This window comes from Pinus tabuliformis, chromosome 6 (assembly GCF_031772625.1).
Source record: "Pinus tabuliformis cultivar Carrire ecotype Pingquan chromosome 6, CPIR1, whole genome shotgun sequence".
Lineage (NCBI taxonomy): Eukaryota > Viridiplantae > Streptophyta > Pinopsida > Pinales > Pinaceae > Pinus > Pinus tabuliformis.
Window position 1 is genome coordinate 1,090,966,366 of NC_142292.1, and position 256,856 is coordinate 1,091,223,221.

The 256,856-nt window shown below is 39.9% G+C and overlaps 1 protein-coding gene across 1 annotated transcript; it reads left to right on the top strand.

Moving 5' to 3' along the window:
• The first annotated feature begins 61,173 nt into the window (after positions 1-61,173).
• Positions 61,174-243,271, top strand: LOC149262709 (hydroxymethylglutaryl-CoA lyase, mitochondrial-like). Its single transcript, XM_089381551.1, has 5 exons — positions 61,174-61,449; positions 70,432-70,782; positions 159,010-159,211; positions 242,944-243,123; positions 243,248-243,271. Exons 2-5 carry the CDS (start codon positions 70,520-70,522, stop codon positions 243,269-243,271), a joined length of 669 nt encoding a protein of 222 aa, XP_089237677.1. The 5' UTR covers positions 61,174-61,449; positions 70,432-70,519.
• Positions 243,272-256,856: the final 13,585 nt, after the last annotated feature.

The window sequence follows — 256,856 nt, forward strand, 5'->3', positions numbered from 1 at the left end:
TAGAGCTTAATGTTTGTTTAGATACACTTGCATAAGTGAGAGTTCTAATGTCTACCTTTGTTACCCCTAGGCTAAGGGAACATCTTCCCTCACTATCTCTAATCATTGTTCCTCCCATGGATTATTAATTTGTTGTTTCACCATTTTTCCCTTGTATTTCTTCTCAATTTTTCCATTTTCACCTTTTTTATTTTTTGCACTTATCTTCTTCATGTCAATTTTCTAAGGATTTATTGTGGCTCATTTCCCACTCCTCACTCATATATTTATATTCCAATACATGAGAAATATATTTATATTCCATATGAGTAATATACATATTTCAGTCCTTGAGGGATTACTTGGAAAACAAGGCTCATAGTCATTACAAGAAATACTCATTATGAGTCCAACACATTGTCACATGTAGGATTTCTCCCTACCACTTACGCTAAACCTAATTGACTTTCCATGAGAAATATCTTTATATTCCATATAAGGAATATACTTGTTTTGGTTCTTGATGGATTGATTAGCAAGGCTTCAAGCCATTACAAGAAATACTCATTATGAACTTTGTTAGCCCTTTACAAAGCCTTTATTATTCAGTGAAATATTCACCAAGATCTTACAAGATTTTATAATCCAATGAAAGATTCTCCATGATTTTACAAGATAATATAATTTGGTGAGAGATTCGCCAAAAAAATTATATATACATATTATATTATTGATAAAATCACCTTCCATTTTTCCTATGTACCAAGGGGATTCGCCCATTTATTATATATATAAATTTAGGGGGGTTCCTAAAATTTTCCCTGCTAAGGGGGGAGGAATGATTCAAATGGATATTGGTGGCCACCTGCCTATTCCACTTGGACCCCCAACACTATCTCTTTCAGTTTTTCGATTTCCTTAATTGTAGCACAGTTTACTATTTTTGGCAATTTTTTGGGTCCTGGACTTCCGAAGCCGTTTTGAGGCCATAAACGGTGTTTTTAGGGGAAACGAAGGAACTGGAAACGTCCCAATTTAGCTTACAAATTTGTTTTATGCCTTCTCTTTGATATCTTTGAAACTAGGTATTATGATAGCCAAACGAAGATCATATGCCAAAGTTACGACCCCGCGAAGTTGATGTACCAATTTACCCAAACAGGGCCCACAATTTTGGTGCTTCATCTCCAAGGGTTAGGTTTTTGGATGTTTAGGGTTTTCCATTGTTTCTAAACAATAAATATGCCTTTGAGCCTCATTGTAACAGAGTTCAAAGGCATGTAGCCACCACATCTCTCCTCAGAGATAAGCTAACATCGCCCGAGCTATCTTATTTCCATTTTGTTTGTAAGCATAGTGCAGTATTTTTCCATTAATGAAATGAAGTGTTTTTCTGCTGCATCTCTATGTTTATGATTATATATGTAAGTTGTTGCGTTCCTATTTAAGTTCAGACTAGTGGTATCAAAGCAGTCTACTCTTTCTTCGTTTTTCTTTATATGTCCCCAATGAGGTCAGGATATAAGGAATAAGGGCTTAATCTGGTTGAACCATTGTAGGATCAACCTCACAAAACCCGACGACCTCCCATGGTGGAAGAAAGGAAAGACGAGGGGATAGGAGATCCTTTCAAAATGTTGCTCAAAGAAGCTCTTGAGTGAGAAAGGGACACGATGATGGATAACTTTGCCCAGATCCTTCGACGACTACTAACAGGCGGTGCATCTTCATGCAGCAGCCACTCTGGAGGTGCCACTCCTTTTAAGGTACAAGTTAACTTTGATATTCCCATATTCGAAGGCCCGATAGATGCAAACGTCATAGATAAATAGTTATATCTATTGGAAGGATATTTTTCAGTTCATGACTTTGCTAATTGGGAAAAGATTACGTTTTCACTTCTCAAAGATGCCCCACACGTCAAGGACTAGTGGGAAACCTACTGTGAACAAAAGGACGAGAGTGAACCCTCGTTGTTTTTAGCTGCACCCACTTGGAATTATTTCTGAGACGCCATCAAGGAACAGTATTACCCTGTCGGGAGCTATGAAGATAAATACATAAAGTGGACCACGCTACGGCAGGGAAGGGACCAAGATGTGTCGGAGTTCACAAATACTTTCCATACCCTTCGCATGAAGCTGGGTATCAAGGATACTGAGTGGAATTTGGTGCTCAAGTACCGCGGCTGTCTACACAAGTACATCCAGGACGAGATGGAGTTCCTGGACATTTCCTCGCTCGGCACGGCGTATCAGTACGCTGTAAAGATTGAGCAGAAGTTTAAACAGAAGAAGCGGGACTTTGGAGCTCCAAATCCAAATCAAGAAAAAGGTGCCTCCAAACCGCAAAACAAGGGACCAAGCCAAGGCAGGGATACCCACGACAACCCGCCGAAGTCACAAGCAAAGAAAAACACCACAAAGAAGAAGAAGGATACGGGAAAATGGTGTGAGTTCCATAAGAGCTCCACTCATAATACATGTGAGTGTCGAGCCAAGCAGTCACTGGTGGCCGAGTTGAAGGCTTCTGAATCAAATGCAGGTTTTGAATCTGAATTAGAACCTGATAAGGGGACTGAAAAAGGGAATCAAATCATTGATGTGGAGCCCAGTGCCACTGTGGCCACCACAAAGATCCAGAAAATTGAGCCTGAAGACCCAAAGCAGGGGGAACGCCTCTTCCACTCACAGATGTGCGTGAAGGGTTCTCCATTGCAATTCATTTTTGACAACGGGAGCCAAAAGAACCTCATTTCAGCAGAAGACGTGAAGCGGCTGGGCCTAAAGACTACAGCACCTCCATAGTCATACACCATTGGGTGGCTTCACCAAGGACGAGATCTTCGCGTCAGCTAGCAATGCCGGCTCCCCTATAGCATCAAGCCCTTCACGGATGAGGTATTGTGTGACATTGCTCCTCTTGAAGTTTCTGATGTATTGTTAGGACAACCATACTTGTGGAAGCGACATGTTGTATATGAGTCTAGACCTCACTCTGTGATTATTACTTTGGCTAATAAGTTGTATAGGATACCGGAGGTAGCCCTGCCTACCACCATCTCTTTGATCACTGCAAAGCAATGCAGTAAGATCATTTCCCAGACCAAGAAATTCGTTTTCCTTATGATTCGCCCCCAAGGCAAGAAGAAGGTTGTGGCCATGGCTTCTAGGCAAGGCTCCTCTACACAACAACAACAGATGGACAAGGTCATGGAGGAGTACAAGGACATTTTCGCCTCACCCACAAGGGTACCTCTGCATTGTCAAGTCAAGCACTCCATCGATCTGACCCTGGGCACGCTGCTACCCAATGGACCGATCTATCAACGCTCTGTTCTGGAGAACGATGAGATCAAGAGGCAGATTCAGGAACTACTGCAGAAAGGGAAACATCAGGCCAAGCTCATCACCTTGTGCAAGCCCGATTGTATTAGTACAAAAGAAGGGTGGGACCTGGAGACTCTGTATTGACTATCCGGTGCTGAACAAGATCACTGTCCGGAATAGGTACCCAATCCCGCAGTTTGATGACCTTCTGGACCAGCTCAAGGGGGCCAAATATTTTAGCAAGATTGACTTGAAGTCAGGTTATCACTAGGTGTTGATCGAACCCTCTGATGTGTGGAAGACTGCCTTCAAATCCAAAGAGGGCCTTTTCGAATGGATGGTCATGCCGATCAGATTGACGAATGCCCATGCAACATGCATGAGACTAATGGATGACATCTTGCAGTCCTTCACCAATGCGTTCGTGGTGGTGTAGATACATGACATCTTGATCTTCAGCCAGAGTTGTGAAAAACACCTCCACCATATTCGGCAGGTCCTTCAAACCCTTTGACAACACAAGCTCTGTGCTAACTTGGAGAAATGCACATTTGGCATGACCTGGGTTCAATATCTGGGGTACATCATTGATGAGGAGGGCGTACATGTGATCCCATCCAAGATACAAGTCATTCAAGATTGGCCAGCCCCAACAACTCTAACAGAGCTCCACAACTTTTTGGCCCTTGCCAATTTCTACAGCAGATTCGTGTTGGGGTTCTCTCATATCGATTTGCCTTTAAGTCAAATCACGAATGGCAGAGCAAAAGAAAAGTTCTTTTGGTCGAAAACCCAGCTGTGAGCATTCTCCGAGTTGAAGAATCGCCTATGTTCTTCACCAATGCTCACATTACCAGACCTGCAACAACCATTTGATATTGAGAAGGATGCCTCCGACTATGCTATTGGGGTAGTTCTTACTCAACATGGGAATCCAATGGCTTACCATAGTGAGACACTTTCAAACACAATCCAAAAGTACCCCACTTACGATAAAGAAATGTATTACATTGCGTAGGCTTGTCGTCAATGGAAGCACTACATTATGGGGAAGGAAACGATCATCCACACAGAGCACCGACCTCTACAGTTCATACAGATCTGCAACAATTCCATTTTAACATTAAGTATAAGAAGGGCAGCACCAATAATGTTGTCGATTGCCTCAACAAACCATTGGTCATGGCATTGATCACTATGCTCGACTCTTGTGCGCACGAGACGTTGGGGTGGCCGCATGTTTACAAGAGCGTTCCAGAATTTGGCAGCATATACCAGACACTCCTGGAAGGGAAGAAAGTTCCAAATTTTCACCTTCAGGATGCACTATTATGCCGCTTGGGACACATATGTGTTCTTTCAAGTGAGCGTGCCAAGATGATTTGGAAGGCGCACTATAGTATGGTCGCTAGACATTTTGGAGTAGAGAAAACAATGGCAGTATTGCAGAAGTATTTTTATTGGTCGAAACTTCCTCAATATGTTGGGAAGTATATTAGATCCTGCACCTCATGCGCCATTGCTAAAACAACCATCAAGAAGCAAGGCTTATATACTCCTCTACCTACTCCTAGCCGGCCTTAGGAATCTGTCTCCATGGATTATATGTCAGGCCTTCCTTCTACTAAGCACGACAACGATTGTGTTTTTGTGGTCGTCAACAAATTATTTAAGATGGCCATCACGGCAGCCTACAAGAAGAGTATCTCAGCAGAGGCCACTGCTAAGCTCTCTTTTTAGCAAGTGTGGGTACACTTTGGGATCCCACAATCCATTATCTCAGATCGGGATAGAAGATTCCTGAGTGCATTTTGGTCAAGTCTCTGGTCGATGCTGGATACAAAACTCACTAAGTCCACGACTTTCCATCCCCAAACTGATGGCCAAACAAAGGTTGTTAACAAAATGATCGTACACATTCTTCGCATGTACGACTCAAAGCATCCACACACATGGGATGACAGTCTCCCCTATGTCCAACACAGCTACAACAGAGCTCTCCACAGTTCAATAGGCCACGGCCCCTTTCAGGTAGGGCTGGGATTTCAACCATTATGCCCCATTGATGTGGCTATACCATTTAGAGCCACTCAGGTAGATTCGACTCACGTGCAGTCTGGAGCTGAAGGGGCTAACAACTTCACTGAGCGCATTCAACATATCTTCCAACAAGTCCATGATATATTGGATAGGTCCAATGCTAAGTACAAGCAGTGCCATGATCAACATCGAGTGTCGCACAAGTTCCAGGTGGGCGACAAAGTTTGGCTTCATTTGTAGAAAGAGCGCCTTGCTGGGCCCCATCGCAAGCTTCGCCCACTTTGATATGCGCCATACACCATCACCAAGGTCGTCGCTGACAATGCCTTTGAGCTCAGCATCCCATCGTTTCTTGTTTTGCACCCAATGTTCAATGTAGATCACCTTTGGCCATACTTCCCACCATTGTTGGACACATCTAACATTGCAGAACAACTCACACCAACAGAGCTAAACCCAGACTGCATGGAACAGGCCACCACTGATTGGATCATGGACACACAAATCAAGAGCACTCACTAGCAAAAGATCCAACTATATCGAGTTGTCAAAGCTGGCCAACTCCTTCACCAAGGCAAGTGGCTCACCAGGGACCAAGTTCAGCAGACGTTTCCCCATCTCATGGAGGCACTCAATGCAATGGGGACCATTGCTTCCTAAGGGGGAAGGAACGATCCAGGTGGATATTGGTGGCCACCTGCCTATTCAACTTGGAACCCCAACACTATCTCTTTCGATTTTTCGATTTCCTTAATTGTAGCACAGTTTACTATTTTTGGCAATTTTTCAGGTCCTAAACTTCGGGAGCCATTTTGAGGCCCTAAACAGCGTTTTTAGGGAAAACGAAGATATCGAAAAAATCCCAAATGAGTTTTTCGATTTGCATTCGACCTTCTTTTCAAAATATTGGAAACGAGGTATTATGATAGGCAAACAGATATCATATACCAAAGTTACGACCTCGGGAAGTTGATGTACCAATTTACCCAAACGAGGCCCACAATTTCGGCGCTTCATCTCCTAGGGTTAGGTTTTTGGATGTTTAGGGTTTTCCATTGTTTCTCAATAATAAATAGGCCTTTCAACCTCATTGTAACAGAGTTCAAAGGCATGTAGCCGCCATATATCTCCTCATAGATAAGCTAACATTGCCCGAGCTATATTATTTCCATTATGTTTGTAAGCATAGTTCAGTATTTTTCCATTAATGAAATGAAGTGTTTTTTTGCCGTATCTATGTGTTTATGATTATACCTATAAGTTGTTTCATTCTTGTTTAAGTTTAGATCGGTGGTATCAGAGCGATTTTCTCTTTCTTTGTTTTTCTTTGCATGTCCCCAACGAGGTTAGGGTATAACGAATTAGGGCTCGATCTGGTTGAACCATTGCAGGATCAGCCTCGCAAAATTCGACGACCTCCCATGGCGGAAAAAAATAAGGACGAGGGGCAGGAGATCCTTTCAAAATTTTGCTCGAAGAAGCCCTCGAGCGACAGAGGGACACGATGATGGATAACTTTGCCCAGATCCTTCGACGGCTACCCACAGGCGATGCATCTTCATCCAACAGCCACTCTGGAGGCGCCACTCCTTTTAAGGTACAAGTTAACTTTGATATTCCCATATTCAAAGGCCTGATAGATGCAGACGTTGTAGATAAATGGTTAAATCTATTGGAAGGATATTTTTCAGTTCATGACTTTTCCAATCGGGAAAAGATTACGTTTGCACTTCTCAAAGCCGCCCCACACATCAAGGACTGGTGGGAAACCTACTGTGAACAAAAGGACGAGAGTGAACCCTCGTTGTTTTCAGCTACACCCACTTGGAGTTCTTTCCGTGATACCATCAAGGAACAGTATTACCCTATTGAGAGCTATGAAGATAAATATATAAAGTGGACCATGTTATGGCAGGTAAGGGACCAAGATGTGTTGAAGTTCACAAATACTTTCCATACCCTTTGCATGAAGATGGGTATCAAGGATATTGAGTGGCATTTGGTGCTCAAGTACCGCAGTTGTCTACACAAGTACATCTAGGACGATATGGAGTTCCTAGACATTTCCTCGCTTGGCACGGCGTATTGCTATGCTGTAAAGATTGAGCAGAAGTTTAAACAGAAGAAGCGGGACTTTGGAGCTGTGAATCCAACGGAAGGAAAAGGCGCCCTCAAACCGCAGAACAAGGGACCAAGCCAAGGCGGGGATATGCAAGACAACCCGCCGAAGCCGCAAGCAAAGAACAACAACACAAAACTAAGAAGGACAAGGGAAAATGGGGTGATTTCCATAAGAGATCCACTCAAAATACAAGTGAGTGTCTAGCCAAGTAGTCGCTAGCGGTCGAGCTGAAGGCTTCCGAATCAAATGCAGGTTCCGACTCTGAATCAAAACTCGATAAGGGGACTGACAAAGGGAAGCAGATCATTGATGCAGAGCCCAGTGCCACCGTGGCCACCACAAAGATCCATAAAATTGAGCCTGAAGATCCAGAGGAGGGGGAATGCCTCTTCCACTCACAGATGTGGGTGAAGAGTTCTCTGCTGCAGTTCATTGTCAACAGCGAGAGCCAAAAGAAGCTCATTTCAGCAGAAGTCGTGAAGTGGCTAGGCCTAAAGACTACAACACATCCACAACCGTACACCATTGGGTGGCTTCATCAAGGACGAGATCTTCGCGTCAGCCAGCAGTGATGCCTTCCCTATAGCATCAAGCCCTTCACAGATGAGGTATGTGTGACGTTGCTCCTCTTGAAGTTTCTGATGTATTGTTAGGACAACCATACTTGTAGAAGCGACATGTTGTATATGAGTCTAGACCTCTCTCTATGATTATTACTTTGCCTAATAAGTTGTATAGGATACCGGAGGTAGCCCCGCCTACCGCCATCTTTTTTATCACTACAAAGCAATGCAGTAAGATCATTTCCGAGACCAGGAAATTTGTTTTCCTTATGATTCACCCCCAAGGCAAGAAGAAGGTTGTGGCCATGGCTTCCAGGTAGGGCTCCTCTGCACAATAGCAACAGATGGACAAGGTCATGGAGGAGTACAGGGACATTTTCGCCTCACCCACAGAGGTACCTTTGCAATGTCAAGTCAAGCACTCCATCGATCTGACCCCGGGCACGCCACTACCCAATGGACCGATCTATCGACGCTCTGTTCTAGAGAACGATGAGATCAAGAAGCATATTCAGGAACCACTACAGAAAGGGCACATCAAGCCAAGCCCATCACCCTGTGGAAGCTCGATTGTATTGGTACAGAAGAAGGATGGGACCTGGAGACTCTGTATTGACTATCGGGCGCTGAACAAGATCACTGTCCGGAATAGGTACCCAATCCCGCAGATTGATGACCTTCTGGACCAGCTCAAGGGGGCCAAATATTTCAGCAAGATTTACTTGAAGTCAGGTTATCACCAGGTGCCTATTGAACCCTCCGATGTGTGGAAGATTGCCTTCAAATCCAAGGAGGGTCTTTTTGAATAGTTGGTCATGCTGTTCGAATTGACAAATGCCCCTGCAACCTTCACAAGGCTAATGGACGACATATTGCAGCCCTTCACCAATGAATTCGTGGTGGTGTATCTAGATGACATCTTGATCTTCATCTAGAGTTGGGAAGAACACCTTCACCATATTTGGCAAGTCCTTCAAACCCTTCGACAACACAAGCTGTGTGCTAACTTGGAGAAATGCACCTTTGGCCTAACCCAAGTTCAATATCTGGGGTACATCATTGATGAGGATGGTGTACATGTGGACCCATCCAAGATACAAGTCATTTAATATTGGCCAGCCCCAACCACTCTAACAGAGCTCCGCAGCTTTTTGGGTCTTGCCAATTTCTACCGCAGGTTCGTGTTGGGGTTCTCTCATATCACTTGGCCTTTAAGTCAAGTCACCAAGGGCAGAGCGAAAGCAAAGTTCTTTTGGTCGGAAACCCAGCAGTGAGCGTTCTCCAAGTTGAAGAATCGCCTCTGTTTTGCACCAGTGCTCACATTACCAGACTTGCAACAACCATTTGATATTGAGACAGATGCCTCCGACTATGCTATTGGGGCAGTTCTTACTCAACATGGGCATCCAATGGCTTACCACAGTGAGACACTTTCAGACACAGTCCAAAAGTACCCCACTTACGACAAAGAAATGTATTCTTTTGTGCAGGCTTATCGTCAATGGAAGCATTACATTCTAAGGAAGGAAACAGTCATCCACACAAACCACTGACCTCTATAGTTCATACAGACACAAGGGAAGTTGCAGAACGATAGCCATCAGAAATGGTCCACCTATATGCAACAGTTCCATTTGAACATTAAGTATAATAAGGGCAGCACCAATAATGTCGTTGATGGCCTCAGAAGACCACCAGTCATGGCGTTGATCACTGTGCTCGACTCCTATGGGCACGAGACATCAAGGTGGTCACATGTTTACAAGAGCAATCCAGAATTTGGCAGCATATACCAAACACTCCTGGAAGGGAAGAAAGTTCCAAATTTTCACCTTTAGGATGTACTGTTATGCTGCTTGGGACACATATGTGTTCCTTCAAGTGAGCGTGCCAAGATGATTTGGGAGGCGCACTACAGTCGGGTCGCTGGAGATTTCGGAGTAGAGAAAACAGTGGCAGTATTGCAGAAGTATTTTTATTAGCCGAAACTTCATCAGGATGTTGGGAAGTACATTAGATCCTGCACCACCTGCGCCATTGCCATACAAACCATCAAGAAGCAAGGATTATATACTCCTATACCTACTCTTAGCTAGCCTTGGGAATCTGTCTCCATGGATTAGATGTCGGGCCTTCCTTCTACTAAGCACGACAACAATCTCGTTTTCGTGGTCGTTGACAAATTCTCTAAGATAGCCATCATGGTGGCCTGCAAGAAGAGTATCTCAGCAGAGGCATTTGTTAAGCTCTTCTTTGAGTGATTGTGGGTACACTTTGGGATCCCACAGTCCATTATCTCAGATCGGGACTGCAGATTCCTGAGTGCATTTTGGTCAAGTCTCTGGTTGATGGTGGATACAAAACTCACTAAGTCCACAACTTTCCATCCCCAAATTGATGGTCAAAAAGAGGTTTTCAACAGAATGATCGTAGACATTTTGCGCATGTACAACGTGAAGCATCCATGCACATGGGATGAAAGTCTCCCCTATGTCCAACACAGCTACAACAGAGATCTCTACAACTCAACATGCCACAACCCCTTTCAAGTAGGGTTGGGATTTCAGCCATTATGCCCCATTGATGTGGCCATACCATTTACAGCCACTCAGGTAGATTCGGCTCACGTGCAGTCTGAAGCTAAAAGGGCTAACAACTTCATTGAGCGCATTCAACACATCCGCCAACAAGTCCATGATATATTGGATAGGTCCAATGCTAAGTACAAGCAACGCCATGTTCAACATCAAGTGTCGCACAAGTTCCAGGTGGGCGATGAAGTTTGGCTTCATTTGCAGAAAGAGCACCTTACTAGGCCCCATCGCAAGCTTCGCCCGCTCCGATAAGGGTCATACACCATCACCAAGGTCATCGATGACAATGCCTTCGAGCTCAACATCCCACCATTTCTTGGTTTGCACCCAGTGTTCGATGTAGATCGCCTTCCGCCATACTTCCCACCATTGTTGGACACATTTGACATTGGAGAACAGTTCACACCAATAGAGCTAAACCCAGACTGCATGGAATAGGCCACCACTGATCGGATCATGGACACACATATCAAGAGCACTCACCAATAGAAGATCCAACTATATTAGGTTGTCAAAGTTGGCCAACTCCTTCACCAAGGCAAGTGGCTCACCAAGGACCAAGTTCAGCAGAAGTTTCCCCATCTCATGGAGGCACTCAACACAATGGGGACCATTGCTTCCTAAGGGGAGAGGAATGATCCAGGTGGATATTGGTGACCACCTGCCTATTCCACTTGGACCCCCAACACTATCTCTTTCATTTTTTTAGTTTCGTTAATTGTAGCACAATTTACTATTTTTGGTAGTTTTTCGAGTCCTATTTGGTCAATTTAGAGTGTCCTAAATTGCTATATTGATTGTCAATCCGGGAGTCATAAACTGTTGAAGTGTGGCGCACTATATGTGCAAGATAACCTATTTCTTACTTTTTGTCATTTTTGATTTTTTATTTTGTTTTGGGGGTTTTTATCTACGTTTATCTCCCAATGTGAAATGGAAATTCTATCCCTGAGTTTTAAGATTACTCTAAAAGACAAGTATGGATATAAATTTTCAAGGCAATTATGTCCTTTATAATGATTTCCAAAACTTCAAACTTCCAAGGGTCTTAGAACATACTAATGATGAAATTAAGTCCTAAAAGAAAATGAAAATGTGCCACTATTCTAATAAAAAAACAGTGAACTATTGATCATGAAACCATTATCCCTACTGCTGTCTAAATACAAAAGAAATGAATTAAACTACTACACTCAAAGAAATCCAAAAATTGCAAGTAAAGTAAAGCTAAAATCAAATTACATCAATTCATAGTCTGACCCCTCACCAGTTAGTCCAGCTATGGCTTTCGGAGGTAATCATCAACAACTTGAGCAATTTGATATTTAATTGCAGAAAAGTAAAACTAAAATCAAATCACATCAATTCATAGTCTGACCTCTCGCCAGTTAGTCCAGCTATGGCTTTCATAGGTAATCATCAACAACTTGAGCAATCTGATATCTAATTGCAGAAAAGTAAACTAAAATCAAATCACATCAATTCATAGTCTGACCCCTCGCCAGGTAGTCTAAGCTATGGCTTTCGGAGGTAATCATCAACAACTTGAGCAATCTGATATCTAAACTGTCTAATGAAGCAAATGAACTAAACTAAAATCAACAAAACAGAACTAGAATTAAAAGTAAGAAAAGCAAGTCAACAGAAAGACTGATTCCATGCCACTAGTTTTTGCAAAAGGAAATGTATGAAGATGACCGAGCCTACTGTAATCTGTAACATGCACACTGATCAGCGTTAATAGCAATGTGCAAAGCATGTAAAATTATGAACAAGAATGAAGCATTAGTACCATAGTAAATGAAATATACATAAGTGAATAACTATGGCATATTGGCAATAAACATAAAGAAACACAACCTGAAACTGTACAGCAATAAGAAACGAAACGTCGACGTGTGCAGGGGCCCTCTGCACAACCTCGGGCAACAGCTATCAATCAAGAATTACGCTTCACACAATCATGTAGAAACAGATTCTTCTCATATATTTCAAAACGTAGTCATAACAATGAAACTAGTGTCACGACACAATGGGCTTTTTATCAGCAAAATTATATTCAAAAGACTAACTCCTATGCGTATAGAAACGCATTATTTATAACAAAAGGTTACATAACTATTTTCCTGTAAACTACGCTGACAGAGGACATGTAAACAACAGCGTCCATGGATTTAGCATCATGGCTGTCGAGATTATGCAATCTATTGAAAACAGCTTGTTAGATTCACATCGTGGGCAGCCTACAGGTGTCAGTGTGCCTCCAGAGATCTAGAAACGGCCACGAAAATCTTTCACGTGCTTGGAAACGGAGTTCTGTTGCCGTAGGACTCTTCTGTTTGACCACCGCTTGACCACCGTTGACCATGGCCTCCCCTGATGAATCCGACTAAGCCAATAGGACTCGGTCCATGTCCAAGTCACTTCCAACTTGCCCATGTGGCTCACTTTTCCTGATGACACCTGTAATGTAGACTTTAACAAAAAAAGCTACGGAAAGTTGAAGCAGCTGCGGAAAGTGACAGGATTCCGCAGCTCAATGAGAAAAATCTAGTTCAAACAGCAGACACAAAACATAGTTAAAAAAAAAAAAAAACCACTTTAAATGCTCTTTTATGATTAATATGCAATGATGTTGATAGCTTAGGAGGTCCAGGTGAATGGAAAGAGTCTAGGAAAGTGTATAGGAAAGATGCAAGTTCAGGGCTCAACATACCCCCACTGTGAAGGTGTTGCATGTCCCCATGCAACCAAAATTTTGACCATCCTCTCTTCAATCCATATGCTCTGAGACCTCTGCCAGCACATCCAGCCCTCTTCTCCTCTTCCTTGGTACTGCTAACATCCTAGGCTTCCTCATCAAGCATCTGAATTTGAGGTTGATAAGTGCTTTACTCAACCTCCTGCACTTCTTCTTCAATTTCCTGTTCTTTTTCTGCCACAGCCCAAGATGTAACATGGTGTTGTCATGAATGATCTTGTCCAATCTGCTTTGTTCCCTTAATGTTTCATTTTCATTTTTAATGTGTCTATTTAAGACCTCCAATTCAAAAACTTCTTGTTTCAACGATTGGACTAGAGCTTCTTGTGCTGTGTGAGGCTGAGTGGAGGAAGTGCTTGGACCTGTGGCTGTCTTTTCCAAGGATTCTATATAATCATACATCTCTTGTTGATTCGAGTCTATCTCGGGTGTAGTTTTCCTTGGGCTGACCCCAAAATCCTGTTGAGAAGGACTGATCTCCAAATCTGGCCGAGAAGGACTGTCAAAATTTGGCTGAGAAATAAGAGGATGATGTGGGCCACGGCCAGGAGAGGTTGCTGGAGGCTGCTCCAGTGTTTCTCCTCCCAAGTCAATAAAGTGGGGCCCTTTGGTTTGCACTGTCCTTAATTTTCCCTTAAGCCTGGAGCTTCTCCTTACATGTTGTGGACTAGTGTCTTTTTCCTCCCTACTCTGTTTTTCTTTTCCTTTCTTCTTGGTTGCAGCTGATTGTTCCTGAAGATAAGCTAGTCTTTCAGACAGTGTTTGGTCTTCTTTTTGGGAAGGATCTGGGGCTTGATATACAGCTTCTATGTTTCTTTTCCCTTTTGGTTTTCTTTGCTCCTTATCCTTAGTTCTTTCCAGCCTCTCTTCTTGATTAATTTCTCTAGTTATGCTAGTAGGAGGGGCTTGCATTCTCACACTTGTCTTCTTCCTTCTGCTCTTCCTGGCTGAACTATTCTCTGGTGTTTCAGGGGGATCTTGGAAAAAATTTCTAACCAAAAATTGTTCCCAGGTGTCCTTCTTTTCCTTCAATTGTTTTTCTATCAGAATTTTCACAAGGCCGTGATGATACAAATGGGGTTCTACGTCCTCCAAATTCTTTTGGACGGTGGTGGACATTTTCTTCAGGCTATTTAACAAGAAGTAGGGCAAATTGAGGGTTTGGTTTTCTAAGAAATTCATCAACAACCGGGTGTGATACATATACATTGATCCAAAACGTCCCTCACAGGTAATGAACTTTTGAATAATCAACAATAGACTAGCCCACTTCTCTTCTAAAGCATGGACATGGATTCCTCGTTTAAAAATAGTTACATCCATACCTGGGTTTCGTAGGATAACCCTCCAAGCCTTCTCGTCAAAGCTCTTGTTCTTGAACCAGCATTCTCCCTCCTGCGGAAGTTCTGAAGCGGCTGCTATATATGCCTCGGTGAATGTAAACTTGAGGTCTCCAACTTCCACCCCCAGGCTGTTAAAAGACCTCACAAAAGTCTTTTTGATCTCCTTGTTGTAGCCCTTGAATTTTTTAATAAACCGTAGCCACCTTGCCTTCTTCAGTATGTTTTTCACTTACGGGTACCCTTCCATAAACTTGGGCCCTTTCGGTTCTGCCCTCAACAACAGACCCATCCTTTCTTCCGTCTTAAAATTCGTCTACTTGAATAAGGGTTTTAGCGGAGATGAGACAGCTGGGTTAACGGTGGTGAACAGGGTTTATGGATAAGAAAACAGTGACTGTAAATGGAAAACAGAGAACAGGTAGTGGGAGTGAATTCACGGAAATGGAGCGAAGGCTTATATGAACAAGGTGGAAATGCAACCGTGGCTTCAATAAAATAATAGGGAAGTAAAGTGAACCCGACAGAATTTTAAATTGAATGGCTGCGAAGTAGACGTAAACACGCTTATGAAATGGCTGCGGAATTTGTGCGGCGGAGAGGAGCCGTGATCAAATCGACCACGTCCTCATGATTACAGGTGGAGTGTCAAGGTACAGCCAACACAAGTTAAATCCAAGGGCTGATCATGAGGTCGTTTGAGAAATAAATGCATGGTTCGTGGAGGAATTGTAGGTCGTGGAACGGTTATGAGGCTATCAATGCCAATCATTGCATATAGTGGAGCTATGGTTTTATAACTATGTAAAAATGTGCTTTGAATGCTATTTGAAATAAATTTCTACTCATACCTTGGAATTCTTGCCACTTTTTGTCCATTAATCTTTGATCAGTTGCTCCTTGTTGATGCTTTTAAGTGCCTCATGTCTTCATAATATGTCCTCGGTCATACCTGCATTTGATTTTTATTATTTTTAACTATCAGCTGACTGCTAATGTTAAATGACAGGGTGCTAGCTGCGAAAACAACAACTAGTTGCGGAATCAGTTTGCAGCTGCGGAAACTGGATTTAGCTGCGGAAACTGGTACAATGGCCACATGACTGAATGGAAATGGATATATGAGAAAACTATTCATGAAAAGACTTTTATTGGTGAGATGAAATGAAATGAGATGAGATGAAATGGGTGGAGTAGAATGAAACGAAGTGAAGTGGAGTGAAATGAGGTGAAATGAAGTGAAGTGACATGGAATGAAACTATGGATAATGCGAGGAGGTTTTTTGGAAAATATAGGGCGTCAGGAGTTCCTGATTTTTGCCTTGTATTTTCTGTATAAGACTGCCAATCAGTGATTGGTTTTCAGGATTATACACTTTTTTTTTTTGGTAGAAACAGAAAAGAACAAAGGCTAGGCTGGTGGAGAAGAATAATTCTTCTTCACCAGCCTTATTGCAGAACTATCTTGAAAGATTTTGACAAATTCCTCCTTTCAGAGTGGCTTATGATAGATCTTTAGTCGGTGACTATTCACAATAAGAGGATTTTGAAATTCATCAATGGTTTTGATTCTTACCGCTCCATTGCTAAAGACTTTATCAATCTCATATGGCCCAAGCCAATAAACTTGGAATCAAATAGCAATGCCCAGTATCCTTCTTGAAACTTTTTCTCCTTGATGTATTTGTCATGCCACTTAGCTCTTTGATATTGAACTAGATTAGTTCTTAGCATTGCCTCTTGTCTGATTTCATCTAGCTCATTCAACTGCTCCATTCTATGCTTTTGGGCTTCTGATAGATCCATCCCCAACTGAACTGCCATCTTGAAATTTTTGACTTGGAACTCAATGGGGAGCATGACTTCTTTCCCATAAACGAGTTCATAGGGAGAATGTCCTGTTGTATTCCTCCATGTGGTTCTCTAGGCCCACAAGGCTTCAAGAAGCCTTTCTGCCCAATCTCTTCTGTGTAGATGAACAGTTTTGGTGATGATGCCTTCAATAACTTTGTTTGTAGACTCCACTTGACCATTTGCTTGCGGATGGTAAGGAGTAGATTTTCTATGCTTGATCTTGTATTCTTTCATCAGCTTCTCCACCAGGTTGGATGTGAATTGACTTCCCTGATCTGTCACAATTTCTCTTGGAACACCAAAGCGAGTAAAAATATCCTCATAAAGAAAACTAACAACTGAATTTTTAGTAGCAGAAAATAATGCTTTGGCTTCTACCCATTTAGTGACATAATCAGTACATACCAATATATACTTTTTTTGTTTAGATGGTGGGTTAATAGGTCGAATGAAATCTAAAGCCCATTTTTCAAAGGGTTCGATGAGTACGTATGGCTGCAATGGCATTTCATTTGAAAGGGTAGGTTTCCCTACTCTTTGGCAGCTGTCAAACCTTTTGACACACTGTTTTGCATCTTTGAAAAGGGATGGCCAATAATATCCCAAAGAGAGGATTTTATAGGTTGTCCTTTTGTCAGCAAAGTGTTTGCTGCATGGTTCATCATGACATGCTTTGAGGATATCATGCATTTCATCTTCCCTAACACATCTTCTGACCACAAGATCTGGCCCTGTTTTAAACAATTCGTTAGAAATCCATGAATATTTTGAACTCTCCTGAATAATCTTTCTTCTTTCACCAGGAAATAAATGTGGAGGCAGTTTCCCTGTAACCAAATAGTTAGCTATATCTGGATACCGAGGAGTCTTAGTAGTTACTGCAAATAAATATTCATCAGGAAACTTGTCCTCTACATGAGAACCTTCTTTAATATTTTGAATCCTAGACAAGAAATTAGCTACTGTATTTTGTTTTCCTGGTCTATCCAACACAATGATATTGAATTCCTGTAAAAGTAAGAGCCACCTTGTAACTCTGCCATAAGTAACAGGTTTGTTCTTTAGATATCTAATTACAGAATGATCAGTATGAATAAAAGTTTCATAGCCTGTTATATAATGTCTAAACTTATTGATTGCATGAACAACAGCTAAGAACTCTTTTTTAGTCACAGTATAGTTCAACTCAGTGGGAGTTAAATTTTTACTGGTATAGTAAATGGCATAAGGAACTAAATCTTTTTGACCCAACACAGCCCCTAGAGCTGTATCTGAAGCATTTGTAGAAATATGGAAAGGAAGTTTCCAATTTGGTCCTCTCAATATGGGTGCTTCAGATATTCTTGTTTTCAAAGTTTCGAATGCTGATTGGCAATCAAGATCCCATTTGAATTCACAGTCTTTTGTGAGCAATTTGAAGAGTGGAGATGTTATTTTAGTGAAGTTCTCTATAAATCTTCTATAGTACCCAGTAAATCCCAGAAAACTTCTAACATCTTTTTGACAACTTGGAATCGGCAACTTGGAGATGACTTCAACTTTTGATCTATCAACTTTAATCCCATCCCCTGAAATGTGATGTCCCAAAACAATACCTTCAGTAAACATCATAAAGCATTTTTCATGACTTAATGAAAGGTTTGTTTCTTTACATCTTATAAGGACTTTTTCCAAATTCTCTAATGCCTCTTCAAATGAATCACCATAAACTGTAAAATCATCCATATAAACCTCTACACAATCATGGATTAGAACAGAAAAAATTCCTAGTATTGCTCTTTGGAATGTTGCGGGTGCATTACATAATTCAAAAGGAAGCACTCGATAAGCAAAAGTTCCCCATGGACAAGTAAATGTGGTCTTATCTTGATCTTCAGGTGCTACCTGAATTTGATTATAGCCACTAAAACCATCCAGAAATGAAAAGTACTTTTTGCCTGCTAATGTATCTAATACTTGATCGATAAATGGCAAAGGAAAGTGATCCTTCAAAGTTGCTTTATTCAATTCCCTATAATCAATGCATACCCTCCATTTACCATTCTTTTTAGGTAGTATAACCAAAGGAGAAACCCATCGGCTATCTGAAATTGGATAAATGAAGTTTACATTGAGTAGTTTTTGGAGCTCTTCTTTCACTATCTCCCTAAGGTTTGGATTCATCCTTCTCTGAGGTTGTCTGATTGGTCTACTGTTTTCCTCGATGTAGATGTGATGAATGCAAGTCTTAGGGTCAATACCTTTCATATCAGTATACTCCCATGCAAATGCAGTAGAATGTTTTTGCAAGATTTTGGTTAGCTCTTCCTGTTGTGACTTTCCCAAATTTTTATTGATATTCAATGTTTTACCTGGAAAAATCTCAATGGTGGCACTACCGAACTCTTCCATAGAGTAAAGATACATTTGTCTTGATGATAAATACTCAATGTCATAATCTAACTGAAATTGTGTGTGGTCGTATTCTGAAGATGTTTCAAAGTTTTCTAATGTGTTCAAAATTTGACTATCTTCACTAATTTCACAAATGGTAAAGACAGGTTGTATAGTGTCCTCATCGTCGACCCACTCATTATATCCTACTTTTGTAATTGCTTTTGCTGGAGGATACAAATTGAACTTCTTTGTCGAATTACCATAAGAAATGTACATATCTTCATATCTACAACTAATGAAAGCATCAGGTGTGGCTAGCCAAGGTCTTCCTAAGATGAGTGGGTGATGTCCTAAATTATTCTTGGGAGTCAGAATCATGAAATCTATTGGATATTCCCAAGAATCTAAGGATACTGAAATATCTTTTAATACACCATCTGGTTTGATTATTGATCGATCTGCAAGTTACAGTAAGGTAGGTGTAAAAACAAGATTAGGAAGTTTAAGTTGTTCCATAGTCTGTCTACTCATAATGTTGATAGCAGCCCCTAAGTCAATCAAAGTGTTTGGAAATTCTATCACATTTATATGTGTCTTGACAATTGGACTACCGGGATCTACATACTTCTGCATGGTAATTTTTCCCATCCCGATATCTGCAATCTTTCCTACCAGGTGGATTCTTCTTGTATCTCTTGGTTTCCTTCCTGGTCTTTTGAGACTCAACTCCTTTATTGTTTTTGCTAGAATAGGAATCTCTCTAATGGCTTGTAGCAATGGAATCTTGATACAGACATTCTTTAATTCATCTAGAAAATCATAGTCTCGCAACAAGATTTGTTTTTCCACCCCTTTGTCAATTTGTAATCTTTCAGGGAAAGGAGGTGTGGATGAAGATGCAGGTTGCTCAACTATAGGAGTTGTGGGGGTTGACTCTTTTTCTTTTTCTTTTTGAGTGTTTTGGTTTTGAAGAGATGCTTCAAAACCTTTATTGACTTTAAGAGAATCTTCCTCAGAAGTACTTTGCTTTTGAGCATCTATAGAAGGTTTGTCTAAAACTCTTCCAGACCTGAGTTGTACATCATTAAGAGGAACAATCATATAGGTAGGGAATTGTTGTCCTTCTACCATGTAAGCATTTTGAGGATTTTTATTGTTAGGATTTGGCAATGGCTGGGCTGGTAGTTGATTTGTCTTTTGTTGAAATGGAAGCAAGAGTTGGGAATTTTGTTGAGGAAGTTGTTGTTGTTGTGGAAACGGCAATGAAAGTTGTGGGTTTTGATTTGAAAGTTGTGGAGCTTGTTGATTTTGAAAAGATGGAGGATATTGATAAAATTGAGCAAATCTCCCATAAGGATTTTGCATCCCTTGTGCCTATGATTGATATGGATTTTGAGGTTGGGGCCAAGGTTGTTGCCAAGAATTCCAATTTGGCAAGTGTTGAAAGTTCATAGGGTTATTAAACCCTTGATTTTGTTGCCCCTACCAAGGTTTCCTTGAAACAAAACAGAGAGACTCTACTGAATTTGGATCTTCTTGAAAGACAGCTTTAAGCCCAGGAATTGAAGGACAATCCTTGGTCTCATGGCTTTCCGAACAAATCATACATGTTTCCACAACTTTTGCGTCCAAGGGGCATTCCCTTAGAGCATGTTTCTTCCTACATTTTGGACAAAAGATGGCCAAGGCTTCAGCTTTTTCTTTCTGCTTGTTTTGTATTTTAAGTGTGTCTAGTTGTTCACTAAGGCTCCCTAGAATATCAATTTTGAACTCATCAAGCATATTGCCAATCTCTGCCCTACTTAATGATCCAGTTGCAGATTTGTTTGCTCTAATAAGAGAAGGATCTCTAGGCCCTTTTCCCGTTTTAGATTTTCCCCTCGAGAGATGGACACATAGTTCTGCTATGTCACGAAGTGGAAGTTGAGAAATATCTCCCTTCCCCATCATGTTTAAAATATCTATCCATTCATCTTTAATGGCTTTTAATAGAAGGGCTTTCAAGGTCTCCTCATCTAAGTTACTCATTTTTTCTCTTTTTAAGTTGTATTGAAATCTTTCATGTAAATCCTCCAAGTTTTCATCTTCTTTTTGCACTATTTTGAATACCTCATCCTTATGGTCGATGGGCATGAAATAGTCCAGGTATCTATCCAAAAATGTTTGTTTCATATCATTCCAAGTCCTAATAGATTGAGTGACTAATTCCATGAACCATTTCAAAGCAGCTCCCTTCAATGTTGAAGGAAACAATTTGAGTTTTTGAGAGTCTTCCATATAGTCATAAGTTCGGCACACAACTTCAAACTCAAATAGAAATGTTTCAGGATCCTCACTTCGCAACCCGTAAAAGTTTGGGAGGACAGATGGTGAGATGTTTTTCATTGTTGTATGAGTTTCCTCATCAACTATAGGGAATCCAAATGAGCTATCTCCTTCCCTATTTCCTCCATTATTTCCTCCACCTACACCATCATTGCCTCCATTATTTCCTCCTCCTCTACCCCTACCTCTAAATCCATTTACTACTTCCTCCATCATGGTAGTTTCCTCAGAGTCTTCTGGTTCTTCTATCAAGGGTGGATGAGAGAGAGTTTCTTCCTTCTCTTCTTCGGGTGATTCTACTTCTTTGATTACAATATGTTCCCCTGTAGAAGTAAAGAAAGATTCTTCTCCTAGATCAAATTTAGTAGATAGTGTGGGAGAACCCTCAAATTCAGCTGCTGCTCCTTGAATTCCAGGAATCCTAAGGCTGGGAGTAGATGGGGGTGAATCTTGTCTATGCCTTGAAGTAGCTAGAGTTGTAAAAATCGAACTCTTGGCCCTAGCTATAAACCTTCCCCTAGAATCTCTTGCTCTATGCATGTCATTTTTTATTTTATTTTTTTATCTTTCTCTTCAAGTCGGGCTAATAATTCTCTTTCTGATCTTCCAGATCACACTAGGTGCAAGAAGAGAGCATACTCAAGAAATTATTGAACCAATAACTCTCTTTTCTGATCCTCCAGATCACACTAGGTGCAAGAAGAGAGCATACTCAAGAAATTATTGAACCAATAACTCTCTTTTCTGATCCTCCAGATCACACTAGGTGCAAGAGGAGAGCATACTTCGAGAAGTTATCAATTTTTCCTTTCTTTGATTTTTTTTTTTTTTAAGAAATTGGCTACCTAGTTACACTTCCCCGGCAACAGCGCCAAAATATTTGGTCAATTTAGAGTGTCCTAAATTGCTATATTAATTGTCAATCTAGGAGTCGTAAACTGTTTAAGTGTGGCGCACTATATGTGCAAGATAACCTATTTCTTACTTTTTGTCGTTTTTTATTTTTTATTTTGTTTTGGGGGTTTTTATCTTCGTTTATCTCCCAATGTGAAATGGAAATTCTATCCCTGAGTTTTAAGATTACTCTAAAAGACAAGTATGGATATAAATTTTCAAGGCAATTATGTCCTTTATAATGATTTCCAAAACTTCAAACTTCCAAGGGTCTTAGAACATACTAATGATGAAATTAATTCCTAAAAGAAAATGAAAATGTGTCACTATTCTAATCAAACAAACAGTGAACTATTGATCATGAAACCATTATCCCTGCTGCTGTCTAAATACAAAAGAAATGAATTAAGCTAATGCACTCAAAGAAATCCAAAAATTGCAAGTAAAGTAAAGCTAAATTCAAATTACATCAATTCATAGTCTGACCCCTTGCCAGTTAGTCCAGCTATGGCTTTCAAAGGTAATCATCAACAACTTGAGCAATCTGATATTTAATTGCAGAAAAGTAAAACTAAAATCAAATCGCATCAATTCATAGTCTGACCCCTCGCCAGTTAGTCCAGCTATGGCTTTCGGAGGTAATTATCAACAACTTGAGCAATCTCATATCTAATTGCAGAAAAGTAAACTAAAACCAAATCACATCAATTCATAGTCTGACCCCTCGCCAGGTAGTCTAAGCTATGGCTTTCGGAGGTAATCATCAACAACTTGAGCAATCTGATATCTAAACTGTCTAACGAAGCAAATGAACTAAACTGAAATCAACAAAACAGAACTGGAATTAAAAGCTAAGAAAAGCAAGTCAGCAGAAAGACTGATTCCATGTCACTAGTTTTTGCAAAAGGAAATGTATGAAGATGCCCGGGCCTACTGTAATCTGGAACATGCACACTGATCAGCGTTAACAGCAATGTACAAAGCATGTAAAATTATGAACAAGAATGAAGCGTTAGTACCATAGTAAATGAAATATACATAAGTGAATAACTATGGCATATTTGCAATAAACATAAAGAAACACAACATGAAACTGTACAACAATAAGAAACGAAACCTCGGCGTGTGCAGGGGCCCTCTGCACAACCTCGGGCAACAGCTATCAATCAAGAATTACGCTTCACGCAATCATGTAGAAACAGAGTCTTCTCATATATTTCAAAACGCAGTCACAACAATGAAACTAGTGTCATGGCACAGTGGGCTTTTTATCAGCAAAATTATATTCAAAAGACTAACTCCTATGCGTATAGAAACGCATTATTTATAACAAAAGGTTACATAACTGTTTTCCTGTAAACTACACTAACAAAGGACATGTAAACAACAGCGTCCATGGATTTAGCATCATGGCTGCAGAGATTATGCAATCTATTGAAAACAGCTTGTTGGATTCACATCGTGGGCAGCCTACAGGTGTCAGTGTGCCTCCAGAGATCTAGAAACGGCCACGAAAATCTTTCACGTGCTTGGAAACGGAGTCCTGTTGCCGTAGGACTCTTCTGTTTGACCACCGCTTGACCACCGTTGACCATGGCCTCCCCTGATGAATCTGACTGAGCCAATAGGACTCGGTCCATGTCCAAGTCATTTCCAACTTGCCCATGTGGCTCGCTTTTCCTGATGACACCTGCAATGTAGACTTTAACAAAAAAAGCTACGGAAAGTTGAAGCAACTGCGGAAAGTGACAGGATTCCGCAGCTCAATGAGCAAAAATCTAGTTCAAACAGCAGACACAAAACATAGTTAAAAAAAAAAAAAAAAAAAAAAAAAAAAAAAAAAAAAAAACCACTTTAAATGCTCTTTTATGATTAATATGCAATGATGTTGATAGCTTAGGAGGTCCAGGTGAATGGAAAGAGTCTAGGAAAGTGTATAGGAAAGATGCAAGTTCAGGGTTCAACAAGTCCTGAAATTCCGGAGCCATTTTGAGGCTCTAAACGATATTTTTAGGGAAAACTGAGAGATTGAAAATGTCATAAATTGGCTTGCTAGTTTGTTTTTGGCCTTCTCTTTGAGATCTTTGAAATGAGGTATTATGATAGCCAAACGGAGATCGTATGCCAAAGTTACGACCCCGAGAAGTTGATGTACCAACTTACCCAAACGGGGCCCATAGTTTTGATGCTTCATCTCCTAGGGTTAGGTTTTTGGATGTTTAGGGTTTTCCATTGTTTCTCAATAATAAATAGGCCTTTGAGCCTCATTGTAACGGATTTGAGAGGTATGTAGCCACCACATCTCTCCTCAGAGATAAGATAACATCGCCCAAGCTATCTTATTTCCATTCTGTTTGTAAGCATAGTTCAGTGTTTTTCCATTAATGAAATGAAGTGTTTTTCTACCGCATCTCTGTGTTTATGATTATATCTGTAAGTTGTTGCGCTCTTTTTTAAGTTCGAATCACTAAACCTTGTGTTCTCTTTGTGCATTGTGATCTCTATTGTTCTTGTACATTTATGGTTGAAATTTTGAAGTGTAAATGCTTAATGTTAAACTAGAATTGCTAAAATAAGATCTACATCATTAGAAGTAATTATCAATATTTTAGAAATTAGTGTTTGTATCTATTACACTTAAAAAATCAACATGGTATCAGAGCTTTGGTAAAATAGGACATTAGGATCACTCTTGAGGAACTTTGGTAAAGGGAAGAGCATTGGATAAAACCTACATCTATTTGTTTATCTATGACTATGGGTTCCTCTATGAAGTGTGAGAACAAATTGGAAGGAGCTACAAATTTTAAGGCTTGGAAAACAAGGATTGATATCATCCTTACAAAGTATGATACCTTGGGTATTTTGAAAGCCAAGGTTATCGAACCCTCGGATAATGAAGGAAAAGTAAAATATGAAAAAGATGACATCATAACGAGAAGCATCATTGTGGACTCTATCATAGATCTCTTGATTCCTTATGTCACAAATCTTGAATCTTCGAAGTAGATGTATGATGCCTTAGTTGGATTATACACTATCAACAACATTGGCCAAGCATTGAGTTTGAAGGATTAGCTTTGTGATGTTAGAATGACATGGATTTCTCAATTAAGAGATCAACTTCAAGAAATTGACGAAATAATTTTTGAAAGCCAACTCGTGACTACAACACTTAATCGTTTACTAGACTCATGGGACTCATGTGCATCTAGTGTATGTGGCAGAAAGGAAACTCCAAAATTTGAAGAATTATGGACTGCATGTACTCAAGAAGAATTTATGCTTATATCAAAGGGAAAGATTCAAAGACCTAAAGAAGGTGATTCTCAATATTTTGCAACACATTTCAAGAAGGTTGGAGGAAGAAAGAAGTTTGGCTTCCAAAGAAGAAATGAAGGAAGAAGACCTGCATGAAGAAAATATGCTCCTCAAGGAAAGAGAGATATGTCGAAATTTCAATGCTATCATTGTCACAAATCTGGTCACTATAGACATGATTGTCCTAAAAGATCAAATAATAGAAGAAGAAAGGGAAAGCAACATGCCACTACAACAGACATCGATGAACTTCCAAAGAAACCTAAGAATGAAGATTTGGTAAGAAAGACTTCTTCTGTTTTTTTTCTCTTACAGGTTCTATTGCAAATGGCAATGATTTGTGTCTAGTAGATGGTGGTGCCTCAAGACACATGATGAGAGACTTTGACAACCTCAAATTTATAATGGAAATGAGACTATCTCAAAAGGTAGAACTTGGAGACAACAACAATTATGCAATAAAAGGCGTTGAGGAAGACTTTCATTGAGCTAGAATCAAGTGAAAACATTCATTTTTAGCAACAAACTATATGTAACATGTTTGAAAAATAATTTGGTTTCTATTTATTGTTTGGAAGATAATGGAGATTGAGTAGCATTTGTTGATGGTAAATTACTTGTGTGACCAAAGGGCTCAAGTATAGATTCTACTAGAGTAATTAGTGTTCGTGAAGGAAAGTTGTATAGACTCTTAAACAACATACTCAAGCATTAGTACATAATGGCATCAATTCATGTGAACTTTAGCATAGAAGATATGCTCACCTTCACTATAGAGCTTTGCTAGCTTTAAAACATATGGTCTTAGGTGTTCCAGAATTGCAAATGGAGCATGAAGGAGTATTTAAAGGTTGTGCACTTGGAAAGAATGCCAATAAGTCTTTTCCAAGTAGTGAAAGTAGATCCAAGGGAATTTTGGATCTAGTTCATTTTGATGTATGTGGTCCAATGCCAGTGAAAGCTCCTGTAGTATCCTTGTACTATGTAACCTTTATTGATGATTTCTCTCGTAAGACATGGATTTACTTCATGAAGACAAAGGATGAAACCTTCAACAAGTTTCTATAATTTAAGGCTAAAGTAGAAAACTTGAAGGGAAAGAAAATCAAGATTTTGAGATCAGATAATGGAGGAGAATATACTTCCAAGCAACTCGTTTCCTTTCGCAAAGAAGTTGGGATTAAGAGGGAATTGATAGTCCCTTACAATCCACAACAAAATGGAGTTGTTGAAAGAAAGAACATAATCATTGAAGAATCTATCAAGGCAATGTTGCATGATTAAGACTTGCCTATGTTTCTGTGGAGTGAAGCATTTATGACAACTATCTGTATTCAAAATAGAAGTCCTCGTCGAATTTTGGAAGACAAAACTCATGAAGAAGTGTTCACTAGACAAAAACCACAGGTTGGACATTTGAGAATATTTGGTTGTCCAATATATATCCATGTACCTAAAGATAAGATAAAGAATTTAAAGCCTTCAGGAAAGAAAGGAATATTTGTTAGATATAACGTCATCAAAGGCTTATATAATCTATGTTCCACAATGTTGAGAAATCTAGGGGAAGCTAGAGTAGATGATTTCTCTTACTTTGATAACTACTTGTGATGTATTTTTACTTAACTTGATTAACTTCCTTCTTTCACTTTATTATTATTAGCATTATCTTCATCAAACAACTACCAAACCATAAAGAACAATAAGACAAAGGACACCGGATATAGGTGATCAACTAGGGCCAAAACCTCTCCAACTAAGAAGAAAACCCACAAGAATTATTCTCTTCTTATATAACTTCAACTGACGAATTCCAAGACCTATGACCCTTAGTTAGTATTAAATAATATATTGTGACCTTATTAAAGAAGGTTCACTAGGGTCCACATGGGGTAGCTCAAGCGGCAAAGGCCGTGGAAATGAAGTCTCACCGAACCGGAAGTCTTGGGTTCAAATCTTGGGCTACCCTTCCCCCGTAGAGGGGTACATAATGGACGTGTAAATCGGAGAGTCCCACCCAGCTTACAAAAAAAAAAAAAAGGTTCACTAGGTAATAATGAGGTTCATTTGATTAGGGATTTCTTGTTAGTTATAAATAAGAATGGGTCCTCCTTATGAGAGGCATGAAGCTTTTAAGAGATTTGTCTTCTGGATCTATCACATAAATATTATAATTGTCCACGTGTTTCGAATAAGCCAATGTCGCTCATCATCAAGACGAATAAATGAATAAAATATGATCAAACAAAAATATAAAAAAAAAAGAAGGAAAAATTCCTAAGAACTAAAAAAATAGGTCAAAAGTCATAGAAAATAGTCATTAAGTAAAATAATAAATTTAATATAAATATAAGATTATAATAAGTTAGTAATCTCAATAAATAAATAGTAATAATATTAATAATTGTATTATAATAATTTAATAATATATATATCCTAAGTTAAAGGGATACAAATTTCTAAATCAAAAGAATATAAATAATACTAAGGATTAAATTTGAATAATTAAATATTAATAATAAATTATTATAAATATATTTGTTTGATAATTGTTGAATTGAGGTTTCTGTGATCCATATCAGGTTTATGAGAGATTTTTCAGCATAAATCACAAGATCTATTATTTGTCGACGCATTTCAAACCTTTTTTTTTTAATAATAAAAAAATAATAAAAAAAAATCATTCATTTAACATCCTCCTTAAACATTCTACATCATAATCTTAAATTAGTAATTGTTTACTTGGCACAATAAGTTGATAACATTAAACAAATTAAATTATTTCTAGGATTGATACATAATATTATAACAATAACACACCAAATCGATAAAAGTTTATTAATTAATTAAAAATTGATTAAATTAATCAATTAAATAAATTAATAAATAATTAAACATGAAGTAAAAATAATAATAATAATAATAATAATAGAATAAATTAATTAATTAATTATAAACATATTAACAAATAATAATTAATAAATTTAATTTAATCAAACAATTTAGATAATTAGTTAAAAATATTAATAAAAGTAATTAATCATATTATTAAAAAAATAATAATAAACTAACAATAAAATTAAATAATTAATCAAATAAACAAATTATTAATATAATAAATTAATAAACATATCAATAAAGAATAATTAGTAAAATTAATTAATTTATCAATATTCTTTTAATTAATTAATTAATTAATTAAATTAATTAATTAAATTAATTAATAAATCAATTAAATAAATAAATAAATAATAAAATAAAATAAAACATTAAAGAAAATTAATAAACATAATTAGGAATTATATAAATAATAAAATTAATTAAGTTATCCCTTTAACCTATTAATCAATTAATTTATTATAAAAAATAAAAATAAATAAATAAATAAAATAAAATAAAAATTAATTAATTAATAATGATAATAATAATTAAATTAATTAATTAAATAAATAAAGTAGAAATAATAGCCGACCTATTTTCTTTCATATTTTCTTTAATATCCTATATATATAACCTAAATCTAGCTCTTGGATACATCATTAAGCTCTGAAAATATCTATTGACGCATCTCCTGATGATGGACTCACTTAGGTGTCTGAAACGTTGATGGACTCACTTAGGTGTCCGAAACGTTGGGTTCACAAAACTCTATAACAGGTCATTCCTCTACTAAAAAACTATCCTCACCTGTATGGATTCATTATTTAACAAAAAAAAATATTATAAAATAATTTTAATATATATATCTTAAGTCAAATGGATATAAATTTCTAAGTCAAAGGAATATAAATAATATCAAGGGTTGAATGTGCGTAATTAAATATTAATAATAAAATGTTATTAATTAATAAAATTAATAATATTAAATTGATACAAATAAAAATAATAATAAAATATTATTAATTAATAAACTAAAAATATTAACAAGGTTATAATACTATATTAATTAAATTAAGGGTTATTTGTGTAATAATTAAAAATAATAATAATAAATTACTATAAATGTAATAAAATTAGTAATATTATGAATAATAACGAAAGATTAATAATATTATTAATTATTATTAAATTATTAAAATACAGATTAAAACTATCATATTATATTATTATTATTATCCAATTTTAAGGTCGCGGCCAAGCCAAACACCAAATTGGTGTATGAGACCCCCTTGTTTGGGGACAAGGGACCCACCTTTGTGGAGCGATTTAACTGCTAAGTTTACGAAGGCATACATACTCTACCCCCCTCTGGTTTTGAATCTGTGACCTCTTAGGAGGAAACACATGCTCTTAACCATTAGGCCCACTCAAGCTGCCAAATTAAAATAAAAATAATTTAATTAAAATAGAAACTAATTAAAAAATTTAGTACTAAATAAAAATATTAGTTAAAAAGAAAGAAAGGGGAGGGGTGAAATCTAGGAAACAAACCAAAAAATAAAGGAGGAAATCTAGGAAACAAACCAAAAAATAAAGGAGGAAAAACAAAGAACTAAGGAAGGGAAAAGAACCAATAATAAGGGGATGGAAATTAAGAAGAGGTACACCTAGAGGAGAGAGCATGAATCCAATTTCTACTGATTTTCCAGTCGTCATCCCTATTTATATTGTTCGCAATATGTTTCTCTATCTTGATGGCTTCCCTAAACTTCCTGTAATGATAATGATAAATCCTAGTGAGGACACAAGCATCCTCAATACAAATGTGATGCTTAGTCTTAGCATAATGCTCAACAAGAGCCGAAGATTGAGAGTGATTATGCCTAATGTCCGTAGCACGCTCTTGAATTCTATGCTTAATAGAATGACTAATCTCACCTATATAAGGCTCCCACAGGAGAAAGGGATCATGTAAATCCCTTTGGTATTGGAGGGGTCAAACTTGTCTTTGATATACCTAAGGGAAGAACGAATAGTGTTAAGTGGCTTGAAGGTCATAGAGATATTGTTCTTCCTAAGAATCCAAGCCAAATTATCAGAGGTTCCTAGAATGAAAGGAAGATGAACAATGGCAACATGATTGTTGGGATCAGTCTTAGGTCTAGGACCTTTAAATGCTTTATGGAAGGCTTTAAGACCTTGGTGCTTTTTATAACAATTGTTCTTGGAAACTTCTAAAAAATGAGATTTCTCATCATCAATGTGATTCTCATTAGAAATCCTAAGGGCACTTGTAGCGAGGGTGTTTAAAACACCAAACTTCTAAGGAGGGTGATGATGGGAATTGGCATGGAGATATTGCTCGATGTGAGTCTTCTTGGGGAAAACTTAATGGGAGATGGAGTCATCCTCCTTCTTGGTGACGAGGACGTCAAGAAAGGTAATGCTACCATTAACTTTAATTTCCATAGTGAATTTAATAAATTCATATTCATTATTAAGATGTTGCTTAAAGATTTCAAGGTTTTCACGACCATGGGGCCAAATGATACAATTATCGTCAACATACATTTTCCAAAGCTTAGGGTGGAAAGGATAAGAAGCAAGGGCTTTAGTCTCAAATCCTCCTTGAAAATATTAGCCATTATGGGGGAGAGAGGGGAGCCCAAAGCCTCTTCACAGGTTTGCTTGTAAATTTCATCTTGAAAGTTGAAGAAAGTAGATTTTAAGCAAATGCTGACCAATTTGGCTTATTAGGGTTAGCAATGTTATTAATGGTGTTAATAGCCTTGTTAATGGGAATCCTAATGAAAAGTGAGACAACATCAAAATTGACCAAAATATCATTAGGCTCTAGCTTGAATCCTTTAATTTCATTGATGAACGAGGAAGAGTCGTTGATGAGAGAGTCGATATTATCAACAAGAGGCTTCAACTTTTGGGCAACATGCTTAGTAAGGAAATAAGTACTTTATTATATTTGGAGCTTAGCTCCCTAAGAGGTCACATAACCTTAAGACACAAGTGAATAAAATTCATTTGTTCCATAAAATGGTCAATTGTAAGGTGTTCCTTTACTTTAAGGAAATTTGTATATAATAAAGTAAAGGAGATTTTATATCTTATTCTTGGATATCCTATATGTGAAAACATTTTTAGATCTAAAGTGTAACAACCCTGGGTCAAAGTTTCATGTAATAAAGGATATTAGAGGCAAAATAAGACCAAGGTCATGGGACACATATTCCAAGCTAAATGTTGGACAAACACTATACTAGGCATCACCTTTGGTTTATTTATGACTATGGAAATTGGCAAAGGCAAAGAGGCAATAATTGACATTTATTTATGAAAATAAAAGAAAATAGGAGAAAAGGAAGGTGAAGGGACGTAGATTTGCATGCTAAGGAAATTAGAGGAAAAATGAAGAAAAGGAGACATCAATGATTAAAAAGGCATCACTGAAACAATTCACAACTTTTTGTTAGTATTGGGTTGGATTAGTTTTGAGAGAGAGAGAACTCCAAGATGAGAAAGCAAGCAAGCATGTAAATACAAGTAAAGGGAAACAAAGGAAGGAAAATGACAAGCAAAGGAAAACAAGGATAAGGTTGGATCAGTAGCTTCAACAAGAGGATTTTCAGGTAACAGGTTGCATGTGTGATTTCCTAGCAGAGGTGTGAATGCATGGTACATGCATTTGTGTATTAGGTTCATTTGTTGTCATTGACATGGGTTTCGCCTAGTTTGACAGTGCTTTTAGCCTTGCATTGCCATTTCCTAGATAGCCATGGTGTGATGGGATTCATTCTTGGTTGAGCTTTGAATTACCATAAGGTTTTGGAACTAAGTGAGGTGATCTCAGGAAAATTCCCAAGGGTTGGGGGTGGAAATGGTTTTCTTGGGAAGCCCTCGATAGGTGGGTAGAGACAGGAAAATTCCTTAAGGTATGGTGAAGAAATTCTGAGGCATCCAAGCTTGGTTTGGTTTTGTGATCTCGGGACTAGTTGACGTGAGATCACAATAGCTTGAGGGTGGAGGTGGTTTAACCTCTAGATTCTATGGTTGATTATGTCTTAGTTTATCCCATGAGATCCCACATTTAGGCTTGGAATATGGCACAGGGGTGATTGGCTTAAAGAAATATTCGGTTCAACCCAATCTATGGTTGAGTGGTACGTGGAAGTCCCTGACTTGGTTAGCTTTTGCATAAAGTTAATAAGTGTTATTTTCCTATTGTTATCTATGAGCACTTGTACTTGTTATTATGTTGATTTGTCATGGTTAATGTTATGGTTATATGATGGTTATAAGCATGATTCTATGATGTGCTCTAGCTATGGCTCTTTTTCATGATTTGATAAGTATTTGAATGGTTAATGAATGCATGGGCTAACAAGTGTTGTTGCATGGTTTACCATATGTTTGACGAAATGTTTATGATGTTATAGACAGTCTAGGTCAAGTTCTAGCTTCAATTTTGAATGTTTGGTTATCATCATGTTAATAATGATTTTGGAAAGTTACGGGCAATTATGGGCAGTAGTATGGAGGCTAGCATGAAAAAGTGGCTCGGATATCGAAACCACAAGCACTGAACTAGAGGATTTAGGTCATAAGCACATGGAATCATGCTTGTGTGTGTGGTTGGGGCCTCATAACCACACTCTTGCCTTGTTGTTCATGCGGTTGGGGTGTTAGGTCAGTGAAAAAGGTTCCAACTCAAGGATTGATCACTTGGGGTGGTTTCTCAATTCCTAAGCAATCTGTAGTCCCTGTAGGATGTAAGTGAGTGTTCAGTTTGTAGGCCCCACTTCCTTAACTGGAACTTGGAGGTCGGGTCATGTCATAATAGCACTCAACTCACATTTACCTTGGATAGCTTGTGAAAGCGGGTAAATGCTAAGAGAGTTGTTTACAGGTTGGTATCAGAGCTTTCGTGTTCAAACACTTGGAATGGATGGGATAGATGTGATTGTTATGCACGCATGTCAATCATACACATGCATTTTAGTGGCATTGTTATGTATATAGTCAGTGTTACAGTTTGATTTATCATGCATGATGTCGATGGGTTGATATGTTGGTGTCATTAGATATATATATATATATATATATATATATATATATATATATATATATATAGATAGATATATATATATATATATCATGCTAATTTGGACGGATTTTGTGTAGACAAGATAGCCTCCCCTAAACTTCACTAAGGTATGATTTTGATCATGTTTATATTTGGTTTATCTAAAATGATATGTTTGTAGGAAGAAGAAGATCGGATATGATGAGAAAAATGGTGGATTACAACTCACGTGACTTTCCCTATAGATTAGCTGCGCAGCAAGGAGATGAGTACTCTCCTGACGTAGCAGATATCTTGAGAAGTCTGAAGGCAAAAATCAAAGTTGCAAGGCAGATGATGACAAGATAATTCAATCATAGGAAAGACTTGTCAGAGCTCAGGAAAAACAAGTTTAGGTTAATGCAATGGTCCTTTAGAGCTTATTAGATTTGCAAATACAAGGACATCTAAGGATTAGTTATGGACAAGAGGAGAGGACTAATGGGGCATATGGTAGTAGGTCTCGATCAGGATAAAGGTTGGACAGACTTGACATAGTTAGAAGTGGAAGATGGTTGCATACATCTAACATGAGAGGTAGTGCTTATGGGTTTTATTCTACTTCTAGTTCAAAGAGACATCATTGTCATCATCGCCATCATCCTTACAGGAGGAGTGAGAGGGGGTACTTGTCGAATGAGTTCAAGAAATCCAAGCCTCCTACATTTGATGGAGAGATGAAGAAACCAGAAGATGTGGAAGCACAGCTTGTTGGGATGAAGAATCTCTTCGAATTACATGATTATACAGAGAATATGAAGGCCAAGATAGTTATTTTCAGTCTCAAGGGAAAAACAATTATCTGGTGGGGAGACATGAAGCGTGACAGAGGCATCAAGGTAGAAAAGTTGAGTTGGCATGAGTTTAAAATACTCTTCATGAAGAAGTACTTTTCTGAGAGATATTGTGATGGAAGGGCTAAGGAGTTATATGAGCTTAAGATGGGATATATGACAGATGAAGAGTACATGACTAAGTTTTTGGAGTTTTTGAGGTATGTGCCTTACCTCAAGGATGAGAAGATGAAGGTTCAAAGGTTCATTAGTGGATTTCCATTAACATTCAAGGATCAAATTGAGTATGATGAGCCTCAGTCATTGGATAAAGTCATCAGGAAATTGAAGCATTGTTATGAGCAATCGAAACGTAAGTCTAAGCCTAAGTTTGATTGTAAAGGGAATGGGAAGGCTAAAGAAAAATGGCCCCAGAAGCGAGAAAAAGCTCGATATGCAGGTGGGAAGGAAAATGTGTCTCCTTACAAGAAGTTCAATGCAACTAAGAAGGGACATGGATCTCAACCTAGAGAGCGGAAAAATAAAGGCAGTGGCAGAGAACTGTTGTAGTGTCATATTTGTGGGAAATATCATTGTAAGAAGGATTTTCTTTTGTACCGGAGTGGAAAGCCTCAAATAGACAATGCTCATGAGGTGCAGATAGTTGGGGATGTTGGTCAGAGCATTCCTCATATTTATGTAGCACTTGATAATAGGCAAGTGGATCATCAAGCACCCATTATTGAGATGGAAGGTAAGCTTTGTGACCGAGTTGTTTCCATTTTGATTGATCTCGGATCCAATTATAGTTATCTTAGTCCCGACGTAGTGGATAAATGTGGCTTGAATAAACAATTGCATGCAAAGTCTTGGTTGAAGCAGTTGGCTACATGGACCAAGAAAAGAGTTCATCATTGGGTGAGAGCTTGTGCATTTGAGTTGAATGGTATGCCTACATCAACACATCTAAATGTGCTTCCTTTGGGTTCATATAGTATGCTTTTGGGTATGGATTGGTTGTTTACTCACAAGACCAAAGTAGATTGCTATGAGAAGGCTATTGAGTGCCTGAATAATGATGGAGAAAAGAGAATCTTGTAGGGAAAGAAGAAGCCTACATTAGTGAGAATGGTTACAACCAGCGAGCTAAGTGCAATTTCAGAAAAGGGTGTGTATTATTTGTAGTGCATGTTTCTAATGACAAGGGGAAGGATGTTGAGGATGATGAATTCTTGAAGAGGTATCTTGTTTTGCAGCAGTTTCAGGATGTATTTCCTGTAGAGATTTTAGAGTTACCGCCTCATAGGGAAGTGGATTTCTCTATTGAGTTGGTACCATGAACAACACCAGCATTAAAGGCACCTTACCTGATGAGCACTCCAGGGTTGGTAGAATTGAAGTTGCAGCTTAAGGAGATGATTAATAAAGGATACATAAGGCCAAGTGTGTCACCTTGGGGTGCACTAAGGTTGTTTGTGAATAAGAAGGATGGTACTCTTAGGTTGTACATTGATTACATGCAATTGAACAAGGTGGCCATCAAGAACATGTATCCATTTCTGCAGATTGATGATTTGTTTGATCAGTGGAAGGGAGCAACAATGTTCTCAAAGATTGATTTGAGATCATGATATCATCAGGTGCGCATCAAAGAAAAAAATATTTATGAGACCGCATCTTGTACCGGGTATGGGCCTTATGATTTTGTGGTTGTTCCTTTTGAACTTACTAATACTCCAACCACTTTTATGATGAATAGTGTGTTGCATCCTTATCTAGACAAGTTTGTGATAGAGTTCATTGATGATATATTGATATATTCTAAGAATGAGGAAGAGCATGTAGAGCACATGGAAGTAGTATTGAGATTGTTGAGAGAGCATCAATTGTATGCCAATCTCAATAAATGTAGTTTATTTCAGACGTAAGTTCTTTACTTAGGGCATGTTGTTTCCAAGGAAGGTATAGCAATGGACCCAAAAAATATTAGAGCTATCATGGGGAGGTCAACTCCTAGGAATGTGGACGAGGTCAGATCCTTCAAGGTACTAACAGGTTATTACAAGAGGTTCATCAAGAACTTCTCATGGATTTCCTATCCTATTACATCTTTGTAGAGAAAAGGATAGAAAATTGAATGAACTGAGGAGTGTGTAGCTAGTTTCGAGCAATTGAAGCATTTGTTTACAAATTTTCTAGTATTGAAGAATACAGATGTTAATAAGGAGTCTGGGGTATGTACATATGCTTGTAAGAGAGGACTTGGTGGAGTCCTGATCTAGGAAGGACATGTGGTACGCTATGAGTCAAGGAAGTTGAATGAGCATGAGCAGAACTATGTGACTCATGATCTTCAATTGGTAGCTATCATTCATGCCTTGAAGATGTGGAGGCATTATCTTCTTGGTAGGAGGTTTATTCTGATAAGTGATCACAATGGAATCAGGTACTTGTTTTACCAACCTAATATGAATTTCAAGCAAGCTAGATGGTTTGCTACCATCAGTGAGTTTGACTTTGAGATCAAGTGCATCAAGGGAAAGGAGAACAGAGTTGCAGACGCTCTCAGTAAAAAAGTGCAAGTGAATCACATTTTAGTTGTGAGATTTTATGGGATATATTTGCAGGAGCGAATCTTGCAAGCAGGGCAACATGATGATAGGTACCAACAGTTGAAGCACAGGTTGCAACAATAGGGTGAAGGTGATAAGTATGAGTAGTATCACCTCATGGAAAATGGTTTGGTCAGATTCAGGAACATGATTTATGTGTCGGATTCTAGTGATCTCAAGAAGCTTATCTTGAGGGAGTTTCATGTCAAGCCATATTCAGGTCACCCGGGATATCAGAAGATAATGAAAATAGTTAAGAAATTCTATCATTGGCCAAATTTGAAGAAAGAGGCAATTGAGTTCATTGCTAGATGTATGGTCTGTCAGCATGTAAAAACAAAGTGTAAGCATCCATCTGGTTTATTACAGTCGATTCCGATTCCATAGTGGAAATGGGAGGTCATTTCCATGGACTTCATTACACTTTTGTCGAGGACATCCAAACAACATGATTCAATCATGGTTGTGGTTGACATGTTAAGTAAGGTAGCTCACTTCATTTCAATTAAGTTTATTGATTTAGATAGTGAGGTAGCTTAAATCTTTATCAGGGAGATAGTGAGATTGCACAGTGTTCCTAAGAAGACCATATCAGATAGAGATGCTAGGTTCACTTCCAGGTTTTGGAAGGTGTTGTTTGCAGGCTTGGGGACAGAGTTGGCTTTTAGTACAACTTATCATCTGTAGACAGATGGATAGACAAAGAGGGTTAATAGGATTCTTGAGGATATATTGAGGATGTATGTCATACATCAATAGTGGAAGTGGAATGAGTATCTTCCACTAGTGGAGTTTGCATATAACAATGGGTATCAGGAATCCTTGAAGATGAGTCCATTTGAGGCTCTTTACAGGCGGAGTTGTAATGATCCTATCAGCTTGAGTGATATAGTGAACATGGTGTTGATTGGACCAGATATGTTGGCTAAGATGGAACAAGAAATGCAGGTTATTAAGAGGAATTTAAAGGCAACACAGAACAGATAGAGAACATGTACTCGTGCATCAATCCCAAGAGAATGTATTTAAGGATTGGATCATGTGCCAAGTTGGAACCTTGGTATTGCAGGCCTTTTAAGATCCTTAAGAGGATTGGACCAGTGGCCTACAGACTTGCACTACCGCCAACAGTGAAATTCCATGATGTTTTCCATGTTTCATTACTTAAGAGATATGTGCAAGATGTTGATCATCTTATTGATTGGTCTGTATTGCAGATGGAACCAAAGGGAGAGTTCTAGCCAAAACCTCAGTGCATATTGTAACAGAAACAACTCATGCTCCAGAACTGAGTAATAAAACAAGTTAAAGTGCAATGGAATCACTTTGGGCCGGATGAAGTTGCATGGGAGATGGTTGATTAGATACAGGCTTTATATACTTCATTATTTACTGGTTCAACCAATTGAGTTTTTGGTATATGTATATATATGCATGGTTGTAAATATTGCAATGAGTTGTGTTATAAATCTCCAATAACCGATATGTTTGTTTTGTTTTCCAGCAGTATGTCATTGTAAATACTGCATCGAGCTATGTTATAAAGCTCCATGGGCAGTGTTGTTTCCCAGAGATAGTTCTTGGCTATAAGGAACCAATGCTCGAGATATCTCAACATTGATGAAATTTGTTAAAATCTAGGGCTAGAGGGATAGACCATGATGATTTACGATGAATCTTCAAGTTATGAAATCTATCTTTACAACTAGATTGGTCAAGATAGATGAGGATTGCAAGGTTTTATATTGGAAAGCACATTGGAAGAAAGAAAAGGGGACAAAACTTTATGGCTCAGGAAATTAAGAATCTAGGCTTAAGCTCTGTAGAATGAACAATGAAAAGGGAAAGAATCATGGGTGAATTTACATGATGGTGGAGTGTCTTTTAAGGTTTCTATAATTAACATTCATAGGTACTCTTTGTTATTTACAAAGCATTAGTAAATCTTCTAATTAAAAGAATCCAACAACTTCATTACACTCATGTTGACAGAGGAAAAACACTAATGGATAATTGGAAATACAACAAAAGAACATTTATGCAATTACCAAAAAACTAGAATCAAAATAGTTTTCTATTATTCAATTATTTTCTTCATTACAAAATGATAATAACTCCATACTCCAAAACTCCAAACCCCTACAAAATATTTCTGCCTAACTTTTATTCCTTACCCCTGGTCCTAATTGTTTAACCGTCATAATCAGTTTCAAAAAACTCGTCCTACACACAATTATGAAAATTGTTTCTTCCTTCTTCTTTTTTTAATATTTACCAATAAATAAAAAATAAACATTATATATATAGTATTTATTTGCCTTTTATAAAACAGAACCCCCAGCCATTTTCAGATTTTCTAAACCCCATGTCCAATATATAACATATACAAATAAATTATTAATATTTGGATGCCGAAATTAAACAAAGTAGGTGCGAGTCTCATGTAAAACCACACATGGTTTTTGGAAATCATTAACCGCTTGTGGGAACACCTCTTGGCAGTTTCTAGGAACGAGGAGGGTGATGTCGGATTGAATCATGGCCGTAGATCCCATTGATGGTGGTTTGGAAAAAAACTGCCTCTCGACATCACATAAATCATTAACTTTCGTTGAGCTCTATGCCATTTGATGTCGTTGGATTCAGGGGTGAATGCTATGAACCATTGATTATTTTGCCACCTAAGTATAAATCCCATTCTATTCGTTGACTTTATCAATGCTTCATTGTATCGATTTGCCTTAGTGGTTTTGTTAGCTATCTCCTTTCTTAGAGTATCGATTTGCCTTAGTGGTTTTGTTAGCTATCTCCTTTCTTAGAATGCTTATCGATCACAGTTTTTCTACTATGATTTGAACAAGCTTGTAGCCTATATGAAGCACTTCATCATGGTTTCCCTCTGGCAACGCTGACAATCCAATTTAATTCCTTTGAACACACCTCGACATGTGTCAAATCCTATATAATATCAAGTATTTGTTGATGTGAAAATCCAGCCATATACAAACCAGATTTAGGCTGACACCCGATGATTTGATATATTAATCTTCTGCTGTTTAGATGGCATGTCAAACCGGTACTATGTGGATTTCCACTTTTAAGATTGCAAACACTAACCTAACCGTCGACAAGTTTGGCCTTTGTGGCGACAACATGTTCCAATGTATCTGACATTTAGTAGACTGCTGAACTTTTTTATTTTAAAGAAGCTCGTTGGTTGGTTTGAGCTTCATGGTTGGGCTTCGAATTTCAAAGCAATGAAGGAGCACCGATGCCTCCGAAGAACTAAGATTTGAAACTCCGTGGACCCATATTTTAGACAGCAAGGACAAAATTACTGTAAATCAGTGAAGAAGAATGGAAACGTATCACAGGGGCGGATTTTAGAACACGTAATCTCAGAAATTACATCAAAAACTGCTTCAAATCGAAACCCGTGCGAGAAGTTATGTCACAATGCAGCTCTATGTTAAGAACTCTGTGTGGTATAACCTCTACTCCCACCCATTTGAGTGATTGCCATGGAAATTTGACATGGGTTCAACGACTCATTTTGATTTCCCCTTAGTAAAAAAACACAAACTTTATATTATAAAATATAAGTGAGTTACATTATTCATGAGCCTTTGTACCAGATTATTTTGTTTTGAACATAGAAATTACAATCTCGTTTTTTATCTCTCTGAGTTTCTCCTTTTTACATAAGTATGTATATCTAACAAAATACCTTTTTAGTACATTGGCTTACATTAAAAAATTAAAAACAAAACAAAAAACAATACATTTTTTCCATCATTTTGAAAACATGTTATGTCTTCTAGTAATAATCTATGTTGCCAGCATTGGTGAGGATGTCCTACTCATAAACAACGAAGAAAATCTTACCTGGAACCATAGTGATGCCCCTTTTTGATAGGTTGTCTGCGATCGTATTTTGTTCTCTATAAATGTGCTGGAAAGAGATGTCCTAGAAGGTGCTTACCAGTGTCCTGATGCGTGACATCTAGTTTGACAGAATTGGAGGGTTAAAATCTGTATAATCCTTTACCCAGTCTATAATGGCCTTTGCGTCACCATAAATTTGTAGATGATCTAGATCCAACCATTTTGTCATTAAAAGGATGCCCCATAGTGCAATGATTTCTACCCTACTATTTGTTCCTCTACCCCCCTCCCACCAGTAGTGGTAGAAATGGCCAGTTTCAATTATGATGTATGCACCACAACCACATTTCCTCTGTTGGCAAGCCCCATCAAAAAAACACATGGGGAATTTTCTGTTAATATTTTTGTTTTTGGGCATTCTTTTCTGGGTGTTTTTTGTCCTAGATCCACATTCTTCGTAGTATGCCACTGATTGAAGAGTGGCTTCATGGACCATTGGCTCTTTTGACTAAAAAAATTTAGTGTTTCTGAAACTCCAGATAGTCCATATAATGAAGAATGGAAGGTAGTGATGTGTTGATTGTTTTTTAATCCAATGTCTCATACATTTTTCCAGTGTAATGTGTACCTTCAATGTGCCAATGTTTAGTGTGTCCAACACTCCATCCCATACTGCCCTTGCAAAAGGACATCTAATTAGTAGATGATTTGTGTCCTCCGCTTCCATTCTGCACATGTGACAAATATTGGGCCCGTTGAATCCCCTATGTTGTAGTTAATCCCATGTGAGGATACAGCCATGGATGGCCAACCACCCGAAACATATGATTTTCAAAGGTATTCCCTGCTTCCAAGCAATATTGAGCCATTTATAACTTGTGTGACTTTCGTTTGATTTTATAATATTCTGATATATCTCTTTTACCATTGGTTGTTTTTTCTTATACCTGCCATCCCATATCATCCTATCCTCCCTTTCTGTAATGCATATTCCTGCTGCTTGTAATTTGTTGGTATATGTTTCCCATTCGATTACTTGATTGCCCATGAAGCCCAAATCTGTCGCCCTGTACTAATTTTGTATGTAAGATAATTGATTTTGGTCCTTCTTGATCTGAGATATGTATTTGATATCCCTGTTATGGAGGGAAAGTATTATGTCTGTCGATAAAGTGTGGTTCCCCGTGATGCCCTTGATGGCATCCAAGCCAATCTCAATCATCTGACCGTTTCCTACTTTCCACTTCAGAAAACTCACCATCCAATTACAATTCTTTAACATGTTCTAGATATATGAAGTTCCCTTCTGTCCTTTGGCTCCTTCCTTGATCCATATGGTAAAATGTTGTCCATTCATATATTTGTCATTTATAATCCTGGACCATATGTTATCTTTTGACATCGCCCTCCACATGTTTTTGATGATCAGGGCCCTATTAAAATGATGAGTGTCCAGAATGTCCCATCCGCCCTGATCCATAGGCCTAGTAATCTTTTCCCATCTTACCAAATGAAACTTTTTCTCTTGGTAGAGGCCCGACCATAAAAATCTAGCCATGATAGAATCCACCTTCTGCACAATGGTTTTAGGTAACATGAACAAGTGCATCCAGTAAATGGATATGCTTTGTAGAACCGACCGGATGAGAGTCAGACGCCCTCCCATAGATAGCCATTTTAGAGTCCATCCTGAAAATTTATGTTCAAATCTTTCTATAAGCCAGTCCCATTCCTTTATTCCATATTTATTTGGTTTAAGTCTAAAGCCCAAGTATGTGAGGCCTTCATCAAGATGTGTGGAAGTTATTTCAAATAGGTTGCATATTTCCCTGCACATACTACCCTCCAGGTCTGCAGAAACCAATACTGATTTTGTCTTGCTCATTATCAGTCTCGTGGCCTCCCCAAATTCAACCATAATCTGATATATGTGCTTCCATTCTTGTCTGTTTGCACTTCCCCCGAATAACAAGTCGTCTACAAACATCAGATGTGTGATGTTGATGTTTCTAGATACTTATACACCCGAAAGTAAACCATGACTCCTCATGTGTCGAATCTGAAAACTCAACCCATCCATGATAAGAAGAAATAGGAGTGGGGATAATGAACAACCCTGTCTCAATCCCTTGAAAGCCCTGAAGAAAATAGTAGGGGTGCCATTTATGAGGACTGCATAATTTGTGGTGGTGATGCATGCCATTATCCATTTAATGCTAAAGGGGTCAATGCCAACCTTGTGTAACACCAACCTCATATATTCCCAGTCTACACAATCAAATGCTTTTACTAGATCAATCTTTAGCATGCATGCTTTTCTCTTACGAGTTTTAATGGTGTGCAAACATTCTTGTGCAATTTCTATGGCATCATGAATCTGCCTGCCATCCAGGAACCCAAACTATTCGGGTGTGATGTGTTTAGAAAGGGACCTTTTAATCCTAGAAGCTATCAATTTTGAGATCATCTTATATATCGTATTATAGAGTGAAATGGGTATGTAATCAACAAATGAAGAAGGAGTATCCTTTTTGGCTATTAGTGCAATGAAAGTGGCGTTCATGGCCCCCGAAATGTATCCCTTGGTCCTAGATTCTTTCGCCACTACGAGGAGATCGACAACATCAATTCCAGAAAATGTATGAAGAGTTCAACTCCCCATCCATTCGGACTAGGACTCTAGTGATCTTTGAAGTCATTTCCATAAACATATATCAAGTGTTTATCACTTGCAAAAGACATCGATATGAAACGAGCCACGTGGACTTGAGAATTTTTGTGGGGCTTCTCTTTATGCTGAGATTCAAATTCCTTTCCTTATTAGTTGACAAAATTGACAAATATTATAGAAGATTTTGTATAGCGAATTTCACTGCTTGAAGTACTGCCGAAATTCAATTTTTCATCATCATTTCATTGAATTTTTTTATTTTTATTTTCATCACGAAAAAAGCTGTATAGGTATTTTGTATTAATAAAAAAATAGAAACGTGTACATCATTATAGTTATGGCATCTGTACTGGTAGGAGAAAAATAAAACCTTAGACCTCATGGTGACCGATATGTGTATCCAGATCAAAAATCTGATACATAGAGTGTGAAATATAAACATCGGACCTATCTTCGAGTAGATTCAATGGGCCTATGTATAGTATAAAAAACCACATATGTGTGAGACATAAGTAGGGGGACAGAAATCTTATCTGATTGGCATCACAAAATAGTGAATTGTGTACCCATCATAGAGAAATCTTGGATCTGGCAGGCGTAGTTGTCCACAGTAATCTGCAGCCTCCATATGCCCTGCGGCGATGTAAGTCCCTGCTTAGACAGAATGTCTGCTCTTCGATTTTTTCCTTTGGGAATGTGGGAGATGGTGTAGTCCTTCCTGCTGCGCCACCAATCCTCAATCCTGTTTAACCAACCTGTAAGGTGAATATTTCTGATTCAACTTTTGGACAGAACATGATCGATGGTGACTTTGGAGTCTCCAAAAATGTGTAGGTTTTTGATGCCAAGAAAATCAGAGAAAGCAATGAGACCAGCCAAGGCCATAATTTCCGCTTTGTTGTTTGTAGCGGGACCTCCATTCCAATGGATTTCATAAGATTGTCCTTCTTCTGGAGTAAAGTGAATCCCACAAGCACATATGTTTAGTTGGGCAGCGCCATCAAAAAAGGCATAAGGATAATCATAGCAATCATTGGGCAGCAGGTTCCTTCGCTGTTTGACAGTGGGTAGATGTGGCCGAGCAATAGATTCAAATAGCGAAAGGATAGATTCGTAGACAAAAATCCTTTTCCAAGTCATCGTTTTGGACTAAAAGCTTCTCTTTGAGTTTTAATATCAATTTGAAGTGAATCTCGTCATTCTTGAGGAGCCTACCACCAATCATTTCATTCCATGTAACTACATTTTCATTGATTACCTTGGCTCACTAATTTGAGTCAAAAATTCAAATGCATGCCCAAGAAATCAAAAGATAATATTGGGTAGATTTTTCAATTTTGTTCAATCCCTTGTAAACACATGCTTTCATGAGGTAGGTCCCACACTATTCACATAATTAGTTTTTAAGAGTTTGTATTGATATGGGCCCGTCTCGCACATCACCGTGTATTGCAAAATTAATGGTCCCTGTGGGCTCCTTCCCTATGACCTCTGTATGCGTTGGCTTGTGAATTGAGCTAAAAAAATTAAATCGAAGAGTTTTTAATCATGACCAACCATCAATGCTTTAGGTGCTCCAAAACCCATAACGCCTTTCTTCTTTAGTGCAAGCCATATAATACGATAAGGGCCAAGATGCTTTGTTATGTAGATGATAGGATATATCCCAGATTTGTAGGATGACAATGTCTCACACCTTGTATATTACTTATTGTATATAACACCTTTCAACTTGTTGCCTAATATATGGGTCCTTATGGGCTCTTCCCTGGCACTTTGTATGAGTGGTGGCTTAGTAATCATTGGATTCTAATAATATATGCAACATTGTAAAACGGGGCTTCAATTTGTTGATCGTGGAATGTATGCACCAAAATGATTATAAAACATAATTTTTGGCTACTCAACTAATTATAACCATTGCATTGCTCTTGTTTTCATTATTGCCTCTACAAGGTTTTGGAAAAAAAAATTGTTACAAAGCTATAGTATTGCTTTTAACAACATCCTTATTATCTCTATGAAATTTAGAAGGTCCTCTTTTAATTTCGAAAGGATTCCAAGCATAATCTTTTCTTTGCAAATCTTGGATATGTGTTATAATTTATTTTAGAGATTCTTGATATTTAAGCAGTGCAAAGTTGAGCTATAAGCATAATGTTTTGTTTTCAACGGGTTGTTGGTCATAGGTGTCATAGAAAAACAAGGACGATGTTCCCCCAAAGGGGAGGGATTTATAACAACCTTGAGTTAAAATTTCTTGTAATAAAGGATATTAAACGCAAAATAAGACTACGATCATGAGACACATATTCCAAGTTGAATGTTGGGAAATTGGCAAAGAAAAAGAGGCAAAATTGACATTTATTTATGAAAATAAAAGAAAATAGGAGAAAATGAAGGTGAAGGGACACATATTTGCATGCTAAGGAAATTGGAGGAAAAATAAAGAAAAATGAAGAAAAAGAGACATCAATGATAAAAAGGCATAAGAGAAACAATTCACAACTTTTTGTTAATTTTGGCTTGGATCATTTTTGAGAGAGAGAGAGAGCTCCAAGAGGAGAAAACAAGCAAGCAAGAAAAGACAAGTAAAGGAAAGAAAAGGAAGGAAAAGGACAAGCAAAGGAAAGCAATGGAAGGAAAGGGAAAAGCAAAGGAAAGCAAGGAGAAGATTGGATTAACAACTTCAGTAGGAGGATTTTGCAGGTAAAAGGTTACACGTGCCATTTCCTAGCTGAGGTGTGAATGCATAGTACGTGCATTTGTTTATTTGGTTCATTTGATGTCATTAGCATGGGTTTTGCCTGGTTTAACAATGGTTTCAGCCTTGCCTTGCCATTTCTTAGATAGCCCTGGTGTGATGGGATTCATTCTGGGTTGAGCTTTGGATTGCCATAAGGTTTTGGAACTAGGTGAGGTGGTCTCTGGAAAATTCCCAAGGGTTGGGGGTGGAGTGATCCGAATTTAAATAGGAACGCACAAATTACAGAGATAACCATAAACACAGAGATGCAGCGGAAATAATACTTCATTTCATTAATGTAAAATACTGAAATATGCTTACAAACAGAAATGGAAATACACCAGCTAGGGCAATGGTAGCTTATCTCTGAGAAGAGATGTGGCGGCTACATGCCTCTGAACTGAACTGCAATGAGGCTCAAGGGCCTTTTTATTATTGAACAATAAGAGAAAACCTTAAACAACCAAAACCCTAACCCGAGGAGATGTAACACCAAGAGTTTATGGGCCCCGTTGGGGTGAGTTGGACAACCAACTTCCTGGGGTCGTGACTTGGTCATATTATCTTCGTTTGACGTGCATGATAGCCCGTTCGAAATATCTCTCCGAGGACTACGATGGAAAAGACGATTTTAGGCAGAAAATCTCTCTGGAAGTTTAGGACTCGAAAAACTGCTAAAAATAGTAAACTGTGCTACAATTAAGGAAACTAAAAAACTGAAAGAAGCAATGGTGGGGGTCCAAGTGGAATTGGCGGGTGGCCACCAATATCCACCTGGATCATTCCTCCCCCCTTAGGAAGCAATGGTCCCCATTGTGTTGCGTTCCTCCATGAGATGAGGAAACTTCTGCTGAACTTGGTCCCTGGTGAGCCACTTGCCCTAGTAAAGGAGTTGGCCTGCTTTGACAACTCGATACAGTTGGATATTCTACTGGCGAGTGTGCTTGATCTGTGTGTCCATGATCTAATCAGTTGCAACTTGTTCCATGCAATCTGGATTTAACTCTGTGGGCGTGAGTTGTTCTGCAATGTCAGATGTGTCTAGTAATGGTGGAAAGTGTGGTCGAAGGCGGTCCACATTGAACACTGGGTGCAGGCCAAGGAATGGGGGAATGCTGAGCTCAAATGCATTGTCTCCCACAGCCTTGGTAATGGTGTAAGGACCATATCGGAGTGGTCTGAATTTCTATTAGGCTCCAGTAAGGCGTTCCTTTTGCAAATGTAACCAGACTTTGTCGTCCACCTGAAACTTGTGTGTCACCCAATGTTGATCATGTCGCTGCTTGTACTTGGCATTTGATTTCTCCAGAATCTCATGGACCTGTTGGCGAATATGTTGGATGTGCTCAATGAAGCTGTTTGCCTTATTTGTTTTGGACTGGACATGATCTGAATCTGCGTGAGTAGCTGCAAATGGCATGGCCACATCAATGGGACATATTGGCTGGAATCCCAAGCCCACCTGAAAAGGGTTGTGGAGAGCCCGGTTGTAGCTGTGCTGAACATGGGGAGGCTTTCGTCCCATGTGCGTGGATGCTTTGAGTTGTACATGCACATAATGTGTACGATCATCCTATTGACAACCTCTGTCTGCCCATTAGTTTGAGGATGGAAGGCTGTGGACTTAGTGAGTTTGGTGTCCAGCATCAGCCAGAGAGACTGGACCAAAATGTATTGAGGAACCTGTTGTCCCGATCTGAGATGATAGACTGTGGAATCCCAAAGTGTACCCACACTCGTTCAAAGAAGAGTTTAGCAGTGGCTTCGGCTGTGATATTCTTCTTGCAGGCCGCCATAATGGCCATCTTCGAGAACCTGTCGACGACCACAAAAACACAGTCGTTTCCATGCTTAGTGGAAGGAAGGCCTGACATGTAATCCATGGAGAAGGATTCCCAAGGTCAACTAGGGGTAGGCATCGGGGTATAGAGTCCTTGCTTCTTGATGGTCAGTTTGGCAATGGCACAGGCAGTGCATGATTTGATGTACTTCCCAACATCCTGTCGAAGATTCGGCCAATAGAAATACTTCTGCAATACTGCCACTGTTTTCTCAACCCCGAAATGCCCAGCAACCCTACTGTAGTGTGCTTCCCAAATCATCTTGGCACGCTCGCTTGAAGGAACACAAAGGTGACCCAGGTGGCATAACAGGGCATCCTGGAGGTGAAAATCTGGAACATGCTGACCCTCCAAGAGTGTCTGATATGTGTGGTCGAATTATGGGTTGCTTTTGTAGAGAAGTGGCCAATCAGAAGTCTCGTGCCCACAAGAGTTGAGAACGGTGGTTAACGCCATGATCGGTGGTCAACTGAGGCAATTTGCAACATTATTGGTGCTACCCTTCTTATACTTGATATTCAAATGGAACTATTGCAGGTATGTGGACCACTTCTGATGGCGATCATTCTGCAATTTCCCTTGGGTCTGTATGAACTGCAGGGGTTGGTGGTCTGTGTGGATGACCGTTTCCTTCCCCAAAATGTAATGCTTCCATTGTCGGCAGGCTTGCACAATGGAATACATCTCTTTGTCATAAGTGGGATACTTTCGGACTGTGTCTGAAAGTGTCTCGCTGTGATATGCCACTCGATGCACGTGTTGAGTAAGGATTGCCCCAATAGCATAGTTAAAGGCATTTGTCTCGACCTCAAATGGTTGTTGCAAGTCTGGTAATGCGAGCACTAGTGTCGAGCAGAGACAATCTTTCAACTCTGTGAATGCCTTCTGTTGAGATTTAGACCAAAAGAATTTTGCTTTCGCTCCTCCCTTGGTGACTTGACTCAAGGGCCAAGTGATATGAGAAAATCCCAACACAAACTTGTGATAGAAGTTGGCAAGACCTAGAAAGTTGCGGAGCTCTGTAAGAGTGGTTGGAGATGGCCAATCCCGAATGACTTGGATCTTGGCTGGATCCACATGCACCACCTATTTATCAATAATGTATCCCAGATACTGAACTTGGGTCATGCCAAAAGTGCATTTCTCCAAATTGGCACATAACTTGTGTTGCTGCAGTGTTTAGAGAACCTGTCGGATGCGGTAGAGGTGCTCTTCCCGACTCTGGCTGAAGATTAGGATGTCATCCAAGTATACCACTACAAATGAGTTGGTGAATGGCCGCAAGAGGTCATCCATTAGCCTAATGAAGGTTGTAGGAGCATTCGTTAATCTGAAAGGCATAACCAACCATTCGAAAAGGCCCTCCTTGGCTTTGAAGGCAGTCTTCCACACATCGGAGGGTTCGATTGGTACCTGGTGATATCCTGACTTCAAATCGATCTTGCTGAGATATTTTTCCCCTTTCAGTTGGTCTAGGAGTTCATCAATCCGTGGGATCAGGTACCTATTACGGACAGTGATCCTGTTTAGCGTCTGATAGTCAATACAGAGTCTCCAAGTCCCATCCTTCTTCTGTACCAACATGATCGGGCTCCCACAAGGCAATGAACTCGGATGGATGTGACCTTTCTACAGTAGCTCCTGAATCTACCTCTTGATTTCATCGTTCTCCAAAACAGAGCGCCGATAGATTGGTCCATCGGGCAGCGGTGCACCTGGGGTCAGATCGATGGAGTGCTTGACCTGACAGTGTAGAGGAACCCCTGCGGGGGAGGTGAAGGTGTCCGCGTACTCCTCCACGACCTTGTCCATATGTAGTTGTTGTGCAGAGGGGCCCGGTCTGGAGGTCGTGGCCACCGTCTTCTTCTTTCCTTGAGGGCGTATCATCAGGAAAATAAATTTCCTGGTTTTGGAAATGAGCTTACTGAAACCAAAGAGATTGTGGTAGGGGGTGCTACCTCTGGTATCCTGTACAACTTATTTCCCAAAGTAACAATAACAACACAGGGCCTTGATTCATACATAGCATGTCGCTTCCACAAGTATGGTTGTCCTAATAATACATCACAAACTTCAAGGGGAGCAATGTCACACAATACCTCATCCGTGAAGGGCTTGATGTTGTATGGAAGGCGACATTGTTGGCTCACGCGAAGATCTCGTCCTTGGTGAAGCCACCCGATGGTGTACGATTGTGGATGTGCTGTGGTCGGTAAGCCTAGCTGCTTCATGACCTCTGCCGAAATGAGGTTCTTTTGGCTCCCACTTTCGACAATGAACTGTAACGGGGAGCCCTTTACCCACATTTGGGAGTGGAAGAGACGCTCCTCATCCTCTGGATCTTCGGGTTCCTCCTTCTGGATCTTCATGGTGGTAACGGTGGCATTGGGCTCCGCATCGATAATCTTCTTCCCTTTGTCATTCCCCTTGTTGGGTTCTGGCTCAGAGTCGGAACATGCATCTGATTCTGAAACTTTAGCTCAGCCACTAGTGACTGCTTGGCCCGAAACTCACTTGTGTTGTGAGTGGAGCTCTTATGGAACTCACACCACTTTCCCATGTCCTTTTTTGGCTTTGTGGCGTTGTTCTTTGCTTGCAGCTTTGGTGGGTTGCCTTGGGCCGCCCTGCCTTGGCTTTGTCCTTTGTTCTGCGGTTTGGGGGCACCTTTCCCTTGCTTTGGATTCGCAAATCCAAAGTCTCACTTCTTCTTTTTAAACTTTTGCTCGACCTTGACGGCATATCGGTATGCCGTGCTGAGCGAGGAGATGTTCAGGAATTCTATTTCTTCCTGGATGTACTTGTGCAGGCAGCTGCGGTATTTGAGTACCAAATGATGCTCTGAATCCTTGATACCCAAATTTGTGCGAAGGTTATGGAAAATATTGGTAAACTCTGGCACGTCTTGGTCCCTTCCCTGCCGCAGCGTGGTCCAATTTATGTATTGATCCTCATAGCTTCCGACAGGGTAATACTGCTCCTTGATGGCATCCCGGAATGAATTCCAAGTGGGTGCGGCTGAAAATAGTGAGCCTGTACTTTCATCCTTATGCTCGCAGTAGGTTTTCCACCAGTCCTTGACGTGGGGGGCTGCTTTGAGAAGAGGGAAAATCATCTTTTCCTGACTGGAAAAATCATGAACAGAAAAATAACCCTCTAGCAAATTTAACCATTTATCGACGACATCTGTGTCTATTTGACCCTTGAATATGGGGATTTCAAAATTAACCTGTACCTTAAACGGTGTGGCGTTTCAAGAGTAGCTGTTGGAAGCCAATGCGTTGCCCTTGGGTAGCCGCTGAAGGATCTAGGCAATGTTGTCCATCATCGTGTTCCTTTGTCGCTTCTTCGAGCAAGATTTTGATAGGATCTCCTGCCCCCTCGTCTTTCTTTTCATCTGCCATGGGAGGCCGTCGGGATTTGCGAGGCTGGTCTTGCAAAGGTTCGACCAGTTCAAGCCCTAACTCCTTATATCCCGACCTCGTTGGGGACATGCAAAGAAAAACAAAGAAAAGAAAGCAGACCGCTCTCATACCAATGATCTAGATTTAAACAGGAACGCACAAATTACAGAGATAACCATAAACACAGAGATGCAATGGAAATAATAATTCATTTTATTAATGTAAAATACTGAAATATGCTTACAAACAGAAATGGAAATACTCTAGCTAGGGCGATGGTAGCTTATCTCTAAGAAGAGATGTAGCGGTTACATGCCTCTATACTGAACTACAATGAGGCTCAAGGGATTTTTTTATTATTGAGCAATAAGAGCAAACCCTAAACAACTAAAACCATAACTCGAGGAGATGTAACACCAAGAGTTTATGGGCCCTGTTGGGGTTGTTGAAAATGCAACAAGATGATGGAGCTTAGTGGAAAGGAGTCGCCTTCACTAAGTGGGCCCGCAGGCAAATTATGGCGCAAAGTCTATTTTTAGACATATGGATCATGGTCTATGAGTTGCAGGATGCTGTTTATGGATGATTGGTCATGTTGGGAAAAATAGATGGACTTCTATTTTTGGATCACAGCAGGAGTGATCATAGTCTATTTTTAGACTGATAGTCAAAAATAGAAAAGTCAAATATTATTGTCTCATAATAATATTTATACTATAAACTTTATCTTATCCTCTTGGAGCACTTCAGTTTGAGCTACAGATGTGGCACATGCAGCTGTTAGAAGGAAATACGCTTTTCTTGTGAGTCAGTTGAGCTATTGCATGCAGGACATCAGTTAGAACTCATGCATGTGAGTTCTGTGGAGTTGGATGTGGAGTTGATGGAGTTGTGTTCAGTTTGACTTGGTTAAACTAGTTGTAATTAGTCTAACTACAAATAGACTAGTGATGAGTTATGTGAATTAATTATTAACTCATAATGCAACTTAAGAATACATCAGTTAACTCAGTGCATGTACAGTTCAGTGGAGATAGGTGTTAGAGGTTGAGATTGCTATCAGTTGTGACTATAGTTGTGCATGATATCTTGCACAAGCAATGTATTGAGATGCCCATGAGGATTGCACAACATATGCCCAGTAGAATAGCATGTGCTCACGTGATTTCCAGTGTGAGTGATTTTCAAAAGGTAAATAGGAGTTTGGATCAGCCATTCATCATTCATTCTCTTGCAGGGTTGTGCAGTGGAGGCAGGAAAAGCAGTGGAGGAGATTTGAGCAGTGATTGATCAGATCTGAGCTAGTTTTGTGTGTAACAGGTGGAGATAGTGCTAGATACTTGTGAGGAGTATTGTACTATGTAAAGTTACATGTTCTCAATCATTAATATACAGATAGTATGGGGTTTTCAGCTGTAAGCTTTCCCCGGGTTACATACTGTGTTAATGTGTGCATGCTATTGATGTTTCATTGTTTTTGATGTTGCTAAATTGATGATCAATGTAGAGGAGCTTATGTATTGTGCATGTATTCCACAATAGTGCATGATCAGGATAATCTCTGTTGAATAAGTGTTTATTATTCAAAATTTCTACATGGTATCAGAGCTGTTGATCATCAGATCTATTATTTAGAAAGTGTTTACATCTTATTTCTTCAGGCAAAGTCTGTAATCGGGCCAGGTAGCCTCTGGATTCATCCTTCTTTTGGAAGGCGAGATATCCGGTAAAAGCCCATATAGTCAATCTTTGTACAAGAAATACCTTGTTCTCACGAATTCTAGATCAGAGGCGGTTGAGTTTGGAGCTGGTGGAATTCAAATTTGCAGCAGTGTTTTCTTGGTGTCAATGTTGCAATGTCTTTCAACGGATTGCGATTGGAGTATGCTCTTGAGGGCAGCTCAAACTATATTGCATGGAAGGACAGGATGGAGGCGGTATTAGATGACAATGGGCTAAATGAGTTCATAGAGGCTGAGGTCCCAAAGCCTACTAATGCTGCTGAAGCTGTGGTTTGGCAAAAGAAGACAACAAAGTGTCGAAGGATTCTGTTGGAGGGCGTGAAGGATCACATTGTGTCCAGCCTGCATGGAAAGGCTTCTCCATACTTGATGTGGAAAGCGTTGACAGATCTATTCCAAAGCAAGAGCGACCAGAGGAAGTTGGCGCTCAAGGATAAACTCAGAAACATTGAGTGTGAGAATGGAGACAGTATGCCCAGGTATCTCACGAAGTTCACCCAGTGCCGGGATGAGCTGGGAAGTGTGGGGGTGACTGTCAATGATGAGGACTTGGTGAGCTTGGCTCTCCTTGGTCTTCCGAAGATTTGGCATTCCTATCAGGACTATGTCAATGGCCGGGAGAAATTGCCAGGATGGGAGAGACTTTGGTCGGATCTTGTGCAGGAGGAGATCAGACGGAGCACCAGAGGCAGTTCTTCATCCATGCATGATGAGGAGAACTGTGCCTTAGCGAGTAAGGCGAAGAAGGGGAAGGAGAAGGGTTCTCTTTCCGAATCCAGTTCTTCCAACGATGGGAAGAAGGTTGAAAAATCGAAAGTGAGATGCTTTCGTTGTCATGAGTTGGGCCCTTATGCTACTAATTGCCCAAAGAAGAAATCCAAGAAGGGATCTGGGGAAGGATCTGAAGGTGAGGCACTTGCTTCATAGTTTGAGTTGGATTTCACACTCTTCGCATGCATGGTGTCATCCATGATGGGAAGTGGTTGGTTTCTTAACAGTGGATCTTCTTTCCACATGACCGGTGACAAAAGTTTGTTCAGTACTTTGGAGGAGAAAGATCTCCAGATACTCATAGGGATGGGTAATGATGAGAAGTATAGTGTCTCAAGTGTAGGCACAGTTATTTTTCAGAGGGAGCATGAAGCTCGCCTTACCTTGACCGATGTCAAGTATGTACCAGGACTGAAGAGAAACTTGGTGTCGATCGCGATGCTGGAAGACGGAGGCTATGATGTAGTCTTCAGTGAGGGAAAGGTTTTCCTTAGACACATCATCACTAGACAAGTGAAGCAGATTGGTTCACGGGTCAAGAACCTGTATGCTCTTGAGGTTCAAGATGCATGCAAAGCCTTGAGCAGCGAGGCAACTGATGGAGACTTGGTGGTTGAGAGGGAGCGTATATTACCTCTCAACATGCAGAGCCAGAAGAAGTCTCAGATGATTGTGGAGGAGCCACGATTGGTGCAACAGCTTCAGGAGGTTGTGGAGCAGCCACAACAAGGGAAGCTGAGAGGAGATTGAGTAGAGACATCTACTCATGCAGAAACCTCCAGTAGGGGGAAACTTCGAGCCAGGTGGGCTGAGGGATCACATGCAGCCATACCTCCACGTAGGAGGTGGGGCGATATAGATTGATCGTCCCAAGGAGGAGGGGCAGGATCCTTGAGGTACCCAACCTCTTGGATGAGACCTTGCTATAGGAGCCTCGATGTGGAGTAGTAGGAACTGGCTGATTGGGTAGATACAGATGCGGATGGAGCGGCAGAGAGAGCGACAGTGTAGGGAATAACAAGACAGCGCATAGCTAGCAGGCTGCAGCAATGTGAGAGGCACAAGTGTTTTGCATAGTGCTAGGTGGCACAGAGAAGTGTGCAATGGTGTGAGATGCATGGAGATGTTGCAGTAGCGCAGATGTCAGAGAGGGAGCACTTGTCAGCAGCAGGTAGAGCTTCAGCATCAGAGTATGTTCCTAGCCCAACAGAGTGGTCAGTTGGGAGTGTTTTTGTTCCAAGTGTTGTTGGAGCAAGTGGACTGGGCAAATGTGTTGCATGCAGAACATTCCAGAGTTGCAGGATAGGGGTTGCAGATAATACATATCTTGTTGAGAGGGAGTGTTGAAAATGCAACAAGATGATGGAGCTTAGTGGAAAGGAGTCACCTTCACTAAGTGGGCCCACAGGCAAATTATGGTGCAAAGTCTATTTTTAGACTATGTATATTTTTAGACATATGGATCATGGTCTATGAGTTGCAAGATGCTATTTATGGATGATTGGTCATGTTGGGAAAAATAGATGGACTTCTATTTTTGGATCACAGCAGGAGTGATCAGAGTCTATTTTTAGACTGCTAGTCAAAAATAGAAAAGTCAAATATTATTGTCTCATAATAATATTTAGACTATAAACTTTATCTTATCCTCTTGGAGCACTTCAGTTTGAGCTACAGATGTGGCACATGCAGCTGCCAGAAGGAAATACGCTTTTCTTGTGAGTCAGTTGAGCTATTGTATGCAGGACATCAGTTAGAACTCATGCATGTGAGTTCTGTGGAGTTGGATGTGGAGTTGATGGAGTTGTGTTCAGTTTGACTTGGTTAAACTAGTTGTAATTAGTCTAACTGCAAATAGACTAGTGATGAGTTATGTGAATTAATTATTAACTCATAATGCAACTGAAGAATACATTAGTTAACTCAGTGCATGTACAGTTCAGTGGAGACATGTGTTAGAGGTTGAGATTGCTATCAGTTGTGACTATAGTTGTGCATGAGATCTTGCACAAGCAATGTATTGAGTATGCCCATAAGGATTGCACAACATATGGCCAGTAGAATAGCCTGTGCTCATGTGATTTCCAGTGGGAGTGATTTTCACAAGGTAAATAGGAGTTTGGATCAGCCATTCATCATTCATTCTCTTGCAGGGTTGTGCAGTGGAGGCAGGCAAAGCAGTGGAGGAGATTTGAGCAGTGATTGATCAGATCTGAGCTAGTTTTGTGTGTAACAGGTGGATATAGTGCTGGATACCTGTGAGGAGTATTGTACGATGTAATGTTACATGTTCTCAATCATTAATATACAGATAGTGTGGGGTTTTCAGCTGTAAGCTTTCGCCGGGTTACATATTGTGTTAATGTGTGCATGCTCTTGATGTTTCATTGTTTTTGATGCTGCTAAATTGATGATCAACGTAGAGGAGCTTATGTATTGTGCATGTATTCCACAATAGTGCATGATCAGGATAATCTCTGTTGAATAAGTGTTTATTATTCAAAATTTATACAGGGGTGAGTTGGATAGCCAACTTCCTGGGGTCGTGACTTGGTCATATTATCTCCGTTTGATGTGCATGACAGCCCGTTGGAAAGATCTCTTTGAGGACTACAACAGAAAAGGCGATTTGAGGCAGCAAATCGCTGGCAGTAGATTTCCAAAAAAACGTCGTTTAGGGCCTCAAAACGGCTCCGAAAGTTTAGGACCCGAAAACCTGCAAAAGTAGTAAACTGTGCTACAACTAAGGAAACTAAAAAACTGAAAGAAGCAATGGTGGGGGTCTAAGTGGAATTGGCGGGTGGCCACCAATATCCACCTGGATCATGGAGATGGTTTTCTCTAGGAATCCCTCGACAGGTGGGTGGAGACAAAAAAATTCCTCAAGGTATGGTGAAGAAATTTTGAGGCATCCAAGCTCAGTTTGGTTTTGTGATCTCGGGACCAGTTTAGGTGAGATCACAGTAGCTTGAGGGTGGATGTGGTTTAACATTTGGAGTCCCTGGTTGATTATGTCTTGGTTTATCCCATGAGATCCCACATTTATGCTTGGAATATGACACGAGGGTGATTGGCCGAAAGAAAGATTTGGTTAAGCCTAATCTATGGTTGGGTGGTACGTGGAAGTCCCTGACTTGGTTGACTTTTACATAAAGTTAATAAGAGCTATTTTCCTATTGTTATATATGAGCACTTGTACTTGCTATTATGTTGATTTGATGACTAATTTGTCATGGTTAATATTATGGTTATACGCTGGTTATAAGCCTGATTCTATGATGTTATCTAGCTATGGATGTTGTTCACGATTTGATAAGTATTTGAATGGTTGATGAATGCATAGTCTAACGAGTTTTGTTGTAACTACTTGAGAGGGCATTAGACCTTCTTGGTGATTCTGAGATGAAGTTCAAAGATTTATGATCAGATATGCATTCATGAGCTGTAGCGTACATGTTTATCATATGTTTGACAAAATGTCTATCATGTTCTACGCCGTCTAGGTCAAGTTCCGGCTTCAAGTTTGAATGTTTGGAATTGTCGTCATGTTAATAATGATTCTGGAAAGTTACAGGCAATTATGGGTAGTGGTCTAGAGGTTAGCCTAAAAAAGTGGCCAAGATCTTGAAACTGCAGGCATTGAACTAGAGGATTTAAGTCATAACCACATGGAAGCAGGCTTGTGCGTGCGGTTGGGGTCTCATAACTGCAATTTTACCTTGCTGTGCGTGCGGTTGGGGTCTCATAACTGCACTTTTACCTTGTTGTGCATGCGGTTGGGGTGTTAGGTCAGTGAAGAAAGGTTCCAACTCAGGGATTGATCACTTGGGTTGGTTGCTCAACTCCTAAGTGATTTGTTGTCCTTGTAGGATGTTAGTGAATGTGCAGTTTGTAGGCCCCACTTCCTTAACTAGAACTTTCATGTCATAATAGCACTCAACTCACATTTATCTTGTAAAGCTTGTGAAAGCGGGTAAATGTTGAGAAAAGTAGTTACGTAAAATATATAACAATAAATATAATGATACCATACTATGGGTACTTGAATGCCCCTAAATGGTTGCTTTAGATACTAAAACTACCATCACAATAACATTAATTACATCCACAAATGTAATCATTAGTGTACTCTAACAAAGCCAATGTAAGTAACTTAAAAAATATATTATCTCAAATATGCTTTTAACTAACCTTCTTTATGTTAACATAAACTTCATAGGACCCACGGGGCTTTGAATTGACGGTGAATGGGTGCGCTGTTAAGGCACTCCTTGCGATAGGTCACCGGTTCAAATCCCCCGTGGGTGCTTAGGTTACTCTTAACTAGAAAAAAAAAAAAACATAAACTTCATAGGGCTTAAATCTCTTGTGCTCAAATTTTGATTACATCTATTGTAAATGGACTCTTACCTCGCCTCCATTCTCTTTTTACTTACTATATTTGACTTTACTTCTATTTTTCTAACTTATTTCATCAAATCTTTTATGATAGATTGTATAATGTATGACCATTCCTTACTCAATTCTCTTATATTAATCGAGTGGAAAAAATACTAACTTCACCATGGAATAATTAAAACAAGCCAAAACATAATTTCTCCCATATTCAAGACAAATCTTTACATGTTTCGAAGCAATAATGATGTCGCTCATCCATCACTAAATCACAAGGAAAGAAAAACAATAAAATTAAATTTGTAAATCTCATATTACGAGAATGAATATACCTCAAAGTTTTTTGTATTATATTAAATGGTATTCCCTAATTCCATTGTGCATATTAAAGTATTAAGTATTATTTTGTATGAGGTCACACAATAAATTTAAGAGAATGGATTTGATATATAGTTAGACACGGGTAAGGCACAAGAGAGCATGAAATAAAAAAATATAAAAAATGAAAATAAATATTATATATATAAAATATTTAATTTAATATGAGAAAGAGAAGGTTTTGAAGTTACAAAAATTATTTTAATATATTAAATAGGTTATATTTTACTATTTATTCTTTTATCTTTTATTGAATATTATAACGTATTTAATTTTGTATGGATTAGATATTAGTTGTGTTTGATCCAAAAAATTGCAACTTATTCATAGTTTAATATTATTAATTAATTATTATTATTTTTTTCGTAATATTTAAATTTATTTATTTAAAGCCTAATTGGATCAAGTCTTACAACTCTTACTTTATAATCATTACTTATGTACAAATGTGATTAATAAAAGAACAAAAATTATTGTATAACTATTAGAGAGTATAGGTGTCACATCATAGTAGTGTCATTCTACACCTACTGAAAATGCCAATGAATTCATTTAAAGTCTAAGAGGACATGTGTTGCGATTAATTTAATAGAATTTTTATTGGGTCTCTCACGTTTCTCTAATCTGCGATTTAAGATGGTCAACATATCCTTCTCGACCTCTGTTAATTGTTGCAACAACCTCCTCATTCTCTCTTGTTGTTGTGCTAGGGAAGTCGGGCCATTTCTCGCCATAATAAGTCGCTTGCTGATCTAAGGATTTAGAACATGGCCTCATAGACCTAGCTTCCCGACAATTTGGCCTGAGAGTTGCAACTTAAATGACACAGTGAGTTTTTTATAAATATGCCAACGCTATTTTTCCGCTCTCCTCTTACGGAGTCACCATTTAATGGCATCGAATTCATGTTCGCCATATTTATGACGCCGTTGAAGCAATCCACCCCTGATAATTCTTTAAGATCACTCAGGATTTGGGTTATTATTTCAGGGTAGTGGTTGCATGTGATCCCCTTCAAAACGATTTGAGTGTTTCTTTGCATTCACCATACTACTACTCAAGAAGGATGAACCAACCTACAGGTGTCCTCTCTAATGACAAATGCCGTTAAAACTGAGGTACTCCAACACTTGTCTCCTTTAATGGTGAGCCACTATTCCGCTTGCTATCCCATCAAACTTGAATGATGCCATTATGGATATGACGGTAACCCCTCATTCGAAAATTCTCTTGCACTTTAAATTAATACCATGTGGCAACACACTAAGCAATGGAGCAACTTGCAACTTTAAGGACAAGATAGGTATTGTTATTATATTCAATTGACATGAGCACATCTTTATCGTTGATATTGAAAATTTGGATGACAGGGTATTATTAAAAAAATCCTATGTTGAGTTTTAAAACATAAATTTTTTGCCATTTAAGTGAAATGGTTAACCATTTAACAAAATCTTTCAATAGGAGTGTATGAGATATGGATTATTCTTCATGATTTGTTCTAACCTTTTTATTTACCTTTAGTCCCTGGGCAATTAATTTTAAGTACATTGTATTTTTCAATATTAAGAGTTTTTACTTTAATAAAAGAAGATGTGGTAAGTAGTTAATAAATTTTGGAGTAGAATTAATAAAGTTAATATTTAAAACTCTAATTAATTTAGTAGTTTTAGCAATTGTTCTCTTTTCTTTTTTCTATTTCAAAGTTTCTCACTTAAACACTAAATTTATATAAAAAAATATCTATTTTCATTTTATATTTATTTAATTAATATTAAAAAATTCATTATCTATCTATTAAATTAGAAAATTACTATATTTAAACTAAACAAATACTTAATACTAACTATTATGTAACACTTATTCTATAATCCACACCCCATTAATAAATTTTACAATTAAAAAAAAAAACATTAAACGGTCACACACATTCACCTCCCAAATAAGTAAAAACTCACCACCACAATTTAAAAAAATCGTAATAAATTTTACAATAAAAAAAAAGACATATTAAACTATCACACACATTCACCTCCCAAATAATTAAAAAATCACCACCACACTTAATTTTTTTTACAAAATCCACCATCTCTCCATTGTCAAAATTCAAAATTGTAATGTTGTTTAGATTTCCCAACGATGTACAGGTATTTCGACAACTTAGCTTAGTACAAGCCCTCAATCCTTTTCTACAATCACTTTAATGATTTCGCGCGTAGGGTATGTCCCTCGAGGTGATTGATGCTTTATACCCTTTTGATGTGTTCACAAAACATGGCCCCAATTTTATGGGTAAAATGGCCACATCGAATTCAACATATTTGGGAAGAAGAAGGGTAGGAAAGGATGACATTAAGGAAGGAAACGATGCAGCAACCAAAAACCCGAGGCCCAACCACATCGCTCATTGTGATCAGATGGGGTTCCACGTCACGTGCCGTACAACCAAACGGTGTGGTCTCCATTGTGTGGCGCTGGAAGGGGAGGTAGGCATTGCGTGTGGTCAAAACAAGCACGACGAAGGGGAGCGCAGGAACAGGGGTTCCTTTCCGCTCTTCTGCTTACAAAGTCCGGTCATTTATTATCTTCGTTATGCCTGCCTGAACTCTACGCAAATATCCTTCAATACGGCGATTAATTTGGTCTCTTGATCACCGGTTTGAGATTAAATTCCACTGCATTTCGATATCTCTGGAGATCAGGGAAGTCAGCGATTTAGGTGAGTAATTGGACCATATTGATGCATACTCTTGAGGTTTTTAATGGTTGAAAGTGCCTCTGTATAACATTAGTAATTCGTCCTTCTCACACACACAACGAAATGTGCTTTTAGAATTTATTCTGCCAGGGTTGAATTGCAGCTTGATTGCCCTGCCCATCCACGATAAGACCATTTTCAGTTCTGCAAGTTACAATATTGCGAATTCTAATCTGAAAATTTCAGTGATTTTTGTATAATTATTGGAATGAAGTAGAAAACTTTACTTTCAAAGGGCCTCTTCCAATGCGCTGATATATCGAGGTGAATGTTGCTGTGTAAATGATTTCCCACACGATTTATGTTATTTTTAATATTCATTTACATGGACAGAATAGTGTTTGGAAGTCATTTTAAGCAAATTGTGTTTGCTCTAATCATTAATAATTGGCATTTGTGGGTGTGTTTGTAAATTTAACTGTGATAGGGCAATCCCGCCCCATTGCCATAGCTAGGTAGTTTTAGAGAGTGATCAGTCACAAACCACTGGCATCATATAGCAGCAGATTTACCTGAATCTTTGCAGTCCGAGTGGACTCTCTAGTTTAATTCTACTATGAGGATTACCGAGTCAAGTCTGCTCTTCGAATCTAACTTGCCCCGGAGTGATATTTGCGATTTTGATTTGCATGTCAAACGCAAATAATTTTGACGTGAGTTTAAATTGAGCATCAGATTGACTTTATAAATTTGACACACAAGTCTGACAAGTCAGTCTTGGTTGTTTGTCTATAAAAGACAAGCAATATACTTGTCCCCCGTCCAGAATCCAAGGCATTTTGCTGTTTGTTATATAGTATCATCTAAGTACTGCGAAATGAGTTATTGAAAATTTGCGATTTATGGAATTTTTAAACCTTCCATATTAATGGAAAATATTTATTTTCAATGACATTTATTTTATTTAAATCTCTTTAGTCAACTCACAAAATCCTAATGAGTTCGAGTCAACTCTCATTCCTTAGCCTTGGTGACTCATTCTCCGAGTCTGGCTCTGGGAACTTTGTATAGCAGTCATCAATTTCATCCACAATTCCTTCTATAATGGCAACCAAATTCATCTCTTGCATCCGTCATGAATATTTGGTGGAAAATTACGTTCCAAGGTGTGGGAAGCAGACATTATTCAGGACAAGAGAAAGATGAGGTACTAAGGAAGTCGTCAACAGTAGCCTTGAACCACTGACTAACTCTTCAGCTGTTGCAGTGATGAACAAACTCTCACGACTTAAGTGACATCGGTAGGATGACTAACCATAGATTTATTGGGAAGAGTGAATATGTCAATTTTGCAAATCAACAGACATCCAAGATAAACTGTATGGATTAAGATACTCAGTTTATGATCAACCAAAGAAAAATGCAAAGCATTTTATCATTTTTGTGTCAAATACCAGACAGTCATCTTGCATTAAAAAATCCAATTTACTCTTTGGAATCTCATCAAAGAAATTCTTCATCATACAACTTCAGTCATCTATGATAGATTGGATAGACTAATCGTTCCAAGCAGACGTTATATATATGACTGTTATTCACTTTGCGACCTTCCAACTGCACAAAGGAGTGGGGATAGGATAGTGCTGGATGTTCCCATCTAGTTTGCCGGATTTGCAAAATATCCTTTCAAATTTTAAAGTCTTTATTGCAGGAATGCTTGCAATATCTTTTCAAGCAGATAAAATTATAAATTTTAGTGGTTGGATCCTGTTTCAGGATGATATCATCTTTACACTTTTGAGTTGTACTCAGTTAAACACATGCATTTTTCATTGAAGCCAAAAATTTGTAGTTGTTTAGCATCTGCATCTTTTAACTAGCTGACCCGGCTATGCTACTTTGCTCCAGGTGTGTAACCTAGGTTAGGGGAACTTGTTTGGAGAATTAAGAAAGTTAATGCTATCAAGGTGGCAGTGTATCCACATATGTTATTTGCAAGGTTGCACGAAACGGGGAAACGGGTACGAGTTTCCGAAACGGCAAGCGATACGAAACGCGACCTCCCCAAATTTTGGAAACGGGGAAACGCGAATATATATATATATATATATATATATATATATATATATATATATATATTAGGACATTTAAGAAATATGTGCAATCATAAAGCATATATGATACATTCTAATTTATTACATTATGATAAAATTGTCAATTGTCAATGCATAAACTATAAGTATCTAAATTTACATCACATTTACTCATGAATAATCACATAATGAAAATAGAAATATCCAAAATCAGCCACGAGAAATTTCTAATTTTTTGTCTCATGCTTGATTGGGAGTCTCCTCCTACATAGTCGAATGACCTTAGTGCTCTTGATTAAATACAAGTTTCATACCCTAGTACCCTACATTCTCTTGATTATTGGGAATCTCCCCTGCATAGAGGGCTTTGTTCTCTCGATTAAATACAAGTTCCATACCCTAGTACATGATAAAATCCAATGGAAACATTGCAATCCCCCCAATCCTGAAATCCTGAAAAATAGATAAGTCTGCTGGATTTTGAGTGAGATCTAAAATTCTACTTTCTCCATATGAAATCCAATGAAGGCGAAACCACTCTCAAACATCCTGAGTCATTTCATGGTAATGTTAAAAATTTAAGTAAAAGGATGAAAATGAAAAATAAAGGAGAATATCACTTTTACTTTAAGAATTTAACATTACCATGAACTGCATATCAACACTAGGGCAAAAGTTCACTTTTATAACTTTAGACAGGCATCTGGAAGCAACTAGAAGTCACTAGGCTAACGTAAGAATAGATTAGAAAACAAATAATAATAAAAAAATTAAAAAAAACACAAGTAAATGCTGAAACGTGGGTCGTACGGCTCTGAAACGAGTTTCAGGCCGTACTGGCCACGTTTCAGTTTCGTGAAACGTGGAAGTACGGCCTGAAACGCGTTTCAGGGCCGTACCAAACGCGTTTCAGCGTTTCGTACTCGTTTCCGTACGGAAACGCCCTCCTACCCCACGTTTCCTGCAACATAGGTTATTTGACAACAGAAACTAATAAGTCCTACAAAGCATTGACATTGCAGATGCTCGATTAAAGATGTCTAGTCATAACTGCTGTGATATCATTCAATTTAAGTATTTTCGATGAGATGTGTCTGTCCAAGATATTTGACTTCTTTCTTCAGAAAGTTGCATCTTAATTTTAGCTTGCAGAACACATCTTTTGCCACCATCAATCTCGAATATCTGTTTCAACTCGAAGAAATGCAATGATTCACTTGGTTTTTGGTAAGCAGTTTTCATGTATGTAAGAGAAAGTTGTTTCAAGTAGAGAATAGCCATGAAGCTTCTTGAGTTCATAAAGTTTCAGTTAATTGTTGAGCCATTCTACACAATCCAAACTTGTAACTGGACATTTCAGTCAAATAGTTGAAGTTGCTTTCTCTTTATTATCATCGAACTTGATGATATGCACTATATAAATCCGGCTTGGAATGTTTTTGCTTCCCTTGCTAGGATCTTTTCTTCTACTGTTCATTGTTTCTTAAGTAGTGTGGAACGAGACCATAGAAATGAATAGTTATTAATAGTGAGCATAGATCACTATATCTGATTAACAAACTTAAGTTGTAATTGTAATTGGAAAATGCTAATTCTTGTATTTTGCACAAAACAACATTTCAACCAGCAAATGTTAAGCATTAGCACGCTGACACAGAAAGTTCAAAACCTTTGGAACTATAAGAATCACAGGGATCTGGGTCCAGGGCATTACTTCGAGGATTGTGGCATTTGATAGGTACAAGTTATAATTTTTAATTTTTGGCCATGGGAATTCCCATAAGGCTTCTATTCATGGTTGCTAGTGAAAATGTAGGATCAATCCTTTTTCATATTAGATTTTTTGGCATTCCTTGTTATGGTAGGCGTTGAATGGTGTTGTCATTGATGTCAAGTCAGTCTTTGAACGCTTTTCACATGCGTCAGTGGATTGCATTAATTGGAAGTTTCAATGGACAAGTAGCCTCCAAAGATAGGAAAGGAAGTCCAAGCATTTGATGAGGAAATTCAATGCGAAGATCAGTGATTTTGCAAGTAAGACCATCATAGGCTGATTTTTCTCAACATGCTGTTATCAATGGTAGTTTGCATGCCACATAGTTCCTCACGGTTGGGGAGATATGCCCCTCTAAAGCTAAAGCCTCGAAGTTGTGCTCAATGTGCCCCAAATGAATGATGTTTTGGTAAAAATTGATGAAAATATTATGGGTCTTGACAGTACAAATCATTGACCCTGTCAGTCCTCAACAAGAGGAATTTGCATTGTCAAAAACATTGTTTCAAAATTGAATTTATGAGTGTAAGGTCAGGGCGGCCTCTCCAAAGGAGCACATGCAAATATTAATAACCTAAAGCTAACTGGGTCACATGAATATGGTTTTTGTCTTTTATTTAATTTCGGAAGTACAGGACATAACCGTTTGCCCATAGTCAGAATGTTCAAGCTTAGGTCCATTTAATAGCCTATATATTCATATGACCAATCTCCAACAAATACAACATTCGCTCAAGTTGATATGCATTCTGTTTTAGAGATCGAAAAGTGAAGAACAAGTCTGCATTCAGGAAATTGTCTGCGGTTCTTTGTCATTGGTTGTGGTTCAGTTTCTTATGTCTGACAACAAAATAGTGGAAGTCGCGCACAATAAAGTTCTGGGTTTGCGACAATAATCTCTGTTCGTAGAACAACTTTGTGGCTCCAGTTATTGACTAAATTGCACTATCACCTACATGGAGTGATGTAGGCATGGATGCTAAGTGAAGCAAAAGTTGCAGAGGTTCGGTTGAGGGGAAATTCGTGGCTATAATACACCGTACTATCAGGGGTTGAACTCTCGAATATAATCAGTTGCATGATCCATATTGACCCTATCACCATGATCTCGGAGTAGTCGAAACTCTAAGATTTGAATGAATTGAATTGTAGCAGAGTTCATAAGATTGGCACGCCAAGCAAGACTCAAAGCCACAGAAATAACAAGTTGCGTGCCCGAGCGATATTCGGAGCCACAGACCCAAGAGAGATCGAAGCTGCAGATGCAAATACAATTACTTTCACACCATGTTTCACAGAGTTTGCCTTTGATTGAAATTTGATAATACAATCATTGATGAGGATATCACAGCAGTTGTATCGACTGAATACTATCCTAGTTCATTAACAAAGAAAATTGATGATATTTAGGTTTGAAACTTCAATTTAAGGTTTATTAGATTAGGACAATGCTTTGAGCAAAGATTATTGTACTGCTTATTAAGGTGTTTGAATTAGGTTTGATACAATGACAGTTGTGCAGTGGTACTCTGATGTGAAGTTAACAATACATAATGCAGGTTGTGAATTAATACATAATAACTTTTAAGTATCTGTGGAGCCTACAGTAATGTTGGAAGTATCCAAGATCTGAAGATATAATGTATGCTGATGCATGTATTGAATTTTTTCAAGAAGGTGAGGATTATAATTAACATTGATAAATGCAATAAGTGAAATTAATGAAAACATTAAAAAGGGGTGGACTACTTTGAGAAATGCCTGTCAACTTACCCACCAGAGGAGGTTCCTTGAATTGGCAGCAGTGGAGCATCGTCTGCAACTTTGTAAACTCCATTCCCACATGGCAGCTAGGGAAAGACTTGTACCAGAATGATCCCAGGCCAGATACAGTTCCAACCAGGAGGAATCTAGTTTGGGGTGTCATCCAAGCCCAACAACCGAAAGTCAGTTTTCTGATCACTGACAACTGCACCAGAAGCAACACATAGTATGTCCAGGCACTCTCTAATCAAATTAACTGAGGTTTGCTTGGTGTGAACAAATATTATAGACCATGGGTTATTGATGGTCCCATGAGATGTCTGCATTTTGCCTAAGGAGGAGGGTGGCTTGTGGCTGATTGATGTGGTGGTTCAGGGCAAGCCTGCAAGATTTTGGCAGCAAAATGATTGTGATGTGCTTGGAAGGTTCAGCCACTTGGCAGATTTGATTGAGATTATCTCTTCTCCACACCTTTTCCAATTTAGAGGTTCTTCTATTGTAAAAAGCATCTGGTCCACTTGGAAATGTGTTGCCAAATGTGTGTATTGGATTTATACCGGCACTGGATGCCATTGGGATTTGGTGATACAACCAAGCTGGTGCTGGAAGGGTCATGGCCAATGCTTTCTGGAGATTCCTCAGTATCAAGCTAGCAGGCTAAGCAGGCAGGGCATCTTATTTTGGAAGGACTTGCAGGATTCATATTCCAGATCATGGTTTGATTGGAGGGTGCTAGCTCTTGAGAAAGCTCTCCTTTCTTCAGATAGATTGACTATCAGGATCTCCAAAAGATGATCCCCTTGGAGGATTTGTTTAGGATCAACGTTCAGATGCCCTGTTTACAGAGAGTGGCTCTGATCCTTTTGTAAGCAACTAATGAACTGCGGTAAGAAGTTGCTGTACTTCTTGCTTCATCAGAAACAACCTATGGCACCAGTCTTAAATGGTAGATGGACCTCCTCAAATTCAGAGACCAAGTGAATTCATGGATTACATAGTCTGTTCTGTTTGATTAAAAAATGTGAAGATGGGTTTACATGCAGCAACATGATGACAAAGATGACGATAAGCCATGTATGCATCTTTTGGAACATCTAATTTTACAAGGAATAAAAACTGTCATTTTTTTAGAATTTGCAAACAAAAATAGTCATGCTTTTTCTATGTAGTGTGCAAACAACTGATGAAATCCCTGGAATTGGATTCCCATTTTCTGGTGGGCATTGATAAGTTGTTGCAGTCCAAGCTTTGTGTTACCTCTATTTTTGTACATGGACTGTGATTATGAATATTGTGCCTAAGTGCTATGTCATGTGGACCTTATAAAGGGTAAACTTAATTATTGTAAATGTCGTTTTAGTAAAGTTATGTAACCATGTAAAGTTTCCTATAGCAAGCTCAAGGCCAAGGCCCCATTAGTGAATATGATTAGCTTGGGAATATCTTTGCTTTCCTGAGTTGATGGGGCGTAGAGGTCAAAATAAAATGTGCAAGCAGATTCAAGGTGATCGCAGTTCTGGGTTTAGGAGCTTTATTATAACTGTTGTTTGAAAGGAGGTAATGGAGAAGCAAACGATGAGGTTCATTGTTAATGGCGTTAATAATATAAACATTATGTATTAAGTGAGCATGATTATAATAACATGACAATATAGTTAATTATTGATTAGGTTAGTGAGGTGGTTAGACCACCTTAACTGTCTCGGGGTACTTTAAATGGTAATATATGGTGAGATATGTGAAAGAGTGTTAAAGCTTAAATCTATTTGATATACTTTGGGTAACCTACCTTGAGCTAACCCGCTTGATGTATTGATGCAGCATCAATTCATAATAAATGGGTATTTATTGTTGCCCACCATATCTTGTGTTTATTTTATGTGCATATGCAGTTATAAAATATTATACCCTAGGTTAAATATTTTTGTTCTTAGCAGGCAAAATCCCAAATCCATTTTCTGAGCTCCGTTTTGCTCTCCGGGATGGTCAATCATTAAGAGTAGGCATGCCGGGATTTTGTGTTTTGGATTTTATATTTGTGTTTTGTAGAAAATAAATGTTGAATTTTTGCCTTCATGTAAAGATTTAGATGAAATATGTGGACAGATATGTCGCATTTGATGAAACTCAATGATTATGTGTGCTTGATAACATGCTTTGACTAGCAATGCGTGGTTCTGATTATTATACATATCGTTTAAAACTAATGTATCCTATTCTTTTTCGTCTTGTTGAAGACTTCAAAACAAGGTAGGGTACAAGGATTTATTATTTTATTAAGATTTGGTGTGTGCACGTATGTTTCTGTAAGGACCAAACCACAATTTTATTTCAGAAATTCTACCAGATTTTACTAGCTATTATTTATTTCAGAATTTAAATTTCTATATTCTACAGAATTTAGCAGCTATCAATTTAATTCACATATACATACTTGGCTTTCGAGTTTGAAATCAATCCCGTGCGGTTGTAGCTTCAATTTGTTCCTGTTACCAAATGACCAAATCCTTCCTGCCATACTGGGCACAATCTTTGGTATCCAGCTCCAAAATACTTCGTAATTGAAGCACTCTGGCCCCGTGCCCAAAAGCTTCAAGAACAATTATTCATATCTCCAGTTCTAAATTCCAATCTTAAGTTCTGAATTCCAATCTTCAGTTCAGAATTTCCCTCCCCCCTTCCGGTTCTCTGTGTGCTTGTATAATATCTTGATTCTTTACTAATTTTAATTATAGGTACCTTATGTATTAATATGTTTGTGATATTAATTAATAAATGTTAACTTATAATTTTAATTATAATATTTAAATAAAGTGAATAGTTATATATATATATATATATATATTATAATTTATCAACTTATAACTTTAATACTATGGTGATCAATATTTATATTAGTAGGATGGAGAGTATTAATTTTATTTAATAATCTTATACTTATGAAATATTTAATATGTATATTCTGAGAGTGTCGAGTTTTATGTAATACTTCTTAATAATTTAGGTACTTAAACATCTTTCATAATTATTTAATAAATATACTAGTGCAAGGCATGCGACGTATGCATATGTAGCTATCATATGCATACATCGTACACATGCTTATACCTTTTTTTTGCCTATAAATTAAAATGGATCATTATAGTTTCATAAATTCTAATCTTAAGATTGATGGTAGATTTTAAATGGGAAGGGCTGATCATTAGGGATGGGAAATGCTTTCTGGCTTGTAATATAAATTGCTGTAAAGAGATAGGAGTGTCAATAGTATTTGCATGAGTCACTGCTAGGAAAAAGCTCTTGTTAGATATCGTTTGCACGTAGCATTTTCTATGTGTATGGGGTTTACTACTTTTGCTTTGTTTCTTACAGGGATGCAAATAGAGTCAGGACAGGCATAGCGGACACTACGTCCATTGGCATTATTAAGCTATAACTACTTCTAGGTTTCAAGAAACGGATGCTTACATTGAAGACCTTTTCCAGATTAGTCCAGCAGAGGCCATCCTTTTCGTGGGCAAGAATCCGAGCTCCACAGTTGATCCCCAGCTTCAGGATGTCCAGTTTGGAGGAGCCTGTCCGAACTGACAGCTTCTCAAAGTTGAATGGCACGGGAAGGTTATCTCGATTATCATCTGACAGTAGTAGGAAGAGATTTGATGAAAGAAGTTCCGCACAAGACTTGGCTGGAGAGGGGGATTGCAGTTGTTCTCCCATGGATGTGTAAGGATTCATCTCTTTAATTTTTTGAAGCTATAACATGTAACTTTGTAAGCTATTCTTATCTCATGATTTCAGTCATGCTATATTCATTTCATGATCATAGAGGGCAAAATCGAATCGCAGATGTCTGTAAACTTCCATTTGCCTTGTAAGTAATTATTCGGGAAACTTGGTAATGATGGACACTGGCTTCATATATATATATATCTGGATAGAATTTTGTGGGTCCTTTCTGTCTTTCCATTGTAATTTTCTAAGAAGTACTCATGCTCTTCATGCTTAATTTGTTTATCTCACTTTGAGTTAACAACATCAACTATATTTAATTGAACAAGGAAGATCACAAAGGACGTTCTCAAGGTTTTCATATTCTACATTTGAAGTTTCATATACAGTATTTTCTCTTGTAGATTGTAGATGCATAATGAAAGACAGAAAACTCTTGCAGTTGAAAGCAGAAGGATTATATGCTGTTGCATTGTTAGGTAGCTATGCCTTTTATTTGCAGGTTACGTAACAAGTATATTGTTAAAAAATACTACATATTTCACTGCAATCTTTAAGCAGAAAAGGATAACTAAGCCAGTGGTTTTAACTACACATTGTAGCCAATGCCAATTAATTCCTTCTGTGAACAAATCTAAAAATATCCATTTTTTCCAGTTCTTTTTGGAGTCATGCATGCATATTGGCTCATGGGCAGGGGTCATTAAGTGAGGATTCTAAGGTTTGCAGAACTTTTCCCATGGAAAATTCCCTTTACTGGCCTTGCTCGGCTTTCTTTGACAAGCTCCTGCTGTCAATGCTAGAACTTCAAGTTCCACTGTGGAATTTATCATCAACAGTGTCAGAGTAATAAAATTTCAAATTGTCAATGTTAGGGAGTGGGAGTTGCGCTAATTTTTCTACAAATATCTTTTGATTGCAAGTGACACCATGAGATTTAAGCATATGAATTTCAAGCTTCAACTAATCTATAGGATAATTTTTGACACAAATTGTATGAGAATAAATCAAGAATATGTGCACCCCCAAAAGTAGTGAATATTATTTATAATGACAAAGACATGAGAAAGGATAAGTTGTTTTCCTCTTTTCAGGTTATCTTTAACCATACATATAAGTGGTATTCCTTCTTTTCGGAAATCTAAATCTGGTAATTTAGATTCCAGTGTTATATATGTAGCGAACAAATAGAAGAGCTTGGCCTACCTACATGGCAACCCAGGTGCAACAGTAATATTAAATTGAAAATATGCATCATGGAAGCGGAAGATAAAAGTTTTGAAGCTCTATCTTGATTCTAGAACTGATATCTCAGGTAAATAATCCTTTTCGTTTTACAGTTCCAATTGGCAATCCTTTTTATATTGATAATTTCTGAACTGAAAGAGATACTCTGTGTCTCTGCTTCCCTTCTCTGCCTCGAACTCTTTTGGCAGAATGCTGCTACTCTCTAGAAAGTTGAACTGCCAGGGGAAATCGATCTCAAGTGTGCTCCTCCATCTACCATCGACTTCTTCTTATAATCTTATTGTGGGACTCCAACGACCAAGATTAAAACTTAATTAATGGCTGAGATTATTTCTTAGTCGATTTGTGTGAGTTTTTAGAGAAATCTCACCTTCCTCAATTAATTATTGTTAATTAATCATTTTCCCTAAATTAGACTTAGGAAAATATTAATTACTGATTAATTAACTTAATTAAGGCATTTCTAAGTGGATTTTTCTGAAACCCTCTCTGAGTTATGGAGTCCTAGTGTTTCTTAGCCTCTCTGACAACTGTTGTGTTAAAATTGGCAACTAGGGCCAAACTCCATGTGGGTCATATTATTTATGGCAACTGATATTTTTCTTGGATTCCTCTCATTGAGAGGTGTAGGATTGATCTAATAATCATCAGATTCCGACAAGTATTTATGGAGATATGAATTTATTTGTATTTACTTGACAAATTGTCAAGGTCGGCCAGCAGCTAAATGTGTGGCACACATGCTCAACGTGTCATATAAATACAAGATAGCTTGAGGCATTATTCACTCATCTCATCTCTCACATTCTTCTCTTCTTAGTTGATTGGGTTTACACACCAAGGAGCAACACACACATGGGAAGAAGGAAGGACGAAGTTGGAAGACGCAGCTATGTTTGACTGCGTTGACCGAATTTGACTGGGGTTGCAGCAAGACGTTTTGACCAGAGCTGACCAAGCAAAGACCTTTCTTGATTGCGGTTTTGGTGTGGCTGTCTCTTCTAGGCAGGCTGCACATTTTGGCACACAAACTGAGGCATTCTGACCTCTGGTTTGACTAGCGTTGACTGCCCTAGTTTGTTGCAGCAGGTTGACTTCAGTTAACTGCATTTGACTCGGTTTTTCGGACTGTTTATGGGCTGCCTCTTCTTGCTGCTGGAGGCCTAGTTGACTGGGATATTGACCAAGCAAATTTAAGGCCATTTCTATCTTGTTTGACCAGTTTTGACTTTGCTGGCTAGGGTTTGCTACTGCTGTCATAAAATTACAGATTTATGTATTTGTACTATTTCTCTCTCAGCTGAACTATTGAAGATTATAGAAGAATTGATCAAAGGGTTTCCCCACATTGGGGTTTGTCCTTGGCTAGTCGCCACATTTGGTGTCCCTTGTCTTGGTTTGTTTTCTGTTGATCTATTAATGTTCTATCAACATTTTACTTAATGTTAATGTGATTGCTAAACAGTGGCTAATAAGAAGAAATTGAAGTAAATTGCTCTAAGCATAGAACATACCATAAATTAACATGGTATCAGAGCTGAGATGAAGACAAAGCCCAAGCAAGAGCAAGAGCAATCACCGAAGGCTGTTGAAGCAATGTTAAAGACTTCATGGGGTTCTCATCACACTTTCCTGCTGAAGACAAGCTCCGTGAGAAGTCTGACTATCACGGATGGAAGATGTCTCTCGATTTGACATTGGAAGAGTAGGAAGTGTTGGACCATGTGAGATGTAGAATCATTGAGCCTCCAAATGCATCTGTTGCTGCTAGGAACAAGTGGACCAAGGGAGAAGTCAAAACAAAGAAGATCATCCGGGACTCTATCGACAAGTGCCTGGTGGCCTATGTTTCCGAGCTGAACACCTCCAAGGAAATCTACGATAGACTGGTAAGCCTGTTTAAAGTTAGTGATGCAAATCAAGTTTTGTTCCTTAACAATAAGTTGAAGGAAATTAAGAAGGGCAAAGATGAGAATATGCAAGCCTACTTCTTAAGGATCACCGAGATCAAGAATGATCTCTTATCAATTGGGGAAGTCATTCCTGACAGGGAACTGACCATCACAACTCTTGGAGGGCTCCCATCCGAATGGTATGTATTCAGAACCACTCTTCTCAACAATAATGTAATTCCAAGATTTGAGGAATTGATGGCGAGATGCATTCAAGAAGAGACAAGGATGGAAGAGCAGGAAATGCCTGCATTTAGAGGCAATCCTGCTGCTTTCTCCTCCCATGCTAAAAGGAGAAATAATTCCGGGGCAAAATCTAAGGGAAAGGCCAAACTGAAAGGTGGAAGGAAAGGAAGATGTTTCATTTGCAACAAAATTGGCCACTATGCGAGGGAGTGTCCTGATAGAAAGGACACATCTCATGACGATGATCAAAATCACTCCTGGGGCAATTCCAACAACAATCAAAGGAAGGTCAGGTTCAATGGAAAGGAAAGAGGAATGCCGAAAATCAAGGAAGTGGTCAACCCTCCAAGAAGGTAAGAAACTCCAGGTATGAATCTAACGTTATTAACAATAAGCAAGATGAATATTATCTGATATCAACCCTCTCTACTACTTCTCCTCCGGATTCGTTGGGCAATTGGCTTATTGATAGTGGTGCCTCAAGGCACTCCATTGGTTATAAAGAAGCTCTCTCTAATCTGAAGAGAAGGAGACCAACCTGGAAATTATTCTTGGAGACAACTCCAAATATCCCGTGAAAGGCGTAGGGAATGCCTCTCTTCAATTGAATCAGGATAACACAATTCATTTGCAAGAAGTTCTATATGTATTTGATCTCAAGAAGAACCTGGTGTCCATTTCAGTATGGAAGACAAAGGCTACAAAGTGGCCTTCATTGATGGCAAGGTACGTGTATGGAATTTTTTTTTTAAAGATGCTTTCACTCTTGGGTTTCTAGTTGACTCTTTATATCAAGTCAGAGGAAGTCCGTTGGGTGTCATGTCTTGTGACACATCTCTTCGATTCGAACTATGGCATCGAAGGTTTGCTCACCTTCATTGTAAAGCTCTACCCAATGTGAGACAAATGGTGACTGGGATGCTCGAGTTCAAATTAGAGCAAGTAGGTGTATGTCCTGGGTGTGCCGAAGGAAAACTCAAAAGGGGACCATTCCCCTCAAGCCATAGCAAGACCTTTGGTATATTACAGTTGGTTCACTCCGACATATCTGGTATGATGCTTGTGAACTCCTTGGGAGGATATTTATATTACCTCACTTTTACAGATGATTATTCTTGCAAGACTTGCTTCTTGAAAAAGAAGGATGAAGTGTTCTCTTGGTTTCGTCACTTCAAAGCCATGACCGAGAATCAAACTGAGAAGAAGATCAAGATCTTAAGGACTGATAATGGGACCGAGTATGAATCCAATGAGTTCCATGAATTTTGTAAGGAAGCTGGTATTAAGAGGGAGACCACAACACCATACACTCCTGAGCATAATGGTGTGGCGGAAAAGAAGAATCGTACAATTATGGAAGTTGTTCGTTCCATGCTCCATGATCAAAGGCTTCTGAAGATTCTATGGGTTGAAGCTGCAAATACCGTCGTATATGTTTAAAACCGATTCCCTCATCAAGCATTGGATTCCAAGACTCTCGAAGAGATGTTCATTGGTAAGAAACCCAATGCATCTCATTTTAGAATTTTTGGAAGTCCTGTTTATTTTCATGTGCCGAAAGAGAAAAGGAATAAATTGGGTGCATCTGGAAAGAAGGGAATCTTCATGGGCTATAGTGAAAATACTAAGGGCTATAGAATCTATGTGGTTGGTCAAAGGGAAGTCGAGATTAGCCATGATGTCACCTTTGACGAAGATATGGCTCTTAGCAAAGTTGACAATCTTCCTATATTAAGGAAATCTGGAGAAGTTGACACCAACAAACCGGAGGAAAAGCAAGATGAAACGATGCCCGAAGTGGAAGAACCTATGGACCCTATTGATCCCCCTCCGCAAGAGCCTTCCTCTTCTAGGAAGAGGCCCTCATGGCTTAGGGGGACACTTGATGATGCTGAAGGACACATTGCACCCAGAGGGACTTTCCGGGAAAGTAAGAAGCCAACCAAGTATCATGGATACTTGACCATTATGAGCACGATCATTCAAAATGAGCCCTCATCGTTCGTAGAAGCTGTGAAGCATCAAGTATGGAAGGATGCTATGACTGAGGAATACGAGTCCATTATGAAGAACGATGTTTGGGATGTGGTCCCTAGACCACAGGACAAAACTGTTGTCACTTTGAAATGGCTTTACAAGATAAAGTATGGAGCTGATGGAAGCGCTGAAAAGTACAAGGCTCGTTTTGTCGCTCATGGCTTCTCTCAGAAGGATGGTATAGACTATGACGAGATATTTGCACCTATTGCCTGCTATACCACCATCCGCTCGATTCTTAGCCCTTGCTGCTTCGCAAGGATGGAACCTACATCATATGGATGTCAAGATGACGTTCTTGCATGGTTCGATCAAAGAGGAAGTCTATGTGGAACAACTCGAAGGATTTTAGATTCATGATCAAGAATCTCACGTATGCAGGTTGAAGAAAGCCCTCTATGGGCTGAAGCAAGCACCTTGAGCTTGGTATGTGAGAATCTAGCTACTTGATGAAGTTGGGATTCACTAGGAGTGAAGCCGACCTTAACATTTACTTTAAGGTTGAAGATGATAAACCTCTCATACTGGTGTTGTACGTTGACGACCTCTTTCTGACAGGTGCAGACCCTCTCATTCACAAATGTAAGAGGGAGTTGGCTTCCGAGTTTGAGATGAAGGACCTAGGACTGATGCACTATTTCCTAGGACTAGAAGTTTGGCAGAAGCCAGGGGAGATTTTCCTATCTCAAGGAAAATATGTGGTGAAGATATTGGAGAGATTCGGTATGGTGGACTGCAAGCCCGTGACTACCCCGATGGAGCTTGACTTCAAGAAGTTAAGTGGTAGTGCTGCCGGACTTGTTTTGCAAAATGCTACTGAGTATCGTCAACTCATAGGAGCATTGATGTTCTTGGTGAACTCCCGTCCAGATATATGTTTTGCAGTCAACACATTGAGTCAACATATGGTTGAGCCTCACCACTCACATTGGATTGGTGCCAAGAATCTGTTGAGATACCTTCGTGGCACAATCACTCATGGGTTGAGATACACTACCAGAGATGTGATACTACATGGATATACTGATGCTGATTGGGCAGGCATTGTGGTGGACCGAAAGAGCACTTCTGGGTGGTGTTTCTCTTTGGGATCTGTCTTGATATCCTAGATGAGCAGGAAGCAGAAGTCGGTGGCTTTGAGCACCGCTGAGGTAGAGTACATTGCTGCGAGTATGGCCTCTTGTGAGGTTGTCTGGTTGTGGAAGCTCTTCAATGAGCTGTTTGGGTTCACATTGGATACTACCGTGATCCTGTGTGACAACCAGAGTGGGATTCATTTATCAGAGAATCCCATATTTCATGATCGCTCCAAACATATCGATATTAGGTACCACTTTATCTGGGATATGGTCCAACGGGGAAAGGTCAAATTCTTGACTTTCTGAGAACGACTTGGAGTCGTTGAGAGACCCTCTTATGAGGGTCTTGCATGAGGCATGCATTGAGCTCTGGTAGCTCCGGGGGGCTTGGGGTACTTCTTGGTGCGATAAGCGACCATAGGGCGACTCACCCTCCCCTAGTGGTGCACTATGTACAGGGTGAAAGGTTCAACCTTCACCTGTGATACCCCGGGGCGACTTTTAGGGATAGGATGAGTGGTTCTCTTGTCGAGGCATCCTACCCATGCAGTCTGGGACTCATGGGAAGTACCTATCATCTGGCCAATGAGTAGGGAAATGGGGTTAGGGACCATAGTAGTACTATCGATGGACGCATTGTTGTATCTACCGTACTTCCTATGCTAGGATGACCTCCATTGATCTGGGATCAGTATGAGTGGTTTGAGACACTCTTTTCGGGCACTGATCTGGGATCAGTAAGAGTGGTATGACACACTCTCTGGGACTGACTTCAGGTCAGTGGAGGATGGTATGATACATCCTAGATCATTTCTTCTTCTTCATAGTTCAGTAGAGTAGAGTAAGAGCAGAGTAGAGTAGAGCAGAGCCGAGCAGTGCATTTGATGGTAGAGATAGTATCGACGATCAAATGGATTAGCAGATGGAGTTCTCCCTAGTTGAGAGGGGGTGTTAAAATTGACAACTAGGGCCAAACTCCATGTGCGTCATCTTATTTATGGCAGTTGATATTTTTCTTGGATTCCTCTTATCAAGAGGTGTAGGATTGATCTAATGATCGTCTGATTCCGACAAGTATTTATGGAGATGTGAATTTATTTGTATTTACTTGACAAATTGTTAAGGTCGGCCAGCAGCTAAATGTGTGGCACACATGCTCAACGTTTCATATAAATACAAGGTAGCTTGAGGCATTCACTCATCTCATCTCTCACATTCTTCTCTCCTTCGTTGATTAGGTTTACACACAAGGAGCAACACACATGTGGGAAGAAGGAAGGATGAAGTTGGAGGACGCAGGGAAGAGGACGCAGATCTGTTTGACTGCGTTGACCAAATGTGACTGGGGCTGCAGCAAGACGTTTTGACCAACGCTGACCAAGTAAAGACCTTTCTTGACTGCGGTTTTGGTGTGGCTGTCTCTCCTAGGCATGTCGCAGATTTTGGCACACAAACTGAGGCATTCTAACCTTTGGTTTGACCAATTTTGATTGCCCTAGTTTGTGGCAGCAGGTTGACTTCAGTTAACTGCATTTGGCTGGGTTTTTCGGATTGTTTATGGGTTGTCTCATCTTGCTGTTGGAGTCCTAGTTGATTGGGATATTGATCAAGCAAATTGAAGGTCATTTCTATCTTGTTTGACCAGCTTTGACTTTGCTGGTTAGGGTTTGCTACCGCTGTCCTAAAATTACAGATTTATGTATTTGTACTGTTGTCGCACAGAATGTCTAGGGACTGTGACAATGGCTCAGATCGGAGGCTGTCACCCTGATCCCCAATCTCTTTGTTTAAGCTGTCTCCCTACAACAAGCTAAGGGGGTTAGACCCTATGGAAAAGTGGAATGAAGAAGAACTAGTTGGGAACCAGCTAGTTCGAGAGACACATTGAAGCGATCAAGTACTTGATTAAGATTTAGCGAGACTTATAGGATTTGATTAGCTTTTAAATGATTGATACCAGTGCCTTATGGAGTTAACGATCTTGCTAGGGAAATTAAGACCAAGTAATCGATTAGCAATTGCTGCTTAGATGAATGACTATTTTATATGAAATGCAGATCCTAAAACTAATGTGAGATGCAAGAATCTTGTTTAATTTTAGTTAAATGCCTATTTAAATGTGAACCCTTCAATCCTTTCTGTGTTGAGCCTGATTTTGTAGTAATTGGTAGAGAGAAAAATCAGGAGAAGCACACTAAGGTGTGATTAATGATACCTCTCTTGAAATTCTAACATACCCAGTGCCTTCGGCGCTGCAGAGAACTGTGGCTCTGACTACTGCAAGGTCACCGTTTTAAGTACTATTAAAACAAGCTTCTCAAGAAAACACAGATGGAGATCTATCCCTCTATCGACCAAGCTTATGCTTGGAAGTAAATTTTATCTATGCAAAGTTAGCTTCTATGCAAATGCACTGAAAGATGAGATGAAGTTAGACTCAAGAATGGGAAAACACTTATGCCGCAAAAGCCCTCAATTACCCAAATGAAACTCTCGCCTTTTTTAGATGAAGATTCAAAATTAAACCCTTGAAGATACTACAATTAGAACACAAGCTTATTTCAAATCTTTCTGCTATAGTTATAGCTCAAAAAGAACGAAAACTTCTTTGCAATTAATATCAACAAATGCTCAAAAAATACTCAGTTAATGAAACAAAATATATGCATTTTATCTCAATTCCATGACAGAGTACTTAATTTTTAGAAATTAGTTTTTAGGATAGCAGTAAGAAAAACTTTATGACAGCAACAATATGTCAATGAAAACAATAAGCTATCAATGATATCTTTAAGCTAAAAATTTACCGAAATTTTTCCAATCTTGCCCACATGAATTATCAAAAATTTTCAGCCTGTTATGATGTGATTTTTGGAATTATATCATATCTGATATACTTATTACAGCCAACAATTAAAAATGAAATAAGCCTAATGATGAATGCCAAACTCAAGAAAGTAATTCCTTTATGTATTAAACAATTTAGGAACTGATTATAGGCTAACCCACATGAAATTTTTCACTGTTATATTTCAGACTTCAGAAACAGAATTATTCAGAGATAACAGTGACCCAAAATGTAGATCTAGGCCAAATTCTTGATACACATCAAACATAAATGACTTATTAATGTATTTAGCAATTTTTTAGTTAATTTCAAACCACTTAGATGTGTTTTTCACCACTATTAGAAAGGTATATGACTGTTGTAGCAAACAGTGAGAAAAAAGATGGTTTAAAGATCAAACCCTTAGGCCCCTGGCCTTGAAGATCACTTGCCCAAGTTGCCAAAAAAAATTCAATACCTGAAACACAAATTTTTACCAAATTTTCTGCAAAAACCCGCCAATGATTAGCTTCAGAAAATTAAATATTCAAATCAGAAATGGAGCAAGGGAATCTAGGGCCAATAGAACTAGCGTTGGGCTAGGAGAAGGCAGATCTAGGCTTAGGAGCCCCAAAATTTGAAACCCTTGTTCTGAAAAAAATTATTTTGCTTCAGATTTTCAGGTTTATTGCAAAATCTTTAATGGCTGGCCTTGTAAAAAGATTTAGGATAAGATATTGCCCTCTAGGGCCTAGATTTGTCTCAAACCCCCATATCTGCTTGAAAAATCTCAGATTTAAAGATTTGCTTAGTTGATTTTTTAGATCTATTCCTACAAACAATCTTTGAGCCCAGATCTTGCCTCCACGGTCTAGATCTAGCTCAAATTTGAAGATTTTCTTGGCTGATTTCTCATATCTATTCCTGCAAACAATCTTTGAGCCTAGATCTTGCCCTCCAGGGTCTAGATCTAGCTCAGAGTTGAAGATTTTTTTGGCTGATTTCTCAGATCTATTTCTGCACAAGTGAAAAGAGAAAAACCAATACCCAATATGTACAAAAATAGAGAAAATCCCAAAAACCCAAGTGTTAAAATTCAAAATTATGTTACAAAATTTCAGATCTACACAAGTAAATAACAGATCTATACAAAAAATTTACAGATTTATACAAATAATTTACAGATCTATTAGATCTGAGGAGTATGAGTCCAACTCTGCTCCTAGATCTGATAATCTAAGGCTCTTAATAGCCAGATCTATCAAAATTTTCACAAAATATTTAAAAGATTTTGAAATTTTAGAGAGGTACTAGCCCAAAAACACCCTGCATAAAAAAAATTATCGTTAGATAAATCCTGAGGCTTATATGAAGGAGGCTTTTAAGAAAATATGTGTTGAAAGTTGGCTGGTCCAACCGAGAACTATCCCCAAACGCTCAACGAGAACCTGAGAGATTTTTTTGCAAACACTAGATCAAGCATCAAATCAAGTAGAGAAATAGAACAACAATAAAATTCTGAAGAAATAGAGATACCTGCTACTTCAATCAAAATTAAAAATGTTACCCTAGATCCAACAAATTGAATAAGATACCTGTATTCAGATTATTATAAGAGAGCTAATGATTGATAGTTTTCACATAATATTAAGCAGAAATTAAAACAATGTTACCATAAATTTGTAGAAGAGGAACACTACAACACGTTGAAACCCCAAAGACTTTTGCATTAATTCAAAAAAGTATACAAGAGAGCTTGAGAGCTTAGTACACGATCCAAAGATCGGATGATCCTGTCTGATTAAAATGACCTCCTATTTAAAGATAAATCCTCTAACGACTAGTTCGAGTGATCCTCGTCAAAGCAATCTCGACCGTTGATGAGGATTAGAATTTCTTTTAATCTCATCCGGCAAAATTTTAATTTATGGAGGAAATTCGAATTTTTCAATTAAATGAGTTTTAATTAATTCAAAAATTAAAATTTTGAATTAATTTCCTCAAAATTTTGACTTTGACTTAACCCCGGGACCAAAGGCTTAAAATTTAGCAAAATAATTAATTTACCTTAGCCCCTGGACTTCTTAAAATTTAATTTTTTAAGGACCAATGAATTTTTCCCTGGAGAATTTAAATTTACCTAGGACCTAGAATTAATTAAATTTCTAGCTTTAATTAATTTTGGCCAGAAAATTTAATTAATTAAACTGAGGGGATAAATTATTTTTCCAATCCTCAAGACACTTTACATCATGATTTCTATATTTTTTACATTACAAGGGGGAAAACCCATCTGAAAAGGACCCTCACAGACTACCCAATTCTGCGACACAAATATAATCTAGCAGATCAAACAATTTGTAATAAATTAACCTAACCAAATAGTTAAGATTATTCCCAAATCACTTTTACATAGACTCGATCTAAAACACTAGGACTCCTTCAAGATCCAGTGACAAAATCCACTCTGGCTTTGGGTTAAGGCTGAAGGAAAACTTTGCCGACCATCCGAGAATGGATCGGTGAGACAAAAAACCTCCCAGAATGTAGATCGTCACCAGAAAAGTAGGTTTACCTAGGTGATTACATACACGACACAGATCTGCTGAAATTATTTACATTATACACATGCAGTTTGGGTTTACATTATAAGATGATCCTCAGGCTGATGATGATAGCTAGATCGCAGGAACACATCGATCAGGCGCTATCCCTTTTGCGAAAAAGGGGGTGTACTGCTATGGGTCGTTGACACGTAGTGGTCAACATGTACTATTTATCTCTCTGCTAAACTATTGAAGATTATAGAAGAATTGATCAAAGGGTTTCCCCACATTGATCAAAGGGTTTCCCCACATTGGGGTTTGTCCCTGACTAGCCGCCACATCTGGTGTCTCTTGTCTTGGCTTGTTTTTTGTTGATCTATTAATGTTCTATCGACATTTTACTTAATGTTAATGTGATTGCTAAATAATGGCTAATAAGAAGAAATTGAAGTAAATTGCTCTAAGCATAGAACATAACATAAATTAACGAGATCAGAACACCATCTGATGTTACTAAAACTAACACTCCCTCTTAGCGAGGAAAGTGTTCAAGTGTGGCACTGCTACAACACCCTGTCTCTGCATCACCCTCTATATGCTGTTGATTTCTGGCCACTATGCCTGCTTGTGATTGCCCACCAACCACTGTGCAACTCTGATGCTGCATCTGTGTTGCTGCTGACATTGCTATACTGCTGCAAACTCTATATCTGCACTGCAACTCCCTCTCAACTGTTGTTGCTGTTATTATTGCAATAGAGAAGCATTCGAAATACTGAATCAACTGTGTCTCTGTGCTGCATTTGTCTTCTAAGCATTTGACTGCTACAAGCCTCTGCACTGTCCACTGGGGAATCTGCGCTACTGCTGATTCTGTTACTGAGCCTTCTGCTCTGCTGTCAACACTAGTCTGCGCTCCTCAACACTTGATTGCAACTAGTCTGCAACTGTCACTATAGAATTTGATTGCATCAATTGACACTGATCCTCTTGCTACTAAATATTGTGGGCCCTTGTAGCAAGGTACTGATCTATATGGAAACACCATCCGATGCTCACCTCACTGGACCTTGCCCAATCCTCTGCGCAACTTTACGACTATAGCTCCATATCGCCCCACCTCACTCTTGGACGTATAGCTGCAAACATGGCGAAGTCTTCCTCCAACCTGGAGGACAATTTGTGTCTCTGCGGATGCTGCTGCTTGGTCCTACGTCTCCTACTTGTCCTTCTTCCTTTGAGTACATTGAGTACTGTAGTGGCTAAACTCGCCACATGTGAAGCCTTGACCTTAGATAGGTCCTGTTTCTTCTTCTCCCCTCGTCCCTAACTGGGACCCTTTGATGTAGGTCCACATTTCTTCCTCCTCACCTTTCAAACCCTTACTGCTGCTTCTGCTGATGGAGGTCTTCACAAGTGCTCGCCTCATCTCCTCCTGCTGCAGGTCTGACCACATCCTGTCCCACCTAGGTAGAGTATCTCGTCCCAAGATGCCTTGGACGAAGATCTCCCAATCCTCTGAGACACTATTCAGTGCCAAACACACCAACTCTGTATCTTGAGTCTTGACGCGCTTCCCCAACGACTGCTAGCTGATCCCAGATTTCTTGAATTCTGGTGAGAAAGGGATCAATGCCTTCACCCTTATACATCTTGATGTTTCTCAGCTTTTCTTTCAGGAACATCTTCCATTGCTCGAAAGGATTCTGATATAGCTGAGTGAGAGCATCCCACATCTCCTTAGCAGTGTTCTTGCCAGATATATGTGAGACTATATGGTCCCGAACTCCATCCAAGATCATTTGCTTCACCTTGGCCATTTCTTTCATGTACTCTTTCAGCTGATCTACATCAGTCGATATTGTCACAACACTCTCTGCAAAGGTCTTCAGGCCACATTCATCTAGCAGGTACCAGGAAGGACATCTTGGCCTTCTAGATGACATAGTTGGAGGCTCCCTCCAACTTATTCTGATCTCTAAGCCCAGTTGTGGCCATATTTGAAACTAGAATGGAAATCTCCCTCTTTCTCCTACTCGGTTGCTAATTCTGCTATTCACACTCCCTTTTGGAGTGAGAAAATTTGCTTACAGCAACTACGGGATGCAATTGGAAATTTGGATTTCTAAACTAGAAAAACTCTGAGAGAAATTCCCTCTCTGTGTGCACTTTTCTCTTCCACGCGACGTTGATTTTGCTCTAGCAGAACTGCTGCAAAACCCTTCTCGCCCAAACAAGGAATTTGCTAAAAGAAAACACTAATTTGCTCTACCAGAATTGCTTACCGGCTTTACTGCTGCCTCCTGGAACTGCTACCGGGCTCTGCGAATTTTCCCTGCCACCCGCACTAGAAAAATCAAACCCTTTGCCTAGTAGTTCGAACTGCCAAGCCAACCTCTGCGCAAATTTGGAAATCGAACTGCTAGACTCCCTCTAAATTTGGATGATTTCTTCCTTCCGCTTTTGAGCTTCCTGTCTGATAAAATTTTCTCTGATACCATGTGAGAATTTCACTACTAAAATTTTTATTGCAGCAACTAGAATTAATTCTTCTAATTGTAAATTAATTTAGCAGTTTATTGCTACGACAATAATGAATTAATCAAACTGCAATCTTCACAAATTAAACTACTGTGGAAGATAAACTGGAAATTGCGCACATACAAAAAATATAACACTGTTATTATTGGACAAAAGTCCTAGGAAAAACCCAATGTGGGAAAATCGATGCAACAACTGAGGGTTTTTATTATTAAGTAGTAGTGAGAAAATTCTGAGTACAATAATGTCCCCAAACTAGCGAATCTATCCAAGAAAAATATTGGCAAAAATTTACTGAGAGATTTTACCCTCTCTTCGAGTAATCCCGACATTGTTTGACGTCTGAAAAGCTAGCCGTCCAAGTGATTTGCGCAAACTCTGCGTCACCTCAGCGCTGCTTGCCAAACGCACTGGCTGAAACAACTGGCAATCTAGCCGTCCTTCCTGTTGCTGACTGGGAAAATGCTTCTCTGGTCCTCTGGAAAATATTCTTAGCCTATGGAATTGAAAGTGTCCTCCCCTTTAGTCAAATTGAATTGCTCACTTGAGGCTTTGCGTTGTCTTTGCGGAGCCTCTTGGAGAAAATATTCGGCCTCCTCTTTCTGACTCTTCGCAAATGGAAAACTTCCTCCTAACACTCACTGTCTCTGCCCCTCTCTGTCTTTGCGTCCCTTCTTTGCCGCGAACTCTTCCAACAGAACGCTGTTACTCTATGAAAAGTCGAACTGCCCAAGGAAATCGATCTCAAGTGTGCCCCTCCATCTACCCATCGACTTCATATAATCTCACTGTGAGACTCCAATGACCAAAATTAAAACTTAATCAATGGCTGAGATTATTTCCTAGTTGATCCATGTGAGTTGCTAGAGAAGCTCACCTTCTTCAATTACTTACTGTTAAGTTAATTAATCATTTTCCCTAAGTTAGACTTAGGAAAAATTTAATTATTGATTAATTAGCTTAATTAAGGCATTTCTAGGTGGATTTTTCTAAAACCTTTTTTGGGTTATGGAGTCCTAGTGTTTTTTAGCCTCTCTGACAACTATGGAGACTAGAGCACCATTTGATGCTACAAAAACTAATGCCTTTGATTAGTATGAACATCAAGCATTTTTGTATTTCGATTGTCATTACATGGGGTATCTAAATAGAGATATAGTTAGAATGCTTCTTGATTCTTAATCTGCAACCTTTCTGAGGTATTTCATATTTTTGACAAAGGTACTGCGGTCTTGAGGACAAAAGTTCTTGGCTTCTTTAAATATACCCTTGGTGGATTCTTCAAGGATCACAAATCACAACTCAGATACAAGACTTTTGAATTAGACATTTTAATGATCGATTCCTTTAGATGATTTCAAGGCTTGTCATGATATTGAATACAATTGATGATTGTCTTTTGTAAGAAAATAAACCAACTAGTATTAACATGGTCCTCTACTGAGGAAGGAACTATAGTCTTGCACGAATTTTACTTTAGACATAAGGATGTTCATTTGCATAGCATTTTAATATGTGATCCAAGGGAAAACTGTTGACACCTAATCTTCGTGATTGGGGGAATTTGTAAATAAATAAATCAGGAATGTGAACAGTCATCGGGAGATGAACTGAACAATCACTCCTAATGTATATAACAATAACCTACCTATGGAATATCAGACGAATCAGTTTTACTGCCTTTGGAGAGTTACTGCTTGGCCTGACATGCTATCAGAGCCAGTTCTAAAAATAGTTGTAACTCCCTTCATTTTTGCCACTGCCTCTGTGCTGAGCGCTGCTCTGCCTCTGTCCTGAAATAGTTTGCCACTGCCTCTGTCCTGAGCGCTGCTCTGCTTCTGTCCATTGCCTGACCAGATATAGCGCTGCTCTGCCTCTGTCCATTGCCTGACCAGACATAGCGCTGCTCTGCCTCTGTCCATGGCCTGACATGCCCAGATATGCGTTGGTGCCTGTAACGGTAAGAGGGCCGTGAGCTTTGATCACATCGAAAACAGCAGTGCTGATCGCTTCGGTTTCTTTGCAAAATACCTCACTGTTGTGGCAAACATTTTTTCGCCACTCTGAATGAGGATTCCCCCAGTGCTCGTACAAAGCCGGAGAGAGCAAAGGTTGTGAACTGGCCCGTGTATATCCCGTTCTCGTCCAGGTGCCCGATATTTAATTGCACCGATGCATGGTCCTTTGAAGTTATCAGCCGATTAGTTGCAGAGCATTTCCTTGGAATGTAAAGATCGATATTCTGTCCTTCTTCGTTCTGCATGTTGATGGCGTCTCTCTGCCTCACCGGTGGTGAATCGTGATTTATGTAACGAGTTGCAGCTGCTTGAAGATTTGAAGCGGATGAGGAAGAAGGCGATGGTATCGTATGATATCTCACTGTTTTGTGTATGGTATATCATTTCGATCCGCATATGCTATAGAAACGAGTTATTTGCTGATCCTAATAGAAGCAGAGAAGTCGATTGGACGGTGGTAAGAAACTGGCGAAGATTGGCATCATCTTTTAAGCTGTAAGAATACCCTTCAAACCCAATGTCGACATTCTATTTAAAGTATTTGGCGCTCTCTCCAACGCAAAAATGAGAAAATGCGGTAAAACCCTAAATCTCTGCACTCGCCAGCTACGATTTATTCTGCCTCCAGCATTTTGGTCCTTACCAGTTTGGGCCTCCTTTTGCGGTTTCGACACATAGCCGCTGCGATTCTGGGGAGTTCCTTTGGCTTAGATTTTTGGGGTAAAATTCTGGGTATTGTGGTTTGCTCACACTATTGAATATTGTGCATACACATTTGATGCAATGAAATTATATGTAATATGGAATATAGTTAGTGCAGCTTTATGAGTTGTGATGGGTATGCGTTGATATTAAATGCCCATGACATGGTATGCTGGATGCTTTTATCTAACATTAGAGGGATTTGAAGAAAATATAGTGCATAAAGTTGTAGCGTAAGGAAGAGATTTGAAATCCTTTGAGAATGCCTTTTTGAGTGCAATTTCACTGTATATCAGCAGAAGTTTTTTTTTACAGAATGCATTCAATCATCTCTATGGTAGGAATAGTTCTCACTGGCAAGGAGAACTATCCTGAATGGTCCCGGATGATAAAGCACACCCTCATCTTCAATGAGTTGTGGAAAGGAGTGTGTGTTGGAGAAGGAGACAATGACCCACTGCAGCCTACATCAGACAAAGAGCTCGTCATTTGGGAAAACAAGAACAACGAAGCCTATGCATTAATCGCAACATCTGTAAATGAAGAGGTGAGTCGCCATATTTCATCATATTCAACTGCCTTTGAAGCTTTACAAAAGCTGAAAGAACTCTATGACTCACATTCTGCACTTGAAGTTGTTCAGCTCATGATTAAACTCTTCACTCTTGAACTGAAAAATAATGATCCTCTTGCTCTTGCATCTGAAGTAAAGTCTATAATGCATGATATCAAATCCACTAAGGTTGAGCTGGATATCCCTCTTATTGCTTTTCTCAAGGCACTCTATCCTACCTACTCCAATTATCTTGAATCTTTACAAGCAAATGGAAATCTTAAAGATATAACCTTTGACACTCTTGTGAAAAAGTTTGCTAAAAGAGAGAAAGCCTTTGGAAAGAAGACAACCCCTGAATCTTCTAAAGAGACTGTGTGCCTTGCTCATAAAGAAAAGCATCTTGCTCAAGATTCTACAAGAGGAAGAGGTGGACGAAGAGGAAGAGGAAGATACTTCAGAGGCAGGGGGGCAGACATTCTCAAGGAGAAAAGGCAGACTTACACTGCATTCGCTGCAAAAGAAATGGATCACATGATGCCTCTACATGCAAGCTACCATGGGACAAAATTGAGTAGAAAAGAAACCAACAGAAAGGTAAAACTGATGATACAGACAAAGGTAAAGCACCTGATTCCGCTCACTATATTGAGGCACAATGTAACATTGGAGTAAATGAAGATTTGTTTAATGCTTCACTTGCTTCTTCGAAAAATGATTGGTTGCTTGATTCAGGAGCAACCTGTCATATGACTCATAGAAAAGATTTTTTTGAAGATTTCACTGACAATGTTGATGGAGCAGTATACTTTGCAGATCAGTCAAAAATCAAGCCATCAGGGCTTGGCACAATCAGGCTTAAACTGCCTGGTCTTCCAGACTTTCTTCTGGATCATGTTCTATATCTCCCACAGCTCAAGAGAAACTTGCTGTCCTTGGTCCACATCCGCCAGCAAGGTCACTCCATTCATATGTTTGATGGCAAGCTTGAGGTAAGAAAAGCATCTGACCACTCACTTGTCATGAGGGGAATAGAAGAAGAAAGACTTTTCAAACTGCAAGGAACCTCTGCTCATGCACAACATTTCTCATATATTTCTCATCATGAAGAAGGTACACTTCCATCAAGTTTATTATGGCATGCTAGATTTGGACATTTAAACTATGACAGTCTCCGCTTATTGAAGAAAAATGGTGTTGCTGGTTTGCCTACAATTCCTAGGAAACATAAGCAATGTGATGCTTGCATTCTAGGAAAGCATAGCAAACAGTCTTTTCATGATTCACATTCAAGAGCACATAGGAAGCTTGAACTCATTCATTCAGATTTATGTGGTCCAATGCCTGTTCCGTCTGCAAATGGAAATAAATATATCATGACATTTATTGATGATTACACCAAAATGTGTTGGGTTTATTTATTGAAGAACAAATCTGATGCCTTTCAAACATTCAAGAATTTTCATAAATGGATTGAAAATGATGTACAATCTCATATTGGGTCTATTCGCGCTGATAATGGAAAAGAATATACATCAAATGAATTTGAAAACTATCTTCGCCAACATGGGATCAAACATCAAACAACTGTGCCTTATAATCCCCAACAGAATGGTGTAGCTGAAAGAATGAATAGAACAATCTTGAATATGGTACGATCCATGCTTTTCTTCAAAAATGTAAAGATAATGTTTTGGGCTGATGCTGTTCTATGTGCTGCATATATAAAGAATAGATGTCCATCTAATGCTATAAGAAACAAGACTCCTTATGAATTGTGGTATGGACATGTTCCTTCGGTAAAACATCTCAGGATCTTTGGTTCCACCTGTTATGCTTTGATACCAAAGGTACATAGAAACAAACTTGGTGCTAGAAGTCGTAAGTGTATGTTCCTGGGGTATTCAAACACCTCCAAAGCATACCGTCTCTATGATGAAGTAAATAAAAAGTTTGTTGTATCTAGAGATGTAATTTTTCTTGAATCATCCAAATCTGACAATGTTGTTGAGCGGCAACTTGATCGCTTGGATAGATTCGCAAAAACGAAATCATTTCAAGAGTTTGATAATCAGATTCCACATCTTGAAGGGGGGATTCCTATACTAGAACAACATGTGGAATCTTCTTCTGAAGAACAATCTCCTCTGCATGAAACTCCAACAACGGATAATACTTTAAGTGATGTAATTGATAGAATTAGGAGACTCAATCTTGATTCAGTCCCAACTCAATCAACAGAGCAGCCTGGACCATCTCAGAAAGGTCCCCCAAAGTGGCTGACAAAGACACTTGAAAGTGTTCATCCTGATGAAATTGGAAAAACAGGAATCAGAAATTCAAACCGACAAAATGGAGGTGATGTAGATGACTCTAATTCACCTGTTGATATGGATGTTACTTATGATTGTGAATTGAACTTGTCTACAGATTTTGAACCAACTTCCTTCAAAGAAGTTGCTTCTCATGATGAATGGAAAGAAGCGATGCAAAAGGAGTATGATGCTCTCATAAAGAATGGCACTTGGAAGCTGGTTGATCCTCCATTTGGAACCAAACTAATTGGCTGCAAGTGGGTTTACAAGAACAAGTACAAAGCTGATGGCTCACTTGACAAGCACAAAGCTAGGCTTGTGGCAAAAGGTTTTGCACAGAAGGAAGGGGTCGATTATGAGGAAACTTTTGCCGCCACAGCAAAATGGGCCACCATCCGGACACTCTTTGCACTAGCAGCTCAGAACGGTTGGAAAGTCCATCAAATGGATGTAAAAACTGCATTCTTGAATGGAGATCTAAAAGAGAATGTTTTTGTCCCAGCTTGAAGGATTTGCTGTGAAAGGACATGAACATAAAGTATGCAAACTTCTGAAGTCCTTGTATGGCCTCAAACAAGCACCGCAAGCCTGGTATGAAAAACTAACTGAGCATCTTCTAAAACTCAACTTCAATCATTTTGATTTTGATGATGCAACTTTATTTGTCAAGAAAGTTGGCAAAACAGTTGTGTATCTTGTGGTGTATGTAGATGATCTTTTAATGACAGGGAACAATGAAAGCTACATTGCATCCATAAACAAGGAATTGGGGAAAAGTTTTGAAATCACTGATTTGGGCTATGTTCATTACCATCTTGGCATTGAAGTAACCCAACATCCAAAATCCATATTTCTTTCTCAAAAGAAATACATTGGAGATTTGTTAAACAGATTTGGCATGACAGAGTGCAATCCTCTTTCTACTCCAATGGAACAAAACTTAAAGCTCACATCTATTGAAGGAAAGGAATTTGAGGATGCAACAAAGTATAAACAGCTTGTAGGAAGTCTCATCTACCTCACTACTACCAGACCAGACATTTCATTTACTATTGGAATTCTCTCCAGGTTCATGCAAAAGCCTTGTGAGGGACATTGGTCTGCTGCAAAAAGAGTTCTAAGGTACTTGAAGGGAACTCAAGACCTTGGAATCAAGTATACACAGGTGGACGACTTCAGCTTGATTGGATACTCTGATTCAGACTTCGATGGAGACAAAGAAACTGGGGTATCTACTTCAGGATATGCTATGAGTCTTGGATCAGGAGCTGTCTCCTGGAGATCACGCAAACAATCAGTTCCAACAGATTCCACAACAGAAGCAGAATACGTGGCAGCAGTTGAAGCAACGAAAGAAATTGTGTGGCTCAGGAAAATTCTTGAAGATTTGCAGGTAAAACAAGTACAATCAACTCCACTCATGATTGATAACACCTCTGCAATAAAGTTGGCCAAGAATCCAAAGTTCCATGATCGAACAAAGCATATCAATACTAAATATCATTTGATTCGACATCATGTTGAGCCAAAACAATCCATCTCCGTCATTGTTCCACAAATGAGCAAATTGCAGACATCTTCACCAAAGCACTTGGAAAGGAAAAGCTTGAACGATTCAAAATGATGCTTGGACTCACCAACATCCCTTCAGATTAAGGGGGGGGATGTTGACACCTAATCTTCGTGATTGGGGGAATTTGTAAATAATTAAATCAGGAATGTGAACAGTCATCGGGAGATGAACTGAACAATCACTCCTAATGTATATAACAATAACCTACCTATGGAATATCAGACGAATCAGTTTTACTACCTTTGGAGAGTTACTGCCTGGCCTGACAAAAACTTTGATACATACCTTGCATGAAGTAGGCCCTAAATCTTGGGATTTTTCAAAAATGACACAAGCTCAGGTCTTTTTAATAAATTCGTTCTTGAAAACTCAATCCACCAACAATAATTTTTAATTCAAATGCTTGCACAAAGGTGTCCTTGCATTTGAGGCTTCTTGAGGATGCTATAACTTTAAACCTTAGATACTGATACTTAGAGTTCTTCCACCATTAATCTATATCTCTAACAAAAATGTCACAACCTCGTCTTTCTAAAGCAATTGATTAACACTGTTCAATCATACCAAGGTTCTCGGATTTTTGAACTTTGGTCTGAGGAATTGACGTTCGGTCTTATGTACTCTGCTCTGAGGCCTTTTCGACCTACTGAGACAAGAATTGGAACTTTGATCCAATGTTTTAAAACTTAGACTCGGACTCAGAACCAGTCAAGGGTCAACTTAGACTCAGATTTCGACTCAGACTAGTTGATTCTTTGTAAAAAGTACATTAAATATTTAATTTTTAATGAAAAAACATATTTTTAAAGATTTACATTCATGTTTCAAACTCAAAGCATTAGAGTAATAGAGGGAAGACAACATATGATCAAATTATGCTCATGAATATATCTATTATATCAAAATGGCACCCAGTGCACTCTCCAATACATGTATTATGTAATATATGGAGATCAGAACAAAACCACATAACCAAGGAGGCTCTAAAATTTAAATGGCCTATAAAACAAAACATACAACTACTGCTCCAAAAACCGTCTCCTCAATGGCAAATGCTGCTCCAAAAACCAACTCCAACTGCTCACAAACCTGTTAATTTTAGGTATGTTCTATGTTAGAGCAATCTATTTCAATTTTTCAATTAGCTCAATATCTTTTCTAGATTAGCAATAACATCAGCATAATAGTAAATTGCAGATAGAACATAAACATAAATCGCAGAAGACAAGCCAAGACAAGAGGACACAAGATGTGACGCTAGCCAGGGACAAACCTCAAAGTGGGGAAACCCTTGATCAATTCTTCTTATATGTTCTTCGATAGTTCAACAGAGAGAGAGAGATAGTACATATACATCAGAAGTCAACACTTTGACTTGACAAGATAAGAGCATAGATCTTCTCTAAGAAGATGTCTCACGAGGTAACTGATATGGACTTAGGTGATACCATCACCTTGCTATAGCTATCATAGCGCTGCACCATGCTGCACCATCATACCGTGTCCATCATCACAGAGCTGCACCATGTTGCACCACTGCTGAGCTGTACCTCATCATGCTATTTTTCATCATCATGTTGCACACATCATTCTGCTGCACCATATCATCATGCTGCACCTCCTTGTGCTGCATCTTCAAACTGTACCTTACTGTGCCCATCATGCTGCATCTCCTTGTGCTGCATCTTGATACACTTGTGCTGCACCTTGATACACTTGTGCTGCACACCCTTGACTACCCATAACAACCCTTGCTATGGTGCTATGGCCTACGGCCTAGCACATAGCAACAAACGTATCCTAGATAGTGTCCAATCATTATTAACGCAGCAACATTTAGCCTATAGAAATGTCAACTCTTGAACATGCTGCAATGTTGCAATTCTGGGACTGGTTAGGGTACTAACCACAGTCCCTAACAACCCATCAAAGCTGGCCCAGAATTGCTCCTAATGACTGTGGTTGTCCTCCAATGAGATGCTGCCCTCCACGTTGCATCATAACAGTCCTCCTTGATATAGCAGACCTCCCAAACAGTCCCACTAATGAACTACTGTAACCTTCTCTTTTCCTGCGGCTAGGGCAGTCATGAGACTGCATATAACGAACCATTCAGATCCCTTGTCACAACAGTCTAAGGGCACATGAAACCCTCCAGTAAATGCGGCCTAGAACAACATTAAGGTGACTACGATTAGGCCTGCGTTCAACTATGTATAGACTGCCTCTAGGGCATGTTTAACCCTTCCTTAGATCTGAGACTAGGACTCCTTTAAGGCCTCCTCATGTTTGCGGATTAGGGCTGCCTTGCTGCTTATAGAAGTTCACCTAAATAGTGGATAGATCTCCCTTCTTTGCTATGGCTAAGTAGCCTCTTTTGACTGCAATTAGGGCATCCTTTAGGCAGCGTATTAGGGCAGGTTTGGGCAGTGTATAGGAGCAGGTTTGGGCAGCGTATAGGAGCCTCTTTACTGCGACCAAATCTCTCTTCTTTGCTGCGACTAAGTAGCCTCTTTTGACTGCAGTTAGGGCATCCTTTAGGCAGCGTATTAGGGCAGGTTTGGGCAGCGTATAGGAGCAGGTTTGGGCAATGTATAGGAGCCTCTTTACTGTGGCTAGATCTCCTTCATGACTGCGGCTAGGGTTCCTATGGACAACGTATAGCTAGGGCATCCTCATCATCTTCATGTCTGTGTTTATCATGACAGTGTTAGGGTATCTCCTTTCCTCTTGCGTTTAGGGCTTCCTCTTAGATTTCTCTTCCACTAAAACCCAAAACAAGTGGAGAAAAATCAAGAGTGAAGTGTGTCCAAAATGACTATCAAGCCACCTCCTTTTATACTAAAAGTTGAGCACAAGTGGGGGTTATTTGGTTGATGGCTGACTTTGACGAATTGTCCCATAACACAAATAAATTCATAGCTCCATGAATACTTATCGGAATTAGATGATCCTTAGATCAATCCTACACCTCTCGATGAGAGGAATCCAAGAAAAATATCAGTTGCCATAAATAAGATGACCCACATGGAGTTTGGCCCTAGTTGCCAATTTTAACACCTCACAAATGCTCACACAAATTCAATGAGATAGAAATAAATAAATAAAGAAAGATTGATTAATGTATTTGGGTGACCACAAAATTAGGTCAATGGGACTAAGAAAATACATCTGGTATAAATGCGCGATATGTGGGAGTGCAAATGCAACTCCATTATAGGCGTGGGTTGGGTTACTTTTATAGGCGTGGGAGAGGGGTAGAAGGGCTAGGATTTAGTAAAACAAAAAAAATTGGAGTCTACAACCCACTTTTTTTTTTATTAGTTGGTTCGCCGTCGAGCCGGACTGGTTTATATCGGGCTCGGCTGGTCTGATTGGTACATTACTGGACCGGTCGAGTCGGGGACCAACTCGGTCGGTTCGGTAACAGACCGAAACCCGAACTTGTTTAAGAGCCTAGTTGGACCAGTGAGGGGTTCAGACCGGTCAACCAGGTTGAGTCCGAGTCAAATTGGCCTAATTTAAAAACTATGCTTTGATCTAAGAGATTTTAGCCTATTCTTAGGCTTAGGAAAATATGAGACTTCAGATAAACTTCGACCTGCGTGAAGAAGATCGAATTTTTGAGGTCTTTCTTCAAAATAGTCCTGAGGTCTTTTTCTGTCATGATTCCGAGACTGCTCAAGATTTCGCTCTTCCTTGTTGGACTTCTTACAAGCTTCTAAGGCAAAAGGCAAGCTACAGATTTTAGCCCTTCTTCTTAGCCATCACAAAGATCCTTTGATTTGTCTTAGGATCTTCTTAGGGCATAAATATTTTTGGAGTATTTCTAACCAGAGATTGGTTAGGGCAAAAAGAAACTCTAAGTTGGCTTCTTTTCTACCCATAGCTCTGATACCATGTTGAAATTTTAAGGAGTTCTCCAATGTGATAATTGTTTCTTATGATTCTTTCTTAGATTGATCTTATATTATATTCATTATGCATCATAAAATAATTACACAGAAAACTTCAATAATAGCAATATGTTAGAGGATGACACAAATATAGCCACACACAAGAACACAACATTTTACCCTTAGGAAAACCCACATGGGGAAGACCCATCAACCTTTTCAATAGAGAAATATTCAATTCAACAGAGATACATCTTAACCAATAACTAGGTCAAACTTGGTCCATGCTCCATCCTCCTATTCAAGTCAATCTGGTTCAAGAAACATGCTCTATTCTTGCCTCATTAATGTTGCTTTGCTAGCTCTCATAGGTGAGACTTAGTTGGCTCAAAATAGGCCTGTCATTGGCCGTAGGGATGACCTTCTTTACTGCCTTAGAGGAGGCCCTTTGTTGGCTTTAGAGTAGTCAAGCAAGTTGCCTCAAATCAGTCATGCGAGCTGCCTTAGATCCACCTTCTTGCCTCAGACCTTTGACACTTGCTGCCTTAATCCCCTTGTTTTCCTCGGATGATGCAAGCCACCTTCAAGAGAGAGAGATTCGAATTGGTGTGCAAAATTGAGTCGATGAGTGTCCTTATATAGCCTTTCTGCCTAGCCGAATGGGTGTGAATATGACTGGGCCAACTTGACTAGGAGGAGGGCGACATTACTAATTTGGAGCCACAAATTTTCAATTTTAAATTTCCAAATTTCTTCTTTTGAACGAAGCATGAAGAACATGCTTTATAATAATTTCCTTTTGGTGTAAGCATGATGTTAAGTTATGGTATGTTCTATGGTTAGAGCAGTTTACTTTTCTTTCTTATTATTATCCACACATGTACATAAAGTAAAGTGCAGATAGAACATTAAACGATTGATAGAAAACAAGCCAAGACAAGAGACACAAGATGTGGCGGCTAGCCAGGGACAAACCCCAATATGGGGAAACCCTTTGATCAAATCTTCTTTTATCTTCAATAATTCAGCAGAGGGAAATAGTACAAAAATATGATTTACATCAGCAGCAACAAACCCTAGATTAGCCCTAAACTAGGGCAGGCAATATCTTGCAAACCAATCGTCGGATTGCCTTGATTCCTTCACTAGAAAATGTGGCCTTCCAAGGAGAGTCAGGTTCACCTACTGCGCTGTCCAGAGAGAGAGAATGATGGTCAACGCTGGTCAAACTTCTGATCTGCAGTTGCAACCCTAAATTCTGCGTCCTTCCTTCCACACGTGTGAGAGAAGAGTCCTTTCTGCGTAGGAGAGAGAAGAGACTCTTTTCTGCGTAGGAGATAGAGAGATGTGATGAGAGTGAAGTGTGCAAATGAGGAAAATACTCCTTGTATTTATATGCAAAACGTTGGGGTTGAATAGATGCGACTGTTGGGCTTCTGAGCCTACATAAGTTGCTAGTCGACTTTGATAATTAGTCCTTAATATAAATAAATTCATATCTCCATAAATACTTATCGGGATCGGATGATTTTTAGATCAATCCTACACCTCTCAACGAGAGGAATCCAATAAAAATATAATCAACCATGAATAAGGTGACCCAAATGGAGTTTGGCCCTAGTTGCCAATTTTAACATTCCCTCTCAACTAGGGAGAACTTCATTTGCAATCTGTCGGACTGTCATTGCTATCCATCAAATGCACTGATCTGTATGGCTTGACCCTTTTTGCTTTGCTCTGCTTGGTTCTGCTTTGCTTTGCTCGAATTATGAAGAAGAAGAAATGACCGAGGATGTATCATACCCTCCTCCACTGACCCGAAGTCAGTCTCAAAGTGTGTACCACTCTCATTGGTCCCAGACTAGTCTCATTGATCCCAGATCAATGAAGGTCATCCTAGCATAGGGAGTATGGTAGATACAACGATGCGTCCATCAATACTACTATGGTCCCTATCCTCATTTCCCTTCTCATTGATCAGATGAGAGGTACTTCCCATGAGTCCTAGACTGCATGGGTAGGATGCCTCGACAGGAGAACTAATCATCCTGTCCACAGGAGAGCGAATCATCCTGTCCCACAGGAGAGCGAATCATCTTGTCCATAGGAGAGTGAATCATCTTGTCCACAGGAAAGCGAATCATCTTGTCCCACAAGAGAGCGAATCATCTTGTCCCACAAGAGAGCGAATTATCCTGTCCACAGGAGAGCGAATCATCTTGTCCATAGGAGAGCGAATCATCTTGTCCACAGGAGAGCGAATCATCCTGTCCACAGTCGCCATGGAGAACACATCATCTAGGCCCACATGAGAACTAATCATCCTGTTCCATAGTCGCCATGGGGTGTCACAGGGGAAGGTTGAACCTTTTACCCTGTACCAAGTGCACCAACAGGGGATGGTGAGTCATCCTGTGGTCATGTGTCGCTCCAGGAAGTACCCCGCGCCCCCCCTGGAGCTCCCAGAGCTCAGTACATCATACTTGACCCTCATCGGAGGGTCTCTGAACGACACCATGTCGTTCTTGGAAAGTCAGGAATTTGACCTTTCCTAGGGGCTTTGTCAAAATGTCGGCGACCTGTTCATCTGTATCGATATGTTGGAGCCTTATTGCTCCTTGCTGCACCATATCTTGAATATAGTGGTACCTGATATCGATATGCTTGTAGCGATCATGAAATACAGGAGTTTCTGATAAACGGATCCTGCTCTGGTTGTCACATAGAATCACGGTGATATCCAATGTAAATCCAAATAGTTCACTGAAGAGCTTTCGCAACCAGACTGCCTCACAGGAGGCCATGTTAGTGGCAATATACTCTGCCTCGGCGGTGCTCAAAGCCACCGACTTTTGCTTGCTGCTCATCCAGGATATCGAAGCAGATCCCAAGGTGAAATAGTACCCAGAAGTGCTCTTACGGTCCACCACACTGCCTGCCCAATCAACATCAGTATATCCAAGTAGTCTCACATCTCCGACAATGTATCTTAACCCATAAATAATTGTGCCACGAAGATATCTCAACAGATTCTTGGCACCAATCCAATGTATGTGGTGAGGTTCAACCATATGTTGACTCAACGTGTTGATTGTAAAGCATATGTCTGGACGGGAGTTCACTAAGAACATTAATTCTCCGACGAGTTGAAGATACTCGGTGGCATTTCGTAAAACAGGTCCAGCAGCACTACCGCTTAACTTTTTGAAGTCAAGCTCCATTGGGGTAGTTACGGATTTGCAGTCCACCATACCGAATCTTTCCAATATCTTCACCACATATTTTCCCTGAGATAGGAAAATTTCCCTCGGCTTCTGCCAAACTTCGAGTCCTAGGAAATAGTGCATCAGTCCTAGGTCCTTCATTTCAAATTCAGAAGTCAACTCCCTCTTACATTTGTGAATGAGAGGGTCTGCACCTATTAGAAAGAGGTCGTCAACATATAGCACTAGTATGAGAGGTTTGTCATCTTCAACCTTGAAGTAAAGGTTGGGATCGGCTTCACTCCTAGTGAATCCCAGCTTCATCAAGTAGCTATCAATCCTCTCATACCATGCTCGGGGTGCTTGCTTCAGCCCATAGAGGGCCTTCTTCAACTTGCACACATGAGATTTTCGATCATAAATATCAAATCCTTCGGGTTGCTCCACGTAAACCTCTTCTTTGGTTGAACCATGCAAGAATGCGTTCTTAACATCCATCTGATGTAGTTTCCATCCTTGTGAAGCTGCAAGGGCTATGATTGAGCGGATGGTAGTATATCTGGCAACAGGTGCAAATATCTCGTCACAATCTATACCTTCCTTTTGGGAGAAGCCACGAGCGACAAACGAGCCTTATACTTTTCCGTACTTCCATCAGCTGCATGCTTTATCTTGTAAAACCATTTAGAAGTGAAAATTGTCTTATCTAAGGGTCTGGGAACCACTTCCCAGATATCAATCTTCATAATAGACTCATATTCTTCGGTCATAGCATCCTTCCATACTTGATGCTTGATGACATCTGAGAATGATGAAGGCTCATTTTGAGTGATCGTGCTCATGATGGTCAAGTATCCCTGATACCTGTTTGGTTTCTTACTTTCACGGAAGGTTCCTCAGGGTGCAGCTTGTCCTTCAGCATCATCAAGTGTCCCCCTAAGCCATGAAGGCCTCTTCCTGGAAGAGGAAGGCTCAGGTGGAGGAGGATCAATAGGATCCATGGGTTCTTCCACATCGGGCATTGTTTCATCATCTTTTTCTTTAGGTTCCCTGGTGTCAGCTTCTTGAGAGCTCCTCACAGTAGGAAGATTGTTCACCTTGTTGAGAGCCATGTTTTTGTCAAAGGTGACATTACGACTAATCACGACTTCCCTTTGACCAGCTACATAGATTTTATAGCCCTTAGTATTTTCGCTATAGCCCACGAAGATTCCTTTCTTTCCAGATGCACCCAATTTGTTCCTTTTCTCTTACAACACATGAAAATATATAGGGCTTCCAAAAATTCTAAAATGAGATACGTCAGGTTTCTTACCGGTGAACATTTCTTCGGAGTCTTGGAACCCAATGCTTGATGGGGGCATCGGTTTTGCACATATATGGTGGTGTTTGCAGCTTCGACCCATATAATCGGAAGTCTTTGATCATGGAGCATAGCACGGACAACTTCCACAATCGTACGGTTCTTCATTTCCGCCACACCATTCTGTTAAGGAGTGTACGGTGTAGTAGTCTCCCTCTTAATATCGACCTCTTTGCAAAAGTCATGAAACTCACTAGATTCATATTCAGTCCCATTATCAATCCTTAAGATCTTTATCTTCTTTTTAGTTTGATTCTCGATCAAGGCTTTGAAGTGTTGAAACCAGGGAACACTTCATCCTTCTTTTTCAAGAAGTATATCCTAGTCTTGCGAGAATAGTCATCTGTAAAAGTGAGGTAATATGAATATCCTCCCAAGGAGTTCACAGGCATCATACTAGATATGTCTGAGTGAACTAACTGCAATATATCAGAGGTCTTACTTTGGCTTGAGGGGAATGGTCCCCTTTTTAGCTTTCCTTCAACACATCTGGGACACACACCTTCTTGCTCTAATCTGAACTCGGGCATTCCGGTCACCATATTTCTTACATCAGGTATGGCTTTACAGTGAAGGTGAGAAAACATCCGATGACGTAGTTCACACTGAAGAGACGTGTCACAAGACATGACACCTAGCGGACTTCCTCCGACCTGATATAATGAATCAACTCGAAACCCAAGAGTGAAGGCATCTTTAATATTGTTTATCCATGCACGTACCTTGCCATCGCTGAAAGCCACCTTGTAGCCTTTGTCTCCATTGCCGAAATGGACACCAGGTTCTTTTTGAGATCAGGTACATATAATACATCCTGTAGGTGGATTGTATTACCTTGATTCAATTTAAGAGAGAGACATTGCCTACACTTTTTACGGGATATTTCATATTATCTCCAAGGACAATTTCCAGGTTGGCTTCTTTCTCTATCAGATTATGGAGAACTTCTTTGTAACCAGTGAAGTGCCTTGAGGCACCACTATCAATAAGCCAATTTCCCAGTGAGTCCGGAGGAGTAGAGGTAGATAGAGCAGCTGGTAGATAATATTCATCTTGCTTATTGTCAACAGTGTTAGATTCATACCTGGAATTTCTTGCCTTCTTGAATGGTTGTCCTCTTCCTTGATTTCCAACATTCCTTTTACCTCGGCCATTTGATCTGCCATTTCTTTGATTTCCTTGAGAGTAATTTTGATCATCATCCCGGTGTGAGTTCCTTTTATCAGGACACTCCCTTGCATAATGACCTGGTTTGTTGCAATGGTAACATCGTCCTTTTCCACCCTTGCTTCCAGTCTTCCTTTTGGATTTAGCTTCGTAATTGTTTCTTCTTTTAGTGTGAGAAGAAAAGGGAGCGGGATCACCTTTAAGTGTGGGCATTTCCTGTTCTTCAATTCTAGCTTCTTCTTGAATGCATCTAGCCATTAATTCCTCAAATCCAAGAATTACATTATTGTTGAGGAGAGTAGTCCTGAATACATACCATTCAGATGGTAGTCCTCCAAGAGTTGTGAGTGCCATTTCCCTATCACAAATTACTTCCCCAATAGATAGGAGATCATTCTTGATCTCGGTGATTTTTAAGAAATATGCTTGCATATTTTCATCTTTGCCCTTCTTAATTTCCTTCAGCTTATTTCTAAGAAATAGAACTTGATTTGCATCATTAACTTTAAATAAACTCACCAGTGTATTGTAGATTTCCTTGGAGGTGTTCAGCTCAGAAACATAGGCCACCAAGCGCTTGTCGATAGAGTCCCAGATGATCTTCTTTGTTTTGACTTCACTGGTTTTCCATTTGTTCCTGGCAGCAGCGGGTGCATTTGATGGAGGCTTAACAATATTGCCTCTCACATGGTCCAACACTCCTTGATCTTCTAAAGTTAGATCGAGAGACATCTTCCATGCGTGATAGTCAGACTTCTCACGGAGCTTGTCTTCGGCAGGCAAGAGTGTTGAGGACCCCATAGTTCTTTTAGGATAGCCTTGCCAATCTTCTCTTCGGTGATTGCTCTTGCTCTTGCTCAGGCTTTGTCTTCACCTTAGCTCTGATACCATGTTAAGTTATGGTATGTTCTATGCTTAGAATAGTTTACTTTTATTTCTTATTACTATTCACAGATTAGCAATCACATGTACATAAAGTAAAGTGCAGATAGAACATTAAACGATCGACAAAAAACAAGCCAAGACAAGAGACACAAGATGTGGCGGCTAGCTCGGGACAAACCCCAATATGGGGAAACCCTTTCATTAAATCTTCTTTTATCTTCAATAATTCAGCAGAGAGAAATAGTACAAAAATCTGATTTACATTAGTAGCAGCAAACCCTAGATCAACCCTAAACTAGGGCAGTCAATATCTTGCAAACCGACCGTCGGATTGCCTTGATTCCTTCACCAGAAAATGCGGCCTTCCAAGGAGAGTTAGGTTCACCTACTGCGCAGTCCAGAGAGAGAGAATGATGGTCAACGCTGGTCAAACTTCCGATCTGCAGTTGCAGCCCTAAAATCTGTGTCCTTCTTTCCACACGTGTGAGAGAAGTGTCCTTTCTGCGTAGGAGAGAGAAGAGACTCTTTTCTGCGCAGGAGAGAGAGAGAGATGTGATGAGAGTGAAGTGTGCAAATGAGGAAAATATTCCTTGTATTTATATGCAAAACATTGGGGTTGAATAGATGCCATTGTTGGGCTTCTAAGCCTACATAAGTTGCTGGCCGACTTTGACAATTAGTCCTTAATATAAATAAATTCATATCTCCATAAACACTAATTGGAATCGGATGATCTTTAGATCAATCCTACACCACTCGCTGAGAGGAATCCAATAAAAATATAATCAGCCATGAATAAGGTGACCCACATGAAGTTTGGCACTAGTTGTCAATTTCAACACATGAAGAACACGCTTCAAATACATTAAGGGTTCAAATATACATTAAGAAGATCGAACATAGTTACAAAAATTCAACAAAAGATAACATAAGAATTTTCCATGCCTTCCCTTGTTTTATCATGGATTTGTGTTGGGCTAGATTTTCTCCAAAAATCTATTTTAGGTCGTCTTATCAATGATCACCTAATTAGTTTTCTTCATCTTATAAATTTACATAGATCCATGATATGAGTGTATTTGCAGTGTCTCCATTTTCAATTTCCCTTATGATGCATTTAGGATGGATTTCCAGGGTTGGTGGTAGCCAGTTTTTAGGAGCGAGATTATGTCATCAGAGGCCCCGAAGGGTTTTGGAGGAGTTTTGTGGGGTCCAATGGAGTTCACTTACTATATTTCACCATCAGGGGCAATTTTGCATACTCGTTCTTGTTTTTGTTTCATTATGATGAATCCCCTAAAACGAGGTTATTACAAACATAATTTAATTAAAAAACGCTAAAGGTGTTGTGTGGAGGGGATTATTTGGAGAAACACCTTAGCGTAATTGCTTGTTGGAACCGGAATGAAGAGATTTAGAGGATAGGATGGTGAGAAGTGCTTTACAGTGGCCGAAGAAAGTATGGTGGTCAATTAGTCATTTCCCAGGATTAAAAGTGACTTTAATTGGTCACTTAATTCAATAAAAGAGGGGAAAAGTACTTTATTAGAGAAAAGGGTCAAAAGGGGAAAAATGACTTAAATAAAAATTAATTAAAAGTCACTTAAATAAAGGGGAGAATCTTCTAGAATGGAAATAAAATAATAAAATAAAGTGCTTCTAGAGTGTTGGATAGAGATCCATTAGATCTTAAAAAGGAGGGGAAGCAAATCATTTGGGACATCTTGGAGTTGTGATATTTTTTAACTTTCAGCAAGCCCGAGGACGAAAAACCTTGGGTTTCCTTTCTGAGTTGGACAAAACCCCAACCCACCATTGAGGAGATTTCATTCAGAAATCTCACAGAGCTTCAACGTTATCAGTTGGTGAGCAGATCCATAGATTGGGAGTGGAGATCACTCATCTCCAATTTGAACTCCATCTTCAGTTACAATTAAATTCAGTTTTGCAGCAGTTGTGGGAGGTCATTGTTATCTCAGCTATTTCTAGCTATTCAATATTGCCCAATAATCATCTTTCAGTTAAATAAATAAAGCTAAGTTGCGTATATCTTGTGTTCTATGTATGGTTGTAATATTTATTAAAATTGCCGTAATAGCAGCATTCATTATTTCTGGGTTTTACATTGCTTGCTAACAATTTCTGTTGCATGGGTAAACTATTTATAATGTTTTGAGTGAATGGTTTGGCCGAAATTAAATCCCTAATTAATTTAGCAAAAATATCCAAACATGATACTACAATATTTTACATGATTTTTGTATGTTAATGTTGGAAACATAATCCTCTTGGGTTATGAAAATTTGGCTTATTCACTTGAGAGGAAGGTGAATGCCTCAAGTGAACACCAATAGGGTTATTATTTAATTTTAATTTTAATTAGACGAAAGGGCACGATCATAAGATCATGCCCTTTCCTAAAGAGTGCCCATGGCGGTATATAAGCCAGGCAACCCATTGTAAACAATCATCATCTGTAATTCATCTATTTAATAAAATATTTATACATATAATTCTGCGCATCAGAAGTTTTACGCTTCATTGGTATCAGAGCGGTTCTTTTCTTGGTAATAGCTGCACAACTCATTGTGCCTATCATACTAGGCTCACTCGTCTTCCCGATTCACTGTACATCAATTTCTTTGTCCCTCGCATTCACTCACGCCCCACACTGCTCCTGCGCATGTGTTAAAACCCCCGTCCACTGCAATCCGCTGTCCAGTCTTACCTGTCCGCCACGCGCTCCAGCCTTCCACCAGTCATTTTTTTTTTGCAGCCATCGTGTCCCTACTTCTGTCAGCATCAGCTCATCGTGCATCCGCTCATCGGTTATCTGCTCATTGTTCCGCTGCCTCCATTAGAACCCGTTGTCCATCCGCTCATCGTGCCTCTGTCCATCCGCTCATCGTGCAGCTGCCACCGTCCACAGTGGTAATATCGCTATTCCCTTATCAGCCGTATGATTCGGTTAAACCACCATTGGTCTGCAGCCGTCCAAAACAGTTGAGCTTCACCACTGCTATTGTATTCTCGGTCGACTATCCTTGTAGACAATTTCAAATCAGAATCGCTATAATTACAATTCAATTCAAACCGTAGTGTAGTGTCAGTTTTGCAAACCTATTCGTAAAGGTTCATAAAACTGTAATATATGAAAAATTGGTGGTCCGCTTTAAGTTTTACATAACCATTGTCTTCGTTTTTATTGATAATAGAAAAGGGAACACGAAAACATAAAACCCACCCCTCGAAAATCAATAAGTTGTGACCTTTCAAATTGGATCTCTTCAGATTCATTAGTGGTGACTACACTTAAATAAAACAAAGATAAAATTAAAAGGTTATATACACGAAGTTACTTTTACACTAAATAAATAAAGGTTTAAGAGCTTAAGAACAACTTTAAAGGCTATATATATATATATATAAGGTTATAAAAGGAAGTTCCAAATAAAATTCAAAGTTTTACTATTTAGAAATTAAGAGTTCATATATCATAATTACAAGCAGAAGCAATAGAAATAAAATAAACTTCATAAAAATTTGAGAAGTTATAAGAAGTTGTTTAATATATATATATATATATATTAAAGAGGGAGACTTTTTTAAAGTTTCAAGTGAATTAAAAAAAAAAAGAAAAAAAGAAAAAATAAAAAAGAGCTATATATATATAAAATAAAAAGAGAAATTATATAAAAAGAGAAAAAAAAGAGGAGAGAGAATATATATATATATATAATATATATATATATATATATATATATATATTAAAAAAAAACTTATGTCATATAATTAAATTAATTAATTTAATTTAATTATTAAAAAAATAATTTAAATTTACGCTGGCAGATAAATACACGCCCCCGCAAACCCGTTCGATGTCGACAATGACAATGGCGGATTTCCAAAAAAAATTGTTGGACTCGGAGCATAAGATAAATAGCAACCACGATGAGGTTAGTAAAAGATTAAATGAATTCCAGATCAAGCTTGGGGAACAAGCTGACGAAATCAAAAATCTTCAGGATATGACAAATCGAATAGAAATAAAGATGGAAAATCAACATGTCCAAACAGAAGTAAACATCAGAGAGATCTTAACAATGCTGAAAATTCTGTGTAAAAAGGCGAATTGTACACCCGAACAACTACTAAAAGAAAATGAAGAGAATCAAGAACACATCTCATCAGATTCAACAAAGTCAATAGACTCTCATGACAAAGTTGAATCCCCACCTAGAAGTGAGTAACACAGCCTTTACAAGCAAGCAACTTTGGGATACCTTTACCAATCAACACCCCTTTTTCGCTCAACCATTAGCAACATACTAGCGAAGGGCAAAGGTCGAGATGTCTAAATTTGATGGAAACGAAAAAAACAATGTTGCATGGATAAATAAAGCAGAAGAATACTTTGAGATATATGACATCAATGACGATGATGAAAAGCTCAGGCATGCGTCCATGAAAATGGAAGGAGAAACATATAACTGGTATATGTGGTGGAAAAAAACAACACACGTCATTACACGGAGAAAATTTAAAGATGCCTTCTTTAAAAGATTCCAAGGTGTAAGAGAAGAAGAGTTCTTTTCAAAACTCATCAAGTGACGACAAAAAGGAAGTGTGGACGAATACACTCAAGAATGGGAGACCTTAGTAACACGAGTACTTGGGTTATCAGAATCTCATCTAATTCAGTCATACATCTCAGGACTCAAATCCCATTTACAAGCAGAACTTGAGATGCATGACATTACATCAATAGAAGTAGCAAGACGAAAAGCAAAAATAGCCGAAAAGAAATTCGAACCAATATTTTGGTCAAAAGCGGAAAAAACATATTCAAGACGAAGGATACCCCAGTATATGGACTCAAATAATACAAGATATGTTCCACCACATCGTCATGAAGATGAAAAATTTAATTTGGAAATGCAAAGGATAAACGAGGGTAAATGTAAACGCTGTGGTGAGAAGTGGGACCCCAAACATAGATGTGCTAAAGGAAAAGAACCAAAGAACCTATATAATTGTGAAGCAACAAATGATTCAAACAGTGAAGGTTATGACATAGAAGAAACAGAAGATGCCCCAGAATTCTCACCAAAATTAGATGACAGAAGTATTCCGCAAGTGTCATTATCAGCCATGACAGGTATATCACAACCTCAGACTTTAAAGTTAAAGGGACACATAAAGAAGAACAACGTAGTGGTTCTCATCGACTCTGGAAGCACACAATTTTTTAGATGCAACCGTGGCAAAGAGACTCAATATCGTTTCATTTCCGTTACCAAACATGAAAGTGATGGTAGCTAACGGTAAGAAGATTGAAAAGGTGGGGAAATGCCATAAGGTCAATTTGCAGATTCAAGACTTTAATCTAGAATCTCCGTTCTTCACGGTACCGTTAGGAGGAGTAGATGTAGTCTTAGGTATCCAATGGCTACGAACTTTAGGTACTTATGCCGCCAACCATCAAGTACAATTTATAAAATTCAAATGGGGAGGTTAGAAGTACAAACTACATGGATTCCAAGCACCAGAAAATCAAGTTGTATCATCATCTCAGATGATGCAGCTGAGTTGAAAATGAGCACCTGCTTATGTAGTACAATGTCACCAATTAGAAATGTTATCTGCAAATATGACCAGTGAAGAGTCACCAGAGATACAAGATTTAATTCAGAAGCATGAAAAAGTATTGCAAGACCTACCTATGGAGATGCCACTTAATAGGGAAATTAAGCATACAATAGAAGTCAAGGCAGGGTCAGACCCTGTCAACATCAAGCCATACCGATATCCACATCACAAAAAAACGGAACTTGAGAGATTAATCCAAGACCTTCTAAAGCGTGAGAACTTGATCATCTTGGAATATTTGATCAAGTGGAAGGACTTACCCGAAGAAGATGCTTTCTGGGAGAATGAATCATTCTTCAACAACATCCGTCGTTACTTATGCTTTGAGGACAAAGCATTCTTTCGAGAGGAATGCAATGTTATGTAAAAAATTAGTGAATTTTAGGGTTATTATTTAATTTTAATTTTAATTAGACGAAAGGGCACGATCATAAGATCATGCCCTTTCCCAAAGAGTGCCCATGGCGGTATATAAGCCAGGCAACCCATTGTAAACAATCATCATCTGTAATTCATCTATTTAATAAAATATTTATACATATAATTCTGCGTATCAGAAGTTTTACGCTTCACAATAGTCATGAGAAGTCCAAGAGATCTCTTGGAACATGAAACCATGGGTCAGAAAATTCTGTATTTATAATATATAGGTATATCTTATGAATAATATGTATCTCATGTCCTATCTTACAAGTTACCTTGTGTTCCATTTACGTGAGTTTGACTGTGGTATCAGAGAGCAGGTCCTGCTTAGAAACATTACTGTCAACTTGCCTACAGAATCACTGTGAGCTCCCTCCTGCATTATGGCCTGTTATTTGAGCATTTTTTTTTTCCATAATGCTTTGGCATTAGTTTCTCTGGTGCTCCCATAGGCATGACGGCCCCTCTGCTATTAATGTGCTCTGTCAACTCTGCACCCAGTTTTGGTCTGCCATTCTCCTGTCACAAACAGACCTGCACCCTGTCTATTCTCTAGCTGAAGTAGGCATTACTCATTCTCTTTTGGGCATCAGAGTTGAGTTATTCTTGCTTTTCTGCAATTGCATTCATCGGCCCAAGCTCTTAAGCAATTAACCATCCACAAGGTCTCAACTCTTGTTGTTTTTTTGACTCGGTGCCATGCACATCCATTCTGTTCCAGTAAACTATGGACTTGATTATGAATATTGGCGTGCCTAAACCCCATGCAGGGGGCTCTCCTCTTTGCATTTGTATGACCTTGAGATCATAAAGGTCTCCACAGGTGCAGCATAATTGGTGGTGCTGTAGCATTTTTGGTCGTAATTGAAATATCCCCGTCTACATACAGATTTGCATGGAAGATATAAATTGTTCATATCGTACTTGGGATGTGGTTCAGTCCCTTGTGGAGGAGGTTAGTGTTGCATGAGTCAAATATAGGACCAAAAATAGATGAATTCACTGCCACATTGCTCTTTCTTTATATCACCATTGCCATTGTGCTCGGATGCTTTAGAACTTCAGCTGACTCTGGGTTTGGCTGTTGAAATTATTGTCACCTTCATGTTGGTTTAGACTATCTTCTCTGCAACTGACTTCAAGTGTAGCGCTCAGGACTCCAAAATATTCTTGTCTTAGTTCCATTTCCTTTGAGACTACAACATGGAGAGAGGCAGCATACTCTAGTAACTCATCAATTGGGACTGCTTATTATATGTTGTGTGAATGGTGCGATCGAGGTTTTGAATCCATAGTTCAAAGAATTGTCCCCTTTCTGTTTCTCCGAGTTTTTGTATATTGAGAACTTTGCCTCTTAGAAGCCTGTGATTGCTGCTTAATCTATATTTCATGGATGCCTACAAGATTACTCTGAAGCGAAAGGATTCGTCTCATGTGTGCCTATTTCGATGCTTAGTCATGTCAACAACCAAAATTATTTCGTGGAAGCTTGGATGAAAGGAGAAAGCGTGTGAGGTTCTCAGTACATCATTTAGTTTATCAATCGCTGTCATCTCTACGGATTTGTGTTACTATATAATGTCCAGTTTTTTCCTGAATCCCATCTATTGTTCCTCACCTGGCTTCTCATTGGCAGACTTGGATTTGAGTCTCCAGCACTAGTTCATCAGTGGTTCTTCATTCCCGAAGTTCAATTATCAGAGTTCTTAGAGAAGGCTAGACAACAATCAATCAAGCATTATTTCGACAATGTACATAGCCCATCATGTGTAGCTCTCTCTATCGTGATTTCGACTGATTAAGGAGAGACATGTAGCAACATTTATCAAAGAAAGGTTTTGATCAGAGTGGTGCCAACTTGCTGCAGATTTTATGGAAATGGTTGTGTATGCAAGTCACATATATTGCATTTAAAGTGCTTTCAAATATACATTAAGAAGATCGAACATAGTTACAAAAATTCAACAAAAAGTAACATACGCATTTTCCTTGCCTTCCCTTGTTTTAATATTTTATCATGGATTTTGTTGGGCCAGATTTTCTCCAAAGATCTATTTTAGGTCGTCTTATCAATGATCACCTCGTCAGTTTTCTTCATCTTATAAATTTACATAGATCCATGATATGAGTGTATTTGCAGTGTACCCATTTTCAATTTCCCTTATGATGCAGTTAGGATGGATTTCCAGTGATGGTGGTAGCTAGTTTTCACGAGTGAGATTATGTCAGCAGAGGCCCCGAAGGGTTTTGGAGGAGTTTTGTGTGGTCCAATGGAGTTCGCTCACTGTGCATCATCATTGACAGTAATTGTAGATAGAATATCAACAATAAGTACAAGAAGACAAGAGATGATAAGTGAATTGTTATTATATATATATTTTAGTCATAAAAGGCTTATAGGAAGGGGAATTAGCCCCTAGTTGTACAGTTGCACTCTTTAACACTCCCTCTCAACTAGGGAGGAAATCCATCTATCAGCATTCATCCATGGCTATGCTCTCATGTGCAACTTGTCTCATCTTTGCTAAATATTGATATCATAGTCTAATAAGAAAGGATTGAAAGAGGGTGGGTCACAAGACCCTGCCATTCTTGCCAAAATGACAGAGGCAAGTCCTCATGTCTAGGGATAGAACCCCTACCAGGCTTGATCCTTAGTGATCAAGCTGTTGAACATCATGCATCCTACTCATAGGGAATACAGTAGACCTGCTGTATTCGTCGGTAGTACTAATTAACCCTAGCCACTTTTCCCTACTCATTGGCCAAATGAGAGGTACTTCCCAAGAGTCCCAGACTACAAGAGTAGGATGTATGCTAGGGTTTCCACAGGGGAAGGTGAACCACTCACCTTGTTTTCATATAGTGTACTCCATAGGGGAAGGTGAACCACTCACCCTATGCTCACATGTTGGGGTATGTACTCCACAGGGGAAGGTGAACCACTCACCCTGTGCTCATATAGCTCCAAGAAGTACCCCAGGCCCCTAGGAGCTCCTAGAGCTCAATGTCCAACTCAATTGGGACCCTCATGGGAGGGTCTTTCCACGACTCCAAGTCTCTCTTTGAAGGCTAAGAACTTGGCCTTTCCCAAAGGCTTTATGAGGATGTCAACAACTTGTTCATTCGTTCTGATGTGTTGGAGCCTTATTGCTCCCTGTTGTACCATATCTTAGATAAAATAGTACTTATTATTGCTTGGATCTGTCGTGGAACAGAGGATTCTCTGAAAGACGAATCCCACTTTGATTATCACAATAAATGATGGTGGTATCCAACACATGCTCAAATAGCTCACTGAAGAGCTTCCTCAACCAAATGGCTTCACAACAAGCCATACTAGCTACAATATATTCAGCCTCAGCAATGCTTAGTGCAACAAACTTTTGTTTTTGGCTCATCCATGAGATGGAAGTGGATCCCAAAGAGAAACAACATCCAGATGTGCTTTTTTCTATCCACCACACTGCCAGCGCAATCGACATCAACATATCCATGTAATCAGACCCTTGACAATGTACCTCAATCCATGGTTGATAGTACTATGAAGATATCTTAGAAGATTCTTTGCAGCAACCCAATGCATATGATGAGGCTCAACCATAAATTGACTCAATGTATTAACAACAAAGCATATGTCTGATCATGTGTTCACCAAGAACATCAATGCTCCCACATGTTGTCTATATTCGGCAGGATTTGCCAAAACCGGACCAACAACACTTTCACATAGCTTCTTTTAGTTCCATCGGGGTAGTCACAAAATTGCAGTCCACCATGCCACATCTTTCTTCAACCCATAGAGGGCTTTCTTCAACCTGCATACATGAGATTTATATCCTTCTCTTCAAACCCCTAAGGTTGTTCCAAGTAGACTTCTTCCTTAAGTGAGCCATGTAAGAATGCGGTCTTGACATCCATTTGATGTAGGTTCCATCCTTGATTTGCAGCAAGAGCAACTATGGATCGTATAGTGGTGTATCGGGCAACATGAGCAAAAATCTCATCATAGTCGATTCCTTCCTTTTGTGAGAAGCCACAAGCCATGAACCTTGCCTTGTATTTCTCAGCACTTCCATCAACTCCATGTTTAATCTTGTAGATCCATTTTGAAGTGACTACAGACTTGTCCTTGGGTCTAGGCACCACTTCCCAAACATTGTTCTTCATGATTGACTCATATTCCTTAGCCATAACATCTTTCCATACCTGGTGCTTCATAACTTCTTCAAAAGTGCAAGGTTCGGTTTGAATGATAGTACTCATGGCAACCAAGTATCCTTGATACTTGGTAGGCTTCTTACTTTCTCGAAAAGTTCCTCTTGGGGCAACATGATTTTCTGCATCTTGAAGTGTATCTCGAAGCCATAGTGGTCTTTTCTTTGAGATAGAGGGATCACAAGGAGGTGGATCAAGTGGATCCATTGGGCCATCAACATCGGGCATAGGTTCATCCATCAAAGGTTCTTCTTGACTTTTAGCAGCATCATCATCCTTCCTTGTGATGGGGAGATCCCTTGCTTTTCCGAGGGCAGAGTCTTCATCAAAGGTAACATCTCTACTTACTACTACATTTCTCTGACTAGGTACATAAATTCGATATGCCTTTGAATCTTCACTATATCCAACAAATACACCTTTCTTCCCAGAGGCTTCCAACTTGTTCCTTTTCTCCTTTGGTACATGAAAATATACAGGACAACCAAAGATTCTAAAATGTGCAACATCAAGTTTCTTACTAGTGAAGATTTCTTCAGGTGTCTTGAAATCCAAGCTTTGATGAGGACTCCTATTTTGAACGTACACAACAGTGTTCACAACTTCTCCCCATAAAAACTTCGGTAGGCCTTGATCATGAATCATGGCATGGGTGGCTTCCATAATTGTACGATTCTTTCTCTCGACAACTCCATTTTGTTGTGGATTGTATGGAACAATGAGCTCCCTCTTAATACCTGCCTCTTTGCAAAAGTCATTGAATTCATTAGATTCATATTTGGTTCCATTATCAGTTCTCAATGTCTTGATCTTCTTGCCTGTATGATTCTCCACCAATGCTTTGAAAGAGCGAAACCATCTAAATACTTCATCCTTCTTCAAGAAATAAATCCAAGTTTTGTGGGAGAAGTCATCCACAAATATCACATAGTATAAGTATCCTCCCAATGAAGTCACGGGCAAAGGACCAACCATGTTAGAATGGATCAATTGAAGAATATTAGTTGTCTTGCTCTCACTAGAAGGGAATGGTCCCTTTGTATGTTTTCCTGCTACACAACCTTGACAAACTCCTTCATGATTCATATGAAATTCGGGCATCCCTATGACCATCTTCCTTACACTCGGTAAGGCTTTTTAATGTAAATGAGTGAATCTCCAGTGCCTTAGCTCACATTGAATAGAGGTATCATTTGCCAAAGCTCCCAAAGGACTTCCACCAACTTGATAAGGACCATCAACCCTAAGCCTAAGAGTAAAATCATATGTAAAGTTCTTATTCCATGCATGTATCTTTCCATCAGTGAAAGCTACCTTGAAGCCTTTGTCCTCCATTGCAGAAATAGATACCAAATTCTTCTTCAAATCAGACACATACAAAACATCTTGAAGATGTATGGTTTGACCATAGTTCAAGTGAAGAGTAACAAGTCCTATTCCTTTCACGGGATAGGTGGCATTATGCCCAAGAATAGTATTTAGATTAGTCTTCCTCTCAACTAAATCTGAGAGAACCTCATTATATCCAGTGAAATTCCTTGAGGCTCAACTATCAATTAGAAACTGATCCAAGGTGTCTGGAGGAGAGACAGTAGATAAAGCAGAAATGAGATAATACTCATCTTGTTTTTCAACAACATTATTTTCATCATACCTGGCATTTTTTGTCCTCTTGGGAGGTCGATTATTTCCTTCTCGAGTAGGAGCATTCCATTTTCATTTGTAGCTAGACCTGATGTTTCTTTGATTGTTGTTGTTGTCCCTTGCAGGATTCTTCTTGTGAGGACATTCTCTAGCATAGTGGCCAAACTTGCTGCAATTAAAGCATCTTCCATTGAATCCATTTTTAGATCCAAAACCCTGCCTTCTTGAATTTGATGGACCAACATCATTTATCCTTTTAGCATGTGTAGAGAAAGCAATAGGTTCACTCCCATTAACAAACTTATCTCTTTCTGTCATCCTTATTCCTCTTGACTGCATCTAGCCAATAGCTCATCAAAACCAGGTATCTTGTCATTGTTGAGAATGGTGGTGACAAATGTTTCTCATGGCCTTGTAAGATCTCCAAGTGGAATAAGGGTGAGTTCCTTGTTAGTAGTAACTTCTCCAATAGATAGAACATCATTCTTTACTTGAGTTATTCTCATGAAATATGCTTGTATAGAATCCTCTTTGTCCATTTTTTTATCCTTCAACTTGTTCTTAAGAAAGAGAATTTGATTTGCATTGTCGACTTTGAACATTCCCATTAACTTATCATATAGTTCCTTGGAAGTTTCCGAATAAGAAATATATGGAGTCAACTAAGATTTTCTTAGCATTGACCTTTCCTTTTCCACACTTCGTTCTAGCAACAACAGGTGCATTTTAAGGAGGCTTCACCACTTTCCCTTGTATATAATCCAACACTTCATGTTCCTCCAAGGTCAAATCAAGAGTCATCTTTCAGGCATGATAATCAGATTTGTCATTGAGCTTATCCTCTGTCTTGAAATAAGAGTGAGTAGCTATGGAGACTTATTCCTACAAACCTTGTTCAACAACAACAATTATTCAACAATGGTTGCTTCTCTTGTTCCTTGGGCTTTGATACCATGCTAAATTTTATGGTATGTTCTATGCTTGCAACAATTACTTAAATGTTTTATTAGCCCAATAACAACTTTACTTCAAATTGCAATAGCAGTCACATTAAAACTTCAGTAGCATTCACTTTAGATCATCATTGACAATAATTGTAGATGGAACATCAACAATAAGTGCAAGAAGATATGAGATGATAAGTGAATTGCTATTATTTATAGTGGTTAGCACCTAGTTGCACTCTTTAACATGAACTACAACAAAGGAATCGACGATCTAAATTGGTTTTTGTTCAGAACAATTCTCTGTTCGAGATTGGTTCCCATCAACAACTAGCACATGATTAGATCAGTTGCACCACTTAAGGAGTAGATTTAAATGAATATGTAGAAGTTCAACTTGCACTTCCCAAGCCCATAATCATATCTTTGGAAGAAGTCATCAACAAGAAGCATAGAATCAATCTTGGATATGAAAAGAATGTGACCTTTCAGATTCTAAACCACTGTAAACTAGACCAGTTTTCGAGTGCTAGGTTTATTTACGATAGTTCATCTTCACTTCCTCCACATTCACTTCAGATACTCAAATGCCAACATTTTTATTGAGTTGGCTGCATGAAATATTAATGTTTTGATCTTCATCCTTATGAGCATTGTGGTTCTAGACACAAGACTCATGAACTAGCAAAGATTCACCTTGAATGGATTGCTTCTTGGCAATGGTATTCAATAGCCAAGAAGATATATCGGTCTTATTATAGTTCATTCTTGAGCATTGACACATCTTGAGCTGAATATATTTTCATCTTCTCACCTTATATTTGGGGGGGGGGGGAGTAATAGTCAACTCCTAGCTTCAAAGTCATATCGAGTAAGCATGAGTCATAACTTGAGCCAGAGCCTACAACCAAAGTAGGCCAAAGCCAGAGTCAGATTCATGTTCCATGAGCACAATTTGGTTGGTGGCTAGCCTTAAACCACCACCAATAGAAGACTTAAACTTATGCTACCCATTTCATCAGTTTGTAGTCATCTTTAAACCATGATCACGGAGGACTTCTATTTTGCAGAAGACTTCAACTTCTAGCCAAATTCATAATTTTTCTAGGAATTGCTTCGAGCCAAGATCCAAAGTTGGTGGATAGCCTTAAACCACCACTGGTAGAAGACTTTTGTTTCCTCTACCTTATTTGGTTCTTGGTCTTCCTTAAACCCCCAGATTCAAAGAGCACATCCAACTATTCGCTGTTATTTGGGTGTCTTGTGTATATTCATATACTCAAGGACAAGAGAAAGAAGTTGGATCCTACCAGTCTAAGGGCATCTTTGTTCGGTATAGTGCTTCATCAAAGGCATATAGAATCTAATCGTCGAATTGAAGCAAGCAGGGATGTCATCTTTGATGAAAGTATAGCTTACAAGAAATCAAAGGATGTTCTGTTTGACTCTGATGAAGAAGAGATGCCTATCTTTGAGGATATCTCTAGGGACAATGATGGTCAAGATCAAACATCTACTCAAGAGAATGTTGAAAGTCCTTGTGAACCTATACAACAAGTAATTGTTCCAGAAAATCGGAAGAGGCCTACTTGGTTGAAGACTATTCTTCAAGAAGCAAAGGACATACAACATTAGGGACCTCCAGAGAAGGTAAAACACTGGAAAGGTATTCAGGGTATGCTGCATACATGACAAAGCTTATTGAAACGAAACATTCCTGCTATGAAGATGTAACTAAACATCAAGAGTGGAGGATTGCTATGCAAGAAGAATACCAATCAATAATGAAGAATAATGTCTAGGAAATTGGCCTTAGGCTAAGTGACAAATCTTTAGTCACTTCAAAGTGGATTTACATGATAAAGCACACTGCGGATGGGAGCATTGATAAATAGAAACAGGGTTTGTAGCATTAGGCTTCTCACAAAAAGAAGGGATTGATTACGAAGAAACCTTTGCTCCCACTGTAATGATCCTAAATAGGAATACAAGTGATATAAAGCAAATAATATGTGCAACAAATTATAAAAACGAAATACACATTAAACATCCATAGAAAAGATGCAAATATGGAACCGCTGAGCCATTTTATTACTTTTCTGAAGGCTAAATACAATGGATAACAAGATGGTGCACCTGGGCTTGTCTCAATGGACAAGCATGACCAAACCCAGGTGAGAAAATGGCTGAACTGAAAGTTATCCAACTGATGCACCAATCTGCATTGCACTGCCCCAGAAAACTACCTTTCTGCTGAAGTTCGAATGGCTGGAAGGTGCACATCTAATGCCCAGAAAATTATGTGCTTTTAACCCTGGAGTTCTTGGCTTAAACCAAGAGAAACCCACGAAGGATTTTGGCTGGTTTAGTTTAGACTTCTGAAATTCGACCCCCTTGGAGCCCAACTTCAGCTGCAAGTGCAAAACTTGGCCTGCTGGAAATTGCCCTTAAATCCTCCTGGAAATGGTCCCAAAGCGATGGGATGACCCCTGCTATCAAATCCTTGACTTCCTAGATGGCCTTCCGGTCTATGGTATCTGCTCCCAAGCTCCACGAAAACTGCTGGAATGGCCTCTGCGCTGTCCTAGGCCAACAATTCGAACTGCTGGAATGCTGGCTTTGCGGGTTGTAAAACTCAACAAGAATTCTGGCCTATTGCTGCTCTCTCAGTCCTCTAACTTTCCCAGCAAACACCTGATCTCTGATGGCTCCTAGCTCCCTCTACATATTCTTTAGCTGCCCAGAAATAAGCACTCCCTGCTCTACACTAAATGACTTTGCTGTCTCACAACCCTGGAACTCTTGAAAAACTTGTGGAGTTGCCTCTATAGGGCGGGCACGGATGGTCCCCCGAAGTAGAATCTCCTGCTTGAGAGATTTGTGGCTAAATAGCCGGTTGATTCAACTAAACAACAGAGCGAACAATCAAGTAGTTTTGTTTGCAAGATGTAAGAATGAAACCCAAAATGAGAGCTGCTGCCACCTTGTAACTCCTTGGGCCTCCCTTGCCTCATGTGGGCCCCTCCATCTACCGATTCGACTTTCCCTTCAAGCTATTCGAATGGGCCAATTCGATTTCTCATGTGGGTGGCCCCCACATTCCACTAGCAACCAAATAAAATCGAATTGCCTACTAAGTCCCTAAGTTGAAAATGATGTGTTCTCTTCCTTAGCCAAAATTGTGCAAAATTGTGTAGCAGCACCCTGTTACAAATGTGTTTGAGAAGGGACATGATAGTCCTCCCCTCCCAAATGTTGCTTGCCCTCAAGCAACCTCAAAGTTGGGTGCTCCAATATGTGCTCATCCTCCTAGGTGGCATCCTCATCCAGCAAGTTCTTCCAACGCACCAAGAATTCCCTGATGGTCCTGCTCCTCAATTTCCTTTCCCCGCTCTCCAAAATGGCCTCAGGTTCCAAAACCAAGTGGCCCTCATCATCCATTGGGGGTTCTCAACATCGTTTTAAGGCATGGGACATGAAAAACATTGGGGATCCTGCTCCCTTGAGGCAGCTCTAACTCATAGGCCACCTCTACAACTCGTCTAATCACCTGGTAGGGCCCATAGAAGCGTGGTTGTAGCTTCTCGGCCCCCTTCTGTAAGGCTGTATCCGGAGGTACACCAAGTCCCCCTCCTTGAAATGCCTCTCTCTTCTATGCCAATCTGCATATACCTTCTATTGACTTTGGGCTGTCACCAAGTCATCTTCAAGAGCCTTGAGGATGTCTTGGCTCTCTTGGACCTAATCTTTGGCCTTTGGGGCCCGACTGTCTCCAAAAACAATGTCAGCAAAAGATAATGCATCATATCCATATAAACCACAGAAAGGATTCATACCAATGGACATGTGGTGGGTGGTGTTGTAGCAGTACTCGCCCAGATGCAACCACTGAATCCAAGCCCTCCGTTGACCAGTCACGTAATTCCTCAAGTACCCCTCCAACCATTGATTAAACCTCTCAGTTTGGCCATTTGTCTGAGGATGATAGCTGGGGCTAGGAGTGAGCTTGGTCCCGACCAATCTGAAAAGCTCATGCCAGAAGCCTCCCATGAACTTGCTATCCCTGTCGCCCACAATGTTATCGGGGAGGCCATGCAATCTGAAAATCTACTAAAAGAACAGTTCTGCAACCTGTGCAGTCATGTATCTGGTGGGGATGGCGAAAAAGTGGGCATATTTGGTCAATCTGTCGACCACTACGTAGATGCAGTCCTTCTCCTACACTGTGGGGAGCCTTGTGATGAAATCCATAGAGATACTTTTCCAAATCCATAGAGATACTTTCCCATTTCCCCTTAGGGATGGGAAGTGGCTATAGCAATCCTGCAGGGTGAATTAGTTCCCCCTTGTTCCTCTGACATGCCTCACACTCCCGTACGTGTTGCAACACGTCCCCCTTAAGGCCCTTCCACGTGAATCTCTCCTTGACTGCCATATAAGTTTTTCGGAACCCCTAGTGCCTGGATAATGGTGAACCATGTGCTGCCTTGAGCACCCTCTCTCTCAATTGCGAGTTGGGTACTAAGAAAATGCGCCTCTTGTAATAGATGACCTCATCCATCACTCGGTAATGCTCATCTACATGGGTACCCTCCAATACCTCGCATGCCCTCCTGTCCTTGGAGTACTCCACCAACAGCTGAGCCTTCCAATCATGGTAGATGCTCATGAGGGATAACCCAGCTGGTCTTTGAGATAGAGCATCGGCCACCACATTGTGCTCCCCCCTGCACATACTTTATATCGAAGTCATAGGCCTGCACCTTGTTGACCCATCTCTGCTGCTTGTCATTGGGGCCTTGCTGCCCCATGAAGTGACGAAGACTATTGTGATCAGTCTTCACTCGAAACCTGTTGCCCACTAAATAATGACGAAATTTGGCCAATGCATGCATGATGTCCAGCATCTCTTTGTCATATACGGAATATGACAGCTCGTGTGGTAAGAGCTTCCGACTCTTGAAAGTAGTGGGATGCCCCTCTTGTGACAATACTGTGTCTAGAAGTGCTAAGACCGGGCAACTACTCATCGCTTCTTTGAGGTGGTCGAAGGCAACCTGTGCTCCATCAGTGCATGTGAAAGCCCCTCTCTTGGTCAAGTCAGTCAAGGGTGCTGTCAATTGTGAGAACCCCTTGACAAACTTCCTGTGATAGTTGCATGCCCAAGAAGCCCCACTGTGCAGTCACATCTTGGGGTACTGGCCAATCGCAGATGGCCTGAATCTTCTCCTCATGGACCTTCATCCCATCAGCACCAATGATGTGCCCTAGGTAGAGCATCTCTGTCAAACCAAACTCGCACTTGGAGAGCTTGGCATAAAACTGCTGCTCCTCTAAAGTGTGTAGTACCTCCTCCAAGTGTTGGAGGTGCTCCTCCCATGTTTAGTTGTAAATCATAATGTCATCGAAGAAAACTAGCATGGACCTCCTCAACTGTCCTTGAAAGACATGGTTCATGCATGACTGGAGGTGGCCGGATCGTTGGTTAGCCCAAATGGCATGACCAGGAACTTGAAGTGCCCGTAGTGGCACCGAAAAGCTGTCTTAGGGATATCCTGATCCCTCATCTTGATCTGGTGGTACCTTGAACACAAATCGATCTTCGAGAAGTACTTGGATCCTCTAAGCTCGTCCATCAGTTCATCTATGCGGGGAATGGGGTACCGGTTCTTCAGTGTCTTTTGGTTGAGGGCTTGGTAGTCAATGCACATCCGAAGGGTTCCATCCTTCTTCTTCACTAGTACCATTGAAGAAGCAAAGGGACTGAAACTTGGCCTGATATGGCCCAATGCTAGCAGCGCCTGGACGACCTTCTCTATCTCATCCTTATAGGCCTTGGGATGCCTATAAGGGGTGGTGATCACTGCCTGCACACCCGACTCCAACTCAATAGTGTGCTCAAATCCCCTGTCTGGTGGCTGCCCTGGTGGAATGTCCCCAAACACCACTACGTATCTGTCTAGCAAAGCCTGTATGTTTGGTGGTGGCTGAGCCTGTCCCCTAGCCTCTGAGATCCTCAGCTCAATTGCCCATGCAATGTCCCCATGTCGCAGGTTTGCCTCCATCTTGTGGGCCGAATCTGTCTGAAGTGGATAAGACTGCATGCCCCTCAAAACTACCAGTTTGCTATCCGGTCCAATGAACTCCATCTTTGGCTTCCTCCAATCTATCGTGACTCGCCCAAGGGAATACAACCACTGGACACCCATCACCACATTGGTGTCTGGCACATCGACCACAAAGAAATGGTTCGTCATTGAGTAGTTTCCCATAACTACTGTCACTGTATGGTATAGTCACTTGGTACTAGGACTGAAAGGCCCTCGAACTCAGCCGTGGTGAGGCCCCTCCTCTGAACCAACTGGGCATCTATGAAATTGAGGGTAGCCCCACTGTCAACTAGGACTGACACCCTCTGGCCCTGTACAGTGCCTCTGATCCTTAGTGTCAAAAAATTGGGAATCCCGCATAAGGAAGCAAGGACTCCCCCAGTTGGGGCAAGGGATCCCCCACCCTGTGGAGGTGGTGGTGGTGGCCCTCAATTTGCCAGACTCTCACCATCTGCTACACCACATTCTCGCTCCACCTCGTCCTCCTGGTCACTGTCAGAAAAAAACCTCAATATAGCGTGCTCTACCGACAGTGAACCGATGACCTGGTGCCCAGGGCTCCCTACATGTGAAGCACAACTTCCTCCTCCCGAGGTCCTTTCATGTCTCATCATCTAGCTGCCCCCTCCCCTGTGTGGTCCTCTGAGGTGGAGGTCTAGTCTCATGCCCCTTTTGTGGAAAAGGGGTCCGTGCAGGAAAAGGCGCTCTAGTCTTGGGGATGACCCCCTGTAGATCTTTGGTGCACAAGACTGCTTCCTGCAGCGTGGAGGGTTTGCGTGACTTCACCAGTCCACACAGGGGCTCAAGTAAGCCCTCGATGAAGGTGTACACCCTCCTAGCCTCTGATAGATCCGGAACCATCACTGGTACGGGTGGAAACTCCGAGATGTGCTGCTCCTGGTTCCTTGTTTGGCGTAGTTGGGTTAGCTCTTTGAAATGGGCATCTGGATCTCTTTGGTCAAAACGATCCACCACCCTCATGGTGAAGTCCTCATAAGAAGCCGCGTGGGCATGCTCTAGGGTGGTTAACCATGAAACCACCAATCATGGGCTTCCCCCTCCATGTGCAACGTGGCCATCTTGATGGCTTCTTGCTTTGTCATCCAGTTGAGTTGGAAGTAGGTGTCCATCTTCTCAACCCAAGCCCTAGTTGTGCACTTGGCAGTGCGATCGAAAGTAGGGAAATACATTCTCCCTATGGTCCTCTGCAGCTTGTAGTTTTGGGTCCCTTGTCCTGCATAACCCTTGTTCTTCTAACTCTGCTCGAGATTGCAGTGATCTCTAAAGGAGAGGGCTTCCTTAAAGTCTGCATCCATAGACTTCCACTCTTTGAAATAGTCTCCCATCTGAGTGGGGTCTTCCCCCTTTGCAGGTTCGATTTGTGCTACTGGCACGAAAGAAAGCAGTGTAGCATGGGTTGGCCCACTGGCTGATGGGTGCTGTGCTGCTGGTGAGGGATGATTGAATGGCTGAGAGGCCCCAGAAGTTTCCCCAAACAGAAACCCTCTAGGAGTGGTCCTCTCCCTGTTTTGTGACTTGATCTCTTCCAGCATGTCTTTCTGACCCTTGGCTAAGTCATTCAGGGCCCTCAGGAGGCTGTCGAAAGCCATCTCTTCCCTGCCCTTGGGTTCCACCATGTCCTTCTCCTCTACCACTGCTTTCCCTTTGTCCTCTGCGTCTGGAGTAATCTCCAACTCTCTTTCTCTGCTCTGGTACCTCTGCCTTCGGTAGGTGATGTTCTTCTGGTCCCCTTCTCTCATAGGAGACAATCCCCACAGTTGAGCCAAGAACTAGGCTCTGATACCACTGTAATGATCCTAAATAGGAATACAAGTGATATAAAGCAAATAATTTGTGCAGCAAACTATAAAAACGAAATACACATTAAACATCCATAGAAAAACTGCAAATATGGAACTGCTAAGCCATTTTATTACTTTTCTGAAGGCTAAATACAATGGATAACAAGATGGTGCACCTGGGCTTGTCTCAGTGGACAAGCATGACCAAACCCAGGTGAGAAAATCGTTGAACTGAAGGCTGTCGAACTGTTTCACCAATCTGCACTGCGCTGCTCCAGAAAACTGCCTTTCTGCTGAAGTTCGAATGGCTGGAAGGTGTACTTCTAATGCCCAGAAAATTATGTGCTTTTAACCCTAGAATCCTTGGCCTAAAGCTAGAAAAACCCACAAAGGATTTTGGCTGGTTTAGACTTCTAAAATTCGACCCCCTTGGAGCCCAACTTCAGTTGCAACTGCAAAACTTGGCCTGCTGGAAATTGCCTGTAAATCCTCTCGGAAATGGTCCCAAAGTGCTGGGCTAACCCCTACTATCAAATCCCTGACTTCCCGGATGTCCTTCCGGTCTATGGCACATGCTCCCAAGCTCCACGAAAACTGCTGGAATGGCCTTTGCATTGTCCCTTAGCCCAACAATTCGAACTGTTGGAATGTTGGCTCTATTGGTTGTAAAACTCAACAAGAATGTTGGCCTATTGCTGCTCTCTCAGTCCTCTAACTCTCCCGGCAAACACCTGATCTCTGATGGCTCCTAGCTCCCTCTACGTATTCTCTGGCTGCCTAGAAATACGTAGTCCTTGCTCTGCGCTGAATGATGGTGCTGTCTCACAACCTCAGAACTCCTGAAAAACTTGTGGAACTGCCTCTCTAGTGTGGGTATGGATGGCCCCCCAAAGTAGAGGTTGAATTATTGAAGGACAAGCTCAGGGACATTAAAATGTCCAAGTCAAATGTTGTGGTCTCTGTAACAAACAAAGTTCGTACACGCAACAGACTACTTCAGAAGATTTGAAATGTATAAAAATCCATGATAGGACAATAATATATTATAGAACAATATTTGAATACAAGTGAGATGATTGAGTTACAAATGAGGGTCTGCTTTATATACCTAGGCAGGGACCCTTTCATGAATGGTCATGGCCTTAGGGACATGCCTCTTGATTAACTAATTACTATTTAATTAACTATCCCTTATTATTGTTATATTTATCTTTTATTCATAACATTGCCTTCCTCTTCAAAAAGCTTTGTTCTTAAAGCTTATTGTTGACAAGGAGTATCATATGTTTCTTATTCCTTTAATCTTTTTGCATCTTTCGAAACTCTTCGAATTCTTGGAGTTGTCATCTTCGTTGATACAAGATGATAAGATCTTTTAAGAGAAATAAAACTGTCGCACTAAGAAGGGATCTGACCATCCTAAATCAATCTTCTGTGGAATCTTGCGGTTACTGAAAACTTGAGATGGATTTTTATCACAAGATTGAATTATGGGGACATCAACGTACTTGGGAACACAGGTCACTTATTTCTGGTTGGGATATCAGTTTATAATTTGGATGGCGATAAGGAGTTCTTGTGATGTGATCTCTCAATTTGTTTGTGGTAATTTCGTGGTTTATTGAAGGAATTTGATTTCTTTTAGGTACAAAAGTCGCTTGATTAATTGCGAAATCTTCACTTGAAATTTCCATTGCTTGAACTGCAACTTCTGAGTACATCTTTGCTTCAACTAGTTTATCCTCTTCTTGAATTGTGATATTGACTGGATCAGTATTCGTTCCCTTATCTTCAACTTCAACTGTTATGACTGGGGATTTCGATACTTCTTCTTGAGTAAGTTGTTCTAACTTGTCTTTTAGCGACTTTTTGTCACTTTTAAGCTTCTTTATTTGCATAAGAAGGTTTTGATTATGATTCCTTAGACGTGAAAGTTCTTTGTTTTCTGAATTGTTGACTTTAGCCTTAATATCCTTCTCTTCATCTTTTAAACTTTTGATTTGTTCTAATAAATTTTTATTAAGGTTCTTTAAACGTAAATTTTCCTCTTCTTGTTCGGATAGGTGCTTGTTGAGTTCCTTCTTTGTGACCTTAGTCTTCTTGACTTGTGCAATTAACTTTTCAACATGGTTTTTGAGGCGAGGAATTTCTTCAACCTTTTCCATTACTTTTTTGTAATGCATATCTGCAAGATCTTCATGTCCCTGTTTAACACTTTCTTGTTTTTCCGAAGTTTGGTTATTTTGTCTTTCTCTTGATCTTCCAATTGCACTTTCTCGGTACACTGGATTGCATCGTTTTGTGGGAGTGATGATGGGCGTTCCACTTGCAATTTGGATTCCATTTTCTTTGTTTCCTTATTAAAATCTGCATGTTGTTGTTTGAATATTGCCATTAATTGTTCTATATCTCTTGCGATTGATTGTTTTTGTGCATGACTTAGAGATTCGACTAAGGTAAAAGTTTTGTAACATTTTCTGCAAACCACATTTTGATTTCAGAATGACTCTTGACAATTAGAATATCCCTTTGAACAAAACAAACATATTGAGAAAAAACCACTGCTTCTTGTGGATTCATATTTTTGTTTTTTCCTTCACTTATTTTGTCTTCTTGATTAGTTATCAGCATGATCAATTGCTTTTCGTCCCACCAGTTTGGGCATTATTCTACTAAATTCCCTAACAAGAAGAAAGGGTCCAAGAAGGACCAAGTAACAACCTCTACAAAGATAGATGAGTTCTCTTCTCATTTTGAGGAGTTTTCACTCATTGGTTGCATGGCAAGCTCAATGGCTACCAGTTTATGGTTTGTGGACAGCGGTGCAACCTATCATATGACGAGAAACAAGAAGTATTTTAACAAATTGTCAGAAAGGGGCATGCAGTTCAACATTGAGATGGGAGATGATGGGAAGTACCGGGTCAAGGGCATCAATATAGTTCGATTTGTGAGGGAGTTTGGAAACCCTTTGTATCTTACAAATGTCCTTTACATACCTGGGCTCAAGAAGAACCTTGTTTTACTTTCAACATTGGTCGATAAGGGGTATGAGGTGACATTCATATAAGGTAGGGGTTTTCTAAAACCCTTAGACTCCAAGGTGGCTAACTAGATTAGGGTTAGGCACGAGAGCCTGTATAGATTGTAGTTTGAGACAATTGCAACATTAACCAACAAAGGGAGCCATGACTCAAGCAGGGAGCTTGGGGAGTTGTGGCATAGGCGCGCATTTGCACCTTAGTGCGTTGAAGATTCTCAAGGAGATAACAACAAGGTTGCCACAGTGCAATGTGGATCAACATGAAGTGTGCAAGGGTTGCCAACTTGAAAAGTATGCCAAAACCACTTATTAGCAAAGATAACAGGGCCAAGGGTATGTTGGATCTGGTTCATTTAGATGTAGTATCCCTTAGTGGATACAAGTATAATGTCACCTTTATAGATGATCACTCGAGGAAGACCTGGATATTTTTCTTGAAAAAGGACGGGGTCTTCTCAAAATTTCTAGAGTATAAGGCTCGGGTTGAGAACTAGACTGATAAGAAAATCAAGGCGTTGAGGTTTGATAATGGTTAGGAGTACTCGAATGCATTCAAGGAGTTGTGTGCCAAGTAAGGCATTAGGAGGGAGCTAACTACGACATATAATCCTCCGCAGAACAGGGTGGTGGAGCACAAGAATAGAACCATAGTTGGAGCGGCCAAAGCCATGTTGCATGACTAGTGGCTGCCCAAGTTTCTTTAAGCTGAGGCATGCAATACAATAGTTTTCTTGCAGAACCAGAGCCCACACAGAGTGTTTAGGCGAGTTATACTAGAGGAGGCTTTTACTCTGAAGAAATCGGATGTGTCACATTTATGGATATTTACACCAAAGGAGACTTTTATTTGGAAGAAACCGGATGTGTCATATTTCTAGATATTTGGCAGCCCAGTGTACTGCCGTGTATTGACAGAGAAAAGGTAGAAGTTGGAGCACACAACAGAGAATGACATCTTCGTTGGCTACAACAAGACATCCAAGGTGTACTATATATATATATAGAGAGATATATATGAGCACTCAGGAAGACAACCATCAAGAGAGATGTAAAGTTTGAGGAGGGAAGGGCTTTGATTAAGTCCTTAGAGCTTGTGCAGGCTACAGTGCAGGAGGAGGAGCAACAAGCTCCCAAGCAGAAGGCTCAACCAACACCTGATATGACAACTGTACATGTTGATGAGCAGGCCGAGAAGCATAATGATAAGGGGGACATGTTGTTAGAGAAGAGAGTGGAGCCCACTCAGGTAGTGACTCCTAACATAGGGAGAAGGAGAGTGAGATGGGCAGATTAGCTGATCCAGGAGGCATGGGATCAAGTTGGTGCTCCTAACATATTAGTTAGATAGAGCAAACAACGACAAATGTACACAGGATATATGGCACTTATGACCGAGTTGTTGGATGCTTTGCTCTCTAGTTATTAGGAGCGATGTTGCATGAAGGGGGTGTGAAAATTATTAGATTCTAGGAATCCCTACTGCAACAAATCTGAATCTACTTCGCCTACTTGATTTTTAAATTACATTCATCAAGTTATTCTTCTGAATACTGATGCAAATTACTTCTGCAGCCTACACTAATTAAATATTTGATCTCATGAAACAGAAAACAGAGCAAAGAACAAGATACATAGTACACACTTATTTTTGGACACAATAGTCCCCGGAAAAACCCAATGCGGGAAAACCGGTGCAACAGTTCTGAGGGTTTATTATTATGCAGGAGAAATATTTGAATACAACTCTAGGATGCTCATCTAGTAATCCTTTACAAAGAAAATACTGGCGAAAAATCTGAGTGAGTTTTACCTCACTTCACTCGGTAGAATATCGGCTAATCCGACACAAGACTGGCTAACCCCAGCTATTTCTGCGCTGGCTCTGTGTCAACCCTGCGCCACCTTCTCTGTCCTCTGCGTCAGCTCTCTTGGCTGTTTGTTCCGACAGTTCTGGATTTTACGTGACAAGCATCTTTTTTGCATTAGCTCTCCCGGCTACTGCACTGCCTCTGCGTCAGCTCTCCCAGCTATTTCGGCAGTTCTCGACAGTTTCGGATGTTCCAGCAGTTCTGGATTCTGCGTGATAGGCAATTTTTCTGCATCAGCTCTCCTGGCTACTGCACTGCCTCTCTGCAAGCTCTCTCCATCTCTCTGTTCTGTATTTTCCGGAAAGTCCTTCTCCCGGATTCTCTCTGCCCCTCAGCTGCAAGATCTCCCCAATCGATTTTCCTCTTGAGAACTTCTCAACTCAGAAAATCGATTTCCCCAATCTCTCTGTGTGTGTTTCCAAATGAACCCCAAGCCTCCATTTTATACATTTCCTGTTGAGTCTTCAACGACCGAGATTAATCCTCTAATCAACGGTTAAGATTAAAACATGACTTGATCTGCCTCCTAGATCATTCTCACCCATATTTTGATTAACACCCATTAATATTTAAATTTTCCTAAGTTTAGACTTTGGAACCCCATTAAAAATATTAATTATTTCAATAAACTACAATCCTTGTGGAATTTCACCAAACGGTTTCTGGGTTCTTTAGATCTCATGTGCCTTAGCCTCTCCACCAATTTTCAAGGCTAGAGCACTTCTGATGCTACCAAAAACTAACACTCCCTATTAGCGAGGAAAGTGCTCTAGCAACAATGTCCACTTGCATGCTGCTCTGTTTCTGAAGCACCTCCTTTCTGCACTGTTGCTGCGACCAACACTGTGCTACTGTACTGTTGCCCATGACACTGCTGCATCTGTACTACAACTCCCTCTCAAACACTTCATTTTCTATGCTGCTAGCACTGCCACAGCTAACACTGCATCCGTACTGCAACTCAGTTGCTGAGAGAGGTAATTGAAAAACATCCAAAATTATTTGAACTTAATTATGTTCATCATAATACAATGAATGTTGGAATCTGACTGCTGCTGATTCTGACCCTCTGAATATTTTGCGCTGTTGTTGACTCTTGCACTGTGCCCACTGCACTGCTGCCAACCTTGCTCTGCGCTGATCAGTCTTTGGTCCCAAGCTACTGCACCTGTCCTCCAAACACCCACTGCATCATCTGACACCAAGTCCATCTCGCTACTGTTGAATCTTGGGCTCCCATAGCAAGGAATTGATCCAAGAGGTGGACTCCTCAAGGATCCTGCCCACATGTAGTCCTCCCGACTACAACTCAATATCGCCCCATCTCCCTCCTGGAGATGTGTGGGCACTCATGGCAAACTCATCCTCGTCAATCTTTGCTAAAGCAGCCTTAGGATCATGTTTCTCATCCTTATCCTTTTTCTTCAAAGGACACCGGGATGCATGGTGGCCCATCACGTCACAATTGAAACATTTCACCTTCGAAATGTCCTTCTTTCGCTTCGGCTTCTACTGTCCCTTCGATGTTAGAGCCACGTTTTCCTCCTCCTCCTTTGTCTTTGTGCCACTTCCACTGTTGCCATTGAGGTTGACCTTCACTAGGTCCCTCCTTAACTCTTCTTGTTGAAGAGCCGCCCACATCTCCTCCCATGAAGGTAGTCTTTCCCTGCCCAATATGCTTTGGACGAAAACTTGCCATTCATTTGAGACTCCATTTAGGGCTATCCTCACCATAGCAGTTCACTGAGGAGTGGACCCCACTGCAGCAAGCTGGTCTCTAGTGTCCTGAGGATTGTGGACACCTAATCATCAGGATTGGGTGAATATAATGTGAATAAATAAATAAGTAATATGAACAGTCATCGGGAGATGAAGTGAACAGTCTCTCCCTCATGTATATAATGAAGACCTACCTAAAGGAATGAAATATACGAATCAATTTTGCTTTGAGGAGTTACTGCCTAGCCTGACATGGTATTAGAGCCAGCTCCCAAAATAGGTGTAACTCCCTTCTGCCTACTGCTCTCTGTCCACTGCCCCTGTGCGCTTGTCTGCCATAATTAATTCTGAATCCTCTGACCTGACAGCCTCAGACCTGAAAACCTTCTGAATCGCTGCTGCGAAAGTGTTCATCCTTGAGGCCGTGCTGCTGCGAAAGTTTACTGCGTAGCTGCATGAGGATTCGAAATAACAGTCAATTGGTTTCTGGTAGAGCCTCGCCTCCGGACCACGCTGGAGAGTTTACTGCGTAGCTGCATTGTGGTAACGCTGTTCATAGCATTATATTAACACTGTTCATAGCATTGTGGTAACGTTATTCATAGCATTATATTAACGTTGTTCTTGGCATATAAAGTTGGTAACGTTGGTTTTTTGGCTATACGTTGAAGTTTTTGGCCATATGCTGAATACCACGCTTGTATACCAGAGACTGTTCACTGGTTTATGAAGTTAAATGCGTTGAATATTAAACCGTTTTGAACGCTGGTCTGCTTGGTCGAATCACATGGTATGTATTGAACCGTTTTGAATGCTGGTCCATTGGTCGAATCATATGGTATGCGTTGAATTGTTTTGAAGGGCGTTGAATATTGAACTGTTCATGGCATATGTAAAATGGTATGGGTTGAATATTGAACTGTTTTGAATGCACATGGTATTGGGTTGATATGCGTGGAAATTGAGAGTTGCATTGTTCATTGCGGTGAATTTAAGTTGGGAGTGCTGCGTGAAGGACCACTATCACGCTGCTGGAACGCTGTTGGAACTCTGATATATACCTTGTTGTATGCGTTGTAAAGCTTTGTGTCCAGCGCTGTACAATTTTTTTATATATATTTATGGTATATTTAGGCTGCCATATATATATACACAGTCACTCACCATATATTTCAGCTGTCTCACCTATATATTCTATACTTTAACGCTGTCCAGATGAATGCCAATTGACATTTGAATTTGCTGTCCCGTCTTATTTTTTTCCCATTAAGAGTAAATGTTTTTCAGCAGAAGTTTTTTGTTACAGTATGCATTCAATCATATCCATCGTGGGAATAGTTCTCACTGGCAAAGAGAACTATCCTGAGTGGTCCCGGATGATAAAACACGCTCATTTTCAATGAGTTGTGGAAATGAGTGTGTTGGAGACGGAGACAAAGAGCCAGAACAACCTACCTCAGACAAAGCTTGTCATTTGGGAAAACAAGAACAAGAAAGCTTATGCATTAATCGCAGCATCTGTAAATGAAGAGGTGAGTCGCTATATTTTGCCATTTTCAACTACTTTTGAAGCCTTTATGACTCACATTCTGCACTTGAAGTTGTTCAACTCATGATTAAACTCTTCACTCTTGAACTACAAAATAATGATCCTCTTGCTCTTGCATCTGAAGGAAAGTCTATAATGCATGATATCAAATCCACTAAGGTTGAATTGGATATTCCTCTTATCGCTGTTCTCAAGGGACTTTATCCTACTTACTCCAATTATCTTGAGTCATTGCAAGCAAATGGAAATCTCAAAGATATCACCTTTGACTCTCTTGTGAAAAAGTTTGTTGAAAGAGAGAAAGCTTTTGGAAAGAGAACAACCCCTGAATCTTCTGAAGAGGCTGTGTGCCTTGCTCATAAAGAAAAGCATTCTGCTCAAGATTCTTCAAGAGGAAGAGGTGGTCGAAGAGGAAGAGGAAGATATTTCAGAGGCAGGGGGGGCAGACACTCTCAAGGAGAAAAGGCAGATTTTCACTGCATACGCTGCAAAAAAAATGGATTACATGATGCCTCTACAGCAAGTTACCATGGGACAAAATTGAGCAACAAAGAAACCAACAGAAAGATAAAACTGATGATACAAACAAAGGTAAAGCACCTGAATCCGCTCACTATGTTGTAACTTGTGGCACAGTGTAATATTGGAGTAAATGAAGATTTATTTAATGTTTCACTTGCTTCTTAGAAAAATGATTGGTTGCTTGATTCAGGAGCAACCTGCCACATGACTCATAGAAAAGATTTTTTTGAAGAATTTACTGACAATGTTGATGGAGCAGTATACTTTGCAGACCAATCAAAAACCATCAGGGCTTGGCACAATCAGGCTTAAACTGCCTGGTCTTCCAGACTTTCTTCTGCATCATGTTCTATATCTCCCACAGCTCAAGAGAAACTTACTGTCCTTGGTCCACATCCGCCAGCAAGGTCATTCCCTTCATATGTTTAATGGCAAGCTTGAAGTGAGAAAAGCATCTGACCACTCACTTGTCATGAGGGGAATAGAAGAAGAAAGGCTTATCAAGCTGCAAGGTACCTCTACTCGTGCACAACATTTCTCATTATGAAGAAGGTACCCTTCCATCAAGTTTATTATGGCATGCTAGATTTGGACATTTGAACTATGACAGCCTCCGCTTGTTGAAGAAAAATGGTGTTGCTGGTTTGCCTACAATTCCTAGGAAATTTAAGCAATGTGATGCTTGTATTCTAGGAAAGCATAGCAAACAGTCTTTTCATGATTCACATTCAAGAGCACATAGAAACTTGAACTCATTCATTTAGATTTATGTGGTCTAATGCCTGTTCCTTCTGCAAATGGAAATAAATATATGATGACATTTATTGATGACTACACCAGAATGTGTTGGGTTTATTTATTGAAGAACAAATCTGATGCTTTTCAAACATTCAAGAACTTTCATAAATGGATTGAAAATGATGCACAATCTCATATTGGGTCTATTCGCACTGATAATGGAAAAGAATACACATCAAATGAATTTGAAAATTATCTTCGCCAACATGGGATCAAACATCAAACAACTGTACTTTATAATCTCCAACAGAATGGTGTAGCTGAAAGAATGAATAGGACAATCTTAAATATGGTACGATCCATGCTCTTCTTCAAAAATGTAAAGATAATGTTTTGGGCTGATGCTGTTCTATGTGCTGCATATATAAAGAATAGATGTCCATCTAATGCTATCAGAAACAAAACTCCATATGAAATGTGGTATGGACATGTTCCTTCGGTAAAGCATCTCAGGGTCTTTGGTTCCACCTGTTATGCCTTGATACCAAAGGTACATAGAAACAAACTTGGTGCTAGAAGGCGTAAATGTATCTTCCTGAGGTATTCAAACACCTCCAAAGCATACCGTCTCTATGATGAAGTAAATAAAAAGTTATTTGTATCCAGAGATGTAACTTTTCTTGAATCATCCAAAACTGACAATGTTGTTGAGCGGCAACTTGATCGCTTGGATAGATTCGCAAAAGCAAAATCATTTCAAGAATTTGATAATCAGATTCCCCATCTTGAAGGGGGGATTCCTATATTAGATCAACATGTGGAATCTTCTTCTGAAGAACACTCTCCCTCGCATGAAACTCCAACAACAGATGATGCTTTAAGTGATGTGATTGATAGAATTGGGAGACGCAATCTTGATTTGGTCCCAACCCAGTCAACGGAGCAGCCTGGACCATCTGAGAAAGGTTCCCCAAAGTTGCTGACAAAGACACTTGAAAGTGTTCATCCTGATGAGGTTGGAAAGACAGGAACTAGAAATTCAAACCGGCAAAATGGAGGTGATGTGGATGACTCTAAATCACCTTTTGAGATGGATGTTTCTTATGATTGTGAATTGAACTTGTCTACAGATTTTGAACCAACTTCCTTCAAAGAAGCTGCTTCTTATGATGAATGGAAAGAAGTGATGCAAAAGGAGTATGATGCCCTCATAAAGAACGACACTTGGAAGCTGGTTGATCCCCCATTAGGAACCAAACCAATTGGCTGCAAGTGGGTCTACAAGAACAAGTATAAAGCTGAGGGCTCACTTGACAAGCATAAAGCTAGGCTTGTGGCAAAAGGTTTTGCACAGAAGGAAGGGGTCGATTATGAGGAGACTTTAGCCCCCACAGCAAAATAGGCTACCATCCGGACACTCTTTGCCCTAGCTGCTCAGAACGGTTGGAAAGTCCATCAAATAGATGTAAAAACTGCTTTCTTAAATGGAGATCTAAAAGAGAATGTTTTTATGTCCCAGCCTGAAGGATTTGCTGTGAAAGGACATGAACATAAAGTATGCAAACTTGTGAAGTCCTTGTGTGGCCTCAAACAAGCACCGCGAGCCTGGTATGAAAAACTAACTGAGCATCTTCTGAAACTCAATTTCAAACATTATGATCTTCATGATGCAACTTTATTTGTCAAGAAAGTTGGCAAAACAGTTGTATATCTTGTGGTGTATGTAGATGATCTTTTGATGACAGGGAACAATGAAAGCTACATTGCATCCATAAAGAAGGAATTGGGGAAAAGTTTTGAAATCATTGATTTGGGCTATGTTCATTACTATCTTGGTATTGAAGTAACCCAACATTCGAAGTCCATGATTCTTTCTCAAAAGAAATACATTGGAGATCTGTTGAACAGGTTTGGCATGACAGAATGCAATCCTCTTACTACTCCAATGGAACAAAATTTAAAGCTCACATCTATTGAAGGAAAAGCATTTGAGGATGCAACAAAGTATAGACAGCGTGTAGGAAGTCTCAACTACCTAACTACTACCAAACCAGACATTTCGTTTGCTGTTGGAATCCTCTCTAGGTTTATGCAAAAGCCTTGTGAGGGACATTGGTTTGCAAAAAGAGTTCTAAGGTATTTGAAGGGAACTCAAGACTATGGAATCAAGTATACACAGGTGGACGACTTCAGCTTGATTGGATACTCTGATTCAGACTTCGATGGAGACAAAGAAATTGGGGTATCTACTTCAGGATATGCTATGAGTCTTGGATCAGGAGCTGTCTCTTGGAGATCACGCAAACAATTAGTTCCAGCAGATTCCACGACAGAAGCAGAATACGTGGCAATAGCTGAAGCAACAAAAGAAATTGTGTGGCTCAGGAAAATTCTTGAAGATTTGTAGGTAAAACAAGTACAATCAACTCCACTCATGATTGACAATACCTCTGCAATAAAGTTGGCCAAGAACCCAAAGTTCCATGATCGAACAAAGCACATCAATACTAAATATCATCTGATTCGACATCATGTTGAGGCTAAAACAATCCATCTCCGTCATTGTTCCACTAATGAGCAAATTGCAGACATCTTCACCAAAGCGCTTGGAAGAGAAAAGCTTGAACGATTCAGAATGATGCTTGGACTCACCAACATCCCTTCAAATTAAGGGGGGAATGTGGACACCTAATCATTAGGATTGGGTGAATATAATGTAAATAAATAAATAAGTAATATGAACAGTCATCGGGAGATGAAGTGAATAGTCTCTCCCTCGTATATAATGAAGACCTACCTGAAGGAATGAAATATACGAATCAATTTTGCTTTGAGGAGTTACTGCCTGGCCTAACAAGACGTTGACAATAGAGGTTAACCCCTTATCCTTTCTGCATCAAAGTCCGTTGCAACTTCTGCTCTAAATACATCTTCTGCTGTTCGGAATAGCGGAAGAGCCTTCATACAGAGAAGACAGGCTTCCCACATCTCTCAGGTTGTATCCTTGCCCTGCAAGTGTGAGACCACATGATCTTGAACTCCATAGAGAATGAGCCTCTTTGCCTTCCCTTGCTCGGCCTTGTACTTCTTTTTATTGTTGTCAACAGGAACAACTACAACACTTTTGACGTAGGCCTCGAGATCATATTCCTCCAGAACAGCTAAGATTCTGGTTTTCCATATGACATAGTTGGAAGCACCTTCCAACATGTCCTGATCTCTGAGCCCATGCGATGCCATCTCACCCAACTGTCGAATAGACTCCTCTAGTCATTGCTTAGCATTGCCCAGTTGCTCAGCAAGTGAGAAATTCGAACTTTTTGGCGGAAAGTTCTCTGAGGAGAAAATTCCCCTTCTATGTGTCTTCGTTCTTTTCCAGCAGATTTCTACCTCGGCAGAAACTGTGCCCTTCAAGCACTGTGTCACTCCCTCTACCTCTGCAAACTCACGAATTGAAAATTGTACCTCTCTGTCGTCTCACTTAGAGAGAGATTTCCTCGGATCTGCTTCCCAGCAAGGATTGCGCAATCCCTTCAAGGGGATTCAAACTGATGCCAAGTGCAGCTTTCGGCCTCACTGCTCAGCACTAGATCTATTCTTCCTGTTTCAAAATCAATGCTTTGATACCATGTGAAAATTCCTAAACTGTAGGAACCCTTACTGCAACAAATCTGAATCTACTTCACCTACTTGATTTTTAAATTACATTCATCAAGTTGTTCTTGTGAACACTGAAGCAAATTACTTCTGCAACCTACACTAATTAAATATTTGATCTCATGAAGCAAAAAACAGAGCAAAGAACAAGATACATAGGACACTTATTTTTGGACACAATATCTCCCCTGAAAAACCCAATGCGGGAAAACCGGTGTAGCAGTTAAGAGGGTTTATTATTATGTAGGAGAAATATCTGAATACAACTCTAGGATGCTCATCTAGCAATCCTTTATAGAGAAAACACTGGTGGGAAATCGAATGAGTTTTACCTCACTTCACTCGGCAGAATTCTGGCTGATCCGGCACAACACTGGCTAACCCCGGCTATTTCTGTGTTGGCTCTGCGTCACCTTCTCTGCCCTCTATGTCAACTTTCCTAGTTGTTCTCGATAGTTCTCGGCAGTTCCGACAGTTCTGGATTTTGCGTGACAAGCAGCTTTTTTGCGTCAGCTCTCCTGGCTACTACGCTGCCTCTGCGTCAGCTCTCCCGGCTGTTCTGATAGTTCCCAACAGTTTCGGCTGTTCCAACAGTTCCCGACAGTTTCGGTTGTTCCGACAGTTCTAGATTCTGCATGATAGGCAGCTTTTCTGTGTCAGCTCTCCCGGCTATTGCGCTGCCTCTCTGCAAGCTCTCTTCGCCTCTCTGTTCCAGTATTTTCCGGAAATTCCTTTTCCCGGATTCTCTCTGCCCCTCAGCTACAAGATCTCCCCAATCGATTTTCCTCCTGAGAACTTCTCACCTTAGAAAATCGATTTACTCAATCTCCGTGTGGGTGTTTCCAAATGAACCCTAAGCCTCCATTATATATATTTCCTGTTGAGTCTTCAACGGCTAAGATTAAAACATGACTTGATCTGCCTTCTAAATCATTCTCAACCATATTTTGATTAATACCCATTAATATTTTAATAGACTTAGGAACCCCATTAAAAATATTAATTATTTCAATAAAATACAATCCGTGTGGAATTTCACCAAACGTTTTATGGATTCTTTAGAACTCATGTGCCTTAGCCTCTCCACCAATTTTCAAGGCTAGAGCACTTCCGATGCTACCAAAAACTAATAGGGGGACATTTTTTGGAAGCGAAGCGTCGGAAGTGTCATTTTCCAAAAATCTAGGAGGCAAAGCATCTCGGAAGCGTGTACTATATATATTTTATAGTTTTTTGTATTTATATTAAATAGAAAACATCCAAAATACGAAATTAGATGTAGAAGATATGGAAACATGCATATCTGTACATAAATCAAGATTCAAGATAGATATGGCATCCATTGTACATCAATGATTAATTATTTGAGCATCAACCATGTAGATTCTAGCAATTACAAACATACATCAAATTTTTAAGCATATCATAAAACTTAAAACATTTAGAAGATAAAATCATAAAACATTTAGAAGATAACATCATAAAACATTCAAATAACTTATCTCGTAAGTGAACAACTATTAACATTAGTCATGTCCAAATTCAAATAATAATGTTTACAAAATAGGCCACCTGGCCACCACCAAGTGCACACTGAACTTGGAAGAGTAAGATAGAAAAGGCCAAATTCACAAAAAGTCTAATCTATGACAAAAGTAGTAAATTGTGAATATATCTACTGATCTCTCCTTCTTCCACCACGAATAGTACGTGAGCCTCCATGTAGTGGCAGTGAAGAATATGGTGGCTGTGGAAATTATGGCAGTGGAATTGATGAAGATGAAGCCCTTGCTGTTGGTGTTGAAGCATGGAACATGGGAACCATGGGACTGGATGGGGGTTGCATCTCAACTGATCATCATCATCCTGGATAAGAGCATCCTCCAATTGCTCTAATCGTAACACTCCATCCCGAAATTGGCCTCCTCTGGATTTTTGTCCCAAAGCTCAAGGTCTTTATTCGTCTTTGCATCGTCACAGTAATGAGACAACAATCGCATGTAGTAGTGAACATAAACCAAGCTCTTTGTTCGGTGTAAATTTAGTCTATTCCTTTTACCACTGTGGATTAAAGAATAAAAGCTCCAATACCTCTCTGTAGAAGAAGTGTTTACCACTTGTGATAACACTCGCAATGCCAAAGTTCGTAGAAGCGGAGTAGCACCTCCATGCATGTTCCCCCACTTAAGAGAAGAGAAATTCTCTCAATCTTCAATTGCACGATTGCTCCCAAATGGACCAGTGCCAAGCGTATAGTTGCTCGATTGTTTTCGTAGCATTACAAACTCCTCCTCATCAGGGACTAATTTATCGAATGCTTTCATATAACCAGATAGAACCTTTGGATCTAGGTGTGGTTTTCTTCTGCCCCCCCAGGTGTTGGTGTTGAAAGCCATAATGGATTATAGTATTTAGGTGTCAGAATATATGCTAAGGCATGTATGGAATGTTTAACATCTTCCCATCGTAACTTGATCATGTAATAAATTGGTTTGGTGAATTACAAAAAATGCTTAATTTGTTACCAAAAGTAACTGTCAAGAGTAGTGTCCTTGACTACATTTGCACCATCTCTAATAGTATTAATGTTATCCCATGATTCAAAGGTCACCATATTAGTTAAAGCTTGTCTCACCTTTACTAGCTGCCTAAAAGTGAGGTAATAAATTGCAAATCTTGTTTTTGAAAATTTAAGCAACTGCAACCTGGAGTAAGTGCCATAAAAGTAGTTTACCCCTGTATGCCCTGTGATAAATTTAATGAGTTGCTTCCCTTTCTTGTAAAGCTCATTAATCCGTCCACATTCTCTATGCTTCACAATATCATGCATCAAAAGGTTCAATGTGTGCACCAAGCCCCCGAACCGAAAGATGTGTGGATGAGTACGCTTAATAATTTTTCCCGCTGCCTTACAATTAGCTGCATTATCAATGATCACATGAACCACATTATTAGGATCAACATCTTTGATTGATTTCAATAGGAGATCTGCAATGTTTTGGGAAGTTGCACTGATGGAGGAGTCATGACTGCAAGAAATACTGCACCGCCAGCCGAAACGCCAAGAACATTTACCAAATGTTGGTTTCCAACATTTGTCCAACCATCTGATACAATGGATACCCCACAATCCACCCAGTCATTTGTAAAACGTGTTAAAGCTCTTTGAGCCTTTGCTTTTACTCTTTCTAATAACACAGTTCTAACTTTCTCAGAGTTGGGGCTTTTGTATCGTTTTGGGGCTTCATTGATGCCCTTAACCATATCATGCCAATAGGGAGAGTGAAGGACATTGAATGGTACACCACAAGCACAAAGAAACTAGACCTTCTTTCCATGCATATCATCCCTCCCAACACATTTGGGTAATCTGCTATTGTTCTTCTATTTTCAGAGGTTGTAGAAGTACCATGAGGAGATGAGCTACCAAATCTAGAGGTTGCACTTGATTCATAATGAGTTTTTTGTTTTTATTTTGTGCATCCTCTATTTGGACGTATATTTTTCTTTGTTCCATTGAAACCCTAAGGAAAATTGTTGTTCCCATGGGACCCTTTTTCTCATCACTGCCTATCACCCCACAAAGATGCCTCCTCACATGAGTATATGAACAACTATATGGTTTTCCTCCATGACAACCATAAGGGCACAAAACTTGTAGCTTCCACCACCTTCCCCCCCCCCAAAGTTTGGTCACATAATTCCACAAGGATGTCAATGCAACTTTCTTCTCTTGCATTATAGTGTCCTCTTCATTCCCTTCCTCTTCAAACCTTTCCTATTCATCGTACACTGGATCACTCATATGGGGACCACTATCCTCTTCTTCTTCTTCCCTTCTATTCCTACTCCCCAACACCATCATGAAAACCAAAAGTGGAATGATACATATAAGCCAAAAGAACACCATTTTGGAATATGAATATAGATGGACAACCTATAATGAAATGAGCAAGAAGAAAGAATGGGAAAGAGTAGGAGAGGTAGGAGAAAAAATACAAACAACAATGACAAAAAAATGACGGAGTTTGGGGTTTGCACTCACCTCTTTAACTCTTGTAGATAGTAGCCCTTCTTTATTCCTCCAAGCTCCTCCTCCTTCACTCCTCCAAGCTCTCCTCAAGCCTCTCTTCTCCAAGCCCCCTTCTCCTCTCTTCTCTAGGCTCTGCAAAGATGCAAGAATGATGAAAAGAGGGGGAAATGCCTTTTGAACCCATCTATCCTTTCCATAACTCACCATAAACTCACCCCCAACCCAAGTTAAATCACCAAAAAAAGAAAAAAAATAAAAGAAATTGTTAGGGTCCCACCCTAACCCTCTTATTTATGTAGTAGGATCGAGTCATAGTTATAGTTAAGTAAAGAGTCAATAAAGCCCATATTAATAATTGTAAGTGGTTAACCCGCATTTAATGACGGGACCATAGTTAGTTGCAAATGGGCCATGGTATTAGATAGATGGTATTAGTAAGAACCATGGTATTGCATGTATGAGTCATATATAAAGGATAGAGACTCCCTGCGAGGAGCATTGTGTCTTATTTTGTAATCGAGCTCTGCTGTATTGGAGGTTGCCCCCTCGAAGAGGCAAGTGAACATTGCTTTCTGAATAATAAAATACCTGCTGTTATTTCTCACTGTTCGATGTTCCGGGTATATTTCTGTGCATATTTGGTATTCTTGTATCGTCTTGCAGGTTAAGAGCATAACAAGTGGTATCAGAGCGCTTTCCAGGGCCGGTGGGATCTCCATTTTTTAGCAATTTTTTTTTTTGGCTAGAGACGTGTTTCGGCGTCTTTAAACCACGGGATCTGTCGTTGAGCACATAAACCTGTGGATTTAGGGAGGCATGCACGCAAGAAATACAAGAGGTGGTCACGCTTGTTGGACTCCCTTGTAACCCCTGTGGGTACCCCTTCGAGTAGTAGCGCATTAGACAGAACCGCGCACGGATTGTCTTCCAAGTACCCTCTGGTATATCGGAAGCCCCCTAGCTCCCTTGAAACCTCGCCATAGATAAAATGTCGGCCGTCTTGTTGCTACAGTACACCGAGAACAACACTCGGAGAGATTACTCGCCCGTACGATAGGGTAGTCGGGTTGTACGGCTAAGGGTACGGTTGATCCTCCTTGGTTAGTGCCCTGAAAAATTGGGCCAAGTACTATTGTCAGACCCTTATGTATATTGCGATCTGTAGCACCTGACGCTCCTCGAGACCACAGTTCCCTTTTCTATCTCTGGATCACGCATAATCTCTGCCAGATCAGATCTCACAAGTGGGGTTTGCAGCAGCAGCAGAAATCAGTCCCGCAGCTCAGATTTAACAGAACAACCATTCAGATCTATTAGATCCATTAGATCCGCAGTAGCAATCTGTTGCACCACTTAGATCTATTCGATCAGCAATTCAGATCTCTCAGATCCACCAGAGTCGCCATCCAGATCTAAGTAGTTGTGTGGGTTCCTATATTGGGGCATGATTTTCGCAGGACTTTTGGTAGCATTGACATTTTGGGGATTCGGTTGCTGCAGTATTCCCCGGGGCGCTTATTGGTGATCTAGCCCATAAGAATCAGGACGACGAGCTGAGCAAGGTGGTACCATTCAATTGTTAGTGCCGAAAAAATTCGGGCAGTCCCAAATTTCCAGTACATCGGATCGGTGCATGGTAGAAACTAGAGCTCAAGCTATGGCTTCAATGAGAAGATCGACAAACTTGAACAATCCTTGAAAGACCTCCAAGATCAACTAACAACAATAACTAATGCACTCTCTAAGGGCAAGGCGGAAGCTCGCGAGGAGGCGTATATTGGCAATGAACACAGTGAGGGTGAGTCTAGCCACTCTCTTCACCTCTGGGGCACCCACCAACAATCTCGTCTGCGACCACCCAAGCTGGATATGCATAAATTTGATGGTTCTCACCCGGCAGCATGGTTAGCACAAATGGAGTTCAATCTGAATTACATCTTAGATAATGAGGCTCAGCTTATGGTGGGGAGCATGTACTTGGACAATGAAAGATGGCAATGGTGGCAATGACATCAACGTTGCAATGGAAGGCCCTTGACTTGGTACACCTTCAAAAAAGCTCTTATAGAGCGCTTTGACTATGACTCTGCTTTTTTGGGTCGTCTCACTAAGCTCCTACAGACTGGCACAGTGGATGAAATATATTATAGCCTTTGAAGCCTTAGCTTTCCGCACTATGGGTCTCCAAGATGCGTTCTACACGGAATGTTTATCAATGGTCTTAAAGAGGCCATACAAGCTCACGTCCGACTGCACCACCCTCCCACATGGTTGGCGCCTTGCAAGGTAGCTCGTAAAGTTGAACGTGCGTTAGCGGCCCAGTCCAATTGCCCAAATTTCACCGCCAAGGGTCACCCCCCACAGGCTCACAACACTACTCAAACACTTAAGGTTCAAAAGGTGTCACCTGCAGAAATGGCAGAAAGAAGAAAGCAGGGATTATGTTACTACTGTGATGAAAAATACTCCCCATGTCATAAATGCAAGGAGCCCAAATTCTTTCAAATTGATGCTACTGATTACAGCTCATCGGAAGAAGCCCCACCACTTGAGGAACCTGAGGAGGACGAAGAGGACAACCAGAAGCGCAATGTCCCTGACAAATCAGTTATTTCGCTGCATGCTTTGGCAGGGATTTCTTCACCTCAAACTCTCAAAATTAGAGGTTTTATTAAGCACCGCCCAGTAGTAGTCTTGCTTGATAGTGGAAGTACACATAATTTTATCCGTCAAAGAGTCACGCAAGCAGTGCATTGTTTTCTACGAGCAGTTTCTAACTTCCAAGTCCAAATTGCGGATGGGGGAACAATGAAATGTGAAGGTCGCTGTGAAAATGTCAAACTTCAAATGGGGGATTATCAGTTGAAGACCCACATGTTTGCCATACACATGGGAGGATGCGACATTGTCCTCGGTGCTGAATGGCTTCGCACACTTGGGCCAATCACAATGGATTTCCAGGAGTTATATATGAGCTTTACATAGAACAACTCCACACATACCCTCCACGGACTCCAAGCGGGAGCTCCCTCTATCATCAGCTCACATAGGATGGAAAAATTATTAAAAAAGGGCCATCATGGAGTTATAGCTCAATTTAATGCCATCTAGGCTATCGAACCCAATTCTCTTCCGATTCATCCTGAGATGCAACAGATTTTAAATAACCATCTGCCAGTCTTTGACAAGCCTCATGAGCTTCCAACCTCGAGAGGGGAACATGATCATAGCATCACTTTGGTCCTAGGGGCCCAACCACCAAATGTGCGCCCATATAGATATTCGTTCGCCCAAAAGAATGAAATAGAAAAAATAATCAAGGAACTTTTGGAAGTAGGAGTCATTCGTCCCAGCATTAGTCCTTATTCATCGTTGGTGGTCATGGTGCTCAAGAAAGATGGGGAATGGCGTATGTGTCCAGAGTTCAGGGCCCTCAATAAGTTGACAGTCAAAGATAAATTTCCTATCCCGGTTGTTGATGATTTGCTGGATGAACTAAATGGGGCTCAATTCTTCACTAAGCTAGATCTTCGCTCAAACTACCACCAAATTCGCATGAAAGATGTCGACATTCCAAAGACTGCTTTCAGAACTCATGAAGGCCATTATGAGTTCTTGGTCATGCCATTCGGTCTGTGTAACGCCCCATCTACTTTTCGGAGCCTTATGAACCGCCTCCTCAAACCATATCTCAGAAAATTTGTCCTTGTTTTCTTCGATGACATTCTCATCTACAGTTGCACTTGGGCTGCACATCTTCAGCATGTAGATCTGCTCTTGCAACTGCTCTGCAAGCATAAATTATTTGTTAAGATGTCCAAGTGTTCTTTTGGCATGGAAGAAGTTGAGTATTTGGGCCACATTGTGGGGCGTGAAGGTGTCAGGGTGGACCCCAAAATGATCCAGGCAATGCAGGATTGGCCTCAACCTAAGACCTTGAAGAGCTTGAGAGGATTATTGGGTCTCACGGGCTACTATCGCAAATTTGTCTGCAATTATGGTCGCATTGCGAAACCCCTCACTCAACTCCTCAAGAAAAATTCATTCCTTTGGAATGATGAAGCACAACAGGCCTTTACAGCTCTCAAAAATGCCATGTGTTCCACTTCAGTCTTAGCACTACTCGACTTCACCAAATATTTTGTCGTTGAATGTGATGCTTCGGGTACGGGTATTGGGGCGGTCTTAATGCAGGAAGGTCGACCCTTGGCCTTCACAAGCCAACAACTTAGTGGGAAGAATCTGGGACAATCTACCTATGAGAAGGAAATGATGGCCATCTTACATGCAGTGGATACATGGCGACCTTACTTATTGGGGCGACGTTTCCAAATCCGCACAGACCATCACAGTCTTAAATATTTTTTGGAGCAACGCCTATCCTCACCACAACAAAATAAATGGCTCGCCAAAATGCTGGGATATGATTATGAGATCATTTACAAGAAAGGGCGTGAAAATATTGTAGTAGATGCATTATCTCGCCAATTTGAGGAGGAAAGTACCCTGCTCGCAATTTCCCATCCCATTCCAGAATGGATTGAAGAGGCTTGTAGGGAATGGTTTTCACATCCCTGGCTCTCCCAACTCATTACTCAATTGCAGGCGGATCCAAATCCACCAAGGGCTACTTGTGGCAAGATGAGATTCTTCGCTACAAGGACAGAGTCGTAATATCACCAACATCCACCCTCAAAAGCCGCATTTTGGCGGAGTTGCACTCATCCCCCACTGCAGGACATTCAGGCTTTCAGAAGACGTATGCTCGCACTAGAAGATCATTTTTTGGACAGGCATGAAGGACATTCTTACTTTTGTAGCGGAATGCGATGTCTGTTAGCGCCACAAAGGGGACACAGTCAAAGCATCAGGCACACTACAACCATTGCCCATCCCGGCATCAATATGGAAGGAGGTTTCTATGGATTTCATTATAGGGCTTCCAAAGTCAGGAAACAAGTCAATCATCATGGTGGTTGTGGACCAACTTTCTAAGTATGCTCATTTTTGCTCCCTACCCCACCCTTTTACACCGACTTTGGTCGCTCAATCTTTCATGGATTAGATCTTCAAATTGCATGGCATGCCCACTTCTATCGTGTCTGATCGTGACCCGATCTTCACCAGTAATTTTTGGCAGGAACTCTTCAGGCTACAAGGTACCCAACTAAAACTCAGTACTTCCTATCATCCACAAACGGATGGTCAAACTGAAGCACTCAACAAATGTCTGGAAACTTATCTTAGGTGTTTCACTTCAGAAAAGCAACATCTTTGGGTTAGTGGTTACCTCTAACTGAATGGTGGTATAACACCAACTATCATGCCACCACCAAAGTGACTCCATATGAAGCAGTTTATGGTCAACTCCCTCCTTCCCCTACTTCTTATATCAAGGGGTGCTCAAAGGTACAAGCAGTGGATCAACTCCTACAGAACCGCACAACCATGCTCACCCATCTTAGAGAGAATCTTCATCAAGCTCAAACCTGCATGAAGCAACAGGTAGATCAACATCGCTCAGAATGCCAATTTCAAGAAGGGGATCAGGTATTTTTGAGGCTGCAACCAAATAAGCAAACATCACTCAAAGACAAGGGTTGTCAGAAATTATCTCCAAAATTCTACGGGCCGTATCGAGTACTTGAGTGCATTGGAGAAGTGGCCTACAAGCTAGCTTTGCCACCCATTGGAAAAATCCATCCAGTTTTCCATGTCTCATGCCTCAAGAAAGTGATTGGGAACAATTGCAGAATTCAAACCAGTCTACCTGAATTGGATGAAGAAGGGTCAATCTGGCTCCAACCTGAACAGGTCCTCGACACACGAGAATAGCACCTGCGTGGCCGCATGATCAAGGAAGTCCTCGTCAAGTGGAAAGACACCTCTCCGGAAGATCCAACCTGGGAACCAGCCACTATTCTTCGGCAGTTTCCGCAGCTTCAGCCTTGAGGACAAGGCTATTCTTAAGTGGGAGGGCATGTTAGGGTCCCACCCTAACCCCCTTATTTATGTATTAGGATCGAGTCGTAGTTATAGTTAAGTAAAGAGTCAATAAAGCCCATATTAATAATTGTAAGTGGTTAACCCGCATTTAATGACGGGACCACAGTTAGTTGCAAATGGGCCATGGTATTAGATAGATGGTATTAATAAGAACCATGGTATTGCATGTATGAGTCATATATAAATGATAGAGACTCCCTGCGAGGAGCATTGTGTCTTATTTTGTAATCGAGCTCTGCTGTATTGGAGGTTGCCCCCTCGAAGAGGCAAGTGAACATTGCTTTCTGAATAATAAAATACCTGCTGTTATTTCTCACTGTTCTATGTTCTGGGTATATTTCTGCGCATATTTGGTATTCTTGTATCGTCTTGCAGGTTAAGAGCATAACAGAAATTAGGTCTCTGCAGAACCATTTGTCGGCCTTCGGATCCGCTTGAGATCTGCCTTGATTTGTGCTCGATCCTCCACATATTTGAGGCTGATCCTTTTTCGTATCCGCAGATTGAAAATTCAGAACCGTGGATCGAGCCTGCGCTGTTCTAGATTTTTAGGATAGGCCAAGGATCCGCACGAGACATGGTTCCAACCTTGGATCCTTTATGGGGGGGAGGATCGTGCAACACTTATTAGGAGGCAGCCACTCAACAGGTGTGGAGAGATACCATGGTGGAGTATGCCTCCATCATGAAGAATGATGTTTGGGAGGCGGTGCCGAAGCTAGAAGGAAAATATTTGGTGGGCTCTCATTAGGTCTACATGATCAAGCATGGGGCTGATGGGAACATCAAGAAGTATAATGCAAGATTCGTGGCAAAGGGGTTCTCACAGGTAGAGGGGATTGATTATGACGAGACCTTTGCCCTAGTGGCCAGATATTTGCTTGTCAGGGCTATTGTAGCTCAGATGGGTGGAAGATCCACCAGACAAATGTCAAAACAACATTCCTTAATGGGGTTGTTGAGGAGGAGATTTATATTGAGCAGCTGGAGGGGTTTTAGACATGTAGTAGGGATACTCACATTTGTAGACTCAAGAGAGCCTTGTATGGGCTCAAATAGGCTTTAAGGGCAAGGTATGTTCGCACTGACAGTTACCTTCAAGGATTGGGCTTTACCAAGAGTGAAGTGGACCCCAACATCTACTACATTGTTATTGGAGGTGAGCCTCTTATTCTAGTGTTATATGTGGACGATTTCATTTTGACTGGTGCAGATAACCTCATCTAGGAGTGCAAGAGAAATCTTGCAGGCAAGTTTGAGATGAAGGATATGGGGTTGATGCACAATTTCCTTGGGTTGGAGGTTTAGCAGGGTGATGGAGAGATGTTCTTGGGGCAGGGCAACTACGCCTTGAAGATTTTGAGGAGATTTCACATGTAGGATTGCATGCCCATGCATATTGTCTTGAGGGCTTCACGATGCAGATTGGGCAGGGATCTCTACAGACATGAAGAGCACATCGGGATGCACACTCAGTGTTGGATCAATAGCTATTTCTTTGTTCAACCGGAAGTAGAGATCAGTTGCATTGAGCTTAGCCGAGATAGAGTAAGTGGCTGCCATTTTGGTAGGGTGTGAAGCTATTTGGTTGAGGAAGCTTTTCACGAGCTTGTTTGGGATAAAATTGAAGGCCACCGTGATCCACTATGACAATCAGAGCTGCATCAAGCTCTTTGAGAATCTAGTGTTTCACGATCGCTCAAAGCACATCGACATACGCTATCATAACATTAGGGATATTGTTTAGAGAGGTATAGTTATACTCCAGTAGATACCGATAGAGGAGCAGACAACAAACATTATGACCAAGGCTCTACCAGGGAGAAAATTTCTTTACGTGAGAGAGAAGTTGGGTGTAGGGTAGAACACCTTCCTCTCTAAGAGGGAGTTTTGATTGGAGTAGAGAAGAAGGGTTCTGCTTGCTTAGGTGCTAAGGCTAGCAGAGTGACCCAAAAGACATCGAATTTAGTAGAATATTAATTTATTTACCTATTTCCTAAAGTTGGACTTACAAAAAATTTAAAAATCCTAGGTTAACTTATGATTTAATCTCATCCCGTCATCGCGATCTAATCTTAGCCATTGATAGTGAAGGAGGGGCTTAGGTCGAAATTATAAGAGGAAATAGAGCAAGTGGCCAGTGAGTTGAGCACAAGCAGTGTGTCAGATCAATGAAGGGAGATTAGGGATTCAGTAAATTTTGGTGTGTTTGCGACCAAGAAGGAGATTGAGTGAGGTCCGAGCTACTCTTATAGCCTTAGCGCAATGATTCCACTCGCATGTGTGCACAAGAAAGGAGATTTGCTTGTCCTACAACTCACGTGTCTGCAGATAGGTAGATCTACGCAACCCTTTGGCAAATCGAGCGTGTAGTAGGGAGATTGATTTATCTTGGAAGCAAATCAGTTGTATTCCTGTGGTGAAAGGGAAGTTTTCCCTTACTGTAAATTTTCTGAATATTGTTGATTTGGAGTAGCATCGGATGTGCTCTAGCCATGAAATTTGGTGGAGAGGTTGGGGCACATGAGATCTCCAATACTCAGAAAGGGTTTGGGCAGATTCTAAACGGATCAAGAGATATTAAAATAATTAATATTTTTAATGGAGTCCCTAAGTCTAAACTTAGGGAAAATAAAATATTAATGTGTATTAATATGAATCTGTGTTAGAATGGTCTAGAAGACATGGATCAAGCCAGATCTAATCTTAGTCATTGATTAGGGACTTAATCTCGACCGTTGATATGTCAACAGGAAAAGTATAAGAGGAGGCTTGAGGGTCACTTGGAGAATACACCAGAGTGATCAGTGATTCTATTCTCTGGAGCATGGTTTGCTAAGAGAGATAGAATCAGTGATTGGGGAGCAACTGAGGGGCATTGAGTACAGAGAGATAGAGAGGCAGAGATAGTGCCGGGATAGCAACAGAGCAACCAGAAAGAGAGACGTAGGAGTAGCCAGTGCTCACATAGGGCCATGCAGAGGCAGCTAAGTGCTGTGCAGAGCACCAGAGGGGCTAGCGTCGCTGATGTAGAGGCTCAGAGAGCTGACGCAGGCCAAGATAGGCTGACGCAGTGCGAACGCTGGGCTAGGAGAGGCTGACGTAGTCCAGATTGGGCAGACGCTGGGGTTTTTGGGGTAGATTAGTGCTGAGTAGCTGCCAAAAGTATTATCCGGGGTTTCAGCCAGTAGATTTGTCTGGAAACCAAGAGGTATTACTGCTAAGGAAATTCTCTGTTGGGTAGGCCAGTTTTGGCACCCAGATTGTACTCTTAGTCGTTGATTAGGGACTTAATCTCGGCCGTTGATATGTCAACAGGAAAAGTATAAGAGGAGGCTTGAGGGTCACTTGGAGAATACACCAGAGTGATCAGTCATTCTATTCTCTAGAGCAGGGTTTGCTAAGAGAGATAGAATCAGTGATCGGGAGAGCAACTGAGGGGCATTGAGTACAGAGAGATAGAGAGGTAGAGATAGTGCCAGGATAGTAGTAGAGCAGCCAGAGAGAGAGAGACGTAGGAGCAGCCAGTGCTCACATAGGACTACGCAGAGGCAGCTAAGTGCTGCACAGAGCACTAGAGGGGCTAGCCTAGCTGATGCAGAGGCTCAGAGAGCTAACGCAGGCCAAGATAGGCTGACACAGTGCCAACGCTGGGCTAGGAGAGGCTGACGCAGTCCAAATTGGGAAGACACTCGGGTTTCTGGGGTATATTGGTGCTGAGTAGCTGCCAGTGGTATTATCCGGGGTTTCAGCCAGTAGATTTGTCTGGAAATCGAGAGGTATCACTGCTAAGGAAATTCTTTGTTCGTTAGGCCAGTTTCGACACCCAGATTGTACTCTGATATTGCTTAATAAGAAAACCCTCAGATAGCTGCACTGGTTTTCCCACATAGGGTTTTTTCGGGGACATTAGTCCAAAAATAATGGTGTCATATGGTATGTTTGTTCTTGTTTCTTTTAGTTGTTGATCTGTGATATGTTGAGCATGCACTAGTGTTTATTTTTAGTATTTACATTGTAAATAACTTGTTAAAGAAAAATAACAAGTAGGTAGGAATAAATCAAAAAAAGTGCATGAAGGATTTCTAAACTATGTAAACTTAGAAACTTCAACAATAATAGGCAGCTCAGGTTGGTGCCTGCATTTCTTAGGGGACTGATGTCTCCTTATGGTTGGTTCCAATAAATCATTTCAAGGTCGTGTCTGCATTTTTCAGGGGATTGGTGTCTCCTTTTGGTTGGTTCCAGTAAATAATTCTAGAGGGTTGATGCCTCCTTCTAGTTGGTGCCAATAAATCAATGTAACAATAGGTTGGTCCCTACAAAACATATAATAATTAAAGAAGTTTTCATGCATATGTAGTGTGTTCTTATGTTGCCAATATGTTAAACAATGTATATGCATTGGAGAGTTTTGATTGGTTTAAATTAGCCATTATACTGAGTCTGTAACAACCCATTAATAAAATTTTGGACCTTAAAATTTTATAAATATATATCTATGTATTAAACTTTATAAAGTATGTGGTTAAAACCTTATAATATGAATTTATAAATTATATTAATTAATTTTATATCATACATAATTTAAATATTATAAAATATACTTATATCATATATAGTTTAAACATTATGAAATATACTTTACATCATATAGTATTTAAATGTTATAATATATATATACCTTAAAGCTTTATAGCATGTATAATATAAACGTTATACATTATGTTATTAAAACTTTATAAACATCATGATGAAAGTTATAAAGGTATCAGTTTGAAAACGTATAACGTATGCTGAAGTGTGATATTCATAAATGTCGGCTGCCCTAAAAATCACCTTATCCCAGCCATTAATAAAGTCGAGGAATCAGCTGAACATTGATTGCTAAACGCAGAAGTCAGTGGAAAATATCCGAGAACCTTGAATGCAAGAAAGGCGGTGGCTGCAAGTGGGAGGGCGGCCACCGCCAGACCAGGGGTTAAATAGAAGGGTCTGAACCTGAAGAAAGGGGGGAAAAAACCAGAGAATTAAGGATTCATCAGCAGGAAACCAGGAGAAGTAACTTTGCAGTGGAAGAGTCTTGAGTGATCTGAGTTCTGGGCACGGAGGGACAGAGAGCCTCTGTGGAGAGCTTCTCTGGATTGAGCAACCAGGTTGCTCATTCTGGTAGGGTGGTATTGGCCATCCCGAAATTGGATCAAATCAGTCAGCAGTTCAGGAGTACCAGTTCAGCAGCGGAATCGGAAGTCAGCCAGCAGCTCAGGTAGGTACAGATTACAGTTTCATACATTACTGTTTTCAAATTTTATGAGTATTTCTTTTTATGGTTGCTGTAATGCGAAATTAGGGCACTACAGAGTCACCCCCTTCCTCTTAGTATAATCATATTTCCAACAATTGGTGTCAAAGCAGGTTCCTTCAATAAGCAGTTAACTACTAAAAGGTAGAACACAAGGGACCATGACTAGCCACAAGGGATCTTCCTCAAGCAAAGCTTTATTGTCTGATGGATCAAATTATGTCTTTTGGAAAGTAAGAATGAGTAACTAAATTATGTCTCTAGGTACTGATGTCTAGCTAGCTATTGAAGATGCGTATCAGGTTCCAGCAACTCCTCCAACTAATGGAAATGGAAAAGTGCTCTATTCAAATAATGCAAAGGAAAAAATTCCATATTATGTAGGTTATTAAACACAGAATTTGTCAAAGTGATGCACTGCAAATCGGCCAAGGAAATTTGGTACAAGATTCAAAGCATATATGAAGGAGATGACAAAGTAAAGAAGGCTAAGTTGCAAACTTATAGAAGTCAGTTCGAAAGTTTGAAAATGGATGAAGATGAAAATGTTGCAACATTATTTCTTCGTATATGTGGGATACTCAACACTATTAGAGGTCTTAGTGAGATGGTTAAGGAATTTGAAGTTTTTCAAAAAATACTAATATCCCTTACCTAAAGATTCAATCCAAAAATTTTAGCTAAGGTGGAATTATCAGATCTTCAAAATTTAAATATGGATGCTCTTCATGGAATTCTCATTACATATGAAATGAGAACAGAGAAAGAGAAGTTAGAATCAAGAGAACCAACATTTAAAGCAACGAAAGAAACAAACAAGTAAAAGATCCATGAAGAGTCTAGTCATGAATTAGACAAAGAGGAACCTCAATTTGTGAGAACGCTTAAAAGGAATACAAGGACCCTACCAACTATGTTGATGCACTCAATAATAGTTTAAAGAGACAACAAAATAATGAATCTTCTTTCATCAAAACAGGGTTGAGTCATTCAGAAAAAGCTACGAGAGATATCAAAAAAAGGAGAAGACAACAACCATGCAAATATGCTAAAAGGCACGAATGCAACTACGAATCAACAACTTTTTTTCCAATGAAAGCGGGAAAAGTAGATTTTGCAGAGTTATTTATTTCATAAAGAAATATACATCCAAGTACCAAACATCTTTTTTATAAATATTTCTACTCATGTAATAACTTTGGTCATAGATCAATTGATTGTAGTGCCTATTCAAGAAATATTATGGAAAAAATGAATTTCCTAAAACTCCAATGAACATTTATTTAATTGTCAAATCTAAAGGTATGTATGAAAGTGGTATTAGAAATATGATTATTTTTCTCCTCTGTTGAATTAAGTTGAATGCTACATATGCAATTACTATGGGCACAAAGTGTGGGATTGTAAAAGTAGTCTAAACAAGTCTCAAAACCAAGGCAAGGAAGAATGTACCCTCAAAAGTCAACATCCAACAAGATGGAAAAAGAAACAAGAGAAGCAAGAAGAGTGTAATCTTATGTTATATGTCCAAAAACAAGAAAAAAATGGTATATTGATAGTAGATCTTCAAGACACATGACAGGAGATCAGAGTAAATTCATTAAATTAAAGGAACAAGACGAAGGCAAAGTGATACTTAGTAATAATGCATCTGTAAGAAAAGTTTGAAAGGCATAGTCAGTTTAGATAATAGAAGAACTAGGGCCCAAAATGTTTTGTATGTGAAAGGATTGAAACATAATCTCTTGAATGTCAGTCAAATGTGTAGATCAAGGGTATGATCTCACATTCAATTCCAAAAAGTGTGAAATTAGAAATGTTGATACAAGAAAGTCGGTGGCATGGGGGGTTTCTAACAGAGTAAACTTAGAAACTTCAACAAATATTACCCTTTTGTTGAAGATAATAAAAGACACACGAAGTTGCAGGTTTTCCTTGGAGTTGGGGTTTTCTGGGTATATCTTGTGTTCGATGTGTTTGTCTTCTGATTTATCTATTTTCCATTGTGAATTTTAAGTTAGAAATTCAGTGTATTTGCAATTTGAATTTCTAGAACAACTGTTGTTTGTATTTCTGGTTTTACACTTAGAAAATTGCGAATCATTTACTTGGTTTTAAGTAAATCTAACAAATTTGTGTGGAAATGATGGGGATAATGAGAAGGTGTGAAAGTTGATTAGATAAATTGAGATTCACCTCTCTTGTATAGAGTTTTAGAGGTTATATTTGCCCAAAATCCTCAACGCAAATGATAGACAAAAATCCTAGAGTCAATACAATGACATTATTATAGTTGAGAGCCTTCCTTCCTAACAATCATAAATAATTTGAGATAATATCATTTCCATGGTACAATAACTTTAGCAACACTTTGATTTTATGCTCTAAGAATAAAATGCATACAAGATTTTAGGCATTCTCAGACTCAATTAAGTTGACTGGTCTGATGCCTTAGTGTATTGACTCAATCTCCAAACTAGCATGGATGATTGGTTTATCACCAAACTTGCTAAGTCTGTACCTACTCAGTTTCCTTCAAGCCACAGTGCTGTTTGGTGGAAAAAGAAATTTTAATAAAAAATAAACCTAAGCTAGAGTTTCCCACGTCTTAATCCCTAAAATCACATTATATAGAGAACCCCCTGCCCCACTTTGCCTCACTCCTCTCTCATTGAGCATTCAAAGTTTTTAGAACAACAATGAAGAATTGTGATTTAGAGTGAGTTTCAGATATGTATTGCACTTGGTGCCTTTTTGATATATTCACCCTCACATGTACACACATGAGCATACTGCACATATTTTGTCTCTAATGGTTTGGAATCTTTAAAATATATTTTTTCATTAAAATTTTAAATAGCTTATGTATCTTTTAAACTGGTCTGATTCCAATTTGAGTCCTATTTGAGTCTGAGTGGACCCTTGGCTAGTTTTCAGTCCAAGTCCCACTTTTAAAATGTTGGTTTCAGGTGCATCAGAGGATTGGTGAAATAAAAGTATACTATTGACACAACTTGTAGTGAAAAATTGTCATTTATTTCTAATAAATGCAAGAGACATCTCCCTGATTAGTGATCCCATTTACGCAACATGTAGCAACGAATTGTCATGTACTGCTAATAAATGCAAGAGATATCTCCCCAGCCTCATGTGCTTCAATCAGTTGTCTTGCGGTGCATAACTTCAGGCCGCTATGACAAGTGTAAAACCGTTAAAACAAAGTAAAGAAAATGTAATACAGCAAAATATGATTCGCTTCAGTGGAAATCATGCCTACAATTTATAACCTTTTATCCTATTTGATGCCAGCCTAAGCTGCATATACCCCAATGATGCAACCTAAGCCGCATATACCCACAGTATGCATATAAAATGCATGTCATATACACGTCCCTGGAATTCTAATGTTCTTGTTTAAATAAACCTTCCCGTAACCAAGGTTTAACTCACTTTAATTAAATGCTTAAGCGAAAGCTATTTAATCATACCTTAATCAGATTACACCCGCGCTTATCAATCATACCATGGTCTTTGGACTTTGGTTAAACTCAACTTAAACCATAATACCTTAACCCCGCTTATTTCTATTATAATTTCTGTATAATAGAAATATTTCATAAACACACTTAAACCTTACCTTTCCACCATTCTTCAAACCTTTTGCACATATATTGATGCTCTCCTTAGCACGCTAAATCTCCGCCGTCGATCTCATTCCTCAATTAGATGGTTATCACGTGACCTGATCGCCAACTAGCTTAGCCGATCTCCACCGTTGATTTGTCTCTTCCGATCTAACGATTATCGCGTCGTTCGCTCGCCAATTAGCCCAGACAATCTCCACCGTTGATCAATCTCGCTCGATCCAATGGCTATCGCGCAATCTCGCGTGAAATTAAGCACGACCGATATCTAATTGAGAGTGTGCAAGAAAAGTGGTTTTCTCTTTCCACTGTGTGCTACGTGTCGGCCGCTAAAGGTAATCGCTTAGAAATTAGAAAGACTGCTTACCACCTTTAGGGCGCGCGAGAAACTGCTTACTCCTTGCGAAGACTTTTCTGTCCTTTGGCTAACATGTGGTGTTAATCTCCGCCATTCATCTTCTAGACTTTATTTGTGTGACTTAATCTTAGCTGTCTATCGCACACAACCTCGTCCGTTAATCTGATTGATCGAACGGTTCCTGTACATTGTTATGTTCTTTTGTTTCATAATGTGTAGTAGCCCATTCGACTTTCTGCCTGTGTATTTGTTCTCGTGTAAACTCGCAACACTCCTCTCGGCACTATGTCTCTCTCAGATTCTTTCCAAATTCCCTGCACACTTATGTTATGCAAATACTCTATCCACACACAATTTATCATTCATCTACTGAATCCACATCACACAAACTCAGAAATCAAGTTATCTGTGTTAATAAACAAACTTTTACACAGGGATTTCTTCCTTGGCCCTTTCCTTTCTCCTGCCCGTAGGCTTACAATCTAATTCTAACTCTAACTAACTGATTGACTAACCGAGTCCTGACTCTATGCCTTTTAGGCTTACATTTATACAAAAGGTTTCGTTAACCAATTCTGGTTGAGATCTGTAATCTGTTGAACTAGATCCTGAATATCTTCTAAGTCCACTTTTGACTTCAGTAATCCTTAAGAAGCCTCTCTAATCCCACAAATCATGAAACCAAGTCCTAATCTAAGACTTACAATTGATTCCCAATCCCCACTAATCACTCAACATCACTCATGTTCTCCTACATTCGAGAGCATTTACAAATATCCTCACAATATCTAATTAATTCCTATTCCAATCACTCAAAACATTAATAATTACATACATAGGAATCCAACTTCCTTGAAAACATAAGACCCCCTAAGTTAACTAGAATATAATGAAACTGCTGAGCTAAATGCTCCTGCATCAGACTTTCAAGGTTAAAATAATCATGGTCTCTTGATTATGCGCTTCCGACCTTTGTCTTCCTGGATCCCATACTTTGTTCTGTAATTTGTCTTTGGTTGTCGCTATTGTTTGTTGCTGTTTTCTAGGTTTCCACACTTTATGTTGCCTTGCCCCACTGGCTATGCTTTTACAATCTGCTGCTATCTTTCTCTTGTTGCTACTTCTTGGCCTTCTTACTGCTGCTTTCTTCGGAGGTACCTTCATCATCAATCTTATTATTCTTTCAATCTCTATGTCCAATTTATCTTTTGATTGATAATTACTTTGCCATTTGTTGTTGTACTCTGTCCACTCATCTTCAAACTGCTGTTTGCTGTCTTCTCTTTGAAGTTGTTGGATTCTTACTACCGCCCTTTCATCCTTACCCTCTTGTTGCTTTCCAAACAACCTCTGTTCAATATTTGTAAATTTACTTTCAAAAAGTAAATTGTCCTCCAATTTCCTTTGTACTTGATTCCCCTCAAATACATCACTATGTTGTTCATCAATTCCAGCATATTCTCTTTCCTCTTCTTTGACAACCCTCAGTAATTGTCCTTCACTTCCTTGACTGATTTTGACAATCAGTTTAACTTCTTCAAGCATGGTATCTTCATGCTTTTCTTTTTCCTCATCAACATGTCTGACCTGGCAACTTCCAGTCTTCTTCAGTTCTAAAATTGACTCTTCAACTTGAAACATGTTTGTCTCATTTTCATCAAATCCTGTAATCATAAAACAATTGTCAGAATTAAAAATATAAGGCCTCATTACCTTTTCCTTCTCTGGCAACATCTCAGTATGCTGCTTCGAGTTTTCCTTCAATTCCTTTGTCAACACATCAGTATGTTGATTTAAACTCTCCTTCATATCACCTATTTCAATGATATCTTTCTGCTTTGGTTCACAATAATGAACTCCTATTGTAATGTCAATTTGCTGAACTTTTATTACCATTTCCTTTTCCTTATGATTGTCATTCATGACAATTTCTTTGTTTTCCTTTTCCAGCAATTTATCCTGAGTATACATCCTCTGCTTTTCCAACATCCTTCTTTGAAAGTCTAATTTTCCATATAACTCAATAATTTCAATTGGAGTAGAATTTGGAAATTTCACACAACTTTCCATACCTTCCTTTGTTATTGACCAATCATCAGATGTCCTTTCACCCTTTGCTAAATTCTTTGCATAAACTTCTTCTTTCTAAACATCTTTCAGTAGATGTTCTTCTTCTTCCTTCAATTCTGTGATTGTCTTTTCTTTGTCTTGAGACAAATCTGCCTCCCCTTCTTCTTCAATACACTTTGCCCTGAGTCTCTCTGTAAACCTTCTTCAAGAGCTATCCTTGCCCTATCATCTGCATTAATATTCTCCTGCCCGTATGCTTACAGTGTAATTCTAACTCTAACTAACTGACTGACTGACCGACTCTTGACTCTATGCCTTTTAGGCTTACATTTATATAAAAGGTTTCGTTAACCAATTCTGTTTCAAATCCGTAATCTGCTGAACTAAATCCTGAATATCTTCTAAGTCCACTTTTGACTCCAGTAATCCCTAAGAATCCTCTCTAACCCCACAAATCATGAAACCAAGTCCCAATCTAAGACTTACAATTGATTCTCAATCCCCACTAATCACTCAACATCACTCATGTTCTCTTACATTCAAGAGCATTTACAAATATCCTCACAATATTTAATTAATTCCTATTCCAATCACTCGAAACATCAATAATCACATACATAGGAATCCAACTTCCTTGAAAACACAAGACCCCCTAAGTTAACTAGAATATAGTGAAATTGCTGAGCTGAATGCTCTTGCATCACTATTTAGGGTATTGAAAGTTACTAGTGTCAGTAACTTCCGGGTTTTCATTTGCTGTAGTGGATTTCATGATCTTGCTATTATAGGCTGTTTTTGAGGTTGATATTGATGCTTAGTTATGTTTTGCAGCAATGAGTATGTTGTGGGATCGGTGTCATGGAGGAAAGAAGTGCATGACAGGAATGGTATTGGTTCATCTTGCATGAGGCCCTTATCATGCTGTAGAAGTTACCAATTGTTGTCAAGTGGCAAGCGTGAAATTTGGACATTACCAGAGCGCCATTATAGTTCATTACGTGAAGAAACAGAAATAAGGCAACTTACTCAAAAGGTGCTCTATGTTCTGTCTTCTGTGGGAAATTTATGGCAATTATTCTTTTGGGCAGTCATAGTACTTGTTTTAGCTTATTTTATGTTTAATTCTGCTTAATTCAGAGTTCCTGATGATCTGGGTTGATGTGCTTGCTTAGTTTCTTTACAAAGAAGTGGTTTTGGAGCAGAAATTTTTAGAGATCTTCAATATCAATGATTTACATTTAATTATTGGATAAATAAGAGGGAATGACTATTCATCTGATGACTTTTTAAGGTTTATGATAAAAAATTGAGAGTTCAATCAGGTGATTAATTTGTTTCTTTGATAAGTCAATTTACTAGACATTGAGGAATTCAATTATAGCTAAAATGGAGTGGGAGATTGAATTGGCAGTAACTTGTGTTTATAACAATAGATTTCCCTTTAGTCTAGGTTTTATGTCTAAACATTTTTCCATAGAAAAAAGTGCAATTTCTATATATAAAAAAGAATGGAGATGGCATTCTTCAGGTGCATACAGCACGGTACATATGTCATAAAGTTTCTCTGAGAGCATTCATAGATATCCTACCATAATTTTACATTTAAAAACAGAAGACAACTGTCGTGTGGCAATGACCTCAATCTGGCCCCTATTTACCCTTTTTTACTATTGACCATCCCCCAGATGAGGTCCAGCAACAACCACCGGTAGTTCAGATTTATGCACGTCTGGATTTTCAAGAGGGGACTGTTCGCTATCGATTTTGAATTTTCAGATTCATGAGATTTCTTAATTCCTCCACCTGGTTCATCATTTAAGACTAGCACATGGGAGGAGGAATCCCTCACCTTCATTTGTTCTTCAAAAGCCTCTGATGTATGATTTGTACTGTCATTCTTTATTTCTGTTCCTTCTTTACTGACTTGCTCATCGTCAAAAGTGGGTAAATATGTTGTACTCTAATCACCTTGATCCTCCGAAAGAGAAGGATTGTATAGCTGCCAGCTCTTAGATTTGAAAAACTGCTCCTTTTTCTTTTTAGGTTGATCTCTTGCTTTTGAAATGTTTCCTGCAAGTGAGCTAAGTAATGACGGCTGGGTCCTCTCCATATCATATTTTAAGAAGCTACCCAGTGTGTTTCTATATCTTTAAACACTGATGGGTGCCAAAGGGAAAGAGGCATATTTGGAAGCCTAACTCAAACCGGCATTTTGGATACCACCATAGTAGTGGGATCAAAATCTGGAAACGATGGCATAACAAAGAGCTCAGCTCTTCTCCAGAACTAATGTCCCTCGAGTATTTCTGGTAATCATCACATGAAAGAAACTGAACAAGAAACTGAACTGCAAAGAAACCATAGAACACAAGATAATCTTGCAATTCTTGGTCATTTAGTATAGATCCACTAGTGCAGATCTGCCGATTTTGGCCAAAACCCATTCAAATGACATTTTACTGCCTCAATTTAAGAGAGAAATAACTCATTTACCTGAGAATGTTTGACCTCCAAAGCTGGCAACTCATCTGTTTTCTCAACAATATATTGGTTGGCATGACCCAAGATTGAACTGTTGTAGGACTAACCCAAGATTGAACTGTTGTAGGACTAACCTTGGAGTTAGAAACATCCTTGTAAGAAACCAGTTTAGAGGTAGACTTCATAGAACAAATAAGTAGATCGTGGAAAGAGAATTACATCACACGAACAACAGGGATACTGGGAATATCCTGCCCAAAAATGCCAAAAAGGTAAGCATATGACCCCGTGCACCAAAAGTATGCCTTGGTAAGCATTTTGAGTTGGTAAGAGTCATGGTTCAAAAGTATGCCTTGCACTTATTAAATTCCCACATTTAAGCATGATTTAGTTGATGTGCACCAGCTGATTAGAGTCCCCTATTTGGTACTACAGGTACTGGTACCCAGGGATTTCTCCACTCACTTATTACAACTTTTCTAAGTGATTAGCTCATTGGGCTAGGTTGAATGGTGGATGTCCCGCACCTGAAGGCATTTGCTAACCAATATAGTGGTGCCACCCAGGTTCGAAACTTGGTTTGCCTGTCTAGTGAGGCTTGTGTGTGGTTGTGCTAAGGTCAAGAGTAGAGTGTGGCTGTGCTAAGGTCAAGAGTATAGTGGTACTCCCACTGATTCAATCCATTGTCTCCTTGGTGACAGGCAGCAGGTCTACCGATTCTCCTTATTAAAAAAAGAAAAGAAAAGGAAAGCATAACTTTTCAAAGTGATTACTGAGTGCACCTCTATTAGAATTTCTGAGTGGCATAAAACCAGACCTATCCTTTGCAAGATTTGAGAGAAGCCAGGCCCTAATTGTACGAGCATTGAAAAAACACAACTTAATTTTTCTATGTGATTACTGAGTGCACCTCTATTAGAATTTCCGAATGGCATAAAACCAGACCTATCCTTTGCAATATTTGAGAGAAGCCAGGCCCAGTTGTACGAGCATTGACTCACTGGTACTTGACTTACTGGTGCTATGCCAGCATCTTAGGAATTAAATTTTCTCTATGGAAGCCAATGTATTCGTGCTGTTTGATTTTCAATGCATGGCATTCTTATCGCATTCACTTTTTACTTTTTTAGAACTCTGTTGTATGATGAGAGTCTCAAATATTATGTTAAGTCCCATCACCGTTTATGGGTTGTGTAATTACCAGATGCCACTATATAATTGAAAAATTAGCTGTATCCTCAAGATGGAAGCCCTTTTTTTTGAATCTTCTTAGTGCCTTGCTCTGTTTGAAATGAGCTTCAATAATGTTTTTGGAGTGCTAAATTATTACTTCAAATCAGTGTACCTCTTTAAAACAAAATAAATTTTCAGCTTCTTATGCATTTGATCCTTTGTTGTCTGTTTAGACACTATCAACGATGAAATCTAACTTCAAGTATGGTCAGAGTGAATTGATCTGTAGGTCCCAACTAGGGTTTCTAATTGCTATTGTTAGCTATTAATTTGTTGCAATTACTTTTGATGTTTCTATGTGAATTCTCCTGGTATTTAGAAGGGGATTGAGCCAAGATGGTTGTTAATTTGTTGCAATTGCTTTTGATGGTCTTAGGTGATTTTTCCTAGTATTTATGTTAAATTATGGTATGTTCTATGCTTAGAGCAGTTTACTTCAATTCTTCTTATTAGCCACTGATTAACAATCACATATACATAAAGAAAGTGCAGATAGAACATTATACAATCGACAGAAAACAAGCCAAGACAAGAGACACAAGATGTGGCGGCTAGCCAGGGACAAACCCCAATGCGGGGAAACTGATCCAGGTGGATGTTGGTGGCCACCCACCTATCCCATTTGGACCCCCACAACTGTCTCTTTCAGTTTTTCTGTTTCCTTAATTATAGCACAGTTTACTATTTTTAGCAGTTTTTTGGGTACTAAACTTCCGGAGCTGTTTTGAGGCCCTAAACGACGTTTTTTGGGAAATCCACCCGCCAGCGATTTTTTGTACTAAAAATCGTCTTTTCCGTCGTAGTCCTCGGAGAGATCTTTCCAACGGGCTATCATGCGCGTCAAACGGAGATAGTACGACCAATTCACGACCCCGGGAAGTTGATGTACCAACTTACCCAAAAACGGGGCCCACAATTTGGCGTTTCATCTTCTAGGGTTAGGTTTTGGAATGTGAAGGGTTTTCCATTGTTTCTCAACAATAAATAGGCCCTCGAGCCTCATTGTAACACAGTTGGAAACAGTGCAGAGGCATGTAGCCGACACATCTCTTCTCAGAGATAAGCTACCATCGCCCTAGCTGGGTTATTTCTATTTGTAAGCATATTTCAGTATTCTCCATTAATGAAATGAAGTATTATTTCCGCTGCATCTCTGTTTTTATGTTTATCGCATCTCTGTATTTATGGTTATCTCTGTAATTTATTGTGTTCCTGCTTAAATCTGGATCAGTGGTATCAGAGCGGTCTGCTTTTTCTCTGTTTTTCTTTGCATGTCCCCAACGAGGTCGGGATATAAGGAGTTAGAGCTTGAATTGGTCGAACCTTTGCAAGACCAGCCTCGCAAATCTCGACGACCTCCCATGGCGGATGAGAAGAAAGACGAGGGGGCAGGAGATCCTATCAGAATCTTGCTCGAAGAAGCCCTTGAGCGGCAAAGGAACGCGATGATGGATAGCTTTGCGCAGATCCTTCAGCGGCTACCCAGAGGCGACGCATCGGCCTCCAACAGCTACTCTGGAAACGCCACACCGTTTAAGGTACAAGTTAATTTTGAAATCCCCATCTTCGAGGGTCAAATAGACGCAGATGCCGTAGACAAATGGTTAAATCTGCTAGGTGGGTATTTTTCTGTTCATGAATTTTCAAGTCGGGAAAAGATTGTTTTCGCTCTTCTCAAAGCAGCCCCCCACGTCAAGGACTGGTGGGAAACATACTGCGAACAGAAGGATGAAAGTACAGGCTCACTGTTTTCAGCCGCACCCACTTGGAATGACTTCCGGGATGCCATCAAGGAGCAGTACTACCCTGTCAAAAGCTATGAGGACAAATACATCAAATGGACCACACTGCGGCAGGGACGAGACCAAGATGTGCCAGAGTTCACAAACATTTTTCATACCCTTCGCACACAATTGGGTATCAAAGATTCTGAGCTGCATCTGGTACTCAAATACCGCGGCTGCCTACACAGATACATCCAGGAAGAGATGGAGTTCTTGAACATCTCCTCACTCGGCACAGCATACCGATATGCTGTCAAAATCGAGCAAAAGTTCAAACAGAAGAAGCGAGACTTTGGATCTGCAAATCCAAAGCCCAAAGGACAAAGCCAAGGCGGGGTGACCCAAGACAACCCGTCGAAGCCGCAAGAAAAGAACAACACCACGAAGTCGAAGAAGGACACAGGAAAGTGGTGTGAGTTCCACAAAAGTCCCACTCATAACACAAGTGAGTGTCGGACCAAGCAGTCGCTGGTGGCCGAGTTGAAGGCTTCCGAATCAGATGCATGTTCAGACTCTGAGTCAGAACCCGACAAGGGGAATGACAAAGGGAAGCAGATCATTGATGCGGATCCCAGGGCCACTGTTGCTACTGCAAAGATCCAGAAAAATGAGCCCGAAGATCCAGAGGAGGGGGAACGTCTTTTCCACTCACAAATGTGGGTGAAGGGTTTGCCGCTGCAATTCATTGTCGACAGTGGCAGCCAAAAGAACCTCATTTCAGCAGAGCTCGTGAAGCGGTTGGGCCTACCAACTACACCACACCCACAGCCGTACAGTACCGGTTGGCTTCATGAAGGACGAGATCTCAAAGTTCGCCAGCAGTGCCGCCTTCCCTACAGCATCAAGCCCTTCACAGACGAGGTATTGTGTGATGTTACACCTCTGGATGTTTGTGATGTACTATTAGGCCAGCCATACTTGTGGAGGCGACATGCTGTGTATGAGTCAAGGCCTCGCGCTGTCATCATTTCTTTGGATAATTCATTATACAGGATACCGGAGGTAGCCCCACCTACCGCCACCTCTTTCATCACTGCTAAGAAAGGCAGCAAGCTCATCTCACAGACTAGGAAATTTATTTTTTGTCTGGTTCGCTCCCAAAGTAAGGGGAAGATCGTTGCTACATCCATGACCCCCGCGAAGGGTTCCTCCACACAACAACAACAGTAGAGGGATACAGTCGTGACCAATGTTGCACGAAGCGGGAGCGAAGCGGAAGCGCGAAGCGGAAGCGCGGAGCGCGGAAGCGTCATTTTCCAAAAATCTAGGGAGCGAAGCGTCCGCGGAAGCGTCTGCTATATATATATATTTTTTTATATTTTTTTGCATTTATACTCAAAACAAACATCCCAAATACCAAATTAATTGTAGAAGACATGAAAACATGCATATTTTTGCATAAATCAAGATAGATATGGCATCCATGATTCCATTGTAGTTACTAGTATGTACAACAATCATCTATATTCTAGCTATTACAAACATACATCAAATTTTGAAGCATATTATAAAACATAAAACATTTAAGCATATTATAAAACATAAAACATAGAGCATATTATGATTTATCTAGCAAGTGAGCAACTGTCAACATTTGTCATGTCCAAAATTCAAATAATAATGTTTACAAAATATGTCACTTGGTCACCGCCAAGCCAAAAAGGTTCAAAATTCAAATTCACAAGTCTACAAGTCTAATGAGTAATCTATGACAAAAAGAAGTAGATTGTGAATATATCTACTAATCTCTCCTCCTTCCACCACGAATAGAACGTGATGGCGGGCCTCCACGTGGTGGCAATGAAGAAGATGGTCCCTGTGTAAGTCGTGGCACTGGAACTGATGAAGAAGAACCTCCTCTAGTAGAAACCAAGGGACCAGATGGGGGTGGGGGTGGTGGCATATCAACACCCGTGTCATCATCCTAGAATCGCTCAAAAAATTCATGCAAACAAAAAACACTAGTTAACAAAAAAATTAAAAACATGAATTCTTTATAAGGGAAAATTGGAAAATTCATACCACAATGGACATACCTGGATAAGAGAATCCTCTAATTGCTCTAGTCGCAACACTCCATCCTCCAAATTGGGCTCCTCTGGATTCTTGTCCCAAGTCAACAAGTCTTTATTAGACTTTGCATCTTCACAGTAATGGGACAACAATCGCAAGTTGTAATGAACATAAACCAAGCTCTCTGCCCGGTCTAAATTCAACCTGTTCCTTTTAACACTGTGGATGAAAGAATAAGAGCTCCAACACCTCTCTGCAGAAGAAGTGTTTACCACCTGTGATAGCACCCGCAATGCCAAACTCTGTAGAAGTGGAGTAGGCCCTCCATGCATGTTCCACCACTCAAGAGCAGAAAAATTCTCTCGATCTTGAATTGCATGCATGCTCGAAAATGGACCAGTGCTGCTCGTATAGTTGCTCACGTGTCTCCGTACCAATGCAGCCTCCTCCTCATCAGGGATTAATCTACTCAATGCAGCCATATATTTTTCGTGAACCTCTTTATCTTGGTGTGGTCTTCTCCTGACTCCCCCCCCAGGTGTTGGTTTTGAAAGCCATGATGGATGATAGTATTTAGGTGTCAAAACATATGCTAATGCATGCAATGGAACATTTAGGCTATCCCATCGTTTTACCACCTCTTCACGAATATATTTGTACAAGGTGGTATCTCTAGGCTCAACAATGTCTTTAATCTGCCCCAACATGCTATCCATTTGCTCATACACCTCCCCAATTACTGGTCGATCTGAATCTGCAAACTTGATCATGTAATAAATTGGTTTGGTGAATTGCAAAACATATTTAACCTGTGACCAAAAGTAACTGTCAAGAACAATGTCCTTGACTTCATTAGCACCATCTGTGTCATTGTTAATTTCATCCCATGTTTCAGCACACACCAGATTAGTTAAAGCTTGTCTCACCCTCACTAGCCGCCTAAAGGTGAGCTAATAACTAGCAAATCTTGTCTTTGCAATTTTAAGCAATTGCAACTTGGAGTAAGTGCCATAGAAGTAGTTTACCCTTGTATGCCCTGTGATGAATTTAATGAGCTGCTTCCCTTTCCTGTAAACCTCAGCAATCCACCCACAATCTTTGTGTTTCACAATATCATGCATCAAAAGGTTCAATGTGTGAACCAGGCACCCAGACCAAAAGATGTGTGGATGAGTACGCTCAATAATTTTTCCTGCTAACTTACAATTTGCTGCATTATCTGTGATCACTTGAATCACATTATTCGGACCAACATCTTTGATTGATTTCAATAGGAGATCTGCAATGTTTTGTGCAGTTGCACTGATGGAGGAGGAGTCATGAGATGCAATAAATACTGCACCACTAGAAGAAACACCAAGAACATTTATCAAATGTTGGTTTCTAATATTTGTCCACCCATCTGATACAATGGATACCCCATAATCCACCCACTCATGTGTAAAACGTGTCAAAGCTCTTTGAACCTTAGCTTTTTCTCTTTCTAATAACACTGTTCTAGCTTTCTCATAGTTGGGGGCCTTGTATCCTTTTGGGGCTTCATTGATGGCCTTTACCATGTCTTGCCAATAGGGAGAGCGAAGCACATTGAATGGTACACCGCAAGCACAAAGAAAACGGACTATCTTTCCATCCACATCATCCCTCCCAGTAACATTAAGGAAATCCCCTATTGTTTTTCTACCTCCAGAGGTTGCAAAAGTACCATGAGGAGATGGGCAACTACCAAATTTAGAGGTTGCACTTGATTCAGAATGAGTTTTTTGTTTCTTGTTTTTTCCTTGTGCAGCCATCTCTAATTTGATGTATTTTTGTCTTTGTTCACTTGAAATGTTTGGGCAAATGTTTACCCCCACGGAACCCTTTCTTTCATCACTGTCTAGCACCCCACAAAGATGCCTCCTCAGACGGGTATATGAACCCGTATATGGTTTTCCTCCATGACAACCATGAGGGCACATCCATTTGTAAGATCCACCACCCTTTCCCCCTTCAAGTTTGGTCACAAAGGTCCACAAGGGATTTGATGTACCTTTCCCATCTTGTGCTTCAGTGTCCTCTTCAAGTTCATCCCCTTCCTCTTCAAACCCTTCCTCCTCATCATACATTGGGTCACTACTATTAGGACCAAGTTCATCCCCTTCCTCTTCCCCTCTATTCCTCACCCTTGCCATCATTAAAACCAAGAGTGGAATGATACATAGAAGCCAAAAGAACACCATCTTGGAATATGGATATAGGTGGTGGACAACCTGTAAATAAAGGAGCAAGTAGAAACAATGGGAAAGAGTAGGAGAGGGAGGAGAAAAATACAATTTTTTTTTCAAAAAAACAAGGGAGTTTGGGGTTTGAACTTACCTCTTTAGCTCTTGTAGATGAAGTCCTCCAAGCTCTTGCTCCAAGCTCCTCCTCCTTCTCCTAGCTCCTCCTCCTTCTCCTAGCTCCTCCTTCTTCACTCCTCCAAGCTCTCCTCTCTTCTCCTCTCCTTTCCTCTCTTCTCTTCTCCTCTCCTCTCTTCTCTTCTCCAACTCTCATAAACTCAAAGTGAGAAAATGAGAAGAGAATGGGGGCTTTATTCTTTTCTAAAGTCACCCTAGACTCACCCTAAACCAACCTAACCCACCCCCTCATGCTAGTTAAGACTCAAGTTAAAACAAATTAAAAAAAAATCAAGTTAAAAAAATGATGCCGCGGGTTGCTTCCGGAATCGCCTGGGAACCGTGCGGGTGGCGTGCGGTTCCGGGCCGGAAGCTTGGCGCCACCCCGTGCCCGAACCGCCCTCGGATCCGCGGTTCCGGGGTGGCCGCAACCTATATGGCAGGAACCGCGTCTAAAAGACGGAACCGCGCCCCCTCCTCCTCAGAATCGCGATTCCTAAAGGGATTCCGGGACGGTTCGCTCCGAACCGCGGTTCCGGGTTTGGATCCTCCGGGGGGGGGGCGATTCCTGCAACACTGGTCGTGACAGAACACAGGAACAATTTCTCCTTACCTGGAGGGGTACCACACAAGTTTCAGGGGGGCGACAAAGTTTGGTTACATTTGCAGAGGGAGCGCCTTACCAGAACCCATCAGAAACTCAGACCACTTCGACATGGTCCTTACACCAGTAACAAGGCTACGGGAAACAATGCTTTGAAGCACAAAATTCCTCCATTCCTTCGCTTGCACCGAGTGTTCAATGTGGACCGTCGCCGACCATGCTCCCGACCATTTCTAGACACATCAGAGATTGCAGAATAGCTCACCAGAGACCCAACTCAGCAGAAGCTTCCTCATCTCAGGGAGGAACTCAACGCAATGGGGACCATTGCTTCATAAGGGGGGAGGAATGATCCAGGTGGATGTTGGTGGCCACCCACCTATCCCATTTGGACCCCCACAACTGTCTCTTTCAGTTTTTCTGTTTCCTTAATTATAACACAGTTGACTATTTTTAGCAGTTTTTTGGGTCCTAAACTTCCGGAGCTGTTTTGAGGCCCTAAATGACGTTTTTTGGGAAATCCACCCACCAGCGATTTTTTTGACTAAAAATCGTCTTTTTCGTCGTAGTCCTCGGAGAGATCTTTCCAACGGGCTATCATGCGCGTCAAACGGAGATAGTACGACCAATTCGCGACCCCGGGAAGTTGATGTACCAACTTACCCAAAAACGGGCCCCACAATTTGGCGTTTCATCTTCTAGGGTTAGGTTTTGGAATGTGAAGGGTTTTCCATTGTTTCTCAACAATAAATAGGCCCTCGAGCCTCATTATAACACAGTTGGAAACAGTGCAGAGGCATGTAGCCGACACATCTCTTCTCAGAGATAAGCTACCATCGCCCTAGCTGGGTTATTTCTATTTGTAAGCATATTTCAGTATTCTCCATTAATGAAATGAAGTATTATTTCCACTGCGTCTCTGTTTTTATGGTTATCGCATCTCTGTATTTATGGTTATCTCTGTAATCTATTGCGTTCCTGCTTAAATCTAGATCAGAAACCCTTTGATCAAATCTTCTTTTATCTTCAATAGTTCAGCAGAGAGAAATAATACAAAATCAACATTTTGTAATTTTATATCAGCAGCAGCAAACCCTAAATCAACAAAGTCAAACTTAGTCAAACAAGATGAAATTGACCTGCAATATGCTTGGTCAATTTCCTAGTCATCTAGTCCTCGAACAGCCTGAAAAAGCAGCCCATAAACAGCTCCAAAAACAAAGTCAAACTGCAGTTCACTGAAGTCAACTTGCTGCTCCAAACTAGGGAAGTCAACGCTGGTCAAACGAGAGGTCAGATTGCCTCGGTTTGCATGCCAAAATCTGTGGCCTGCCTAGGAGAGGCAGCCACATCAAAACCACACTCAACGCTTGGTCAACGCTAGTCAAAGAGACCTTCTGCAGCCTCGGTCAAACTCGGTCAACGCAGTCAACTATTTCTGCATCCTTTTTCCTGCGTCCTCCTTCAAACTGCATCCTCTTACTTCCCACGTGAGAGAGATCCTCTTCCTTGTGTGTACCCAATATGCAAGGAGAGAGAAGAATGTGAGATATGAGATAAGTTGAAAATGAATCAACCTCACTTGTATTTATATGATTCGTTGGGCAAGTGTGCCACAAATTTAGTTGCTGGCTGACCTTGACAATTTGTCAAGTAAATACAAATAAATTCATATCTCCATAAATACTTGTCGGAATCGGATGATCTTGAGATCAATCCTACACCTCTCGACAAGAGGAACCTAGGAAAAATATCAGCTACCATAAATAGGATGAACCACATGGAGTTTGGCCCTAGTTGTCAATTTTAACAATTTAAGATGGGGTTGAGCCAAAATGCTATTGCTTGAGAATATATTTCAAATATATTTATCTCTTCTGCTTAAATGTTATTGAAATAAAAATTTATAGATTGGGTGTCAATTTCTCTATATTATTTGGCAGAATATGATTTTGTTGCACACATTACAATGAATGTTCTCCTTGGTCTTCTTTGAGCCATGCTTGAAAATTTGCCATTTTTTACTCCAAATTCCTAAATTCTTCCAATGCTTCGCAATTTTGGCTGAGTAAGATGATCTTGTTATGATATATACTTGTAGGAAAGAATCTGTGGATAGAATGGTTGTATTTAGAATGGTAAGCCACATTGAAGGGGTCAGGAGATTGAGGACTTAACAAAGAGATGAGTTGCAAACTAATATGGAAGAAGGGGGAGAAGGCTCTATGAATTGAGATCAATGAAGATGAAAAACATAATTTCAAAGTTGGGAAGGGAATAGATAAGGAGCCATTAGATGCGTGGCTGGCGACATTATGAATTATGCTATTGACAGAACAACAATTCGATTCAATTTATGGGTTACAAAAATTGGTAGCGACTAGATAAATTTGTTGGTGATTGAAATAAGGTAGATTTAGAATCGACAATGGTGCATTTAATCTTGTGTTTTGAGTCATTTCCTTTGTCATTTAACAAATCTTGTGCCACACCGCCACTCTGCCATAAGCTATTCTTATTAACATAATCCAGTTGCATTTTGCATTGTCGGGTTCCCACACATCTTTGCGAGTTGCACAAAATCCTTGTCATGATCATACAAATCCTTAATGTGTTCAAAATTGGTAGTCTTGGCAACATTAGTGCTCCCTTACTTGACATGTTGGCGACCTTGTTCTTTTGCGCAAAATTTTGCTTCACTATGGACATAATTTTACAAAATATTGATCTTCTTGACACGTCGCTGGTTTAATTTCCCTTAAGCGTTGATGAAATCAACGCTTGATGTGTTTGTGCATAGGATGATTTCCTTTGGCAAAAACTAGTGCTTCCAATGCTTTGATGCATGCACATAATTCCAAATCATAATTATAACATTTATTCATTGTCTCCTTCAATTCTTCTCTAAAAATTGCAATCAACCGTCCCTCTTGATTCAAAGCTACACCAATAGCAATCGTGCTTGCATCATAATCAACTTGGAAAACTCGATTGAATTCAATAACATTGACACAGGTGCCTTTGTTATCTTCCTCTTTGGCATGCCAAAGCTACATTACAAAGTCGTGTGTCACTGAAATCCTCTTGCTTCCAAACACTTACTCATTGACACACATTTTCCATTGAATCCTTTGATGATGTTGAAATCTGGATGTTTTATGCTGTTAAAATAAACTTCTTTACGCTGCAATATTAGTTAAGCAATTGTAGATAGAACATAAATCAAATGCACAATAGAAGACAACTAAGAACAAAATGAGACAAAGAGAATTTAGGTCCAAATGATTAGGGCAAAACCCACAAGGGGGAAATCCAACTAAATCCTTCTTCTATTAGAGATGTCAATTGTTCAACAGAGATACAAAGTACAATGAGAGATCAAGGGAGTGAGTAAGTTCAGCCAAATCTGAAGAAGCTGTAGCATGAAGATCACTGGTAGCAGTGGCTGATGGAAATACTGAATCAACCTTCAAGTTCTGCTCTTACTCTCCAAGTCTCTCTCTCTCACAATCTTCTTTCTTCAAATCTCTCTCTCACAATCTTCTTTCTTCAAATCTCTCTCTCAAGTTTGAATCCTTCTTTCACAATGCACACGTAGCAAGGAGATGAGATGATATCAGTGTTTTAAGAAACGACCGTTTCGAAACCGAAACGGCCGGGTTGATCCGAGTTAATGGCCCAAGTTGTGACCCGGCCATGGAAACGGTTCAGTCGGCCGAGTCACCCATGACTCGGCCGTTTCCGATATGACTCGGCCGAGTCACATGAAACCGCCCAGCAACGCGTCAAACAACGGATTTGTAAAACTTTAATGGATTTTAGATGGGTTTTTGGTTGGTTTGGACTCCAAATAGGTCTATGAATTTGCTAAATGATTTTTGGGGTCCATTTCCCCCCCCCCAAACCCTATTTAACACACCCAAGTGCTCTCATTCACTCACAACAATCTTATGCATTTGAGTGAGAGTCTTCTTTGAGAGTTAGTGAGCAGTTCTTGAGCTTGTTTTGGAGCAGCAGTGAGGAGTCTTGGAGGAGCATTGTAGCTGGAGTGACGAGCTTCTTGGGCAGCCATTTGGAGCAGCATTGAGGAGCTGATTCTTGGAGCAAGCTTGAGGAGGCAGTTTGTGCCTGGAGGTATTTTTTTCACCTCTATAAATCTGTTTTTGCTTAGTAAATTTTAGGTGCATATCTAGAAATCTTAGAGAGTGTTTTTTGTCAAATAAATGAACATTGAATCAAGGTTTTTTTTTTTTTTTTTTCATTTTCAGATTGTTTGCTTTCATTTCCTAGTCAAAAAATGGCACCTAGAGCAAGAGATCCTGCTTGGGCATATGTTGAAATGGTTGATAGTCAAATGCAATGCAAATTTTGCCATAGGGAAATTAAGGAAGGTCCTGGGGGCATTAATAGGCTGAAACAACACTTGGCAGGGATTAGAGGCCAAATTACCCCATGTACCTCACCAGAAATTGGGGAGATTAGGAAGAATTTTTTGGCTAGATTTGAGAAATTTAAAGAAGATAAGGCTAGGCAAAGAGTCATACAGGCTGAAATTGGGAGGAAGAGGGAGATACAAAAAATGATGGCTGCCAACCCCCATTATGATTTTGAGGGTTCTTCCTCTATCCCTCAAATTGATACATCCAACCCTTTCCGATATGTTCCTCCCTCTTTTGGTTCTGTTCAAGATAAGGGAAAGGGTAGAATGTCAATGAAAAAGGGTGATGTGACTATCAAAAGTTATTTCACTCCCTCCTCTCCATCAGATGCACATGGTCCTGAAGTTAGTAAAACTCAAATGCAGCCCACTTTAGATGACCATTGGAAGAAAGAATTGAGGGAGACTGCTTGTGATTACATAGCTAGATGGTGGTATGATGCTGATATCCCCTTTAATGCTGCTCGTTCACCATATTATGAGCCTATGTTTGATGCCATACATGCTGCTGGAAAAGGCTTCAAAGGACCTACTATGCATGAGCTAAGGGGGGTTCGTTTGCAGAAAGAAATTCAATCCATTAATGAGTAATTGCAAGAGTTCAAGGACTCATGGGCAAGAACAGGGTGTACCATCATGTCAGATGGATGGACTGATCAAAGAAACCGTACCATCATAAACTTTCTTGTCTTCTGCCCACAGGGAACCATGTTTTTAAAATCAGTTGATGCATCTAATAAGATAAAAGATGGCCACTTGTTGTTTCAGCTATTGGATCAGTTTGTTGAGGAGGTGGGGGTGGCTAATGTTGTTCAAATCATCACAGATAATGCCTCTAACTATGTTCTTGCTGGTAAACTGTTAGAGGAAAAACACAAGACCATCTTTTGGACCCCATGCGCTGCACATTGCATAGACCTCATGCTTGAGGATATTGGAAAATTAGATTGGGTCAAAAACACTATAGATCATGCCAAAAGCATAACAAAATTTATCTACAATCATACATTGGTTTTGAGCCTCATGAGGAAACAAACTGGGGGCAAGGATATTATTAGCCCTGCCATCACTAGATTTGCTACACATTTTTTGACATTGCAATCTATGCTTTCCCAACATAGAAACTTGCAAAAGATGTTTTCCAATGATGAATGGAATCAAAGCAATTGGTCTAACAAACCAGAAGGCAAAGAATTGAAAAGGAAAGTCCATGAAGAAACTTTTTGGAGAAAGGCAGTAGAGATTGTGAAGCTTGCTGAGCCACTAGTTAAGGTGTTGCAGTTGGTGGATGGGGAAAGGTTGGCTATGGGCTTCATTTATGAGGCTATGGATCAAGCAAAGGAGCAAATAAAGACACTATACAAGGATAGAGTGGCAAAGTATGGCCCCATTTGGGCAATCATTGATGAAAGATGGAACAATCAACTCCATCGCCCTATAGATGCAGCTGGGTATTTTTTGAACCCACGGTATCATTATAAAGCTAAGGAGTCAGGAGCTTTGAGGGGGGAGGTCAGAGATGGACTGGTTGATTGCATTGAACGCATGATCCCATTGGAGTTTGATCAGCTGGAGATACACCGACAGGCCAATATCTTCAGCAATGGAGCAGGTACCTTTGGGAAGAACCTAACAAAGATTGCAAGAGAAGCAGATGAGCCAGGTAAACAAAAATTTCAATTTTCAAATTCTTAATAGTTTTACTTTTTTTTTTTTAAAGTTTGTTAAATCGTTTATAATTTGAAAGTTAGATATAATTTGTAATTTTGTTGAGCTAACTCATTACACTCCTATGTTTTTTGCGGCACAATGGTGGGAGGCCTTGGCCATTGTCCTGAATTGCAAAGGTTTGCAATTCGTATTTTGAGTCAAACTTGCAGTGCATCTGGGTGTGAGCGCAATTGGGCTATCTTTGAGAGGATTCACACAAAGAAGAGAAACTGTTTGGATAAAAAACGGTTAAATGATCTAGTTTATGTCCAATACAACCTTCGGCTCAGACGAAACCATTTGTTGAACAAAAGACCTGATTTAGATCCCATTGTGTTGGAAGACATTGATCCAACATCAGATTGGGTAGTGGAGAGTTGTCCAGCAGAGTTTGATCCTGATGAGGATCTTGATATAGATTTAGATATGGAGACATCAGTTGAACTTGAACATGTTGTTCAACTTCAGCCTGTTCAGTTGAATGCAGATCCCAATCCACCAGCCTCAGTCTCACAGCCAGCAAGGACTCCAGTTGTAGGTGCTTCCTTTGCTCAGCCACGACAGAAGCGCAACCGCATATCTACTCTATCTCAGCTTGCATCTGCTGCAGTTGCACAGCCTGCTAGTGGTACCACTTCTACAATCGCAGTTGGGGATGATGATGATGAGGAGCCATGGGGCCCCCTGTCTGACTCTGATGATGATGATCCAGAGATTGATTGACATGATCTTGGCTCCTCTGACAGTAGCTACTAGCCAGTAGTACTGTAGTACTAGTAGTCTGGTCACCGTCACAATTTACTTTTGTTGTAGAGGCCATTTCTAGCCTCCTTGGTTATGTGTTTTTTGTTTTGAGTCTTCGATCATGTATGACAGTTGACTATGTATTGCCATTGGGTACCATTTTGATATAATGGATTGGTTCATGAGCCTACTTTGATCATATGTTGTCTTCCATCTATATTATAATGCTGTGTGTTTGGAAACATGAATGAAAATCTTTAAAATTATGTTTAAAATCTTTAAAATTATGTTTTTTTATAAAAAAATAAATGTTTAATGTATTTTTTACAACGATCGAGTCATTGAAATCGAGTCGGCCGAGTCATTACCGTTTCGGAGTCGGAGTCGGAGTCGATCGTCGGCCGAGTCGGAGTCTTAAAACATTGGATGATATGAGATACGTATATAGGAGGAGCAACAAATTTTGGTCACAAAGGAGTTATATGCATGCCTTGAGGAAGAGTAATGTAACGAACAAAGTTCGTATACTCAGAGGAATACTCTGATACCAATGTAATGAACAAAGTTCGTATATGTGAATTCCCACTTAGCTTAGCAATATTGCTAAGGGGAATATCAATTTTGCCAATTTTGTCTTATTTTGCATTTACACTTAGGAAAAGTGGGTTATGGAGTCCCACTTGAGTTTTGGATCTAAGGGAAGGCCCAACTTAGGAGAAAAGGAAGAAAATTGAAATGTTGGTGGAAGGTGGGGGTCGATCACTCATGGAAAAATACTACCCCCCTTGGAAATACGCACTCCTTGGAGGGAAAACAATAAGGAGTTCGATGGCTGAACCCCACATGGGCAATTGGGAGGCACATTGACAAAAAGAAGAGGAGGCACTCATTTTGGGCATCTTTGATCATTTGAGCATTCACCTTTACTAACACGCTTGAGCTGGAAGCAAAGTCTGCATGTGTTGTTGAGCACAAGAGATTTTCAGGCGAGAATCTCACCCTTGCTTCATTGGACCTAGAGTCCGAGCCATAGGAGGGAGTTCCAATACGTTTCAAATTGATCCAAGGGCATTTCAGCGTGTTCTTGGAGCACCTTCAACAGAGACTCTGTGGGCCTTCGCAGTCCCTTTTCTTGCCACACGTGGGACACAAGGAGGAGGAATTTGGGGCTAAGATTGTGGGAGCAGTCCGAAAGGGAGTTTTGCTGAGTTTCTCATCCTTTTTGGGAGCATTTGGTAGCTTATTTATAGGGGGGTTGAAATATCTAGCAGCTGGAGGAGTTAAGGGAAACTGGGCCGAAATTCCAAGGTCAACATTTGGCCAATTCCTTTGTGGGTATTGGTGGAGAGCCTGAAGTTAATTTCCCAGGCTTTTCTGAGCACCAGAGGAGGTCCTAGCAACCATTGTTTGCAACTAGCAGTGCAATTTTTACTAGGACAACGCAAAGCTTGTTGGGGACAACCACATTGCATGTTAGAGCAACCGATTTCATCATCTGGGCATTGTTAGCCTTCTTTGGGCAAGCCCAGGTGCATGCTTTCTGATCTTACCTTTGTACCCAACATTTACATCAATAAAATGGCTCAGCTCAACGCAGTTTATGGAAATTTCTGGGTGTTTAATGTGTTGTGAATTTTTGCTATGTTTGCTTTGTTTATCATTGTAAATATCACTAGAAGTATTACAGTGGGATCAGAGCTCATAGTCTTGGCTCAGCCTGTGGGAGCAACATCGGTCTATGACACCAGAAGACCAACAGAACGTGACTTACTGGAGGCAGAGGTACAGGAGCAGAGAGAGGCAGTTACAAATTACCCCAGATCCAGTGATAGTTGAATCGGAGGTTGAAAGGCCAAACATGGGAGATAATGAGGGAGACAAAAGGAGTAAAGAGGAGGAGTTTGCCCAACACCTTCTCAAGGTCGTTCAGGATTTGTCTAAGGGTATTGAGGAGTTGAGGTAGCAAACTTGCAGCAACAACAAGGGCAAAGGGATTCAAGGGGAATTCCAATTTGGCGAGGGCTCCAACACTTCGCATCACCACGGGGTTCATGGTCCTGTTGACCCTGCCGCCTACACCTACCTAAAAGCCAATGAGAAAAGCCTTCAACCCCACAAGGTGTGGTTGGTGGTATGGAACTCAGAGAAGGGGTTGTCACACTAAATCCCTTTCCCCCCCGTTTAAGCTATCTCCTAGGTTAGCTAAGGGGGGTGGTCCCTAATGAAAAGTTAAGTTAAAGAGATGTGAGTTTCTAGGAGAATTGTTAGAGTTAAATTGATTATTTCTTTAAGATTTATAAGCAAAAAACTGATATGAGCAATAACCATCAATACACAAGATAAGCCTGAAATACATAAACAACCAGTGCCTTCAAAGTATTGCTCTTTAAGTAATGCAATTGTATTTGCTTAAAATGAAGTGAAATGCTTTCAACTGGAAAACCAAAATAATCCTAAAAAGAAGACAAAGATGACATGAAAGAGTCAAAATGATAATCTACAATTAGTGTACAAGAACTAGATCAAGACATGCAAGTAGAACTCCATATTTGTCTAGTTAAAACCATGTTCTAGGTAGCAAATAAAATCCTTGAAAGCACAAGATATTGATCAAGAAGAATATTTAATTTAAATTTATGTGATCTTAGTAGGCTAGAGGAAAGGAAACTCTCTCTTTCAAATTCATTTGATGAGATCCTTGAGGCAAACCGATTGGGTTCTTCTATTCTTGATCTTGGGAGTTATTTAGTCTATCTCTACACAATTGGAAAAAGATGTTAGCAATCATAAAGGGATTAGATTATACAATGGAGGAAAAGGCTAGAGATTTCACCAAAAATCTTCTAGAGCTCTTCTTCCTAGAGTATTTCTCTAACCCAAAAACCATACAAGATTGCTTGCATATGCTAATTCAAACAAGTAGCAAAATGATAACTAACATAATGCAACATACATGTAGAATGTAAAACACAACAATTGAAATAACATCACCTCAAGAAATGGAAGGAGAACACCAACACAATAGTACCCCAAAGTCTCTTTTATTATATGAAAGATGAACACAAAATCCAGCAGTCTCCGCAAGCCCAACAACTCTTGCTAAAGATGCAAAAATGAGAGCTCAAGACTCATATAAATAAGAAAATGGGAGATGATCCCAATGGAGAAACCAAGTGATAAGTGTAGCTTGATGACAATCCCAAAGACCAAGTCAAGTTTCAAGTGGCAATGTGACTATGAAGTGTGGAAATCAAACTGCTGTGAATACCCTCTGCTGGCCTGTGCATACATCCTCACTGCTGCCATGTGTATAAATGCTGGTGGAATGGGGAGACAACTCCTTAGTTAACTGCTGTAAACTCCAATGCAATCCCCACAAAATATGATGTCAAGCTGCCTCTGCGTATGAACTTAGCAACATGTATCTCTTGACTGATTTTGTGGGGGGACAAACTCTGACACATGTCCCCCACTAACTGAAATAACACAGCCCCTTCCAAATCTGCATGTAGTTTGAACTAGCTGTTACATAGAGGCTAAGGTAGGTACTGTGCGTACAAGTGTAAAGGATGTGAAGTTGTGTGGAGATATACTCCCAAAATAATAGCAATCAGATCTGCTATTACAAAATCTGAACCATGCGTTGATTTCCCTTGCTGTAGCGTTGATCTTTGACTGCCAACGTGTAGCTAATCGTGGAGTTGTCTCCTTGATTGGCAGTGTAAATATCTCTTCAAAAATCTGCTGTGTAATATCATGTTGCTGCGTTGGAGTTTCCCATGCTGTGTGGAACCTTCTTTTCCCTTTGCGTTGAATCTTTAATGGCATGTGCATAAATCTGTTTTGATTGCCTCCTATGTAGACTATATGATTGAGGTGGGGTAAGGTAGGTACTGTGCGTACAAGTGTAAAGGATGTGAAGTTGTGTGGAGAAATACTCCCAAAATAATAGCAATCAGATCTGCTATTACAAAATCTGAACCATGCGTTGATCTCCCTTGCTGTAGCGTTGATCTTTGACTGCCAACGTGTAGCTAATCGTGGAGTTGTCTCCTTGATTGGCAGTGTAAATATCTCTTCAAAAATCTGCTGTGTAATATCATGTTGCTGCGTTGGAGTTTCCCATGCTGTGTGGAACCTTCTTTTCCCTTTGCGTTGAATCTTTAATGGCATGTGCATAAATCTGTTTTGATTGCCTCCTATGTAGACTATATGATTGAGGTGGGGTCCAATCCCCACCCACTTTATTAAATATTAAACTTCAGATTTATATTCCATCACATTTAATCCATAACATTTGAATTATATCAAGGTGAACTTTTGGCCATACGTATGAACTCAACGTGGGCCTAGTTTGACTTTGACTTGACTTGTAATTGAGCTAGCGCCTTTTTGGTGGGCCCCATGTAACTGCCACATCACTTTTGACTCTCCACATAATTTCCATGTCAAAATTTGACTTATTTTGACTTTGGAAAAATTTATAAATTTTTCCAATTATTCCAGTGTTCCATGGGGACTCGCCCCCACCCCTAGGGGTCTAGTTTCCTAGCTCCCCTGCGCTCCGTGGACTTGGGGACGAGAAGGGGTCATTTCCCCACGCTCCCAAAAAACAGGGTACGCAGTGGGACGTGCCAGGGGGACGTTTCCTTGTGCTGAGGTGTCATTTCCAAAAAGGGGGTCGTGAGGGGACGTGGGGGGTCGAGGGGGGATGAGGGGGGTCGAAGGGGGACGTGGGGGGACGAGGGGGGACGTAGGGGGTCGAGGGGCCCGATTTTTTTAAATAAACTTTTATTTATAATTAAAATTTAACATTAGTTTTAATACTTTAGGGTTTCAATTCGTTTTCTTATAAATTTAATTCATTATTCACCCAGGCCCCTCACTCCATTCGCAAGACGTTCCTAATTCCTCTGCAGCAGAGAGGAATTGGTCCACATATAGCTTCATCCACTCTATCAAGAGGAACAAGCTTACCTCTAAAAGAGCGGAGAAGTTAGTTGTTGTGCACAATGCCCTACATCTTGAGCATAGGAAGACACCTGAGTATTTGAAGGGACTAGCAAGACGATGGGATGTTGATCCAGAGGATGATGCACAGGTAGATATGGAGGAGAGACTTGATGAGAGACAAATGGGGTTGGTTGGTGTGCCACTTAGCATGTTTGAGAATGCTAGTGATTCAGATTCAGATGGTGATATGGTTTATCCTTATTTATTCATGCAGTAGCTAGATGCAGAGACTAGCAAGGCATTACCTTGAGGCTTGAGCAAAATTATGCTTGTTTATCTTTCGATATGTTGATGTTCTTATGTTATTCTAACTCTATAAAATTTTGACTCTTGATGTATCAAACTTGACTTTTATAATTTTATGTCAATATTCACTGTTCAGTATTCAATGTTCATAGTAGGAAGTGGAACATCAATATGGTTTAAACTTTAATCATAATGTATGATGTATGATTATAAATTAGAATTTTAAATTTATATGATATTAGATAATGATATTCATATCAATGATCATGCTTTGCAGCTTTTCAATTCAAACCCAATTGTCATACTGGACTCAATTTATAAATTATATTTTATATTTATAAGCTTTTAAGACCTTGACGTCCCCCCACGTTTCCTAAAAATTGGCGGGGAGCTTTTGCATAGGCCGCTCCTGCGTATCCTCGCTCCCTCGCCGCCTCGTCCCGGAACCTTGGTGGAACATTGAATTATTCTTTTTTTTTGAATTTTTTTCTTCATTTTTGCTACTAACATTAGGAAAATTGGCTTTTGAGGGACTATAAGTCGTTTTTTGACCCCCAAAGTGTGTCCTAGGATAATGATGGCTCTCTGAGGATGAATTTCGAGTAGTCACACGCCCCAAACATTTCCTAAGACCACTTATTTACACCATTACATAGAAAATAATTTAAAAATCCCGTTTTGCGGGAGATTTTTAATTATTAAAAAATCCTACTTAGACCTAGCCAAATTACACAATTTTTTTATGTGATCTAGTAATATGCATCGACTCTAGACACTAAGATGTGTTAGGGGCTCAACCTTCAAATCGTCACCCCGATTTTGGGGTAAAAAGTGAGTGAAAAAACCTAGAAAATTATCTGCCTCTAAAAAAGAAGGGATAATTAACCGGATAAAAAAAACACTCCAAGGTGTACTCGTTTGTTGATCGAGTCCCAACATCCTAGGCCTGTTACAGACTCAAAAACTCATCATTACTAGTATCACTTATTACAATTCCCTGCAGGGTGTGGAATTTGGTATAAGAAAGATGATGAGAAGATAGAAGTAGAGTTAAAAAACTCTATTCACTGATGATATCTGATGGTACAAGTGTCCTCTGGATCATCCTTGGGCATGGAGTCTTCATATAATCATCTGGTGCCACTCCAGTGGTCAACAGGTCCCAATGCACCCCTCATTCCTAGTACACCACCCAGGTCCACTATTCCCATGTTTCTAGTGTCCAGTGCTGGAGGGGCGCCATGGCAATAGGAGATGCCCATGGGGGACTATTTTGTTGAGTATCAATCCTATGGGCCCGAGTTTAGAGAGGCCATTACCTTTGGGGACTTTTGTTTGTTGAAGGGTAACAATAGGGGAAAAGGGAAAGGCGGAGGAAGCTACACGCATGGTACCGATTTATAGTGCACCATGGGGAGATTGCTGCTCCCTACTTTTGATGGTTCGTCCAAGAGCTCAACGAAGGCATGGGTTGAGAAGTTAGATGTCTACTTCCAACTCAACCAGATGATGGAGGGGGAGGCAATTAAGATTTCCATGTTGCATTTAGAGGGAGAAGCCCATGACTGGTGGTTCCATGGACTAACCATGATGGGGCAAATAGGGGTTACAACCTATGAGGATTTCACTAGGAGGGTGTTGGAGCGTTTTGAGAGGAGAGACCCAGAGGAGCATTTTGGGGAGTTGACAAGGCTCAAGCAGACGGGGAGTGCTGAAGCCTACATCTTCGAGTTTCTAAGGTTGTCAGTGATGGTGCCTGACCTATTAGATGCCGGAAGGGTTCTCATGTTTGTAGAGGGGCTAGTAGATCCATTGAGGGGATTGGTGAAGTCCAATAGGCCCACCACCTTGTGGGACGCAGCTGGGAGAGTGCAAGACTTGTAGGATGATCTACCCAAGGCCAGAAAATAGGGCTCCATCACCGTGAGCCAACCAGGGGTGAGGACAGTTGGATGAGGAGACCCGAAGAGATCTCCGGAGGAGGAAGCTATGGTTCACTTGTCAGGAACCGTGGGCACTATGACATAGATGCACAATAGGCAAGGCCCACTACATTGAGGTCTACATTGACAGTGACTAGGAGGATGATGTAGAATTGGAGCCAAGTGGAGATCACAGCGTGGCACACGTGGAGAGCGGACCATCACCACCACCACCAGGGGGAGCCCCTTTCGCACTAGCAGGAGGGGTTCTTGCGTCCTTACGTGGGTTACCTAAGTTTTTGATGTTGAGGATCAGAGGCACAGTGCAGGGGCAATGTCTCTCAGTTTTGGTGGACAGTGGGGCCACCCACAACTTCATTGATGCACAAATGGTGCAGAGGAGAGGGATCATGACCGAGGAGTTTGAGGGGCTCTCAGTCCTTGTGCTGGGGGACAAGACCATGCATTGTACACGCTATGTTCCTGCTTTGACAGTGACCATGGGGAACTATTCAGTTATAGATCGTTTCTTCATGGTGGATGTACCGAACTCCAATGTGGTGATGGGTGTCGAGTGGCTCTATTCTCTTAGTCGGGTCAATATTGATTGGAGGAAGCTGGAGATGGATTTTATAGGGCCAGATGACAACTTGGTTGTCCTTAGGGGCTTGCACTCTTATCCACCACAAACTATTTCAGCACATAGGATGGAGGTTGACCTGAGGCATGGTGAGATTGAGTGGGCGGTGGAGTTGAGGATTTCTGAGGCTGGGCATTAGCCCAGGCCACCACACCCTAACGTCCAGGCCATCTTAGACAGGTACCCAGTGGTGTTTGGAGACATATCACCAGGGCAGCCACTTGACCGGGGATTTGAGCACACGATTGAGTTAGAGCCAGGGTTATAGGTCGTGATTATTACCCCATACAGACATCCTAAGGCTTACTGGGATGAGATTGAGAGGGCCATTCATGAGCTGTTGGCACTTTGCCATATTAGGCGTAGTTCCAGCCCTTTTGCTTCATCAATTGACCTAGTGAAGAATAAGGGTGGGACATTACACATGTGCATAGATTACCAAACCCTCAACAAGAAGACCCTGAAGAACCCCTTCCCCATCCCACGCATAGCTGAAGCTAATGGATGAGTTGAGAGGGAATAAGTTCTTCTCCAAGATCGACTTGCGTTCGGGGTACCGCCATATCAGAGTGAGGGATCAGGATGTCCCTAAGACAACTTTTAGGTGTCACTATGGGCACTTCGAGTCCTTGGTTATGCTCTTCGGGCTAACTAACGCACCTGCCACTTTTTAGTCTTGCATGAACCACGCGTTTCGTGGGTAGTTGTGGAAATTCGTGTTCGTGTTCTTCGATGATATTTTGATCTATAGCAAGCCCTGGGCGGAGCACTTGTAGCACTTGGAGACAATGTTGCGTATTTTGGAGGAACAATAGTTTTACGCCAATCTGTCCAAGTGTGAGTTTGGATTGACAAAGATGCTCTATTTGGGGCATATCATTGGGGAGGATGGCGTGAGAGTGCATGAGGAGAAGATCAGGGCCATCTGGGACTGACCAGTGCCCCAGATTGTGACAAAGCTGAGGGGTTTCGTGGGTATCTGTACCTACTACAGGAAGTTCGTGAAGGGCTTCTCTCACTTGGCATCTCCCCTCACTGATTTGACAAAGAAGAGGGCATTTGAGTGGACAAATGGGGCACAGGAGGCTTTTGAGTGCCTCAAACAGGTTATGAGTAGCTGCCTGGTGTTGGCACTACTAGATTTTGCATAGCCTTTTGTACTTGAGTGCGATGCATCAGGAGAGGGCATAGGGGCAGTCTTGATGCAGAGGGGACACCCGATAACTTTTGAGAGTCAAAAGCTGCTACCCCATGAGAGGTTGTACTCCATTTATGGCAAAGATATGCTTAGCCATCATGCATGCACTAGCCAAGTTCAGGCAGTACTTGGTGGGGGACATGTTCAGGGTGAAGGCAGATCACAATAGCCTCAGATTCTTCTTAGAGCAGAAGCAACTGCAGGAGGGGCAACAAAATTGGGTGAGAAAGCTTCAGGCATACGAGTATGTTAAAGATAAACACAATGTGGAAGTTGATGCGTTGAACAAGAAGCCGACCACCATCTCATTGATTAACATTGTGCTAGATTGGAGGGTGTAGTTGCCAGTGGAGTATTCCAAGGACCGATTTGCATGTGAGGTCTTTGATGGTGCTGTGACGGATGATCAATACAGGGTGATGAATGAAGTGATTTACTTTCGAGACGAGATTTATTTAGTGCCCAACTCCCAGTTGAGGGAGAAGATCATGTACACTGCCCATGAATCACTGTTAGCAGGGCATCAGGGGTTTATCAAGAGATACAAGGTTATTAGGGAGCGCTTTGCATGGAGGGGCCTTAAGGATGATGTTCTGCGACACGTCCGGGAGTGTGATATGTGCCACAGGAACAAGGGTGAGTAGACACACCCTACTGGGTTGCTACAACCTCTTCCTATCCTTGAGGGAAAATGGGAGAGCATCTTGATGGATTTTATTACCGGGTTGTCTACAGTCTAGGGAAAGGATTGCATACACGTGGTAGTAGACAGATTGACGAAATATGCCCATTTTTTCACTATTTTAGCTCAGTCCTTGGCCTCACAGGTGGCTGAACTATTTTTCAGGGAGGTGTTTTGGCTTCATGGTCTTTCGAAGACCATTGTTAGTGATCGGGACAACAGGTTCATTGGGGGATTTTGGCAGTAGTTGTTTTGACTGGTGGGCACGGAGCTCACCCCGAGTACTAGTTACCACCCCCAGACTGATGGGCAGACAGAGATCGTAAACAAATGGCTGGAGGGATACCTACACAACTATGTGACGGCACATCAACATGCATGGATATAGTGGTTGCATTTGGGCGAGTACTGCTACAACTCAATGTACCACATGTCCATAGGTATGTCCCCCTTTAGAGCTTTGTATGGTTATGATGCATTATCTTTCGCTGACGTGATGTTTGGAGACAATAAGGCCCCTAGGGCCAAGGATTGGATTTAGGAGAGCCAAGATATTTTGCGGGCTCTCAAAGATAACCTACAGTCTACACAAAACCAGCAAAAACTCTATACAGACAGGGGCCGAGTAGAAAGTTTGTTCGAGGTTGGGAATTTGGTCTTCCTGAGACTTCAACCGTACAGACAATCGACACTCAAACAAAGGGGGCTGAGAAGTTCAAGCCCCGCTTTTATGGGCTATATAGAGTTACTAGGAGAGTTGGGGAGGTGGTGTATGTGCTATGAGCTGGAGCTACCCCCGGTGAGCCGAGTTCACAACATTTTCCATGTGTCTAGCCTGAAAAAGGCATTGGGTTAGCATGTGACAACAACTATAGAGTAACCACCCATGGATGACGAGGGGCATTTAGTCTTGGAGCCAAAGGCTATTTTGGACACCCGTGAGAGGCACTTGCGAAACAGGGTCATCAAGGAGTTTTTGATCAGATGGAGGAATCTACTTGATGAGGATGCCACTTGGGAGGGAGAGAAGATACTTCAACATCCTTCATTGCAGTTGCTTGAGGACAAGCAACATTTTGGTGGGGAGGACTGTGATATTCCCACTTAGCAATATTGCTAAGGGGAAATATCAATTTTGCCAATTTTGTCTTATTTTGCATTTACACTTAGGAAAAGTGGGTTATGGAGCCCCACTTGAGTTTTGGAGCTAAGGGAAGGCCCAACTTAGGAGAAAAGGAAGAAAATTAAAATGTTAGTGGAAGGTGGGGACCACTCATGGAGAAATACGACCCCCCTTGGAAATACACACTCCTTGGAGGGAAAACAATAGGGAGTTCAATGGCTGGGCCCCACATGGGCAATTGGGAGGCACAATGACAAAAAGAAGAGGAGGCACTCATTTTGGGCATCTTTGATCATTTGAGCATTCACTTTTACTAGCACGCTTGAGCTGGAAGCAAAGTCTGCGTGTGTTGTTGAGCACAAGAGATTTTCAGGCGAGAATCTCACCCTTGCTTCGGTGGACCTCGAGTGCGAGCCCTAGGAGGGAGTTCCAATCAGTTTCAGATCGATGCAGGGGCATTTCAACTTGTTCTTGGAGCAACTTCAACAGAGATTGCGTGGGCCTGCGCATGCCCTTTTCTTGACACACATGGGACACAAGGAGGAGGAGGAATTTGGGCTTGAGATTGTGGGAGCAACCCGGAAGGGATTTTTTCTGAGTTTCTCAGCCATTTTGGGAGTATTTTGGCAACCTTATTTATAGGTGGGTCGAATTACCCAGCAACTGGTGGAGCTAGGGGAAATTGTGCCGAAATTCTAAGGTCAACATTTGGCCAATTCCTTCGTAGGTTTTTGTGTGGATTATTGGTGGAGAGCCCGGGGTTAATTTTCCAGAATTTTCTAAGCACCGGAGGTGGCCTTAGCAACCATTGTTTGTAGCTAGCAATGTTTTTTTTCACTAGGACAACACAGAGCTTGTTGGGGACAACCACATTGCATGTTAGAGTAGCTGATTTCATCACTTGGGCATTGTTAGCTTGCCTTGGACAAGCCCAGGTTCATGCTTTTTTATCTTACTTTTGTACCCAACATTTATATCAATAAAATGGCTCAACTTAGCGTAATTTATGGAAATTTCTGGGTGTTTAATGTGCTGTGAATTTTTGTTTTTTTTTGCCATGTATGCTTTGTTTATCATTGTAAATTTCCACTAGGAATATTACAGAGTATGCAGCGGAATAATTCAGAGGAAGTAAAATATATAAATATCCATCGTAGGACTAGTAACTGTATATAATAATTGTTGAATGTTCAAAATATGTGTCCAATGATTACAATGAGGGCTTGCTTATATACCTAAGCAGGTGCCTTTTCATGAATGGTCATGTATCTAAGACATGCCTCTTCATTACTAACTAACTGATAGTTAATTAATTATTATTATATTTATATTTGCATTTATTATTTTTATATGAACTATATTCATAACATTGTCTTCCTCTTCAAAAAGCTTTGTCCTCAAAGCTTATTGATGGAAGGGTTTGATCTCTTTTCCCGTTTCGAATATCTTCTCGTCTCTGAATTTTCATCTTCATTGATACTAGACGGTATGATCCTCTAAGTGATAAATAAAATTGTCGGACTGAGAATGGATTTGACCATCCTAGATTAATCTCCTATGGAACTTTCTGGTGATTGGGAATTTGTAGTGAATTGTTATCATGGGATTGGATTCAACAAACTTCAGTGTTCCTTGTAACATAAGTCTGTTGCTTCCATTCTGAATGGTTCAAATATGTAGACTTACATACTTGTCCGCTCTTGTGATTCAGATGTTGATAAGGAGCTATTGCAGTTTGATTTTGCCCTAATCTATTTGTGGTGAGTTCCCGATTTACTTTAGGTACTGTTGTTGAGTTGGTTACTGAACCATCACTTGGAATTTCCATTTTTGAACTGCAATATCTTAATTGGTTTTAACTTCTATAGGTTTCTCTTCTTCTTTAATTGTGATATTGACTGGATTGGTATTTATTCCTTTATCTTCAACTTGGACTAAAAGAACTGGAGACTTCAGTACTTCTTCTTGAGTAAGTTGTTCTAACTTGTCATTTAGTGACTTCTTGTCACTTTTTAAGCTTTATTTGTGTAAGAAGGTTTTGGTTATGATTCCTTAGACGTAAGAGTTCGTCATTTTCTGAATCATTGACTTTTACCTTAGTATCTTTCTCTTTATCTTTTATACTTTTGATTTGTTCTAATAACCTTTGATTAAGGGTTTTTACACGCAAATTTTCTTTTTTTCCTTTTCTGATAGACTCTCCTTTAGTTCCTTCTTAGAACTTTCCTTTTCTTTTTTTAGTCTCTGTTTCTTAACCTTGGAGTTTTTGGTCCCTTAGGCGCAAAATTTCTTCGTTCTTTTCTTTTGACTTATTGTAAAACATGTCTTTGAGATCTTTATATTTCTTTTCTGATGCATTGTTATTTTGTTCAAGCTCTGTGAATTCTTTCTCTAACCTTTTTGTTTGTGTATTAACTTGATGTTCTTCGATACTAAATAACCTTCCACACACTGGACAACATAAATTACACTTTTTTTGAGTATTTGTCTATCCAATTTCGTTTAGACAAAATGGACAATTAGTCTAGAATAATGATTGTTGAGTGGAACTCATTTTCCCTTCTTTCTTTGCTTTGTCAATATTTTTACGTCAATGATAATTGACCCTTTGAATATCTATATATATTTTTCACTTTATAGAACTACTCGTTTCCTCTATAATAATACCTTCTTCCCCCTCGGTAATACATAATTCCTTATAAAATCTTTTATTTTTTTTCAAAATGTTATAATTAAATTAATTGATTATATAGTCACAACTATGTAATATAATTGTAACGTATGAACCCTAGGTGGAGACGAACGTGACTTTTGGCCGAAAGAAAATGGTGGGGAACGAAGATGGTGTCAGCTGTCGGGCTGAGAGTCGCCGGATGGTGGTTAGAAGAGAGCGAACCAATAAAATGACAGGAGAGTTCTATTGGTAGGGGGGCGCACAGTGGACCAAAAAAAGGGATCTAGTAATTCAATAGAAACTTGACGATAGCAGTATCGATGGCGATTGTTGCAGAGGTAAGGTGATGACGCCTAGCAGCCGGAGTGTGTTACAAGGTTCGAATTCGACAATAGGGACTGCAGACTGTTAAATAGATGGTGGCTTGAAAAGGGTGTAGATAGTGCTTGGTCGAGTGCAGTGAAAAGGCCCAGCTGGTGGTTGTTTGGACGTTAGGCGACTTTTGCTATATGCTGAGGGTGTGACGTGGAAATTTGCGTGTAGTATGTCAGTTGATGGTAGAATGAAGCGATGGCTGCATATGGCAGTGAAATGAAGCGGTGGCGGTAAACTGTTGATCGAGGGCGGCGTCACACGGAGGATAAGGTTGCGACTGATGGCTAGAACAAAAGAAGCAACGAGGCACGGTACAGTGGAGGCAGTGGCGCCGATGAGGATGTGGTGGTCTGACACTGTGAACTGTGTACGATGTTGGTGCGTTGTAGTTGCCTGATAGGTCATCGAGCAGAGAGGGACGACAATTTGTGAATTTGTTTTATTTTTTTATTCTTTATATTGAACATATTTTTTTTCAATTTTTATTTTTATTTTTTATTCTAGTTTTTTTTCTCACACATATATATATATATATATATATATATATATATATATATATATATAAGTTGCAGGAAACGTTGGCCAGGGGTCCATTTCTGGCCGAAACTAATTGGAAACGAGGAAACTTGTATCGTACGGCCTCGAAACTCGTTTCCGACCATACTAGCCCGTTTCATGCGGGGGAAACGTGGTCAGTGTGGCCGGAAACGAGTTTCCAAGCCGTACGACGGAGTTTCCAGTTAACACTTGACGTTTTCTTTTATTTTTTATTTTTTCGCTTCTAACTTTTTATTGGGTGACTAAAATATCTTTTGGATGCTTCTAGATGCCTCTCAAGTTTTAAAAAAGAGGATTTTCTTGAGTGGGACAGCCTAATGTTCAAGCTTATGGCCCTAGTGTTGATATGCAGTTCATGGTAATGTTAAATTCTTAAAGTAAAAGTGACATTCTCCTTTATTTTTCATTTTAATGAAAAATAAAGGAGAATGTCACTTTTACTTAAATTTTTAACACTACCATGAAATGACTCAAGATGTTTGAGAGTGGTTTCGCCCTCATTGGATTTCATATGGAGAAAGTAGAATTTTAGATCTCACTCAAAATCGGTCAGACTTATCTGTTTTTCAGGATTTCAGGATTGGGGGGATTGCAATGTTTCCATTGGATTTTGTCATGTACTAAGGTATGGAACTTGTATTTAATCAAGAAAACCAAACCCTCTATGGAGGGAGACTCCCAATAATCAAAAGCATGTAGGGTACTAGGGTATGGAACTTGTATTTAATCAAGAGCACTAAGGTTGTTCGACTATGTAGGAGACTCCCCATCAAACACGAGACAAGAAATTAGAAATTTCTCGTGGCTGATTTTGGATATTGCTATTTTCATTATGTGATTATTCATGAGCAAATGTGATGTAAATTTAGAGACTTGTAGTTTATGCATTGACAATTGACAATTTAACCATAATGTAATAAATTAGAATGTATCATGTATGCTTTATGATTGCACATATTTCTTAAATGTCCTACTATATATATATATATTGTGTTTCCCTGTTTCCAAAATTTGGGGGGGGGGTCATGTTTCGTACCTGTGCCCATTTCGGAAACTCGTACCTGTTTCCCGTTTCGTGCAACTTATATATATATATATAAAAAAAATCTTTTTTGTTTAATTTTTTTTTTCAATTAAATTTTTATTTTGATTTATATTATTATTATTATTTGCCTCTTTTTTAAAAAATAATTATATATATGTTATTTATTTATTTATTTAACATTTTTTTCTCTTTTTTATTTTATTTATTTCTTCTTATTATTATTTTTAAATAATTTTATGGCCAAAGGCCTCATAGCGCATCTGGTAGAATGGAGAACCTCCAAGTATATAGCGAAACACTTGATCGTGACGACAACTACGTTGACAAAGACTTTAATGGCCAATGGTCGGGATCGGAGAATGTGACTCTGATACCAATGTAACGAACAAAGTTCGTATACTCAGAGGAATGCTCTGATACCAATGTAATGAACAAAGTTAGTATACATAACGGAATAATTTAGAAGAACTGAAATATATAAAAATCCATCGTAGGACAAGTAGTATTTGTATATAATAATTGTTGAATGTACAAAAGATTTGTAAAATGATTACAATGACGTCCTGCTTATATACTTAGGCAGGTGCCCTTTCATGAATGGTCATGTCTCTAAGACATGCCTCTTCATTACTAACTAACTAACTATTAGTTAATTTTTTTTTTTTTTTTTGTAAGTAAGAAAGATTCTATTAATTCAAAAGGTGGTAAATACATTCGGAGTGGGGTGTCTCGAGCATGAGGCTCTTACACCAGATATAGACATTCCTCTTACAATTCATACAATAGTTACAAAAAGAGCCCCTTCCTCTGGATTGAAGGGAGAGATGGAAGTTCTGCTCGCCAATTTTACAAAATTTACAAAAATACCCCGATATCTTGAGAGGGCAAGAACTGGAAGTCATTGGAAAATCCAGACCGCAGAGAGTATCAAAAACGCAGATAGTCATAGACACGCAGAGAGTAGCGAGTGCCATAGACATTCAGAGAGTACCATAAATGCATATAGTCATTAAGCAATGTCGTCTGAACGATCGTCCTCCAGCCTGATGGGCTTCTTGGGAGAACTACCCACAGAGGTGTCCGCAGTGGCCTGGTGGCTAGTGGATGCACCTGGTGTCTCTTTCTTTATGCTTGGAGTGTCTCCACCGCTGGTTTGCATGGTGGCGATGCAACGCTTGAGTAAGGTGCAATGGGGAAATCCCTTGTGATGAAATGCATGTGGTGGACCGATTCCCCATAGACTGTAAATTTGTTATTCAGCATGCCTAACTTGGCCTCCAATGCTTTGGAATTTTTAGATTATTCTTGTAGTGCTAGGCCGAGCATGGTTTTGAGCTGCCAGGAGAGCTCGATGGTGCGATTGTATAAATTCTCTTTGGCTCTGGTGAGGCTTGGGTCGAGTATCTATTCAAATTGAGCGTCCACCTCTTTGGTGGTCACTCACCTTCTGATATTGCAGGCCTGGAGCTCCACATTAAGAATGCGCTCTTGTGTTTCAGGGGCAATAGAGACTGCATAATTGAGGGCCACTCTCCTCGCCGAAGTCTTGGATCTGGTCTTGGGCTGCACGCGGGGATTGTCCCACCTTTCATTGTTGCATGACTGTGGTGGGGGGCAGGGGCCGACATGACGAGAAGCCATGAAAAGGATGGGAGGGGAATTAGGGGGAAAAACCAGAACAAAGGAGATGAACGCGAAGGCTCGAGGGAAAAAAGAGTTGTGGGGAGAAGCGAGCGGGTCAGGGTATTCATAGGAAGATTGGGCGGCCAAGGTAGGAGGGGAAGATGCCGCCATGAATGCACCATTAATTATGGCCAGAGTGAGGTACAAAGCAGTCGTGAGAGAGCGAGAAATGGTACTGGTTGAGGGATCATGTAGGCAGCGGTTCTGAAAGATCATTGTGATCTGGGATTTTCTTACCTCATGCAGAGAATTGGGAATGTTGCTCTCTGAGGGATTAATCATGAGGGGATGTGGAGATTTGCCGATCTGGTCCTGGAGATTGATAGGCAATCTCAATATTGAGTGTTTCCCATACTCTGTTGTTTGTATTATTTAAAGCTTCGAAATCCTGGCTGAGAGGTCCTTCCTCTAGGTCCCTCCATGCAAGGGAGCAAATTCTTGTGTTACCAGCTGTACCTTCATTGGCCAACCTATCAACCAGGCTGTTAGCCTTTTGTCTGATGACCTGGAAGTGGAGACCACTCAGGTCTCTGACGCGCTGGTTGATGCGATGAAGGGTCTTGCTAAGCCTCTTGTTGTCTGTGACTTTGGTGATAGACGTGCCCTGCTGAATCTTCCGACAGGCCTAGGTAGCTAGAGTTGAATCACCTTCCACGATGAGAGGCCAGCATCCCTGGACTTTGGCAATGTCAAGACCGTGTTCCAGAGCTTGGAGTTTAGCTGCATTGTTGGTAGCGATGCCCAGGCTGCTTGTAATATACCTAGGGGGGTATGGGGTACAAAGGGAGGTACCCAAGGGAATAATGTAATAATGGGATGGGCCATAGTAATAAATAAGGTGGTTAACCCGTATCATGTAAGTGACCACAAGTAGTTAGTAATAATGTAATGGGCCCATGGTATTAGATAGATGGTATTGAGGGAACCATGGTAATGACCCATGGTATTGTATGTATGAGGCCTATATAGAGGCTAGAGACTCCACATTGAGGGATGTCAAGGAATATTGTATGAACAAGCATATGGCTTGTGGAGTGCTCTCCTTCCTTAAGGAGTGAATGTATGGTGTTGCCCTACCTTAAGGGTTTGATCAATAAAGAAACATTTCTATTTATATTCAGATCTTGTTTTCTTGGTGATTATTCTTGGGTATACTATTACTATCATATATTTTCATATCAGACATATAACAAGTGGTATCAGAGCACTTTCTTGGGCAAAAGTGGAGATTTTTTTTTTAATTTTTTGCAGGAACTTTCTGGGGCGACGAGTTTGCAGATCAGATCTGTACGTTTTGGGGAAAAATCTGCAAATCTAATTGTAGATCTGGATTCTTTGTGAAAAAATACCCAAGTTCAAAAAAAAATCGGCCAAATCGGAGTTCGGATGAGGGAGATATCACTAATCTAAAAATTAGTGGTGTTGTAGACAATTTTCTGGGGCAGCGAGTTTGCGACGCAGATCTGGACGTCCTGGTGCAAAATATGCAGAATCTAATTGCAGATCTGGATTTTTTGTGAAAAAATACTTGATTTCAAAAGAAAAATCAGTCGAATCGGAGCCCGGATGAGGGAGATGTCACTGATTTAAAATCAGTTATTTTTCAGCAATTTTTGGTGACGACGAGATAGTTGCAGCATGGATCAGTAATTCCAGTGTCTAGATCGAGATTTCTACCACTTGGGAAGATGCAAAATGGTTGTTCCATTTCCGAAAACAGGTCATAATAGGGATTCTGAGCAATATTGACTTAATTGTGGCCATTTCAAATTTTTGCCAATTTTTTTTTGTGATAGCGGGCCTAGATCAGAATTTGAGGGACTTTTATAAATTTGATGGCTCTCATCTAGCCAAATGGCTAGCACAAATAGAGAAATATTTCAAATTGAATTACATCATAGATGATGCGACTCAGCTGAGTGTGGGAAAAATATACTTGGACCATGAAAGATGGCAATGGTGGCAATGTCATCAAAAATGCCATCCAAGGACAACTACTTGGCAGATGTTCGCAAAATCTATTTGTGACCAGTTTGACCATAAATCTAATTTTGTGGGACCTCTTACTAAGCTCACACAGACTGACACACAACCTAGCAAAGATTTTATTGGTACTGGAAAGAAGGAAACCAAGAAACCTAAAGGGTTATTTTCTGCTAGTATCTTCTTATTGCAGGTTCATGGATTGAAACAAAAGAAGAAGATCGTTGTGTCTATAAATCTGAGTTGCAAGCAAAATCTCATAAATTTCAACTTGGCAAAAAAATTACAAGTGCCAATGAACTACATGGAGCACACACAGGTTAATAATGAGCAGGTGCAAGTTTATAAAGATTTGAAGATTTCTATGGACAAGTATGTATTGCATTTTGATTTTTATGCTTCAGATATGGCTAATGAGGATGTTGTTTTAGGATACCCATGGATGGAATCGGTGGGTACTATAAATATTAACGTGCAGAAGAAATTCCTGAAGCTCTGGTATAAAAAGAAGAAAATTACATTACAGGATATTTCCATCAATAAACAGGTAGAGTCCACAGAGGCTGAAGCAGAAGATGTTCCAGGGACTGACATATCAGATGATGAGCCATTGATGATCGACAATCAAACACAAACAGAGGCTGAAGTAGAAAATGATACAGGTGCTAATACATCAGATGAGGGCTCAATGGTTGAAGTAATATTGGAAGATAAGACACCACAACAGGCACCACAACATGCACCAGATAACAGTCAGGGTCCAGTAAGGGGTGAATTAAAGAAAAAGACACCGTGGGTTAAAACTTCAACATATCATCACCCACATCACCCCGCAAGACAACAACCAACAAGATGGCAACCAATTAGCCACAAGGACAACAACCCCCGCAGGACAGATAGAGAGGAGCGAAGATCCACCTACTATACATCAACACAGAAGAGCTGCCACGGTCAACTTCCATCTCAAGTGAGCGAGGCACCAACTAAATCAAGGGTTCACCTTTCTCTTGGATGGCTAGATGCACGTGCATGGTACCAGTGGACTACTCTTTTGAGTAGATCTTATTATTTGTGTTCTTCCCATGTTTCGGGGACGAAACATGCTAAGGGGGGTGGAATGTTATATACCTAGGGGGGATAATATGGGGTACAAAGGGAGGCACCCAAGGGAATAATGTAATAATGGGATGGGCCATAGTAATAAATAAGGCGGTTAACCCGTATCATGTAAGGGACCACAAGTAGTTAGTAATAATGTTATGGGACCATGGTATTAGATAGATGGTATTGAGGGAACCATGGTAATGCCCATGGTATTGTATGTATGAGGCCTATATAGAGGCTAGAGACTCCACATTGAGAGATGTGAAGGATTATTGTATGAATAGGCATATGGCTTGTGGAGTGTTCTCCTTCCTTAAGGAGTGAATGTATGGTGTTACCCTACTTTAAGGGTTTGATCAATAAAGTGAATCATTTCTATCTATATTTAGATCTTGTTATTTCTTGGGTTATTTGCATTGTCATATATTTGCAGGTTAGATCTATAACACTGCAGGCATATATCCAAATTATCTCTCCTTTTGAGTTTCTGAAAACCCCCCAAAACCAACTGCTCCAAGATTACCTTTAGCAACTCCATCGTAATTCAGTATGGGGATGTCTTTTTCGGGAGGACGCCAGTGATAGGGAGTGTCTGGGTTTGCCATCACTGGAGTCCTGTTGCTCTGAGGGCGAGGGTGCAGCTCGAGGAGTTGCAACATTCTTTGATCAATAGGACGAGAGGGATCACTGAAGTTCACAATTTGGAGATGGTGACCGATTCCCAGATTACCTATTTAATTGAGGTAAGGAGGCTCTCTTCTGGCTTTTTTCATCTCTAAATATTCTAGCATTTCGCTCTTTCCAAACAACCCAACATATAGTACCTGGGATAATGTTTCAGGCCCTGTCAACCATTGGGTGTGGGGAAATTGAAGGTCTCTAATTGTCTAGAGTGCTAAGGATGGAAGCCTTGTCCCTATCAGAAGTTCTGAAAACAACCTCAACCCACTCCCAAAGTCTGTTGGTGTAATCACAAATGTTCAAAAGATGGTTAATTGTTTCCTCATTCGCTTCATAGAGAGGGAATCTTGAGGGACCCTTGAATCCTCTTCTCCATAAATTGTCCCATGTTAGAATCTTCCTCTGCATGGTTAGCCATAGGAAAAGAGTAATTTTGGGCCATAATTGTTTGCTCCATAGAGTTTTCCATTTTTGCTGAGGCTGAAGTTGGTCATGGTTTGCCATATAGCCATAGGCTTCTTTGAGATTGAAATGCCCTGCTGAATTTTTACCCCATCTAATCTTATCTTCTCCTCTGTCGAATTGGATTTGTCTTTCTTGAATGGTGTTGGCAAAGGTGTTCCAATCGAAGCTGATGGGCAGAGGTTCCCAGTCTTTGGCTTCCAGCCATTCTCGCCACTGTCCATTCTGGTGTTGGGCTTCCAGTAATGAGCAACCTTGTGCTTGCCTGTCTTTCATAACAATGCGAAGTGAGGCAAACTGGTCCCTATTTAAGTCTGGAAGTTGCTGCCATGCATCCTCCCAGAAGAGGGCTTTTTCTCCATTACCAATCTCCCAAAAACTGTGCTTTTGAATGATAGCTTTATTCTCCCAAGCTTGATTCCATCCAAGCTTGATTGGGGTGGTAGGCCTTCCCACCAATCCTTCAGGTTTTCAATGAAGTTTGGTTGGTCAAGCTAGAATGTCTCAAAACATAAGGGCCGATTTTTGGGACCAAATGAGATGTGCACTTTCAGTGCTATAGGCCAATGATTCGAACCCATTTGGGGGAGGATGCGAGCTTCAATCTCCCAAGCTGTGATATAAATGGCTTTTGAGAGCAGAAAACGATCTAGCCTAGAGGTGATTTGTCTTACTCCACCTCTTCTGTTGTTCTAGTTGAAGGTGCCATTTACAGTTGGGATGTCAATCAGATTAAGCTTGTCAATGGTGGCTTGGAAGACTTCTGAGTCCTTGTCTAACTTGCGAATCCCTCCTTTCTTTTCATCTAGATTTAGGACCATATTAAAATCCCCTGCGATAATTTTGTAGGGCAGAGGTATGGTATTAATGATCTTCATGACTGTGTGTAACATTTGGATTCTCTCAACAACTTTGTGGGGAGCGTATATGTTTGTTACACATATATTATCATTGGAACCAATGATATTTAGAACTATAGTGATGGAGCTTCTCGTTGCAATAGATGAGGTTAGCTCATAAAGAGAGCTTTTCCATAGAATCAATTGCCCTCCTGCAGTGCCAATTGCTGAATTGGCGATGTAGCTATAGTTTTTGAAGCAATTCTTTTGAAGAGTATTAAGGTTCTCCATGGCAATCTTAGTCTCTTGAATGAGAACAATGTCTGGTTTGTTTGTGATGAGTCTGTGTTTTATGACTCTTCTTTTTCTTGGACCATTTAGGCCTCTTATATTCCATGAGATACAATTCATTGATAAAGATGGGGGGTTAGAGTGAGAGCTTTTACCTTGCCCTCGTTGAGAAGTCTTGCTCCAAGTTCCTGGAGGAGTTGGCTTGTGGTTTTCCTTACTCTTTTTCTGTTGGGTCTTGCTCCAACATTCCTTTGTGTGCCAGGTCTTTTGGGAACTTCTTGAGTGTACCTTGTTTTAGTTCTTTTTGTAAAAGGTAATCTCCCTCTATTCTCTATATGTGCTCATCAGCTATAGCTGCCAGGCTATTTTTTTTCCATTCGTTTGCTATGGAGATGATATCAACTCCTTCGGGGGCTTCCTCTATTGCGTGGTTTTTAGGGGTAGCTTGTATCATTACTGGTTCCATATCGGTGTCCTCTAGAATGTGGTCTTCCTTTGCTTGAAAATGCTCGGAATGATCCTCCAGTTGTGTCTGATTTGTTGAGTTTTGGACTATCCTTTTATTTTCTTCCTCATCTTTGCCACTTGAGATTGGTTCTTCTTGGTCTTCCTGTAGGGCTTCATATTTGTTTTTGCTGGTTACTTGATATTGACCTTGTTTCCCTTGAGTCTTTCTGTTGTGCCTGTTTTTGGGTCCCACCTTGGTGAAACCTTGTTCATCTTATTTCTTTTGGGCTTGAGTGTTGCTTTGTTGTGCCTTGTTATGGGGGCAGTCCCTGAATAGGTGCCCGTGTTCATGGCATTTTCTGCATCTAAATGGTATATGCTCATAGTCAATATTTTGGAGCCAAGCTTCATCTCTGAAGACTAACTTGATTGCCTCCAGTAGAGCACTTGAAAAGTTGAAACATCCATGTAAACACAAATTCTTGCATAGGAGACATAGTAACCGTTCTTGGTTCCCTCTGACATTTTTATATATTCCCCTATCTCATCTCCTATTCCCTTTAGCACTGATGGTGACCAATAGTTCGTGGGTAGCAAATAGAGCCTAACCCAGACCGAGACTCTAGTGAAGTCCTCCTTTTCAGGGGTAAAATTCTCCTTCCAATAATGCATATAGAGCCCAATCGAGTTGAAGAAATATGGGCCTCCTTCGAATATATGGTCTCTGTCTTCCAGGAGGTCAAAAATGACTGTGAAGAATCCCTTCGATCCAAGTTGCAGTTTGATCTCTCCTTTAGGTCGCCATTTTGTCTGAATCCACCAATTCAATGCTTTTTCTGTGGGCCATATTCCCATGAATTTACAGATAACTGTGTGCTCCTGCGTGTAGTCTCTGTAGGTTGCCACATTTGGGCCATGGATTTCCAACACCAATTTTTTTTTGCCTTAGGTTTGCAATTATTGCTGGATTTTGACTTGGTCCCTTGGGGGCTTTCCGAATGGGAATGGTCAGGTCTGGCTTTCGATCCTTCTTGCGAAGTCGAAGCTTCTTTTGAGACATTTCCATTTCCAAGCTTGCCTTTTGCTACATTTCCATTTACTTGCTTGTTTGCTCTTGCAGATTTAGGAATACTGGAAGAGTGAAAGGCGTTGTAGGTAGTAAGCCTAGTGAAGAATGAGATTTCAGGCTCCTTGTTCTTGCCTGTGACAGTATCCTGAAAGGAGGGGGCAACAGAGCCCTCTCCGGCCTCTGCCATGTTTTGAACCGTGCATGATGACAGAAACCCTAGCGGCAGAGTTCAGAGAGCAAAATCAACAAGATTTTTAAACATGGATATTTATTAATTATTATATTTATATTCGCATTTATTATTTTTATATGAATTATATTCATAAGTAACATATGCCATTTAGGGGAGTGTAAGCCATGCCATTAAGGAGGTATGCATGCCTTTATAAGTCATGCCATTAAGGAGGGAATGTAACATATGCATTAAAAAGTGCGTAAGAGGAATCTTTTATGACATGCTTTAATGAGTGTGTAAGAGGAATATGCCATGCTTTTAGTGAGTGCATAAGAGAGAGTGTAACGTTTCCATTAAGAGAGAGAAAGTAAGATATGCATTGATTGAGGGCAGTTACATATGATGTGATTGAGTCCCATGATTGAGTGACTTGAATTTATTTTTAATAATAATATAATAATATCATAAAGAGGATAATAATAATAATATTGATGATTAAGTCGAGATTGAACTGTTAAGATTGATTAATGATAAGCTAAGTGATTTTCCTTCAACTATACTTGATTACCAATTGATGCAAGGTGATTTACTATTTTTGGAAAGTCATGCTTGAAATGATAAACATGACTTTCTATTTTTGGAAAGTCACTCTAGAATTGTTAGAAATGAGATTTTATGCAAGGAAATTCATCCCTTAGCTGCCAATTTTCAACACTCCCTCTCAACTAGGGAGGAATTTCTTTCTAAAACAAGGATCTCTGCTTTGGAACAATGATGTTACAATCTAAAGAAGAATGATCATAGGGGAGATTCACCCATCACCTTATATTCACTTGGGGGAATTACCACTTGCCAACATATGACAAGGATCTCGCACAACCAAGTCTGATCTCTGCTTGGGGGGATCACTACTTGTCAAGGATCACACAACCAAGTCTATTTGGGGAGTTACCACTTGACAAGGATCACACACAACCAAGTTTGTTTGGGGGGTTACCACTTGACAAGGATCACACACAACCAAGTCTCATCTCTGCTTGGGGAGATTACCACTTGTCAAGGATCATGTACAACCAAGTCTTTGCTTTGGGGGATTACCACGTGACAAAGATCATGCACAACCAAGTCTAATCTCTTCTTGTTGGGATCACCTACTTGACAAGGACCACGCACAACCAAGTCTCTGCTTGGGGGGATTAGCACTTGACAAGGATCACACACAACCAAGTCTCATCTCTGCTATCCATGACCACCCCCTCCAGGATGAGTCACATTCGTCAGTCCAAGCTGCTCTTTGAAAACCAAGAACTTCCCTTCGGCAAAGGCTTGATAAGAATGGCAACTATTTGATTATCAGTAGCAATATGATGGAGCCTCACTGTTCCTCTCTGCATCATATCTTGGATATAGTGATATTTGATCTCAATGTGCTTGGACTTGTCATGAAACAATGGATTTTTAGCAAGTCAAATCCCACCCTTATTTTCATAGTAAATTACTGTCGTATCAAATACGCATGCTCAAGCAACTCTCCAAAGAACTTTCTTAGCCATACTGCCTTACAACTAGCCAAGCTAGCAACAATATACTCGGCTTCCACCGTGCTAAGGGCTACAGACTTTTGCTTTCTGCTCATCCAAGAAATCATGGCAAATCCCAAGCTGAAGCAACACCTAGATGTGTTTTTTCTATCAGTAGAGTTACCAGCGCAATCAACATCACAGTGCCCATGTAGTCTTACATATTCGACAGTATATTTCAATCCAATATTGATGGTCCCATGCAGGTATCTCAATACATGCTTTGCAACAATCCAGTGTGCATGTGATGGCTTAATCATATATTAGTTTAGAGTATTGATCGCAAAACATATGTCTGGTCTAGTGTTCACTAAGAACATTAGTGTCCCAATCAGTTGTCGATACTCAGAAGGATTAGCCAAATCAGGTCTTGCAGCTTCACCACATAACTTTTTGAAATTCATTTCCATTGGTGTGTTCATGGACTTACATTTTGTCATACCAAATATTTCCAGAAGCTTGACAACATATTTTCCTTGAGAAAGGAAAATATCAGCAGGTCTCTGTTAGTTTTTGTAGCATTTGATGGTGTTCTAGTCTCGACAATTGTCAAAGAGGCTAAGAAACACTAGAACTCCATAACCCAATAAAGGTTTTAGGAAAGTTAATTTTTTCATAAGTCTCTAACTTAGGAAAAATTATTAATTAATAGGAATTAATTGAGGAAGGAGAGATTTCTCTAGAAACTCTCATGGATTGAATAGGAAATAATCTTAGCCATTGATTAAGTTTTAATCTTCGCTGTTGGAGTCCCACTGTGAGATTATAAGAAGTCGTCGATGGGTAGATGGAGGAACACACTGGAGATCGATTTCCGTGGGCAGTTCAATTTTTCTAGAGAGCAACAACATTCTGCCGAAAGAGTTAGAGCTTGAGTAGGGAAGTAAAGACAAAGAGGGGCAGAGATAGTGAGTCCAGAGGAATTTTTCTAGTTCTGGAGAGTTAGAAAGAGGAGGCCAAAAATTTTCTCCAAGAGGCTACGTAGAGGTAACACAAAACGTCAAGAGGGAAATTTAATTTTGCTAGAGAGAAGCTTGTTTTCAGTTCTAGAGGCCGGAAAGTGTTTCTAGAGTGCCGAAGAGACAGTTTCTCAATCAGCAACAAGAAGGATGACTAGATTGGTAGTCGATTTTTGCATTGCGTGTGACAGGTAGTGCTAGGGTGATGCAGGGCCTACGCAGACCACTTGGATGGCTAGCTTTTCAGAGGTTAGACAGTGTTGGGATTGCTCAAAGAGGGTAAAATCCCTTGGAAATTTTTTGCCAGTATTTCTCTTGGATAGATGCGCTAGTATGGCGATATTTATTGTACTCATAATTTCTTCACTGCTGCTTAATAATTAAAACCCTCAGTTGCTGCACCGATTTTCCCACATTAGGTTTTTTAGGAGAATTTTGTCCAAAAATAATGATGTTATATTTTTGTGTGTGTGCCAGTATTTTCTCAGTTTCCAGTTTATCTTTCGTAGTATTTATTTTGGTGAGAATTGTAGTAGTGAATTATTCTTTGTTTTCCATAGCAAATAAACTACTAATTAATCTATAGTTAGAAGAATAATTTCCATTTGCTGTATTAGTTGAAAATTTCACATGGTATCAGGGTGATTTTGATCAGTTAGAGGAGCTCAGAGGCGAAAGAAGGAAATTTGCTGTTCAAAGGGAGCAACAGGAAGAATTTTCTGGGGCTGCACAGTGCCTAGCTTGGTAGTGCGAATTGTTTGAGCAGTTTGATTTTTAAGTGTAGGGTGGTAGAAAAATTCGGCTTGCTAGATTTAGTAATTCTAGCAAGAAAAGGGAGCAACAGTCTAGTGTTTTCGCTAGGTAGATTCCTTGTTTGGGCACAAAAGGGTTTTTGCAGTAGTTGCTAGAGAAAAATCAACACCTGGTGGAAGAGAAATTGCACACACAAAGCAAAATTTCTCTCAGAGGGTTTCTAGCCTAGAAATCCAAATTTCTAGTTGCAGACGACAATAACTGCAAGCATATTTCCTTACTCTAGAAGGGAGTGCGAATAAGCATATTCAACAATTGAGCAAGTGAAATAGGGAGTTTTACGTTCCAGTTTCAGAGATGGCCACCACTGGGCTTAAAGATCAGGTTAGGTTGGAGGGAGCTTCCAACTATGCCATCTGGAAGGCTAGGATGCCCTTCCTGCTAGATGAATTCGGCCGGAAGACCTATGCACATAATGTTGTGGTAGTACCGATCGATGCAGATCAACTGAAAGAATACAAGAAATAAATGACCAAGGCGAAGCGGATGATCCTGGATGGAGTTCGGGACCATATAGTTTCACATATATCTGGTAATAACATTGCCAAGGAGATGTGGGATGCTCTTGCAGGGTTGTTTCAAAATCCTTCCAAGCAATGAAAGATGTTCCTGAAGGAGAAGTTGAGAAACATTAGGATGCAAAAGGGTGAAGGCATAGATCCCTTCCTCACCAGAATTCAGGAAATCCGCGATCAACTTGCAGCCGTTGGGGAAGTGCCTCAACCTACAGAGCTTGTGCGTTTGGCCCTAAACAGTGTCTTAGAGGAATGGGAAGTCTTCATCCAAGGCATTTTGGGACGAGACACATTATCGGGGTGGGACAAGGTATAGGCAGACTTGCAATAGGAGGAGATGAGGCGAGCTCTAGTAAAGAGCTCCATCAGTGGTACAACAGCAAGGGTTCGAAAGATGAGGAGGAAGAGAATGTGGCCCTTGCATCAAAGGGTCCTAATTAGGGATAGGGGGAGAAGAAGAAAAAGAAGGACCTATCTAAGGTCAAGTGCTTCAAGTGTGGTGAGTTTTGCCACTACAGTATTCATTGTCCTCTCGAGAAGGAGCACAAGCAGGAGAAGTAGGACCAAGTGACAACATTCACAAAGATAGACAAGTTGTCCTCTAGGTTGGAGGAAGATTTCACCATGTTTGCAGCTATACCACCAGGAGTGAGGTGGGGCGATATGGAGTTATAGTCCCAGAGGAATTGCACAGATTTGGAAAGGGTCCATTGAGGTGTATTCCTCATGGATCATTACCTTGCTACAGGGGCCCACAATATTTAGTAGCAGGATGGGGTAGTGTCGGTGATGCAATTAGATTCCAAAGTGATAGCTGCAGACTAGTTGTAGTCAGGTGCTAAGGAATGCAGAGCAGTATTGACAACTATAATATCCCTAAGGAAAATTAACAGTTAATATGCAAAGCAAACATGGACAAAAACACCATAAAATAGTGACAAACAATAAGATCACAAATTGGCACAAAACCGCGTTGTTGAGCTCTTTTTATTAATGAAAATGAGTGTACAATAAGGTGCTGGAATGAGTGCACCTGGGCTTTCTCAAGGCAAGCTAGCAAAGCCCCAAATGACAAGTAAGACACCGTCCTCTAATTTGCTACTATGCTGCTCAAGCTCTGCGCTGTAGATGCCCAAAAATACGTTGCTCGCTGAATGGAACAGCTGCTAGGGCCCTCTTCGGTGCTCAGAAAATTATGGGAAATTATACCCAGCCTCTCCACCAAATACCCAGAAATACCCACGAAGGAATTGGCCTTTGCTTGACCTCGGAAATTTGGCCCTATTTCTCCTCTATGGCCCAACTGCTGGGTAATTCGACCCACCTGTAATTTCTGCTGCAAATGGTGTCCAAAATGGCTGCAATTCTCCCCAAAATATACACTAGGCGTTCACTCAAAGTTTCAGCCCAATCCCCAACTCACCCCTCCACCTCTTGGAGTGCTCCCACAAAAGACTGTAGAGCTGTAGCTGCCTCTCTCCCAGAAATTCAACCCTCCTGCTGGTAGTGCGAAAATGGCAAGGTGAAACTGCCTCCTTGGGCTGACACTCGAAGTCCACTGAAGCAAGGGCTGAGATCTCCGCTCGGAGACACTCGTGTGCTAAACAACACTTGCAGACTTGGCTCAGCTCAAGCGTGCTCTTGTCTTAGACAATTTTGTAAATGATAGATGAATGAGCCAAATGAGAGTATCTTCTTCCTTTTGTCAAGTTGCCTCCAAAATTGCCCATGTGGGCCCACATCGAACTCCTCACACCAATTCCGCTCCATTGAGAGTGTACTTCCCATGTGGGCCCACATCGAACTCCTCACACCAATTCCGCTTCATTGAGAGTGTACTTTCCATGTGGGCCAAAATTCTCTTGTGGTGGCCCCCACACTCTACCAAAGCCACAATTTTTCTTCTAGCTCTAATGTTTGAGTGCCTCTTACGCCAAAAGTCAAGTGTGGGCCCTCTAAGCCCACTTCTCCAAAGTGCATCCATGTAATAAAGAAAAAATGAGAAAAAATGATATTTACCTAGTAATATACTAAGTAGGAATATCGCAACAGCAGAACAGGAGGCTCAACTGCAAAGTCAGCAACAACACAAGTTCCCTAGTGGACAGTGCAAAGGCTAGTAGCAATCAAATGCTAAGGAGACAGATGCAACACAAAGAGACAGTTGATTCAAAATTTCGAATGTTTCTCAGTTGCAACAGCAACAACAACAATTGAGAGGGAGTTGCAGTGCAGATCCAGAGTGGGGAACAGTACAACAACAACATAGATGCAACATCTGAGTTGCGCAGTGGTTGGTGGGCAGTGACAGGCAATCACAATGGTCAGACATCAACAACGTATGGAGGATGATGTTAGGACAAGGCGTTGGAGCAGTTCAACATTAGAACACCTTCCTCGCTAAGAGGGAGTGTCAGTTTTTGTAGCATCGGATGGTGTTCTAGTCTCGACAGTTGTCAGAGGGGCTAAGAAACACTAGGACTCCATACCCCATAAAAGGTTTTAGGAAAATCCACCTAGAAATGCCTTAATTAAGTTAATTAATCAGTAATTAAATTTTTCCCAAGTCTAATTTAGGAAAAAGGATTAATTAACAAGAATTAATTGAGGAATGTGACATTTCTCTAGAAACTCTCACGAGATCGACTAGGAAATAATCTTAGCCATTGATTAAGTTTTAATCTTGGCCGTTGGAGTCCCACAGTGAGATTATAAGAAGAAGTTGATGGGTAGATGGAGGAACACATTGTAGATCGATTTCCTTGGGTAGTTTGATCTTTCCAGAGAGCAGTAACATTCTGCCGGAAGAGTTAGAGCCAGAGTAGGGAAGCCAAGACAAAGAGGGGCAGAGACAGTGAGTCCAGAGGAAGTTTTCCAGTTCTATAGAGTCAGAAAGAGGAGGCCGAATTTTTCCAGTAACCACATTTAAATTTCACTGCCACATTACCATGGATATTATTAACTTTGTTACAATACCATGTCTCATCAATACCCCATGCCCAAAAACCATCTCTCATTTCACGATCAAAATATGCTATAAATAATTTATTTAATTTAATTTTATGACAGTTTTGCATCGACTTGGTCAAATTATATAAAAATAAAATAAATTTATTAATTATAATTATTAATAATTAATAATTAAACTAGCCTAGACCCATCTTAAGTTCAAACCTATCAAGCTTCGAGAGGGATCAAATCTCTCGAGGCGCAAACCTTTCCTCAAGTTTTTCACTCAAAAAAGAGGTTTGCACCTCGAGAGATTTGATCCCTCGCGGCGCTTGATAGATCCAGAGTTAAGATGGATCTAAGCTGGTGGTAGCATACAACCATGATGATACACCACAAAAAACATCACTAGCTTCAATCTCATGCATTCAACCAAATAGAAATGAAGACAACAAACTTCAAGGAAAGATAATTACTCCAAAAGACCAATTACAACCACTGATTACAAAATACGTTCCACCACATCTCAGAACAGAAAGGATATAGTCTTTAAGGAAAAAAGAAAGCAACTCTACAAGTCTACCAACAACCATGATAGGGTGAGCACAACCTAAGAACGTGGAGCTTAAAGGAGTCATAAAAGATAGAGATGTCACAATAATAGTAGATTCTGGTAGTATTCACAATTGTATAGACATTGGTGTTGCTAAAAAACTAAATTTTTTTGTCTACCCCACGAAAGATCTCATCATGATGGTTGCTAATGGACAAAAGGTCGAAGAAGTAGCAAAATTTCATAAGATGTCAATTTAGATACAAGAGATGGAACTACAGACATAATTCTATGCTCTACCACTTGAAGAGATAGATATAGTACTAGGTGCAGAATGGTTGTTGTAGTTGAGAAGTTATACTACAAACCTTGAAGAACAATTCATGGAGTTTAATTAGCAAGGACAACACTCTAAGCTATATTGTGTTAAAGCTTCCACTCTTAGAGAGATGCAAACAATACTAGCTTTGATAATCTCGGTATAGACAAAATATCGGTGAGGGTCCAGAAAACATCTTATCGACAATATTGGCGAAAATATCAGCAAATATTGGCGAAGCATAAAAATGCATAATATATTCATTTTTTTCTTCAGATTTTTAAACATATAAAGCAATAACAACATGAAATAAATACATTGGCACATAAATATGAAAAATCCACTGATATATATGATATAAAATAAAAATGATACATCAAAGGCGATACCAAATCTTGCTGATCCCTCATAATTGTTCAATCAAGGACTCAAATGTGGAGAACCAATACAAAATAACATCACATATATAAAAGTATCTCATCATCATGAGTTATATGTAGCAAAACAAATAAAACTAGCAACTATCAATATGAAATTAGTGCCCTCTCCCCTTTTACGGGAAAACATGATGGGCTATTTACCAGGCCCACCCCTAGCAGTAGAAGGCCCTGCCCCTGCACCTAATGTCAAATAATGAGTGCTAGGTATGGAGCTGTGCTCTCATATATCTATAGCAAATGGTGCTGATGCTGATGCTCCCATAGTCTCCTCTTCCTCCTGCTCCTCCTCATGCTTGCTCCTCCCCTCCTCCTCCTGCTGCCCCTGTTCTAATGGATCATCTGGCTCTAACCATGAAGGTGACTCCTCCAAGATGGGCACCTCAGACTCCACCCTCCACTGGGACAATACATCAATATTGTCTAAGGAAATGGCATATGGATCCATTGTTGCTTCTATTTGCTTCACTTGAAGTTAGATATTGTAATGCACATACACTAAATCATTGAGGCGTGCGAACTACAACCTGTAAGAGTGTCAAAAAAACTAATGAGTCTTGAGTCTTGAGTCTTGACACTTGAGGGTCATAAATTAAAAATTAAAAATTACAATAAATATAATTGTTCAACTAAAGGTTGAAGCTCAAAGTTATACTTGTTGTGCTTTTTTGAGTGTATTTTCTCAAATACACTCCAGTTGCGCTCAAAAGCTGAAGAGCTACATGTTTGACTCAAGATTCTTATGGCCAATTTCTGCAAATTTGGTGCCCTTGCACCATAGCTTCGCCACCAAATATCTACAACAAAATAAAGAAATAAAAAAGTCAAAAACCTAAAACATATTTAAACTTTCAAAAAAAAGTTACGTAATTGAATTTAAAAAATCTAGAATTATAAATAAGTAAATTCTAAATAGAAAATTCTAATGAGTGATTACTTGTCACTTACGTGGCATGAAGAGGGTCCTTTCCCTAATAGCATCATCAAAGCCAAATAGGCCAACACAATCCTGATAAAACTGTATCTCATGATTGATTTTGCTACGAAGCTCTGGATCAGGTACCATCCTTTGAATACAAGAATGGAGCCCTTCCATCACCTCGCCATCAAAATCAAAGGCACATTTGTATGAAAATGTGTGGTTGAGGAAGAGTGTTGCTGGATGAATGGGTCGATGAAGCATCCCTGTCCACCGACTATCAATCACATCCCATAACATCATATGCCTATCAATTCCAGTAGAACTCGTGTCTGCATAATAGGAACAAATGGCCTCCTTGGCCCTATCCATGGCCTCATACAAATAAGCCATGGCAGGCTTGTTCCCATCTACCAGTCTCAGAACCTTTACTATAGGTTCACTAACTGAGCACGCTTCTTCTACTCCCTTCCAAAACATGTCAGTATACACCATTTTTGCAATGGCTCTCCCGTCCTGTCTCCTGCTGTATCTATAATCACGCCACTCATCAGAAACAAACATTTGCTTCAACTCAAACTAGTATCGAAGCAAAGACTGAAGAGTAATAAAGTTGGTGGCAAAACGTGTGATTGCAAGACACCGCAACTCCTTGTTTCTAGTGTATCTCCTCATGAGGCTAAGAACAAAAGCATGGTTATAAATAAACTTGGGGACGCTCCTAGCCATATCAATCACCTCCTTGATGAAGGAGAGTTTCCCCATATCCTCAAGAAGCAAATCGATACAATGTGCTGCACATGGAGTCTAGAACAATGTGTGGTGCCTCTCCATAAGCATCCTGCCGATAGACACATAATTAGCTGCATTGTTTGTTATGACTTGCACCACATTCTGCACACCAATCTTCTGGATGAATCCATCTAACAACTCACATATCATTGTTGTATCTTTTATATGTGTTGATGCATCCACTGATTTAATAAACATGGTACCTTTAGGACAATGTACCAAGAAATTTAGAAGGGTCCCACCCTTCCTATTTGTCTAACCATTAGACAACACTGTGCATCCAGAAACTTCCCATGTTTGTTTCAACTCCACCAATCTAGAGTTGATGTCCTGCTTTTCTGCTTGAAGAATTGGCCCCTGCAACTCTTCATATGTAGCACTTTTGTACCTTGGGCCCACAACAACAATAGCATCACACGTTGGCTGCCAAAATGGATTGGTTTTGGTGATGCTGAGAGGTAAGTCACTCCAGAAAAGGCACCACCCATAAATCTATCTGCTTCTTGCTTCTCCCTTTTTTAACAATTGATTTTATAGAAGGTTGTGCTCCATTCTTGTTCGTGGAACAAAAAATGGTGACTTCACACTCCCAGTAACATTAGCACTAGTAGTAGCAGGTGATGCTGTGGAGCCCCTCCCACTACCCTCAGCTTCAAAATCAGAAGAGGATATCCCGAACGATCTACCTGCACATTCAACTTTGTTTCTTTCTGCCTCTTCCTTCTTTCTGTCTTTTTCATCAATTGTTTCAAGAGCTTTTTGTATAAGCTGTGCACTAGAAACTGTACAAAGCCCAACATCATGTCTAGGGTATTTAGCTAGATGGTATTTTAATCGCGTAACCCCTCTTGTCATCCTGGTCCCACACAATTTGCATGATAGATATGCCTGATTTGTCCCACCATCGGGCTCCTCATACTCCCAAAATGGGTCCGAGGCTTTTGGCATATTTGTAGTGAGCTGATTCAAACCTAGGGCACAAAAAAAACAAAAAAATGGAATTAATGATTATAATTACTCCACCCATACACAAAAAATAGTAAGTAATAACCATTTCATTTAAATATTATATTTTTTGCTACATTATTTGCAATGTGAATTCAATGTAAAATGACAATAAGAGGGTGCATTTGAAAGTTAAAAAAAGAAATGGAGTTTGTTGTCTAAATATGGAGAAAACTCTTGCATTGGCTCATGGGCATGAAAATCATAGCAAATGGAAAAAATAGAAGCAAAATGTTGGTAGGTAAAGAGGCAAGCAAGAATAACCCTAAATCTATGAAAAAAATCAATAACATAGGGGTTTTTAAGAACATACTTGTTAATGGAAGAAATGAAGTTTGATCCACAAAAAAATTCTTAGTTGGTGGTGATAATGGCTGTTTGGTCCTCAATCCCTCCTTGACAACCACCACAAAGCTCTTCCTCTTCCTTCTCCAACACTCAGAAACCGAAATGAGGAAAAAAGGCAAAATTTCCTTTTCTAGCTGTGGCCTAGCCAGCCTAGTGATATTTTATATCATTGTGCGATATTTTGCCGAGATATCGACAATATCTCGGAAATATCGCGATATTCTTGGGAGCCAAAATATCGCGATATTTTCTAGGCGATATTTTGGGTCATCATAAATATCACGATTTTCCAATATTCGCTAATATATCGACGATATTTTCATCACTGAACAATACACATGAACCTCACCAACACTCAAAGCACAAACGAAGTCAAACCCACAAACATAGATAAACTTCATTTCACCATGGCGACGAGCCCAACTAGAGAAAATCTTGTTTCCTATGTTTTGAGTTCAAATCATTCCTCGAGAGAGATGCAATGTTACGAACATAATAATAGTTATAAATAACAATAATTTAATAAATTAATGAAAAGTATAGTGGCATGAACCCTTTCACCTTGTGACTAGTTAATGCTATAAGTATACCATCACAAAGGTGATATAATCATTCATATTCATTCTATCAATCAATATATTATTTTTATTACAAAATAATTTAGTCTTCACATAGAATATGGACCGTTGTTACAAAAACCCTAGATCTAGCCTAGGGAGGAGTAAAGAATTATTTTCTCAAGCTAATTTCAACAATACGTAATGTCCCTTTCCAAACCATAATAGCTAAAGGGATCGACTTAGTAGCCTACCCATATTCTCATATGCTATAGTCGAGAAAAAGGGGATCAATCGGTTTAAATGTTTAATGAAAAGCAACCTTTTAATAATTAAACAAAAGTGGTAAGTCACTTAATATAAATAAAGTGACCCATGGTATTTCTAGCCACCCATGGTATTTTGAGAGGAGGAAATAACTATAAAAGAAAGGAGGAGGCACAAAGGGATTATGTGTGGATGATTTGAGAATTGAATTTGGAGCTCTAGTAGCTTATTGTGTGAGGGGGAACCCTTGCTTTGTAACATTGGCCTGCTTCTTTGTCCCTTCGTTTATTTTTATCATAATATAATCATTTATTGCAAAACTACTTCTTATGGCCCATCTTTCCACAATGATGTCAATTAAAAGTCTTTTCAATACCTAAGTCATGTCTGATTGCCCTCATTCTTATCACCAAACTTGCCTCTTCTCTTGAAGTTGTTAAATTTCCAATACTAGCCTAGATTTATCTTCCCTCAACAATTATTTACTCCCCAAAATTTATTTTATCGCCCAAATAACTTTTGAATTGCTGAAAAATAAAATCAATGGTCTTTTAACTTCCAGAAATTAACATTTAGCGGAAAAATATAAACAAAGAGATCAATCACATCACAACAACAAATGTACACCCATAGCAATTCTCCTTCATTCAATATTCTCAGGAAATATAGGTTTTGATGTACAAAGAAAATACACAAAAAAATGCAATGAATGGAACCTGTAACTTGGCCCCACTGGGAATAATTCGGCCCAAGGAATTTTGGCCCTTTGGAAATTAGCCCATGAAGAATTCAGTCCACCTCTCACTAGCAATTCAACCCTTGATAAATCGATCTCTCAAATTTGCAACCTCCTTCATGCTTCACCAATATGGCCTCCCTCGATCTCCAAATCTTGGTCTCGTAGAAAAACTTCCGAATCACCCTTCACGCTTCCTCTTTCTCCTTAGTCTAGATGAGCCTCTCGCTCTGGAGAAAATCGCTTTCTCTCTCTGATCTGAAATGATCATATGTTAAAACTGATGTAGAATTGATTATGTCATTAATGAATAGAATGTTAACTGAAAGAGCTGAAATTGTGAGAATTGCTTGAGAAGAAAGACTTTACGACAGCTGATAAAACATAAGTAAGATGCAAAATAGAAGTGAAAACAACAAATAGACAGCGATACCAGACAATAAGATTGATTACGGAGTTCGTCTCTAATGGACTACGTCTCCTGGTCCACTTTCAAGATGGGCGATTGCTTTATTAGGATTGAAACTGCGGAGGTCGATTACACAGAGAATTGGCCAAACTGAATGTGCACGCAAGCACTTCTAGTCACTGTCATAAGAAAGCTATTTGAACTAGCTTTCCAACGCTTGTCACGATTCCCAATTCCAACTCTCGATGCTCTTGTTACACTGAAAACAAAACAGCCTCTATCCCTCCAGATCCTGCACATGAAACTCAAAACCACTCTAATGCACTTCAATGAGCAAACTGCCTTTTAAAACCTTGCAAGTACACTCTAACCTCCTCAGGCTGAGTTCGGGATGAACGAGCTGCATTATGGGTTTGTTTGGTCTTGGTCTTGTCACTGTTTGCCACCTAGGATAACATACATGGTCCTTTAATTAATGTTTACAACAAAACTGTAACAAAAACCCATATTCGGACTTTGGGTTATCACAAGGTTGCTGGCGGTCAGGATAATGCGCGGAGGTAATGGTTAGCATGTGACCAATGACGTTTAACTATTGTCGGACACCTGGCGGCTATCCCCTAACGGCCTGGTAACAACAATTGATCATATGGCGCGTTCTCCGCTGACGATTCCATTCCCGATGCGCGGTTTTAGTTGCTACAGTTAACTATGCAGTTACCACCATTTGGTTCACATGTCACAACCCACCCGGTTAATAGTTGCTGCGGTCTACGTGACTCCGCCCGGTTAGCGTTTGCTCTCTTCACATGACCACTACCGCCCGATTACAGTTGCTGACGGTCTACGGAGACTCCGCTCGGTTAGCGTTTGCTCACATGGCTACTACCCTCGCGGTCTTCTCCCGTGCGGTTTTGCTGCGGTTAAGACTGTGGGTGGTTTATTACAATGTTTTGTAATGTTTTAACACATATATATGCCGAGGGTTGATAACTTAGGAGTAGGGTTTTTGTAATGTATTGAAATGTAGGTTTAATACATAGGTTTAGGAATGAGGTTAGGGTTTAGGTTTGTAGACTTAGGTCTTTTGTTTTTAATACAATGTTTGAATACAAGTTTTCCCCAACTTGAAACATCATGTTACCCAAAACCCTTTTACACAAATTGTCACTATGTGACATTAAACCTAATGACCACATCACTGATCCACAATTCACTAATTACGACAGAACGATGCTGACAATGAACTGAACCTGACGATGAACTGATCTGCCGAGATCCTCCTGGATCAATCCTCTCCACTTGAAAGCTTTTGGACCACAAAAGTTTGATTTAAGCAGATATCAGGTGAGGGTACAGTTCCCTCACTTTTCTGACTTCCATCCACCTTGCCTTGCTTGGATTCATGCCCTTGAGTCCTATTCGAAGATATTCAACATCTAAACGATTCGAAGAACAAATCTTCCTATCCAAGATGATATCGTCCTGCAACTCGTTCATATACTTGGGTGCCAAATCATCAGTAGTCGGAATCTATGTATCTTCCTGTTGTGGCCAAAACCACCACCCTATTTAAACATGCTCTGGTAGGAAATTTGAATAGGTCCCTTAGAAGTTTGATCTTTCACTTCTCCGAATGATCTTTTTTTATCCCAAGGATTTAAACTCTATGCCGAGTCAAATATTCAATTCCTAATGGCCAAGACCCCCTTTAATAAATCTCTGCTGCATGGTTCATTCATGACCCAGCCTAGCCCTTCATTCATTTCCTTCATTGGACTTTTCAATCCCCATAAACATTTATGGTGCTCTATGCTCATGCATATAACCAACCCCCACTCTCTATTATGGTTGTATTTGGATTCAACCCACTAAATCCTTCTATTGCATCTTTATTCCCATTATAATTCTTTATAATGGAAACGCTTCGCAAAACATGCATAACATACCCTTTTTCGTTTATTGCAATCAACATTGACATATAACGCGTACCATAAGGCAGTGGACCCGCCGGGATTATCAAGTGTAATATTTATATTTTAGGGTTCACTTCCCCCTAATCGCATATCATAGTCAGCACTCGCATGTTATATATATAGCGCGATGCGATATGGCGGACCCGCTGAACTATTGAATATAACATACATATTTTCGGGTTCGGCCGAATCGCATATCGCAATCGGCGGAGCCCGGGGTTTATATATATAGTGCATCGCAATATACCAGACTCGTTGGGGTTATTAAATATAACATATATATCGTCGGGTTCGGCCTAATCGCATATCACAATCGGCAAAATCCGAGGATCATACATAAGGCGCGCTGTGATATGGCGGACCCGACAATTATTATTCATCTGGGTGTATAAAATTTGAAGTCCGGCCTTATGGTCAGCCGCGGGTTTTCCCGTGTATTCCCATGTATTGCGATAATACGTTGTGGTCGGGGTTTTCAAAGGGAAATCTTATGTGGCGGACCCGAGGGGATTATGAACCGCGACACATATATATTTCGGGTCCGGCCAATCGCAAGTCGCAATTGGCAGAGCCCAAAGCTTAAATACACAGCGTGATGCGATGCGATATTGCGGACCCGATAGGGTATGGGTTCCCATCTATAATATTTCAAGTCCAGATTTCGGATCTGGTTATGTGTTATGCGACGATTTTCAATGTAAATCGGATTTACGCTTGCGAGACTTAGTCAATGCATGAATTAAAAAACAGGGGGCCGATTCTTTCACACTTGTTCCTTTTGATGTTATAAACGTTTAATCAAGGCAAGATTTGTGTTTTTTAAGCATTTTTATCATATTTGCAAGTATAGCTGATGTTGGTTATCTCTGCAAGCAAGGACCGAGAGAAAGCAAGCGAGGTCGAAGAACGAACGCATAAGCATCAAGTATGGCTCCAGATAAAATATGCATGAGTGGATTTGACGAGTGCTAAAATTGGCAACCAGGGCAAAACTTCATGTGGGTCATCTTATTCATGGCTAATAATATTTTTATTAGATTCCTCTCGTCGAGAGGCGTAGGATTGATATAAAGATCATCCAATTCCGATAAGTATTCATGGAGATATGAATTTATTTTGATTATGGAATTATTATCAAGCCGACCTACAACTCATGTAGGCTCAGAAGCCCAACAGTCGCATCTATTCACTCACCAACGTTGTGTATTAATATAAGAGGACTTTTCCTCATTTGGACTCACTCATCTCATCACATCTCTCTCTCTCTACTGCGCAGATATGAGTCTCTTCTCTACTGCGCTGAAATGGGTCTCTCTCTCTCACACATGTGAAGCCGGAAGCTGTTGAATCTGAAGCTGCAACTGCAGAAGTAAAGATTGACTTGCGTGGCCTAGAAGATCTCTTCATCTGAACTGCGTTGTAGTTTCATCTGAACCTCCTCTGGAAGCCGAAACTTTTGGTGGTGGAATGAAGTCAATCCGACGAACGGTTTGCAAGATATCGACTGCCCTAGTTTGAAGCCGGAAACTGCTGAAACTGACGCTGCAACTGCAGAAGTAAATATTGACTTGCGTGGCCTAGAAGATCTCCTCATCTGAACTGCGCTGTAGGTTCATCTGAACCTCCTCTGGAAGCCGAAACTTTTGGTGGTGGAATGAAGTCAATCCGACTGTCGGTTTGTGAGATATGGTCTGCCCTAGTTTGATAATGAAGTCGCTAATGCTGATGCTATTGATCTAGGGTTTGCTACTGCTGATATGAATCAGATTTATTGTACTATTTCTCTCTGCTGAATTATTGAAGATAAAAGAAGATTTGATCAAAGGGTTTCCCCACACATTGTGGGGTTTGTCCCTGGCTAGCCGCCACATCTTGTGTCTCTTGCCTTGGCTTGTTTTCTGTCGATCGTTTAATGTTCTATCTGCACTTTACTTTATGTACATGTGATTGCTAATCGGTGGAATATAATAAGAAAAAGAAGTAAACTGTTATAAGCATAGAACATACCATAACTTAACAACGAGTTTACATATGTGGATATGTTTTATTTAAAGATTTGGCTTTAGGCGGTGGCCGTCATGTTTCCACGCATTGCTTGTGTATTCCGAAAACGAAATTGTCCCAGGTTTCATCATGAAGAGATGACACATAGTCATCCACTTCTAATCAACATCTATTCATTTCCCTAGGAAATGAAGCGCTCCAGTAGATACGCCTTCTATGTGTCAGCAATGACACCGGCTATTCTATGTCTGTGTATTTTGATCTGTATATTGAAAAGAACAGGGGGAAGGCGAAAGCTTAAGGGAAGACCAAGGGTCATTCCCAGCTGCATAAGTATTACGTCCGGATAGGAGAGGAGGGCTTTTTTTGGGGGAAAACAACGTTTGATTTATTGTGAATAAAGAAGAATGTTAGGGTTAAGAAGAGGCCTTTTGTTTCAGATTTATTTTCCTCTGCTTTCATGTGTTTCGTATTAGTGTGTTGTTGCTGTCATAAAGACAAATGTGTTTTGCTTTGTGCATATTGATAACATACAGTTCATGGTTATTCTTGGTTATTCAAATATAATTCAATAGCATGCTTGACTCATGAAAGGTTGCCGATTCAAAACTTTGTTAAACATCAATTGCAAGTGTTATTTGTATGGAAAGGAATGTGTATCTTGTATAAGTAATTGGTTTGCAATTAGGATTTAATACAGCCTTGTTCTTATGTGAACCAGTAATTGATTCATTTGGACTTGGAATCTATATATGATGTTTAACCTCTTTTGTTATGCTCCTGCAGGATAGATTAGGATAGTTAGGACTAGCTTAAGTAGCGAGAAGTAGTGTAGATAGGATTTGATACATATAGGTTAGCTGTTTCTTTTGTTGATTTAATTGAAGTCTTCCTCCGGGAAGTAATCCTTCAACACGTATAACAGTTTACGGGATCCTTTAAAACCTGTTGGAGCTAGCCACCCCAAACGAAAGCAGATCTAATTGGGGTCTGTGATTGGGTTAGTTCCCCTTGTTGGTACAGTGAAAATTCGCCATGTCAACACTTCCTTGGGATCCATGATCATCGGAGGTTCATACAATTTCAGATTTTCCACATTTACAACTGAGTAAATTCGCATGTAAGGAGGTAAATTTAATCAAAATGCATTATTTCCAATCTTTTCCATAATCTTGAAAGGGCCATACCTGATAGGTTTCAGTTTCTTACCTTCTCCTTTCAACCTGTCTTTACTGATATACAACCATACCTGATCGCCGACCTGAAAATGATGATCGACTCGATGCTTGTCATGGCGCATTTTATACTTGGCCTGACTCTTCTCTAACTGATCCTGCACTGCTGCATGTATCTGTTGTATCCGTTGAATGAACTTAACTGCTTTGTTCGCATCATCATGTTCACCCACTTTATCCTCTTCACCAAACATGAAATCCATTGGTGACTTCAGTAGATACCTGAAACATGTTTCAAATGGCGATCGATTAGTTGATGAATGTAAGGCTCGGTTGTAAGCATGTTGCACATAAGATAAAGATTCATCCCACAATTTAGGATGTTCACTGCAATAACCTCGGAGAATATGTATGACTGTCCTGTTCACCACTTCAGTTTGTTCATCGATTTGTGGATGAAATTCGCCATGTCAACAAATTGGCGCTAGAAGGAGGGCTTGAACCGCTGTCGACAACTTTTTAGGATTTCATCTATAAATGCCTCGCATGGATTCAAAAAGGTTAATGTATGGATCGTAAAGGTCAAAAAGATCATTCCACCCATTTGGAAGAGCCCCGTTTCGAAGAAACAGAGGTCCCTCTCAGTCCTGTGTCTTGGTCACCCAAAGAAGAGAGACTGCGGGTGTATCCTGTCACTCAAGAACAACTAGTTAGAGTGCTTACTCGGGCTTACGCTCGTTCCCTCTCTTAGCTCCCCATCTTTCACTCTTTACCTCTGACAGCTAAAAGAAAGCCAAGGATCCTTCCCATAATCGAAGAGATATCTGTAGCCACTTCTCTTGAAGATATTGTGCTAGAGTCCTTGCAAAGTATCGACACTCCTTGGGAAGAAATTCCTGAGGATCCACTCTCTGAAGGTAATCCTTGGCCTCATTTGGGAAATCCTAATAAAGGACGCCTCAAAGAAACCCTCAACCAGAATCTCCATATCCATAATATGGCTAACGTTTCCCCTCCGGGTGGGAATCAACCTCCACCTCCTCTGGGAGCACTCCCTTCTTGGCTTGCACAGGATGTCGTAACGGTACCTGGGTAGCAACATCCCTTACCCAAGAACGCAAAAAGAGTATTGCCTAAATTCGACCCTGAGCGGGGAGACACTGCTAATAACCATATTCACTCTTTCTTCCTAGCCGTGCGCATGTTGGGGGTAGCCGATGATTGGTACGGCTTCCACATGGTACTTCAGCTTGAGAATAGGATTGATCACCTCATGGGGTGCCTTTCAGCAGGCCTTTTTAGACAAGTTTGGCAATTACAAAGCACCTGCGGCCTTAGTTTTAGAACTATCCCGTTTGAAAATGGAAGCCAAAGAAAAGGTCAAGGATTTCAACATCCGGTTCAACACTTTGTTCAATAGAATCCCGGCTAACGCTAGACCCATTGATGAGGTGCTCATGGAATTCTACATCGCCGCTCTCCCTGTTCCTACTGCGATGTGGGTCAAGAGAAGTAATGCACAAACCTTACAAGGTGCTATCCATGAAGCAGTAAAAGTCGAGAATGAAATGATCAATGTCACAACATGTCATAATACAACCGAAGGGAAGAAAGCCTCTCAGTCATCCAAGAAGAATAATGGGAGTGATAACAAAGCCGCTGAGGGAAAAGAAAGGGACACCACAGATGTGGAATGTTTGCATCGGATCATTAAGAAATTGACAAAAACAGTGATCAATATGAAAAGGAATTCTGGAGAGAGTACTAGTGGGAATGGAGGAGATTATAACAACAGAAAACCTTTCAAACCTTTCTATCGTAAGAAGATAGAAGGTGGTCATGGTCAACTTGCGTTCCCTACTCCACCCAATGAAGGGAATTTAAATATGGAAGAGTTGGCTCTTATCGGATCGCTCCTTAACAAGGAAGAACCTATAGTGGAGCTGGAGTTAGAACAAGAAAATGAGGAAGAATACCAAGTAGAAGAGCCCTTGGATGAAGAATCTCAAATCAATGAACTGTGGGATTTCTATACAAATGAGAATGATGACGACGAAGGAGATAATACGGCAGAAATCCACACTAATGAAATCCACACATGAAGTAAAGGGCCACTTGTGGGTGTGATGAAGCTTGTAGACCAGACAAAGAAAGATGTTCACCCTTTGAAGGCACTTGCTCCCAAAGTTCCTGTTGAGAAGGGTAGACCTAGTGGTCAGTCCAAGAATACCCTAGTCGCAAACCATCTTGAGAAAGATAACACATCTCCTACTACAACAAAGGCGACTCAAAATGGTAAACTCCCACCTAAGAACGACAAAACCGGTATGTTTACTCTGCCCTATCCTGTTTATAACATTGATTACAATATTGTGGATGATCTTAAGAAATCTAGGGCTAATATAACATACTTCGATTTGCTAAAATTAACACAGCAAAGAGATCTGCTCTTGAAAGCTATGAATGAGTGGAATTGCAAAACTCCTACCGTCCCAAGTAGCCAAACCAAGAAGTCGGTCTCCAGACCTGCTAGCACCTCCATTATAGCCCAAATACCATCAGCTATGGAAGCCACTCTGTCTAAAATGAATCAAAACTCCCAAGATGTCAGTGCAGCCATGATAGGGAGGAAATCAAAATCCATGACTCCACCTTTCCTTATCACATTTGAAATCCTCAACATGAATGTACACAATTGCTTGGTAGATTCTGGTGCCTCATCCATTGTGATGCTTTACGCTGTTGCTAAAAGATTGCATGTGATACCCGAGAAAAGTGGGACTCGAATTATACAATTGGATAGGACAAATGTGAAAGTAATTGGGGAATTGAAAGACGTGTTGATTCGGATGGCTGCTAAACCACAATACACACAAGTCATTGACATAGTGGTAATCGATATACTTGAGGCTTATGGAATGCTACTTTGTAGGGATTGGTCAGCAAAACTGAATGGGTATTTCTCAACTGATTGGTCCCATCTCTTGCTGCCTCAGAAGGGAAAGGGTGATATGCTGAGAGTTGATCGGGAAAGATACATGAAGTATGTGGTGACGAAATTAAACGGTCCCAATGAACCTGTAATGTTTACCAACTCTATCCTTGGGAATTATAGTTTCAATGTTTGTGCCACGAAAATTTGTTTTGGAGAATTCCATGCAGAAACAATTGAAGGAACTCCAATAAACACACAGTTGGAAGCTCTACCCTGTAGTCCAACTAATGAACCACCCTGTACTATAGTAGATGATAGAACTAATTTCGTAGGAAGCAATTCAATTGATGTAACATTAGACTCTATATTTTGGACACTCTATATTAATGGCTCTAACTGCCTTGAAGGTGCAGGTGCTGGGAGCATTCTCATTGATCCACAAGGGAACTAACATCTGATGGCCAACCGGTTGGAGTTTATGTGCACCAACAACACGATAGAATACGAAGGCTTACTACAGGGCCTGAAAATAGCCATTGATATGAAAGTAAAAAATCTTAAAGTTTTTGGTGACTCAGATAATTGTGGACTAGGTAAGGAAGAGGATACACTGCAATTCGCCACACCTGGTAAGATACCAACATGAGGTATGGAACTTAATTGATAGTTTTGATTATTTTAATATCACATACATACCTCGAGGACAAAACCAAGATGCCGATCTGATGGCTGCAAAACCTTTCCCTGATTTTAGATTAAAGAAGAATAAATGTTATGTTGAATTGATTTTTAGACCATCCGTGCCTGACAACATCTCAAATTGGCAGGTGTTCGAAGATGATGAGCAAATCCTGTAGTTCTTGCACTGCGAGAAGACATTCAAGAATGCAGTTATTGATGAAAAAGAGCATGACAGGCTTATGAATGAGAGGGAAGATGAGGAAAAAGATCAGTCCAATACAATTCCCAAGTTAGTTGTCAAGATGGAGCACTTATATGACCTGCATGATAAATTCAAGAAGCTGACTAACTGCAAAACGCATAGCTCATCCATGAAGTATGAATCGGTTAACCTTGGAACCAAAGAAGACCCAAAAAATGTCAATTTGGGCTTGGGGTGCTCTCCATAAGAGAAGGCTGCATTTGTCAAGCTATTTAAAGAATACAAGGATGTCTTTGCATGGACATATGGAGACTTAAATACCTTTGATACCAGCGTTATGCAACATGTAATTCCTTTGGAAAACAAGGCTAAGCCCTACCAACACAAGCTTTGTAAGATGCATCCAAGCCTAGAACCGTTGGTGAAGAAAGAATTAAACAAAATGTTGGATGCTAAAATCATCTTTCTGGTCAGACACACCCGCTGGGTGGCCAATTTCGTGCTAGTAAGAAAGAAAAGTGGAGACATCAGGCTGTGTATCGATTTCAGAAACCCGAACAAAGCATTGCAAAAGGATAACTATCATGTCCCGTCTATGGAACACATTCTTCAGTGCCTTTTTGGGTCTGAAATGTTGTCCCTATTAGATGGGTTTTCAGGATATAATCAAGTGTTGGTATCTAATGGGGATCAGCTTAAGACAACCTTCAACACTAAATGGGGCACTTATGCATATCGTAAAATGCCTTTTGGACTTATTAATGCGGGCGCCACATTCCAGAGAGCTATGGAGATAGCTTTCCGAGGGTTGATTAATAGATTAGTGGTGGTTTACATGGATGACATCACTGTGTATTCATATCACAAAAGGGATCATATCTATCACTTGAAACAGATTTTCGAAAGATGCCGAAGATATGAAATATCGTTGAATCCCAAGAAGAGCATCTTCGCAGTTACAGAAGGGAAACTATTGGGTCATATCCTCTCTAAAGAAGGGATTGTTATTGATCCTGAAAGAATAGAGACCATCATGAGAATACAACCCCCTGCAAATAAAAGGGCAATGCAATCTTTCTTCAGGAAGATCAATTTCGTTAGGAAATTTGTCTCAGGTTTCGCAGAAATAGTGCGTCCCATGCAGCTAATGATGAAGAAAGACTTTGTGTATAGGTGGAGCAATGATGGCAACGAAGTCCCTATTTCTTATATGAGCTCTAATCTTTAGGGAGCGGAACTGAACTACACAGACGTGGAGAAACAAGGCTTTGCGGTTTTTGAAGCCATAAAACATTTCCGCCCTTATTTATTAAAGGCCAGAACTAAAGTCATCATTCCCCATCCTGCTTTAAGAGCCCTCTTCGTCCATAAAGAAATGGGTGAACGGAGAGGAAATTGGATAACCGCACTTCAAGAATTCGACCTCGAGATTAAGTCGGCAAAGATAGTTCGAGGGCAGGGATTGTGTAGGCTAGCAGCAGAAGCCTTAGAGGATAAAGAAGGGGCATCCGAAGAACCAGAAGCGCAGAGCATGCAATATGCACAAGTAGAATTTAGGGAGGAACCCCTATGGATCAATGAGACGTTGATGTGTGAGCGCGAAATGTCCGAAGCCCTTTTGGATCTTGAGTTGTGGTATTACGACATACACTTTTATCTCACACGGGGGTTATGTCTTGAAAACATGGATGCATCACAAAGGAGAGCGCTCAGATTGAAGTCTAATCAGTATCACTTGGCCAATGACACATTATATAGAAAAAATTATGATGGAATCTGGCTGAGATGTTTGGAAAAGGGTGATGCTGATCATGTCTTGAAAGAAATGCACGACGACCTAGCAAGTGGTCACTACAGCGAAGAGACCACTGCTCACAAAATATTAAGAGCTGGATATTATTGGCCCACAGTGTTCAGAGACTCGCATGCCTACGCTCGCAAATGCAAGGTATGTCAAACCGCCATAGGACGAGAAAGAAAGCCAACTGTTCCCCTCAGGCCCATTATGATTTATCGCCCGTTCCAGCAATGGGGCCTAGATGTCATAGGCGAGATCACTCCAAACTCTTCGCAGCAACATAAGTATATACTCACGACGACCGACTACTTCACCAGATGGACCGAAGCCATCCCGCTTTGGAAGGTAAACAAAGATGAGGTAATATCATTTGTTGAGAAATTCATTATCAATAGGTTTGGCATCCCTGACGCTCTCATATTTGACAATGCTTCTTACTTTTCATCACTAAAATTGATTGAATTTTCTATTGATAAATCAATTCACATAAGGTATGCATCAAACTATTACCCCTAGGGAAATGGAGTTGCAGAGTCCTCAAATAAAAACCTCATCCGCATAATCCGTAAATCTGTCGCCGACAACCAGAGGAATTGGCACAACGCTCTAACAAACGCCCTTTGGGTCGATAGGGTCACCCCAAAAGTGGCCTTAGGAAATTCCCCATACTTCCTCGTCTATGGACATGAAGCCATCTTGCCTCCCAACGTTACCCTTCCCTCTTTACAGCTCTCCCAAGCCTCAAGAGGGACCCCTTCAGCCTTACTTCAAGAAAGGATCAACCAATTAGTGAGGTTGGAGGAATTGAGAGATAAAGCCAGAAATAAGATCAGAAATCACCAAATGATTGTGAAGAGATGGTTTGATTGCCATCTGGCAGGAGATAAAGATTACCAAGTAGGAGAACTAGTCCTGAAATGGGACAAGTTGAATGAGCCAACACACAAAATTCCAACACTTATGGCTGGGCCGTTTCCAAGTTGAAGAAAACATCGGTCAGGGAACTTACAGATTGAAAACTTTACACAGAGAAACTGAAAAACTCCCTGTTCATGGCCAACATCTCAAGAGATACTTCCAATAGCCACCACATGGTGGTTACCTCCTGAGTAGGTTAGTATTCATTTTATTTTTGCTATTAGCTTAGTTACATTATCGTCCTGTCCTTTCATGTTTTACACAAAGTTTATTTTCCTTTTGAATTTCAGTTCTTTTCAGCCAACGGATTTCGGCCCTCCACTCTTGTTTTCACTTCTATAACTCTCTTCAGACCGCCCTCATTCACCACCTTCAGCTTTTGCACCCTTCATTAACCTGCTGATGAGTCTGCTGATCCTAAATCCATCATTACCTTGCAAATCAAACAAACTTTCAATGAGCCCATGAGAACTTGAAAATCAGCTGTGGAATTCAAATCAAAGCCACTCATTAGCATCTGTTGGGAACTAGGTAAGATCTGTTGATAACCTGGATACCTGGAGCATGTAGGGTCATCTTTTTAAAACAAAAAATGTGTAACTACAACTGCACTGGCATGGAGGAACGCTGCATTTTTAAATAAATCCCACTCAGACCTAGCCTATGCTTGCTTGTAAGGTTTGTAGTTATTCTCCATTGGTCCCATCCACCACACTAAATTCTCCAATACCTGTCATCTACAAGTATACCTCCTTTCATGGGCTAAACTCACTGTCATATACCCTGTGGCAAATCCAATTGTGCTCTAGTCCTTCTGCCTGAAACTGGAAGGACTTATTTAAAAGAAAATGAAATGACAAGTCCTTGTGCCAATTTGGAAGGACATGTTGTTTGGGAAGCTGGTTGGAGTAGGGACTGTTGCTGGGCTCAGAGTACCGGTTGACACAGCAAGGCCAACCTTGCTTAAGCGGTTTAAAAATATGGCATGATCCATGACTGCACCCCATTCAATCATATGAAAACATAGCACTGAAATTCTTATATAAAGTGCAGATAAACATATCTACATCAAGTTTGATGAGCGATAAAGAGCTAAGGTACACACCTTAACAGGTATTGACAGAGCAGTGATGGACCCGAAAGGATTTTTGAAAGTAGAAAACAGGTAAAGGAAGGTCAATAAATCCTATAATACTACCATTGGAGAATGCTTGTCAAAACCCTATCAGTAAGTTGAAGCTATTTGTCTTTATCCCACCTGAAGCAATTAATGTTGAAGTGGAACCCATGCCTGTCCATCTATACGGTTTGCATTTCAAGTTTATCTTAACGCCCTGATGTTCTATTGATCCAAGGTTTATTTGGAAACAGAGATAACTGGTTCACCCATCGATTCGCCATTTGTTGTGGCCACAACCACCACCCTATTTAAACATGCTCTGGTAGCAAATTTGAGTGGGTCCCCTAGAAGTTTGATCTTTCACTTCTCCAAATGATTTGTTTTCATCCCAAGGATTTAAACTCTGTGCCGAGTCAAATCTTCAATTACTAATGGCCAAGACCCCCTTTAATAAATCTCTGTTGCATGGTTCATTGATGACCCAGCCTAGCCCTTCATTCATTTCCTTCATCGGACTTTTCAATCCCCATAAACCTTCATGGTGCTCTATGCTCACGCATATAACCAACCCCCACTCTCTATTATGGTTGTATTTGGATTCAACCCACTAAATCCTTCTATCGCATCTTTACTCCCATTATAACTCTTTATAATGGAAATGCTTCGCAAAACATGCATAACATACCCTTTTTCATTTATCGCAATCAACATTGACATACAACACGTACCATAAGGCTGCGGACCCGCCGGGATTATCAAGCGTAATATATATATTTTCAGGTCCGCTTCCCCCCAATCGCATATCGCAGTCGGCACTCGCACATTGATATATATATATATATATATAGTGCGATGCGATATGGCAGACCCACCAAACTATTAAATATAACATACATATTTTCGGGTCTGGCCGAATCGCATATCACAATTGGTGAAGCCCGGGGTTTATATATATAACCCATAACAACATACCGGACCTGCCGGGGTTATTAAATATAACATATATATCGTTGGGTCCGGCCTAATCGCATATTGCAATCAGCAGAATCCGAGGATCATACATAAGGCGCGCTGTGATATGGCGGACCCGATGATTATTATTCATCCGGGTGTATAACATTTGAAGTTCGGCCTTATGATCAGCCGCGGGTTTTCCCGTGTATTCCCGTGTATTGCGATAATACGTTATGGTCAGGGTTTTCAAAGGGAAATCTTATGTGGCAGACCCGAGGGGATTATGAATCGCGACACATATATTTCAGGTCCGACCAATTGCAAGTCGCAATCGGCAGAGCCCAAAGCTTAAATACATGACGCGACGCGATGCGGTAGTGTTTCGCGAACCCGATAGGGTATGGGTTTCCATCCATAATATTTCAAGTCTGGATTTTGGATCCGGTTATGTGTTATGTGTTATGCGATGATTTTCAATGTAAATCAGATTTACACTTGCGGGACTTAGTCAATGCATGAATTAAATAATAGGTGGCTGATTCTTTCACACTTGTTCCTTTTGATGTTATAAACGTTTAATCAAGGCAAGATATGTGTTTTTTAAGCATTTTTATCATATTTGCATAAGTATAGCTGATGTTGGTTATCTTTGCAAGCGAGGACCGAGAGAAGGCAAGTGAGGTCAAAGAATGAACGCATAAGCATCAAGTATGGCTCCAGATAAAAGATGCATGAGCGGATCTGACGAGTTTATATATGCAGATATGTTTTATTTAAAGATTTGGCTTTAGGCGGTGGCGGTCATGTTTCCATGCGTTGCCTGTGTATTCCGAAAGCGAAATTGTCCTAGGTTTCATCATGAAGAGATGACACACAGTCATCCTCTTCTAATCAACATCTATTCATTTCCCTAGGAAATGAAGCGCTCCAGCAGATATGCCTTCTACGTGTCAGCAGTGACACCGACTGTTCTATGTCTGTGTATTCTGATCTGTATATTGAAAGGAACAGGGGGAAGGTGAAAGGTTAAGGGAAGACCGAGGGTCATTCCCAACTGCATATGTATTACCTCCGGATGGGAGAGGAGGGCTTTTTTTGGGGAAAACAACTTTTGATTTATTGTGAATAAAGAAGACTATTTGGGTCAAGAAGAGGCCTTTTGTTTCAGATTTATTTTCCTCTGCTTTCATGTGTTTCGGATTAGTGTGTTGTTGCTGGCATAAAGACAAATGTGTTTTGCTTTGTGCATATTGATAACATACAGTTCATGGTTATTCCTGGTTATTCGAATATCATTTAATAACATCTTGACTCATGAAAGGTTGTTGATTCAAAACTTTGTTAAACATCAGTTGCAAGTGTTATTTGTATGGAAATGAATGTGTATTCCTATATAAGTAATTGGATTGCAATTAGGATTTAATACAACCTTGTTCTTATGTGAACCAGTAATTGATTCATTTGGACTTGGAATCTATATATGATGTTTAACCTCTTTTGTTATGCTCCTGCAGGATAGATTAGGATAGTTAGGACTAGCTTAAGTAGTGAGAAGTAGTGTAGATAGGATTTGATACATATAGGTTAGCTATTTCTTTTGTTGATTTAATTGAAGTCTTCTTCCTGGAAGCAATCCTGCAACACCTATAACAGTTTATGGGATCCTTTAAAACCTGTTGGAGCTAGCCACCCCAAACGAAAGCAGATCTAATTGGGGTCTGTGATCGGGTTAGTTGCCCTTGTTGGTACAACGAAAATTTGCCATGTCAACACTTCCTCGGGTTCCATGATCATCAGAGGTTCATACAATTTCTGATTTTCCACATTTACAACTGAGTAAATCCGCATGTAAGTTGGTAAATTTAATCAAAATGCATTATTTCCAATCTTTTCCACAATCTTAAAAGGGGCATACCTGATAGGTTTCGGTTTCTTACCTTCTCCTTTCAACCTGCCTTTACTGATATACAACCATACCTAATCGTCGACCTGAAAATGATGATCGACTCGATGCTTGTCATGGCGCATTTTATACTTGGCCTGACTCTTCTCTAACTAATCCTACACTGCCGCATGTATTTGTTGTATCCATTGAATGAACTTAACTGCTTTGTTCGCATCATCATGTTCACCCACTTTATCCTCTTCACCAAACATGAAATCCATTAGTGACTTCGGTAGATACCCGAAACATGTTTCAAATGGCAATCAATTAGTTGATGAATGTAAGGCTTGGTTGTAAGCATGTTGCACATAAGACAAAGATTCATCCCACAATTTAGGATGTTTACTGCAATACCCTCGGAGAATATGTATGACTGTCCTGTTCACCACTTCAGTTTGTCGGTTGGTTTGTGGATGAAAAGCTGTGCTCTTCAGCTTTGTGTCCATGAGTTCCCATAAAGTGGACCAAAATTCTCCTACAAAACGAGTGTCTTGATTAGAAATAATAGAAGTAGGTAACCCAAAATGAATCCATACTTGATCGAAGAACATCTTTGCAGTCTGTTAAGCTATCACTTGCTTTTTGCATGGAACAAGAATACACATCTCGCTGAATCTGTCAACCAAAACATACAGGTAATCATGCCCTCTCCTAGACATAGGAAGTCCTCCAACAAAATCAATGGAAATACTATCCCATGGTCGGAAAGGAACTGGGAGTGGCATGTATAAACCAATCTTTCGATTACCTGGTTTGCTGGTCAAACACGTCACACATCCTTTAATGTATTTGGCAACTGTTTCATACATACAAGGCTAGAAACAATACCTTTGAACTTGTGCCATTGTTTTGCTTACTCCAAAATGTCCTGAAATGCGAGAAGAATGTTCTTGCCAGACAACATGCGCTCTTTCTGTTTGTGGTATGCGTAACTTACCCAGATGATATAACACCCTGTCATGAACATGATAATTGATTTCTTCCACCTGAGCACCTTGAGTTAGTGATTCATAAATATCTTTGAAATCAGCATCCGTACTATATTGTTCTATGTAACTTTCATGCTTTAAAGAACTACTATGTAGTACTATGAAAGCATTCAAAGATGGTCTAGATGACATATCAGCTACTTTGTTTGTGACACCTTTCTTGTACTTAGTTACTAAGTGAAATTGCTGAAGAAATCCCATCCATCTGTAATGACGAGATTGTTGCAACTTAGTTTGACACTGTAAGTACTGAAGCGGCTGATGATTTGTGTGAATCACTGTTTCCTTACCAAAGCAAATAGTTCTTTATCATATGTCGGATAATTCATTACTGCCTTAGAAAAAGTTTCTGAATGAAAACAAATTGGTTTCCCTTTTTGAAGTAAGACTGCACCCATTGCATAACCACTAGCATCTGTTTCAATTTCAAATGGCTGTTGAATATCTGGTAAAGCTAAGATTGGTGCTGTCATTATTTTCTGCTTAAGTGTATCAAAAGCTTTTTGTTGTTTACCTCCCCACTAAAAGGGAACTTTAGAACTTGTTAAAGCATGTAACGGTGAAGCAATCAAAGAAAACTGAGCAATAAATTTTCTCCAATACTGAAGTGCAACTAAAAAGCTTCTAACTTCTGTCACATTCTGTGGTCTTGGCCACTTAACAATCACATCGATTTTAGCTAGATCTATTTTTAAATTTCCACCTCCAACTATGTAACCAAGATAATTTAGTGAAGTTTTCCTAAACTCACATTTGGAAAGTTTAAGGTACAACTTTTCTCTATGCAATACTTCGAAAACCTGCTTAACATGCTTAACATGTTCTTCTATACTGGAACTGAAAATCAGAATGTCGTCTCAGTAGATTATGACAAATTTATCAATGTATGGGTGGAAAACATCATTCATAACTCGCATGAAAGTTGTTGGTGCATTACAGAAACCAAAAGGCATTGCCAACCATTCAAATAGTCCCTGTCTAGTTTTGGATGTAGTCTTCCAGATGTCATTTTCTGCTATGCGGATTTGATGATACCCACTTCTTAAATCTAACTTAGTGAAATAGACAACATTTTTCATTTGATCAAGTAAATCATCTATCCTGGGAAGAGGATACCTGTTTTTGATTGTTATCTTGTTTAAGGCCCTGAAGTCGACACACATTCTCCATGTCCTGTCTTTCTTAGGAACCAAAATTATGGGTGAGCCACATGGAGATGAACTAGGTCGAATAAAACCTTTTTCAACCAATTCTTGTATTTTTTTCTTTATTTCTTCGTTCTCTATAACTGATAGGCGATACATTCCAATATTAGGAAGAGGGGCATCTGACATTAATTGTATTTCATGTTGTATTTCTCTTTTAGGAGGAAGATTTTTTGGTTCCTTAAATAGATTTTGAAAAGAATCTACCACTTTAACCAATCTATCTTTGAACTGAGATTCACAACCTGAAAAAACATCCTGTTGATCCTTATGTTGTTCTTTCACAACCATAAGTACATATTTCTTACTTGAACTTATTAATCTCTTCATCTGATTAACTGAAACTAAATCCAAGTGTGTTTTAAGTTTATGTGCCCTAACAATAAATTCAATCCCAGTTTATGTGCCCTGACAATAAATTCAATCCCATCTTTCTTAAGATGATATTTATGCTCTTTCCTATAAAACACTGCATCACGATCATAGAGATAAGTACTTCCTAGCACTACTCCACATATATCTGCTGGAATCACATCTATATTTACTTCATCAATGTAGTTATTTGTTATGGCAAATTTTAATGGACATTGCTTTGTGACATTAATCTGAGTCTCTTTATTTAGCTAACCTAGAGGGTATGGTCTTGGATGATTATGTGTCTCCAAACCCAATTTCTTAACTAAATCTTCAGATATTAAATTTGCCTATGATCCACTGTCAAATAATGTATCTATCTTTGTGTGCTTAGAAGTTATCCTTATGTGAAATAGTTCAACCCTTTTATCCTCATTTAGATGATTTCGGTTTGAAGAAGGTATAAAAGTGTTAGAACTTGAACCAGTATCAGAAGTTTTACTTGTTGAAACCATTGCGGTTATTTTACCTTCATCACCTGAGTCAGAGCCCAAATCTTGTTGGATTGCTGTATTGGCCTTCTTTTCACCTTTCTTCTTCTGAAACTTCTTCGGTTTGAGTTCTGGGTGAAGTTTCCAACATTTGGACTCATCTTGTCCGATCCCGAGTACAAGTAGGTCTTTCACCTTCCTTCTGAGCTGTCGCTGATCTCTTTCCCTTCAGATTAAAGTTGTTCCCCCCATTCTAAGTGTACCTAACTGAATTTTTGTTTTATCATCAGAAATATTTTGAATATGACAATACACTTCTAATTGTTTAATCCAGTTATCCAACTTTTCAGGATTCATTTTGTCAGGCCAGGCAGTAACTCCATAAGGCAAAAATGATTTACTGTTCTATTCCATCAGGTAGGTCTTCATTATATACATGAGGGAGAGACTATTTAGTTCGTCTCCCGATGACTATTCATATTTCCTATTTATCTATTTACATGAATTCACCCAATCACAAGGATTAGGTGTCAACATTCCCCCCCTTAATTTGAAGGGATGTTGGTGAGTCCAAGCATCATTCTGAATCTTCCAAGATTTTCTCTTCCAAGCGCTTTGGTGAAGATGTCTGCAATTTGCTCATTTGTGGAACAATGACGGAGATGGATTGTTTTGGCCTCAACATGATGTCGAATCAGATGATATTTCGTATTGATGTGCTTCGTTCGATCATGGAACTTTGGGTTCTTGGCCAACTTTATTGCAGAAGTATTGTCAATCATGAGTGGAGTTGATTGTACTTGTTTTACCTGCAAATATTCAAGAATTTTCCTGAGCCACACAATTTCTTTTGTTGCTGCAGCTGCTGCCACGTATTTTGCTTCTGTTGTGGAATCTGCTGGAACTGATTGTTTGCGTGATCTCCAGGAGACAACTCCTGATCCAAGACTCATAGCATATCCTGAAGTTGATACCCCAGTTTCTTTGTCTCCATCGAAGTCTGAATCAGAGTATCCAATCAAACTGAAGTTGTCCACCTGTGTATACTTGATTCCAAAGTCTTGCGTTCCCTTCAAGTACCTTAGAACTCTTTTTGCAGCAGACCAATGTCCCTCACAAAGCCTTTGCATAAACCAGGAGAGTATTCCAACAGCAAACGAAATGTCTGGTCTGGTAGTAGTTAGGTAGTTGAGACTTCCTACAAGCTGTCTATACTTTGTTGCATCCTCAAATTCTTTTCCTTCAATAGATGTGAGCTTTAAGTTTTGTTCCATTGGAGTAGTAAGAGGATTGCACTTTGTCATGCCAAACCTGTTCAACAGATCTCCAATGTATTTCTTTTGAGAAAGAAATATGGACTTTGGATGTTGGGTTACTTCAATGCCAAGATAGTAATGAACATAGCCCAAATCAGTGATTTCAAAACTTTTCCCCAATTGCTTTTTTATGGATGCAATGTAGCTTTCATTGTTCCCTGTCATCAAAAGATCATCTACATATACTACAAGATATACAACTGTTTTGCCAACTTTCTTGACAAATAAAGTTGCATCATCAAGATCAAAATGTTTGAAATTGAGTTTCAGAAGATGCTCAGTTAGTTTTTCATACTAGGCTCGCGGTGCTTGTTTGAGGCCATACAAGGACTTCACAAGTTTGCATACTTTATGTTCATGTCCTTTCACAACAAATCCTTCAGGCTGGGACATAAAAACATTCTCTTTTAGATCTCCATTCAAGAAAGCAATTTTTACATCCATTTGATGGACTTTCCAACCGTTTTGAGTTGCTAGTGCAAAGAGTGTCTGGATGGTAGCCCATTTTGTTGTGGAGGCAAAAGTCTCCTCATAATCGACCCCTTCTTTCTGTGCAAAACCCTTTGCCACAAGCCTAGCTTTGTGCTTGTCAAGTGAGCCATCAGCTTTATACTCGTTCTTGTAGACCCACTTGCAGCCAATTGGTTTGGTTCCTAATTGAGTATCAACCAGCTTCCAAGCGCCGTTCTTTATGAGGGCATCATACTCCTTTTGCATCGCTTCTTTCCATTCATCATGAGAAGCAGTTTCTTTGAAGGAAGTTGGTTCGAAATCTATAGATAAGTTCAATTCACAATCATAAGAAACATCCATATCAATAGGTGAATTAGAGTCATCTACATCACCTCCATTTTGCTGGTTTGAATTTTTGGTTCCTGTCTTTCCAACTTCATCAGGATGAACACTTTCAAGTGTCTTTGTCAGCCACTTTGGGGGACCTTTCTCAGATGGTCCAGGCTGCTCCGTTGATTGAGTTGGGACTGAATCAAGATTGAGTCTCCCAATTCTATCAATCACATCACTTAAAGCATCATCCGTTGTTGGAGTTTCATGCGGGGGAGAGTGTTCTTCAGAAGAAGATTCCACATGTTGATCTAATATAGGAATCCCCCTTTCAAGATGTGGAATCTGATTATCAAATTCTTGAAATGATTTTGCTTTTGCGAATCTATCCAAGCGATCAAGTTGCCGCTCAACAACATTGTCATTTTTGGATGATTCAAGAAAAATTACATCTCTAGATAGAACAAAATTTTTATTTACTTCATCATAGAGACGGTATGCTTCGGAGGTGTTTGAATATCCCTAAAAGATACACTTACGACTTCTAGCACCAAGTTTGTTTTTATGTACCTTTGGTATCAAGGCATAACAGGTGGAACCAAAGACCCTGAGATGCTTTATCGAAGGAACATGTCCATACCACATTTCATATGGAGTCTTGTTTCTTATAGCATTAGATGGACATCTATTCTTTATATATGCAGCACATAGAATAGCATCAGCCCAAAACATTATCTTTACATTTTTGAAGAAGAGCATGGATCGTACCATATTTAAGATTGTCCTATTCATTCTTTCAGCTACACCATTCTGTTGGGGATTATAAGACACATTTGTTTGATGTTTGATCCCTTGTTGGCGAAGATAGTTTTCAAATTCATTTGATGTGTATTCTTTTCCATTATCAGTGCGAATAGACCCAATATGAGATTGTGCATCATTTTCAATCCATTTATGAAAATTCTTGAATGTTTGAAAAGCATCAGATTTGTTCTTCAATAAGTAAACCCAACACATTCTAGTGTAGTCATCAATAAATGTCATGATATATTTATTTCCATTTGCAGAAGGAACAGGCATTGGACCACATAAATCTGAATGAATGAGTTCAAGTTTTCTATGTGCTCTTGAATGTGAATCATGAAAAGACTATTTTCTATGCTTTCCTAGAATGCAAGCATCACATTGCTTAAGTTTCCTAGGAATTGTAGGCAAACCAGCAACACCATTTTTCTTCAACAAGCGGAGACTGTCATAGTTCAAATGTCCAAATCTAGCATGCCATAATAAACTTGATGGAAGTGTACCTTCTTCATGATGAGAATTGTATGAGAAATGTTGTGCATGAGTAGAGGTTCCTTGCAGTTTGAAAAGCCTTTCTTCTTCTATTCCCCTCATGACAAGTGAGTGGTCAGATGCTTTTCTTACCTCAAGCTTGCCATCAAACATATGAATGGAGTGACCTTGCTGGTGGATGTGGACCAAGGACATCAGGTTTCTCTTGAGCTATGGCAGATATAGAACATGATGCAGAAGAAAGTCTGGAAGACTAGGCAGTTTAAGCCTGATTGTGCCAAGCCCTGATGGCTTGATTTTTGATTGATCTGCAAAGTATACTGCTCCATCAACATTGTCAGTGAAATCTTCAAAAAAATCTTTTCTATGATTCATGTGACAGGTTGCTCCTCAATCAAGCAACCAATCATTTTTCTAAGAAGCAAGTGAAGCATTAAATAAATCTTCATTTACCCCAATGTTGCATTGTGCCACAACATAGTGAGCGGATTTAGGTGCTTTACCTTTGTCTGTATCATCAGTTTTACCTTTCTGTTGGTTTCTTTTCTGCTCAATTTTGTCCCATGGTAGCTTGCATGTAGAAGCATCATGTGATCCATTTCTTTTGCAACGAATGTAGTGCAAATCTGCCTTTTCTCCTTGAGAATGTCTGCCCCCTGCCTCTGAAATATCTTCCTCTTCCTCTTCGACCACCTCTTCCTCTTGTAGAATCTTGAGCAGGATGCTTTTATTTATGAGATAGGCACACAACCTCTTCAGAAGATTCAGGGGCTGTCTTCTTTCCAAAAGCTTTCTCTCTTTTAGCAAACTTTTTCACAAGAGAGTCAAAGGTTATATCTTTGAGATTTCCATTTGCTTGCAATGACTCAAGATAATTGGAGTAAGTAGGATAAAGTGCCTTGAGAAAAGCGATAAGAGGAATATCCAATTCAACCTTAGTGGATTTGATATCATGCATTATAGACTTTACTTCAGATGCAAGAGCAAGAGGATCATTATTTTGCAATTCAAGAGTGAAGAGTTTAATCATGAGTTGAACAACTTCAAGTGCAGAATGTGAGTCATAGAGTTCTTTCAGCTGTTGTAAGGCTTCAAAGGCAGTTGAATATGACGAAATATGGCAACTCACCTCTTCATTTACAGATGGCTGCGATTAATGCATAAGCTTTGCTGTTCTTGTTTTCCCAAATGACGAGCTCTTTGTCTGAGGTAGGCTGTACCGGTTCATTGTCTCCGTCTTTGACACACACTTCTTTCCACAACTCATTGAAAATGAGGGTGTGTTTTATCATCCGGGACCATTCAGGATAGTTCTCCTTGCCAGTGAGAACTATTCCCACCATGGATATGATTGAATGCATACTGTAGCAAAAAAAACTTCTGCTACAAAACTTTTACTCTTAATGGAAAAAAAATATAGTTCTGATGTGACTGGACAGCAAACTCAAATGTCAATTCACATTCATCTGCACAACGTTAAAGTATAGAATATGGCAGTATACTAAGTCCAAAAAAATACCCTCAACAACATAAAGCACTGCGTCCACTAAAAGGCCGAAGAACGTAGTCCAGACGTATTTGGACTCTCAATATCACAAGTTACAAACCCTCTTAGAAATATATGAAGTCATCCCTTTGTCCATATCCATGCGGTTATACTTAAAATTAACCAAAAAAATGTTGGTTTTCAAATAAGATTTTACTAGTCGACTTTCAATTGTTGACTGTGCTAAAACTAGTCTATTAACGTTTTTTTCAAACTTCTCATGCTCCTTAGGTGCACAACAATATGGGCTTCAAATGTATAATGCTGTCAGGTGCATTACTTAATACAGAACCAGAGTGAACAGAGTTAAAAAATACGAAGTCTTCATGTGAACAAAAGAGAATTCTAATCTGTGATACCATAGACCTCCGTTACCATCACCATGGCAGAAGGCCACTTTCAGTGGCCGGTTTCTTCAATATCGGCCTATTACGAGGGGTCGTCGCTGCTGATCGAATGCCCTTGGCGGTCACGCGAGGGGCCGAGCTTCATATGTTTTTGAGCCAGCGGAAGCATTCATCGATCGCTTCTTCCTTGACAGAACATTACATTACAAACAGTTGACGTCCCTCTGAGCACACGTCGAATACCTGAAAACAGTGCCATTTCCGCTGTGGGGATTACGGTTGAATGGGATTTGAAATGCTCGATGTGAATCAGTGCAGACCGCCACAACAAGGCAAATGGAGAAACAAAATCGTCGGAGAGTAGAACCGCAGGCACTTCAAATTTTTTTTTTAACACACATGGACAGTATGGACAGCATGGACAGCGCTGGACAGTGGGGCAGTATGGACAGTATGGACAACGCTGGACAGTGGGGCAGTATGGACAGTATGGACAACGCCTTTTATGAAACGTTTAAAGCAACGTTTAGACCTGGCAGTGACAGTGGAGGGGGCAGCTACCATGTCAGGAGCAACTAATTATATGGAGGAGCAGCTCAGCTATATGGAGAGCAGACTAGGGAGTTACAAGGGACATAAGAGCTAAAAAAGGAGTTGGCTCTGATACCATGTCAGGCCAGGCAGTAACTCCATAAGGCAAAAATGATTCGACTGTTCTATTCCATTAGGTAGGTCTTCATTATATACATGAGGGAGAGACTGTTTAGTTCGTCTCCCGATGACTGTTCATATTTCCTATTTATCTATTTACATAAATTCACCCAATCACAAGGATTAGGTGTCAACACATTTCACCGTCATAAATAGGTAATTCAAATTTTACATCAAGTTTCAAAAGAGATGTTTTCTTAGCTTTCTTTTCTGTTTCAGATTCTGCACTGGAAGAAGAAGAAGAAGAAGAAGATGATGATGGAGATGATGGAGGTGAAGGTGGTTTATCAGCCTTGCCTTTACCTTTGTCCTTCTTCACTGTCTTTGAAGAAGAAGCTGCATCTCTCGCCTTCTTATCTTCGTAGATTTCTCCCAACATCTGCTGCATAGTCAAGAATGCTTGCTGAAACTGTACATCACTCATCTTAGTTTCTAGCGTTTTACCTGCATCAGATCTTGTCATGGTCGAATTATGAACGACTCGTCGCTTTCCAATCTCTGGATCAATCTGCTCAAGGATTCCTTCTCCACGTTGTGACTTTGACCTGGTTAACATTCAATGACAAATTCTACAAACGCAAACTACTCTGATACCAAATTATATGATCTGAAATGATCATATGTTAAAATTGATGTAGAATTGATTATGTCACTAATGAATAGAATGTTAACTGAAAGTGCTGAAATCGTGAGAACTGCTTGAGAAGAAATACTTTACGAAAACTGATAAAACATAAGTAAGATGCAAAATAGAAGTGAAAACAACAAATACACAACGATACCAGATAGTAAGATTGATTACGGAGTTCGTCCCTGATGGACTACGTCTCCGGGTTCGCTTTCAAGATGGGCGACTGCTTTATTATGATTGAAACCGAGGGGGTCGATTACACAGAGAATTGACCAAACTGAATGTGCACGCAGACACTTCTAGTCACTGCCATAAGAAATCTCTCTGAACCGGCTTTCCATTTCCTGTCACGGTTCCCAATTCCGATTCCCGATGCTCCTGTTACACTAAAAACAAAACAGCCTCTATCCCTCCAGAATCTACACATGAAACTTAAAACCACTCTAATGCACTTCAATGAGAAAACTGCCTTTTAAAACCCTGCAAGTACTCTCTAACCTCCTCAGGTTGAGTTTGGGATGAACGAGCTGCATTATGGGTTTGTTTGGTCTCGGTCTTGTCATTGTTTGCCACCTAGGATAACTTACATGGTCCTTTAATTAATGTTTACAACAAAATTGTAATAGAAACCCATATTCGGACTTTGGGTTATCACAAGACTGCTGGCGGTCAGGATAATGCGCGGAGGTAATGGTTAGCATGTGACTAGTGAGGTCTAACTGTTTTCGGACACCTGGCGGCTATCCCCTAACGACGCAGTAACAACCACTGATCACATGGCGTGTTCTCCATTGACGGTTCTGTTCCCAATGCGCGGTTTTAGTTGCTGCGGTTAACTGTGCGGTTACCGCCATTTGGTTCACATGTCACAACCCGCCCAGTTAATATTTGTTGCGGTCTACGTGACTCTGCTCAGTTAGCGTTTGCTCTGTTCACATGACCACTACTGCCCGGTTACAGTTGCTGACAGTCTATGGTGACTCTACTCGATTAGCGTTTTCTCATATGGCTACTACCCCTGCGGTCTTCTCCCGTGCGGTTTCGCTGCAGTTAAGACTGTGGGTGGTTTATTACAATGTTTTCTAATGTTTTAACACATATATATGCCGAGGGTTGATAACTTAGGAGTAGGGTTTTTGTAATGTATTGAATGTAGGTTTAATACATAGGGTTTAGGAATGAGGTTAGGGTTTAGGTTTGTAGACTTATGTTTTTTGTTTTTAATACAATGTTTGAATACAAGTTTTCCCCAAAACCCTTTTACATAAATTGTCACTATGTGACATTAAACCCAATGACCACATCACTGATCCACAATTCACTGATGACGACAGAACGATGCTGACGATGCACTGAATCTGATGATGAACTGATCTGATGAGATTCTCCTGGATCATCCTCTTTGAGAAAATCACTTTCTCAAAATGCAGTAGCTGGCTCTTGTCTTGTGTCTTCACCTTTCCCTTAGGATTCTCTTTATAATCTTCAATAATCCAAATCCCTAACCCTAATTTTTAGTTTTTGTAGTATCGGATGTGTTCTAGCCTTGAAATTTTGTGGAAAGGCTAGAATGCATGAGATCTCCAAAACCCAGAAATCGTTTCTAGAAATTCTGCCTAGAAATGAGTTAATTAGATTATTAGTCAACACGGATCGACTTCAAGTTAATCCTAGCCATCAAATAAGATCTAATCTTGGCCGTTGAAGTCTCACCAAAGGATTATAAGAAGAAGTCGATGGGGCTTGGAGAATTCACTTGAGTAGTTTAATTTCATTAGCATATTGATTTCCTGAGTAGCAGCATTCATTTACGGGAGAGCGAGCCAGAGAAATCGAAACAGTGAGAGAGGGGCAGGGACAGTGAAGCCGTTGGAAGAATTCTAGTTCCGGTGAGTGCATTTGCTGAGAGGTAGAGAAGCCACAGTGAGGCTAATGTAGAGCAACGCAATAGCCTCTAGAGACAATTTCGAAATTGTTGGTGAGAAGTAGAGTTTCAGTGCCAAAAGCTGGGCAATGTTCATGTTTTGCTGCAATTCAAGCTGATTGAAACACTTTTTAAAAAATAGCTAACATATGCTGTTTCTGTTAATTTTCCTTGAAACTCTGCAATGACTTAGTTGAATTACTGAAAACAAGGAAACTGAAAATTGAAACCAAATTTACTTTCACCAAGATACAGTGTTTCTTAACAATTCATAAGCAGTGGGATAAAAACACCAGAGATAAAAACATATCACACAAATTGACACACTTGTTGACCTAGGAAATGCAAAAGTGAAAACCTGCGTTCTTTGTTGTGGTATTTTATTGATTGTTCTTGAGCAATTGGATCTATTAAAAAGCAATCTAGTATGATAAGCATATTGAATTCAGTGATGTAATAGGGCTTTCCAAGGAGCACCCCTTTCTATTGCCCATATCACCAATTTCTTTACTGGGCTTGGACATCTTGGACCTCCTTGAGCGTGGGCACAAATGTCACCACTCCTTGTTTGCCCCAAAGAAAGCTCTGGAGCTTTCATGCATTGGGACTTCTTGGTTCCCTGTTGTCTGATGTAAAAATCTTGAATACGGTTTTGTTGATAGGTTTTGGGATAATAGATGAAGAATTAAAAAAAAGGAATTTAGGAATTAAGTTTTGGATGCATTAGATGCTTTGCATGGACTGGTGGTGCGAATGTTAGAATTTTTTTTTTGGGTTGATAGGCTGATATTGATTTACTTGTTGAAAAATTATTATACTCGGGGTCAATCAGTATTCTAATGCAAATGGGACGTTGGATCTCTGGTGAGTTCGCTGGAGTATCAAGCCATTAACTAAGGTTTCATTATTGTTGTGGTTTGCCCTAGTCAAATGGCATATATTTTAAAAGGATAAGGTTAGGTGCGAGTTATGGACAATTCTGACAGAATAGCCACCCCTTTAACCTGTCACCAAGTGTAAGAAACTCTGCTCTATGCAATGCATCCTCTTGGGACATGCTTCTCAGAGTAGTTAAAAAACTAATAATGCAAAGAACTATTTTTCTTAAAGGTTTTGTTGTTTGTTGATGAATTTAAATCTTCACTTGGTAAACAAGGATGCGGCTATATAAATTTATAACATAAAAGGTTATAGTAATAGTTTTCCACAATTTCACATGCAGGCATCAAAATAAATTAACAAATATTTAAGAATATTTGCCAGGGAATCTCTCATGAAATTCCAGTTAGTTGGCTCAAATTGAATGACTGCTTTTCATGTGTTATAGTTCATGCATAACATCGTAATGCCAGGCATCATGATTTCTCATGCTGAGATTTTCTCCTTGCCATATGAATACAAATATCATCATATCAAGAAAAACACTCAACAACTAACAATGAACAATAACATGATCACCATTATACACCTCAACAGTTCTTGTGGTTTTGGAACCATGTCTCATGTCTCTTTATGTCTGTGAAGTCACGTGGACCTGGTCTTGGTTGAGGAAATTGGACCACTTGTCCTTTCACACTCTTTACCTTCACGGGTCCAAAAGCCGTCAAAACACATTTTCACGTTTCATGTCTTCACACTCTGTCTCACTCTGGCTGGTACCACCAACTAGAATGGTGTCTTTCGTGATGAATGTTGCACAAAGCGGGAACATTTTTGAGAAGTGAAGTGTTGGAAGTGTCATTTTCCAAAACTCTTCGGAAGTGTAGTGTTCCAGAAGCGTCATATTTCAAAAATCCTTGGAATCAAAGTGTCCCAGAAATACACAGACAAACACACATATACAACATCCAGAATGCCAAATTAGTTGCAGAATATATGAAAACATGCATATTTTTACATAAATCAAGATAGAAGTGGCATCCATAGTACATTAATGATCAAGTATTCGAGCATCAACCATCTAGATTCTAGCAATTACAAACAAATGTCAAATTTTTAACAATATCACAGAACTGTGTGTGAAGCGTTATGGAACTGTGAATTGTTATGGAACTGTGGCAGAACCGTGTATGGAACCGCATTTCCATGTGTGGAACCATGTACAGAACTGTCATGGTTCCACAGTGGCAGGAAAACTGTGTCAAATTCAAGGAACTGCAGTTCCGAATTTCTGGGCCATGGATTGCTGGGTGCTTTTGCAATGGTTCCGTATGGTGCATGGTCCGGTCTCTGGATCTTGGGGAGGTGGTGGTTCCTGCAACACTGTTCCTGACTAACAATCACTATTACCAAACAAACAGGGATCCTCCCTTGTCAAATTATGACACGTCAACACTGGATGTTGAGAGTGTTATCATCACTCAAACTGGGAGTTTTCCTTTGTCAAATTTCAGACCCGAAACCAGTGCCAATTGTTGAGAGTGAATCCACCTGAAGTTACTGGCTTCTAATGACAATGAGACAGCTAATCGATAAATGTTGTGTGTTCACATGACTTAAATAATGAGAAAGGAAATAGCAATCACAGCATCATTTGACTTGAAAATGGTACTTTTCCGTATTTAGTCATATGTGGACATTGTAGTCTCATGTACAATAGTTCAAGGTGTCAATTCACTAAGTTCATATTAAGAGTTATTGGGTATATAAATATTAGGTGGTGATATGAATATAATTTATTATTTTGACGCGGTCTGATTGATATTATGCAGCTTTTAAGGGGTACACCCAAGTTTGTAAAGATAGTTGAAGTTGGACCAAGAGATGGATTGCAGAATGAGAAGAACATAGTACCAGCAAATGTAAAGATTGAGCTGATCAAAAGGTTGGCTGCCTCTGGCCTGCAAGTTGTAGAGGCTACCAGCTTTGTTTCACCAAAATGGGTTCCACAGGTACTGTTTTTGGCTTTCTTTTCTCTTTCCCAAGAGTCTGGCCTGTGCCCTTCTTTGTGAGAGAACCATATTTTTTTTGCATAAAACTGGTTATAACTTATAATGCTTATCTTGTCTTATGAAGATAACTGATGCTCCTTTGTTTTGAAACGATGTTCAGAAGTGATCTGCATCTTGATTATTGGTTCCTTTTGCTAGAGGATGAACATGATAAATATTAATCTGTGCAGTAAAGGTCAAGAAAAATCTAGCATCATACTAGCAAGGAATCTTCACTCTCTTTGGAAGATACCTGGGACTCCCAAAATTGGATAATAGAGGAAAGGAGAGGAGAGGAGAGGGGATTTCATAGTTATAGAAACAATTCTAAGATGCCACAAGACAGGCTTATCCAACTGTTGTTTCACACACATGCACTCACACATCACATCCCATAGAAGAGGGAAGGCTGAGCAAGCAAACACAGACTACTCTTTATCTGGTAGAGAGAGAAGGTTCTTTAACAATTTGCCAATGGACAGAAAGGTATTCTAGAGATTTTCTAAAAGGCACAGGCTATTCTTAATTTCAGACGATGAAGCCAATATTTAATCTTCACAAAGCACTTATTGAAAATTTGATCAAACTATTCTTCCTAAAAGTGTGGATAATGTGTCATTTCATTCTTAGATCACATTGATTAGAAAGCCAAGCTGGAAAAGACAAGTATAATTGTATGCTTCATTTGATATACTTGCTCTTTTGTCATGTCCCTTTCTAAGTGATCATCAAAGGGGAAAAAGTGGGGCACATGGTAATGTTGAAGAAAGTGTAACTAGGTTCGGTCTTCATAATGACATGATCTTTGTAAATGATGAAATAAAAGAAATAAAATTAAATTTGTATGCCTTGCTACATGGGTTTCATCAGCAAGAGGCTTATTTGTTAGTGGCTCCCATTGAGAGCCTTAGGATTTATTAATAAGTCAAAGAGTCAATGTCATGTATGAAGAAGCTCTTCTTGAGCCTATGTTTAATGTATTCAAGTCTATAAAAATATGTAGAAGTCCTCCAAATGACAAGCACAATCCTCTTCGTCATGTCGGCTTCAAGTAAAGATAAGATCTTCATGTCGGCTTACAATTAAAAGACACATCCCTTCGTTGGATCAAGTCGGCTAATTTATGGAGGACCAACCACTATTTATATGCGGCTAGGGTCATCACAGAATTTCGGACAAGCATCTCTGCAACTTCAGATGAGGACAAAATTTCGGATACCTATGCACCTTCATGGGTAATCACAGTGAGTAAGAACAGTCTCATGACCTCGCAATCTTGGAGATCTCTGTTCTTCAGATAGGTAACACAGAGATGAAGTTCTTCGGCCTCTTCACAGATTACAGTCTCAACATAGGTGTGATGATAAAGATCTCAGTGCAGGGAGAAAACATAGTTACAGTCTCAGTTGTGGTGATGATGATCTTGGTGATCCAATAGTAACACATTCTATCTCGGCATGCTTTCTGGACACAGTCATGATCTCGGCATAGTAATCTTAGTCATGATCTTGATGAAGATGTAGTTTCAAGGTCATGATCTTGATGAAGATCTCAGTGCAGCTCTCATATGTATGTATACATATCTCAGTATAGAGATCTCGTTGTTACAAAGAAGGAGCAACAATGGTCTCAGTGAAGGAGCAACAATGATCTTAATGAAGGTGCAGTAGTGATGGCTTCAATGTGGCAACGATGATGATGAACTCAACAATGACAAAGAAGAGGATTGGTGTCTTGGTCTTGGAGTGGCATAATAGGTCAAGGGTCATGGTCTTGGTATTCGTCAATTGGAATCTCTATAAGAAGAATTTTGTGCAGGTTTTCCTCTCAAAGAGTGAGAGGTTTTGGCCCTGGCAGAAAGCCAACATCTTGTGTTCTTGTCTCTTTTGTTTTGGTAGCTATTTGATGAACTAAGAAGACACACTCTAATAACATCAAGAGAAGATTGTGCTAATAAGGAAAAGTTAAATGCCTCACAAATAGTTATCATGACTAGAAGAATCTTATTAACTTAATTTGCCCTAGATTCTTCAACATGGTATCAGAGCTAAGGTGCTGAAGTCAAAGGAAGGGTGGAAAAGAGACATTCAAGGATCAAGTTTCAAGAAGCAGTCTACAACAACAAGAGCTTTTGTTTCCGAAGTCATCATCAAAAGACCACCAAGATCCTCATTAAGTTGTCTACAAAGCAAGGTAACTCAAAGGACCTCAAAAATAAATACCACATCATCTTGGAGAAAATCGAAACCCATGAAGCATTTTTGATCTACACTACATAAGACGACGAAGCATATTGAAGGCGAGAAGGCATTGTCATCATCTTCAAGGTTATAAATCAAGCAAGGATCAACTCCTTTCCATAGAAGAAGATCTTCCAAGAAAGAAACAAATCATCCTCATCGAAAGGAGTAATCTTTTCCATTGGAGAAAGGCTTTTTCATTTGAAAGAAGATCATCCAAGAAGAAGCTCTAATACATCTTCTTCAACCAGTGATCAAGTAGAAGAGTTCATCTTCACTTGTCAAGTAAGTATCTTTCATTCATTAATTTATTTGGTAAAATGACTTCATGGTTGCAAGGAGATCTATAAGTTGGATAGGTCATCAAAATTCCTTGCATAAGAAAGGAGGATAGATATAGTCCCCGAAAGAGAAGTCATTGATATCTATGGAAAAGTCTCTAAAGGTCAAGCATTGTTTGAATGCATGGGAAATGATCAAGGGACTCATAGGATTCTTATGTAGCCAGTCAAAGGTCCTCTCATCCTGATGTAGCAGGAGAGGAGACAAAAAAGAGATATATGAAATACTAGAAGATATATTATTTGAAAATGCAGAGAAGAAGGTCGTATCACTTAGACCTGATCTACACAAAATTGAAGATATCAAAGAATGAAGGGATATTTCCATAAGATCTCAATTAGAGATCTAGGAGAGAGGATAAGAAGATAATCATCATCATTCTAACTGATAAGCAAGGTAACACATGTCCATAGACAAGAATGTTACCTCATTCTACAACTTGTGGTCTCTATGATAGATAGAAAAAGACAAGTTGAGGGCAAAAGTGTTGAAGGTTAAAGAACTCAAACATTTGCAGAGAGGAAAGGGAAGTTTGGTCCTCAAATAAGATAGAACAATATAGCTAAGATTCAATGTTATGGAAAGAAAGCTCATATCACTAGAAAAATGGAGGAAGTTAAAGAAGAGGGCCAAGGAAAGAGGGAGTGACAAATCTCTACTATGATTGAGATGGTATCCCTCACAAAAGTGTCCTATCATAAGCTCCTCAATCTTTTGTTATAGATATGACCATGATAATAAGATGCATCGTGGGAGCATTGGAAGCAAGAGCTCGTGATATCACCATGGGGAATCATGAAGGACATAAGGATCAAAATCCATGGTAGTCAAACATGAAGTATATTGCTCTTGGGAACCTCATTAGACGTTGAAGGAAAGGAAGAAGTCATCCAGGACAAGGCTCATCATACAAAAAGGAAACCCCTGCCAGATGGGGATATACAAGATCCTCAAGATTCTCTGATGGAATCCTCATCGGAGGGTTCACTAATCTAGAAAGGAATCAAGTGTTTCATCGAAAACTCCAACTTTTGGAATTCATAAATTATGGTATGATGACATGAGAGATGAAGCAAATCAAGGGATTGAAGAGCTTTTCAATCAAAGAAGTTGCTAGAAGAAGCCTAGATGACCTAAAGGTAAAATGAAGTATGTATGTTTGTACCTAATATTATCAAGTCATGTTGTATGGTTGCAGGTAACATGGATCACTACTTCTATCTTGAGAAGCATGATCAAGAGAAAAAGGATCTCCTCCTCTGAAGGAATGCATAAAGACATATGTCACACTAGATGAAATCAACATAATATGTCCTCATATGAAGTATGAGGTGGTTGACTATAATTAAGAAACTCTGATTGAAAGCTCTTGGGAATGGAATGTGTGAGGAAGGAAGAGATTGTGAGATATGCAACTGCAATAAATGCAATCAACATCCAAAAGACCAAGAAGATTTGACTAGGATATCTCCTAAAAGGATATGAAGGCTCTGATGAAGGTCTGAAAAAGATGGAGACCCTTGACAAAGGATATCTTTGGGAGATGTGTCAACATGTATGCAGGATACCGATACCTACAGGAAGATGTCATGATGAAGAACCATCTCGTAAGGTACTATTTGACTTAATGTTATGTTTTGATTTCTTGAATAATATCTGGATGAGTTCATGCAGGGCTACTGGAACAAGAGTTGTAAGTACAAGTACAACTAACATTCATGTGGTGGATGGAAATTTTTGAAAGAAACATGATGAGGAAGAAGTAGCCATATGACGAAGGTTCTAGATATGTATCAAGAAGGCCACTTTCCATGAAGAAAGGAATGACATGACGAACCAAGAAGGAAAGTGATGGATGGCTAATGCCCTACAAGGAAGAAGCTCGATTGAATTTCATGACATCAAGAAAATAAATTAATCAAGTAGCTGAAGGACCCATGAAGAAGAAGTTGCTGATGAAAAGGAGAGTCCCTAGTTAAGAGGGAGCTTGGGCAAGTTCCTGGTCAGAGGGAACTTGGGTACATTCCTTTACAGGAGTGGGCATATCTTCCCTAGTTAAGAGGGAGAGATAGACACAACATTCTTGCCTTCACTTGGGAAGAAATAATGGAGGATTGGGTATTCATCTGGCATCCAATGCTCTTTGAGGATGTGTAGGGCATCCAAGATAAGAGTAGGCAAGAGGACTGATATTTTTTGAGGGCTGGGAACCCATGATAAGAATAGTCCTAGAAGGTCATACTCAGTGAACACCCAGGTGGGTATGTACCTTGAGAGACAATGATGAAGGTGTCTATAGTCATTGGTCTCACCAACATTGTGCTCCGATCTGATGAGAGATAGAGCTGTCAGTCAAGGCCTTGCTATGGAAACAATCTTGGTTACTATGATGCTATATAGATGGGTTATCAATACGATTCTTCTTATGAGAAATTCTTCGGATTGAGAATGACCAAGTACCATTATGAATACCACCCTAGTTAAGAGGGAGTGTTGAAGAAAGTGTAACTAGGTTCGGTCTTCATAATGACATGATTTTTGTAAATGATGAAATAAAAGAAATAAAATTATTTTTGTATGCCTTAGTACATGGGCTTCATGAGCAAGAGGTTTATTTGTTAGTGGCTCCCATTGAGATCCCTAGGATTTATTAATAAGTCAAAGAGTCAATGTCATGTATGAAGAAGCTCTTCTTGAGCCTATGTTTAATGTATTCAAGGCTATAAAAATATGTAGAAGTCCTCCAAAGGACAAGCACAATCTTCTTCGTCACGTTGGCTTCAAGTAAAGATAAGATCTTCATGTTAGCTTACAATTAAAAGACACAACCCTTGTGTGTTTCTAAACATGGATGATTGGGAAAGTTTTACCCTCCAGCCTCACCCCAAAGCTAGGGTAGATTTTGTCGTCAAGGTCTTAGGTAAGTCCTAGTGTTCTAGTCGAGTCTTCTGTAAAGTGATTTTGGGAATAATTTTGTTAGTTGGCTAAATTATTTTATTACAAATCATTTGGTCCATTAGATCATATTTGAATCGCAGAACTGGGTAAATAATTGAGGGTCTATAACGAATGGGTGTTCCCCATTCATGTATTAAAATGTATATCTTGATGTAAAAAATATTTTAATGCATGGTCCCTCATATTTAGACACCATGGCTAAAATATTTGAGGGTTGGAAAAATTATTAATGCCTTCATGAGTCAATTAATTAAATTTTCTGTCAAAAATAAATCAAAATCCTAAGCCAGAAATTTAATTAATTTTAAGTCTTAGGAAATAATTAATTCTCCGAAAGGTAAAATTAGTGGGTCTCAGAGATTAATTTTTGGAGGTTCTCGACCAAGGGAATATTGAAAATTCCAAGAGATTTTGGACCCTTGGGCCTTGGTAGTTAAGTCAAAGTCAAGTTTTTGAGGAAATCAACTCAAAATAATTAATTTTGATTTGATTAAAATTGAATTAAAAGAAAAATTAGAATTTCCTCAAAAATAAAATTATTTCGATGGAGGAGATTAAAAGATAATTAAATCTTTTTCAACGGTCGAGATTACTTTGATGGAGATCAAGCCAACTAGCCATTGGAGAATTAATCTATAAATTAAAGGTAAGTTGTCATTCAATGGATCCGATCGTTTAGATCGTGAACTAGCTTTCGAAGCTCTCTAGTAATATTTCTGGAATAATATAACACAAAAGTCTTTGGTGTTTTCATTGATGGTGGTGTTCCTTTTCTGCGTCTTATGGTAATATTTTTTTTAATGTTCTACTGAATATTATTTATAAATTGTCGATTAATAACTCTTGTGAAATAATCTATCGCACAAGGATCTTGCTTAGTTTATTGGATCTAAGGTAGCAATTTTAATTTGATTGAATTAGCAGGTATCTCTAATTCTTGAAGATTATATTGTTATTTTATATCTCTATCGATCTGACAATTTGATTTAGTGTTTGCAGAAATCATTCATACTTAAAAAATTGGGCGTTTGAGGAAGTTCTCGGTTGGACCAGTTAACTCCTAAGGCATAAATTTAAAGAGCTCGCTTGATTGAAACCCTAGGATTTTTCTAACGAAGCTTCTCTTGCAAGGTTTTCTGGGCTAGTACCTCTTTTAAATTTATTTATCTTTAATAAATTGTGCTAAATAGTTAGATTTGGCTAGTAAAAGTCTGAAATCTACAAATCTGGGAGCAAATTTAGACTCATACTCCTAAAATCTGATAGATTTGTAATTTATTTGTATAGATTTGACATTTACTTTTCGAATTTCTAACATTTGGGTTTTTGGGTTTCAACTTAATTTTTGTATATATGTGGGATCTGGGATTTTATTTTTTCTTTGTTCAGGCACAAATTTGAAGATTGTCAAAGAAATTTTGGGGATTTTTGAGGCAGATCTAAGTCTTGGAGGGCAATTCTAGCCTCAAACTTTTGTGTGTAGGGATTAAATGATGAAATCATTCATTTGAAGATTCAGATCTGAGGTTTTCATAGTGAATTCCATGAGCAATTTAAAGCGGAATTATATCGGTTTGGAAATTGATTTTTGGGCAATTTTTTTTAAATAAAAATAAAATTTTATTTTGGGACAACCCTTGGCTTCCTTAAGCTTCTTCCCCGCGGCTTCCATATCTGTTGCCTTGAGCATCCTCCATTCTTGCAGCCCAAACGCTGCCTTAATCCTTCACACAGTCTTTTCTTTCCCTTACCCACGATACCTGTGTTGCAGGAACCGTTCCACCCCCAAGGATCCGGAGGTAGATCCGCGCCCCGTACGTATCTGCCACCAATCCTTCGGCGGAACCACAGATCGGAAAATCGGATCCATGGTTCCGCCTTTTTTTGGTGATTCCTGGAAAATTGGATTTGTGGGGGCTTGATCCGCAGTTCCTACTGCCCAATCCGTGGATCTGGAATGGATTGGGTGTAGATCTGTGGAGGTTCGGGCATGTATCCACCGCGGATCGTGAGCGGATCCGAGAGAAGGTGGACGGTTCTGCGGGGCGTTTTTTGTTTTTTTGGGAAATTTCGAACTGTTATGTGAGGAACTACACTTTCCGAATACTCCCTAGACGTTTCCTAGATGCTCCCTAGACGCTTCCTAGATGCTCCTTAATGGTAATATTAAATTCTTAAAGTAAAAGTGACATTCCCATTTATCTTTCATTTCCATCCTTTTACTTAAATTTTTAACATTACTATGAAATGACTCAGGATGTTTGGGAGTGGTTCCAACCTCATCCGACTTCATATGGAGAAAATAGAATTTCATATCCCATTCAAAATTCAGCAAACTTAATAGTTTTCTGGATCAATGGGATTGTGGCGTTTCATTGGACTATATCATGTATGAGGGCATGTGATTGGCATTTAATCAAGAGCAGTAAGCCCTATATGTACCCTAGTGTTGGTGTTATTGATTGTTGAACTCCTTTGTCATGGGCCATGGCCTTAGCAATTATGTACCCTTCACTCAAGTTAAAATCATTGATCAGGCATGTTACGCTTTCTCTACCATATTATAAGGCTTGGATTAAGCTGTTTGATCAAAATTAGGCAATGTTGACTAAAATCCCTATAGAACTGAAGTAGAGGCAAAGGCTAGACAAGAGAAGAGGAATCTAGATTGTAGATGGTTGATGGTGGAATAATCAATCATTGATGTACAATGGATGCCATATCTATCTTGATTTATATAAAATTATGCATGTTTTCTTGTCTTCTACAACTAGTTTGCTATTTTGGATGTTTTTTTAATATAAATGCAAAAATATATAATATATGTATATATATAATAGATGCTTCTGAGATGCTTCACTTCCTATATTTTTTTGGAATCGACCCTTCGCGTCCCCGCTTCCAAAAAACGTCCTCGCTTCGTCCCCGCTTCGTGCAACGTTGCACGACACACCCCCTCTCTAAGCACTCCTCTCATTCCCTCAGCTGCTTATGGCCCATCTCCATTTCTCTTTTGCAGACCCATGGTCATCCATTCCCTATTCGTTGCCTTAATCCCTCACGCATCTCACACCCTCTCCTCTCTGTGTTTTCCTTTATCCCCACTCTCTCTCGACCTTAGCTCTTCTCAACCCGCATCCCTTATCCCTCCGCGTGAGCTCCTCTCCCATCTCTTCCTTCGCATGAGATCCTCTCCTATCTCTTCCTTCGCATGAGCTCCTCTCCCTTCTCTGCCGCGCAACTCCTTCACCTTCCTTACCCAGCAGCCTCCCGCTCATTCTCTTCCTCTCCACGCGTCCCTCATTCCCTGCCAGCTTGCAACTCCTATTTCTCTGCCCCTCGCTGCTTGATCCTTACTTCCTCTGCGTTCCTCACCTCCCTCGGTGCTAGCTGATAGCTCGTTGATCCTCCTAGCCTGCGTCCCTTATCTCATTCCTTCGACCCACATCCTCATCAGCTCCCTCAACCTGTGTTCCTATCGGTTTCCCTCATCACCCGCTCAGTCAACCTTAACGCATCACGATATTTCAATATAATTTTTTAAAGTGGCCTTTGGCCCTTTAAAAAATGAAAATTTGATTTTTTCCCTAACATTTATCATATAATCTTTTATTTCATTGCCCTTTTTAAAATAGGAAAAAATTAAACTTTAAACATTATCACATTAAACTTCAAAAAATTTAGTAAAAGTGTACCACAAATTTTAAGAATAAGTTCTTTTTTTGAGTTTTTTTTTGATAAGGTTTTTGGGATCTTTAAAATTTTTGTGGGGAAAATATTTAAATTTTTATATAGTCAAGGAAATATAATTTCTTAATTTTTTCTGAGTTTGACTATAGCAGAAGAGATATTTTTCTGGATTTGAGACATTATAAAAATTAATAATTTCCATAATTATTTGAAGAGGTTTTTTGGCATTAATTAGCATCTAAATTTCACTGTTATCTTGAATACTAAATCTTTGAAATATAAGTGCTTAGGTTTTCATTATTTGCATGCTTCAACTATGTTTTGTGATTATTGATCTTTGTTTTTAATGCTTGATATGTATTGAGATCGCTCATTGTCTAAAAGGGAAATTAACTCTAAGTTTGGATTTATTTACTTGAACTATTGGATATTCTTGAATAATTAGTTTTGAGAATTTTCAAGTAATTGTGATCAACATTTTTATTGAATACTCTATCATGGACTTGTGGAAAATTATATATCTTTTGGCTCTTAAAATTGAGTATTTTGAGCATCTGCATAATTGGTATTGAGAAATCATTGGCATTATCTTGGAAAAATCCTAAGGAGAGTGTTGATCTTGAAGAATTGTCATTGGATATAGATTGGGTAAATGCCTTAATTCTCTAGTTCTCTTGACATTAATATCATTGGTTTATTGTTATTTTGGCATATCAGTGATATTTCTTTAAGAGGTGTTATTTACTTGAATGTTTACGTCTTTGGCATCTTTGTATTCTATTTACATTCGTCTTGTGTAAGATTGTCTTCATTAAGTACTCTTGTCCTAAGACTAATCGATGCTATGTATTTGAGCCTTAAACGATCTTACCTGAAGACTACTCACTCATCCCTTTGCTAATCGCATCTTGCATCTCTTTTCTTCATAAGAACATTTTCCTTAGCAACAGTGGTCCATCTTGTACTTGATCCTAAATTTCATAACAAGATAGTTGACTCCACAAGGCACTGGTATCAATTGTCTAAATCGAATCATCCAAACAAGTATTTGCTCTCTCAACTGTGTCTCCCAGATTGGTTAGTTCCCAACTAGTCATTCTTCATTCCATTTCCGTAGGGTCTACCCCCCCTTAGTCTGTTGTAGGGAGACAACTTAAACGGAGAAATTGGGGATCAGGGTGACAGCCCCCGATCTGAGTCATTGTCGTGGTGCCTAGACATTTTGTGCGACAACACATAGTATCCACCCATGGAATTTCAGATGACCCATGGTAATTGCCCATTGTATTTATATGACCCATGGTATTCGGATAACTAATGACTTTAATGGGAAGACTATAGCTCTCTCATGAATATGGATGGATGTTGATTTGGATAATAATTTTGTTAATTGATATGAGAGCTTGTGGAGCTTGAAGGTTGGGTAAAAAGTTGTGTGGAGGGTAGTTTTAGTAGTGCGAAATCCACCTTAGTTGATATGTCCAGATTGGTTTCAGTGTTGTAACGATACACCCTAGCTGATTGGAGGGATTACTTCTCAAATCACTCATTTGTGCTTCATGTTGAAGGAGAAGGAGGGAGCAAATCAGATCCACTGACTAAGGCTTAACGTGGAGATCATGACGAGAGATCAATTAGATCTCTCATAGTTGCATAATGCCTAGGGAAGCAGGATTTAGGAGACTGAGTTCAGTGCTTGCTGCATAGATCCTTGGAGGCCATAACATCAAATTATTATCCATCCAAGCATGTAAAATCCTCAGACTTATCTTTAGGTTGAAGGAGTCTCTTATAAGCAGATCAAAATTATATTTTGTTTGTAGGTTGTAGTAATTAGTTGTAGTGGCTGAGATCTATTTATTAGGGGCTTAATCTATCTTGTTTGTAGGTTGGGTTCCATGAACAAATTTGGACGACAAGTTCGCTGTGGAAGGGGTCAAATTAGAGCTTTGAAATCGAGTTCCTGTAGCAACAACTTAAATTGTGCAGATCAAATACATCTCTTTGAGACCGAGTTGAAGGGTTTATATATGTTGCTGCATATACCCAATGTTATTATGTGAAGGGGAGGCCAAGTATTCAATCTTCTTGCCCTGCACTCATGCTACTGGTTTGCTCCAACCACATTAATACCATTCTTTGAAAATAATGGTTGGGGTACCTCATCGCCATGCTCAATGTGTAATATCCCCAATTTTGCGAGCATGGGAATTTTGCCTAATTTTGGTGATATTAAGTAAAGGGGCAAATATTGTCTTGGAGAAAGGTGGCAAATATTATTTTATTGGAGATTGGCAAATGGAAAATGGACCCCACCAATAACATAATAATTAAAAAAGGAGTCTAGAAGCATGGGGAGAAATTATAAAAGAAGAATGGACTCATTCGCTAATCATCTTTTGACTATTACATTTCACCTTTCATCTTCTCTTGGGGCTGTTTAACACAAGAAGAAGTGTTGTTTAGCACCAGGAATTCCAAGTGGAATTCGACCTCTACCTTTGGTGAACTTTGAGTGTCACCCTAGGGGAGTAAGGAGTCCATCTCAAGGCTTCTCTAGGAGCTACATTGCATACTATTTCTCGCTGAAGTGTGCTTCTCTTAGGGTGCAAAATGAAATTTGAAGGGGCTGAGAGAAGCTAGTAGGCAATGGAGTTTTGGCTAGAGAATTTGCAGAGGATTATCCATAGGGAGGACACCTTTTTCCTTGGGGATTTGCAGGGCCAAGAGTGTTGCATTTTGGAGGACCAAATTTATCTATTCCAAGGCCTGCGCAAGGGTTTATTGGCAACTTTTGTGCACTTGCAGAGATTCATAATTTGGAGAGCATTCAAGCTGGGATTTTCTTGGTGATTGAGGGGAGAAATTTGCAGGAGTTAGGGAGGATTTCTTGGAAGGAGATTTGTGCCAAATTCAACAGTATCTAAATTGTACGGCGTTTTCTGGCCAATTTGAGCAATTTACACTTGTTGGGGGTCACCAAGGGTCGGTGGATTCAACCGAAACCCTTTCTATGTTTTTGTGGATTTGGTGAGAGTAGGCTAGGATTAATTTTATTGAATTTTCTAAGCACTTATGAGGGTAGAATTCCTAGTTCCATTCAACAGTTAGTAGCATAAATTGTTAGAGGAGGGTGCATTTACCCCGGGACCATTTCCACCACTTGGGTCCGTGAGATATTTCTAGGTTTTATTGGCGTTGGTGTGGAGAGCCCATTTAATTTTGAAGAATTTTTGGAGTAGATTTGAAGGCCAAAATCTCAATTCACCTACAGCAACAATGGCAGTAATTTTCTGGTTTAATGCAAAATCTTGGTGGGAGCTCATTTGACATTTGGGTAGCTTGATCATCACCTGGGTTTGGATTTGCTTGCTGTAGCAAGCCCAAGCTCCTCTTTCATACTCATTTGTACTCTATTTGCTCGGAAATAAATAAAATGGCTCAGAGTTTTGGTGCATTTCCTCTTGTCTTGTGATTTCCTCCGTATGTGTTGAATTTCCTAGTTGTTGTTATAGTGCATGTTTCTATTATTCACTTAGTAGTTCTGTTAGGAATATTATAGTGGTATCAAAGCCATAATCTTGGCTTGACCTGTGGGAAACCCTTCATTCTATGACAAGACCAAAAAAAAAACTAAGAAATCATGGGTTCCAAAAAAGTTTAAAATCAAACAACATGGCAATAACCTTGAATGAGGTGATTAGGATGCAACAAATGATGATTGATGTGGGGAAGCAGCTAATTCATACCACAATTAGGAATCAGGACCATTCTCAATTATACAACAAATCCACTATGCCCAAAATTATGGATAATGTATCAAGATGGCAAGACATGATTGCAACTGATGTGGAGTTATTGGCAACAAATTGGAGGGCCTACCAATCATTGAGACATGGGATCCATTGATGAGGTATCCGAGGTTGTGACCGAGTACTCAAGTGATAGCAGTGCATCGCAGGTTGATGAGGTGCTGGGAGACATCTGCATTGTTGATGAGGAGCTGATAGGTACAGATGCATCTAGATCCATGCCAGAGTTACTGGATGATGATCACCTGTAGCTAATTGGCGAGCATGTCTTACGTGTTCGGTTGTCTATGGAGGAGAAATTGGAGGCTCATCTTGAGTCCATGATGGAGGAGGATGTGCAACCATCCTTTGGGCTAACCATTGATGAGGGGCAACATAGAGACCACATGTTGGTATTTCAACACAACTTATTTTAGAGGCACACTGATGGGATCTACAACATTAATATCCCACCCTTACGCATTGGATTGAGGGAGGCAAAGTTGTCTAGACATACCCGAGGGGATAGCCAGGTTAGCAGGACTGAGCGACCTGAGCGGAGTATTACGCCACATCAACTTAGAGGGCTTGTTCCCTCCACAGGGATTGTACATTCAATCCCTCCTTTGGGATTGGATTGTGAGAGGTACTGAGCTGGTACCTCTTTCAAGTC

Excerpts from the sequence above, each read along its gene's own strand:
- LOC149262709 (XM_089381551.1), top strand. The coding sequence starts at position 70,520 with ATGCTTACATTGAAGACCTTTTCCAGATTAGTCCAGCAGAGGCCATCC. Across the intron at positions 70,783-159,009 it reads AGTTGTTCTCCCATGGATGT|CAATGAGTATGTTGTGGGAT; the intron begins GTAAGGATTCAT and ends TATGTTTTGCAG. Across the intron at positions 159,212-242,943 it reads TAAGGCAACTTACTCAAAAG|CTTTTAAGGGGTACACCCAA; the intron begins GTGCTCTATGTT and ends GATATTATGCAG.